The following is a 288,358-nucleotide window of genomic DNA, read 5'->3' as shown; positions in this document are numbered from 1 at the left end:
ATTGAAGGGGATATAAGCATCATACCACCATCTAGATATGTAATCAGAAGCAGTCTCCCTCAATTCTTTCTTCCAATAGTCATCTAAAGTGGGTTGCAAAGTTCTACTAGCTTCAGGCCCATGTGCATTTGATGGAGAGGAGGGTGTGACAGTGAAATAACTTTTGATATTCATATCACCCTTCTTTTTCATTTTACCCTTACCCTTTTCTTGAATAGACTCCAAAGAGGGAGGAACATAACAGAAGGGGTTGGACACATCAGTACAAGGGATAGAAGAAGAGCCCTCAAAATCAAAATGGGGGTTGTAGCCATCATTTTTTGTATACTCCTCTTCCTCCCAATTTCAGCCCCTTTCTTTTTGCTTAACTTTTTCTTACTGGAATTTCTCAAAGATATTTAACAACTCCTTCCTAATCTCCCCAATTTGTGGTGATTTACATGGAGTAATTTGGCCTCTAATCCCTGCCAAGTGTTGTTTCAACGTATGAATGCCCCCATGACCATCCTTAATTTTTCTATGGCAAAATTTGCAATGCATTTGATTATCAACCATTTCAGCATATGCCCAAGCAACATCCTTCACTCTAGGAGTCATTTTGTGACCTGGAAATGAAATGAAAAATTCTGAAAATGAAAACAAAAAAATTTGAATTGCTTCAATGTTCATTTCTTTTACAAAAAATAATCTTTTCAATTTCCATAGTCTCACAAAAAAATAAATAAGCAAAAACATATTTTAGTCGGTCAAAGCCACTGAGCCAGTCGAGTTAGCTCAGGCTTAGCTGAGTTGATCGGGTTGTTACCAAGCTAGCCGAACCAATTCGGCCACCAAGCCGACCCGACCAGGGTCTGGCTCAGTTTGGCTCGGTCGTTTCAGTATTGAGCCGACCGTTTTTTAAAACAGAGAATAAGAAAGAGTTTACAACCAAGAATAGTAGTTGATCTTGTAGAGATCTCCCCAAGTTGACTTGTCATTCCTTATCACAAAGCACACCTCAATATCACCCTAATGCATGAAGACGATGACTATCTTATATTTAAGGTAGCAACATGAGGGCATGATCAATCTCTAAAATCCAACCCTGATGTTATGGATGACAGGAAATTTATAGGAAAGGCGTGGTACTTTAGGATTTACCATAATGAGCTTGAGATTCACTTATGATGGGAGGATGAGCTCAATGGATAAGAGGTTCCAAGGTAGGATCAGATAGGACTTAAGCTTCTTATCCATAGCAAATCGTTAAAACAACCCCTGAAAGCTTTTGGAAGAGGAAGTTTCGGAAATATTTTTAATTTTTCCGAATTTCTAGAATCACTGCACCCCGAGTAAGGAGCGACTATTGCTGACCATCGTTGGTGCATAAAGGAGCAACCAGCACTGAACATAGATGGCTAAAGGGGTAGGGTGCACTTGGGCTAAAAACATTGATTTTGCGTTGTTAATCCCAGAAGCTCTCACCTTTTTGGAAAGGTCATGCTTAGGGCTTTGTGTAGGAATGATGACAACATATTCACAGATGTGGATTGATCCGGTTTGTAGGCCTATTGATGAAATGCGATAAAAATGGAATATAACAGCAACACTTCCCATCTTGTCTGGCATGTGTTTATGGCTACTTCTCATGGAAATATAAGCATGTACTCAAAATGGAGGATGGCTTCTTCCTATTTCTATCTCGAAATGGGTCTTGCCTGTTGATCCTTCATGAGGATGTTGTGTGCTACAATAATGGTTTGAGGACTAGGGTAGTTTTCCCTGATCCACATTGGGGAGGTCAACTCTTCTTCTAATGTTTTATTCACTCCATCATCCCTCATTTCTTGATGCCTTAGCCAAGAGGCCAAGGCTAGAAATTGCACATCCCTTACATGGTGTTTAGTTCTAAGATGGTGACTTTGATAATACAAGATTGTGTAAATAAAATTCACACAATCTAGCCTTCTCCTCTATATTGCAATCTTAACATATTTTAATGAAGTCTCCAAGAGTTTGAATGTGGAACGCCCCCCCCCCCCCCCCCTTTGTTGTGCTAGATAATAGATCTAAAACTTGTACCATTGTTCCTTTAAGAAGAGGTTGTATGTCCTTGCTAGCTTCCTACAATTGGCCATTCCCAAGAATAAGCGGGCCATGATCCCTAATGAATTCCCATTTTATAATTTGGTTATCACTAATTGTATTTAATGTCTAAGTCTTCCCCAACTATTGTCTGAGTGCTTGTTCTTTTTTTCCAAGTATTTCCTCTTATTAGCTTCTTTGATTTTTAAAATCATCATCTCTTCCCTAAGCTTATCAAGGTCATCTTCCAATTTGGTCACTTTTCCAACGCCTTTTTTCTATTGCAATACTCTTCCATCTGTGGTCTTCAATTTTGGCCTTTTCCATCCCTAGCATCATATGGGGTAGGAGATGGGTAGACAACAATCTCCCTCTATAAGAGGGTCTAACAATCTTTAGAGAAGGAGGTTGTAATTTTTGTTCTTCCACATGGAGTGTTTCCTTTTTTTCCTGCAGTTTTGTTGTTCCACGAGAATATTTATAGGTTATTTCTTTGGACTAGGAGTTTCCTCCACATGAATCACAATCCAAGAGAATTTATTTTGCTACAATGTTGTATTTGTTATGGACCTTTGTCTCCTCAAAGTGTGAATCTCCAATTTAACTAATGGTGTTTTCTATTTAGGTTTGGGTGGTGTCCCCATTTTTACTAGAGTGGCTGCAATTTATTTTTCTATGATTTTAAATTTGGCCTTTTTCTCCTTCTGTTTAGAAGGCCCAAGGCTAAGGGTTGCTTTCTCTTTCCCTTTTGTCACAATGGTAGGTCGTGGGTCTTTCAAGGATTCTTAAATTTCCAAGAAAGCTTGCTTGTCCATATCGATGAATTTTTCCATGGGACAAGATGCTCCAAACTATCTAATGAACCAAAACAATTAGCTTGATTAGCTCATTATGGGATAAGGATTCCTACTTACCTCCTTTTAATTTCCCATTCATTTCATTTAATGATTGCAATACAAAGGAGGGAATTCTTAGGGTCTGATATGGTCACAAATGGGTCTAGTGTCTAAGTTGGTATAATAATCTAAAATAATAGACCACACTAAGCCTTTCTTCACAAGGAATTTACTTTAATAGGTGGCATGCCACCTCATTTCAGTGGATGGCAAGCTCTCCCTCTTAACTCCATTTTTTCCTTCTACAAACTCTTTATTTTGTAGAAAAAAGTTGTTTTTGCAAAGTGTTACTCTTGCCTTTGTTCTTTACCCCAAGGGAGGCCTCAAGGTATAATGGTTGCTTTACTAATTATTGTGCCATTGATATGTATTTCTAGCCCCCTTGTTGTTGTGATGTACTCTTGCTCCCTGTAATTTTGAAGATTTGGAGCAAATTCAAGAGCCTCATCGTCATCACACCCCCTTAGTTTTTCAAAGATCCCTGATCATTGACTCCTCTGGAAAATATTTACTACTCTTGGGTTTTAATATACCGTAGTTGTATTAGTGGGTTCCCTCCAGTTGAAGCTTGCGCCCATTATAAAATTCTATAGGAGAGTTATAAAAACCCTTTAGGTAACTATGCTTTAAAATTTGCACCAAGGATAGTTTCAATTATTGACAAAATAGTTAATTAGTTCTCTACTTTGGCTAGGAGAGTATTTGCTTATGAGTGGGTCAATTCCCTTCTGTGTCTTATGCTTTAGAAGGGTTGTGTTTTGAACTTAAATCTAACCACACATTTCTTTGCAACTAATATGTAAAAGATATGCAATAATAGAACAATAATTTAGCCATAATGAAGAAATCGAGATTGCTAATGGAAGATGACCAACTTTTGCAACACCATACCTCACGTTTTAGATCGTAATGTTGAGTATGGTTGTGCTCTTGTAGCGTTTTGTTCTTGTATCATGCAAATCTTCCTAATGTCTCATTCTTGTAGTATGGAGACTCATATGGTATTAGACCCTATAGGGTGTGAACCCCATAGTATTGAGAGTGGGGCTGCAAGATGGACTAATATGTTTGCACGGAGGTTTTTCAAGTCAAATTTCCTTGCTTCAAAAGTGGTAGATTGGCAGTTGGTGCGCTATGCATGATAATTACAATGTCAAATAATAATTGCTTGTTGATGACTTGGAGTGACCCTTGTGTCCACGTTGATTAATTGTTGTGATCGTACATGAGAGTTGGAGATCCTATTGTTTATCATATGCTGATGGTTGTTTTCACCTCACTTGTAGCCAACACATGTGGTGACTTTGAAAATATCATACTAATTGATTGTGATTGCCACCTTTCTCATTTTTTTAAAGATTTATTTTTACCTTGCATTATATATAATGTAATTAATATTTAATCCTATGAAGAGTAAAATCTTGAGTTATCCATACCCATTCTTGGCCAGGATTTGTTAGAGCGGCTAGAGGAGTGAGGAAGCTTGAATTGGTGCAAGCCCAAATGTTGTTGCAGCCATTTCCTAGTTGCAGAGTATCCTATAGAAATACAATGGATTTTGTAGAAGTGTTGCTTTCAATTGTTCCTTTTTACTAAGTGTGGATAATACTCTTGTGAGGCTTTGCTTGAAGTTTTAGAGTTGGGTTGGGAGAATCTCGCGAGAATGTAGCTTTCTTGTGAGCTTGGAGGTTTCCTGTAGAAATACAAGATTGTTTTAATCTTCGTGTAGATGCTTATACGAGGGGAATAAATTATTGGATTAGGTGGGAAATTATGAAAAATGATCAAAGATGGATGAATATGAGTGTGGGAGGGAAATGGGATGTGAAGAGATTAAAAGGGGATTTATGAAAAAAAAAAGAAAAAAAAAAGAGAGTGACGATCATAGTACACAGTTTTCGTTGTAAGGCATCACATGTTGCATTTTGATGACCTTATATCTTTCTGTAATTACATTTGAAGCTTTGTGTCCTCAATTTTAATGTTATTGTTGTTGCGGGTTTGCTTTGGGCCTCCACACATGATAAACAAAACAAGAAGACAAGAAAACTAGAATATGCAAAATAGCCATAATGTGGTTTATTTATTTATATTTTGTTTTTTACAGGGAAATGGTAAATTTTCTAGTTTCCACCATTGCTTCACCCTACCATGCTTGTAAGGGTTTTCCTGGTAGTTTTTTTTGCAAGATCAAAGTTGCCTTGGAGAGGTTTTCAACTTGAGAGTTTGTCCCAGGTGCCTTAAAGGAGGTTTTCACTTGAGAATTTATTATTACTTTTCTTTGTATTATTAATCTTTTTATATTTTTAGGATCTGGATAGATTAAGAACTTTAATGCTCTCAATCACATTTAGATCATGTATTCTTACTATTTCTTTCAACTCATCCTTCAACGAAGGCTTCTTATAAATTTCGAGTCAAAAACAATTCACCAATAAGGGGATATATTCTTCATCAATGGTCTTGATTTTTATAGAACCATTATTATAGAATTTTTCCACTACATATATCCCTAACCGCCTAATCATAAAATTTCATTTAAATAATTTAACTTATAATCACAAAGCAAGGTTGAATCACCCTCCTTGAATTCTGTTGGGTCCCTATAATACTAGTGATTACCCCATTACTATTGTAATTGTACCCCTTATTAATATTATTGTGCCCCTATTATCCCCATATTGTTATTACTGTGCCCCATAGAATCCCTCTATTGTTATTTTTGTGGCTTTATATTATTATTGTTGGATCGGTTGGGTTATATTGTGACTCCTTAGACTCCTATATATAGAAAGGAGGTTTTGTCATATGTATCATCGAAGAATTGTTCATTTATGTAATGTAAAGGAGGTTGCCTCCTCGAATAGGTTAAATTCTAAGGCGTTGATCTATCTTTTCTATCTTTTCTTGAGCTGGTTTCATAACATTTGGTTTCAGAGCTTTGGATTCTAGGGTTTCACTGCTCCAAACAGGTTATCGTGGAATTTTCACTATAACTTTTTTTCTGCGATGTTTCAGAAGCTAAAAAAAACCCATTTGAGTAGACATCGCGCTGAAGCTCGGGTCCGAATTTCAGAGCTTGTCGCGCTATAATTGCGGAGATATGATCTAAGGAAGTTGGTCTTTTTGCAGACACCTGAATTACATTCCAAACAGGTGACCTGGGGAAAATCGTCATAACTTTCTCTCTGAGCATCAGATTGAAATTTCGTAAGAAGGTGTAGAAAGAGGACGGACTGTAGTTTCTTGTATATATTTTGCAGAGCCAAACGTTGAAACAGTGACTCGTGGCACGTCGTACAAGTTCGTTCTACTGAACTAGTCTATAATCAGGTCACTGTGGGAGATTTCACATAACTCTTCCTTTGAGAATCCAATTTGGATCAGACTAGTGGCATTGGAAAGAGGACAAAGAGGGCTACTGCAGGTCATAATTTCAGAACTGGATGATTTGAATGTACAGATATACATCAGAGGCAATATCGAGCTCCTACAAAGTGGAAAAATGTGTGTAGATTCTTTGAAATTTTTGCTTAAGATTGGTTTGAAATTTATTTTGAAGGAATTCAAAGGGCATAGTAGAGCATTATTATCGGTAGCTGATGCCCCGAGGAAAGGAAATGCAAACACCTAGTAAGGAACCTGAAAGCTCTAGCATGACTCATGAAGAAGAGGAGGAAATGCAACATGACATATCAAAATTACAAGACCAACTGCAACAACTGTCCCTTGCACAAAAAGGAACAGAATCTAAGATGGTTGGTTTAAAGAAAGATGTAAAAGCTAAGATGGATGGTTTAAAGAAAGGTGTAGAAGCTAAGATGGACTGTTTAAAGAAAGGCATAGAAGCTAAGATGATTGACGTGGAAGCTAAGATGGATGATTTGAAGATAGATTTGTAGACAAACATGGAAGATTTGAAGACAGACATGGAAGATTTGAAGACAGATTTAACAAAGTTTCTACAAGAAATGCTTACTAATGGTGAAAGGGTAGTAAAGGAAACTCATGATGAGAACAAAAGAAATGTTAATCGTGATTTCATAGACTCTAATGTTGGATCGAAGACCCACCATATTCCAAAAATCGATATGAGGAAGTTTGATGGCAAGGATCCCGCAACATGGATATTACAGATGGAGCAATTTTTCGATCTCAATAATGTGAAAAACACACAAAAGGTACGTATTGCAACTCTATATTTGGAACCAAATCAGTTTGTATGGTATCAATGGCTTTGCTTTCGTAAACAATTTATCACTTGGGCAATTTTTACGGAAGAATTGATAGCACATTATGAGGATACAAAAAGCAACACTTTCTTTAGCCAATTGATAAGTCTCAAACAAAAGGGTTCAATAATGGAGCACATTGAGGAGTTCCAGAAATTGAACATAAGGGTAAAAAATATTCCAGAGGAGCATAGGATTGATGTGTTCATAGGGTATTTAAAGGATAATATCCAACATGATGTTTGCCTTTGGGAACCTAATTCATTAGAGAAGGCATTCAGGTTAGCAAGAAAAATGGAAAGCAAAATTATGGCAACCAGGAAGCATACCACTCACAACTATAAAGACGGAAGTGTTGTTGCCCCTAGTCTTCCACAACCTATAAGGTTGACACCACAACAATTGGAAGAAAAAAGAGCAGAAGGGCTTTGTTACAGTTGTGATAGCAAATACACTAAGGGTCATAAGTGTGCTGAGAAGAAATTATTCTACATAGATAGTGAAGAGGAAGAAGAAAAGGAGCAAGAAGGGTCAAAAGAAGAGGATATACTCCAAGAACAAAGCCTAGATAAAGCAAAAATGAATCCGACCATATCTTGTAATGTATTGGCGGGAATTACCACTGCTCAAACCATCAAGATAGAAGGACAAATCAAGAAGAAAAAGGTAATAGTGTTGATTGATTCAGGAAGTACCCACAATTTTATTCATTGCAAGGTAGCAAAAGAATTGAATTGCTTCCTATATCCAGCACTAGAGTGTCAAGTGATGATTGCAAATGGAGGAACAATAAATTGCTCTGGAAAGTGCCATAATATCAAGCTATCCATGGGAGAATATGTATTGAATAGCCCAATGCTTTCCATTCCAATGGGAGGTGTTGATGTTGTACTAGGAGTCCAATGGCTACAATCCTTGGGTACAATAGCTTTTAATTTTCAAGAAATTTTCATCAAATTTTCTACGGAAGGAAAGGAAGTTGAATTAAGGGGTATTGCAGGGAAACCAGGAAAGATAATCAGCTCTAATGGTATGAAAAATCTTCTAAAAAAGGAACAAAGAAGTGTAATTGCACAATTATGTTCGCTAGATGTTTCCACATCCGAATCATCTATTTCTCTAGATCTCAAAAAAGTCCTGGACAATCATTCCAAGGTATTTGAGACTCCCAAAGGTCTCCCACCTATGCGCGATCATGATCATGCTATTCATCTGATTCCAGGAAGTGTTCCTCCAAACATCAGGCCGTACAGATATCCCTATGCCCAAAAGAGTGAAATTGAACGTATGGTTGCAGAAATGCTAGAGGCTAGTATAATTCAACCGAGTCAAAGTTCTTTCTCTTCTCCAGTAGTATTGGTGCACAAGAAGGATGGATCATGGTGCATATGTATGGATTATAGGGAGCTCAACAAGCTCACTATTAAAGATAAGTTTCCCATTCCTGTCATTGATGAATTACTGGATGAATTGCATGGATCAATTTACTTCACCAAGTTGGATCTTCATTCAGGATATCATCAAATCAGAATGAAGATTGAAGACATTCTGAAAACAACATTTAGAACTCATGAGGGTCATTATGAATTTTTGGTCATGCCTTTTGGCCTTACCAATGCACCTTCAACATTTCAAGGTTTGATGAATTCAATTTTCAAACAATTCCTTAGAAAATTTGTGTTAGTATTTTTTGATGATATACTAATCTACAGCAAGTCTTGGAAGGATCATGTTGAACAGGTTGACAGGGTGCTACAACTATTGGAGGAAAAACAATTATATGCAAAAAGATCCAAATGTTTCTTTCGAGTCCAAGAGGTGGAATATCTGGGTCATGTTGTATCTCATGAAGGGGTTAAGGTAGACCCTAGCAAAATTAAAGCCATTAAGGAATGGAAAATCCCCACATCCATAAAGCATCTGCGAGGATTTCGCGAGTTGACAGGGTATTATCGCAAGTTTGTTAAGAATTATGGGAGAATAGCAGCACCTCTAACAACATTATTGAAGAAAGATGCATTTTCATGGACTCCGGAAGCAACAAAGGCCTTCGAACATCTTAAAGAGGCAATGTGCCAAGCACCGGTCTTAGCTACACCGGACTTCACAAAAACCTTTATTGTGGAATGTGATGCTTCAAGAAATGGAATTGGTGCTGTTCTAATGCAAGATGAAAGACCCATTTCTTTTGAAAGTCGTGCAATCAAGGGAAAGTTTTTACACAAAGCTATTTATGAGAAGGAAATGTTGGCAATACTCCATGCACTTAAGAAATGGCGACCCTACCTAATGGGAAGACACTTCAAGGTAAAAATGGATCATGATAGCCTTAAATACTTTTTAGAACAAAGATTATCCTCTGAAGAGCAACAAAAGTGGGTCACAAAGATGTTGGGTTATGACTTTGAAATCATCTACAAAAAAGGGAAGCAAAATGTGGTGGCAGATGCACTCTCAAGAAAGGATGAGGATGTGGAAGCATTGTTGTGCGCCATTTCTATTATCCAACCAGATTGGATAAATGAAGCAAGGGAGGAATGGAAGAATGACGAAGAAGTGTGGGCACTTATTCGAAAGTTACAACAAGATTCCAGTACGTCGGATACATTTAGATGGCAAAATGATTCATTATGGTACAAAGATCGTTATACCTCTGTAAGAATTCCCAGCTAAAACAAAAGATTCTTATGGAATTGCACACTTCTCCCTTAGGAGGGCACTTAGGATTTTTAAAAACTTACCACAGGGTTAAGAAGGAATTTTTTTGGGATGGCCTTAAATCAGATATTCAAAAGTTTGTGGCAGAATGTTTGGTTTGCCAACAAAATAAAGTTGAAAGAATTAAGACACCAGGTCTATTACAACCTTTATCCATTCCAAGCCAACGTTGGGAGGAGGTTCCAATGGATTTTATCACAGGTTTACCCAAGTCTGAGGGAAAGAGTGTCATCATGGTGGTAGTTGACATACTTACTAAGTATGCACACTTTTGTGCATTATCACATCCATTTAAAGCCAGTACAGTTTCTACTGCATTTATGGAAACAATTCAAAAGCTACATGGAAACCCAAAGATTATTGTAAGTGACAGAGATCCCATTTTCACTGGAAATTTTTTGACATAATTATTTTCTTGTCTTGGTACTCAGTTAGCTCATAGCTCATCTTATCATCTTCAATCTGATGGGCAAACTGAGATAGTAAACAAATGTTTGGAAGGATATCTTCGTTGCTTTGTATCTGATAAACAGGCACAATGGGTCAAATGGTTGCCTCTGGCTGAATGGTGGTATAACACTTCCTTCCATACAACAACAAAAGTGACCCCATTTATGGCACTTTATGGGTATCAGCCACCATCCATCACATCATATTTAAGAGAAAATTCTAAGGTTTAGGCAGTAGAACATCACATCGAACATCAACAACAAGTCCTCCAACTCTGAAAGGATAACCTCGTGTTGGCACAGAATAGAATGAAACAACAGGCGGATCAACATTGCAGGGAAAGAAGTTTTGATGTAGGTGATTGGGTATTCCTACGGCTACAACCATATAAGCAAATGTCCCTCAAGCAAGCTAAGAAGGATAATAAATTATCACCAAAGTATTATGGTCCATACAAGGTGTTGCAAAAGATTGGTACTATGGCATACAAATTGGAGCTTCCTGCAGCTTCTCGATTGCACCCAGTTTTCCATGTTTCATGTTTAAAGAAGGTTATAGGCGACAAGCTCCCAGTTCAAACAATATTTCCAGAACTTGACGAGGAAGGAAAAATTATATTGGAACTGGAAGCAGTCACAGAAACAAGAACTCGACAGCTACGAAATCGATCAATTTCGAAGTATCTTATCAAGTGGAAGAACTTATCCTCTGAATATTCCACATGGGAGGATGTGAATTTTATACAGAAGTATCCAGAACTACTCAAGCGTTGAGGACAACACTTTTTTGAAGGAGAGGGGCATGTTGGGTCCCTATAATACTAGTAATTATCCCATTACTATTGTAATTGTACCCCTTATTAATATTGTTGTGCCCCTATTATCCCCATATTGTTATTACTGTGCCCCATAGAATCCCTCTATTGTTATTTTTGTGGCTTTATATTATTATTGTTAGGTTGGCTGGGTTATATTGTGACTCCTTAGACTCCTATATATAGAAAGGAGGTTTTGTCATTTGTATCATCGAAGAATTGTTCATTTATGTAATGTAAAGGAGGTTGCCTCCTCGAAGAGGCTGAATTCTAAGGCGTTGATCTATCTTTTCTATCTTTTCTTGAGCTGGTTTCATAACAAATTCCCTAGTCTTGATGAACTTATTATGCCAAATATTTCTTTGCATTTGGATCATTTTAGTACGAAAGAGAGCTTGCATTCTTTGTTCATTCAATGCACATAATTGCCATCTCCTTTCCTCTTGAGCATTAGTTAGATCCATCTACAATTGTGAGGATATCCTCAATGTGGCAAACTCAATCTCAATGGGGATCATGACCTTCTTACCATAAACTAGCTCATAAGGGTGAACCTTGTGGTTGTCTTCCATGTAATGTTGTGAGTCCATGCTCCCACAGTGATTCTGTCAACCCAATCTCTTTTGCTCATGTTGGCCACTTTAGCTAGAATGTTTTCTATCTCTCTATTTCTTATTTCAACTTGTCCATTGGCTTGGGGATGATAGGGAATGGACTTCCTGTGATGGATGTGATGCTGCTCCTTAACCCTTTCATTGAGGTTGGAAGTGAATTAGGTTCTTTGATCTGTAACCACCTTTTGGGAATCCAAACTTGTAGAAAATGTTTTCTATGAGGAACTTTGCTACCTTATGTTTTGTGGCCATCTTAACTGCATTCACTTCAACCCACTTGGTCAAATAGTTAGTACATAGAATGATGTACTTATTTTTCCTTAATGGAGGATAATTAGGTCCAATGAAGTCCATGCCCCATTTTTCAAAAGGATAAAATGAAATTGGTGGTTATAAAGGAATTTCATTTGTCTTGGCAGGCTTCCCCACTCTTTGGCATTCATCACACTGGAGTTGCATTGATGAGCATCGCCGTGAAAAATAAGCCAAAACTAATTATCTTGCAAGATCTTATAGGTTTTCCTCTTGAAAAATGCCTTCCACATGGCTCATCATGACAAGACTCTAGAATATCATATCCTCCCCCCCCCCTTTACACATATTCTTTATATATAATCAGGGCCCAACTTAAATAAGAAACCTACAGTCCATATTGTAGGAGGTGTTCTTCCTAATGATCTTGCATCTGTCCGTAGAACAAATGAGGAAACTTTTTAGTGGTGAGGAAGTTGGCTATATCAATAAACTAAGGAGTATATGTTGAGATGGAAAACATATGCTCATCTAGAAAGTGATCATCAGCCTTGTCTTCATATGCAAAAATAGTTAATCTCGACAAGAAATTTGTAGCAAATTTTTCTTTCCTAGGTTTGTCAATTATTGTCAAGTCAAATCGTTGCATTAATTATAATCAATTAATAATCCTAGCATTGACATTATGATTATTGATCAAATACTTGATAGTGGCATGATCAATGTGTAGAAAAAATCGACAGCGAATGATACAGTGCTTAAAGTTATTGAGAGAATGAATGACAATAATAAATTTAGTTTTAGTTACAATGTAATTTTATTCTGCATTCTAAAAAATCTTATGAATAAATAAATTGCATGAGGCATCTTATCTTGTTGTTGGCCAAGCATTGCTCCTATTTTCCTTTCTCAAGTATCAGTGTGAAAATGGAAAGGTAGGGTCAAATTAGGACCTTTTAGGATAGGCGCTTAAATGATTTTTTCCTAATCAAAGGCTTCTTAACACTTAGATGACCAACCAAAATTTGAAACCTTGACCAACGGGGTAAATAGAGAAAAAGAAATTTTGTTGAAATATTTAGCGAACATCCTATAGTGTCGTCCATGGCCAAGGAAACTTTCGACATCATTTTACTTTTGTGGAACATGAAGGTGTTTGATTAAGTTCACCTTTATTGGATCTACCTAGATTATTTTTTAGGATAGGTAACGCACTAAGACAACACCTTCACTCAAAAGAAAATGACACTACTCATGATTCAATGAGATATTCATTTCTCCACATCTTTAGAGAAACTTGTTAGGCTTGTTGAGAGCTTCCTGAAAAGTATCTCCATATGGTGTAAAGTCATCCATATAAATCTCTATGGTGTCATGGATAAGATTCAAAAATATGTGAAGCACAACTCTTTGAAACATGATAGGGGCATTGCATAAGCCAAAGGGAAGAACTTTATAAACAAATATCGCCTAGGGACAAGTAAAGGTGTTTTTATCTTGATCTTTTGAATTAATTTGGATTTGGCTACAACCACTAAACCCATCCAAGAATGAGAATAATTTTCTTGCTAAAACATCTAGGGCCCGGTCATTGAAAGGCGAGCGAAAGTGGTCCTTCCTAGTGCCTTTGTTTAGTTCCCGATAATCCACACATATTCTCCACTTACCATTCTTCTTAGGAACAATAATTAGAGATGATACCGACTCACTATCAAAAATAGGATACATAAACCCCCAACATATTTCTTCTTAATAATGTCTTTTAATCCGTGGTTCATTCTTCTTCGAGGTTACAAAATGGGTTTATGACCTTCTTTAATATAAATGTCATGAGTATAAAAAAAATGGATGGATTCCTTTCATCCCCTTATAATCGCATGCAAAAGCTTCAATGTGCTTTAGCAGAACAATAACCAACTCTTGTTCTCCATTCACAGTAAGAGAGGTATTGATTTTCAACAGTTTAGAGGACATTTTTCTACTATTTTGGTGGTATTCTTATCAGTTCCAAAAGTGAGTAAGTTTGTCCAAAAATTGTTCCTTGAGCTGCTAGGTTGTCATAAGGTTTAATCATTGTTTAGACCATCAATTCTCATAACAACAAAAAAACGATTTTGCATAAAATTGGAAATTAAATCATTTTCATCATCTTATTTGCTTCTAAGAGTTACTTCAATGGTACAAATAGGTTAGGATGATGTAAAGATGGTTCCTTTTTCTTCATCATCTTCTCCCCAAGTAGGGAAATCTGCTTCAACCAAAGGTTGAGTGGGAAGGTATAGTACAATTTTTTTTTTTGAGGACTAACCATAAGTGATAATCAAACTACTAGGCATACAACTAATATAACCATTTTCTAGCACACCAAGGTCTCTCTAAGATGAGTGGAAACCCATTAAAATTGGTATTTGGTTGTAAGGCTAGGAAATAAATAGGATGCTCTCAAGAATCAATTGAGACCATGACATCTTCTATCATTTCCTTTGGTTCCTTTGTTGATCCATTGGCAAATTGAAGCAGATTGGTGGTTTTTCTCAAGGAATCTTGAAGATAGAGTTTAACATAGCGTTCTTAGTCACGATGTTAATAACATCTCCTGTAAAAATTAAAGTGTTTTGATCTAAAATCTCAGTAATGTGGACACCTATAACCAATCTACCCAGATCCAAATACTTGGGAACAATTATCCTTCCCAACATTAGATCAACTAGTTTCCATATGAAATTTATTGTGGGGGAATCCATTTGTCTCCTTCAACGCCTTTTAAGATACTCCTTAGTAAATTTGATATGTATAGGAACATATTTATTGGCTTGTAAAAGAGGTACCTTAACACACAATTTTTCCAGTACCCTTAAAATTTTAGTTTTTTCACGTGTATTTGTGTTTTTGATGATCAACCTCTCATAGTAAGGTGGGAATTGAGATTTTTTTTTTAGGGATGGGTTCCTTCCTCTCTCTTTTGGATATTTAATCGAAGGATGAATAGGAGGGTATTGCAAGGCTTTCCTGATCCAAGGTTGATTTCTTAAACTTTTAGAGAATGTATGATAAGCAGTCTTATTATTGTAAACATGGATGGCTTGCTTATTATTGGGGTTTGGATTGGGTTGGGGAGGAAGTTTAGGTTGCTTTGTTGGAGCAATATTTTGAGGTATGTTAGGTTATTAAGGAGGAGGCATTAATGTTAGTCATTGAGCCATTAGAGGCCTCCACCTTAGTGAAGAATTACTCTATTGAGGATATTGGTTGGGAATTGTTGGTAAAGAGGGACATCAAATTGGTTGAGTACTGCCATGGGATAGGCATGGTTCATAGAGAAGGATTAGGTGGACACCAAGGCTAACTTTGAAAATTTTCTTGGTAATTATTGAAATATTATGAAGGGTTGTAGCCCACATTTTGCTGATAGGGTTTTGGTGTTATTGGTCTATTTTGGTTTATGAAGCATGTTGATTGCATACTTCCTTTGATTCTTGGTATACAACCCTTTTCCCCTTCTCGCTTCTTTTTTACTTGCAATTTGTCCAAATACAAGGCTAATGAGTGTAAGATCTTTGTCTTCATATCTTCTAACATTCCTCCTATTTCATTATTTGTAAGCACAAATGAGGAAGAAAAAATACTTACCATATTCCCACCAAATCTACCTTTCTTTGTGCTTGCTCCATAATGGTTCTTGGTAATTTCCTTGATGATTGCATAATCAAGTTGGTAGATGCCTCCATTAGCCAAGAGGTTAAATGTCTCCATCAAATATTCCCTTACTCCTCTGAAAAATGCATGTTTCAAAGAGTCTTCATCCATGATACAATTATATGCCCTCTTATAAGCCAATTGGAATCTCTCTTCAAAATCCTCCAAGGATTCATTGTCTCCTTGGGTCATCCTAAAGATTTCATCCCTTGTATCTCAAGCCTGACAATAGTATGTATAATTGTTGCTAAAAGTTTCTTTCATTTTCTCCCAATTAGTAATGTCATTCCCTTTGAGACTCGTGAATCATCTTAGGGATACATATTTCAAAGTGGAAGAGAAAATTTGATTTTATGATTATAAATGGTATAGTCACGAGTCTTGCATACTACAACAAACCCAGACATAAAATCTTCACGATCTTATGTAGTTAGTCACATAAAAGTGAGGGAGTATAGATGGATTTATGTTCTTCATCCTATCTTGTCCATTGATTTCCCAGATGGGAAATTCAAAGACCTCAGGTTGATCTTCATCTTCATCTACAGGGTCTTAAATGCTCTATCTTACTCTTCTAGATATTCCTAAAAAACTTTTGTTGTTAAATAAGATGTTTCACAATCAACTGGCTATTGTTGATTACTACTTGTAGGATCAAAATTGAGGGTTTTTGGTAGAAGTTTCCCTAACTTGATTTTTTTTAATAAATATGATTTATGATGAGAAATTAAAATTCTAGGATTTCAACACCTCCGTGGCAACAACTCCAACAAATGATGGTCTTTATATCCTTGAAGGTCTTAGCTTTAATATGTCAATCTAAGGTCTATAGAAACCTATGAGGTTAATTTCACTATATGTGCAAGCCACACTTTTTCTTACTCTTCAATGCATCTATTACCCTATATGATGAAAATAAATGTATCCTCGATAAGGTGAAAGGGGGAGTCATTTGGTCAATAAATCACTCACTTTAAACTAACTCGCAATAACAAAACTAATTGCAAAAAAATAATGCTATACTATATTGCAAAAAAAAAAAACACTAATTAGCTAACTTCTAATTGCAGAGGAAAAAAGATTATAGCAAGGGAAATCATATTCTACTCTTGTAAAAATTTGAACTTAATCCTACTTCTACAAAATAGGAATCAACAAAAGCAAAAAGAAATTAACAATAAAATAAACAAAAAGTGATCCTATAGGGATCGCTATTTTCTTCCTTCTTTCCCTTATTCACTAAATCGTGTCAACAAATGTTGTTTGATGCAATTTCAAATGAAATGTTTATTAGCCATGAAATAAAGTGTTAAATAGAAGCTCTCGTAACTAGCCTAAAGAAACAAAGTTTTATAGTCCTATAGGAACTTCTAGATTTTAGATTAATGCAACAAATTGATGGTGGAAACCCTAAAAATCATAAAGAAAATGACTTCTAGTATATATATTTCATGAAAGTGACTCAATAAACTAGAAAGACTAAGTTATTGAGATTCGACAAGAACATGCAAAATGCATCACTTTCTAAACTACTTGTAGCATAAAATGAAAGACTTAAACAACGTGGCAAATAAGCATGAGAATGGGAAATAGAAAGGTACATAAGGATCTCTAGAGTTCTTATGGTTGGGCCCTCCCCGAGGTACTCAGAGAGCTAAAAAAATTCCAACACTAGTTGCTTTGTAAGAAACATTGTCCCTCCATTAAATTAAATCAACAATATGTAAGTATGAATAAAATAAAGTTTTAGAGTTACAATGTAATTAAAAATAATGTTATTTTTGTCCTTCTCTTGAGGCATGGTCTCAATTCTCCTTCTTATACAAAAGTTTAGGGAACAACCTCCTCATAGGAGGGATGATTTCCCTCTAAAAAATCCCTAACCATAAGCAATTAGTTTCCTCTTGTTCATTGTGTAGCTACATCTATATTAAATTGTGGTTATGGCTTATACTCGAGTAGTTCCTGAGTTCCATATTCGCAACCGAGGGAACAAGGTTCCTATTTTTTATGTGGGGGGTTAGTCAACTGCTAAAAGAAGACTCTTTACTGTAAAACCATGTCAAATCAACGTGTTTATACTATCATAGGTCATGAAAACCACAAGCATGATAAAATTACCCAGACATTTACTCAACACAAGGTAGAACACATAAATCATCAAAATGTACAATTAACAAGGTCAAGGATGCATGTTTTCAAGGTGGTCAAAGGTTATAGATGGGCCCTTGAATATCCATTGTTGGGGCCCATCACTACTCCAAACATTATTCAATAATATAACCAACATATGTCAAGTTTTATTATTCATTTGATCATTATGGATACACTCTACTTTCCTTCAAGCATTTTATATTTAAATTCAACATTTTCAGCATGCATATAACATGGTTATCCAAAACTACAAATGCCATATCCTTTTTCATAGTTGCCATGGTTTTCAACTCTTACTACACATATCATGGGCATGGTATATAACATTTGATTCACCATCAAATGAAATTACTTTATTTGTTGAAAAAAAAAAATCTTCTCCATAGTTTTATATTAGACATTCAATTTTAATATTTTTTCTCAAATATTTAAATCTTTTTTTTTGTTATCTAATTGGTTAATAAAATTGGTCTCTTTGAAGAGTTGATTCCAACCTTCATGGGGTTGACTACATTAATCCAAAGGGGGCATTTATGATCATGAATCATTTACTAAAACAACCTTTATCTATTCATGGGTGAGTGGGTTGAAAATTAAACAAGTGCAAGAGCAAATGTGCAAATCCCATAATACGTTTCATGTAACTACATTAACAAATATAAACACGTGACTTTGAATTTGAGATCTCGTGGTGAACACTTTTTACTATTCTTAAAGGCTTAACATGTAATTCTTCCAAAAAAATTGTAAATGACCTATATACAATCTTTTACACCAAATTTATCTATTAAACTAGATCCATCTTAACCCCTAATCTATCAAGCGCTGAGAGGGACCAAATATCTCGAGGTGTAAACCTCTTTTTTGAGTGGAAAACTTGAGGAAAGCTTTGCATCTTGAGAGATTTGATCCTCTTGATGCTCGATAGATCAGGGTTAATATGGATCTAGGCCGGTTTCAAATGTATGAGGTCACACAAAAGTTGTTGAACATCTAAGTATTGTGATCATCTGAAATATGTTAAATATGCTAACTAAACGATTTGAAAGCAAAGTGAAAATGTAACAATGTTGATTGATAGAAATGTGAATAACAAAAATGTAATGAATTACAAGTAGTATTCATTATGATCAATCTCAAACTATTTTCTTCTACTATTCCTATTGTCACACTCGTTAGTTTTGCCATCTTTTCATGTCGATCAAATATTTAACTCGAGCTATTGTAGTAAATATAATGCCTTGTCTCTCTTGCTCTCCAATATTAATAATATCATTCTCCAAAGTAAATCATTGTGACTTGTGGAGTCTTAAACCCAAAGTAGGTTTCAATGTAGTTGTTTTCCATTACCTCGTTTGAATGCAAAGAGACTCACAAAGTTGAATGATTAAAAATGGGGAAAATAAGAATGTAGTCAATTACAAGTAGTTTATATTTTTAAGAAGCAAAAATTTCAGGTAAGTGAACATTTTATTTTAGATGAAAATTCAAGTATTTTATTTATGGTTGGATTACTGTAACATAGAAATCAATGCACACCATCAATAATTTTGTGGTTCTTACACTGTAACCGATGCATCTAATGCAAACAATCAAATAGGATTAGAAACCAACGTCTACACTAAAAACAATGCATATGATGCAAGCAATCAAACAAAAATAGAAATCAACAACTATAGTGAAATCAATGCATCCAATGAAATCAATCAAATGGGATTAAGAATCAACATCTACATTGAAATCAAAACCAAAATATTCATAACTTTATAAATCCAACTTCTTTTACCCTTTGTAAAAGCCTTACTTCATCTTCCTCTATGGTTAATAATGTTCAATATTATATAATACTATATAAGATATGTATTTGTCTTTGTGTGTCTCTTTTTTCTTCCCTCTCTCTCCCACTCTCTCTCTCTCTCTCTCTCTCTCTCTCTGTGTTTGTTTGTGTGTGTGTCTATCTCTCTCTCTCTCTTCTTCCCTCTCTCTCCTCCCTCCAACTCTCCTTTTTCTATCTATCTCACCCCCCAAACACACACACTCTCTCTGCATATCCATCTATCTATCCCTCCCTCCTCGTCTTTCTCTCCCTCCTCTTCACTCTCCCCCCCTCCATCTATATCTCTATCTCCATTCGTCTCTCCTTCTTTGTCTCTCTATCTCACCCCCCAGACATACACTCTCTCTCTCTCCATATCTATCTATTTGTCTCCCCCTCCCTCTTTTGATCCATCTTTCTCTCTCCCCCCCCAACTCTTCCACTTCTCTCCATATCTCTCCCTTTCTATCTCTCTTCCCTCCCACTCTCCTCTCTCCCTCACCCTCCTCCCATATCTCTCTCCACCTTTCTCTCTATATGTCTTTCCTTTCGACCCTCTCTCTCCCCTTCCAACTCCATCTCTTTCTCCTTATCTCTCTCAAGTCCTCTCCCTCTTCCTTCCTCTCCCCCCTTTTCTCTCCTGCTTACCTCTATCTCTCCCCCTCATCTCTCTCTCACTCTCCAACCTTTTCACTATCTCCCTCTCCCCCCCCACATCTCCTTATTTGTCTCTCTATCTCACCCCCCAGACATACATTGACTCTCTCCATCCCTCTTCCTATCCCTCTCTCGTCCGTTCTATCTCTCTTCCCTCCCGCTCACCTCTCTCCCTCACTAGATCTCCATCTCTCCCTTGTCACTATCTCTCTCTCTCCATCCAACTACATATCTCTCTCCCGCCCTCTCTCCTTATCTCTATCTCTTTTCCCTCCTCTCTCTCTCTCCCTCTCTCTCTCCCCCCCCCAACTCTATCAGTATCTCTCTCCCTCTCTCCTTCTCTCTCCATCCTCTCTTCATCTCTCCTTTTGCGTATCTCTATATCACCCCCCAAACATACACACACTCTCTTCATCTCTCCCTTGTCTCTCCCTCACTCTCTCTCCACCTTTATCTCTATATGTCTTTCTTCTTCCCTCGTCTCTCCCACTCAAACTTCTTGTCTGTCTCCCTTCCTCTCTCCTCCTCTTTCTCCATTCCTATCTCTCATTTTCTCTCCCACATACCTTTGTCTCTCCCCTCATCTCTCTCTCTCTCTCTCTCTTCCCTCCAATTCTATCACTATATTCCTCCCTTTCTCCCCCTTCATCTTTGTGTCTCCCTATCTCTCCCTTCCCCTTCTCTCCCTCTCCCTCTCTCATCTCCTTCTCTCTCTCCCTTCACACCTTTTCTCATCTCTCCCTCACTCTCTCTCCCTCTCTCTTGTCACTCCCTCTCTCCCTCCACCTCTATCTCTTTGTTCTTCCCTTCCATATATATCTCGAGTGAATATATATCCTAATATATTAATATATATTATAATATGGCAAATTTAATATTATATTAATCCAAAGTTATTAAATTTAATAGAATATTGAATTTAATAATATATATTTTTTAACTAGAATGACTACTTATAATATAAAAAATTGTGCAATCAAAAAAATACTTGGGGGTCACATCTTTCTTCACAAGGTTGGAATTTCTTATGATATCTATTTATTGCATCACATAATATTACAAAATTGGCTACATGTTGGAATGTGTACAACTAATAGAAGGTGTCTAAGATGCAACAAAATTTACTACATTTCATTTTATTAGTTGATGGTCTCCTCTAGCATTTCATTAAGATATAGTGGTAGCTTTACATCGCGATGCTCCCTGCAATGGGCTCAATTTCATTGGTTTGAATAGTTTGAATTTTATCTTGAAATGACACTATCTATTGCCATAATGCTTCCAGTTCATCCATTTGATGCACAACCATCCCTTGGAGTCAAGCAAGTTCCTCGAGCACTGTTGATTTTGTCTCTCCCTGACGCATAGTCATGGTTGCTATATCCTCTTGCATAGGACTCATTTGTGTTGTTAAGAGGTTGATTTTTCCTTGGACGAGCATTGAAGAAACCTTTCTCTACCACTAGAATTCCCCTCCAAATCCTTTATGCTGCTCAAATTACTTTGAATTGTCCTTGTTAGTGTCTTATGTTATAGTAATCAGAGTCAAGTTTTGTCTTTTTATTATTCTGGTCAATTTGTAAAGGGTCGTTATTATCTCATAGACATCAAATCTTGGTGTTAGTTTAGGATAGGATATATTAAAGTTAGAGTGGTGAAAGAAATCAAGTTATTAATTTCTTAAAGGTCTAGGTTTAGTAAGTCTAGGGTTAATGTGTCATCCAATCATGGATAAAGGTAAATAATGGGTTTGGTTTCTCAATCATTGGGACACTTGTTGGTGTCTTTTCAATCAGTCGAATGATCAAATCAATTAGTACATCATTTCTTTGTAATCATGAGTTGTTGTTGCGCTTCTCCTTTGCGATGCACTTGAGTATTTTGATTTGAAAAATCATCATTGAAGTTAAAGTGGATCCTGGACCATGTGGAGGAATACAAAGACATGTTATAGCTTCCAAAAATACATCAAGCACATTACTTATCCTCCTTAGTTCCCTTGGATATCAAATGAGAGTTGTTGCATTTTTGCTGCAGGGGATCCGTTGCGCTTCTACAAATTGAGGGTTTTCTCGCCACCACGACTGCATTCAGGTTTCAAATCTCTCTTTTCTAGAATAATTCATGTTGTATGTAGTCTATTTCATCTTTAGAAGTCGAGGAGAGCACCCAGATGGCCTTTCAACCCTCAGAATCTTCAACTTGTTGTGTTTTCCTTGCTATGCCTGTGTTTTTTTAATTTGTTGCACACAGAAACAAATTGTTGTTGCGTTTTTTCCTATGACTTAAATTCGTGCAGTTTGAGATTTTAAACACAAGAGTTTACCATTCAACAGCTTGCCAAAAACTATCACTGAACCCCTAATTCTTTTGTTGTTGCATTCTTGTTGCGCTAAGTTGTTGAGCACTATCATTGTATTGTAAAACCCTAGAAAGTTTTTCATTGTGAGCCATGACAACACTAGACAGGAAGAAAAGGTACAAAGGGGGTGACATAGTCAGATTTGATCCTCAAGCACTTACCTTAGTGAATTCAGATCTAAGCTATTAGGGTTGCATTTGCGTAGACCGGCTACATCAAGTTTTGTGAAAAGATACAAGGTTACAATGTTCAGGTTACCAAAGAATTTTTTTTAAACTTCACTGGTGTGGAAGCCAAGGTTGGAGAATTGGTAAGATGGTAGATAAAATTAAGGGTAAGAAGAACCAAGTGGAGCCCAGTCTCTTTCATTTCTCCTTTATCAAATTGTTAGTGGTGGAAGAGATGAGGAAGAAACAAGTCATGGCAAGCATTTTTGGATTCATCCAAGTTGACAGCTGAACTTTCAAATAGTCCATGGAGCAAAAAAGATACACCTTCATTAATGGAAAAGGATGTTCAACTAGCAGTAGAAAGCTCAGTCAAAAGGCCACAGACTTCAGTTAACTAGTCTGACAATAAAATAGGCAAAAAGCTTCATTTCTCCCATGAGGTGGTGGAGGTTTCCAAGAAACCACACACAAGAGTTGCTGAAAAAAGGTTATCCATGGAGAAAATACCTAAACAACCTACTAAAGTTCAAGGCACCATATCAAAAAACATTGATGACAGGGATAAAGAGATAATGGAACTGCAAGAATAGTTGAAAAGGGTTCATTTAGTCATTTCTCAACTTCAACATGACAATAGGGAGTTGAAGAAGAATATTTTGGAAAAGGCATCTAAAGTTGATGAAGAAGAACCAGTGACTAAAACCACTTCACTTGCCACCAGATCCAAAGGTAAAAGAAAAGCATAAACAAAGGACATCCAAGAGCTAGAGACCTCACAATCAAGAATCCCTATAACCAGATCTTTAGCTAGGAAATTGGAGCTACAAAAAGAAAGTCTGATGAAAGGAAAGTCAATGCAAGAGAAGAAGAAGATTGAGTTGGATGAAGGACAACACACTTTCCATGGGCTAGGGAATAAGATGAGGAAATCTCAAGATGAAAGGGATAAACAAAAGATACATGATCACCTAAATAGTTGTGATCCAACACCGTTTAAAGCTAAATGTATGTTAAGGAGAACTCTGCCCTTACATAGACAACTCAAGAACATGTATAGGCAACATCTCACCTTGAAAAAGGAGATGAAGGCTGAAAAACAAAAATTACAGGAGGAAAGAAGAGGAACATTAGATTTGTTAGTTTAGGCAGCTAAAGTTTGATTGTTGACAGGTAATTAAGATAATTTTTCCCTTTTTGTTCCAGTGCACCAGTTTATATTAGTCATATACACAGTAACACAACAAATTTGCTACGCTATTGTCAAAGGCATTGAGATTTGATAGAAGATCAGAGTTTTGGCACTATTTCCTATGTATGGAGGTCCAAGAAGATATTTGAGATTGTCAACATCATCCATCAACTATTTTTCTCGGTCAGAGACTTCAACATTCGATCAAACCCATGCAAGTGAAATTTGTTGTGCTTATTTGCTGCACTTTTGTTGTAGGTGATTATTTTCAAGAAGGGAGGTTTGCAATTTGGATAGATGTTTTCTAAAGGGTATTTGATGTTTTAGGGGTTTTCTTCCACCTATCTGGCACATTCATAAGTACAGGATATGATCAAAAGTATGCAATTGATGAATTCGTTGTGCTTAATCGTTGCACTTTTCTGACAAAGGAAGTGGCGCAACAAATTTGTTGCACTTCCACACAGTCAACAGTTGGACTAATAAATTTGACTCCAAACCTCCTGAAATTGATTCATATGGTTATGACAATTGTCCTGAAGTGTTTTGGAGATTTGAACCTCATCTTTATGTAGGCATTAAATGTATTTTGTTAAAGATTCCTTTAGTCAAACAATTTCCTAGTTTGTAGAAGGTGGTTCTATATTCGTTGCTACAAGCAGAAAACTAAATATTTTTGGGGAATTCGATTCCTAAAGGGAAGAACTAATATTTTTTTATGTATATATGATGTAATTTTGATTGAGAAAAGGGTTGGTCAGTGTGTGATAGAGAAGAGACATTGTGCATTGTACAGTTTTATTTGAAAATTTCAGTGAATGATGAAGGTCGAAGTCTACTTGTTCAAGGATTCTTGTGTCAATCATTTATGGTGATGTTTATCTCTTGTTTATGTTTCTTTATATTCTGTTATAACCATGCTTAAATTTTATATATTTGGTGTTTATTTAAAAGAAATTATTTCATAATTCACTTTCAGGTGCTTTATTATAGGTAACTAAACATTTCAATGATTTTTCCTCCATCATTATATCTAAAATTCATCCTCAGCTAGATGCTTTAGATATTATCAATTACATTATTCCTCTACCTGCCTCTCTACAACGAAATTTGACAAAGACACAATAAAGGATTTCCTACCTTTCCCCTATCTAAGGATTCTTCATTTTCCCATCATAGCACTGAAAATCCTTAAGATTCATTTAACTCCATGCCCAATGGATTTTCCCTCTCCCATGCCATCAAACTATTAAAATTATTCTACCTTGATCTATAGACCTAACCTAAGATCCATATGATTTCATAAGAGAGAGCCCTCTCTAGGTTTGGAAGGGTTAGCTTCCAGCCCTAAAGAATGGTTTGTGGTTACCTTTGGGTTCCTCTCCACAACCTGGAGGAATTACGAAGTGCTAACAGTCCTGAGAACTCGCCCTCTACCTTTGGCTTCAATTTTCCTCCATGTCTTTGTCAACCTGCTTCCACCTCAAACCCTGTTTTGTGAGTCTTTGTTGGTATTATTTTCCTCTAGAGCCATGGGAATTTGACCAACACCTCTAAACAAGAATGATCATTTAGGGAGACTCACTATAGGCACAAGTCACTTTCAAGCAATTCTAATAATTGGGAATTCACAATTTTACATAACAACATAGAAAATCCCCTTCCAAATTAGGTGTTGACTATTCCTACAGATTCATTATAGCGGGGGCATGCCTTGGCTAAATCCAAAATTGCCCCCTTAAGAAATGAGCATTCTAGTGGTGACACTTAGTGGAGCTTCAACTATGAGAACCAAATTCCCAAGAATCAACCACCAAAAAATACATTAGATAATTCATACTAACACAATCTTCCTTGCCAATGCTCCAGAAGAGGAAAAGATTAAACCCAGGAAGGGGAAATTACCTAATTCCCCGAGCAATTGCGATTTCAGTCGAGTCCTTAAGCCACCCCCCTTGCACTTACTACATCACTTGCTCCCACTTATGGTAACATGTTGGAGCTTTACATAACCAGAATTATAGATGTCCTCCACAAACTCCCACATGTGCGGGAAATAATGGAGGTATGTAGGTTCATAATGGTTGCCCTTGTGTGAGTGTTCACTAGAGTGAATGGATGTAACACTTTAGTGATATGAATCATGTCCCGAAGAGATGGAGTGTATTAGTAAATGCAAGAGTTATAAGAAAGTTGCATGTGAGGTACCACGAAGGTAGCATGCACATCATAATTTGGATCCCACTTGTCATTTGCATTCATTTATACCTCATAATGATTATAAGATTGATATGGACCAACATATTAAGGTAACGGCCAATGGTTTGAAGCCCCGTTTATTTCTATATACCCTGGTTCTAATTGACATGCCCATTTGGCAAGTTTGTCATCTTCAATATTCTAAGCACGAAGAATATGGAGGTAATCTATCTTTGGAATATTCGACATAAGTATTTTGATCCTATTCATCATGTTCACCAAGTGCTTGTCTTTAGGCAAAGAAGATTTGACTACGTGTTGTATGATGATGAGGGAAGTCACCAAGAATTTTGATGTTGGAGACTCAAAGAGATCGTACCGAATCCATGTAGCTCTACTTGGTTATTTGACATTACTGCTAGACCCCAGGCATATAATTTTTCCACTTTCCTCTAGGGCTTACAAGACCTTACCTGTTCCTATAACCCCTGGATTATTCTTGGAGGCTCCATTGAAGTGTAGGATCCAACTACTTTCTCATGCTTTCTATTCCTGCAAGTCCTAGTCAATCAATCTTAGCTTCCATCTTGCTTCAATAGAATGATCATTTGTTATGCTATTTATTGTTTGATCCTTGAATTTGGCAAGTCATTCTTGTTCCCTTGGGTCCAAATTTAGATCTGGTGAGCCTGGTTTTTGTTTATTAAATTTTTCACACATGGCCATAGCTTTCATGACCATTGTCTGAGGATTTTGTCTCTAAGTTTTAAATAATTCTGAGAGAGCTAAATATGCTAGCAAATGAATTTGGGAAGAGATTCCCAAAGCCATTTGAATATTGGTTTGGTTGAACTTCTCCCATTGTAGTGTTTGGACCATGAAAATAGAAGGCCAATGATATCATTGGGCCATTGAATTTATCTCCACCTTATATCAAGGGCATATACCCAGACCATCTTAGAGCAAGAGCAATGTAAGAATAAATGTGACATTGTTTCCTCCTATTATGTGTAGAGAGGGCATCTTGATGGTCCATGGATTCCATGTTTCCACAAATTCTCTACTATGAGGATATTTTTGTGGGCTAATAACCAAATGAATGAGTTGACGTTTGGATTTGCATTTTTTTTCCACATTTTTTTCCAAATCATAGATCTGGGGGTAAGGGAGTGGAGAGAAGGAGCTCTTCATAACCATATTTGACTGTGTATGTAGACTTCTCCCAACCGAGCTTGTATTATTCTTGCTAATGCTAAGGAGCACAACCTATTATTTTTCTTCTTATAAGCTTAGTCTGGGGGATTAACTATTGAGAGACGTTATAGAAGTTCCAACCCAACTAGTTACCTTTCAAGTCCTAAAGGGAAATGTCTACTAGAGAAGTTCTATTTTGATAAGCCAAGGATTCACGTAATAGCAAGAAATGTTGCACATTTCCTAGAGGGGGCTTGTCCATAATGATATTCATCCATAAATTATTTTTTTCATTATTCCCAGGTATCCAAAAGAGACATTTTTCTATTGATCAGAACTATTGTTGAGAGAAGCTTCCATAATGTTGATCCTTTTTGTTGGGGATAATTTGGTTTATGATTTTTCCTCTTTCCTGTAGGAGGTAGTTTACTATATGGACCTCTTTATACCATTTATCTTTTCTCATCGCAAATCTCCAAACCAGCTTTGGCCCAATGGCTTTGTTCATTAGAGTGAGATCTCTAATTCCTAGACCACCATGGGATTTGGGAGATAAGATTGTATTACATTTAGTTAAGTGAAAATTCTTGGTGTTATACTTACAACCTTCCTAGAGGAAATTCTGAACTTCCTTACCTATTTTTTCCAGAGTATTGAGGGGAGCAATCAGAGCCGAGAACTACAAAAAGAGGGAGAGTCGAAAGGACCACCTTGAGTAGGACCATGCGACCTACTAGGTTGAGCCATTTTGTGCCCCATGATTGAAATTTGTTCCTAAATTTTGAAAGAATACTAGTCTAGGCCCAAGGAGAATGGTTTTCAAGCAAAAGGGAATTCCTAAGTAAGTAAATTCCTTCCAGGATCCTCTAGTTTGGAAGCCAAAAAAATCATTGATTTGATTTTGCTTAGAGGCGGAAATATTTTGGGAATATATTTGAGATTTATCTAAGTTTGTTTGTCCTCTAGAATCCAAGAGGAACGAGTTGATCACCATCTTAAATATTCTAACAATTATATTTGAGGATCCTCATAAGAGGATCATGCCATCAATGAACCATGAATGATTAATATTGTAGGTGCCCTGAACATATCTTATTCCTGGTAGTCTTCCTATGTTTCTTTCAATTTCCAATTTTCGATAGAGAGTATTTGGCATTAATATGTATAGGAAATGGGAAAGAGAATAACCTTGCCACATGCCTCTGGATGCTTTGAAGAAACAAAAAACTCTTCTATTAACTAGTGGTGCAATCCATGGGGACTCTATACACAAGTCAACCCAATTTATAAATTTCTCATTGAATCCAAATTTGGTCATTACTTTTTGAAGAAAGTAGTGCTTGACTCGGTCAAAGGAATTCGCCATATTTAATTTTATTATCTTTCATTTGTCGCCATTGTTCTAGCTAGAATCCATTGCTTCTTGAACTAGAACTATATTGTATAAGATTTACATTTGAGGGACAAATCCCCCCTCATTTAAAAAAATGAGAGGAATTTAGAGAGTCTATTGGCCAAATTTTTAGAGATGATCTTATAGGAAACATTAAACAGAGAGAGAGAGAGAGCTTGAAAGTGCGCAAAGGATGATGGGTTAGTTTCCTTAGGGATCGGAGAAATAAAGGAAGTGTTTATCCCCCATTCCATGCAATTCCTTTTTAAAGAATACCCCACCATTCCGCAAAATCCAAATTTGATTAAATACCAAAAGACTTGATAAAAATGGGAAGAGAAGCCATTAGGGCTAGGAGCTTTGTCTGGGCTAAATGAAAATACAACCTGTTTGATCTCCTCTTCCTGGGGGGACGAGTCAACCACTAGTTGTCTTCAATAGCAATCAACTCCGAACTAGCATGCAATCCTTAACTTCATTCAAAGAGATTTTGGGCTGACTATACAAGTCTCGAAAGTGGTTGATAACCTCTTCCTTGATCTGAAGAAAATTTGTGATTTGAGTCGCTCCTAACATTATCTCTTAGATATTCTTTTTCCATTCTCGACTTTCTGCTCATTTGTGGAAAAATATTATATTTCAGCCTCCTGCCTGAACACAAATACTCTGAGATTTTAACCTCCAATTCTCTTCCTCCTCTTTAAGAAGAGTGTGATATTTGGTGAATGTTTTTGTTTCTTGTTGAAGGAGATCATTGTTTGTAGGACTGTCTTCTAGTTGAGGCTGAAACCTTTCCAACTATCTTTTAGATTCTTGGATTTTCCGCTCGTAGTCGGCTTTTGTATCTTTGACCCAAAGCTTGGTATTTTCCTTTAGACATTTTATTTTTTGTTCCTAGATTTAGATGGGGTTTATAATGACCCATTATGCCAGGACGAGATCACAAGGTCATAGAATCCCATATTTGAAAAGCCAGGTCGCATTGAATCATAAAGGGAGGGGTTCGCAATTAATTTTCTCAGTGAACTCTAGATCTATATGCCTATGGTCAACGATTTGAATTTATCCAAGAAGGAATCGAAATACATATTTAAACATAAACACAAAGCTACAACAAAAACAAAAATTTAATTCATTAATAACAAAGTACTGTAAATTGTTACATGCAGAATAGAAATAAACTAGTTCGAGCAATGGTAGCTTATCATTGAGAAGAGATGTGGTAGCTACATGCCTTCTGAACTGTGTTACAATGAGGCTCAGAGGTATTTTTTATGATTAAGAAATAATGGGAAACCCTAAACATACAAAAACCTAACGTTAGGAGATGAAGCACCAAAAGCTTGTGGGCCTCGTTGGGGTTAGTTGGAACATCAACTTCCCAGGGTCATAACTTTGGCATACGATTTCCGTTTGACTATCATAATACCTCATTCAGAATATATCCAAGAGGAAGTCGATAATGGATTAATAATCTAGATGTCCACTTTTTTGATCCATCTGTTTTCCCAAAAAATGTCTTTTAGGCACTCAAAACGGCTCCGAAGTTTAGGCCCTGAAAAACTACCAAAAATAGTAACTTGTGCTACAATTAAGGAAACTGAAAGAAACAACTATGGGGGTCCAAGTGGAATAGGCGGGTGGAAACCAATATCCACCAAGATTAGTCCTCCACCCTTATGAAGCAATGGTCTCCATTGCATTGGGTGCCTCTATGAGATGGGGAAACTTCTGCTAAACTTGGTCCTTGTTGAGCCACTTGCCTTGTTGCAGAAGTTGGCCAGCTTTGACAACCCGATACATTTGGATATTCTATTGGCAAGTGGTCTTGCTTTGTATGTCCATAATCCTATCAATAATGGCCTACTCCATACAGTTTGGGTTGAGATCTTTTGGTGTTAGTTGTTTTGTAATGTTTGATGTGTCCAATAATGGTGGAAAGTATGGCCAAAGGCAATCCACATTAAACAGTGTGTGCAAGCTAAGGAATTGGGGAATGTTGAGTTTCAAAGCATTGTTACCCACAACCCTGGTGATGGTGTAAGGCCTGTATCAGAGTGGTCAGATCTTCCGATGGGCTCCGGTAAGTCGTTCTTTCTACAAATGCAGCCAAACTTTGTCGCCCACTAGACACTTATGTGGCACCAGATGTTGAACATGCCACTGCTTATACTTGGCATTGGGCTTCTCTAGATGTCGTGAATCTGCTAGTGGATGTCTTGGATGTGTTCAATAAACTTGGTTGCTTTATCAGCCTCAGACTGTACATGTGTGTATTCTATTTGTGTAGTTGCATGAGGCATGGAAACATCAATCAGACACAATGGTTGAAATCATCAATCCAATTGAAAGGGACTATGACTAGTCGAGCTATGGAGAACTCTGTTATAGTTGTGCTACACATAGGGAAGGCTCTCATCCCAGGTTTTGGGATGCTTGCAGTTGTACATGCAGAGTATGTGCACTATAATCCTGTTGACGACCTTTGTATGGCCATTAGTCTGGGGATGGAATGTAGTCGACTTGGTGAGCTTGGTGTCCAATAGTGTGCAGAGGCTTGACCAAAATGTGCTTAGGAACCTGTTATCCCGATTTGATATAATGGTCTGCGGGATCCCAAAATGTACCCACACTCGTTCAAAGAAGAGTTTTCCAATGTTCTTTGTTGTGACACTCTTCTTGCAGGCTTCTAATATAGCCATCTTAGGAAAAAAATTCTACGACCACAAATACAGAGTCATTACCATGCTTGGTAGAAGGGAGGCTAAACAGATAGTCCATTGAGATGGATTCCCGGGGCTGGTTGGGAGTAGGCAAAGGAGTGTATAGGCCTTGCTTCTTTATGGTTAGGTCTGACGATTGCACAAGTAGTGCATGATCTAATATATTTTCCAACATCTTGTCAGAGTTTTGGCAAATAAAAATAATTTTGTAGTACAACCACCGTTTTCTCCACATTAAAGTGTCTTACGACCTGACTGTAGTGCGCCTCCCGAATCAACTTGGCACACTCACTTGAAGGAACACAAAGGTGGCCTAAGTAGCATAATAATGTGTTCTGGAGGTGGAAATCTTGAATTTGTTTGCTATCCACTAACATCTGATATGTGGTGGAAAACTCTGGATCATTTTTGTACAGTTGCGTCCATCCAAAGTTCTTATGGCCACAAGAGTTGAGAACATTAGTCAGTGTTGCAACTAGGGGCTGACTAAGACAATCTGAAACATGATTGGTGCTACCCATTATGTATTTAATGTTCAAGTGGAATTTTTGCAGATATGTAGACCACTTCTGATGGTGATTCTTCTGAAACTTCCCTTATGTATGTATAAACTGAAGTGGTTGGTGATCTCTGCAGATGATCATATCCTTTCCCATAATGTAATGTTTCCATTGTCGGCAAGCCTGCACAATAAAATACATCTCTTTATCATATGTGGGGTACTTCTGAATTGTATCAGGAAGTGTCTCACTATGATAGGCCACCATATGCATGTGCTGGGTGAGGAATGCACCAATAGCATAGTCAGAGGTCTCTGTCTCAATTTCAAATGGGTACCGCAGGTCTGGCAATTTGAGTACAGGTACAAAGAAGAGGCGGTGCTTCAGCTCAATGAACGCCTTCTATTGGGACTCAAACTAGGAAAACATTACTTTCGCTTTGCCCTTGTAAATTTGAATCAAAGGCCAAGTGATATGGGAGAATCCAAACACGAACCTCCCATAAAAATTGGCAAGGCCTAAAAATCTATGAAGCTTTGTCAGAGTGGTTAGGGATGGCCAATCCCTAATGAATTGGATCTTAGTCGAATCCACATGCACGCCTTTTTCATCTATGATGTAACCCAGATATTGGTCCTAGCTCATGCCAAAGGTGCATTTCGCCAAGTTGGAACACAGTTTGTGTTGCCACAAGGTTTGAAGGACCTACCAAATGTGTTGCAAGTGCTCTTCCCAACTCTTGTTGAATATTAGGATATCCTCCAAATAAACAAACATGAAGGAGTTGGTTAATGGTTGTAAGATGTCATCCATCAACCTCATAATAGTAGGGGCATTTGTCAACTCGGAAGGCATGACCAACCATTCAAAAAGGCCTTCCTTGGATTTGAAGGCGGTCTTCCATACATCTGTAGGCTCTATTAGAACCTAGTGATAGCCAATCTTCAAATCGATCTCTCTGAAATAATTGGCCCCCTTGAGCTAGTCCAGAAGGTCATTAATCCATGGGATTGGATACCTGTTCCTAACAATGATTCCTTTTAGTGCTCGATAATCAATGCAAAGCCTCTAGATCCCATCCTTCTTCTGTACAAGTATAATCGATCTCCCACAAGGTGAGGAAATTGGTCGGATGTGCACTTTTTGTAGCAACTCCCGGATTTGTCGCTTGATCTCTTCATTTTACAAAATGGAGTGACATTATATCAACCCATTTGGTAAAGGTGCTCTGGGAGTTAGATTGATTGAATGCTTGACCTGACAATGCAAAGGGTACCCCTGTGGGTGACAAGAAGATGTCCTTGTATTCTACCACGACCTTATCCACCTGCTTCGGCTGCATGGAGGAACCCTTTCTAGGGGCCATGGATGTGGTCACGATCTTCCCCTTACTTCGATAGAAATAATAAAGAAAACAAATTTCTCGGTTTGGGAGATGGTCTTACTACATTGCTTAGTATAGATCAAAGAGATGGACTTTTGTGGGGCTACCTTTATTATCTTATATAACTTATTTCCAAAAGTAATAATAATAGTGTGAGGCCTAGACTCATACACAACATGACGCCTCCACAAGTATGGTTGGCCTAATAATACATCACAAACTTTAGGAGGAACACTGCCACACAATACCTCATCTGTGAAGCGTTTGACATTGTAAGGAAGGTGGCACTACTGGCTTACACGGAGATATCATCCTTGGTGGAGACACCCGATCGTGTATGGCTGCAAGTGTGGTGTGGTTAGCAGACCCAACCACTTAATGAATTTTGCAAAGATGAGGTTCTTTTGGCTTTCTCTATTGACAGTAAACTGCAATGATGACCCCTTCACCCACATCTACGAGTGGAAGAGATACTCCCCTTCCTATGTGTCTTTGGGCCCAATATTTTAGACCTTGGTGATGGTAACGGTGGCGTTAGGATCTGCAACAATAATTTGCTTCGCTTTTTCATTCCCCTTGTCGAGGACTGACTCCGAGTCGAAACATGCATCTGACTCCAAAGCGTTCAGCTCAGCCGCTAGTGACTGATTGGCATGACACTCACTTAAGTTGTGAATGGGGCTCTTGTGGAACTCACACCACTTCCCTGTGTCCTTCTTCATCTTCGTGGTGTTGTTCTTTGCTTGCGGCTTCGATGGGTTGTCATGGGTTACCCCGCCTTGGACTTTGTCCTTTGTTCTATGGTTTATGCGCACCTTTTCCCTACTTTAGATTTGTAGATCCAAAGTCTCGCTTATTCTGTTTAAATTTTTGTTCAATTTAACATCATATCGGTATGCTACACCAGGCAATGAGATGTCTAAGAACTCCATTTCTTACTTAATGAATTTGTGCAGACAACCACAGTGCTTGAGAACCAGATGTTTCTCAAAGTCCTTGATACCCAACTTTGTGCATAGAGTATGAAAAATATTTGTGAAATCATGCACATCTTGGTCCTATTGTTATAGTAGTGTGGTCCATTGTATGTATTTGTCCTCATAACTCCCAACAGGGTAATATTGTCCCTTGACAACATCTTGGAAAGAGTTCCAAGTGGAAGCGGTTGTGAATAGAGCAGGTTCCTAGACCCTATTCTCACAATAATTTTCCCACCAGTACTTGACATAAGGAGCGACCTTAAGTAGTGCAAAAGTAATCTTCTCCCTATCGGAGAAACTATGGACTGAAAAATAAACCTCAAGAAGATTCAACCATTTATCTACAACATTTGCATCTATTTAACCTTCAAATATAGGGACATCAAATTTCACTTGTACGTTGAAGGGGGCGGTGCCTTCGAAGTGATTGTTGGATGAAGATGCATCGCCAATGGGAATCCGCGAAAGGATTTGGGCAAAGTTGTCCATCATATTGTTCCTTTGCCACTCGAGGGCTTCTTAGAGCAAAAATTTGATATGATTTCTTGCTCCCTCGTATTTTCTCAAGATAAGTGCAAGACTTGTTTTAGGCCCTGAAAATCATGTTGACAAGATCTCTTGCTCCCAAAAAATGTGTTTTACACCCTGAAAATGGCTCTGAAAGTTTAAGACCCAAAAAACTGCCAAAAATAGTAAGTTGTGCTACAATTAAGGAAACTGAAAGAAACAATGGTGGGGGTCCAAGTGGAATAGGCGGGTGGCCACCAATATCCACCTAGATTAGTCCTCCCCCCTTAGGAAGCAATGGTCCCCATTACATTGAGTGCCTTCATGAGATGGGGAAACTTTTGTTGAACTTGGTACCTAGTGAGCCACTTGCCTTGGTGCAGGAGTTGGCCAGGTTTGACAACTTGATATAGTTGGATCTTCTGTTAACAAGTGGTATTTATTTGTGTGTCCATGATTCGATTAGTTGTGGCCTATTCCATGTATTCTGGGTTGATCTCTATTGGGTTTTAGTTGTTCTACAATGTCTGATGTGTCCAGTAATGGTGGAAAGCATGGCCAAGGATGGGGGAATGTTGAGCTCGAAAGAATTGTCACCCATAAACTTAGTGATGGTGTAAGGCTCGTATCAGAGTGATTGGATCTTCTAATGGGCTTCGACAAAGCATTCTTTCTGGAAAAGCAACCAAACTTTGTCGCCCACCTGAAACTTATGTGGCACTTGATATGTGATGAACCTGCTTTCAGATGTGTTGGATGTGTTCAATAAACATGGTTGATTTATCAACCTCAAACTGTACATGTGTGTATTATGTATGTGTAGTGGCATGAGGCTTGGCAACATCATTCGAACACAATGGTTGAAATCTCATACCCACTTGAAAGGGACTACGACCAGTCAAGCTATGGAGACCTTTGTTATAGTTGTGTTGCACATATGGAAGGCTCTCATCCCAGGTCCATGGATGCTTGGAGTTGTACATGCGTAGTATGTGCACTGTCATCGTGTTGATGACATATGTTTGGCCATCATTTTGGGGATGGAATGCAGTCGACTTGGTGAACTCAGTGTCCAATAGTGTCTAGCGGCTCGACCAAAATGTGCTCAGGAACCTTCTATCCCTTTCTAATATAATGGTTTATGAGATCCCAAAATGTACCCACACTCATTCAGAAAAAAATTTGGCATTTTCATTTGTTGTGATACTCTCCTTACAGACCGCCAATATAGCCATCTTAAAAAATCTGTCCACGATCATAAATACACAATCATTACCATGCTTGGTAGAAGGGAGGCCAAACAGATATCCATGGAGATGGATTCCCAGAGCTGGTTGGGAATAGGCAAAGGAGTGTACATGCCTTTCTTCTTGACGGTTAGCTTGGCGATGGAACATGTAGTGTAAGATCTGATATATTTTCCAACATCCTGTCAGATTTTTGGCCAATAAAAATACTTTTGTAGTACGACCACAATTTTCTCCACACCAAATTGTCGTATGACTTGACTGTAGTGTACCTCCCAAATGAGCTTGGCATGTTCGCTTGAAGGAACTGAAATGTGGCCTAGGTTGCATAATAATTCATCCTGGAGGTGGAAATATAGAACTTTCTCGCCATCCACTAACATTTGGTATGTGCTGGTGAACTTTAGATCATTTTTGTATAGTTCCGTCCATGTAGAGGTCTCGTGGCAACAAGAGTTGAGAACAATAGACAATGCTACAACTGGGGGCCGACTATGGAAATCTGCAACATGAATGGTGTTTCTCTTTCTGTATTTAATGTCCAAGTCGAATTGTTGAAAATATGTAGACCACTTTTGATGGCAATTTGTAAGGTCCCACCTTACCAACCATCAGTATTATACTAAGTCTGACTCAAAATGCGATTTAAGTTTAAGTTTTTAAGACGTAAAAGTTAATGCAAGGTCATATATCTATATTTTTATTTTTTATTTTTATTGGTATTCTTTACACTACACACTAATTTCTACTAACTAACTAACCCATGGTAATATTAAACTTCTCATTAAAGCTATAGGGTCATGGTTCCTCAAGATCCAAAACTTACAACCATAAGTCTTAAAATCACATTTAAATGATAGAGTCTTTAGTGGGATAAATAATATCAGTCTTTACAAACCACAATTTCCAATAAGCTAATTGTTCATTCTATTGCAATTAAAAGTGTTTAAGAGTGAACAGGATGTGGGTGATTATCTGGTTAATTAAGTTGACAAGACGGTCGGGCGGCGGATGGGATGGCCACATGGCCGCCTGTGTCCTTCCCCACGCCCGCCTGAGGTACATTCAAGGCACCTTGCAGGAGCCATTAAATGTGTCCCAAGGCCGAGACTACTCCACATCCTTCATAGCAATGGAGTCTGCAGAGTATTATGATATCCCTCCCCCCTTACTCCATTGTGTCTGCCCCCCGCAAGCCTCTAAGCCATGCTCTCGCACTGTCATAGGCTGCCGATGTTGGTTGCTAAGTTGCATTGACCTAGGTAATGGATTTCATTTTTCACAAACCAGGCTCTGCAACCTAGCTCTGGCTCAGCCCTCCCCGGTCCATCCTCTGCACAATTACTCCACCACCTGCTCGACCGCTATCCGTGATTTCAATCCCACTATGGTTCTTCATAGAATGAGAAGCAGGAGGGGTGGCATGCATGACAGAAGCATCCACCCTCCTGCAACTCCCAACTCTGCCTTGGCTTCCCCTGCTTCTTCAACAGACAACCCTAATCCTTTTGGCTCTTTCCCTGGCCGATATCCAGACACCCGAAATGGAAGGGGAAGAACCCATTTTCAAGGATCTGAATAGCTGGACGTTGCAGTTCATATGGCAAATTTCCCCCTCCCCCCGCATCCAGCACCCCATACCACTCAATTTTGTTTTCGTAGCACTCTGAACCAGCTCGTCATCACCGCTACTATCACAATTACTTTTACTGAAGAACTGGACCAGCTGGCACCTCAGGGTGCTCACAATGAAGAGCTGAACAGGGCAGCTCCAAGAAACAGAGGAGTTTGCAGCCCAGGCGAAATGCAACCCAACGTTGATAGAGCCACCCTGCATGGCAAAGCACCGGCTGGCAATCAGCAAGCTGTGGGGAGCATGCTTGGCGACACTCAGGCTTCTGGCAACCGACAAGGCGACACGTCTGGCCTACATGCGGGCTCAGGAAACACTGAAACAGTCCATCCAACTCAGGGAGCGGACACGTCAGCTGAAGAGGATGACTGGTACAAATATGCATGCAGGATTGAAGAGGAACTGACCCCGGACAACCTCTAGCCCTGACACGTGGCTGTCAAGTGGCACTTTTTTTTCCAGGTCAATGATTCTCATGCTGACTGGGAGTTTTCGATTAAATTCATGTTTTATGCCTAGATCAATGCCATGTCTGAAATGTCATTTTGTTTCTTGGTCAAAACTGTCAACCCATATGTGGGTATTTTTCATTTCCTGGAATGGTTTCCCCTCTGTTGGGGCAGTCACAGCTAAACCGAATTATTTTGTGATGGTTGATGCTCAGTGCTTTGGAGGCCAGACCTCTCTGTAATTACCTCTTTTGTATTATATTAATAGATTAATCCTACTTAGAAAAAAAGTGTTTAAGAGTGACTAATTTGATTTTGTTCTAGATAATATGCCTATGAATTCTCTAGTAAAACAAAGGGGAGAAAAACAAGATAATTCAACTTCTAAAGGAGTGGGTTCCAATTATTATGAATTCATATGTGAGCTAACAATTACAACACTTCACCTACCCAATTTTCCTTCCAGGGATTTTTAATTCAATGGAATCATCGTGCTTATTCTTTGAGATATTTCCAGAAACACCTTGGTTGCAAAACCTAAATTCACTTAGTCATAATTATAGACAATTCATAGATGTAATTAGCTACAACCATTGAAGCATTATGTCAAACAGTTTGCAAGCATGAAATGTACAACCATTGAGGCATTTTGTCAAACACTTACAACCATAACGCTTAAGGCGATTCACCAAAATTAACTAACATGAATCTAAGATTACATAATTTCTTTTGCTTTGTCAGTAATGCCAATAAGTGAACCTAATACATAAGTAGAACTATCATCCATATTGATTGCTGCATATACAAAAATTTAGGCACATAATGACTATAAATATTTAAGAATTTTTACAAATATCTCGCAACAATGTAGCTACAGCTATTGGAGAATTTTGAACAACAGTTAACAGTCACAAAACAAGTTTCTAGCTATTAAACTATCAAACAAGCAGTCACAAGTTATTTAAACTATCAATGTATTAACCATTGAGACTTAAAAATAATAATTCCAAGTTTATATACTAGGCTGGTTTCATGAAAAGAGATTACCAGGTAAATCACAACTAAAAAAAAAGCAGCAAGACAAACCACCAGGCAGCTGCAAATCTATAAAATATAGCAAATTACAGAACCAGATTCTGAAACTCTGTTTTTTGAAATCAAAGTTGGTTCAACATGGCCATAAGGTACAGATACCCCCTCGCAGTGAATTTATACAACTCAAAAAATGGGAGTATGCTCCAGCTCCAATATCATTACCAACTCATTGTGAACCACCTGGTTTTCCACTCAACCATATCCAGGAAGAACTTCTCCCCCTGGAACCCCCGAGCCGCAAAAGCTCACAAGCAGTACCAAAAGACAACAGTAGAGAGATTTGCAAGGAAAATTAAGGAAACAAATTTTCACTTCCTCTCAATACCACTCATGTCCAACCTCAATAGCTAGAGATCTTAGGATTTTAATAAGAATTTCATATTTATTATGGAAGCAATTGGCTACTCTCCATATCTCTCCCTCTCACTATTTTCCTCAAGTCTCTTCCACTCTTGGCATCATAATCCCCCCAAGTGAGAATACATGAGACTCATATATAGGAGGAGCAACCAATTCTTGTCATAAACGAAGAGTAATGTGCATGCTTTGGATTTCATTTAGAGGAGTGTAACTTATGCCATTAAGGAGAGGTATGCATCCCTTAGTTAAGGAGAGTGTAACATATGCATTAAAGAGAGCGTAAGAGGAATATTTTATGAGATATTTTTAATGAGTGAAAAGGAATATGTCATTCTTTGATGAGTGCATAAAATAGAGTGTAACGAATTATTTAAAACAGAGAGAGAGAGAGTTACATAGAGCCATGAGAGTCATGAAGGAGATGTGTGAATTGATTGAGGAGATAAAATTGACTTGTAATTCCTTTTCAATAATAATATCATAGTCTCATAAAAGATAATAATAATATTAATAATATTGAGGATTCAATCAAGATTGAACTATTAGGATTGATTAATGATAATTTAAGTCGTTTTTCTTCAAGTCCACTTGATTACCAATTTATGCAAGGTGATTTATTATTTTTGGAAACTCGTGCTTGAGATGCTCGACATGACTTTCTATTTTTAGAAAGTCATTCCAGAATTGTGAGAATGAAATTTTATTTAAGGAAATTCATCCATGAGTGGTATTTTTCTTCTCGAGAATAGGGATTTTGCACCCCTATTTCATGCACCTCCGTGCCTTAGTAGATTGAGGACTTCGCGCCCTTATCTACTCCAAAGATCCAAGATTCCACAACTTGATCTTTTTAAATATTCAGGACTCCACGCCCTACATATACAAGACTCCACATCTTTATCTTTCTTGGATTTAGGACTCCACGCCCTAATCTCCATGCCCTCTCATCTACTGTGCTTTAAAACTTTGAATTTCTCCTTATGGTGTTGATTGTGAGCTTTTACCCATTTGATGTTTCGTTGGTAAGGCCTTGTTCAAAGACCTACACACAATACAATCTCATATATCAAAGGAATCAAATGAATTTCATGATGAAATTAACTTAATCACATTTTACCCAGAATGGTGCATAGCTTCCACTGCCATTCATAATTGAACATCCTTGTTGGAAAATGACCAGGTACCCTACCACATCATGCTTAGTACAATATTAGACATATATAATCACACAAATCATGTATCATCCATAAATCATAATTAACCATCTATTCCGCATAACCATGAGCATCCATGGGTTTATGTGTCTCAATCTTGGATCACCATCCATGTCATACACCTGCTTCATAAATCAGATACAAAAAGAAAAACATATGTATAACATTTACTTAACCAAAACCATCTAATACACATAATCAATGACACCACATATAAGAGAAAATATAGCTAATATAAAACATTGTTCCCCAATCCAGCGATCAATATGCCATACATAAACATAAAAGGAAATATAACTATGTATATAAAACATTATTCCTCAATCAAGTGATCAATATGTCATATATATAACTCGTCAAAAATCACCCTTGATAGGAGTGACAAAACTATACTAGGAAAAAAATAGGACACTACATACTCCCCCTCTTGGAGTAAACTTAGCCCAAAGTTTAACTAAACAAAAAAGGAAACTTAAGACGCATAGAAGATGCATCTTCCCAAGTGGCAGAACTAGGACTGTACGGGTCCCATTGGACCTTTACTTGGTCCACCATGCGACGTCTGAGCTGTCGAGTGTGATGGTCCAAAATGAAAACTGGCTCTGCCTTAAGAGTCCCTTCGTCTGTTACATGTAATTGATGCAAATCTAAAATATGAGAAGGATCATGAACATACTTACGTATTACCGAGATATGAAATACATCATGCATACGATGAAAAACTAGTGGTAAAGCAAGACGATATGCCACAAGTCCAACCCTTTCGATGATCTCAAAAGGCCCAACAAATCGAAGAGAGAGCTTAGATCCTTTCCCAAACCTAATAGAGCTTTTCTGAGGTTTTACTCGAAGAAAAACAAATTCCCCTTCTTTAAAACTATAATCCACACTATGCATATCAGCATAGCTCTTCTGTCTATCCTGTGTCTGCTTTAATCTTTGCCTTATATGACACACTTGTTCTTCCATTTCTTGAATCATTTCAGGACCTATTGAGATTCTGTCCTCTAATCTATCCCAACTTAAAGGTGTTCTGCATGGTCTTCCATACAATAACTCATAAGGTGCCATACCAAGGGAGCGGTGATAACTATCATTGTAAGCAAACTCCACTAGAGGAAGATAATCTTACCACTTAGATTGTTGATCCATTACATACATTCTAAGTATGCCCTCTAACACTTGATTTATTCTTTCAGTTTGGCCATCAATATCTGGATGATAAGCTATACTGAAATTTAATTGTGTCTGAAGAGGTCCCTGGAAACTAGTCCAAAATCTTCCTGCAAATATAGAGGCCCTATCTGATTTGATTTTCTTAGGAAAACCATGAAGTCTAACCACCTCCTTGATAAATACTCACGCTATTTCAGATGCTTTGTAAGTATCTCTAACATGTATAAAATGGCACTCTTAGTAAGTTTATCTACCACCACCAAAATGGAGTTATGCCTTTTGGTTGTTTCAGGTAATTCAACAATAAATTCCATAGATATTTCTTCCCATTTGGACTTAGGAATGTTATGCAGCTGCAACAATCCTGCTGGATGACCATGTTCTGCTTTAACTAGCTGACATTCCAAACATTTTGCCACAAAATTTGCTACATCCTTCTTCATGCCTGCCCAATTTTAATTTTTTTGATTTAAATTAGCGTACATCTTCTAGACTCCTGGGTGAGCCTTATGTGTTGCATGGTGAGCTTCTTTCAAAATGAACTCACGAATCCCATCTTGATCTAGAACTACAATCTTTTGCATGAATCTCACCATACCATCGTCATCACAAGAATACCCTTCTACCTTGTTTTCCTTAGCCCCCTCCCCAGAAAGAGAAACTTTAACTTCCTTGCACCATTCATCTACATCTTGTGCCCTCAAGATGCGTTCCCGTAAATCAATCTTCAATGGAATTACTGAAAAGATTCGTGGTCTTCGACTGAGTGCATCAGCTACTTTGTTTAATGTACCCTTGATGTAATTTATGTCAAAATCATATTCACTTAGGAGTTCGGACCACCTTCTTTGCCTAGCATTTAGATCACTTTGAGTAAATATATGTTGCAAACCTCTGTGATCTATGTTCAATTCAAATTTCTTTCCCACCAGATAATGTCACCAAAGTCGTAAGGCATGAACTATAGCTGCTAGTTCTAGATCATGGGTTGCATAGTTTTCCTCATGCGTCCTTAACTTCTTAGAGGCATATGTAATCACCCTACCATCTTGTGATAATACCGCACCCAATCCATCTTTTAACGCATCGGTACATACTATAAATGGTCTATCCATATCTAGAACCTTAAGTATCGGAGTTGTAGTCAAACATTGTTTGAGCATGGAAAATGCTTTCTCACACTCATTTATCCAATTAAATCATACTCCCTTCCTAAGAAATGAAGTGATAGGGTTGGCTATTTTTGAAAACCCCTCTACAAATCTCCGATAGTATCCTGCCATACCCATGAAGCTACGCACTTCATGCACATTAGAGGGTGTTTCCCATTCTGAAATTGCATCGATCTTTCTTGGGTAAACATCAATGCCTTCACTGGAGATAATGTGTCCAAGATAATGGATTTTTGAATGGAAAAAAAGAGCGTTTGGACATTTTTGCATAAAGTTTATTTTCTCTTAAGCATTGTAATGCCAATCTCAGGTGTTGCTCATGCTCTTCTGGGGACTTCGAATAGATTAGGATGTCATCGAGGAACACTTGTACAAATTTGTCCAAGTAATTTCGAAATACACCATTCGTCATACTCATAAACACTCCTCGGGCATTAGATAACCCAAAAGGAACAAACACGAACTCATAATGACCAAAACGAGTTCGAAAAGCAATTTTGGAAATATCCTCTTCTATAACTCTGAGCTGATGATATCTAGATCGAAGATTGATCTTGGAGAATACTGTGGATACCTTCATTTGATCAAATAGATCATCAATGTGAGGCAAAGGATATTGATTTCGAATAGTTACTTGATTCAATTGCCTGTAGTCAACACGGAGCTGAAGGGATCCATTCTTCTTCTTTACAAATATCAATGGAGCTCCCCAAGGTGAAACACTAGGTCTAATCATACCCATGTCCAATAACTCTTGAAGTTGCACTTGCAACTCACGAAGTTCAACAATAGACATTTAATATGGAGCTTTGGATATAGGTTCGGTACCAGGCTTTAGCTCTATGGAGAAGTCAATCTCTCGCTTTGGAGGTAAACCAGACAACTCCTCTGGAAAGACATCAGAGAATTCTGGAAGGAAAGGATATTGTTCAAAGGATGAAATCTCTCCCTCATTTAAAGTCATTACAACATACATTTGACATATTTTCCTAAGACTTCTCTTCATCTACAAGAATGAGATAAGTCTTAAAGAAACAGATCTCCTCTCCCCATGGATAACCATAGATTGAACCTCATCAAAAAATGAATGGCTTTGCTTCGACAACTAAGCACAACCCAGTGGGCTTCAAGCCAGTCCATCCCAATTATCACATCATAGTGACCAAGTGGCATCACATAAATATTCACATTTGTGACACACACTCCCAAGTCTAAAGGGCACTCTTGCACTAAGCATTCAACCTTTTGAGATCGCCCTGAGGCCATCTCAACCTGAACAAAATCATTTTGCTCTATTGCCACCAATTTACATTTCAATACAACATTAAGAGAAATAAAACTTTCAGTTGTGTCAGGATCAATCAAAATAGTAACAACCATATCAATTAGCTTACCTGATGCTTCAAGCACTGTAGACTGATGCTTGACCTGGCAATTTTGCATAACTGCATGAATCCTATGGGCTCTGCCCATATCTCTAACAGTGGCTTGTTCCTGCTTTGATTGTGCTTTAGTCTTCTTTTCAGGGAAATATCGCTCATAATGAGGTCCTCCATGAGTCCAACATCCATTAGTGGGAGCATTTTTCATAATTTTGACCCTTTTATTAGGTGATTCTTGAGTGCGAGCATTACTTTGTTGAAGATGTTGCCTTGGGTTATTTCTTTGGTTCTTAAAAGTACGATTCTTTTGAAATCACTGATAATGAGAACCACTTGACTTATGTCTTATATATTGGCCTCCACTTCAAGGAGGTTTCCCATGGAATGATAGATTTGGGGTTTTATCCCCACCTTTGTTCCTCAATAATTCTTCCTTGACTATAATTGCTTGTTGCACTACCTCATGCAACGTAGTAGGCCTCAAAATGTGCACCTTTTCCTTTATAATAGGATTCAATCCATACAAAAGCTTGTTTACCTTGAGGGCTTCAGTATCTAGATGGGTAGCATATCTAAGCAACTCCATGAATCGTGCTTCATATTCAAGGATTGTCTTAGTTCCTTGCTTAAGATCATGGAACTCATTCATTTTCCTCTTCAAATCATTCCTATGTCAAGGTAGACATGGAGTATCCCAATTGGGATTCTAAGTTCCTCCACCATAATAATGAACTCTCCTTAAGTTGGTATATAGCCAACTTTTCCTTTTGGTTGCTAGAATAGTTCCGCAACTCAAAACATAGGCGCATGTTTTCCAACCAAGCTTTTGCTACCTCCCCTTTTGTGGTACCCTTAAAGATAGGAAGCTTAACTTTTTCCAACTCTCTATCTACATCTCCATCAGATGGTATTTCTTGCCTCTCTGCTTGAGATGAAGAACCAGCCATTGAAGGATTTCCCCCAACCCTATTAATCAAGACTTCAATCATCTTTTGGAAATATAACATCATATCCCTTACTTCCCTGGTGGATATTTGCTTAGATTCTTTATCTTGGGGAGGTGGAGATGAGACTCTCCTCCTTGGTGTTCTCTCCATGATTACTTAACCTGACCAAGGAAAAATTTAGGTAAGTAAATAAATATTAGCAGGCAAGCCCTAGTTCCTAGAATTTTAACTTGGCCCTGATACCATATGTAAGGTCCCACCTTACCAACCATCAGTATTATACTAAGGCTGACTCAAAATGCGATTTAAGTTCTTCTTCTTATTATTAAGTTATTATTAAGTGATGATCTCGTTTCTCCGCCCTGACACATCTAGGAGAAGCATCGGGTATGTCAAAGAAGCATATAGGTATCAAATCACAGGCTACGGTTCGAACCCACAGTAGTCGGGGCCCCGCAAGTCAACTGATTGCTCCCGCTCATAAGTCGGTTAGTCGAGCGCAGCGATTCAAGGTTCTTAAGAAGTTCGAACCTGTGCTCCCCTATCCGAACCTAGGGCAGGGAGTCGAGGGATACTTTTTAGTGAATGGGAAAAAGGGGTCTTGAAGACTCTCTTTGTGCGTCATTTGTACGAGCTTGAGTTGTATAGGACCTTCGCGAGGAGTGTAGCTCTTCCTTCCATACCTGGCCCCGCCTGACTAATGAAATTCTATATCCACCGATATATCCCTGCCATAAGTGTTCGACCCCTTCTAGTCCAAACCCTACCTCTGAGGGAGCGGAATCTGCTGATGAGTTCGTCGAGGATGATAGGCTTATCGTGGATGATCTAGTATCTGAGTTCCCTTATTAGTGCAACCCACCCTTAGAGTATAAAGTGGTTACTATCGATGGGACCAGACCAGTAGCGAGCGAACCATCCAACATAGTCACCCGACATAGCCTTACCACGTAGCCTAGCATAGAAAGACAGAAAGAAGGTCATTGCTGATGGCTAATAGTAGATCCAGGTAGGTTTCAGGTGTTTATACAAGTGTAGATGCCGGTACCAAATATAGGTGTCCCTGCATTATCAGTACTCGCTGGTGATGATTCTTTTCCGGTACTCGCTGGAGGCCATCCCAGTATATGCCAGGTAACTTGATAAGTTTTTAAGATGTAAAAGTTAATGCAAGGTCATATATCTATATTTTTATTTTTTATTTTTATTGGTATTCTTTACACTACATATTAATTTCTACTAACTAACTAACCCATGGTAATATTAAACTTCTCATTAAAGCTACAGGGTCATGGTTCCTCAAGATCCAAAACTTACAACCATAAGTCTTAAAATCACATTTAAATGATAGAGTCTTTAGTGGGATAAATAATATCAATCTTTACAAACCACAATTTCCAATAAGCTAATTGTTCATTCTATTGCAATTAAAAGTGTTTAAGAGTGACTAATTTGATTTTGTTCTAGATAATATGCCTATGAATTCTTTGGTAAAACAAAGGGAAGAAAAACAAGATAATTCAACTTCTAAAGGAGTGGTTTCCAATTATTATGAATTCATATGTGAGCTAACAATTACAACAATTCACCTAGCCAATTTGCCTTCCATGGATTTTTAATTCAATGGAATCATCATGCTTATTCTTTGAGATATTTCCATAAACACCTTGGTTGCAAATCCTAAATTCACTTAGTCATATTTATAGACAATTCATAGATGTAATTAGCTACAACCATTGAAGCATTATGTCAAACAGTTTGCAAGCATGAAATGTACAACCATTGAGGCATTTTGTCAAACACTTACAACCATAACCCTTAAGGTAATTTCACCAAAATTAACTAACATGAATATAAGATTACATAATTTCTTTTGCTTTGTCACTAATGCCATTAAGTGAACCTAATACATAAGTAGAACTGTCATCCATCTTGATTGTTGCATATACAAAAATCTAGGCACATAATGACTATAAATATTTAAAAAAAAATACAAATAGTTCGCAACGATGTAGCTATAGCCATTGGAGAATTTTGAACAACAATTAGCAGTCACAAAAGATGTTGCTAGCTATTAAACTATCAAACAAGTAGTCACAAGTTATTTAAACTATCAATGTATTAACCATTGAGACTTTAAAATAATATTCCAAGTTTATATAACAAACTAGTTTCATGAAAAGAGATTACCAGGTAAATCACAGCTAAAAAAAAGCAACAAGACAAACCACCAGGCAGCAACAAACCTGTGAAATATAGCAGATTACAGAACCAGATTCCGAAACTCTATTTTTTGAAATTAAAGTTGGGGCGACATGGCCGTAAGGTACAGATACCCCCTGGTAGTGAATTTATACAACTCAAAAAATGGGAGTATGCTCTAGCTCCAATGAGAATATGATCCAGCTCCAATATCTGTACTAACTCATTGTGAACCACCCGATTTTCCACCCAACCATATCCAGGAAGAACTTCTCCCCCTGGAACCCCCGAGCTGCAAAAGCTCACAAGCAGTACGAAAAAACAACAGTAGAGAGATTTACAAGGCAAACTAAGGAAGAAAATTTTCACTTCCTCTCAATACCACTCATGGCCAACCTCAATAGCTAGAGATCTTAGGATTTTAATAAGAATTTCATATTTATTATGGAAGCAATTATCTACTCTCCATATCTCTCCCTCTCACTATTTTCCTCAAGTCTCTTCCACTCTTGGCATCATAATACCCCCAAGTGAGAATACATGAGACTCATATATAGGAGGAGCAACCAATTCTTGTCATAAACGAAGAGTAATGTGCATGCATTGGATTCCATTTAGAGGAGTGTAACTTATGCCATTAAGGAGAGGTATGCATGCCTTAGTTAAGGAGAGTGTAACATATGCATTAAAGAGAGCGTAAGAGGAATATTTTATGAGATATTTTAATGAGTGAAAAGTAATATGTCATTCTTTGATGAGTGCATAAAATAGAGTGTAATGAATTATTTAAAAGAGAGAGAGAGAGTTACATAGAGCCATGAGAGTCATGAAGGAGATAAAATTGACTTGTAATTCCTTTTTAATAATAATATCATAGTCTCATAAAAGATAATAATAATATTAATAATATTGAGGATTCAATCAAGATTGAACTATTAGGATTGATTAATGATAAGTTAAGTCGTTTTTCTTCAACCTGCTTGATTACCAATTTATGCAAGGTGATTTACTATTTTTGGAAAGTCGTGCTTGAGATGCTCGACATGAATTTCTATTTTTAGAAAGTCATTCCAGAATTGTGAGAATGAAATTTTATTTAAGGAAATTCATCCATGAGTGGTATTTTTCTTCTGGAGAATAGGGATTCCACACCCCTATTTCATGCATCTTCGTGCCTTAGTAGATTGAGGACTCTGCGCCCTGATCTACTCCAAAGATCCAAGATTCCACAACTTGATCTTTTTAAATATTTAGGACTCCACGCCCTAAATATACAAGACTCCACATTTTTATCTTTCTTGGATTTAGGACTCCACGCCCTAATTTCCATGCCCTCTCATCTACTGTGCTTTAAAACTTTGAGTTTCTCCTTATGGTATTGATTGTGAGCTTTTACCCATCTGATGGTTCGCTGGTAAGGCCTTGTTCAAAGACCTGCACACATTACAATCTTATAGATCAAAGGAATCAAATGAATTTCATAATGAAATTAACTTAATCACATTTTACCGAGAATGGTGCATGGCTTCCACAGTGATTTTGGTTTTGAAGAAATGACTTCCACAGTCATTCATAATTGAACATCCTTGTTGGAAAATGACCAGGTACCCTACCACATCCTGCTTAGTACAATATTAGACATATATATTCACAAAAATCATGTATCATCCATAAATCATAATTAACCATCTATTCTGCATAACCATGAGCATCCATGGGTCTATGTGTCTCAATCTTGGATCACCATCCATGTCATACACCTACTTCATAAATCAGATACGAAAAGAAAAACATATGTATAACATTTACTTAACCAAAACCATCTAATACAAATAATCAATGATACCACATATAAGAGGAAATATAACTATATAAAACATTGTTCCCCAATCCACTAATCAATATGCCATACATAAACATAAAAGGAAATATAACTATGTATATAAGATAGTATTCCTCAATCAAGTGATCAACCTTTCATATATATAACTCGTCAAAAATCACCCTTGATAAGAGTGACCAAACTATAGTAGGAAAAAATAGGACACTACATCGTTTTGCAGCTTCCTTTATGTCTGTATAAACTGAAGTGGTCAGTGATATATGTGGATGATCATCTTCTTCCCCAGAATGTAATGTTTCCATTGCCAGCAAGCCTGCGCGATAGAATACATCTCTTTATCACAGGTAGGGTACTTCTGAATTGTATCAAAAAGTATCTTGCTATGATAGGCCATCACATGCCCATGCTAGGTAAGGGTTGCACCAATAACATAGTCGAAGGCATCTATCTCAATTTCAAATGGTTGTTGTAGGTCTGGCAATGTGAGTACATGTACAAAGCAAAGGTGGTGCTTCAGCTCAACGAACACCTTTTGTTGGGACTCGAACCAGGAAAACTTTTCTTTCACTCCACCCTTGGTAATCTGACTCAAAGGCCAAGTGATATGGGAGAATCCCAACACGAACCTTTGATAAAAATTGGAAAGGCCCAAAAAAATACGAAGATCTATTAGAGTGGTCGGGGCTAGCCAATCCCAATTGACTTGGATCTTAGTTGGATCCACATGCACACCTTGCTCATCTATGATGTAATCTAAATATTGGACATGGCTCATGCCACAGGTTCATTTCTCTAAGTTGGCACCTCGTTTGTGTTGTTGCAAGGTTTGAAGGACCTATCAAATGTGTTGCAAGTGCTCTTCCCAACTCTTGTTGAAGATGAGGATGTCGTCCAAATAAAAAACCATGAACGAGTTGGTGAAGGGTTGCAAGATGTCATCCATCAATCTCATAAAAGTAGCAAGGGCATTTGTTAACCCAAAAGGCATGACCAACCATTCAAAAAGGCCTTCCTTGGATTTGAAGGTAGTCTTACATACATCTGTGGGCTCCATTGGAACCTGGTGATAACCAGACTTCAAATCGATCTTGTTGAAATACTTGGCCCCCTTGAGTTGGTCCAGGGGTCATCAATCAGTGATATTGGATACCTATTCTTGATAGTGATTTTGTTTAGTGCGTGATAATCAATACAAAGACCATAGGTCCCATCCTTCTTTTGTACAAGTATAATTGGGCTCCCACAAGGTGAGAAACTTGGTCGAATGTGCCCTTTTTTCAGGAACTCCTGGATCTATCACTTGATCTCTTCATTTTCTAGATTGGAGTGGTTGTATATCAAACCACTGGGTAGAGGTTATTTGGAGTCAGATTGATAGAATTCTTGACCTGAAAGTTCAAGGGTACCCCTGTGGGCGAGGAGAAGTTGTCCATGTATTCTTCCACAACCTTATCCATCTACTTCTATTGCGTGGAGGAACCCTTCCAAGGGTCCATGGATGTGGCCACGATCTTCCCCTTACTTTGATAGTGAATCAAAAAGAAAAAAAATTCCCCATATGGGAGATGATCTTACTACATTGCTTAGCAGGGATCAAAGAGGTTGCAGTAGGTGGGCTACCTCTGCTATCCTGCATAACTTATTTCCCAAAGTAATAATAACAATGTGAGGCCTAGAATCATACACAACATGATGCTTCCATAAGTATGGTTGGCCTAATAATACATCACAAACTTTAACATAGTACATTATCCGTGAAGGGTTTCATGCTGAAGGGAAGGTGGCATTGTTGGCTTACGCAGAGATTTTGTCCTTGGTGGAGCCATCTGATGGTGTATGGATGTAGGTGTGGTGTGATCGGCATGCCCAACCACTTAACGACTTATGCTGAGATGAGGTTCTTTCGGCTCTCGTATAACGACGACCCCTTCACCCACATCTGTGAGTGGAAGAGACACTCCCCTTCCTCTGGGTCTTCGGGCTCAATCTTCTGGACCTTGGTGGTGGCAAATGGCACTGGGATCCAAATTAATAATCTTCTTCCCTTTTTCATTCCCCTTATTGGGGTTTAACTCTGAGTCAGAACATGCATCTCATTCTGAAGCCTTCAACTTGGCCACTAGTGACTACTTGGCATGATGCCCACTTGTGTTGTGGGGCTCCTATGGAACTCACACCACTTCCCCATGTCCTTCTTTGTCTTTGTGGTGTTTTTCTTTACTTGCAGCTTTGATGGCTTGTCCTGGGTCACCCTTCCTTGACTTTGTCCTTTGTTCTGTGGTTTAGGTGCGCATTTTCCCTGCTTCGAATCCACAAATACAAAGTCTTGCTTCTTCTATTTAAATTTTTGTTCAATCTTAACAACATATCGGTATGTTGCACTAAATGAGGAGATGTCCAAGAACTCATTTTCTTCCTAAATGTATTTGTGTAGACAACCGTAGTACTAGAGAGCCATAGGTCACTCAGAGTCTTTGATACCTTGCTTTGTGCGTAGAGTATGAAAGATATTTGTGAAATCATGCACATTTTGGTCCCTTTGTTGTCGTAGTGTGGTCCATTTTATGTATTTGTCCTCATAGCTCTCCACGGGGTAATATTTTTCCTTGACAACATCTCAGAAAGAGTTCCAAGTGGGTGCGACTGTGAACAGTGAGGGTTCCTTATCCCTTTCTCACAGTAATTCCCCCAATCCTTTACATGGGGAGCGACCTTAAGCAATGCAAACATAATCTTCTCCCTATCGGAGAATTATGGACTTAAAAATAACCCTCCAACATATTCAACCCTTTATCTACAACATTTTCATATAATTGTCCTTCGAATATAGGTATATCAAAGATCACATGTACCTTGAAGGGGGCGGTGCCTCCGATGTGACTGTTGGATGAAAATGTGTAACCGGTGGACATCCACCAAAGGATCTGGGCAAAGTTGTCTATCATCTCGTTCCTTTGTTGTTCGAGGGCTTCTTCAAGCAGCAATTTGATAGGATCTATTGCTCCATTGTCTTTCTTTTCTTTCGCCATGGGAGGTTGTCGATGTTGATGGGGACAGTCTTGCAAGGGTTCAACCAATTCAAGTTCCAACTCATTATACCTCGACCTCTTTGGGGACATGTACAAAAAATTAGAGAAAGAGCAGACCACTATGATACTACTAATCCAAATTTATGCAGGAACGAAATGAAATGCATATATAAACAAAAACAAAGAGCTACAATGAAAAAAAACTTTAATTCATTAATAACAAAGTATTGAAAACTGTTAAATACATAATGGAAATGAACTAGTTAGAGCGAGAGTTACTTATCCCTAAGAAGAGATGTGGCAGCTACATGCCTTCTGAAATGTGTTACAATGAGGCTCAGAGGCCTTTTTTATCATTAAGAAATAATGGGAAACCCTAAACATCCAAAATCATAACTTATTTTCCAGTACCACCATTTTCCTAAAAAACTTCTTTTAGGCCCTCAAAACGACTCCAGAAGTTTAGGACTTGAAAAACTGCCAAAAATAATAAGTTGTGCTACAATTAAGGAAAATGAAAGAAACAATAGTGGGGGTCCATGTGGAGTAGGTGGGTGGCCACCAATATCCACCTCAATCAATCCTTCCCCTTCAGTAAGTAATGGTCCCTGTTGTGTTTAGTGCCTCCATGAGATGGGAAAACTTATTTTTAACTTCGTCCTTGGTGAGCCACTTGCAGTGACGCATCTTCACCCAACTGTCACATCAGAGGCATTGCCCCCTTCAAGGTGCAAGAGTTTGCTAGCTTTGACAGCCTGATATAGTTGTATCTTCTTTTGGCGAATGGTATTGATCTGTGTTTCCATAATCCAATCAGTTGTGACCTGTTCCATTCAGCCTGGGTTGAGCTCTGTTGGTGTTAGTTGTTCTATAATGTTCGATGTGTCCAACAATGGCAGAAAGTATGGACAAAGGTGGTCCACATTGAACATTGGGTGCAGGGAAAGGAATGGGGGAATGTTGAGCTTGAAAGCATTGTCACCCACAACCTTGGTAACAGTGTAAGGCTTGTATCAAAGTGGTTGGATCTTTCGATGGGCTTCGACAAGGCGTTCTTTTTGCAAATGAAACCAAACTTTCTCGCCCACCTGAAACTTATGTGGCACCCGATGTTGATCATGTAGTTGCTTAACGACTTTAGTTGAGATGAGGTTCTTTTTTCTCCTACTGTCAACAATGAACTGCAACGACACCCCCTTCACCCACATTTGTGAGTGGAAGATACACTCCCTTTCCTCTGGGTCTTCAAGCTCCATCTTCTGGACCTTAGTGGTGGCAACAATGGCATTGGGCTCTAGATCAATAATCTACCTCCCTTTGTCATTCCCCTTGTCAGGGTTTGACTCCGAGTTGGAACATGCACCTGAATTCAAAGCCTTTAACTTGGCCATTAGTGACTGCTTGGCACGACACTCACTTGTGTTGTGAGTGAGGCTCGTGTGGAACTCACTCCACTCCCTTGTGTCCTTCTTCGTCTTTGTGGTGTTGTTCTTCGTTTGCGGCTTCAATGGGTTGTCCTGGGTCACCCCACCTTGTCTTTGTACTTTGTTCTGTGGTTTTGGGGCACCTTTTCCCTACATCAGATTCACAGATCCAAAGTCTCACTCCTTCTGTTTAATTTTTTGTTCAATCTTAGCAACATATTCGTATGTTGCACGAAGCGAGGAGATGTTCAAGAACTCCATTTCTTCCTGAATTATTTGTGAAGATAGTCACGGTACTTGAGAACCAGATGTCACTCAACATCTTCAATACCCAATTTTGTGTGTAGAGTATGAGACATATTTGTGAACTCATGCACATCTTGGTCCCTTTGTTGTTGTAGTGTGGTCCATTGTACGTATTCGTCTTCATAACTCCCCATAGGGTAATATTGTTCCCTGACAGCGTATTAGAAAGAGTTCCAAGTGGGTGCGACTATGAATAGAGAGGATTCCTTGACCCTTTTCTTACTGTAAGTTTCCCACTAGTCCTTAACATGGGGAGTGGCCTTAGGCAGTGTAAAAGTAATCTTCTCCCTATCAGAGAAACTATGGACTGAAAAATAACCTTCCAGTAGATTCAACCATTTATCTGCAACATATGCATCTATTTGACCTTCGAATATAGGGATATCTAAGTTCACATGTATCTTGAAGGGGGCAATGCCTTCGAAGTGACTACTGGATGAAGATGCATCATTGGTGGGCATATGCCAAAGGATCTGGGCAAAGTTGTCCATCATCTTGTTCCTTTGACATGCGAGGTATTCTTCAAGCAACAATTTGATAGGATCTCATGCTCCCTCGTCTTTCTTTTCTTCCGCCATGGGAGGTTGTCGATGTCGAAGGGGACGGTCTTGCAAGGGTTCAACCAATTCAAGTCCCAACTCCTTATACCCTGATCTCGTTGGGGACATGTACAAAAAAATAGAGAAGAGCAAACCGCTCTAATACCACTGATCCAAATTTATGCAGGAACGAAATGAAATACAAATATAAACATAAACACAAAGCTACATTGAAAACAAAACTTTAATTCATTAATAATAAAGTACTGAAAACTGTTACATGCATAATGGAAATAAACTAGTTTGGATGATGGTAGCTTATCTCTGAGAAGAGATGTTGCAGCTACATGCCTTTTGAACTATGTTACAATGAGGCACAGAGGCCCTTTTTATCATTAAGAAACAATGGGAAACCATAAACATCCAAAAACCTAACCCTAGGAGATGAAGCGCCAAATTTTTTTGGGCCCAGTTAGAGTTAGTTGGAATGTCAACTTCCCGGGGTCGTAACTTTGGCATATGATCTTTGTTTGACTATCACAATAACTCATTTAGGCGCAAAAAATGACTTTGTAAGTTTAGGACCCCAAAAAATGCCAAAAATAGTAAGTTGTGTTACAATTAAGGAAACTCAAAGAAACAACGATGGTGGTCCAAGTAGAATAGGCAAGTGGCCACAAATATCCACCTTGATCAATCAATTCCACTCCAAGGGAAGATGCAAGATTACAAATTGTGAGGTTAAGAGAAAGGAAGGAGTCAAAGATTAGAAATATGTCTAAGTTAGTTGTTATATGCCCTAGACCAGAGCGACGGTTATACCAAGTGTATATGTTCTTTATGGGTTTAATGTCTAAGATCTTATGGATCTAGATAAAATATTCCATATTTTCCTGGAATTGGTCTCGAATTTGTGAGCCCCTTTTTGTTTCCCACTAGTGCATTGTGGTGTTGAAATCCCCACCTAAGATACAATTTGAGGAGTAGATGGAATCTTCCAGGGATGTCAAGGAAAACAAGCATTCTTGCTTTTATCTAAAATGAGCAGGGATATAAACATTTAAAGCAATCCATACTTGGGTTGAAGGGATGTGCCAGAAGTTGGTAGCCAACCAATGGAGGGTTGAGAAGTCGCTAATCAACTGTAGTTGTGTGTTGTTCCATGGAGTGCAAATTCCACTTGAGGCCCCACTTGAGCTTATTGCTAATATTTTGTTGGAGGAGATAATGTTCCTCTAGTTTTGTTTCCTAAAGCAGGGTGACTAAAAGCTTTTCGTGTTTTTATTAAAGGTTTTACTTTTACCATTTTTTCCTTCAATTCAAGGCCCCTACAATTTTAGGAAAGAATCTTCATTGTGTATTACGTTTATGAGTTTCCCCTTGATATGTGGCAGATTTGTTTCCTTTCCTGTTGGTTCTAATTGTTTGCAGTCAGGTGCTCAAAATTCCTTGCATGCCCATTTCATTTTCCTTCTCAGTTTTCTCTAGTCTTATCTCTCTATTAGTTTTCCTTCCCTTTTTATCTTGCCTCTCTAGCTCTGTCTCTCTTTTGGCTTTTGATTTTTCGTTCATTGAACTGACGGGGTTTAAATCAACCTTAGTTCCATGTGGGGAGGGGGGTCCTCCTCTTCTATTATTTGATTTTATTGGATCAACTCATTCTAGTCTTCTTCCAATGGTGGCATAAGCTCGTCTGTTTTATCCTGGCTTGATTCATTATGATTTATCAAATTTGAAATGGGGGGAATTTGAGTATGGAATTTCACCTTCTTCAAATTCTAAATTCAAGGCTTCAAAGTTGTTCCTCTCCCTCCAACAATTTTAGATTTGTTGGTTCCCTTACCAACACTTTGATGTTACACCCTTGGTGTATTGTGCCTTGATCCTTTGTTGCTTGCCTGATCATTTCTCTACCTCTGTGTTTGTTGTGACTATTGATGATGAGGGGAACCTCTCCTTCTCTTCATTTGACGCCACTACTCCCTCGCTTCTCCCTGGCTTTGTTGATGCTCTTATTTTTTCTTATAATGCTTGGTGAAATGGCCATATTCATGACATAACTTGCATTTGAAAGGGAGTTGATCATAGTCCGCTCCTTAAATGTGTGACCGATTATCCATATTAACATTGGTGGATACCGAGAGGCATTTGTCATGATCCACCTCTACATAGATGTGCGCACAAGAGATAGGCCTTCATGAGGCTAAAATTGGTCAATGTATTTGCTCAGGATGTTCCCTATACTTCCGAAAGTCGCATCATTTCGGTAATGGAGAGGGAGAAATGGAATTTTTACCCAGACGGGGACAACATAAGGTACATTACTATCAAGATTGAAATTAGGCCTCTAGCCCTCTAAATAAAGGCACTGAGCACCCATAAAATAGGGTCTGCTTATGAAAATCAAATCTCGATCTACCTTGTTTTCAAAGAAAAAAATGTAGTAACCCTCACCGCATAATGAGGAGGATATTTCCCTTTTGATGAGGGGCTTCCAGATTTTTTCCAGCCATTATTGAACCATGCATGGAGAGGGCCAAAGACCCATGAACTGACCAACTAACCCTTGTTCAAAAAATTGTAAGGCGCTTGATCTAGCTTAAGGAGCACTCACCTCAATTTTCGAGATCTCATCAAGCTTTTACATGAAACGAGAGGGATGGTTTTTTAGGAACTTTGGCCCATTGGTGATTAGAAGCTTACAATTTTTGGTCTCAGGAGAAGGGGGGGGGGGTGTGGGGGGCGATCCCCCTATATAGGAGGACATGTTTCCCTACTTGCGCCTAGGCAGGTCATAGAGGGACCCACACCAGCCAAACAAGAGGGATTTCCAGAAGCACCAGCTAATCAATATCTGATCCATCATAATTGTAGCATGTTGCAGAGGCAGGTAGTCGATTCAAATGTCGTAGAGCTCCTGCCCAGTCAATTATTGAATTCAATGATGTTAATATTATAATATATTAATATTATAAAATGTACAATAATTTAATAATATTCAATATTCTTCACATACATATATATATAAACAAAAAAATGTTTTTTTAATTGAATTTATGTGGAATATTCTAGATTCATAGAAATTCAATTATATTACATACATAAAGTACTAAAAATTCTTACATATATGAAAATATTCTATTAGGTCTCATTACCAAGGGTTTTTAACATTTATATACATGGTTACTCACTCTAAGGCATAAAGGATTGAAAATAAATATTGTGTAGATCCGACAAAATAGTTCACTTTTCATTTGTCTAAGGCTTTGAAGACTATCCTACAATGCAATTCCACATATGAATAATGCCTACAACATTAAGCTTTTAAAAGGACTCAAAATATAGAGAATACTTAAGGTACTTCGCTATGAATACATGATTACATGAAAGACTAACTAGTCATAGACCTTCGGGCTTTTGGGTTTTGCTCTCAGGGATTTTTTGGGTCTGTTCTTTGCAACAATAGGGACATTAATATACTTAATGTTTGGCCATGGATGCCAGAGTTTGAAATTAGATTGAAAGCGGAGTAAGGCTCCATGTATACTTACGAGATGATGGCAAGATTAGAAAGTTTGAGCCCAACGAGAAGACAAACTATTCATGGAGGGAAAATAAAGATGAGGAGGTTTAATAATGATGATACTCTATGTTACCTGTATGGACTCGTCATTTGATCGCTGAAATTCTACACTTGCTTTGCTTCCTTCAATGCTTTTAAAGCATCTTTACCCTTTGCGAATATTCCACCACAATATTAATTCACTTGTACTCCGATATGATTTGATGGGTATTAACAATTATAGATTTGATTTGTATCCATAATATTAATATACTTTAGTTTTATAAGTTCAACCTATTGAGTTGTCATTTAAAAATGTTCACATGCTATCTTTCTTACATTACGCATAACCCCTACACATTTTTCTTATACTAGGTTGTAAAGCATCTCTAGATGTTTTTAGTTTTTGTTTTTTGTAAGCAAGTATAATGTTTTAATTAACCAAAAAGATATAATTTCTTGTTTACTAACCTGCAATCGGGGAAACTAGACCAATAACACATGTACATAGCTTATGTCCATATTACCAAATTATTAAAAGTAACACAATAAATTAAGTTCACAAGTCTTACTATAAGAAGAGCTACTACATAATCTACATCTATATTAAGTTTTAGTAGCAAATTCATTGCTCAATGAAAGTAAAAGAAAAAACTTTAATCCAAACATGTTAACCCAAGGGAGAGTTCACTCAAATTATCTCTAGGTTTTCTGTTTCTTCCTCAAAGGTTGGGAAATCTAGGTTAATAATCCTTTTAGCCAACAAACACTTTGTTGTCCAATTTGTTGACTTGCAGTTGAAGGACATCAATACAAAGAAAAATCTTCCATTGAGTTTCACTTCTCTTCACAAGCACCTTTCCCATAATTGTCTTATTAGTAAATATCAACTATATCTATTACAATGACCTCAATTGGTGTGAATGTTAGGGATCCATTGTTTGACATTTTCTTCGATCTCCTCATTTTGGATGTATTGTTTCTTCGCCCTAGCTTTTGTTTTTGCAATATTGATTTCATTCTCGACTACTTGCGAAGTCTATTCCCAGTGGATAATTGTCGAATTATTTACATTTTATTGCGCTCGTGTGCGTGAATGAGCTCGATGCCTATGATGACTGCATCAACCATGACCTATTCCAAAGTGTGGCATGGTAGAAGCAAGACATGCAATGAGAGTGAAATAGCAATATGACCAGGGGGAAGGAGCCACCGAGGATTAAAAAAAATAGACTCCCACATATACAAATACATGGTAAGCAAGGGAGGTTGGCAAGGACAATCGACTTGTTGAAGGAAGGGGAGAGAAGAAACTAGGATGGTGGTCTAATGCTCCCAAACCAGAGACATAGAGACCAAAAATGAAGCCAAAAAAAGGAAATCAACCAAAGTAGGCTACACCTAAAACCATGAAGACAAGAGAAGGTGAGCCAGGGCATCATAATTCTTTATATAATCAAAATAAACAACTTATTTGAGTGTCATTGTGGACGACTGAGCTGGTGAGAGCGACATGTAATCATGAAATAATCCAAAAAGAAACAGAGCCACGTGGTGGCATGTCATTGTTTTTTTTGGTACAAATGAATTTTGTGCATGTCGTTTTATTTGCATTTTAAATACTTTGACATTGTGGGTTGATTATTCTTCTTCTATCCAAAAAATCAATATTGTTAAAATGAGAATAGTGCATTGAACAATTCCTTAAAATTGGAATGTCCAAATAATCTCATCTTTATGACGTTAAGAAGATTGAAGAGAAGGGCGGGCTCGGAATCAGAATCCCAAGATTAGCAAATATGGCGATGGGCTACAAACTAATTTGGAGAATCCTCAATGAGAGAGGAGCATGGTGGACAGAAGCAATCAAGAAGAAATATCTGAGCGGGGTTAATAGCAATATCCTCACAGAAACCATCATAGATAGGCAGTGTATGCCCATCTGGAAACTAATTAAAAAAACGCTCCCTCTATTCAAATCCTATATCTCCAGGGTACCGGGCAATGGCAGAGATATCAATATTTGGAAGGACAGAATAATGGGGACAAATGCAAGGGAAACGCTAACTAAATTCAGGCCCCTTCAGAGGTGGATGACAGAGGCAAACCTCAAAACTCTCTACGATATCTCTCTTTGGGATCAGAATTGTTGGGCAGGTTGGAGGTCTCCAAACCTCCCCACAGACCTCACAAATCTCTGGGCTGAGCTCAAAACCTCCCTCATAGGCTTAGCTCCCACTCATAAAAAGAAAGAGGACAAATTTGTATGGGATCCCAATGGAGGAAGGTATACGGTCAAAGAAGGATACAAAGCTCTTCAGAACGCTTCAGCAGTAAATAACTGGTCCCTACACAAAGTTGCATGGAAAATCGAATGTCTGCCAAAGGTTAAACTGTTCAACTGGACCCTTCTCCATGGAAAAATTCTCACTGCAGAGAATCTCAGAAAGAAAGGCATACAAGGACCCTCAATATGTTGCATGTGCAGGGCTGCGGAGGAAAGCAGCACCCACCTCTTTATCGAGTGCCCGTTCGCAAGAGCTTGTCGGAAACTCCTCACCAGTCCTATAACCACAGGTGACTTTCCCAAATAGATTTCTCTTCTTCAAAAAAATTGGGAAAAAAACCTTCCTCAAAACAAAAAAGGCAAGACCCTAGCTACAAGGCTCTGGAACAGTATACCCCCAAACCTATGCTGGAAGATATGGATTGCCCGAAATAAGTGCATATTCAACAATGAGAAACCAAGCATATCTGGCACCCTGGCAAAAGCAACTGCACTCATTTCCGAGACTATTGAAACTAATGGTATAACTCAGATGGACTTGGACGCGACAGATTCAAGAACAAAAGAATGGATGAGCAAATTTAAATTTGAAACAAAACCAAGAAAGTGTATAAGCACAGGGAATGGCAACTTGGATTGGAAGCTACGAGGAACAAAGGAAGAAGTCAGACAGTGGATCCAAAACCAAAGGAGACCCGTCCTTCATTTCGATGGGGCTTCAAAGAATAATCCGGGACAAGCAGGAGCGGGTGGGATCATCAAGGATTCCCAAGGGAAAATCATAGTAAATTATGAATGGGGTTTAGGCACAATGACAAACAATAAGGCAGAGGCTTACAACCTTCTTCTGGGGACCCTCATCTCTAGGAAACTTGGCCTCAAGAATCTTCTTATTATGGGAGACTCAGCAATCATTATTGCGGCCATGACTTCAGGAAAAGACTTCAAACAGATGGCCTTGAATAATATCAAAAGCAGGTTAATGGAAAATATCAGGGCTCTGGGCGGAGTTACTTTCAAGCATATACTAAGAGGCAACAATATGGAGGCAGATGAGCAAGCAAACCATGCCACAAGAAGACGGCCAGGACAGGTAAGAGAGAATGATGAAATCTATGAAAAGGATATTCCATAAAAAATCCCCTCCCATCGCCTCACCCCAGGGAAACAGTCACCTCAGGCACAATGTCCATCACTTCAGACCTCTCCCAAAATCTTCACTCCTCTCCCCAAATCTTCTCGACTGCATAATCTGGTACCAAGGAGATCATAATCACCCTCAAGATCTGGAGTACATCAATAATCTCCTCCCTATTATGAAACACCTTCTGAGCAGCGCCGCCACTCTCTGGAGGGGCGGCCGAGCCCATCCCTCTTGTACGCTTCTGGACAGCAGCGGAATCATGTCCAAGGACCGCTCTCTTCTCAAGATTGGATCCCACCAGCATCGGTTTAATCTCAAGAGGAGCCTACCTACATCTATATATTGCAGCTCAGATAACAGGAATTCCACAGCTAGTGGCCCAGCAAGGAATCTCATTTTCGTTCTCTCCAAGCTTTGGCATCGTTATGACTCTCTCAGTTCGCATCGAGATCCAGACTTCCGCCTTCTGCTCTCGGTAAACTCTGGTTTTCGTTTTGTGGTTTTGCATTTAACTGACAATTTGTTTCTTGATCTCTGCAGAGCTTCCAGAAATCCTCTGCCGATCTTTCTCCTTAATCCTCTGAGTCCTTCGATCCTCTATCTTCTGCGCCAGCAGCTCCGTGTCATCGCCTCCCCTCCCTCTATATTCCTTCTCCCAGCTCTTCACGAGTCTTCTCATCCCTCAGACCCTGGTATTCAGTTTGCTCGGATGGCAGAACAGCAGAACCAACCAGCCGATCAGGCTCAGCCCGGCAATCCTTTAGGAAATATTTTCAACAACAAGGATTGCACCATGTGCAAGGCCCACACGTTCATGATCAACCGCTTGACCAAGCAACTGAATGAACTGAAAGAAGATTATCAGGCAGACAGAAACTCAAAGCGCAAGAAATTGGAAAAAAGAAAGAATGAGATTGAATCGCTGAAGGAAAGATGCAGCCACTTGGAGGCGGCAATCGAGCACATCCGCTCCCTTACCCAGAGTTACCAGGCTGAAGCTTCAACCAAGGCTAGTGTCAGGAAAGACCCGCTTCCTGATGATTCAGTCACCCAACATTTTCCCTAAAGGATATGCATTGTAAATTTAGCTGGATAGGTGGTTCCTTCGTTAGGCAATATAGCCGTTTGTATTTTGCTCTATGTTTAACTAAGAGAAGCAACGAGGAATCTGGGTCTGCGAACCCGCTTTTGATCCTCAGCTCTCAGATCCATTTCCCTTTTGTACTAGAACTCTGTATTGCAGGCTTTTATAATACATAAGTACCCGACTTTGTTAAAAAAAAAAAGAAGATTGAAGATGAAAAACATTTTTATTAAAATGTATTTTATACACCTACATTATATATCAATTCTCAATATTTTGTCATAATATTGATTTTCTTAAGAACTAATTCTAAAAGTACAAAACCTAATTCCAATCTCAAATCTCTAAAGGGATAAGAATGTTGAATTTATGATCTCCTTAATTAAAAAAAGAAAGAAAAGATTTTGCTTAATTCTAGTCAAATAATAAATTATATTTTAAAATATTTCACATGTGGTTCAACCCTCAATTCAAATAAATAAACTGTATTTACTTAAAGCTACCAACTTAATCTCTATAAAATATATTTACTTAAAGCTACCAACTTAATCTCTAGTTGATTCATATCTCTCGAGGAAGTTGGTTGCTAAAACTAAGTGAACCAAGAATGACAACAAAACTTAGCACAACAGGCCTAGATCAACACATCTCTCACATCTTCTCAACTCTAAACTTACTAATTATCATAAACAAGTCTCACAAAATTACCTTAAGTGATGTCACAATTTGTTCCATTTTTTAAATTATTCTTTAAACTTCAAAATTTAAGAATATGTTCAAAATAAATATAATTTTTTAATATTGCTAATGTTTAAATTAAAAATAAAATAAAATAAATATCTTATAAAAATTATCAATTCTAGAAAATATATAAATATATTTTATTTAAAATTTACTAAATATATTTAAAACAAGTCCTACATAGTAGCTAGTACCTACAACTTAGTTTAAATATAGCTAAATTAAAGTAAAAATAGTGAATTCAAGTTAGTTTTAAGATTTAGAATCCATCAATTTAGGTTTTACAAATTGGTAAGTTGAGGTATTTGTTATTTATAATTTTGCATTGTAGCGTTGGAGAACCAATTTATGGTTTGAATCATTTTTTATTAATTATTAATCAGTTTATCCCATTGTATTTGTTTATGAATAATTTTATTTATTTCGACTAGTAAAATTTTAAATCTATTAACAAGCAATATTTATTTGAATTTGTTAACTAACAATATTTATCATAAAAACAATTTAAATATTATAAAATAATCAAATTACAATTTAATTAATTAATGGTTAATAAGAGTTCATTTTGTTATTATTAGTAGTTGGCAAGGCATAACTCTAATAATCAGTTTGCTTGTTGACGGAATAAGACATGAACTAATCATATTGCACATAAATAATTTTAAGTATTAATATAAAATAATAAAATTCAATCTATAACGTTAAATCATAGAGAAACTACAATTATTTTTAGTCAAAAACAAAGTAATACCCATTAAAAGAAGAAATTGAATCTGTAATATCATGTTTGGTGTAGCAGATATAAAAATATTAATTTAGATCTAACTCAACGATTCATTAGTATTTAAATAAGAACTTATTTAAAAAAGATAATTGATGAATTTACTTGTATACAATATTAGTATGAATTTGAGGAATCAATTGGGAAGAATAGTCACGACAAATATACGAGGTCAGTATCATGTGGATATGATTTGATATTGTATACTTGTATTATGCCCATGTCTATGTTATAACATGTAATGTTGAAGACCTTCTGTAGAAATGCAATGAAGGTTAACTTTTGAGATGGCTACGATGGAGAGCTCCCGCTCCCTATCGCATCCCTGACTCTCTCTGAGCGTGCCCGAGCCTGGCAGCTCTGCTGCTGGGCTGCAGCATTCTGCTGCTGAACCCCTTCGCCCAGGGCCTCCTGCCCTGACCCTTCCCGATCGCGCCCGAGCTAGGCAGCTCTGCCGCTGGCTGCAGCCTCCCGCTGCTTCCCCCCTTTTGTTTAGGGCCTCCTGCCCTCTCCTCTTTCGGGTCCCCTGGCCTTCTCGTAAGTTGTCTGAGAGCCCCTGCGTGGCCCAATGGATCCACCATCTCAAGAGCAGGCAGAACTGGAGAAAGCCTTTGCATCTCTTGTTCCAGAGAACATCACGGAAAGGATTCACCCTTCAGCCTCAAAGTTTGTCAAAAAGCTGGATGAAATCCCGGAAGTCTCTCTTCCCCCAGCACTTCCAAGGAGAGCTGTTGTGGCCCTTGCTGAACGTGGCCTGGTTGGTCAGTTCACGGGGTTATGGCCTTCCCCTCGCACGGTCCAACGCTGGGTGGAAAGAAACTGGAATGCGATGGTCCAAGGAAAAATCGCAATAAGGTTTTGCGGAAGGGGGTTCTTTACCTTCCTATTTGAAACAGTGGAGGACCGTCACCTCATTTTCAGAAACGGACCCTATTTCATGGACACCAGAGGCCTTTATCTCAATCGCTGGACTCCTGACTTCGATCCAGAAATGGACGTCCCCAATGCGGTCCCTGTCTGGGTACGCCTGCCACACCTACCGCTCCACTGTTGGGGAGATGAATCTGTACGTGCCATTGGGAACGCAGTAGGGAAATACGTTGACAGATCAGAGCCAAAGGAGAATATGCATGCATGCGCAAGGATATGTGTAGAAGTGGATTTGGGCAAAGGTTTACCAGAGGCAATCAAACTCAAAGTAGATCAGTGGACGCACATTCAGCACGTGGACTACGAGCAGCTCCCTTTCAAGTGTAAGGTATGTCATGAATACGGTCATTTTGCTAATAGGTGCAGTAAATCTAGATCAGAAGATAATAGCAATAATGAAGCCCCTGAGGAAGCATGGGAAATAGTCAGGAAAAAAAAAAGACAAACCCTCCCCCTGAATCAACAGAGCCCTCCTCTGAAACCCCAATCCTCTCCACTCACCCATCTAGTTCTGGCCCTCCCATCCCCTCCTCCTCCAATCCCTTTGAATCCCTGGCTCCAGAGGAGCCTTCATCCCCCCCTCCGTCCCCCAAGGGCCCCAGAACCTCCCCCTCTTCTCCCCTCCAGGCCTCCCCCCCTCCAACAGTGGAACGAATTCTAACTAGAAATAAAACAAAGGAAAACAACTCAGCCACGGATCCCCCAAGAAAAGTTGGAAGGAAATCAAACAAAGAAATAAGAGATGAGAATGCGGCTAAAGAAATGGCCATAAGGACCCAGCAACCAATGGACACCTATCTTGACAGGAACAAAGGAAGCGGGGAGAAGATGAAGGAGAAAAGTGGGATCCACAACAAATCAGGTAAATGATGATTTTGGTCTCTTGGAACTGTAGGGGGATGGGCTCCTCCCTAAAAGCAAATGCAGTCCGAGACCTTATTAAAGCAGAACATCCAGACTTCCTCCTACTCCAGGAGACCAAAATCAGTGAACAAGAATTCCAAAACAGCCTGATAAGAAATAGAAAGTATGAAGGAATAGCCATGAGTGCAATAGGAGCCTCAGGAGGTATAGGGGCAATATGGAACAAAAATAATTGGAAACTCATTGATAACAGGCAAAACAGATGGTGGATCAGAATAGATATGCAAAGCACAGACAAGAAGGAGGAATACACAATTTATAACGTATATGCTCCCCCACACTTCAGGGACAAAGCTTCTTGTTGGGATTCTCTAATTGCAGATCTTGAGACTGCCCAAGGGAGGAATATTTTCCTAGGAGGAGATCTTAACCTAATAAGGAATGCAGAGGAGAAACTAGGAGGGAAATTTTTTATTGATCCCTCTAGAGAAAAACTGGAAGATATTATTCAAACACACAATCTCATAGACATCCCTCCCCAAAATGGCCGCTACACTTGGTCAAATAAAAGAACAGGCAGGAACAATATCAAAGAGAGACTTGACAGAATTTTAGTACAGGAGAGAACAGTTGCCAACTTTCCGAGGATTCGCAGCACAATTATACAGGGCTTCACTTCTGACCACAAACCAGTGGCGCTGTATTTAGACAGAGGGGAAGACATGGGTCCGCTGCCATTCAAATACAACAGAGCATGGGATTCCAGTGAGGACTTCAAAATCATGATAAAAGAAGCCTGGACAACGGAGATAACAGGTTCCCCACACTTCGTTTGGGAAACAAAGATCAAATTGCTGCGGATTGCCATAAAGAAGTGGGCGAGGAATCACGTGATCGAGGAAAGGAAGGAAAAAAATGATCTGCAAATGAAATTAGAGCAGTGGAACCAGGAAAAGGAAGCCGTCCAAGAAACGGAAGAAGACCAAAGGAAAGAAAGTGAGCTGTATAAAGCGCTTTACAATCAGCACCGTAAAGAAGAGGAAGAGCTTAAACAGAAGTCAAGATGTCTCTGGCTCAATTCTGGGGATAAAAACACCTCGTTTTTTCATAACAGTCTTAAAGTAAGGAGAGCTGGAAATAACATTGAAAGGATAACGTTTGAAGGCAAAGAGCTTACGGACCAAGAGGAAATCAAGGAGGCTGCTTCTAAACACTTCCAATCTCTTCTCACAGTTGATCCTCACTATCAAGAAAATCCAGAATTCGCCAACATCATTGAGAGAAAGGTCTCAGAAGCACAAAATCGTGAGCTGGACAAAGAAATCTCAATAGAGGAGATTGAATGGTCAATCAATAGTATGCCTCTAGACAAAGCCCCCGGGCCTGATGGCTTCACGGTGAGCTTCTACAAAACCCACTGGGATATCATCAAGAAAGATTACATAAGAATGGTGAAAAATTTCCACTCAAAATGTAAAATGGGCAGCAGTATCAAATCTTCGCATTTAGCGCTAATCCCAAAAGAGCCCAATCCCCAATCCTTTGACAGGTTCAGACCTATTTCATTATGCAATGTCTCATACAAAATTATCACTAAGATACTGGCAAATAGGCTTAAAAAAATCCTTCCCTCACTTATCTCGGATAACCAAGGAGGATTTCTCCCCAAGAGACACATAACAGATAATGTTATTCTGGTCCAGGAGGCGATACACAGTAGCGTAGCTAGAAATGAGAAGGGTATGATAATCAAGCTGGACATGGCGAACGCCTTTGACAGGGTAAACCACACATTTCTGCGGACTGTACTAGAGAAGTTCGGTGTCTCAGAGCTCTTCATCAGCAGGATTATGGAAAGCGTATCCCATAATTGGACAGCCCCTTTAATCAATGGTAGGCCCTGCAGCGCCTTCAAGAGCACAAGAGGCTTGAGGCAAGGATGCCCTCTTTCTCCTTTCCTCTATATCATCATGGCAGAAACTTTAAGTTTGCACCTGGAAAACAAGCGAAAGTTAAAGGAAATAACAGGAGTGGACATCATTCGAGGAGCCAAGGGGATCAATCACTCCTTATTTGCTGACGATACTCTTTTAATTGGTGGTGCTTCAAGCCTCATGGCCAGGAGATTCAAGATCATCCTGGATCTCTTCCTACAAGCCTCGGGGGGGCAAATTAAACAACAATAAGTGCATGATTTACACCTGGAATGTACCAAGATACATAACTCAAAGAATCTCTATAATCATGGAAATCCCAGCTCAATCTAACTGGTCTCATTTCATGTACTTAGGGCTGCCTCTGGCCAAAGAGACAATCAAAAACGAAGTTTGGGTCAAGCTAATTGAGAAGCTGAGAGGGAAACTGCAGAGCTGGGGGATGTATTGGCTTAACTTGGCGGGCAGAACAATTCTCATCAAAGCCATTCTATCAGCCCTCCCTATCTACCAATTTGCCATTACCCTCGCCCCTTCAAGCATTCATAAACATATGGAACTGATTCTTAGAAGCTTCCTATGGAAGGGGGGAAAGCAAAACACCAAAAAATTCAGCTTGGTGAAATGGGAAAAGGTCATCCTACCTATAGAAAATGGAGGACTAGGAATTAGAATTCCTAGGCTGGCAAATATGGCAATGGGCTTCAAGTTAACATGGAGAATCTTAAAAGAGAAAGGGACCTGGTGGGCAGAGGTCATCAAAAGGAAATATCTGAATGGGATCAATAGCAACATCCTCTCTGAAGCAATCACTGACAGACAATGTACCCCTGTTTGGAAATTAATCAAAAAAACTCTACCCCTCCTCAAGTCTCACATCTCTAAAGTCCCAGGTAATGGTAAGCATATCAGCATATGGAAGGATAGAATTATGGGCACGGAAGCCAGGGAAAAGTCCATCAATTTCAGACCCCTGCAGCAGTGGATGTCAGAAGCCAATCTTAAAACCCTTTTCGACATCTCACTCTGAGATCAAAACAGCTGGAAAGGATGGAAAACACTGCACCTACCTAAAGAATTAGAGAATCTCTGGAACGACCTCAAGCTCTCTCTCACAGGGTCAGCCCCTACAAGCAGAATGAAAGATGATAATTACGTTTGGGATCCAACCGGAGGCAATTACACAGTGAAAGAAGGTTACAAGGCACTCCAAAATTTAACAGCAATCAACAATTGGCAACTCCACAAAGCAGCATGGAGAATTGAAAGCCTGCCGAAGATAAAATTATTCAATTGGACCTTGCTTCATGGCAAAATCTTAACAGCAGAAAATCTTAGGAAAAAGGGAATTCAGGGTCCCTCACTTTGTTTCATGTGCAGGGAGGCGGAGGAAAACATCAATCACCTATTCATTGACTGCCCAGTAGCAAGGTCCTGTTGGAAACTTATAACTAGTCCCCTAAATATTGGAGACCTTCCCAATCAGACTTCCCTCCTTCAGAAAGGTTGGGGGAAAACCTTCCCTTACGCCACCAAGAACATGAATCTAGCTAAGAGGATATGGACCAGCATCCCTTCAAACCTCTGCTGGCAGTTATGGTTAGCCAGGAACGAAAGTATATTCAAAAACAAGAAACCTAGTATATCTAGCATTCTGGCTAAAACAATTGCTCTCATCGCTGAAACAATAGAAGCTAACGGGATCTCCCATGCTGACCCGGAATACACAGATGATAGGGTGAAGGAATGGGTCCGGAGATTCAATTACAAGCCAAGAACAAAAAACATATCAAGAACAGGAACAGGGCAGAAGGATTGGAAACTCAGAGGGACAAAGGAGGAAATCAACAGTTGGATCCAAAATCAAAAGCGGTTCACGCTTCACTTTGACGGGGCTTCAAAAAATAACCCAGGCAGAGCTGGAGCCGGGGGAATAATTAGAGATCCTCAAGGGAAAACAATTGTCACTTATGAGTGGGGTTTGGGTACCATGACGAACAATAAGGCTGAAGCTTATAGCCTTCTATTGGTGACCTCCATCGCCCTGAAGCTAGGCATTCAAAATCTCTTAGTTTTGGGAGACTCAGTAATCATTATTGCAGCAATGAACTCCGGAAAAGATTTCAACCAAATCGCCTTAAACAGAATCAAAGGCAGAATTGTGGATCAGATCAAGGGCATCAGCAAAGTGACTTTCAAGCACGTTTTAAGAAGCAACAATGTGGAAGCGGACGAGCAGGCAAACAAAGCCACGGGAAGACTCACGGGCCAGGTAAAGGAAAACAATGATTCTTATGACAGGGATATTCCATAGACAGGACGCTCTCCCTTCGCATCGGATAATAGGTCACCTCAGGCATCCGTTCCAAAGCTGTTGGCCCGCGTTTATCTTATCCTCATCATACCATATCCTTCTCGACTGTCAAAACAGGTGTTATGGGACAGCGTATCGCCCTCTGGAATCGAGGAATGCAGGCACGGCTTGGATTCTCTCAATGAACAACACAAACAATATCAGAGGGTGTGATCACGCCCATGCTGGAGACAGGCTACAAGGACAGGTAAAAAACAACTCCAAAGATCTCACGGACACCAAGAACAGATACACCACTGCTCGAAACAAGCGCGACCAAGCCCTCTTCGTTCTTATAAATTTCAACGAGTATCTCAGGACTATCACAACTCAAGGTAATCTGAGACAGAGGCGAAGGGCTCTCTACAGGCGGGGGCTTCAGTCAGAAGGCTCCTCTCAGGATCATAAGAGCAGTATCTTGCTCAAAGAAAATACCGAGCTCCGCTCGGTTTGCAGCCAAGACTATCAGATTCTCAGAGCCCACATTGCCCTCCTAAATCTCAGGCATCGTCTGAAGGCGCCCCGCTCGATCCGGGATCCAGTCGTTCTTCCTCTATCCTGGGTAAACGATTTTCTTCATTACTGTGCTTTTATCATTGCTAACAGTTTGGTTTATGTCCTTAGCTGCGCCCTTACTCATCATCTGAGGCCCTCGTCACCTAATCCAACGAGCAAGCAGCTCTGTGGCATCGTTCTCACGCCCTCTGCCACTTCAGAAATTCCTCGGGGCACTGCTGATCCTGATTCCCAAGCCAGGATGGCGGAGCAGCAAAATCAGCCTGCCAATCAGGCTCAGCCCAGAAATTCTATGGGAAACATTTTCAACAACAAGGAGTGTAACATGTGTAAAGCCCATGTAATCATGATCAATGCCCTGAACAAACAAATGAAGGAGCTGACAAAGGACTATCACTCTGATAGAAATTCCAAGCGCAAAAAACTGGAGAAAAGGAAGAAAGAGATCGAAGATTTAAAGGACCGTTGCATACATATGGAAGCTGCCATAGACCACCTTCGCTCCCTCACTGAAAGCCAGCAGGTCGAAGCCTCAACCAGAGCAAGCAGGAGGGAACCTCTCCCGGATGACTCTGTCACCCAGCACTCCCCTTGATATTTATGCATTGTAAATTCAGTTGGCTAGGAGGCTCTTTTGTCAGGCAATATAGCCGTTTATTTCTAGTTTTGTGTTTAATCAAGAGAAGCTACGAGGATTATGGGTCTGCGAACCCACTTTTGAACCTCAGCTCTCAGAACTTTCCCCTTCTGTACTAGAATACTGGATTGTTGGTTTTATAATATACGAGTAAACGACTTTGTTAAAAAAAAATATTAGTATGAATTTGTTATTAACAATCTAGATTTCTTGTATTTATAATTTTTAGTTATTTAAAGCAAAATTGTTAACATTATCCAATTTCAATTATTTAATGATTCTTTAATAGTTAGTATATTATTATTGTTGTGCTTTATTTTAATAGGTTAAAATTATTTATGTCAATCAAAACTTTTCCTTAATAATAATGGTGAAAGTTGAAAAAAAAACTATCTCTAAAATTTGAATATTAATTATAATAAAAATATATTATTCAAAATATTGCTATGTTTTATAACTCTGGGATATTAAAAGAGTTAAAACAAAAAAACTAATTGTTTTCATTGAAAAAAAAAACTACAAAATATTCGAGAAAAAAAATATACTAGCAAACTATATTATAAACAATTTAAGATAGATATGATTCTTCTATGTATTGTTATGCAATAGCAATAGATATGATTCTTCTATGTATTGTTATGCAGTAGCAATATAGAATTTTTATTAATAGACGGTTAACAATACAATCGAGAAAGAAGAAAAAGGTAGTGAAAATAAATTCACACATGTAAATACAATAGTGAAAGAAAGAATTGAGGGTGCTCAATGATAATGGAAATTTATTATAATTTAAATAGTAATAGGTGGAAAATACAAATGGCAATTATTTTTTTGATCAATAAAAGTTTATTATAGATTTTTCGGTCTAAATCACATGGTATTTTATTTGTCGATGCATTTCCAACCAACCAGTGTTCATCGTTAGGACAAGTTGAATGAACAGATATCGCTTTGCATATTAAACAGACAGAGCAGAACATCCAACATCTATATTTCATGACCAGGTAACGGCTAAATTGACAATGGCTAGATTTGACCGATAAACGATTAGTTTAGACAGGATTAGGGGCAAAAACCTTTATTCAATTAAATAAGTTAAGTTAATTCTGTTAGTTATATTCTTATTAAAATCAAAGTGAATGGACCAATTTTATAAACTTATAATTATAAATATATATTAAAATAAATAAATTATAAAATAAATTAATTTAAATTAATAATTAGTTAGGAAAGTTATTATATATAAATATTAGAGTAATATATAAATAGTTAGTTATATTTTTATTAATATATAGGTTAAGGGGATTGTTTCATACACTTTATATTTATAAATTAAAAAAATTAATTCTAAAATAAACTAATTTTAAATTAATAGTTATTTATAAAAGTTATCAAATATATAAATATTAGAGTATTGAATCATGAATAAAGAGCCGGTCGAAAGCAGAGTCTCCCTCAACTCGCTGCGCAGCTGGATGGACAGAGAGTGTCTGCGCACATTGTGGGACATCTCACAGTGGAATAACGATTCTTGGGCAGGTTGGAAACAGTTCGATGTGCCGGAGCATCTGGTAAAAGACTGGGCCACGCTTATGGACTGTCTGCATGGTTTGGCGCCCATTCATAGGAGAATAAGGGACCAGAAAGGATGGGGCACGAGCGTCAAAGGCTACACTGTGTCCCTGGGGTATAACAAACTGAACGAGCGTCCATATGTTCCTCCCAATCCAGCTCCATGGCGAGGCGTATGGCGCATTCCCTCACCGCCTAAGATTGATTTCTTTGCCTGGCAGCTCTGTCACACCAATATTCTCACCTACGACATTCTTCAGAAGAAAGGCTTTTATGGTCCCTCCATCTGCCCATTGTGCAGAGAAAACACAGAGTTAGCTGTCCATTTGTTTCTTGAGTGTAACTTCTCCAAGCAGGTATGGTCCTCTCTCATTCCAAATCCAAATTTCAAGCTCCCTGGCACCATGGCGGGTCTCTTTTCAACCTGGCATCCATTTACCCCGGCCCAGCCCCTAAAAATCAGGTCATCAGAACAGCGTGGGCAATTCTTCCTAAGATCATAAGTTGGCAGATATGGCTTGAACGCAACAGAAGAATCTTCAGGAATACAAAGCATAGCCACAGGATTTTAGAAAATAGAATCAAATGTCAAATTAAGGAGTGCTTGGCGGATACTAAAGATGACTCTAATCTGAGTCAACAGGACATCGCTTGGGGATCGACTCTAGGCCTTCAATTCCAACCAGCAGTCAAAAACACCCCAAATATTAAAGACTGGCAAATAAGGAAGTCTGAAAATGATATGCAAGGTTGGATCAAAATGCAAGCAAGACACTCCCTCTTTTTCGACGGGGCAGCAAAGGGTAATCCGGGCAAAGCTGGAGCAGGAGGAATCGTTCTTAATCCAATAGGAGAAAAAGTCCAATCCTATGCCTGGGGTCTCGGATATGCTTCCAGCATTCAAGCGGAGGCCTTAGCCCTCCTTCAAGGTCTCCAGAGCCTCAAAGAATTAAACATAAAAGAAGCCAACGTTATAGGAGATTCCCAGATCATCATCAACGCAATGGCTACCAATTCCCCAGCTTTGGATCTTAATCTAGCAAGAATGATAACCAGAATCAAAGGCTTGGAAAGTTATTTTCAGAATTTGAGATATTATCATGTGTTGAGAAACCATAATAAAGAGGCGGACAGAGAAGCCAACAAAGTTGTCCTCCTCCCTGCCGGAACCAAGATGAAAGACGGAAAAGAAACATGGGAACCCATCCCATAACCTGATCGCTGCCATGTTTTATTGCTGGTTATTAAATAAATTTGTCTGCATCTTCAAGTGGGGGAAAATCACTGAAATGGATTTCATGGACTCTTTAGCAATTAGGAATTCTGCAAGCTCCAGCTGCATTCTTAGTCACTGCAGAGAGCGGCAACAGGGCAATGAGATTCCCAATGTAATAATTTTTTCGGCATTCAGGCCAAGATGAATACAAACAACCCATAACCGTTATTGTTATATATATATATATATATATATAAGAGTAATTTAAGGGTTAGAAAGAATATTTTAATATTTAAAATTAATTAATAGTTTATTGAAGGGTTAAAATTAGTATGTTATCATAGATTAATTTCAAGATTATTTTATTTTTGTTATTGGAATAAAACAAATAGCATAGATTAAGTGCTATTACAATACCTCCAACTATATCAACCACACCTTAAAGAATAAGGTCACAAGAAACGGGAAACCAGGGGAAATTACTTAAAAGACAACAAGAAAAAGCTATACCTAGGGAGGGGAATAAAGGAAGAAAACGACTAGGAGGAGAGGACTGGGACCCAACAACTACTGATTTTCCAGCCATCCTCTCTATTGAGATTGTTCGACCTTTTTTCAAGCTCAAGGGCTTCCCTAAATTTCCAGTGATGGAATTGTGACACTCTAGCAATAACACCAGCCTCCTCGATACAGACATGATGATTGGTTTTTTCCACATGTTTTGCCAAAGCAGAAGACTTGGTTCTTCTATGCTTAAGGTCAGCTGCGTGCTCACTAATCCTTTGATTAATGGAGCGACCAGTTTCACCAATATAGGGGGTCCCACATGAACAAGGAATAATGTATACCCCTTTCATGTCCTTAGGTTGATAGGATCCTTCACTGATCCAAGGGACCTACGAATGGTGTTAAGAGGTCTGAAGGTCGAGGGGACATTATGCTTCTTAAGGATCCTCGCAATCCTATCCGTGGTCCCCTGAACAAATGGAAGATGGACACCAGGAATCCGTTACTCTTTTAGTTAACGAATTCCTAGCTGCTTTGAGGAAAGCCTTCTGTCCCATGTTTCTACTATAACTGTTCTCAACAAAGATATTAAGCAGATGGGATTTCTCCTCCTCAAAGCTCTTTTCATCATAGATCCTTAAGGCACGAGTAGCAAGGGTGTTGAGAACCCCCAACTTCCGAGCCGGGAAGGGGTGGGAACTAGCATGAAGATACTGTTCCGTCGACAAATGAAATACCATGTGATTTACGCCGAAAAATCTATCGTAAACTTGATATAGATCACATAAACCTCAATTCAACAATAAAAACATTTTAAATAATAAAAAATGATAAAAATATATTGAATAAATAGTGATGTACTGAAAATACAAATCTTTGAATATTAATTGATGATGTGACACACCATCTCTGAGAGACGCATTGAATCAGTTAGTAACAACAAAAACACTGAAATGTATTAATGAAAGTTGATACACGCTGAGTAAATATGTGAAAACACTGGAACTTGTTAACTTAGGTTACAAATCTAGGACTTAAATGTTTAATACGAGAGTCAGACATTACCAGCGGGTTTCACGGGCCATCAAAGCTATTGAATTGAACACTTTACCAGCTGTTATAGTAGTATAAGTACGAACTATGATTAAGAAAAAGAGGTTAACAATGTTAACCAATAACATTTGAGAAAAATATATTTAAATAGTATTAAATAATAATAAAAAATAATAATTTTTTCAGAAAAAAACTGCCTCTAAGAAAAGAAAATTTACTATATAAAGTTAAATTACTGTATAGTTAGATTTTTTAATCAAAAGCAAATTTATATAGAGTCTACTAAAACCTAATGCGTTAAATTTGCATGGCAGGTATAATAAATAAAAACATAAGATTACTTGTAAATTTTAATATCAATAATAATTAAATTAAAAAGTTAATATTAATATTTAACATTAATTTATATATATTTAAAAAAACAAAAAAATTTGAATTTCCAGTTTTGACTTAAATTTTATTAACTTCAAATAAATATAAATTTTAATATTTATAATAATTAAATTAGCAAGTTAATATTAATATTTTAACATTAATTTATTTGAAGATTTTGTTTTTTATTTAAATTTTATTACTTTTCACTAAATATTTTTAAAATATTATCGTTATTAAATAATTTAAAATATAAGTATTTTTATTTTATTATTAAAATTTAATTTTAATTTTAACCTAATTTAATATTTACAATTTTAATTATTTCATTTAAAATTATATATTATTATTATTATTATTATTTACTAAAGAAAAATCATAATTTTCATTATATATTTGAAAATTACACGCTGTAGATATTTCCATGAAGCATATATCAAAAAACTAGTGGCCAAGCTACATATTGTGAAGTGTCTATGTTGTAAATAAATATACAATAATAACATGTCTGTGAAGTTATACAAAAAACTGATATATGCAAAAAAGTCGTATCAAAATAGTTCATCCCCAAAATCTGGGCTGAGTTGCCCCCTGTGAATGCTGATCATAAACACCTCTCTTCGTACAAATCATTATAAGTTTTGAGTGGGACTACATCATCATCATGTGTGATATAGCACTTTACCAATTCCACATTAGGGAGTACCTTAACAGAGCACCACATCACCATTTATCCAAATACTTTGCAAAAATAAAATACATGCCCAAGCATCCCACTACAAAATATTAAATAATCTACATGTTGTCTATATATCACTTGCTTTGAACAAATTTGAAGGTCAAACTAAAGAATATTAAATTGGTTGCAACAACATACTTCATGCTTAATGCAGAGACAGAGATATGAAAAATGAAAGCATTCATTGTAGATACGTGTGCCATACTGCATTAATACTCTTGTCTATGTAGGGGTGCCAAGGCTACATAGAAGTGGCGAATAAGTGTTTCACTGGACAGAGAACTGTTGAGATCCGGAAAGGAACTTGCTTGCAAACAGTGAACATACAATGTTGTTCAAAAATGGAAAGATAAAATTGAAGTGAGGAAGCAAGGTGGTAGGGAGTTAGGCTTAAATCTGGAGAAGTTGTGCACATCAAAGCAAAAGAAAAATTGTTGAAGTATAGTTTTAATCACTTGGACTAATGTTAAATATTTTAAAATAGAGTTTTTAAACCAGAATCGCACCAGCTGTAATAGAATAGATTCAAGCCGGGCACCCTCCAAATATGATGTCGTCATGTAATAACCCCAACAATCCATACCCCCGCTTTATCGCCTCAACGTACAAAGATGATCATTCCCCGTTGAAATTTCAACGTCGCTGGTATTCACAGACGCCATCGTGAGCAACACACCCATCTGCACATAGATATTGTATTTTTTTTTCAAATCAAATATTATATTTGCAGAACAATCAATCTTGAAACAATTTTAAAAAGTGTTACATTAAAAGGCATCCCCTATTCTCACAGAAAAGGAACAAAAGAGGAGTGTTACATTGCCTATTTGTTTTGATTTGGAAGAATATCCAAAACTAGACTATTGCAACATGAATAATCTTAAGACCAAAAAACAATACACAGTCTTCCTTAACATTGTACACAGGCGGTTTCATCAAAACTTCTATACACATATATTACATTTCCATGCTTTGCACAAGTTCAAAACCCTATCAATATTCCTAGCTCCCCTGTTGAATTTTATTGATGTCTATCAACTGCCAGATATCATCTTCCCATAAGACCCATGGAAGACCTTTGCAACAACCTCATTATATGCGGTATTCTTAGAAAGACCCTGAGAAGAAATGGCGGCCATTACAACACCATCATAATATGGAAACTGGTTCAACCCCATGGTCAGAAAGACATTGAAATCGAACTCCCCAAGAACATTTCCATTGCCATAAGCCTGCAAGTCCCCAACATTTGAACCATCCCCAATGGAAGAAGTTGAGTCTGCATGCTACGATATTGAGCCCATTTTGGCTTCTTCTGACAATTTCGCAATGCCAAAATCTCTGTAGTGCTCATTCTCGTGCTCGGTTGGGCCTCGCAAGAAAATCCATCCTCGTCTGTGTAGCTATCAATCTTGTCGATTCTGCCCAGAAGCATTAGCTCTATCCTAGGATGCCCAACGAACACTAGTTCGTGTCCATGAATCATGGTACTCTAAGTTTATCACACTATCACATGGAATCTCATTAAAGAATTGTAACTGACTACAAGTTTTTAATATGATGACAGAGACTATTTCTATTGTCTAACACCTAAATCAAAGGCACACACAAAAAACAAGTGACATGGGAGGGGAGGTTTTCTCAGAAGAAAACGCCTTACGGGGTAATTATAATTATAATTATAATTTAATCTAATCTAATATTATTAAATGTTTCTGTATTCAAGCTTCTGTGATCCATAATGAATTAAACAGAGTCTTTTGGTAGGAATCACATGAGAGAATTTTTTGGCCGACGCGTTTCAATTAGATGTATTATTTTAATTAAATAAATATAAAAGTATTAAGTGTGAAATAAAAAGCATCTAAACAACTTTTTATTAAGTAATTTTTTTAAGAATCTCATTTTAATTTAGGCATAGATAATAAAAAATCATAATTTCATTTCTAAAGTATATAGAATAAAATAAATTTAGAAAATTATTTTTCTTATATATATTTCTTATAATTTATAATCATTAATAGATAATCAATTAAATTTAACTAAAATGTAATTTGAGTCATAAATATATAAAACTAACTAAAATGTAATTTGAATCTTAAATATATAAAATTAACTTAAATGTAATTTGAATCATAAATATATGGTTTTTTTAAGAGTTATAATTATAATTTTTTGAAATTTAATTGTTTGTTATAAAATTTAAATTTTTTTGTTACATTCAATTTATTAAATGAAAATTTAATGATTATTTTTTTCATGTGAATTATTTTATATTTTATGCATTTTCATTATTGGAAAAAATAATAATATAAAATATAAAATATATATTATTTAAAATTATTTTTTAATTTTGGTAACTAAAATTATTTTTTAGTTTTGACCAATGCTAAAAATAAAATGAGTATTGCAAAGATGAGAGCTAATTTTCATGAGCTCTAGAATGAAACTTGGCATTGGTCTATTTCTAAAACACCTTAGGATGAAAGAAATACTAAAAGGGTTGAAGATGAAAAGCACTTTCTCTTGGATAATGGACACTTACACATATACGTTCTCATTTCCAAAACATTTGCCACGATGCCAACCTTATTAACTTGCTAAGTTGGCAAAACTATAATGAAATGGGTCCACCAGACTAAAAATAGTCTATGAGACCATTAGTTCCCTGTTTTTCGCTCTTTGCAATTCAATCCTTTTCTGATTCAAATTGATGATGAGCTAACCCAACATTCCAACAATCTCTTCGTTAAAAAGATAATGGCAAGAAACCGATGCCAACATGTTCTCATAACTTTCTCTGATGTCTTTGAATGCATTACATTCCAAAATGAAATGTTTTTCCAATGCCACAGCCCCGAGACGTGCAAAATGTGCACACCCTTTTTTTCCAAGCTTCTTTAGGCCTTGTCCACCGTCCTGCTTCATATCGAAGTTGATGTGAGTTGGTCCTTCATTAAGCAATAAGAACCTTTGCCCTCCACCAAATGCTAGCTCCAATGAACTCTTTTTGTTGTAAATAACAAATAAGGTTGAATTCCTCAATGTAATATTTCTTCTTTCTACCCAACTCTTTTCCCCACACCTTTTTATGAAACTTCTCCATAACAAAATCCTTTAGCTCCTTGCTATTTGTGGGATAGACATTGAGGTAGATATCCCATTTTTCCATCCATGTGTAGTTTTGTTTCATCCATGATTTCTTTCTTTCACCGATGCCTTCATTGAAGATAACATTAGGCCATCTACCTACTCTCATTTGTTCAATTCTTTTTAGGTATCTTATGAGTCGTGCCATAGTAATTGCTTCAATTAAAGTTACTTCTGTTTCACTCAACATTCTCTCATAAGGTACCGAACTTTTTATTTTGAACTTGCTCATGATCAAGCGTTTTTGGATTTTCTCAATTTGTTTCAATTTTGAGATGAGAGTGTTGTTAGCCCACAATTCACACCCATATAGCATCATTGGACAAACTAGTAGTCCAAAAAGCACTTTAATCATTTTCCAATCCCATAACTCTGCCTCTCTACATCTGTTTTGAAGAGCATATAATGCTTTCCACCCTCCTAAAATTCTCTTCTTTCTATAGTCCTCCCAATTGAGTTTGTTGTTGAAATTAATCCCAAGGTACTTGTACTCCTTTACTTCTTCAAGAATGTTGTCGTCAAAGAAGAAAGTATGCTAGCTCTACTTCCTTTTATTAGAAAAAATAATTATTTTGGTCTTGCTAGTATTGACTTGCATCCCCACTGCTCTACAAAAATGCTCAAGGGCATATAAGTGCATTTGCAATCCATGGGCCGATTTAGAAATCAATACAATATCATCAGCATATAAAAGAAGCTTTATCACAAACTCCCCCAATCAAACACCATCTCCACCTTGCAAATTTATCCACTCTTCCAATTTATCAATACATAGACCAAAAAGAGTGGGGGATAGAGGGCAACCTTGCTTGACTCCAATGTCAATTCTAAAGCTTTCTGAAATACCCACTGAGGTTCTAATTTTGACTTTCACTTCTTCATAAAGTCTATGGACAACAGCTCTATAATGCACAGGAATTTCAAGTTCTTCCATTCTACGCCACAACTTATCCCTAGGGACTGTGTCAAATGCTTTTTTGAAGTCAACAAAGCAGCAAAATACTTCTTCTTTGTCCTCCCAAACCTTTTCAACAATGTGTCTCAACGTGATGCCATGATCCACTGTAGAATGTTTCGGCCTAAAACCCGCTTGTCCTCTTGCTCTCTTTTCTTTTACTTCTGCCCACTTGTTAATTCTGTCTTCTACCATGCTGCCGAAAAGCTTTGCGAACAAAAGATTGATCATAATTGTTCTATAGTTGGATGGATTATTAATGTCTCCACTTTTAAAAAGGGGTATTGCTAGGCTAGTTGTCCAGTCTCTTGGGAATCCTTGCTGAATGATGTTGTTGAATATTTTAATGATGTGCGGTGCAAGAGTGCTCATTCCTCGTTTTAGGTACTCTGCTTGAAGTTCAACCAAGTCCTTTGCCTTTCCTGTTTTCAGCTTCTTAATTCCATTCTCCACCTCTTGTAATGTGAACAGCTTTGAATTTGTGTTGATCCTAGGGGAGGACTCCGCCTCATATTCTTTCTCATAAAGTTGCCTTGCATAATCAAACCATTGATTGGCTGTAATATTATTTTCAATTTTCTTCTTCCTTGGTTGCAGTTCCTGCCAGAAAAGCTTTGGATTATTCTTGCTTAAATATATTAACTCTTCTCTCCTTGTTTGCATGAACTCATCTTTTTTCCTTTTTAGTATCTGCTTATATAACTTTACACTCATCTTCTCTTTTCCTACATTTTTCAAGGTTCTCCTTGCCATTTTGCATTCCTCATCAAACCAAGCATTTACATTAAAGCAATTTGATTCTGATTTCCTATTTTTTGCTCTTTTGCACTTCTCAAGTGCACTTTGGATTATATTTGTTAACTCATGGCTGCTGAAGCGTTTGAAACCAGTTTTCTCTTTCTGAATTAATCTCTTTAACATTGTCTTGAAGATAGTACCATTTTCATGTGTTAGAAGAGTTTTTCCCCTTGATAGTATTGTCGAGAGCATTGAGTTTTCCTCTTATGCTACCTTTCTTCTAACCATGATAACCTTATAAAAATTGGGTTATGGTCTGATTTTAAGTCCCAAATATGCTCTCCAATACTAACTTCATCTATCTTTTCTATTAAGCTTTGTGAACACATCACATATAGTCAATGACACTTACCCCATTGTATGTGTTGCAAGTGAAGTTCCAAGATCTTTTCTATCTATCTAGACCATTGCAAATAATTAGGTTGAAAGCCTCACACAGTGTAAGCAACTTATCTCCAAAATGATTGCTAACTTTGTCATCTTTTGAACACCTCACCCATTGGAGATTCTCGTCTTCAGTGAGCCAAATAGGATTGTTACCCTCTTTGCAACAAAGGATGCTAGCTTGATTATTTGTTGTTCTAGCATTGAAATCTCCCACTAAAAGAACTTCTCTTTGCTGAGAGTACACGACAATATCTTGTTTTAAAGCTGCATATGGATTCTTGCTGTTAAGCCCCTTATTTTTGTAAGTTTTTGAGACTTGAGGGGCAAAATAACATGCCGCAATTCTTATGTGATTCTCATTCTCTGATATTTTCAACCATAAATATTGTTTATTTGCATCTTCTTGAATTAAATGAATGTGACGACCTTCTTTTTCTTTCACTAAAGCTAGTATTCCCCCATACCCTTTACCATTTTCTGCTACCTTGTTCCAAACTGCCAACTTCAAATAACCGTCAAACACAGGAGTTTTGCAACCATCATGTTCATGAGTTTCCGTGAGACAAATTATGTCTCTACCTTCCGCAATAGGTCCTAACCCAGGTCCCCTCCTCCAAGGGTAACCTCTACAATTCCAACAAACTAAACTTAGGTAGACCTAGGTAGGATTTGACTGCTACACAGTTTGGCACATAAGACTCAAATTTGAGTCTTCACCCCTTTATGACCTATGAAAACTTCCTTCCATTCTTTTTGATCATAGAAATAAAATAAAAAATCTCAATTAATCTTTTTCTAAAGATCTCATAGACCACATTTGTCTTAATAAACTTTCACCACCAACACCAACACAATTTTTTTAGTTAAAATAATAACATTTACTTATAAATCAAAATATAAAATTAAAAAAATAAATCAATTTTATTTAAATTAAAAAATTAAATCTTTAACTTAATTTAATTAAAAGTATATAATTTAAATAAAATGATTAAAATTTGTAAATATTAAATTAGGTTAAAATTAAAAATAAATTTTAATGCCTATAAATTTTGGATAGACCCAAGACCCAAGTACTCTTTAAGACACTTCTTGATTTAAAATCACTAGTTCAATTTCCCCTATTATATAAAGTGATATATTGAAGATAATAAAAATATAATGCTGCAAAACTTAAAAAAATTAATAATAACATTAAAATATTTAATAATACATAATCCATCCAAAAGTTTTGCTAAATTCAATATATTAACCAAAATATATTAGATTAATCATATTATTATATAAAGACAAACGTTATATATCTAATGTATTACTAAATATTGAATCTAATATATTGTATTTACGTTAATATACAAACCACAATGGGTGTCTCAGGTTCAATCTCATTGCGAGAAACGAGACAGCAGAATAGACGAACCGGGTAACGTTAAAATCCGATTTGGAGGCAATTGAGGGCGCGATATTCTCAGGCGTAACAGTTAGGACGACCAGGGTTGGAATTTGGATTTCTCTTTACCCATCATACACTTTTTTTTTGACGTTTTGGGTTCTTATGCTCCACGTCATGAAACGTTATGTTTAAAATTTTGCCCTTCAACAGTAATGTTCTTACAATAAATTAACTCTTTACCAATAAATACTTGATTATCAAATTACCCTTCAATAACATAATTATGTTAAATTTTCACATATTTATCATAAGAAAAAAAAAACAAAATGACCATAACACACAAATGACTTATTAATTCTCGAATCTTGGTTTGAAATTGCATGGAACACTCACAATAAAGTCTTTGGAACTTGAAATCAAATGTCCTTGCCCCAGACATGCCATAGCATTTGTATATATGAGATAGGACTAAGGATATCTTATGGGACATATAAGATGACCAACATAGTAAAACTATTGAATGTTATCAATAAAAACTCAAAAGTAGATTAATTAATATGGTTTATGTTATTATTTACTTAATCTAATATATACTAGTGGATCTAAAGATAAAGTACATTTTACCATATATATTTTAGCATTTCTTTGGATAATGAAATATACACTAATGTTAACAAGAATGAATAATTAATATTTGAACCTTTTAAAAATTAAAAGACTAAAATTATAATAAATGGACATTGTAGATCTCCTAACATCATGTTATAGGATTATGTTATGATTTCCTCCACTATTACATTCTTAGAGAGAAAATACTTATAAGTATTAAATGTGGTAAAAGCATGCTCCGATCAAATATTTCCTTGTATTTATCACCAAAATTGTAGTAAAATCAATATATATAAACAAAAAAACCATTGTGTATTGAAGTAACATTGAATAAAACCATAAGAAACTCACTCTAAAAGGGCTCCATATAGTATCTAACTAGTTTATTTTTTAGACAAAACAATTTCATTGAAAAATCAAAATAATTTTCACCTTGGTGTATTATTTAGAGACTATACCCTTTAATCTAACTTGTAGACATGTGAATTAAAAATTAAATATATTTAAATTATAATAGTTTGACAACTACAATTGTGGACATTTCAACAAAAAAATGTTGAATATTTGAAACATGTTTATTTTTCTTATTGAAAGTATATAATCAATCCTAGGTAGATTACTTGATGGTAGATTATCTAATATAAGGTTTGATATAAAAAATAAATATATGACAACCTAAAAGGAACAAGAACATACCACCAACATACAGTTTTCAAATCCATCTAATAAGAGAAACTCATTTTACAACAAATTATTAGTTGTTTCAAGCTCATGTCACAACTTACAAGTATCTAAATTCTATTGCTCCAATAATAATGTAAGCAAAGAAATACCTCATGTTGCATGGAAGCTATGCATTAAATCCAAATAAAAATGGATATTGGATATATGTGCAAAAGAATCTCCTCATATTTAAATGCATCTTGAGAAACATAAAGGGAAAGATGTTATGCCATAGTAGCAAAATGCTCCAATCTAAATGTGTCACTTCTTTTACTACAGTTTATAAAGGTTGGTAAGATGTAGGCCACCTACTTATATGAAATGTAAATGGAGGAAAAATATAATCAACATCTCATTCTCAAATATGTAGTGTAGTGGGGACTTCAATATTATAGAACTTTATTCTTTTAAGATTAATTTGACATAAAAATGCAATACTTTAACTTTAATTATACTGGATAAAAATATATCATGTTGGACTTCAAATTTGTTTTGTCATAAACATGTTTATGCTTTCGATTCTTTATATTTTTAATCTTTATCTATGTTTAATAAGTTTGGGATTAAAATAAATATATACTTTTTAAAATGATGGGGAGATCAGATTTGAAAAGATTTGTCTACTCTTGTTTGCACCTAAACAAAGCAAGGTGCACTCTACAATATACTCAAATTTGGATTAAGCATAATGTGACTAAGTTAAATTAAGTAACATTATTAAATTTAAAAAATTATAAATTAAGTTTACATTAAAACAAATATATTAAAATAATAGATAATTATTGTTTTTTAATTGAAATATTTTCCTATAAAATATTTTAATAAAAAGTTTTTTCGGATTTGGTATTTAGCTACTTTGTAGATTGCAAGATGGATGTAAGTTGCTTTAATTATTAATTATAACTATTAACTTTATTTATTTTCCTAATTTTGCCCACAAATATTTTAGAAAAGAAGGAAATCCTCATCGTCTTAAAATATACATTGTAACAAAAAAAATTGAATTTACATCAAAACAAATTTATTAAATGAAAAATGTATTGCTGAAATACAATATTAAAAAGATATCCCATTTAATTGAGGTATGTTTTTGATATTGATTATTTTATTTAGGGAAGTCTATCTAAATATGTTATGATGATTATTATTATTATTAATTAAATTATTTCTTATCCATTAAATGACTTTTTATATGGTTAATTTTAATCAAAATCTAGGAGGGATTTTTAATTTTTAGAGTGCTAAATCCATTTATGCATTCAAAATTTATTTTAAATAATAAAAAATCACAAACTTGCTTGAAATTGTAATGAAAAGACATTAATTCTCATCATTATTCATATAAATATTTTAATTCAAATATAGTCAAAATTAACTTTATTCTCCAAATCTTACTTAACAACACAAAAATGAAAATCTTGCTTCAATACAGCACCACACAATCAATTATTTTTTACTACTGGAAAATATCAATGTTCAAATAAATCACATTAATTTTAAACCCAACATCCACTCAAAGCCCAAAAACAATGCTCCTCCCGCTAATTTCCATGACATCCCACGAAAGTAAAAACAAAAATAAAAGAAAGACAGATTTACTTTAGGTTTTCCTGGATGCCTTTCCCATGGGTTTCCCAAGATTTCAAAATTTCATTGAAGCGAGCTTAATTTGAAGCATGGTGTGGATGTAAAATTATTCACAAACAAGAACTATCATTTACAAGAGGAGGAGGAAGCGAAATCTAGTGATATGTGGGTTCTTTAATTTGATTTATTTTGCTGTGAAATACTATCCATTGCTCATGAGATTTTGAGATTCCTGTTTTAATTTTTCAGGTCTCGAATTTGCGTGAAGAACTTACCCCGCTATCTCGAGGAGGATCGATTGAGAGAGTATTTCTCTCAGGCGGGAGAAGTAACAGATGCAAAAATAATAAGAACCAAGTAATTAACTTAATCTTTCCAACTCTCGATTTCTGATGCAAAAATCACAAGAACCAAGTAATTAACTTAAATCTTTCCAACTCTCGATTTCTATTATTTTAGGTTAACTGATTTAAGGACAATTATTTTCGTTTATGTGCACAGGGAGGGAAAGAGCCGTCAGTTTGGATTTGTCGGTTACAGGACGGAGGAAGAAGCCCAGGTTGCTGTCAAATACTTCCGGAATGCATTTTTGGACACCTGTAAATTGTCGTGCGAGGTTTTGCACTGATTTCCTTCGTTTAATTTATTCCAATTTTTGTTTTTTGATTGAACTTCGGAACTGTTTATGGTGGTCTAAATCTCAGCACCATGTTCCACCAGGAGAATTATCATCATTTATTTTATTTTTAATTTTTTATAGTGCTTTCTTCAACTCCAGAGCTCAAACACTTCAGGCACCATAAGCTACCATTTTCAATAGGAGTTAAACACTAGTCACAAGCAGTTTCGTTCGGCTAAGCTGCAGCGACAGTTGAATAGATTAAGTTATACAACTGAATAGTTGAATAGCTAAGTTGTGCAACTGTAAAATGCACTATGGTTAATTAATTTCTTATAGTTGATGCTGAAAATGGATGAACATTGTAAACAGGTTGCTTTTAAAATCGGAGATTCAAACATTCCACGTCCTTGGAGCCGTCATTCTCAGAAAAAGGAAGAAGACACTAAGAAAAGTATTAATGATAGGGATTCTGCCTTTCCAAAATAAAACAAAAATGAAGACCCTAAAGAGAACCCTAAATCGTCAATTATTGATAAGGATGATCCTCTATTTCAAGAGTTTCTTCAAGTTATGCAACCCAGAAGCAAGACAAAATTGTGGGCCAACGATACTGTTTTGGGTCCTAGTAATGATAACAGTTCTAAACTCAAACGGGTTGATAGTCAGACAGGAAAAGGGAACAAAAAGGTAGATGTTGAGATAGTTGATGGAGTCCTAAGAAAGCTACCAGTCGGAAAGGGTAAAAGTTCAGAGAAGTTAACACGTGTACATGTGAGGTTTGAAGATGAAAGTGACAGCGATTTTGAAGGAGAGGATTCAATGGAAAATGAAAATATTTTGATTGAACCACTTGATGGAGCTATTAGAACTCCAGAAGTAGATGAGTCCAATAATCTAGCTAAAGACGAGACAGTATAAGATATGGACTACTTTAAAAGCAGAATTAAGCAGTGTTGGGATGATAAGGCCGAGAGTGAGGAAGAGGAATCTGCAGATGAAATTGAAGATCAGAGTGGTCAAGATAAGTCTGCAGATGAAACTGAGGAAGATAACAAATTTAACGAGCAAGAGTTTCCCGATTTTACTGAATGTATGCATCAGCATCATGAGGTTGTGCCTGCTGTTGAACTCAAAGACTCTAACATGGATGATGGTAGCAATGCCTATGGATCTGAAGCTACCAATATAAATGAAATATTTGGAGCTACAAAAGATCAAATGCTTGATCATGGTGGGGCATCTACCATAGAAAACCCTGATGAAGAAAGTGCCTTTGAAACAGGACGCCTCTTTGTTAGAAACTTACCTTTTACTACAAGGTATATCCTACTAACGAGTACAAACGATTTATGATAAATATGTTGATCTGTTCTTTATCGTTTTACCTTGTAGCGTTCTACTTTTACTAAGTTCTTTGCGGAACATTTTACCCTTGTCAAAATGTGCAGTGAAGAAGACTTGGTTGAATTATTCAGCCAATATGGTGAGATTTCGGAAGTACATCTTGTTCTTGATAGGTTGACAAAGAGCTCAAAAGGCTATGCTTATGTGCTTTACATGCTTCCAGAATCTGCTGCAAGGTAACCTCACTGCATAGTCAAACTTTGTGAAAGTTGATTTTTTTGTCATTTTATTATGTTAATCTAAGCCACACGAGCAAGCTGTTTATTTTCCCTGCAAAATGTTTGATGCAATGCACATGACTGCATGCCATATGGTTAATCCCTGCTTACCGAGGAGCTCCATGGAGGGGGCCTCTATTTTTTTTTAAATTATCAATTTCAGCTGAGTAAAAGAAATAGTGTTTGGCTGGGGGAAAAGGTAATAATGGTTCTGTTGTTTCCTGTTTTCCCGGAAATGAAAATGGAAACTGTTCAACGTGAATAAGAGAGAGCTAATTGAGGAACAGTAATGACATAGATGAAGCCTGTGCATCTCAAAGATCTCCTAAGCTATAGGAGCTGAAACAGGGCCTTTTCTCTTATGATGGCTGAGAAAAGCACACCTAAATAGTAGTTGTTCAACTAGAGAATTTTTTTATTTTTAGCCTTACTCCCCTTGCTTTTTTTTTCTTCGTGTAATGCATTTCCCGGAGAAACCCACCGGGCACTTCCCCTCATTCCAAGGATGGTACCTATGGCAAACCAGATTCTTCAGGGTTCAAGGCCAAGTCAATATTTGAACAACAATTGGCTGGCAAAGAACAATCATGCCACAAATTGGGATTTGAACCCGGGCATTAGAGGAAACAACAATTACCTTCACAGGTCCATTTTCTCAGTGTGTAAATTCTCCCAAGTGGATTAGCTATTAATAAGTTCTCACTTTGCTTTCTCACTTCAGTGGTTTTAAAATTGAACATGGTAATTTTGTTTTTAAGAGTGGGCTTTCTAGCTATATTTCAAGTTCAGTTTCTGTCCTGTTTGTTGTGATGATTTTATTGTCTAGAATGATCATATTCGTCGTGGCTACATCTCATGTTAAATGTTGTTCTATTAATGAGCTACACACATATTATTATAGAACTCTGGCAAATTATGTTATTCTTGAATTCTTTCATATTATAGAGTAAGCTTTTAATGCAACGTGGCCATTTATTTTTCCAAAATCTGTATTTCATGTAGGGTTTGTTGAGCGGATGTTTACATAGGGGGTTCCTTTTTTGGGGATAAATATGAAGCGACATATGACATTTTAAAAACCGTCTCCCGAAATAGGGTTTAGAAAGTGCATGCATGTATGTGCAACCTGTGAAACTCACATGGGATGTGAACAATCATGTAAATGATAGAATAGTGAATTGCATATATTATTGACATGATATGCATTTATAGTACATTTATGTGACCCTTGGATTCATATTTCAAGTGGTTTCTTGGACTCCGGTTGCTGTTCACATCCACACCAACCCATAGAGGATTAGGTATCCAACATTCCCCCCTTAATCTGAAGGGTTATGTATGAGTCCAAGAAGAGAGCTATAATACAAAATGTGCAAAAACATGCATGGCAGCACTAGGCTGAATGTGCTCTTTGAAATGTTGGTATAAGGGGGTGGTTTAAGGATGACCACCAACACTGGAACCCTTAGTGCAGTTTCCGGAACTCTTCCAAAGCTGGCAAGAAGGTGAAGTCTTCTGCTAGAGGAAGTGTCCCTAATGATTTGGAGAGGGAGACCTTCAACCTGAAACAGGGAGGTGTTCAACTTACGATGGTTTAAGGATGACCACCAACTCTGGAATGCTTAATGCAATTCATGGAACTCTTCTAAAACTGGCAAGAAGCTGAAGTCTTATGCTAGAGGAAGTGTCCCCAATTCTTTGAAGAGATGTCTCAACCCCACATAGATGGTTTAAGGTTGATCACCAATCGATGGCATGCTCAGGGGCATCTTTGTCTCTGGCTACAACTCTGAATCTGGCATGGCAGGTTGTGGTCAGGCTCGCTTGATGTGGCTTTGAAGCTTGTAGATGAACATCACTTCCCCCGTGTTAGATACAAGGTGAGATGATGGAGAAAACTCAACTGCAAGACTGTTCAATACTCTAGAACAAGTTTTGACATAGGACTAAAATATATTCTTGACTGTTGATGCCCATTGCCAAGAAGCGATCCATCCATGACGAATCTTTGTTCTTGCCGGAAGCTTGTTTTTGAATCATCTGTGCGAAGAATGAGTATGCTGACCACAATGCTTGCATGGATGAAGATCAAAACAATGATCTTTCACATGGCCAACTCTTTCACAATGTTGGCATTTCACAATCTGTTGTTGTTGTTGTGGAAGAGGAGCAGAATCTGGAACAGCTGAAGGTGAACTGTCACGAAGAATTCCAACACTCTGAAATTGGATGGGCTTTGAGTAATCTGGAATGTGAAAGAAAACCTCCTTATCATATCCAAGACATGTTCTATGCTTGTTATGGACAAGCTCTTCCCAAGGTCTGATGACCGACTTGGGAAGTGCAGGCTGAATTTCTGCATCTGCATGTACAACAACTCCTTTATTGGGTACTAGATTGATTTGCTGCTTATGGGAGTCTTTCTCAATGTTCTGAACAGAAACAGGTTTAGAATGATGACTCCCTTGCTGTAATTCTTCTTATTGAAGCTGAGATTCAAGTTGCAAAAACTCGATCTTTTCTTGTGCATTTTGCAGATAGGTTTTAATATCGGAAGTAATGTCCTTGCTGATTTCTACAGTATCATGAACAATAGAGTGTATTAGAATTTTCAAGAACTCTAATACTTCACCAAGTTTGGCCATTTTATTTTTTTAAAATAAAGACTCAATAAATGATGAGGGAAAATACCCACTTGTACACTCAGCACATCAAAAAGAAGAGAAATTGATATTAAAAATGCTATTCGTTTTGTTGAGAATAAATAATCTTTCAGATACTGTGAATGTGATTGAAAGACCAAAATCTATAGAGGATTCAATGTGCATGAATGGTATAAAGGGATCAACACACCATATGAACCCACATTATAAAACCCACAAGATTATATTGGGAAAAGACTGATATAGTAGGGAAATAAAATCTTCCATAATATCTCAGTTGTGAATATCATTCCAAGGGTAGCTTTAGTAAGGCTCCACCTAAGTCTGTAATAAATGAGCCAATTCAGCAAATAGAATTTTGCATATAAATTTTGATGAATGAGCAACGATGATAACTAGAGAATAATCGCTGCAAGTGCTCTTTCAACAATTATAGGCTACTCTTTTATCCAAGATAACATGTCGATCAAAGCTCACTTTGCCCAATACCTCTTGATCAAAGCTCACTTCTCCCAATACCTCTCGTTGCTGGGCCTACGGTGCCTCGCTTCGGATATTTTACCAAGGATGACAAAGTTGGCTGGATTATTTTCATTAATGACTCTCCTTGATGACTGTGCAGAATTACTCACACTAAAGTTTCACAGAAATGCATTTGGACATCATTGCCACACGCTTCACATCTCCAACTTTACCTGATTACCTTTTTCTTGTCAATGGTGGCGTGACACCTCATCATCCCTCCAGGAGAAGGCCAAGTCAGGATTCCAATCTTCAACTGCCACAACCGGTTCAACTCAATCTTTTGACCACTGTACACATAAGCAACATTCAATGCACAAATGCTTCATTCACAGTTTCAGTGTCAACTCAATACAACGTCAATTATTGAACACAAATATAATTCATCAGATAGAGCGATCTTCAACAATACCACCTGCAATCTTCAATGCAAATACCTTTATATCTATATCCTTTCTAAACACTGTTAGAAAGACATGACCATTTGAACACCTATGACTTACCAACCTTGGAGTGATTGCCACACTTGTGAAGGTGGATGATACGAATGCTATCAATTTTCTACTTTCTATGGAAATAATTCCACTTTGGTCTATCTCTTCAAAGAATGTTGCATGTTCACGTCGAGTTCGTGTCTCACTAGGTGTGCCAGCAATGGGGGAGGAGTGACACACTGAGACGTATCTCCAGCGCTGGTGTTTGCGGAATATCCTCATAATGACTTGATTGTAGCTCCAGTTATTTGAAAGTGAGACCTCATACTATAGTCGCTCCAATCTCTCGTAATCCAAGGGCAACCAAATCCTCATGTGCCTCACCCTTAGCAATAGAAGTGTGCATGGGTTTAGACACCAAAGGCAACCCCATTCTTCGTCAAAAGGAATACTGAGAGCAACATTTTATTGAATAAAATTTTACGAGTTGTCCGAGTGGGCACACACAGGAGAAACACAAGTGCAATGGAAGAGGCAACGTTGAGCTAGGGTAGAAAAATGGAAGGGCATTTGAGAGTTTGTGGAGCTAGGGTAGCGCAAACAAAGGTGGACAAGGTAGTCGTACTGTGGACTATTAATACTGAACGATACAACGATGTTATCGTGGGTTTAAATGACACAAAGGAAATCCTGCTTGCTTCTCTGGAAAGAAATGAGTCCGAAATCTCGTCATTGACTCTGTACGGCTTGGCTTATGTTTAGGAGAACGTTCCCTTCATAAACAACAGTCCTCAAAACGCCTTCGTTCCAAGATTGATCGATTTAGCAATTACAAAGAACAGTATCATCGTAGGAGACGACTTCAAGAGCGAACAAAGGACATTTTTTTTAATGACAAGACAACCTAAAATAGGTTTCAAAGTCTTTGAGAGGAAAAATTGACGAGTTGCACAATAAATGAATGCAGAGGACTGGAGTACTGAATCGGGTTGGCGTTACATATGGGAGGCGTTACTATGCTCAACAGAATGGCAAAGTGGATGGCAACGAGAATGGCGTTGATATTCCCGAGGGAAGGAGCGTTTCTGTGTAAGAGGCGCATAGTAATGAAAGGGGTAGAGTGGTAAGACAAGCATAAATGCAGCGGGACTGACAAAGGTTGTAGGCTCACTAGAAAGGTATTAGTCCAGGGAGGCATGACTGACGGTGGAGTTGGCCACAAAAATAGTGGTTCAGATATGAGTAGGGTAGGAGATCGCCTGCTCTGATACCATGTCAAACTCACATGGGATGTGAAAAGTCATGTAAATGATAGAACAATGAATTGCATATATTATTGACATGATATACATTTATAGTACATTGATGTGACCCTTGGATTCATATTCCAAGTGGTCTCTTGGACTCCGGTGGTTGTTCACATTCCACGCCAACCCATAGAGGATTAGGTGTCCAACATTCCTAGCAAGCAAGTTGACAGGTGTATCCTCACAAATATATGTATTGAGCATGCTGTAGTCTAACTCTTCTACATTTTATCTTTTTTCCTGGGCATATTTTCCTGTCAATGCTTGAAATCCGGCTGGGATTTGTTAGGATCTCAAGTTTGAGCTATGTAGTTTGCACAATTAAAGTGCCCTAGGGTTTTGAAGGTTGCTGAATCCATTTATGCATTCAAATTGTGCCCTAGGGTTTTGAAGGCTGCTGAATCCATTTATGCATTCAAAAACACATTTTATACAACGAAAGATCACAATCTTGCCCAAAATTGTATCCCTCGATTCGGCCCAAAAGGCCAAAACGCAAAAGGGTTAGACAATGCCTATTATGCAGAATGGGTTGATATTTTTTTATTTTTATTTTCTACGTATGCCATTGTGTAGATTATAAATGAATCATTTACTTTAGTATTCTTAATTCACTAGCATATGGTGAAACGATTGCCTCCCTCCAGTATAATTGGCAACACAATTTTTTTTATGACATGCACACTAATTTTACAACTACATTGGGGTTTTTTAGCAATGCACACAAGAACGTTTTAAGAAGATAAACAAGATATTAAAAGCTTAAAATAAATTACACAAGAAAGATTGCAATTTAATGTATAAACGAGAAGCACTTTAAATCTAGTTGCATGATAATATTTGATCAATGATACATCAATAATTTATAATAAGTTGGTATGGGGTTAAACTTTAAAGGCATGCCAACTGGTTTAAGAGGAGCAGGGATAATATAAATATACTGCTATAATAACACGACTCAACACGTAAGGATAAGTTACAAAACACAGTGGCAATTAACATTTAATAATTTTTGTTGTAGACAAGTGTCCATTGTTGCAACCTATTGATTATAGGTCACATTCAATGTTGTAGGCATTGTAACTTAATTTTTTGCACTTTAATCCCAACTACTTTGATTGGAATGCCTTGTCATACATCCATTGTATACATCTATCTTAGGGATATTCACTGTTCAGTGAATCTCATTCCTTAGTAACATCTTCTTAAAACTTTGGCGAAAGGGAGGGAAAGGTCCAAAAAGAAACCTCGATTAACCATCTAGTTAATCATAATAACCTCGGTATGTGTAGCCCTTGTGTTGGCTACAATAATTTCACTAACTGATCATTAGGACAATTAGACGGTAGGAATTGGGGTCCTTGGAGGCATGGTAAGTGAGAAAAAGAGGTCATTAAGGGAGCCAATTGCCTTACCAGGGCATTGCAACATCTCTATGTATATAAATAACCAAAGAAGAGCACTTATTTGGTTGTAATAACCAAAGGGTACTTTCTTTATACTCATGCTATTTTCACTCAAAAAGTGAGTGCTATATTTGGAGATTACTATTTTTAATTCCCTCAAGTGTTCTATCTTAACCTTTCTCATCTTCGTACTTTTGTCATGCTAGTTCTATATATTGTAACGAGCAAAGAGAAGGTTTTGATTTTCTTGTGTAAGATCTTCGTGCTTTCTTCTATCCCTTCTTTTGTGCTTATTCCTCTTAGAGAGATTGAGATCAACTACTAGCATGGACTACCTGTGATGGTGGATTGGTTGTGCTGTATTATGACTAGTACTGTCCCATTCAGCAGAGTTGATTTGTACCATGACATGTGTTGTCCAAATTTGTTAGAACTTTGTTCTACCAACTACTTTTGATAATAAAGACAGATTTTCAATTGCGACCAATATTTTCTTAGGCTTTCATCGGTGCTTAATCTTTGATCTTACTAAGGTTTTAGTGATATGCTTCTGATTGTCTTCCACCCTATTCACTTGTAATCTTTTCATTTTCTTTTGACTCCATAAAAGGTACCGGTTTACTGAATATTATGTTCTTGATCTCTCATTTAAAATGAATTTTTGCATCAAACATTGAACACTATGCATCTTCGGCATATCTAAGTAGGCATCTAGGTTATTTTAATACTGTTTTCGATAAAATTCAGCAAGATTAGCTTGCTGTAACTTCACCTTTATTACGCTTTTTCTCTGTTTCTGTGCATTTAAACATAAAAAACATTCAAAAATACCAAAAACAGCAGCATTATATTTATTAGGACATCCGTAAATTATCACCGTAATTTTTGTTTTTGCATTTAAATCAGTAGGCTTGCGGTCATATAGTTGCATTGGGTTATGTGCGTGGCCTTAAATTAATTTTTAGCCTATGTTTTGTTAGAAAATCAGAAAGACAGAAATTTTTTCTTAACTAGATAATTACTTGTGATTCTTTTATCTTCATGTTCTTTTTTTATCTTTTAGTTCATCAAGCAATTACCAAAACAATAGCACAAAGACACCAGATATAGGCAGACAGTCAGGGCAAAAGGTAAAACCCCTATCTAGGGGAAACCCCAATGAACAACTCTTCCTTAAATAACTTCTTTGAGATAATCCAAGACTCTTGACCTAGACCCAAACTTCCTCCACACCAAGTCAGCCCTTTCTTCCTTCTTGTAGATGATAACCCTTCAATAGCATCTTCGACCTAGTAGCAACAACTTGCAGTAGCAGCTTCGACCCAGCAAATGGCAGCAGCAGCAACTTCAACCTGACAAGAGAGACTTCGATCTCCTAGAGAAATCCACCTGAGAGAGAGATAGATAGCCCAAAATTTTGATTTTCTCCTTTTCTTCCTCTTTCTCCAACTTCGGACTCCTTTTGCCTTCCTTTCTTACTTCGCACTTTTCTAGCTCTTTCTTTTGGATATCGAACTTGTGAGAGATAGAGTAAATGCTACAAATGAATTCAAACTGCTCCAATATATAGGCTTTTGGTGAGGTCAAATTACCCAGTTTGAGGCCGACTTGGTGTGGAGGGGACAAATAGCCTATTTGACTCAATATTAATTCTTTTTACATGATTCAAAAGCCCAAGAAGGGTTTCTTTAAATGGACAATGACTCTAATGACTCAGAATACTTCCTAGAAGTCCTCAATGGGGGACTTTGACCTAAAACATGATGACCCAAGCATGAAACCCATGTTTTAATAAGTGATAATAATAATAATAAATTTTTTTCTTCATTCTTTTTGATAAATACATTTCATTGCGACTCAAATACATTTATGAAGACTGAACCTAGTTACATTTTCCAACATGTTTCCATTCCATTTCGGCCTCAAGGGAAATTACTGCTTGCTGTAAATTCTGTTTTGCTGCTTTATTGGTGCATTTTTCATAATCGTAATTGCATTTGGTTTTGTCACTTCAGTCAGAAACAAATATTGCATCATTTTTTGTGCATTCTTCTGATTCTCATATCATTTATCAATTGCTGTTTTTAAAAATTTGTGCACAGATTTGTTAGGGCAGCGGGCTACAATTTTGATTTGTGTACTAATCATTTCTTGCATCATAGTTTGACTCCTAAGGTCATCGAGGGATTACCCGTTGTGGTTAGCAAGCACAAACCTAAGTGCAGGGAAATATTATCTGGTGACAATGTACTATTTCTAGTTACCTTGGAACTGTACAGTTTCAAGTGATAACACATTGTGCAATGTGCATTCATCTTTTACTGTCTTGTTTGCCTTCATTTTTCTGTTACAATCTTCTTGCCAACAGGTCCACTGGATTTTGAATTCATCTTGTTGCACTGGCCCTTGATGACCTGATGCTTACTCTTCTTGAGATCTTGTTGAATCTCCCATAGTTCACACAAAAAATGAACATTTGTGTCTATAGTGACAGTGGCTCATGTCCATTGGAGGTCGCTGAGTTCTAGACCAAGATACCCAAAATAACCCAACAAATTCTTCTCTAACCAGAGCACTTTGGTTCACTGCCGTTTCCATGGTGGCCACGAAGAGGGGCATAATCAATGGCTTGAAGCCATTCCAGAACCAATAGAACTATAAACCCACACACAAGGTTCTAATTAGTAAATTACCCATCGTACTACTCATAAGCTCGCATGGCCATGGCAGAATGGAATGGATTAATGAGCATTGTGGGTGCCTGAACTCTCCATATTTTCAATCTTGCTTTATGAAAGGCTTGTTATTATGCGACTTTTTTTTGGTAATAAAGAAATCAGTATGATTTGCATTAAAAATTGGCTGTGGCTGAACCAACTTCCAAGATAACACAAAATATATAGATGAGGTCTATCATAAGTTCTTCAAACATTCACAGAAATTCAAAATCACTTCCTATAGGATGTGCTAGCCTTACTAACCTATGCATATCACTATCTATTTGACTGGTATGTTGTCAAATGAATTCCATAGATCTCTGTCACCCAACCTTAGAATGCCCCTATTTTTCTGGCTTGACAACCTTCCCTTGGACCATGTCCACCGTCTCTGCCAACTCTTCATAACGCTGGTTATTGTTCTCCATAAATATTTCAAATTGTCTTTCCTTTCTCCCGAGAGATTCCACTCGTAAATTTGTGCCTACAATCTGCCTGTGCATGAGATGGGTTTCTAATGAGTGCATGTTTTCCTAGTTCTTTCTTCACCCTTCTCATTTATGAACATATAGGGAGAGAGAGTCATGAATTGCACCGACATTTCAATTACACCTCCTTATTCCTCTTCGTAGGTTTGTATTCTCGCACAGGTATTGTTTGTTGGGTCGAGTTTTTCAATCCGCCTTCCAACTGTTGCCCACTAGCTGAGGTCCAATCAAAAGCCAAATACTAGACACTTGGGCTATTCCTTCCAGGACTTGTCTGCCCTCTCTCAACAAGAAGCAACAGATTGGTGATAAGAAGGAATGTCCGTGAATTCGAGGACTTTAACCCACATGCAGGAAGCCATCCCATCCTTATTGTATTGATAAATGCTACCTCAGGTGTGAAGATAAGAGTGAGACCAAAGTAATGAGGGGGCTTTAATGGCCATCTTTTCACCACTTTCACCCCTCACCACTTGTCTGTAATGCTTAGGTCCATCAAACAGTGAACTAAGGATAGATTGATAATTATGATGGGAAGTAGATGAGTATAAGCCCATCCTATTTATGCTTACCTTTTCAACAACTATGTGAACTGCTTCATTTACTTTTCTATTGACTGAGGCATTGGGTGATCTCAGATTATGGAAGAACTCTTCCCTAGGCCTCAAATCCTTTTGACTAGAAATCCCAATTGGATATCTTGTGGAGTCGATTGGTTGTATATATGTCTAATTAGTTATTACTAAAGAATCCCTTGCCACAATTAATTGCTTTATCCTTCTGTTCTTGAGAATTGATAGTCCTTGGAACAATACCAATGCCTTGGCTTGGTTATTCTTGGCCTTGCCTATTCTCCATGCATAACTTATTTCTTGTTTTCCTTTGGGATTGAGAGTGATCCCCTCTGTGCCTGCCACCCCTTGTTGTTGTGTGATCTTACTTCCATACTTGATGACCATTTTAAAGGAGGGTATTAAGGATGATTCCTCCCCATTTATTTTAATTTAACCTCTGCTCAAACTCATTCCTAGATTGGCTGAGGCATCATTCTTTCTAGTTAGAGATCTCAGAACTTAAAATAAGTAATTTTTTGCGACATAATCTGACGTTTCTAAGAGGGTTTTGTTGAAACATTGATTGAATGACAGTCAAAGAATCCCCTATTAGTGTCATTGGTTCAGGCTTTTCTCATTTGACATGACTAGGACCTGGAAAACTGCTAGTGCCTCTGGCTCATTTTTTGTTGCATTCCCTAGAACCCATGCATACTCTATTTCTGTTTGTCCATTGGGGTCATAGATGACCCACCACTTGCAAGTTCTCTATGTTATGATAACTTTTTCATTCTGTTAAATTTTTACAAACCGTAGAGTAGGTGGCAAGAAATTATTTTCTTGGGTGCTTGTTTGCTATTCTTCTCAATGGGTCTATGTGCGTTCTCGTACATTTATTCTGCTTGCTTTTCTTTTGGTCTGAGCATGGTTTATTTTATTTCATTTTTGAATTCTGCTGATACTATAATTTAATTACAGTAAATGATTCATATTGCTTCCTGTTTTCATCATTACTCTTTTAGTGTATCGTTCTCATTTCAACTGCTTAGATATTGATTTTTTTTCACCTTGGTCCTTAACTATTAGAAATTCCAGATTTAAGGCCTTGGCAGCGTTTTATCCAATATCTGGATGATGCTAGTTCCTTATGCTACTATCCATTTTTCATTCTGCTTTATGTTTTTCTGCAGGGCACTTGAGGAGCTAGACAAGTCAATATTTCAAGGGAGATTGCTCCATGTTATGCCTTCCAAACAACCACCTCCTGCTCCTGAAAAACTACTGTAAGCTCTTTCCCGCATGATCTGTTTTTTTCTACATACAATTTGCAACTAAATTTTGAAGTGTGCAAGAATTATTTATTTGACCTTAAACTTGAAGAGAAGGATTGAGAGGTTCAACCACTTGCCATATTTAAGATGTTACTCGCTAAATATTTTCAGGATCAGACATTGTGCAACTTATACATATGTAAAATTGATATAAGAAACCATAGAGTTCAATCTTTTGTTTATCGTTGGATTTGAAACAAAGGCTGGAATGACTGCATGGTTGGGATTACTTATGTTGGTTAGTTTACCAGAACTAAAGGCACTGCAGCAGCAGGAATGAACACATTTAAACAAAAAAGGGAAGATCAGAAGAAGGTTTCGGAAGCCAGTGGTGATACAAGAGCATGGAATTCTCTATTCATGCATCCTGACACGGTATGTGTTTAGACTTATTGCTTTCAAACATCGGGCTAGTCATGTCTATATATTTTTTAGAAGCTGCTTGTTTGCAGAATCATATTTTATGAGTTCATGTTCCATTCAGTAACCTAAAGTTTCTTTATATGGCTGGCATATATTCACCTTCATATCTTAATCCTTGGTTATAAACTTATAACATATACAAAATTCAGAGAAAATGAAAGGATTAAGTAGTTTAGAAACAACACTTAGACACCAAACAAAGTTTTTTGATTTATATTGCAAGTAAGGGTGCAAATAGGGAATATTACACCGGACACCAAATAAAGTTTTTTGATTTATATTGCATATAAGGGTGCAAATAGAGTTTTACATCGAGATAGTTAAGAGATTAGTTCTAAGATACAGAAAATTATGGTACTGATATGGAATATGTAAACATTGAGGCTCTCAGTGGCCCCCAAAGTACAAAACTCATCAAACCATAATTTAATGAGTACATACTACATGCCATGTCATGAGTCATGACTCATAATTCATCAAGATTAGGCTGAATTCTCAAAAATATCCTCTGCAAATGGGTAGACAGCAAACATGGAGTGTATCCCCTCCAAAGTCAGCTCCAAGTTAGCTTCTTATCAACTCGAGCAACAAACTGCAAGGTGCCGATCTCTTCAGTCCAAATTTTCCAAACAGTGGCATTGAGAAGTGGTTGAGCATGGAGTGATTGAGGAAACTATTCGTTTGGATTGGTTTTGGTCCAAAACTGGCTAGACATGGCCAAGTTGAGTTGACCCAGCTGTTTCTGATAACACTGGTCACTGTCTGCTTTTGTGCAGACTTTGCCTCACCTAGCAGAAATTCGGGACAGTTTTCTCTATGAAGGGAGGATATGGTGAGATATAGTAGGTGAAAATGGCATTGCATTAATTGTTTATTACAATATGCAACTTCTGACTTGGGGAGATATATTGTATACATAATCCTGCTAATTACTTAAACCACTCCAACACTGACATCCCATTGATGACGCCATTGACTAATTACAATCCATTTTTGGACTCTGTGCTTTATGAATATAATGACATATACAGTGTACAAAATGTGTGTACAGTTCATTTTCCTCTTTTATTCTGTATTATTTGTGCATGTATTCCCTTTTCTGTTTGTGTTCTCATATCAAAGTAAGCAATGCATGTAGCTTTTTGATTGTTTTTTCTATCTTGTAATTTTTGCTCAACTGCCTTTACACACAAAAATATATCACTGCAGTAGCTCGATTATGGCTAATAAGGGATACATTAACCATGATGCTTTGGTTAACGTTTCTTGTCAATATGCAACAATTCTCTGCTCTTTTGGACAGGTTTAACTACTTTGTTCTTCTTCTTGTTTTGCAGATAGCAGAGAATGTTGCAAGGAAGTATGGGGTTAGCAAAAGTGATCTATTAAATCCAGAAGCTGATGATCTTGCTGTCCGCATGGCCTTGGGGGAAACACATATCATTGCTGAAACCAAAAAAGCTTTAAGTAGTGAAGGAGTGAACATAGAAATTCTGGAAGACCTTGCTTCTGGAAAATTAGAAAAAACAAAGAGAAGCAATCATGTATTACTTATAAAGAACTTGCCTTTCAGTACATCAGAAGCAGACCTGGTGCAGATGTTTGGGAGGTTTGGCAGTTTGGAAAGAGTCATCCTTCCTCCAACAAAAACAATGGCATTGGTAAGTCTGTTCTTTTCCTTCACGATGCCTTGCCTGAGTAGGTAAAGAAGTTGGATTTTCATCTTTTTGCTTATTTATTGATTTCACCAGATGCTTGTTCAGTTTGTGCATGGGCAATGTTCTATTTGTGGTACTTTGCTTTCTCAGATAATGATGTTACCTTTCATTTTATTATATGTTCCGATATATAACTAGTAGACACCTAAAATGTGAAAATTTTAAATTCTGTTGCAATTACTGGTTAGTATTCGCCTATCTGTTTAGATTATTTGTCTTTTGCAATTAACTTGCGGCAAATACTGAATAAAACACAACTGTAACTTCACAAAAAAATAAATGGCCCCAGGAACTGAGAAAATTATGCACACACACAACATAGATGACACCAATATTTTTGGACAATAGTCCATGGAAAAACCCCAATGTGGGGAAAACTAGTCTGCAGATGAGGGTTTATATTAATTCTTCAAATTAAAGAGTACATCAACTGCTTGCCTCTCTCATTGGCAAAGCTCAGGAAATTATCTTCACTGACAAAATTGATCTAGAAACACAAAGTTTCCTTCTGTAAATCAAATCGGCCTCCTACTTGCAACTTGCACTGGCAAAATATGGAAATGTATATGGCCTTCTTGGAATTCACACTGCCTCAGGAGAATCGTTCCTGCACCTTCTTATTCTGCCTGCAACCCGACTGAGCTATTCGCACCTCCTCCAGAAAATGTCTCCGACAACTGGAAATCGAATTACTGCCCAGTAATGAGCACTGACAAACTCACACTAGCTAGTGCGGTCTCTCTGTAGAATAATTTGGCCTCTATTCCCTTCTCTCGGAATGCTGAAATCACGTGAAGAATTCCTCCAACAATCACTCCTCAGTTCTTCCTACTGAAACCCTTATTGCTGGTGTCCCTGCACTTCCTCTGCGCCCTTATTCTCACTGCAACTCTGTGTCTCGATGTCTTACTGATCTACTCTTCAAATGCCCATCAATTTCCTCTTGTAATTTCTCGTTGACAAATCAACAACCATGATCTAATCTCAATTGGTGTCTAAGATCATCTTGACCCCATCAAGTGACTTTTCCGAAAGTCTCTAGAGGAAAATTGATTTACCCCAATCAATATTGATTAATTAAGCTTATTTCCCTAAGTTAGACTTAGAAAAATTAACTAATTGGCTAATTAATTCTAATCAAGGCCTTTTCTTGCGAAGCCTTTTCGGGGTATTGGAGAAAATGTGTTCCCTGGCCTCATGGGCACAATGTGAGACTAGAACACCTGCTTGAGCTACACAAACTAACATAAAAAACCACAGGGTGAATGAAAATCAGTTATCTTTTGGTTCTAGAATGGGTTCAGGTTTAGATATTGAGTGGGGTTGTTATTAACCGAGTTTATAAAGAGTCACATACATAGAGGCTTATGGGTATTACAAGTAGATAGTTGTATATGTACATGCACAAACATGTGTTATGAACTTATAAATATCCATTCACTATTGTCTTTTGTGTGTATCCATGCAAGCCTACAACGTATGGTTTCTCTAAGTCCTCTTGAATTTGATGCTTGTTCTAGTTTACATCAATGGAACATTTCTGGATCAGTTTCATTGAGATACTGTTGGTGTCCTTACATTATAACTTGTGTATGAACTTTGTAACCCCAACAACTTGTTTAATTACTTCCTAAGGGATCAGATCTACTGAAGAAAAAACGCTGCTGAGATTTAACACTTAAATAAAGTGTAACAGATTCTTACTCTTGGCTTGGCTTTCCTGTGGCTTCTTTGTGATTTCCGATGGCTACTCTTTGATGGCTCTTGTCCTTGTCTTCCAATGGCTTTCCTCCTTGGCTTCTTGCTCTTGTTACTTCACGGATCTGCTTCTCCTTGGGTTTCCTCCTTGGGTCTATTGCTTCTATTATGTCTGTATATCCATATGTTGTATCCAGTCCTTGGGTCCTTCATGGGAAACATTATGATCACAAGAATTTGCCATCACAAACACTGCCATATTGACATCAATGACAACCTTGATTAACACAAAGGACATGTTTAATCAACATAGGGCCGACTTGAAGAAGGGCAACTTGGGGCCGACTTGATTTTGAGGCATTTGTAGGTGTGCAAAAATTCTAATTTTCCAAGTGAGGGGAGATGCCATCAAGGGGAATCCAAATGTGAAAAGAGCCATCAAAGGAGGGGCTTCTAGGATGGGGAATTAACCCTAGTTGCACTCTTTAACACTCCCTCTCAACTAGGGATTAATTCTAATTGACCATGTCCATCCACGACTATGCCATCATGTTCATCATGTACCATCTTTGCAACTTGTCTCGTCTCTATTGAAGATTGATATTATATATTAATAAGAAAGGATTGAAAGAGGGTGTGTCACAAGACCCTACCACACTCACCAAAATGACAGAGGCAAGTCCTCATGTCTAAGGGACAAGAACCCCTACCAGGCTTGATCCTTAAAGATCAAGTTGTTGAACATCATGCATACTAGTCATAGGGAATACAGTAGTACCTGATGCATCCATCGGTAGTACTAATTAACCCCAACCTCTTTTCCTAACTCTTTGGCCAGATGAGAGGTACTTCCCAAGAGTCCCAAACTTCAAGGGTATGATGTATGCTTGGGCATCCACAGGGGAAGGTGAACCACTCAACCCGTGCTTAATCATGCTTGGGTATATACTTCACAGGGGAAGACTCGCCATATGCTCATATAACTCCAAGAAGTACCCTAGGTCCTGCAGGAGCTCCCAAAGCTCAATGTGCAACTCAAGTGGGACCTTGATGAGAGGGTCTTTCCAGGACTCCAAGTCTCTCTCTGAAGATTAAGAACTTGGCCTTTCCCAAAAGCTTTGTGAGGATGTGAGTAACCTGTTCATCCATCTTGATGTGATGGATCCTTATTGCTCCCCGCTATACCATATCCTAGATAAAGTGGTACTTGATATCAATATGTTTGGATTGGTCGTGGAACACGAGATTCTTTGAGAGACGAATCCCACTTTGATTATCGCAATAAATGATGGTGGTATCCAACACATGCTCAAATAGCTCATTGAAGAGCTTCTTCAACGAAATAGCTTCACAACAGGCCATACTAGTTGCAATATATTCAGCCTCCGCGGGGCTTAGTGTAACTGATTTTTGTTTTGTTTGTAGCAGATCCCAAAGAAAAACAACATCCATATGTGCTTTTTCTATCCACCACACTGCTAGCCTAGTCAACTACAAAATATCCATGTAGCCTCAAATTCTTGGTAGTATATCTCAGTCCAAAGTTGATAATGCCATGAAGATATCTTACGATGCTTTGCAGCAACCCAATGTACATGATGAGGCCCAACCATAAATTGACTCAAAGTATTTATAGCAAAGCATATGTCCGGTTCGGTGTTCACCGAGAACATTAGGGCCCCCACAAGTTGTCTATATTAAGAAGGATTTGCCAGTTTTGGACCAGCAACACTTCCACATGGCTTCTTGAAGTTTAGTTCCATTGGAGTAGACACAAACTTGCATTCCACCATACCACATCTTTCTAACAACTTCACAATGTATTTCCCTTGAGAAAGGAAAATCTCACCTGACTTTTACCAGACCTCGTAGCCTAGGAAGTAATGCATCAGTCCTAGGTCCTTCATCTCAAATTTGAGAGTCAACTCTCTCTTGCATTGATAAATGACAGGGTCTGCACTAGTCAAAAATAGATCATCGACATGCAAGACCAAAATAAGTGGCATGTCCTTTTCATCCTTGAAGTATAAGTTTGGATCAACATAGAGCTCCTTGTAAATTCCAACTTCATAAGATAGCTATCAATCCTATCATACCAAGCCCTAGCGGCGTGCATTAACCCATATAGGGCTTTTTTCAATCTGCATACATGTGTCCTTCTATCTTGTACTTCAAACCCTTGAGGTTGTTCCAAGTAGACTTTCCCCCTTAAGTGAGCCATGCAAAAATGTAGTCTTGATGTCCATTTGATGTAGGCTCCATCCTTGATTGGCAACAAGAGCAGTTATGGATTGAATAATGGTGTAGCGAGCAACTGGTGTAAATATTTCATCATAGTCCACTCCTTCCTTTTGAGAGAAACCACGAGCCACAAATCTTGCCTTATATTTTTCAGCACTTCCATAAGCTTCATGTTTAATTTTGTAGATCCATTTGAAGTGACCATAGACTTGTCCTTGGGTCTAGGCACCACTTCCCAGACATCATTCTTCATGATTGACTCATATTCCTCAGCCATCATATCTTTCTAGACTTGGTGCTTTATAACTTCTTCGAAAGTGCAAGGTTCAATTTGAATGATAGTACTCATGGCAGGCAAGTATCCTTGATATTTGTTAGGTTTCTTTCTTTCTTGAAATGTTCCTCTAGGGGCAAAACAGTGTTGCGAACATCACGATGTTTTCAAAAAATCTCGCTTTTTTCGGCTTGCCGATTAAATCGGGCGATTTTTTAGGCTTTTTTGTTTGTTTGAAAAAATTGTGATTTTTTCCAAAACATCGCGATTCGACGGGAAAACATTGCGTGGGTCCTGGACATCACGTTTTAAAAGCGATTTCTAGGTTTTTATTTGTCATTTTTTGCAGACATCAGGCTTGTTTGAGAGTTGAGGAGGAGAAGAAGGCGACTACTAGGGCAGAGGAGGAGAAAAATGAAAGATTTTAGCATCCCAAGCAAGACAAATTTGTGTTTGGACCAAATTTCTTCGGCAAACCGTGGTTTCCAGGTATGGGCACCAAATTTGGCCTTTTTTTTGGTTTTTTTTTGTTTTTGCTTGGGTTTCTATAACCCATTGACTATCAACGATTTTTGAGTGGATTTGATTGTGTTTTTTTTTTCAATTTTGTTGCATAAAGTGGATAGGGTTCATTTTGGTCAAAAATGCAAAAGCTTGATTGTTAAATTTATTAGTTTAATTTCTTCTTGTGCTCTATTTTTTGCATCATTTTTCTTTGGGTTTGAATGTGCATTTTTTCTATTATTGTTGCATTGAGTTGAAATTTTTTTGTTGTTGTTGTCAAAAATTCAATGTGTTGTGTTATTTATGTAATTTTTTTTTTTTTTTTTAACTTGCAATTCTTCTTGTGCCATAGGTTCAACTTCAAACTTCATCTTACATTAAAACTCAAGAGTTCAAGTTATAAACATGCCAAGGAAATTGGACCCTCTGTGGGAATTTGGTGAACCTGATGGAGGGTTTGATAGATCAAACTTGTCTTGCAAGTTGTGTGGGCATCATATGACAGGGGGGTTTTATAGATTGAAGTATCACCTGGCAAAAATCCCTGGACATGAGGTAGGGCTTTGCAAAAATACAAATCCGGAAATCATCCGAAGAGCCCTCAGATCATTGGAAGAATTAGAGCAAGCCAAACTGTCCAAGTCAGATCTAAGGAATCAACTAGCAGAGAATATAATGTTAGGAGGTGCATATGAAAGTGGCACTGGTTCTACTTCAGCATCAATATCTACAACCACAACCATCTATCTCTTCAATTCTTAAAATAAGGGAGAAAGAAGAAGCTGACTAGTTGTTGGGCAAGTTTCTTCTTTGGAGTGATATTCCTTTCAACGTTACAAGGAATAATCGATTTTTCCAGCTTGCTATTGATGCTATTGCAAGTGTTGGCCTAGGGTACAAAGTCCCTTCTTATGATGACTTTAGAGGCCGCATTCTTCAAGATGAAAAGGTTGACTGCACTAAAAGATTGGAGGAGTTTAGGGCATCATGGGCACACACATGATGCATTATGATGTCAGATGGTTGGACTGATCAAAAGGGGAGAAGCCTTTTAAACTTCTTGGTTAATTGTCCCAAGGGGACAATGTTTATGAAATCTGTTGATGCATCTGCATGTATCAAAGATGCAAAATTATTATGTGATTTGCTGGATGTGTTTATTTTGGAGGTGGGTGTAGAACATGTTGTCCAAGTCATAACGGACAATGCTGCAAATTATGTTGCTATTGGCAAGATGCTTATGGAGAGGCATCCTACTTTATTTTGGACACTTTGTGTTGCACATTGCATTGATTTGATGTTGGAGGACATAGGAAAAATTCCTTTTTTCAAAGATATTGTTGAATCATCAAAAATCATTACAAAATTTATATATAATCATGCATTTGTGCTTTATTTGATGAGAATATTCACCAACAACAAGGAGTTGGTGCGCCCCGCCATTACACGGTTTGCCACTAGTTTCATTTCTCTTTAATCCCTCTTGAATTCTATGTGGGAAGTGAAGATAATGTTTCTTTCAGATGAGTGGCGTGCTTTGACAATTAGCCGCAAACCAGAGGGAGATGCCATATGCAGATTAGTTTCATATTAGGAAAACTTCTGGGCGGAAGTGCAGGAGGTGTGCAACATCACTAAACCTTTGGTAAAGGTTTTTCGATTAGTTGATAATGACAAGCCCGCAATGGGCTATTTGTATGAGGCCATGGACAAGGCCAAAGAATCCATTCGGGCCTACTATGATGATAAGGGAGATGAGGGGTTTCAAAAACAACCCTTCCTATGGGAATTGATTGATGAATGATGGAACGACACACTCCATCATCCTACTTATGCTGCAGGGATCTACCTAAACCCCACATTTTCTTATTTGACGCTGAGATCATGGATGGATTCTTCACCTGTGTTTAGAGGATGGTGCGATCTCCAGCAAAACGTGCGAAAATCTCCAAAGAAATGGAGATATACAGGATGGCAGGTGGCACATTTAACTTTGATATGGCTATGGTTGATAGGAAGACTAAAATGCTAGGTTTTTTTTAGCTTGTTTCAAATTTCACTGTCTCTTCAAGTTCATAACTTCATACTTTGCTTCAACTTTCAAATTTCATTTTTTTTCTTATGTTTATCTTATTTGTAATTTTGTTGTGGATGCATGGTGGAGAAGCTATGGTGCCAGAGTACCCCATCTGCAAAAGCTTGCCATTCGAATTCTCAACCAAACGTGTAGCTCCTCAGGATGCGAGCGCAACTTGAATGTATTTGAAAAAATATGCACCAAGAAGCGCAACGGGTTAAACTTAAAACTTAAAATTATTCCAAATCTCCAATTAGTTTTTTGAATTCATTAAATAATATTTTTTTATAATTATTATTTTATGATCTTTGTACAGGTTGGAGTCCCAACGACTTAATGACATGGTCTACGTCTATTACAATCTTTGATTATGGGTGAGGCAACTTGAGAGGACACCTGATATGGAAGCCATCTCATTGGATGGGATTGACACCACTGCTGCCTCTCATGGAGTCTGCCGATGATTGATTAGAGCAGGAGGTAGTGGAAGGCGTAGAGGGGGCGGAGCAACATGAGGAGGAGGTGACACCGCCTACCCAAGCTACCCCTGCCACCAGTAGAGGACGTGGTCTACCTCCTGTAGCTCCTAGTTCTTCAGCGTCTAGAGCACAATAGAGTCCACTGATAACTCCATCGGCATCTACATCTAGAGGGAAAGGGAAAGCTATTGCATTTTCTCGCAAGAGGGGCAAAGGATATCAATAGTATTAGTTATTTGGTTCATTTCATTGTATATGACATTATGACTCATGATATGAGATACATTACTATATTTTTTGTTGATATTTTGAGGCTGAGTTGGGACTTAGGAGTTAGGACTTACTATTCAGGACATGATTCACTGTTATGTGTGATGTAGCACTAGAAATGATATTACACATCTTATATATTAGTTCTTTTATCATATTTATGTGTCAATGTATTTATTTTATGTTGTAGATGCTTTAGATATTTAAAAAATTGAATATTTTTGTATTTGCCAATTTTTCCTAGATTTTTTTTTTTGTTCCCCGATTTTTTCTCCTCGCCGATTTAATCTCGATCACGATGTTCGCAACATTACGGCAAAATGTTTTTCTGCATCTTGAAGAGTATCCCAGAGCCATACTATTCTTTTTCTTTGAGGTAGAGGGATCACAAGGAGGTGGATCAAGAGGATCCATCGGGCCATCAACATTGGGCATAGGCTCATCCATCAAAGGTTCTTCTTGTTTTCCAGCAACATCATTATCCTTCTTGATGGGGAGATCTGTGGCTTTCCCAAGGGCAGTGTCTTCATCAAAAGTAACATCTCTAGTTACTTCTACTTCTCTTTGATCATGTACATAAATTCTATATGCCTTTGAATTTTCACTGTATCCAATGAATACACCTTTCTTCGTAGAAGCTTCCAACTTGTTCCTTTTCTCATTAGGCACATCAAAATATACAAGACAACCAAAGATTCTAAAATGAGAAACATTAGGCTTCTTACCAGTGAAGACTTTTTCGGGTGTCTTGAAATCCAAGGCTTGATGAAGGTTCCTATTTTGAACATATACAACAATGTTAGCAACTTCTCCTCACAAAAACTTCGGTAGACCTTGATCACAGATCATGGCATGGGTGGCTTCCATAATAGTTCGATTATTTCTTTTAGCAACTCCATTTTGCTCTGGAGTATACATAACAATTGTCTCCCTCTTAATGCCTACCTCTGTGCAAAATTCATTGAATTCATTAGATTCATATTCGGTTCCATTATCAGTGCTGAATGTCTTGATCTTCTTTCTTGCTTAATTCTCCACCACCACTTTGAAAGAACGAAACCATTTGAATACTTCACCTTCCTGTTCAAGAAATAAATCCATGTTTTGTGGGAGAAGTCATCCACAAATATTGCATAGTATGAGTATCCTCCTAATGAAGTTACGTGAAAGGCACTAGGCAAGTCAGAATGGATCAATTGAAGAATATCAGTTGTCTTGTTCTCACTAGAAGGGAATGTCCCTTTTTATGTTTTCCAGTTGCACAACCTTGACAGACTCCTTCATGGTTCATATGAAACTCGGGCATTTCTGTGACCATCTTCCTTACTATAGGTAAGGCTTGTAAGTGGGCAAATCTTTGGTGCCATAGCTCACATTGAATAGAGGTATCACTTGCCAATGCTCCTAAAGGACTTCCACCAACTTGATAACAACCATCAACCATAAACCCAAGAGTAAAAGCATTTTTAAAGTTCTTATGCCATGCACGTACCATCACATCAACGAAAGCTACTTTGAAACTTTGTCTTGCATCACAAAGTTTTTCTTCAAATCAGGCACATACAAGACTTCTTGTAGATGTATGGATTGAGCATCGTTCAAGTGAAGACTAATAGTTCAGAGTTCCTATTCCTTTCATGGGATATGTGGCATTATCTCCAAGACTAATATTTAGATTAGTCTTCCTCTCAACTAAATTTGAGAGAACCTCTTTATACCCAGTGAAATGCCTTGAGGCTCCACCATCAATTAACCAATGATCCAAGGTGTCCGGAGGAGAGGCAGTAGATAAAGCAGAAATAAGATATAACTCATTTTGTTTTTCTACAACATTATTTGCATCATACCTGACATTTCTTGTTCTCTTGGGGGTTGATTATTTCATTCTCGAGCAGTAGGGGCATTCTTTTTTACTTTGTTATTAGACCTGTTGTTTCTTTGATTGTTATTATTATCTCAGAGGATTCTTCTTGTTAGGATACTCTCTAGCATAGTGGCCGAACTTGTTGCAATTGTAGCATCTTCCTTTGCCTTTTCCTTTGAATCCCTTCTTAGATCCTGCCCCTGTCTCCTTGAATTAGATGGACCAACATCATTCCTCCTTTTAGCATGTGTAGAGAAAGCAATAGGTTCATTTCCATTGTAGGACTTGTCTCTCTTCATCCTTATTTCCTCTTGAGCGCATCTAGCCAAAAGCTCATCAAAATTAGGTATCCTGTCATTATTGAGAATGGTGGTGGAAAATGTTTCCCATGGCCTTGAAAGATCTCCGAGAGCAATGAGGGTGAGTTCCCTGTCAGGAATAACTTCTCTAATAGATAGCTGATCATTCTTCACTTGAGTGATTCTTATGAAGTAAGATGGATAGACTCCCCTTTATCCATCTCGATATCCTTTAACTTGTTTTTGAGAAAGAGGATTTGATTTGCATTTTTGACTTTGACTTCATTAACTTGTTTTTTATTTATTTCTTTTCAGTTCCCAAATCATAAATATAGGCAAATTAAATGCTTTTGAATGGAGTCAATTAGGATTTTCTTAGCTTTGACCTCACCTTTTCTATACTTCATTCTAACAGCAACAGGTGCATTTGAAGGAGGCTCCATCGCTTTCCCTTGCACATAGTCCAATACTTCATGTTCCTCCAAGGTCAGATCAAGTGTCATCTTCCAAGCATGATAGTCTGATTTGTCATTGAGCTTATCCTCTGTGTTGAAGTAAGAGGTAGAAGCCATAGAAACTTGTTCCCAATAGACCTTGTCCAATAGTAGCAAGAGTTCCAAAAGTGATTACTTACTTCTTCCTTGGGCTTGCATTCACCTTAATTCTGATACTATGTTAAGTTTTATGGTATGTTCTATGCTTGCGATAATTACTTCAATATATTATTAGCCCAGTAACAATTTCACTTTTTTTTTTACTAAATATGACTAAATCTATTATTGAAACAAAAAATAGTACATGGAGGCACCGGCCTTTGCAGATCTTGTCTCAGATTTTACCATGCTTTAACAAACAGTAACTGAAAAATGACTGCCCTCAAAGGGGAAACTAGTCCAAGATTCAAGGAGTATGCTGCCCGCGCGGGGAACCAGCCTGTAATAACATTGTGGTATAGTTTTTTGAAAAAACATCAAAATTGACATCAATTGCAACAAAAAACATTAAAAATACCCCTAAGTTGGTGACCGGGTGCTTAAAGAACCTGAAATTAACCTTGGCCTGCTAGGTGTCATTAGGTGGCAGAGGTTCCTCCACAATTAGACACCTGTAGGCCTCCATATCATCTTCTTCGTGTTGTTGCCCGCTTGTTGTGGCTTCCATATTCGTATTTCCGCCTGGAGTGTTGTGAACCTGAGCTACGTCCATCCGGTTCAAAGCTTCACCATGAGTTCTACGAGTTCCTGAGTTGCTACCAGGAGTTTTCCTTCTGCTGTTGTCAGTCCTTTCTTGAATGATGCGAGCCGGAATGACAGAGCTCTGTGGCTCCTCTCTAAAGGCAACAGAAATGGTAGCAATAATGCACGGGCGCTCCAGTGCGAAACTGGAACTGGGTAGAATGGCAGGAATGCATCGTCGGAACAGAGGCATCAGGAGGTTGATGGGTGTCTGCAGCACGCCTAGAGCTGGCCGTCTGAGCACGCCCGCTACCATTGCGGGTGGCGGGATATTGACCCGTGAAGTGAGCATCTGTCGACGGGGAGGAGGAATCTGAAGGAGAAGAGGCAGAGAGGGGCAGCGAGGGAGGGCGAGTTGCTCTGCCTCTGTCGCTGCCTTGTCTACAATGCATCCTGTGCCGCAAACGAGGCATACTTGCTTGGTTGGAATTGGTTCGGCGGGTGCTAGGAGGAGCAGGATGAGGGATAGAATGGCCAGTGGAAGTAGGAGAATGGGGAATTTGTTGATTAGAAGCAGAATTCAGGGCCGAAGCAGCAGTTCTGAAGCAGCGAAACAGATTATGCGAGAAGTGGGCACCTTCAACCATTTCAATACAACAGAGGATCTGGCACCTTCTCCCCGTAGTCGTGCGCGAGCTTGGCTTTGCAGCAGCGGGGAGGCAGTTACAGTCCAAAGGACGCAGAACAGGGGGATGGCGTTCCGATGGATCAGAGTGAGATTTCCTCGGCTTTCACACAACATTAAATTTTTTCGGCCTTCACACAACATTAAGTTTTTTCAGCCTTCACACAACATTAACACATCATTAAGTATGACAGTGGGCTTCTGGGTGGAAGCATGGGTGGCCATGTGGCCGTGCCACTTGCTAGCCCAAATATGATGCGCTGTACCAACGCGGTTAATCACCCGCATCCGGGGGAGTAACAATTTCACTTTAGATTCCAATAGCAATCACATTAAAATTCAACAATAGCTCATTATTGACAGTAACTGTAGATAGAACATCATCAACAATTTGCACAAAAAGACAAGCCAAGACAATGAACACACATATTTAGGATAATGCCAGGGCAAAACCCCACAAGAGGGAAAACCCAACCAATCCTTCTTAATAATCAATATCAAATGTTCAACAGAGAGAGAAAATCCAATTTAGTACAATAGTCAAAGTGAAAATGTTGACTTGCTAATGAAGTAGACCAACCAATGAGATGAGGCCCAATCTGATTAAAGTGATTTGGTCAACAGTTCTGCAATAGTCAACAACAGTCAACGTGCCCTAGCCAGCACAATCAACAGTGGTCAAACAATAGTTAAATGGCCTCCAATCAGCTTGGTCAAACCAACAAGGAACTCAGCCTCTTCAGCAGGGTCAAAGTTAGCCCAAAACAATGATCAAAACTCGGTCAACCAAAGTCAACACATTGTGGTCTGCTTGCGGTCAACATTGGTCAATCTACCCATAAATCCTCGGAATTTGTGCCAAAAGATGCGGCCTGTCCAAACAGAGTATCTCCAAGTCAAAATGTAGTCAAACGGTCTCCCTAAGTCCTCGGTCAACATAAGCCAAAGATGCCCAAGAAGGTCCTCGCACGTGTGGAAAATGAGCTGCTTCAGATGATGTATGAACTAATCAAGAGAGGAGAGATGTTGTGATGAGATGAGGTGAAATTAGTGTTTTAAAAACCCACTGGTTAGCAAGCCTTAAAAACCCGGTTTACCTCCTCATTTCGCCTTTTTTTTGCCCTAACCGGCTGGTTTGTGGTCAAACCGGTCGGTTTTGTCCTAAATCGGCCAGTTTATTTCCAGGGCAACTATAACCCCCACAGAATGCATTTTTGTGAGTTTTTAAGCTGGTTTGAGGGAAATTTGGGGTTGTTTTCCTCAAAAAATAGTCCTTCCAAGAAAAACATGCCTACCCTCTCAGTTTCCTGACACATCTCAACCCTAACAATATTGGCAATTAATGGTAATGTTAAATTCTTAAAGTATTTCATTTTCATCCTTTTACTTAAATTTTAACATTACCATGAAATGACTCAGGATGTTTGAGAGTGGTTTCGACTTCATTGGATTTCATATGGAGAAACTAGAATTTTAGATTTCACTCAAAATTCAGCAGACTTAATGGTTTTCAGGATTTCATGGTTTGGGGGTTTGCAATGTTTCCATTTGATTCTATCATGCGTGAGGGTATGAGATTGGCATTTGATCAAGAGCATGAAGCCCTTTAAGAACCTTGATTGTGGTGCCATTGATTGTTGAACTTTGTTGATGTTGGCGGTACTGATTGTTGAACTCCTCTACCATGGCCTTAACAAGAATGCGCCCTTCACTCAAAGGAAAACAACTGGTTAGGCATGCTTATCTTTTTCTACCACATTATAAGGTTGAGGAGATGAACCCTTCACTCAAACCAAAATCATTGGTTAAGCATGTTAAACCTTTTCAATTTCTATCATTTTATAAGGTTGAGCAATCCAAGTCTGAAGGCTTTGAGCTAGATGATGTTTATGTATCTCTTGTTGATGATCCCATTTCTAGTAGCATTGAATAATGATGAGTTTCATGAGTGACCATGTTGATCAGTGATTTGCAGTTTTGATGTCTATTTTTGCTACTACTACTAAAGTTGTAGAGGAGTTTTAGGAGTCTTCAAACTCGGAGGCATATTATTTATGTAGCTCATGTTGATGATTGCTTGTCTAGTAGTGGTGACGAGTTTGATCATGATGAGGAGTGATCATGTTGTTGATCACTGATATGTAGACTTGTAGTAGTTCAGTGACCCCATAGCTTAGAGCATTGTTTTCGGACTCTAGAGGCCATTTAGAGCCTCATTGATTATGTATTTTGTTGTGGATATGTATTGTACTCGATGCCATTTTGATATATTCACCCAGTGTTACTTGGGAGCGGGAGCGAAAACGGGAGTGGGAACGACATTTTCAGAAGCTCCGGGTTTGGGAGCGAATCCCAGAGCGTTTTTTATATAATATATATATTTTTTATATTTTTTTAATTTTGATACATATATGTCAACAAAAACATGTAGAATAATGAATTAGATATAAAAAACATAAAAAAACATAGATTGAACCATATAACAACAATCATCTAGAAGTTATAATCTTCATCAACCACATCCACAAGTTAGTAACATAGTAACATACAACATATTGAGTCTCATGATTCATCAATCTTAAAGTTTCAAGCTTTCAAAATTCAATATATAACATTTATCATCATTGATAACCAAAGTTGTACTTGTAAGCTAAGTGTAACCATTACAACAAATACTATCTAACATGAAATGAAATGAAACAACTTTCAACTTTCATGAAGCATCATATTCATAAATCATTACTAATGAGTTATAATTGCCAACTTCAAACTTAAATTGTCATATATTGTTTAAAAAAATATCATAATAAATATGAAGGAGTCAATAGTTATAAAAACTAATAGAAACTAGAAAACATAAGTAAATCTATTATCTATTTCTTATGTTTGGGCCTCTTGCCACCACGAGAAATGTCTAATTTTTTAGTCTTGTTGGAAAATTAGGATTTTTGTCATTAATATCACCCTCTAAGCATTAATATCTAGAGGTATCTTTGTCATTACCTCTGTATCGGTATAGGGATCTTTGTCATTAATATCACCCTCTAAGCATTAACATAAGATAGAAAAGGCATAGCATATCAAGTCAAGATTTTGTTTGAGTGATGCGTACATTTTTAGGAGGGTCATGATAGAGGAGTTCGACAACCAATGTCACTAACATCAAGGTACATAGAGGGATTGGTGCTCTTGATTAAATACGAGTTCCATACCCTAATACATGACAAAATTCAATGGAAACATTGCAATCCCCCAATCCTGAAAGCCTGAAAAACTGATAAGTTTGTTGGATTTTGAATGAAATCTAAAATTCTACTTTCTGCATATGAAATCCAATGAGGCCAGAACCACTCTCAAGCATCCTGAGTCATTTCATGGTAATGTTAAAAATTTAAGTAAAAGGATTAAAATGAAGATTACATTCTCCTTAATCTTCATTTTCATCTCCATAATTTTCATTTTCATCCTTTTACTTTAAGAATTTAACATTACTATGAATAGCATATCAATACTAGGGACATAGACTTGATGATTAAGCTGCCCCACTCAAAAATGATTTGTTTCTTTCAAAAGAAATTGCATTTTGAACATTACTACAAAAACAAATTGCAAAAAAGAAAAAACGCTCCCGAAAAGGCAGGGAGCGAAATTTTTTTTAGGGAGCGCGCTCCCAAAATCGTTCCCTTTTCAGGAGCGATTTCGGGAGCGCGCTCCCGAGTCGCTCCCACCCAAAGCGCGGATTGGGCACGGAATCGAGGGGGTGGGGGGTGCTCCCCTGCAACATTGTATTCACCTTTACATGGTATATAGATGAGCAAACCTTGCATATTTTGTTTTTATTGGATTGGAATCATGGTTTTAAATCTTAAAAATAGTTTTTTTCATTAAAAAATAATTATTTAATGTATTTTTTAAGACCGGTTTGTTTAGACCTAACCAATCCCGGTTCGACTGGTTCCGGTTTGAAACCCGGTTCATTAGGTGGACCGGTCCGGTCACCGTTTCCGGTTTTTAAAACATTGGGTGAAATGAAGTCATATTTATATGGGTCAACGTGGGGTCAAAGGACATGTCTAATCAACATAGGGCCGACTTGAAGAGGGGCAGCTTGGGGCTGACTTGATTTTGAGGCATTTGTAGGTGTGCAAAAATTCTAATTTTCCAGGTGAGGGGAGATGCCATCAAGGGGAATCCAAATGTGAAAAGAGCCATCAAAGGAGGGGCTACTAGGATGGGGAATTAGCCCTAGTTGCACTCTTTAACGCCCTTGCACTCTTTCTCAAACCTTGCACACTTGGATGAAAGTCCTCCTTCACCCAATCACTGAGATCTCACTTTCACCGATTGTGCTCAACATGCGTCTTTTCCCCCAATCACTGAGATCTCACCTTCACTGATTGTGCTCAATATGTGTCTTTTCACTTATCCAATCCTTTCTTTTATAGTTTGAGTTATTAACCGAACCTACAACCCTAATCTTCAAAGTGATTGACTGTTGAGATTAGATCTTAACATCACTTGAGATCAGTGGTTGAGATTCGTCTAATTCACTAGTGCAAATAACCTTAGCATTTCTTTAGATTAACTCACTTTATCTTATAAAAGTCAGTTACTTAATAGTTAAAGTAATTGCTGACGTTAAGGGTCAATTAGTCGACTTCCACATGCCTAGACACTTGGGTTTGTGTGGAAGACATATTAGGTAGAGTTTTAGCTCTAAAACGGCTTATTATTTTGATGCCCTGGATTGGAATTGAAATATGCTCTCCGTACTTGTCTGGTATAATTTTTAAGGAACTGTATATTGAATTCTGTTTAAATTTCTAATGTAGTAATAATACTTAAAAGTTAAGATAGCTTGTGTGCATTATATTATCAGCCTTGCTGCAGCTTTTATTTATCTCTTCTATCCTTTTGAATGTTTTCTCTTCACACCACTAGCATTTTCTCTATAATTATGCATTTCTTTCTTTCTTTAAGGGTGTTGACTCTCTTATATTCTTGAGCATCGTCTTTCCATTATAAAGAAAGGGAGATATTATCTATAACACTTTCTCGGTGTTAGCTCAGCTCATCAGTGGAAAGGAAAGGAGTGGTCTCTTCCCCCTAAGGAAGGCCAAGACCAAGAAGAGAGATCCTGCATTAGATATTTGACAATGCAGAGTTGGGGACCAACTTGTCGTTAATAATAGTGGGGGGAGCAAAACAAAGTGCAAGAATAGGGGAATTCAGGATATTCTGTCTTTCTTTTGGGAAGGAATAGAAGAGAAAGACTAGCCTGCTGCTCTTTGATAGCTTTAGTTTTTTGCCTCCTGCAGTAATCCTTCCCTTTTGTTAAAGACTCAAGTATATGATACACATGTCAAACTTTTGTACCATGAGTTCAGGAGTCTGCATTTGATTTGTCAGCTACCTTGATGTGCTTTCCCATGGGCTGTCATGATGAATTTTATGTCGCACTAGACAGATCTTGAAAGAAAGTTTTGGTGCTATTTGGGTAGAGAATGGACATCCCGGCAGAAATTTTGACTTTCCATTTTGTTCATTTCTTGATGCCAATTAATGTATCCTACTGTGCTTTCTACAGGCTGTTTATCTTGAAGCAGCTGAAGCCCGGGTAGCATTCAAAGGCTTGGCATACAAACGTTACAAGTAAATTTTCTTCCTCTACTGGAACTTTTCCATCCCTGTTCTCTATATAATTTTTGAATATTGGTGTAGTCTCCAGCCAACTATGCAGCTTCTAAACTATTACATTTCATACAAACATGGTAGGTAGAATAGTTTATATTGCATCCCTTTAAATATAATTTGACCAATAGATAAATCAGTACTCTGTATAGATATCATCAATATTACATGGTTAGGGACCAGGGTGCATTTCAATATATCGAAGATCTGGTTCCTGTATAGTGATATCATTTATATTGCATAGTTGAAAATTCAAAGTGCTGATTCCATCTTATTCCAATTTCAGAGTTTAGATGTGGGGAATATTTTTTTCAAAGTGACTGTGAATGGTTTGTGTTGTGTCTTTATTCAGTCTCTTATATGCATATTTGTAATATTATGATTTTCTTCCCTGTGTCAGAAAGAACTATGTAAGGAACATTCCCTGGCAATGTCTTCTATCATCCTTGCAAACTACCCCATATTTGCTCCTTCTCCAATCCTGTCGAGCAATTTTTTGGTTGAGGAAAGAAATGTAGGCCTTAAGCGTTCAGTGAGCAGTGGTTTTTGTTACAGATCCGTCTCCCAACACTATCAACCTAACTTCACCCATATATCTGTGTGTAGAGTCTTAGTGGTAAATGTAGCCTTCCTAGACCTGCGTAATTGGTAATTCTCCCTTCATACTGGGTACTATGTGTGAGGGGATAGAATATGTCCAACAACAAAACTTCCACTTGGTAAAAGTCAACCTTGGTTCTGGCTCAAAAAACTTTGGTTCCACCAACTTGGCGTATCTATTAGCTATTATTACTTGCACTTATAATAAAGAAAAGTGATAATAACTGTATCCTTGGCTGTTAAAGATATTCAAACACACACATGAGCCAAGGGATATGGATAGATTTGATAATATACATCATGCAATTTAAGGACACGTGGTAAATATATATCCATATAGAAGGTAAAATGGAATGATAATATACTTCATTTAATTAAAGGACATGTGGTAAATATATGCATATAAAAGAAAAACTTCGTTCCATTTTTTCCATTAGCAATGTGTCATGTCTTTGTCAGTTCATACTAACTTTATTACATCTTTTTCCTAACACATCACTAACTTTGTCATTATGCTAACATTACACTTTATTACGTTAACACCTTTATAACTTAACACTAATAACCTCCTAGGACCCAAGTCTTTTAAAATAAACCTCGCATCAGTTTGTTTAACACCCCCCTTAATGTTTATTTTGTTTTCAGTGATTCTCAACAAGTTTCTAAATTTCTGAAACTTTTCTTTTCCGAGTACCTTAAGTAAACATGTCTACTATTTGATTTCATGATTTGCAAAAATATTGGGTCCATTTATCTATTTGGTACTTGGTCCTTGATGTAGTGATGATGCTCTGCTGTGTTTTTGGTTTTTGAGTGAAGCACTTGATTCCTCGTCATTTTTATAGCACTTTGATTGTCACATGACAAGAGAGCTGCACCTGCTGTAACTTTAAACACTGGGTATGTTAGAGAGCCAAACTGTTTCACAAGTTGCTCGAACCATTGCTCTATGTTTTGCTTATGCTGATGAATATGCAACAGAGGTTTCTGTTTTACTTACCTATGAATTTACACCACTTCCAAGGTTAAAACTTGAAAGCATAACACGATGCTGATATTTGGCCACAAATTTATCCTGCCCAATTTACATCCAAAAATTTGCTCAACCTGAAATATATATATATTTTTAGTGCAACTCCAAAATACAAAGTACCTATGCTACATCTGAACACTCTTTTTGCCGCATTCCAATGCACCATCCTTGGACAAGTAAAAAATGTTGAGAACATACCAACTTCTGAATTTATATCTGGTATAGTTATTTTAAGATAAATAAAACTTCCTACAAGTTGGCAATGTGTGATTCCGTTTACAGCTTCCAACTTACATGTTGAAATTTTTAATCCAACCTCAGTGTCCAATTGGGATTGCAAGTTTCAACCTTGAACATTTTAATCAACTCTGATTCTTATTTTATCCCTATCTTTCTTCTACCAAATTTCAATGCCTAACCAATACTATAATAAGCCCAATTTGAAAATTTCAAGCTCTAAGCGACTAATATCCTTATGATATCAATCAAACAAGTAGATTGCTGAATTTAAATAATGCCAAAATTAAATTTCAGACCATAGCATCAATCGCACAATAACTAGAATTTAAATAGTGGAAGCATAAAAATTCATTTCTCACACATAGGTAATTACTCTTTCAAATCAGCGTTTAATTCCTTTGAAAAACTTACATGAAAATTTCTCCACACTGCTGAAAAAACAGTACCGCATAGTCAACAAAATCACCTTGAACTTGAGCTTCTACAGGCTGCTTGAGAGGTACAACTACGAAAAAAAACAGAAACAATAATTCTCTGCTTTACAGCCATATGGCTGCATGGATCTGTATAGTATTGTCCATAGCACTATACAGAACTGTGCACTGCATGGAAGTGCCTCTTTGCTGGTTGTTTGCACTCTCTTCCATTCTCAGTCGCTCAACCTGCTTAACTGCTTATGTGTTTTCAAAGCCTCTACCTTGCCCTGTCTTTATACTTTTAGTGGAGAATCTATTTTCGAGATTACTCTAGTCTAAGTCATGCGTGAGATACAATTATAGATTCAAATGCTAGATATAATACTTTCACCTTTTTACTAAATTGAATTACAAAATAGAATTACTTTTCAAAAATATTTATTGAAAATATCTCAAACTATTTCTTGCATATTCACACTGAACATGTGCAGAAGTTCCTGTTCGAACTATAATTCTCAACAGTCCCTATTGATGAGGAAGGAATTCTGCACCAATCCAAGTTTATCGCTGAATGCCTCATACTTCACTTTTGCCAAGGGCTTGGTCAAAATATCAACTACTTGCTATTTTGTGGGAATATGCTGGAGCTTCACTGCTACTTTCTGAGCCTTGCCTTGAATGAAGTGATATCTAATCTCTATATGCTTGAGCCTTGGACCTGTCTTGGGACAATGGATTCTCAAAAAGTCTGATACTATGATTATCACAGAAAATGATTGTATGCTTCAACTCCTAATCAAACAATCTTGCAAGTAACTTGTGAAGCCAAATGGATGTTCATTTGGGGCTATGTTGACGGAAACACTGGTTTTGAAGGTGTTTCTGGGTAGAAAAGAAATGGAAACGCGTTTGGTACGGCCTGGAAATGTGTTTCAGGTCGTACTGGCACGTTTCACGTGGGGGAAATGTGGCCCAGTACGACCTGAAACGTGTTTCCAGGTCGTACAACCACATTTCAGTGATAAAGTGACTTTTTCAGTTTTTTATTTTTATTTTTATTTTTTTATTTTCGCTCCCTACCAATTCAGGAGTGATAGAGGGAGCTATTGAATATTGGAAACAATTTGTTTTGAGTGGGGCATCTTAATGTTCAAGCCGATGGCCCTAGTGTTGATATGTAGTTCATGGTAATGTTAAATTCTTAAAGTAAAAGGATGAAAATGAAAGATAAAGAAGAATGTCACTTTTACTTAAATGTGACATTCTCCTTTATCTTTCATTTTCATCCTTTTATTTAAATTTTTAACATTACCATGAAATGACTCAGGATGTTTGAGAGTGGTTTCTCCTCATTGGATTTCATATGGAGAAAGTAGAATTTTAGATCTCACTCAAAATCCAACGGACTTATCTGTTTTTCAGGATTTCAGGATTTGGGGGATTGCGATGTTTCTATTGGATTTTGTCATGTACTAGGGTATGGAATTTGTATTTAATCAAGAGAACCAAGCCCCCTATGCAGGGGAGACTCCCAATAATCAAGACCACCTAGGCTACTAGGGTATGGAACTTGTATTTAATCAAGAGCACTAAGGTCGTTTGACTATGCAGGAGGAGACTCCCAATCAAGCACAAGACAAGGAATTAGAAATTTCTCGTTGCTGATTTTAGATATTGCTATTTTCATTATGTGATCATTCATGAGAGGATGTGATCTAAATTTAGAGGCTTATAGTTTATGCATTAACATTGGACAATTTAATCATAATGTAATAAATTATAATGTATCATGTATGCTTTATGATTGTACATATTTCTTGAATGTCCTTATATATATATATATATCGTGTTTTCTCCGTTTCCAAAATTTGAGGGGGGGTCACGTTTCGTACCCATATCCATTTCGGAAACTCATACTTGTTTCCCCGTATCGTGCAACTTAGATTTGGGGTAGTATCGGATGTGCTATAGGCCTCAAATTTTGCAGGGAGGTTTGGACACATGTATTCCAAAGAACCCAAAAAGCGTTTTGGGAAATTCCACCCAAAAACAATTTTATTAAAATAATTAATATTTTTTAATGGGCCACTAAGTGTAAACTTAGGAAATAAAAAATATTAATGGGTATTAATCTAATTGTGGGTGTAACTTCTAGAAGAAGATGAGGATCAAGCTAAAATGATCTTAGCCATTGATTAGCTTTTAAATTGGGCCGTTGAATGTCAACAAGAAGATTTTTTAAGGAAGCTTGAGGGTCATTTGGAAAACACAATGAGAGATCAAGAGATCGAATTTCTGAAGTGAGAAGTTCTCAGGAGGAAATTCTGATTGAGTAGATTTCTTGCAGTTGAGGGGCAAGATAGATTCTAGAGAGAGAGAGAGATTTTCTCAGCCGGAGAATCATCAACAGAGAGAGGCAGAGAGTGATCCAACAACTCTCACGTAGAGGCTGACGCAAGGCCACAGAGAAGCAGCGTAGAGGGTGAGAGAAAGTCTGAAATTTTGCAGCAGAGTCAGTTTTGGGTTGTGAGACTGGGAGGCTGAGAGGAGTGACTCCGGGCAACAAATCGATCAGCTGGCTGGGTGATGCAGTGCCTAGAGGGGTTGACGCAGGGACTACGTGAGGACTGCGCAGGTCCTACCAGAGGCACCTCATCCAACATCCAGATCAGCAAAGATTTTTCTCAGTGATTGTGTGAGGTAATCTCACAATTCTTTCTGCCAGTGTTTCTCTTTGTGTAACTGAATAACCCTTGAGGTATTCAGAGATGCATTCAGAATTTTCTGTTGCATAATAATAAAACCCTTAGATCTGTTGCACTGATTTTACCGTATTGGGTTTTTTCCGTGGACATTTATCCAAAAATACCGGTGTTATTGTGTTGTATTTTCTTTCTTGCTCAGTCTCTTGTTTCTGTATAATATTTAATTAAGTGAAGGTTGCAGTGTATGTATTTCGATATTTGCCATAGGAAACTACAAGTAATTTGTTTGAAGGAATTTAAGAAATAGGAGAAATATCATCAGTTGCTGCAGTAGGAATTCCGGTTTAGGAATTTTCGCATGGTATCAGAGCTGCAGGTGGAACAAGAAGAGCAGTACCAGAGAACCCAACGCTGAACCGAAGAGGGAGATCGAAAAGCTACAGGAGGCAGCAGTTCGAATCCCCAAAGGGGTTTGCCCAGTCCAAGCTAGGAGGGCTAAATTTTCGAGGCAGTCTCTCTTTGAGTGAGTCGACAGAGAGGAAGGGCTTCTAGATCGAAAATTTGCCGTGGCAGAGGGAGCAACGTTGAGCCTTAGCGTGAGGAAGAGCTGGTGAGACACAATTTTTCTGCAGGTCGTTTTGCTGAGCAGAAAGACGTCAGAAGAAAAAGAGAAGCATAGTGAGTGAATTCTTCCTTAGAGGACTTCTAGCCAAGGAGTCTGAATTCTCACTAGCTGAGCAACAGTGGAGAGGTGTAGATTTACAAGTTCCAGAAGGGAGTGCATAGGCTAGTCCAGTGCTATGCAAAGGAGAGAGGGAGCAATTCGACATTTTTTTTGGTAGAGATGGCAGCCACATCTCTAGGAGGGAGGCTGGGTGATCTAGAGATGTAGTTCGAAAGGACTGCAGATGGGCAGGATACTTGAGGAACCCACTTCTCAGATCAATTCCTTGCTATGGGAGCCCAAATCAGAAGTAGTAGGATGTACTAGTGTCAGATGGTGCTGAGGAGTGTCGAAGAGTGAATTGCAGTGGCTAGGTGGGCCAGAGACTGAACAATGTAGAGCAGAGTTGGCAGCAGTGCAGATGGCACAGAGCAGAGGTTAGCAGCAACGCAATAGATTTAGAGGGTCAGCGCAGAGACTAGCAACACTCAGGGTCCAACATTCACATGGTATCATGCTGAGCACAGTTAGTTCAGTAATTTTGGATGTTTTTCCATCGCTGATGGAGTAGTAGCAACAACTTGCTATGCAGTGGCAGTGCTAGCAACAACATAGATGCAACACTTGAGAGGGAGCTGTAGTACGAATGTTGTGTTGACAGTGGCAATGTTAGTAGTAGTTCAGTTGCAGCAGCAACGCAATAGTTGGTGGACATCATGTTAGACATGAGCAACACAGAGGACGATGCTTCAGAGTCAGAGCAGTATGCAACAACGTATTTAAGAGCACATTCCTTGCTAAGAGGGAGTGTTGATTTGGGGTAGCATCGGATGTGTTCTAAGCCTCAAATTTTGCAGGGAGGTTTGGACACGTGTATTCCAAAGAACCCAGAAAGCGTTTTGGGAAATTCCACCCAAAAACAATTTTATTAAAATAATTAATATTTTTTAATGGGCCCCTAAGTGTAAACTTAGGAAATTAAAAATATTAATGGGTATTAATCTAATTGTGGGTGTAACTTCTAGAAGAAGACGAGGATCAAGCTAAAATGATCTTAGCCATTGATTAGCTTTTAATCTGGACCGTTGAATGTCAACGGGAAGATTTTTTAAGGAAGCTTGAGGGTCATTTGGAAAACACAACGAGAGATCAAGAGATCAAATTTCTGAAGTGAGAAGTTCTCAGGAGGAAATTCTGATTGAGTAGATTTCTTGCAGTTGAGGGGCAAAGATAACTTCTAGAGAGACAGAGATTTTCTCAGCTGGAGAATCATCAACAGAGAGAGGCAGAGAGTGATCCAACAACTCTCACGTAGAGGCTGACGCAAGGCCGCGGAGAGGCAACGCAAAGGGTGAGAGAAAGTCTGAAATTTTGTAGCAGAGTCGGTTCTGGGTTGTGAGACCGGGACGCTGAGAGGAGTGACTCCGTGCAACAAATCGATTAGCTGGCTGGGTGACGCAGTGCCTAGAGGTGTTGACGCAGGGGCTGCATGAGGACTGCGCAGGTCCTACCAGAGGCACCTCATCCAGCGTCCGGATTAGCCGAGATTTTTCTCAGTGATTGTGTGAGGTAATCTCACAAATCTTTCTGCTAGTATTTCTCTTTGTGTAACTGAATAACCCTTGAGATATTCAGAGATGTATTCAGAATTTTCTACTGCATAATAATAAAACCCTCAGATTTGCTGCATTGATTTTCTCGTATTGGGTTTTTTCGGGGACATTTATCCAAAAATAACGGTGTTATTGTGTTGTATTTTCTTTCTTGCTCAGTCTCTTGTTTCTGCATAATATTTAATTAAGTGAAGGTTGCAGTGTATGTATTTCGATATTTTCCATAGGAAACTGCAAGTAATTTTTTTGAAGGAATTTAACAAATAGTAGAAATATCATCAATTGTTGCAGTAGGAGTTCCGGCTTAGGAATTTTCGCATGGTATCAGAGCTTCAGGTGGAACAAGAAGAGCAGTACGAGAGAACCCAACGCTGAGCAGAAGAGGGAGATTGAAAAGCTGCAGGAGGCAGTAGTTCGAATCCCCAGAGGGGTTTGCCTAGTCCAAGCTAGGAGGGCTGAATTTTCGACGCAGTCTCTCTTTGAGTGTGTCGACAAAGAGGAAGGGCTTCTAGATTGAAAATTTGCCGTGGTAGAGGAAGAGCTGGTGGGACGCAATTTTTCTACAGGTCATTTTGTGGGTAGAAAGACGTCAGAAGAAAAAGAGAAGTACAGTGAGGGAATTCTTCCTTAGAGGACTTCCAACCAAGGAGTTTGAATTCTCACTAGCTGAGCAACAGTGGAGAGGGGCAGATCTACAAGTTCCAGAAGGGAGTGCGTAGGCCAGTCCAGTGCTACGCAAAGGAGAGAGGGAGCAATTCGACATTTTTTTGGTAGAGATGGCAGCCACATCTCTAGGAGGGAGGCGGGGTGATCTAGAGATGTAGTTCGAAAGGACTGCAGATGGGCAGGATACTTGAGGAACCCACTTCTCAGATCAATTCCTTGCTATGGGAGCCCAGATCAGAAGTAGCAAGATGGGCTAGTGTCAGATGGTGCTGAGGAGTGTCGGAGAGACAATTGCAGTGGCTAGGTGGGCCAGAGACTGAACAACGTAGAGCAAAGTTGGCAGCAGTGCAGATGGCATACAACAGAGGTCAGCAACAACGTAGTAGATTGAGAGGGTTAGCGCAAAGATTAGCAACACTCAGGCTCCAACATTCACATGGTATCATACTGAGCACAGTTAGTTCAATAATTTTGGATGTTTTTCCGTCGCTGATGGAGTAGCAGCAACAACTTTCCGTGCAATGGCAGTGCTAGCAACAACATAGATGCAACACTTGAGAGGGAGCTATAGTATGAATGCTGTGTTGACAGTGGCAGTGTTAATAGTAGTACAGTTGCAGCAGCAACGCAATAGTTGGTGGTCATCATGTCAGACATGAGCAACGCAGAGGACGATGCTTCAACGTCAGAGCAGTATGCAACAACGTATTTAAGAGCACATTCCTTGCTAAGAGGGAGTGTTGATTTGGGGTAGCATCGGATGTGCTCTAGGCCTCAAATTTTGCAGGGAGGTTTGGACACACGTATTCCAAAGAACCCAGAAAGCGTTTTGGGAAATTCCACCCAAAAACAATTTTATTAAAATAATTAATATTTTTTAATGGGCCCCTAAGTGTATACTTAGGAAATTAAAAATATTAATGGGTATTAATCTAATTGTGGGTGTAACTTCTAGAAGAAGACGAGGATCAAGTTAAAATGATTTTAGCCATTGATTAGCTTTTAATGTGGGCCGTTGAATATTTAAGCAAGCTTGAGGGTCATTTGGAAAACACATCGAGAGATCAGAGATCGAATTTTTGAAGTGAGAAGTTTTTAGGAGGAAATTCTGATCGAGTAGATTGAGGGGCAAAGATAGCATCCAGAGAGAGAGAGATTTTCTCAGCTGGAGAATCATCAGCAGAGAGAGGCAGGGAGTGATCCAGCGACTCTCATGTAGAGGTTGACGCTGATGCTGCCCAATGCTCTTGCCTTGGCTCCACCATGAATTGTCTCAAGGTGTTCATTGCAAAACATACATCTAGCTTCTCTTGGTGCTTGATTGAGTACAGAGAAGGCTTTCTTAACTTCACACACATGTGACTGCTTTCCATTTACCTCAAAGTCTCAACGCTGCTCTATGTACATTTCTTCCTCTATGATGCCATTAAGGAAAGTTGTCTTCACATCCATCTAATATATCATGCATCCCATAAATGAAACTAAGGATAGGACAATTTTAATAGAAGTGTACCTTGTGGCTAGAGCAAATGTCTCGTCATAATCCACTCCCTCTCTCTAGAAGTTAGAACCCTCTCACCACAAACCTCAGTTTGAACTTCTCAATGCTACCATCTACAACATGCTTGATCTTGTAGCACCTCCTAGAATTTACAGTTGACTTCCCCTCCAATATTAGCATTATTTCCCAAACATCAATCGAAATTCTTCATGTTGGAGGTGTACTTCTCCACCATGGCATCCCACCATACCAACTGGTTTGGTGCCTCTTGAAAATTGGAATGCTCATAATATAGAATGCTGCTCATCAATGCCATAAAGTTTGGAAACTTCTTTGTAGCTTTGCTTTGTTTGAAAGTGCTCCTAGGAGTCTCAATATGCGCCTGAGCATCCCTCAATGTTTTAATGAATCATCGTGGCCTATTGATAGAAGTAGAAGGGGCTCTCCTTTATCCCTCTCTTTACTTGAAGGCTACTATACTACCTTGAAAATCAATGATAACCTAGGCTCTACCTTTAGAGCTTCCTACTCGTCATCCTCTATCATTGGAATAGACTCATGGAACTTCTTGGTTGCAAAGTCTTCCTCAAACTTTACATCCCAATTTACCACTATCTTCCCTTGCTTTGGAATATAGAACTTGTAAGCCTTCGAAGTCTCACGGTAACCCACAAATAAACCCCAACTTGGTCCTCATCTCTATTGTTACATGGATATAAACTGGACAAACAAATACACATAAATGACTCACCTCTGGTTTCACACGAGTGAATGCCTCCTTTGGTGGTTTGTACTCCAAGATCTCGTGAGGACCCTGGTTCTAGATGTAGATTGTTGTGTTGCATACCTTTGCCTAAAGAAGCTTTGGCAATTCTTAGTCATGTATCATGGCCTTAGTAACCCATATGATGGATTGATTCTTTTTCTCTGTAACCCCATTCTGCGATGGGTTGTATGGAACTATCATCTCCCTCTTGGTTCTTCCCTCCTTGCCAAATCCCTTGAAATCCTTAGTGGTATACTCTCTCCCATTGTTTAGTCTCAAGAGTTTGATCTTCTTTCTTGTCTTGTTTTCAATTAAAACTTTAAACTCTTGAAACTTGATATAGACCTCATCATTAGTCTTTAAGTAGATCCAAGTCTTGTGAGAGAAATCATTAATAAAGGAAACATAATACACACTTCTTGTTATTGACACTACTGACATTGGTCCACAAACATTTGAATGTACTAGGTCTAGAATCTCCTTAAACCTATGCTTGCTACTTAGGAAATCAACCTTAGCATGCTTGATAAGCATGCACCTTCCACACACACCATGTTGCTCAATACTGAATTCTAGAAGACCTGTGACTAGCTTTTTTGGAATAAGCAACTCCTTGTGGGGTAGGTGTTGGAAATTAGGGGGTTTTTCAATATTAACGTAGATTTCCATTACATGATAATTACTTGTGACTCTGTCATCATTATTGTTATTATGTTTTCTTTTTTCATCAAGCAATTACCATAAAACATGAAGATCACATGAAGACAATAGAACACAAGATATAGGCTCCAAGCCAGGGCAAAACCCCTCAAGGAGAAAACCCAAAAAATATCTTCTTATAGAATCAAATCAAATGAGAAATCCAAGGCCCATAACCACAAAAATTTCTGCCTCTAGATGCCAAGCCAAACCTTCCTTTCTTCCAGCAGATTCATCAACAAGAGATCAACAACAAGAGGCAAACCAAGGCAGATTTTCCTCAAACCCTAGCTTCAAGAAGAAATCCTTTCTTCCAGACTTCATCCTCCACTTCTTCTTTTCCCTTTTCTGCGATATTTATGATCAAACCCATTCAAGTGTGTGTGTTCAAATGAGCTCCATCTACCCTCTATTTATATAAATTAGAGGGGTGTGAATAGACATGTCCATTGGGGCAAGGCTGAGTTGGCATCTAGAGGGGTTTTTGTCCCAAAATTTACATTTAAAATTTCTTTTTCTTTTTCTTTTGCAATATGTCCAAAATAGGACTTTGACTAAAAACCTAGAAGTACGAAGAACATGCTTATCTAGAAAGAAATACTAATAATTTTTCTTTTTCTTTTCTTTTGCTTTTTACATAAAATACATAATGGTACAAATTATGAAGACCGAAACTAGTTACATTCTCCAACAGTAGGTGTCCCATCCTCTTCTGCCACAACTCTTACAAGTTGTCATTGTTATGAACCAAAGCTCGAACAAGTTCATCTTGCAACCTATACATATTACCTTGTCTAGAACTCAATTGCAAAGCCCTTATCCGCCATGACTGAAACTGAAAGTAAATTCTTCATGAGACATGGAACAAACAAGACATTTTGAAAATCTAAATAATTTCTTGAGTCATACTGGAAGGGAATAGTACCAACTCTTGCTACTGGACACTTGGCGTCATCACCAAGCTCAACCCATACTCTTGATTCCTGTTTCTTCATCTTAGAAAACAACTACCGAGCTGATGTCATATGTTGAGATGTTCCACTATTCACATGCCACTCATCTCTTTGAATTGCACTAGTAGAAAGGCAAGATATCATCGAGAAATCCTTGTTGAACTTGGCAGCAAACTCATTCATTTGAGTTTCTGTAAGGAACGATATCTACTTCTGCTATTGCTTCTCTTTAACCTTCTTCTTTGGACACTATGATGCATAATGACTGTGTCTATGACAATGAAAACATTTGATTTTAGTCAAGTCCTTCCTCGATTGTGAGGTTGACTCCTCACACTTTTCTCACACCTGTTGGGTCCTTTACCTCTACTCTTATTTGAATGACTAAATAGAGATAGGTTTTCATCACCACCCTTCCTGCTTGCCTTTGACTTCTAAGTTTGGCATTAGGTTTGTCTATATCTATATATATATATTAATGTTAAAATGAAATATAACATAAAATATTAGGAAATCAACATTAATATACATAAAAAATGTTATTATGGAATTGGAAACTATAAGGATAATTACGAACTTAAGTTGTGGACTTGATCAATGACCATGAAGTTCGAGGAGGTTTAGTGAACCTCTATTTTTTTAGATTTGCCAAATTTCGAAATTCAAGGTTGAAGTTTGTCAAACCTTGTGACATAGGAAAAGACTAATTGGGTTATCGAACATCTACTTCACCATCTTTTTCTCAGATACATGAGGGATCATATGGTCCTTTATGACATCTAAGATCATGCAGCTGACCATCACATCCTTTTTGTTGTGAGCTACGAAGTCTTGCATATTTATAGGTGGAGTAAAAACATCTTTGAAAGATCATTCACTTTTAGTAAGAGTGTTACCCTCATCTTGCATGCTAAGAAATTCAGGGCACCATCTAATATGTCTTAGGCTCGTTGCTGCCATCTTACAAACTCCCAAGGTAGAGGCACCATCCAATCTGTCTTCAAACCAAAGGTTCATGTTGAATTTCCTTGAAAATTCCGCAACTGCTATGACGAACAATTTGAAACTAATTTTTTTTCACCAAGACACAAAATTTCTCAACAATAGATAAGCAACATAATAAAATACAGAGATAAAGAACACAATCACACAAAAGACAAAATTTTCTTGGGAAACCCAACTAGGAAAACCCTCTCGTTGATGTGGTATTTATTCACTGAGCAAATAGATCAAATACAAAGCAATCTGTCTCTTGAGAACAAAGATATTTTCATGGTGATCTATCTTAGACTTGTCCTGCTAACCCTTGATCCTAGCTCCTAAATCACAGTGCACTTGTGATCTCCTATTACGTAGGACATAAGCTCTCTGTTCTCTCCACGAACAAGGCTCTCTCACAACCTGTGAGCTCTATCTTGTCACAAACCTTTGTGCACAAAACATTGTTAATTCCGTGCCTTTGTCCTCCTTATAAGCAATTCGACTTATTACCACACAATCTAGCAGGGCCATAGGAGTGGAAACCTAAGGGACAACTACTAGACTAAGTGACAACAATGGGACAATGATCCACTGTCACCTCAGTCAATGTCCCTTACTCTTTACAGACTTTCACCGATGGGAGGAGTCCCAGTAGGTAGGAAGTCACTTGGAATTGATATGTCAATAACTAGTGACTTAGTGATTTCGCAAAGCCCATTCAAGGAGAGACACAATAAAGGCTTAATGCTTCAAAGATGCTAACACGCTTTCCAAGAAAGACCTGGGGGAAAGAAGATCAAGACCTAGGGTTTGAGATATGCAGTGGTAATATATATTCCTAAGGTCGAAACTATAGGGGATGAATTAGGACCTCTCAAAGGAGCTCTATGTGATGACTTAACACTTTTAAAAGGTTCTTCACTCTCTTTGAAAGACCTAAGGAAGGCTTGCACTAGACCTAGGGTTTATGAATAAGCGTGGGAAAAAATATTTCCAAGGTACTTGCTAGGTCAAGGCAAGGGAGGAGAAAGGGCTTCTTATGATTTATTCCAATGAATACTAAGCTCATACAACCCTCAAAGAAGTCCCCAAGGTGAGATAGAAAGACCTAGGTTTTCTCTCTTGGAGTGGCACCTAGGGAAAGAGATTTTATGGATGAACCCAAATTTGGAGCATAGGTAGCCTAGAACCTAAGCTTGATGTGTGGACCCTTGGATTCCCGAAAAATCACCTCCCAAATTTCGCTGCAAGCCCTAGATTTACGCCGTACTTTTAGGGGACTGAATTTTAGGAGGAGAAAATATGGAGAAGAGAAGAGTTGATCACCAAACTTCTTGGACTAGTGCCTAGTCCTTTGGGCTATGGAGTCTTAGATGATTTAAAATTGGCCAAAATTGTCTTTAAGGAGGCTAAAGATTGATGCCCTAGTAACCAACCTTGAACATTTACCCACTCAAAATTTATGGAGTTTTATGGAAGAAAAACAAAATTTCATCCACTAGGAACATTTGTCATTTGCCATACAATGAGTAACATATGCAATTGCCAACAAAGAAGCTTTCCAAAAATGATTTTCAACAATTAGGGCATAATATCATTAACCCATTTGCAACAATTCCATACATTAGACATAATTCGAAGAAAATATTCGACAACAAACACTTACAAGATGACAACATGATATATATCCATCCACAAATCATGAGGTAGCTCCATAGAAGATCGAAAATTTCAGCTTCAAATGTCAAAATGCATCTCAGAATCTCAAATAGTCTCTAAAGAAAAAATGCGATTTCTTTTACAATGGAAGAATCCAAATGATGATGATGAGTTCTCACAAATGAGACTCATCTTTATTTATATGAGTCTCTCCTAATTCAATTTAGCCTAATGAGCTCCTAGCAATTATAAAATAATGTACCAAAAATAAATCATTGTGACCAGCCCACTAAGTAGCAATAAAGTGATGAATAAGCCATCCAAAGTGAGCTGAAATGATGAAATCATGGTGTAGAAGGGCCATTGGAGGGCTTCATTGAGTCCTCAAGGTGCCATGATGTGACAGGGGGCTCCATGAATGGTAGACAAGGGGTTGGGCCCTTAATCTCTATGAAAATCATCATGTGGTGCTCCAAATTGGCTATAGGGCACAAGTATTAGTCTCATGGGTCTCCCAATGAAGAATAAGCCAGTAGATTGCTCCAAATGAGGGCACGGAAGATGGTGCTTGCCCTCTCATGTCTCAAGGATGAGACAAACCTCCTCCGGGCCTCAGATCAACTACCAAACCCTGTATATACTGCCAAGCTGGCTGGGGGCACTGCTAGTCCAAGTGCATCATCTCGCATATAATATGGGGCAATGAACAAGCTGTTGAAGGTGCTGAGGGTGCCCATGGCACGAGATAATGCTATGTCACATGATGGAAACCCATGGCTCTCAACACATCCCCTACAAGTGTCAATATGATCCTCTTGTGGGTTTGGGCCTCAGTTATGTTGCCCAACCCATGATGAAACCACCTGCCAATTACGCATAAGATCCAATGCGTCTCCTCACCATCAGGTACAATAATTCATTAGTGCATTTAAGTGAACCAAATTTGTTAATCAAGGGCACAATTGGGACTTTATAATGGGCTTCCCTTCCAAATTTGGGGCTTTGAGCATGTAATGGTGTACCTCCCTAGGTAGGTGTGGTTAATAAATAACCCTATTAGGTGTTCCCAGTCCCTAAAGGGAAGGACATGTCCAAGGTACATCCTTCAAGTGGTAGGTGTCATGTGGATAATGATGAGATGGATTGGGACACAAGGGTTTCAAGGTCAAATGCTATTGGCTCAAGGGTGGTGATGAGGAGGGATGGCCACATATTTGAGTGTATAGATGTAGGAGGGAGCAATTGTGGTACATGAGTTACCTCGACCTTTGTTTTTCCACCCTTCTTCATTTGTGTTTTTCCCTTTTTGTTTTTTCTTTTATTATATTGCTTGGGGCTCCAGGGGATGAGAGCATGTTGTGTATGATATAAGCACTGAATACCCTGATAAGGTGGGGCAGTTCATCGCCCACCAGGGGTTGGGACATGCATGGGTTCCTTAATGATGTTGGGGGCGCTCATTGGGTCCCTAAGAACCAGGGTGATGGCCATAATGACAAAGTGGTAGAGCTCATGTTTGGCTTTTGCCCACATGCTAATATATTGCCTTGACCATCTTTTGCATTTTGTGGTATTATTTTCTTTTGTATGTGGCCATGATATGATTTTATTCCTTTTTTTTGACTGCATCAACCTCCGGGGCAACGTTCCAAGCCTGACCCAGACATGTGGACAAGGGGAGGGGGTGTACCAAAGCCTTGTGGACCTAGTGGTAATGTGGACTCGTAGGGGGAAGATGATGGAATAGGGCATGTAATGTGAGAGGGGAGTGAAAAATATGAAACAGGAAAACGAGACCGCGCTACCAAAATTGGGGTTTCCCAAGTAGTGCCCATCCTGAAGCTATAAGCCAATAGGAGAGATCCATTGGGAATAGGGTTGAGGATTAACCCCCCATTTAAGGTGAGGGAACAAAACTACAGTCAAAATCCTTCCTCCTTCCAAGTCACCCAATAATCCATACGCAAGCGTGCCTAAGGAAAAATAAGCATAACCACTCGATTGCACAATGAAAGACACACCTTTATGATTGGATGGCCCACCTTCAAACATATGGTCTCAATAGATGGCCGAGGGGACATATGACTGGCTCAAGGAGCGGAGATCGACCGACACAATATCGACTACACTGATGGCTGTCAGGGGCTGCTGGTTGCCAGTTGAAGATAAATCTAGGAGAAAAATTCTCCTATTGGGTCACCCACTGGTGGTGGGTAACACGACCCATCTAAATTTGGCAAGTTTATTTTTGGAACTCGGTCTTGTGATTGACTAGTTAGCTAAGTCTAACTAACTCATGTAACTTATCCTAGTCACAAACAACCATTGAGACTTCTAGCTCGCACTAGTAGACAAACAATTGAGCCTCCAACTATTTGCATGACTTAAAGTGCTTCATGAACTAGTCCTAACTTTTAGGAGTTTGTGCATGCTAAGAAACACTGCTGGTGATCTCTTTGACTAAGGCACAAGTCAAAAAAGACGTTACTCGCTACTATTTTTCAACACTCTATCTTAGCGAGGAAGGTGCTTTTGGAAGAACCTTGTCCACCTGGATCTGTCTCCAACACTACCATGTTCTTCGCTACTGCAGCTGCTCCCTCTGAACTAGAAGACTTCCTTGCTTTCTTTTGCGGAACCTTATCTGAACCTGTTCTTTTCCGCCATGCTTGGGGAGTCTATCACTTTAGTCATAAGTGCAATGTACTTTGTGTACCCCTATGGCTACTTCCTCTGGCTGAAGGTGATACTGAAAGATCCAACTCTATCCTGATCTCCCTTAAACAAATCCTTTGCCCACTTGGCTCAATCTCTCCCTATACATGGAGTCACTGACTAAGTGGCTACCTCCACTTGCCCTGGGCTATGCTCCTCATCATTTTGCTGGTCGGCCTTGACCCTGTTGCGTGGTAGGTCAAATTGCTCCCTCACGCCTGGTCTGCGCACCCTAGATATGCAACACTCGCCTGACAACTCTTGCGACAATGTTGTGGCCGACTTTGATCCTATTGTGCCCATGAGGTGCCACCTTTGCCTCCGCTGACCTGTCATAACTTTGTTGACCCTGGCAGTTGGGCTAATCTGTGATTTCGCCCAACAACATTACAGCTTGTCACTCAACACATTGTTGTCGATCTTGCATATGTCCACCATTCACTCTTGGCCTCGTCATTCGACTTGGACTTCTAAACATGACAACATAACCTACTTGACTTGTTCGACCCCCTGAGCCTGCAACTATGTCACGACAACTACCATGTCTTCTTGTGCTAAGTGGACGAACTCTTATGTAGTTGGGGCCTTGTTCACTGTGTCGTTGACTATGTTTGTGTGTTTTTTTTGTCTGGTATGATGGCCCTCCTGTGATGCCCTGTCTCGCCGCCCCTATGCCCGACAGCTGTCGGCGGCTTCAGTGCTGGTGGCTCAGCCTTTATCGGCTGGGTCAACTTGTCGGCCACCCAGTTGGCCTCTATGTTCGGTTCGTTCGCTGTCTTGTGCTCGTGATTGGTTGTGACCGATTGCTGTGCGTTCCAATATCTGCTGCCTTTGCATCTCCTAGCTTGGCTTGTCTGTGTGTTGTGTCATCCGCTGGTCTTGTGGTTGTCGGCTACCTGTGGACGACTGCTGGCTTGGTCGGTGACTGGGATGTCGGCCAACACAGCCCAACCTCCCTTCCTTTTTATTTTTATTTATTTTCTTTTAAAAAAATGACCCTTTTTGTGGTTTTTTTCCTGTTTTTTTCATAGAAAAAATTGTTTGTAAATTTTCTTCTCGGCGCAATTTTTTTCCCTTAAAAACTCTAGCGCCAGTCTTATTGATTGCTTTGTGCTCTTATACCACTGATCAATTTGGTGATGGTTTTTATGCTGATCGCCTCTGATACCATGCTGAATTTCCTTGAAACTTCTGTAACTGCTATGATGAACAATGTGAAACTAATTTCTTTTCACCAAGACCCAAAATTTCTCAACAATAGATAAGCATGTTGAGAATTCAATAGGGCAATGAATATGTTAATTCTCTTAACTTGATAACTATTTGTGTTATCTTTTACTTATTAGCTTTGTTCGTTATTATTCCAATGTGCAATACATCAAACAACTACCAAAACAATGACAAACTTTACGTTTGCAATTTTATCAGCAGAAAGAAAGTTTTCCTTTAGATCAAGCACATAAAGAACAAGCCAGATACTTAAAAACTGCAATTGCTTCAAACCCTCATTTTTACTTCTTTACCCTGTGATCAATGTATTTTGAATTTCTGTTATCTCCTAATATGATTATTATTATATTTTTAAAGAAAAATGGAAATTATTCTTATGATATAATGATTCATAAACCACTGTGGATATTTCACTGGACAGTTCGCCACAAGAGATCTGATAAATTATACTTAAAAAATGTGAAATATACACTATGAGGGTTTATTTCTCTTTAGATTTCTAGATTTGTATATTATTATTTATTGCATATGCATGTAAATTTTATTTATTCAGAAAATAGAGAACAATGGAATAAAAACTCACAAACCACGATGGATAGAAGATATATCCTGGGAAACCCTTTCGAGAGAAAACCCAGTTGGAAGGTGAGGCGCTTTGCTCTCTTTCTTTGAATATAAAATGGTTGCGAGTACAAATAAGTACGACCTATGTCTCGTGGGCTACTACATTGCACAAATCCTCTTTGTATGCTCTTTCCCTATCCCTCTCAGCTACTCTGCTCATATATGGAACAAATCTACTCGAAAGAACTGGGACCTCTTTTCCTCTTAGTGGCCTAGTTATAAGATAGCCTGATAGCCTACTAGTGGTTTGACTACAACTCTTATCGAGAGTTATAGTATGGACTCTTCTAGAGTCTTCTTTTGTTGAAATTTGGTAGCCCAGGGAGAAATTCCCTCCATTAGGAAGCCTTCCTCATTTGGAGGAAACCTTACTAGCCCTTGGGAAAATTTAATTTGTTCAAAGAAAAATATTATTTTTAATGTGAAACCCACAATTACACAAAAATTCAAGTGGGCCTGGGCAAGGAAATTCGACCCCCTTAGCCACATATAAATAGACCTCATGTCACATCACTTGGAGGCATCATTCACACATTGCATCTTCTCTTGATTAGTTCGTGCAACTTTGAAATTGTAGGTCCAAGTTCACACGTGCGAAGGGAAGGATGACATTTTTGTTTACTGCGTTGACTTTTAGTTTTGGGCCTTTGACTAGCATTGAATGTTGGGAGTTTTGGCATAGTTTGACTTGGGATTTTGGATCTGTCTTGGAGGCCGAATTCAGGAGCAAGGAGATCGAACTTTTCTGGGCACTTTTGTTATTTTTTCATCAAGTTGTTCTAACTTCTATGCAACAGTTATTACTTCAACAATATCCAATAGCATCCAATTCAACGATGTCACTTCTTTAATTATCCAATGTCAGTAGACTCGTAGAGCAATAGTAGATAGAACAATTAGACAAATGCATAATAAAAGACAACCAAGAGACAAGAGACACAATATTTGGTCAATGACCAAGGAAAAACACCACTAGGGGAAAACCCTTGCAAATCTTCTTCTATTAGATTGTTTTCAAATGTTCAGCAGAGAGAGTACATCATCCAATATCAATTTCAATATCCAATATCCAATCAACTATCCAAAAACAAAGATGAAAGAGAGAGCTAACAAAAGTCAACTCAAGTGCAGATCTGTCCTAATTAACAACAGTGAATGCCCTAACCAGTGAACAGTTCATGGTCAAATCAACCCTTCATCAGCTCGGTCTAGGACAGTGAAATTGGATCTTTAATGCTGGTCAAAGATTAGTCAAAACAGTCCCAAAATAGATGGTCAAACTTGGTCAAAGTCTGCTGTTTTGCTTGCAGTCAAATCTGCGGTCAGCCCTGCAGTCAGCCTTGGTCAAAGTGCCCAGAACTTCTTGGTTTTGGTGCCAAAAGATGTATCCTGCAAAAATCAAAATTTTGGTGGAAAAATCACAGTCAAATGATAGGTCAAAGTGCTTGGTCAACGCCCTGCAACTGCTTTGCAATTCGACTTGCATCAACTCTGTAATTGGGCCTAGAAAAACAATCCCTTGTCCTTCACATGTGTGAGAAAATCCTTTCTTCTTTGAGTTGTACGAACCAATAGGAAGAGGAGAGATAAGATATGTGTGTGATGAAGTGCCAAATGAGGATGAAGGTCACTTGTATTCATATGAATCGATGTGGGTGAAAAGACAAGTCGTTTGGGCTTCATGAACCTACTTGAAGTTGAAGTCGACCTTGACAATTTCACATGTGAGGGCTTTTAATTCAAAAATACACTTCTCCTTGTCCGATTTGAGTGATATTTAGGCTGATTTTGGTCCTCTCAGAAAGAGGAATTTAATGCAATAATTATCTCCATCAAATGAGCTGCCCAAAGTGGAATTTGCCCCTAGTTACATAATTTAACACTCCCTCTCAACTAGGGAGAATTTCACCTGTCAATATATGTCCATTGATAATCATGTCATCCTGTCATCATGTACCATTTATGCTTGTCTCGCTCATCTCATACTGAACATTCTCGAGTCTAAAGAAGAAGAAATGGTGCAAGGGATCTCCAACTACCACCCTACCTCTATCACCATCGGGGAGACTCTGCTACCACTTGCTACCACCCGGAATCATCATCGTCGTCATCATCATCATCATCATTATCATCATCGGGGAGCCATAGCTACCACCTGGATCCAAAGACAATGGGCCTGACGAACCTACCCCAAGCGTAGGGATCACACTCTATTCCAAAGTCCCTGACAATAGGTGAGATAAACTTATTGGAGGTAAGGATCACACTCTACCCTATTGTCCTTGATCATCCATCTTAACCTTAAAGAGTCAAATGGTAGAACACATGCATCCACCAACTTGGGCGAGATCCACCTACTGCAAGGGGTAGAGATCACACTCTATCCCAAGTCCCTCAACCCATTGGCCAGATGGGAGAGGTTATCCCACAAAGTGGGCATGACACTAATTGAGGCATACTCTAACTAGGGGAGATCAACATCCTATCGGTCAGAGGTCTCTTATCCCCAAGAGCCCTATAGCTCCATTCCACACCCTGGGAGCTCAACTAGGGGGGAAGAGCACTGCTCAGTGTTCTTAATCAGCTCGGACCCTTATTCGAAAGGGTCATCTCAATCAGTCCAAGTTGCTCTCTAAAGACCAAGAACTTCCCTTTCGGAAAAGCCTTGGTAAGGATGTTGGCTATCTGTTCATCTGTTGAAATGTGGAGGAGTCTCACGGCTCCTCTTTGCACCATATCTCAGATATAATGATACCTGATCTCAATATGCTTGGACTTGTCGTGAAACACAGGATTCTCTAACAAACGAATCCCACTTTTGTGGTCTCAATAGATGACTATCGTGTCCAGAACCTGCTCAAATAGCTCTCCAAAGAGCTTCCTCAACCAAACTGCTTCACAACTCGCAAGGCTAGCTGCAATATACTCGACCTCAACAATGCTGAGGGCTATGGATTTCTGCGTCCTACTTATCCTCGATATCATCGCAGATCCCAGACTAAAACAACATCTGAAAGTCCTCTTCTTGTTGACAACATTGCCAACCCAATCTGCATCTGTATATCTATGTAGTCTAATGTCTCTAGTGGCATATCTCAGTCCAATGTTAATAGTCCCATGCAAATATCTTAATACGTGCTTGGCAGTGACCCAATGTACATGGTGAGGCTAGGTCATAAACTGGCTCAAGGTGTTAACTGCAAAACATATGTTGGGGCAAGTGTTCACGATAAACATCAAAGCACCAACCAATTGTCTATACTCAGAAGGGTTTGCTAGGTTCGGTCCCGCGGCTTCTCCATACAACTTCTTAAAATTCATTTCCATAGGTGTAGGCAAAGACTTGCACTCAACCATGCCAAATTTCTCTGGAAGTTTCACAACATATTTTCCATGTGAAAGGAAAATCTCGCCCGACTTTTGCCATACTTCTAATCCCAGGAAATAGTGAATCAAACCAAGGTCTTTCATCTCGAATTTGAAAGCCAAGTTCCTCTTAGATTCTAGAATGAGAGGGTTTGCACCTGTCATGAATAAGTCATCAACATATAATACCAAAATGAGAGGCACACCTTGGACCATTTTGAAGTACAAGTTTGGATCAGCATTGCTCCTTGTGAATCCCAACTTTATCAAGTAACTATTGATATGAGCATACCAAGTGTTGAGAAATATAGGGCATGAATAGTTAAAATATTTCTCTGCTTGATAATTGCTTGTGATATACTTTTACTTCTTAGCTTATAGTCTTTTCTTCGTTATGTTATTATTGTGTTCTTTTCATCAAGACAATTACCAATATGTACAATAAAAGAAAAGTGACACAGTATGTAGGCTTGTCAGTTAAGGGCAAAACCTCTCACCTCTTGAGAGGGAAACCCGATGAAAATTCTTCTAGATCTTCAATTGACGAGTACCAAGACCATGACAAAGACCCTTGACTCTAGTATCCTCCCAAGAACCCTGTCACTAACCTTGATGCTCTGCCTCTTCCCTTCCTCGATTTTCTTGTTCTCGAACTTCTTTCCTTGGCTCCGTCTAGAGAAACTCGATCTCTATCTTTCACACTGGTTCTTCTCGACTTCCTTTAGGGAAACTCGGTCTCTATGATCTCACTGGCTTCCTCTAGAGAATCTCTGTCTCTAGATCTGTACCTCTGTCACCCAGAACAAGTACCCCAGAAGAAACTCTTCCTTCACTTGCCCCAGAAGGAACCTCATTCGCTGCCCCAAAAGAAACCTCTTCTTCACTGCCCCAGAAGAATGTCATCTTCGCTGCCCCAGAAGAAACTTCCTTCGCTGCCCCAGAAGAAACTTCCTTCTTCGCTTGCCCAGAAGAAACTCTTTTGCTATGCCTAGAAGAATCTCTATCGTTGCCTCAGAAGAAACTCTTTTGCTCACTTCTTCGCACTTCTCTTTGTAGCCTTCTTCTTCACACTTATTCACTTCTTCTTTGTACTTCTGCTTGATCGAATGCAAGTCGAGTTGTTTGCTCTAAGTGAGGCCGAGTGTCACTTATATATACACCTTTTCTCATGTCCTTTAGGCCGACATGATTACTTGTAGTTAGGCCGACTTCTTCTCGCAATTTCTTCCATCATTGTAGGCCGACTTGAAAAGGATAAGTGACAAGGTCTTGGAGGATACTTTACATAGACAAATTTGACCTTCATACAAAGTGTAACAAGATTTCATTACATGACAATGACACTATCATTTTATGACTAGATGAAAAATAATTCCTAAAGACTCTCAGTGGGAGTCTTGACTCGAAAAATGAAATCTCTTACTCATGAAACCCATGAAGCAAGTTAATACAATAATTTTATTTTTCTTCTTTACATCTCATTAAATAAAATCATAATTACATGTCATTATGAAGACCGAACCTAGTTACACTTTTCAACACCAAGCACGGGGGGCTTGCTTCAATCCATAGAAATCGACATACATGGGTCTTCCTGTCATGAAACTTCAAATCATGGAGGTTGTTCAACGTACACTTCTTCTTGAAACAAAACATGTAAGAAGGCGGTCTTCACATCCTTTTGATGGAGTGTCCATCCTTGACTTGCAACAAGGGCTACTATCAAACGAATGGTTGTGAATCGGGCCACATGAGGAAACATATCATCGTAATCTTCTCCCTCTTTTTGAGTGAATCCAAGGGCTACAAACCTTGCCTTGTATTTTTCGATGCTTCCATCAGCCTCATGCTTGATCTTATAGACAATATCCCATATATCATTTTTCATTATAGACTCATATTGTTCGACCATTGCATCCTTCTAGGCTTGTTCCTTCACAACTTTTTCAAAGCTACTAGGTTAATCTTGAATCATCTTGCTCATAACTACAACATAGGCTTGGTACCTGCATGGCTTCTTGCTTTCCTTGAAATTTCCACGTGCAATGCCATGTTTCTTGGCATCTTATAGTGTGTCCTTAAGCCAAAGTGGTCTTTTCCTGGAAGGAGGATCACTTGGAGGAGGAACCAAGGGGTCCATAGGCTCCATGGGATCATCAACAATGTCCTTCTTAGATTCAGGCACAAAAGGACCTTCTAGAATATCCATCTCATCAACATTGTCTTCAGGAGGAGGAGGCGGACGAAGGTGCCTTGCTTTTCTAAGGGAAGCATCTTCATCGAATTTTACATCCCTGCTAACTTCAATCTTCCTTTGACCATAAATATATATTCTAAATGCTTTAGAATCTTCACTATATCCAACAATGTACCTTTCCATCCTGTAGCTTCTAGCTTGTTTCTTTTGTCCTTCGGTACATGGAAGTATACGGGGCAACCAAAATTTCGGAGATGACCAATATCGGGCTTGACACCTGTAAATACTTCCTCGGGAGTCTTGTTGTCCAAAGCTTGGTGAGGAAACCTATTTTGAACATATACCGTTGTGTTTGTTGCTTCAACCCAAAGGAACTTTGGCAACTTTTGATCATGGAGCATGGCTCAGGCAACTTCCACATTCGACCTGTTCATTCTCTCAGCCAGTCCATTTTGCTCGAGAGTGTAGGGCACAATGGTCTCCTTGATTCCTTCCTTCTTGCAAAAGTCTATAAATTCATTTGAGATGTATTCCTCGTCGTTGTCAAACCTGAAGATTTTTATTTTCTTCCCTGTATGATTTTCAACCAAAGCCTTGAATTCTTTAAACATTTTGAATGCCTCGTCCTTGTGTTTCAAGTAATATATCAATGCCTTCCTTGAGAAATCGTCGATGAAGGTGATTTAATAAAGATGACCCCAAGTGAATGCATGAGCGTTGGACCACATATATCAGAATGAATGAGATGAAGAATTTCTTCCGTCTTGTTTTTGCTAGAGGGGTATGGTCCCCTTGTCTTCTTTCCACTGGCACACCCAAGGCATACTCCATCATGGTGAGCTTGAACATAGGGGATCCCAAAAGCCAACTTCTTCAATTTTGGAAGTGCATCATAGTGAAGATGGGCAAGCCCTCGGTGCCATAGCTCACTTTGATGATTTGTATTATGGACCATAGCTAGAAGGGGTCTTCTAGTGACTCTATAGAGTCCTTCAAACCTAGATCCTAATGTGAAGGCATTTCTCATATAGGAATCAACAAGCCAAGTAAGTACTTTTCCTTTAATGAATGCAACCCTCATTCCTTTATCCTCCAGAGCAGATATTGAAGCCAAATTCTTCTTCAATCTCGGCACATACATCACGTCATGAAGTAAGACAGATTCCTCAGAGTTCAAATGAAATTTGACAGAACCAAAACCCTTTACGGGATGAGTGGTATTGTCACAAAGAATAATGTTCAAATTTGTCTCCCTGTCTACCAAATTAGAGAGAACCTCCTTATATCAAAAAAATAATGAGAAGCCCCACTATTAACCAACCATCCCAAGAGTTTGGAGGAGATGAACTGGCTAATACAAAAATAATAATATATTCAAATTGATTAGTAACATTGCTTTCATACCTGGAGTTCCTTGGTCTTTTTGGAGGACAATAACTGTCATCACGATCATCGGGTGAGTTTCTTCTTCTTTTATTCCTTCTTCCATTTCTTCTATCATCTCTTCCTTCATATGACATGTTGTTGTTGAAGCCATGGTTATTGTTGTAGGACCTTAAAGAGTTTCTTCTTGGAGCATCTCCCTTTTCGAGACAATCTCGAGCATAGTGACCCTTTCAATGACAATTGAAGCACTCAACATCTCTATCTCGCCTTCTTGAATCCTTGGAATCTTGATTAGATTGAGGAGGTCTTCTAGATTTAGATGGCTTTCCCTTTCCGTTCTTCGCATTCTTTTTCTTTCCTTGAGCAACGTAGGAAGAGGGCTCTCCTTTATTTGATCCTTGAATTCTTCCTCTAAATATCATCCTTATGTTGGGTGTGTTATATTCTTTCCACGATTAGGGGGTGAAAGCGCCTCTTGTTCGTTGCGCCAAGCACAATGCCCGGGAAATTTTTTTGGACCCTATATTAGGTGGGCAGACCTATCTATGGTTTTGTGCATGGGTTTTGCACATGGTTTTGGGCATGATGGTTTTCTATCCATGGTATTTTATAGATCCGGTCAAAGGAACTACGGTTATGTTCTAATCCAGGGTTAATGGATTGGGGTTTATGAATGCTTCAACATGTATATATATGTATTGTAACATTGAAATGAACATAATGAAAAATAAAATTGGTAGTCTCGGTTTTGGGATCTAGGGGAAAATCTCTTTGTATTTGTTTTATATTCTCAACATTGTTTATTTTCTATTTTTAGAATTCGTCTGCTGGTAATTCTTGTACAGGGTTAAAACCTACACCTTAATTCTTCTTGAGTGAGCTTTCCAACAAGTTCATCAAATGACGGGAAACTATTGTTGTTACTTATAATAGTAATGGAGGTTTCCCAAATGGAAGGGAGACCCCTAAGAGTTACAATCACCAATGCCCTGTCAGGTGTGGTTTCCCCAATTATCTGCAATTGATCTCTAAGACAAGATATCCTCATAATATATGATTGCACAAATTCTCCTTTGTTCATTTTCATGTCTTTGAGTTGATCTTTCAGAGATATGATTTCATTCAAATTGTTGACTTCATACATGCCAACTATCTTATCACTGTTGATTTCTGGTAGCATCGGATGTGCTCTAGGTCTCAAAATTTGTAGGGAGGCTTAGACACATGCATTCCACAATACCCAGAAATCGTTTTGGGAAATTGCACCCGAAGACAGTGTTATTAAAATAATTAATTATTTTTTATGGGTCCCTATGTATAAACTTAGGAAATTAAAATAATTAAAGGGTATTAATCTAACTGTGGATGAAACTTCTAGAAGAAGACGAAGATCGAGTCCAAATGATCTGAGCCATTGATTAGAATCTAATTTGGACCGTTGGTTCTCAACTAGAGGATTATAAGGACTTCGATGGGCGTTTGGAAGGCACACCAGGCACATACTCAGTTACCTGAGTAAGATCGATTTTCTCATTGGTGGAAGTTCGGCAAAAGGAAATTGATTTACAGGGAGAGTTGTAAGTGAGGAGGAGAGAGAGGGTAGCAACATCAGTTGGGAGTGCAGGAGTAGAAGATGCAAAGGAGAGAAATGACAACGCAAAAGCTGTGACGCAGAGGGACAACGAAGAGGCTGACACTGGGACTGTGCAGTCCCCACGCAGAAGCTTACACAATGAGACGTAAAGGAGGCAACATGTCCTCTCCTGGATCAGAATCTCACTGAGAAGTGTGAGAGAATTGTCAGTAAATTTTTCACAGAGATTTCTCTTCTATTCTGCTGGTTGTATCTTGTACATGAGATTTTTGCTGAAGATTAATAAAGAAATCCTCATTTGCTGCACTAGTTTTCCCGCATAGGGTTTTTCTGGGGACAATTGTCCAAAAATAACTGTGTCATTGTGATTATACTTGTGCTAGTATTTTTCCTTCCATTTACTTTTCACAGTATTTTAAATGTGAAGGTTGCGGTACAATTTATTTCGACATTTGTCGTAGAAACACTGTGAATAACTTATTTCTGAATTAATAAGTAGAAGAAATAATATCAGTTACTGCAGTTGGATTTCTATTTAGAAATTTCCACATGGTATCATAGTTGAGTTAAGCAAAAAGTGTAGACCGAAAGAGCCAGTGTTGAAGAGGAGGAGGGAGTTCGAAATTACTACATAGGCAGAAAGTCGAATCCCTAGAGGAATTGCGCAGTCCAGTCTAGAAGGGGCAAATTTTTCATAAGAAAATCTCTTTGAGTGAGTCGACAGAGAGGAATATTTCCAAGTTGAAATTGCCAGTGACAGAGGGAGCAACGCAGAGCAGTCTTTAGGTGGAGACACAGTCTTTTCGGCAGTAGTCGCTGGGACAGAGGTTGATACGAAAATAGCACAAAGAAGGATGGAAAATTGTCTTTGGATTATCTTCTAGATTAGAAGAAGAATTCACATGTTTGTCAAATTTAGCATCGACAGATGTTTGGTACATTGATAGTGGGGCTTCAACCCATATGACTGGAGTACGAGAATATTTCTCTAGCTATCAAGAAGAGCAAATGGACTTCCAAATTACTATGGGAAACAGAACAGAGTGTACTCTAGTAAGGAGAGGCACCATAACATTTCAGACAGAAGCAGAAACCAACATCTGAGCCTCTAATGTTCTGCATGTGCCTTGGTTAGGAATGAATTTGATTTCAGTGTTCGAGTTATAGGACAAGGGATATGAGGTATACTTCATTGGAAAGAAAGTATATGTCAAACATCCAAGCTGAAAGAAAAAGAGACAAAATGGAGCTCGAAGCAACAGACTGCATAGGTTGCAGCTCGAGTCTCCAATGGCACTAAAAGGAAACATTCTTAATGGTGAAAAGGAACTGAATGAGTTATGGCATAGGCGAATGGGATACTTACACCATGGAGCACTGAGGATTCTCAGAGAGACTGTTACAGGAGTTCTAGTCCTTAGCACTCAGCATGATGATATATGTAGAGGATGTGTACTAGGGAAGTATGCTAAAGAAACTTATTTTAGAAGTAAAAACATAGCGGAGAGTGTATTGGTATTGATACACTCAGATATCTGTGGTCCAATGTACACAAGAGCTCTTAGTGGTGGCAAATGCTTCGTCACCTATATTGATGATCACTCCAGAAAAAACTTGGATTTATTTCTTAAAGACCAAGGATGAGGTCTTTGATCGGTTCAAAGAGTTTAAGGCTCTCGTTGAGAAAATGACAGGGAAAAAGATAAAGGTATTGTGTTTAGATAATGGTGGAGAATATACTGACAAAGACTTCACAGATTTTTGCGCAAAGGAGAGCATCAAAAGGGAATGGACAACTCTATATAATTCGTAGTAGAATGGAGTAGCAAAGCGTAAGAATATAACTATTGTTGGGGCGGCAAAGGCTATATTGTATGATCAAGATTTGCCTAGATTCTTATGAGCATAAGATTGCAACACAATGGTGTATATCCATAATAGAACTCCTCTCAGAGCTTTGGGGAAGAAAACGCCGGAAGGTGTCTTCATAGGAAAGAAACTGGAAGTCAATCATCTCAGAATATTCGGAAGTGTGGCATATTTTCACATTCCAGATGAGAAGCGTAGTAAACCGGATTAGACTGCAGAAAAGGGGTACCTCATAGGATATAGCGAGACCTCAAAGGCATACACAATCTACATTCATAGTAGCGGTAATTTTGTAGTAAGATGGGATGCGAAGTTCATGGAGGATAGAGATTTCAGGATGTCCCGAGAGATGCCAATAGAAGATTAGTTAGTAGATGTTCCTTTAGTCAAGCAGCAGCAGGGGCGGCAAGGAGGACAAACACCTAGAACGAGCATAGTAACCAACACCAATATTTGCTCGGAAGAAGGAAATCCAAGTAGTTCTCAGTAGGTGGAACGACAGGAATAGGAGGGAGATTTTATCGAGCCTCCCACCACCAGTGGTAGAACCAGTAGAGAAGTACGACAGACGTTGAGGGATGCAAAGGAGTTTGTCGAAGCTCCTAGAATCGAGAAGAGGCAGTGTAGACAACTTGACATGTACCAAGCCTTGGTAGCACAAGTTGAAGAACCCTCTAGCTTTCAAGAAGCCATACAACACCAAGTATGGGTGGATGCCATGGTAGAAGATTATAGTTCTATCACGATGAATGATGTTTGGGAAGTGGTACCTAGGCCAGAGGATACATCAGTTGTAGGATCAAGATGGATCTACAAGATCAAGTATGCTGCAGATGGCAGTATAAACAAGTACAAGGCTAGGTTCGTAGCAAAGGGGTACGCACAAAAAGAAGGAATAGACTATGAGGAGACCTTCGCCCCAATAGCCAGATATACCTCTATTAGATCTGTTATATCCCTGACAGCTCAAATGGGATGGGAGATTCACCAGATGGATGTCAAGACAACATTCTTGAACAGAGTGATAGAAGAAGAGGTGTATATAGAACAACCCGAAGGCTTCGTAACTCATGAAAAGAGAACTCATGTATGTATGTTAAAGAAAGCCCTGTATGGGCTCAAGTAGGCACCCAGAGCATGGTATGGCCGATTGATAGTTACTTGCAACAGTTGGGATTCGTCAAGAGTGGTGCTGATCCCAATCTTTACTATCTAATGGTGGAGAATGGGCCATTTATTCTGGTATTATATTTGGATGACTTGTTTCTAACAAGGTCATCTAGACTCAAAGGATTGTAAGAAGAATCTTGAAGCAGAATTCGACATGAAGGATATGGGGTTGATGCATTATTTTCTAGGGTTGGAAGTTTGGAAGAAGAATGGGGAGATCTTACTTGGGCAAGGAAGATATGCTACAAATTTTTTGAAGAGATTTAGAATGCACAATTGTCGGTCAATGGACACACCCATGATCACCAACTGGAAGAAAATAAATGCACCAGGAGACAAAGAGGTGGACCCCACCTTGTACAGACAACTCATTGGGTCGCTCATGTGTCTGGTCAACACTAGGCTAGACATTTGCTTTGCTGTCAACACCCTTAGTCAGTTCATGGTGGAACTGAAAAGGGTGCATTGGGTAGCTGCTAGGCACATTCTTAGACATGTGCATGGAACAATTGGATATGGGTTGAAATACACTCGAGAAGATGACGTCAGATTGAATGGATTCACAGATGTAGATTGGGTAGGTAGTTCAGTAGACTGAAAAAGTACCTTCGGGTATTGCTTCAGTGTTGGATCAGAATGATCTCTTGGTGCAGCAGGAAGCAAAAGTCGGTAGCTCTAAGCTCAACAAAAGCAGAATATATGGCAGCCACCACAACTACGTGCAAAGCTATATGGCTTAGAAAACTGCTTGTGAGTTTGTTTAGGAAAAGGATGGAGGCGACCAATATTTTATGCGATAATCAGAATTGTATTAAACTCTCTGAGAATCCAGTATTTCATGATTGGTCAAAACACATTGATATCAGATGTCACTTTATCAGAGACTGTGTTCAACGTGGGGCATTACAGTTGCAGTATGTCTCCACAGGAAATCAGGTAGCAAACGTACTCACAAAAGCTCTAGGAAGAGCTAAGTTCATCCAATTCAGGGAGCAGATGGGTATGGTAGAAAATCCGTTTCAGTAGTAGAAACAGGTGGGTTCTCAGTTGCAATGGCAAGAAGTTGCAGTACAGATGCAGTGTTGGCAGTGGCAAGGTCAGCAGCAATACGAATGCAACATTTGCACAATAGTTGGTGGGTATTGATGTTAGATATCAACAACGCAAAAGGAGATGTTACAAGAACAATGTGATGCTTCAGCGGGGTGCATTGCTAGAGCACATTCCTCGCTAAAAGGGAGTGTTGATTGCTGGTAGCATCGAATGTGCTCTAACTCTCAAAATTTGCAAGGAGGCTTAGACACATGCATTCCACAATACCCAGAAATCGTTTTGGGAAATTCCACCCAGAGACAATTTTATTAAAATAATTAATTATTTTTAATGGGTCTCTACGTCTAAACTTAAGAAATTAAAATAATTAAAGGCTATTAATCTAATTGTGTGTGAAACTTCTAGAAGAAGACGAAGATCAAGTCCAAATGATTTGAGCCATTGATTAGAATCTAATCTGGGCCTTTGGTTCTCAACTGGAGGATTATAAGGACTTCGATGGGCCTTTGGAAGGCACACCAGGCAGATACTCAGTTACCGAGTAAGATTGATTTTCTCACTAGTCGAAGTTCGGCAAGAGGAAATCGTTTCAGAGGGAGAGTTGTAGGTGAGGAGGAGAGAGAGGGTAGCAACATCAGTCGGGAGCGCGGGAGTAGAAGACGTAGAGCAAAGAAGGGACAACGCAGAAGCTGTGATGCAGAGGGACATCGTAGAAGTTGTGACGCAGAGGGACAATGAAGAGGCTGACGCTGGGACTGCGCAGTCCCCACGTAGAGGCTGACACAGTGAGATGTAGAGGGGGCAACATGTATTCTCTTGGATCAGAGACAATTTTATTAAAATAATTAATTATTTTTAATGGGTCTCTATGTCTAAACTTAAGAAATTAAAATAATGAAAGGGTATTGATCTAACTGTGGGTGAAACTTCTAGAATAAAATGAAGATTGAGTCGAAATGGTCTGAGCAATAGATTAGAATCGAATATGGGCCGTTGGTTCTCAACTAGAGGATTATAAGGACTTCGATGGGCATTTGGAAGGCACACCAGGTAGATACTCAGTTACCCGAGTAAGAGAAAGTTGTCTGTAAATTTCTCACAGAGGTTCCTCTTCTATTCTGTTGTTTGTATCTTGTACATGAGATTTTTGTTGAAGATTAATAAAGAAACCCTCATTTGCTGCACCGGTTTTCCTGCATTGGGTTTTCAGGGTACAATTGTCCAAAAATAACTGTCATTGTGATTATACTTGTGCTAGTATTTTTCCTTGCATTTACTTTCCGCAGTATTTTAATTGTGAAGGCTGCAGTAGAATTTATTTCGATATTTGTCGTAGAAACACTATGAATAACTTATTTCTGAATTAATAAGTAGAAAAAATAATATCAGTCACTGCAGTTGGATTTTTATTTAGAAATTTTCACACATACATGTTCGGAGACCTTCTCAAATTTACAACATACGCAAGTAGATTAGCTTGTAAACCATGAACTATAATTTGCTTTACTTTTAGCTCACCTTTTTTTATGCTTTTTTTTGATAGCAGCGAAACCATTTTCTGGAGGCTCAAGTACTCTTCCTTGATTGAAGTCCAAAACATAATTGTTGTAAGCTATGATCTCCAACCTGACTTTTCATGCAACAAAGTTAGATGAGTCACCCAACTTCTCATGTTCCTTGAAGAAAGAGGAAGACATTTTTACCAAAAGATTATTCCCTTTTTCGATCAACTGCTAGAAAATGGATGCTATTGCTCTATATCTCTTGGGCTTGTCTTCATCTCTGCTCTGATTCCATGTTAATTTTTCATCAAGTTGTTCTATGCAACAACTATTACTTCAACAATATCCAATAGCATCCAATTTAACAATGTCACTTCTTCAATTATCCAATGACAATACAAGAAAATGCTTCTGTTGCTATCAAGGCCAAGTACAAGAAAGGGAGATAAAAGCAAAGAAAATTATCATTGATTCTTTGAAAGATCATTTGCTTATATTTCAAAGATGAAGAAGTCTAAGGAAGTATATGATAAGTTGGTTGAGATGTATGAGGTCAACAATTTGAACCATATACTTTCCTTGAAGAATCAACTCAAGGACATCAAGATGAACAAGGGGGAAATTGTGCAATCATACCTCATGAGAATATCTCAACACAAGGATCAATTATTGACTGCTGGAGAATCTATATTTGATAGGGAGATGGTACTCGTTGCTCTTGGAGGCCTTCCTCCAATTTGGGAAACATTTATTACAACTATTAGCAACTATGACAAGTTCTCAACATTTAATGAACTAGTGGGTAAGTGTACTCAAGAAGAGACTAGGATGATTTCTAGAGGAAGAATTCAAAAGCATGAAGAAGGAGAACCCTTTGCATTTGTTGCTCAAGACAAGTAGAAGAAAGGAAGAGGAATTCAAGAAATCCTGCTCCAACATCCAGGGACTCTAATAGAAGAATGACAAGGGACACGTAATTGTTACATAGTTAATGCTTCAATTATCATAAGCGAGGCCACTATGCCTGGGATTTCCCTATGAAGAATGATGCTCCTAGATCCTACAACAATAATTGTGGCTACAACAACAAGGCTAACTATAGAAGAAGAAGAGATGCTCCTGATGAAGGTGACCGTCCTCAAAAGAGATCAAGGAATTCAATTTATCGAAGTAATGCATTTGCTACTCAATCTGCATATTATCTTATTTCTATTCTTTCTAGTTCCTCTCCACTGGATTCGTTTGATATTTGATTGGTAGATAGTGGGGCTTCTAGACACTCCACTAGTTATCGTAGAGACCCCTCAAACTTGGTTGAGAGGGAGACAAATTTGAAAATCATTCTTGGGGACTATTCTAGTTATCTTGTGAAGGGTTTTGGTTTTGTTCATTTCATTTGGATTATGGTGAAATTGTACATCTACATGATTTTATGTATGTACGAGAATTAAAGAAAAATCTTGTATTTATATCTGCCTTGGAAGACAAAGGGATGTGAGTTGCTTTCATGAGGAAAGGTCCTCACTTGGTCTATGGAATCTCGCATGAGGGATGTATTCACTTTGGGATAAAGAATTGAAGGACTCAATAGAGTAAATGGAAGACCATTTCAAGCATTGGTATATCATAGCAATCATCAAAGTGAGCTATGGCACCGAAGGTTTGCTCATCTTCACTATGAAGCCTTGCCTAAAGTAAGGAGGATGGTTTTTGGATTGCCTGAGGTTCAAGTTAATCATGGAGTATGTCGAGGATATGCAAGTGGAAAAAAATCAAAGGGTCCATTCCTTTCTAGCAAGAGCGGGATCAGTGATATTTAACAACTCATACATTCTGATCTATGTGGACCATGCTGGTGAAATATCTTGGTGGCTACCTATACTATATAATCTTTGTGCATGACTTCTCACAAAAGTCATGGATATTCTTCTTGAAACATAAGGACGAGGCGTTTGATATGTTCAAGGACTTCAAGGCACTAAAAGAAAATCAAATAGGCAAGAGAATCAAAGTCTTTAGGTCTGATAATGGTGGAGAATTCACTTCAAACAAGTTCATTGATAAGAGAGCTGAGATCAAAGAGGAGACTATTGTACCTTACAACCTTCAACAAAATGGAGTGGTTGAAAGAAAGAACAAGACCATCATGGAAGCTGCCCGAGCCATGTTGCATGATCAAAAGTTGCCAAAGCTTCTATGGGGAGAAGCTACTAATACTGTGGTTTGTGTTCAAATCAGAACACCTCATAAACCTTGGGTGACAAGACCCCCAAAGTGTTGACTTCTAGTAGCATCGGATGTGTTCTAAGCCTCAAAATTTGCAGGGAGGCTAGGACACATGTATTCCAGAATACCCATAAATCGTTTTGGGAAATTCCACCTGGAGAAAGTTTTATTTCTTTGTTTATCCATCCTTCAATATCAAAATTTAGCCCATCCTTGATATAGAAATGCCCTAGAACATTATCCATTACAAGTATGTTATACATAAGGCAGAGTAGGAAAAAAGCAAAATTAACAAGAAGCACATGCAATCCTTGCCTTACTGTCATCCTTATCAGAATCTAGAACTAATTTTTCATGTGCAGGGTTGACAATATTGATAGATATTGATGGAGCTACCAACTGCGTGGGTAATGGTTGTTGAAATGTTGATGTAGCTAGCGTGTGATTCACCATGACTCGTCCTTGAAACTCCATAATCATTGATTCTAGTGTTGTAATTTATCAGGATTGCTGCAAGAGAGTTGTCATCGCCACATCCATATGTTGCTTCCATCTTTGCACCAACTCCACCATGTATAGTTGATTGGAAGAAGGATCCATGTGGAGAGCTCCTATGTCCTTCCCATACTCTTTTAACGGGGAACGAGTGCTCCTGAAATCAACATAATCCATATTTCTCTTGAAGCAACAAAGCAAAATTACCTCCTTCCAAGAAGCCTTTAATCTGTGTGCTCAAAACATACCAACAATCTGCAAAACCCAAGAGAAGTTCACAATTGGAAATTTGTGTCCACAAAGCTGAGAAATTAACTTTTATAAAGTTGGTTTCAGAGAAAGCCCCGGTGATCTAGAGCTCCATAAATGGGAAATGTACATCCAAAATTCCCTCCCAATCCAAGAGCAAATGTTGATCGTTGTAGCTCAGATAGGTGCTTTGCATAGGTTCAAGAGTCAAGATGTGTGGAAGTCATTCAAAGTCTTTACCTTAGTAATTCACAATTAAATGGATTGTTAAACTGAAGTGCCTTTTATTAAAGTTAGTTTAATATTCAATGTAGTGTAAAGTTTTTACATTAGTGAAGTAGTTGAATCTAGACCGTTGATTGTGACGTTATCTCAACCGTCAATCTAATTGAGAGATTAGGGCCATGGAGGCTTAGCCATCAATGGTTATTTGATTTGGTCAATAACTCAAGACAAATCAGAAGTGATCTACAACAGAATTTATCAACACCCGCAAGCAGGTCATACACATGCTGTATCGGGCAACACTACAACAAGTCATGCATGAGCCGTACAACAACTACAACCAGGCCGTACAATAGCTAGCATGTCCAGGGGCGATTTAGGAAGTTGTGGAGGGTTGTACAGGCCGTATAGGTGCCCAAGTAAATTTCTGAAACTTGATGTAGCTTGTGTTGTTTTTTGAGAGGGCCATTTTCACAGTACGAGAGCCCTTGTAAGCTTTGAAGTTATTTTAATGAGAAGCTGATTTAAAGGACAAAAATATTTCTGTATGCATGTATGAAATTTGATTTCATTTGCTTTTGTTGGATTTTGCTAGTTAGAATTCTAGTCAGTGCATTTTATTTATTGAACTAAGTTTAATATTTAGTTTTAGCAAGGAAATCACTAGGAAGTAATTTGCATAAGTACTGTGGTTAGAAAATTAACATAGCATGAAAGCAAACACTCTGAAGGGGAAGCCAAATTTCAAATTTGTACTACAGATTACAACAAATCTATAAATCAACAGTAAATCTTGTGGGTGCTTGAAGGACCAAGCACAAATTCCACGACAATTTGTTAAAATATGAAAAATGGCAATAGCAAGTCTCAGGTTTGAAAACAGATTGGATCGAGCATCCAAATTTCTGTCCTAGAGAGCAAGGGTTACTTTGCTTTTAAAGGAAAATGACCTTGGGAAATTGTCAACCAATTAGTTCCTTCATTAATAGATCTGCAACAATTACTTGCCCATGAGGAGGAGGAGATCATAGCCCAACAGGTGATCTTGGATATAGTGAATGATCATCTAAATCCTCACTTGTTTGAGAAACAATTGGCCAGAGAAATGTTCAATGCCCTAGCGGGTCTTTTTTGAAGTGACAACATGAACAGGAAGATGTAGATTCATGCAGATGTCTAGATCTGACAATGTTACTAACTACATCATGAGGATCACACAATAATATGATCACCTTGTAGCAGTAGGGGGGAAGTGATTGATGCAGAGCTAGTTAATACGACATTGAATGGTTTCTCAAAGCCTTGGAAACCATTTGTCAAGGGTATCTGTGCTCGAGATAAACTTCTCAATTTTGAGAGGCTTTGTGATGACTGCATTTGGGAAGAGACTAGGGAGGAGTCCAAAGGAAACATGGAGGAGAAGAGAACCTGGCCTTTGTTGATGAGGTGAAGAAGGGAAAAGGAAATGGTTCTAGCATGAAGGGTAAGTAAGTGGTCAATCTCAATAGTGAAGGAAGAAGATGGAATTGAGCAAGATCAAGTGCTTCATATGCCATAAGAATGGACATTACGCATTTTAGTATCTAGAGAAGAAGGGTAGTGAGGGAAACTCATAAAATGTAGCAACATCAATAGAAACTTAGTTGGATGAGTTTGCTACAAAATTTGAAAAGGACTTCTCACTAATCTCTTGCTCTTCTACCAACACAGTCACTAGGAGTTCATGATACTTGGATAATGGTTCATGTCGTCACATGATAGTTGCATGGGAGCTATTTAGCAGTATGATGGAGGACTCAAATTTTCATGTGGAGCTTCAAAATGACGTTAAGTATGTAATGAGGCAGGTGGGAACGATTATGTTCCAACTCTAGTCGTTTGATGCTATATGTACCAAGACACAGGTAGAATCTGCTCTCAGTCTTAGTTATGGAGGACAATGGTTTTGTCGTTATGTTTTAGAAAGGGCAAGTTCTTATTTGTTCGGAAGGATCTATACCTAACAAAACATAGGTCATTGGGGTTAGGGGTGGAAATCTATATGGCTTATAGGGTAAGCTAGGTCAAGCCTTGGTGCATAGTAGTGACAACTTGTATGAGTTCTGGCATAGGAGGATAAGACACTTGAACTACAAGGTATTGCTGATTTTGAGGGAGTTTGTCGACGGTCTTCCAGATTTCAGCATCGAGTAGCAGGGTGTGTGTAGAGGGTGTGCACTTGACAAGAATGCCAATGTTGCTTTTCCAAGCAACATGCATAGATCCAATGTGATCTTGGATCTAATTCTTTAGATGTGTGTGGAATGACATAAGTGACATCAAGACAAGGAGCTTTGTATTATGTGACATTCGTCAATGACTACTATAGGAAAAACTATATCTACTTTATCAAGACCAAGTATGAGGCCTTCAGTCGGTTTCAAGTGTTTAAGGCTCTTGTGGAAAACTAAACAAAAAGCAATATCAAGGAATTGAGGTTTGACAATGTGGGTTAGTACACTTCAAATGACTTCAAGGATTTTTGCAAGGAAGCAAGGATAAAGGAGGAGTTGACAATCTAATACAAGCCACAACAAAATTGGGTTGGGGTTGCAAAGACTCGAGAGAAAGAACTAGTCCATCATTGAAGTTTCCAAGGCTATGATTCATGGTCAGGATCTGCTTATGTTTCTTTGGGGAGAGTCATGTAGTGTAACAATGTATTTTTAGAGTAGGAGTCCTCACAGAATCTTGTGGTACAAGACTTTAGAAAAATTATTCATTGGGGTGAAGCTAGAGATGGGGCACTTCCACATCGTTGGTTGTCGAATATACATCAATGTGCCTGTAGAGAAAAGGATAAAGTTGGAACTCTTAGGTGAGAAGGCATATTTGTGGGATACAATGAACTTCACAAGCATACAAGATCTTCATTCAAGCGTCGAGGAATGCAATTGTGAGTTGAAATGTAAAAGTTAAGGAAAACTTGGCATGTAAGAAGTCGCATGAACCCTTACTCATGACAAAGACCGAGGAGCAAGAGGCTTCAAAGGTTGAACAATGTCCAAAGGCTTTTAGTTCAAGCAGTCAACCTTCAGTGGGGGGAGGGAGCTAGTATATTTTTCTAGTTTTGTTAGGAGACCTTGATGGTTTTTCCAGACATTGAGGGATTCTTAGGAGCATGTTGAGGTTCTTGGGAGTGCATTTAGGGAGAGTAGGTCTTCGAGGAAGTATCCTAACTATATGGCACGAGTAGCATCATGATTTAGAGCCTTCTAGTTTTGAGGAAGTAGCAAATTAGTAGATTTGGAGGTATGCATGGTAGAGGAATTAACTCCATCATGAAAAATGATGGGTGGGACATAGTGTCGAGATTGGAGAAGTCAATGGTGAGTCACAGAGTGGCTCTTGAAAATCAAGCATGTTGCAAATGGTAGCATCGAGAAGCTCAAGGCGAGGTTTGTGGTGAGAGGGTTCTCCTAGAAAGAGGGTGTGGATTATGAGGAAGCATTTGCTCTAGTTGCTAGATATACTTCCGTTCGAGTTGTCATATCCATTATCTTAGTCATGGGGTGGGGGATACATTAGATGGATGTGAAGACAACATTCCTCAATTGGGCCATTGAGGAGGTGTACATAGAACAACCTCAGGGCTTTAAGGTACATGGGAGCGAGTCTCATGTGTGTAGGCTTAAGAAGGCCTTCTACGAACTCAGGCAGGGTTGAGGAATACTTGCGGAGCTTGGGCTTCACCAAGAGTGAAGCGTATCCTAGGTTGTGCTTCATTCTTATTGGGAATGATTGGCTTATCTTGGTGTTATACGTGGATGACTTGTTTCTCATGGGTGCAGAGACACTCATAATAGGGTGCAAAGCACATTTAACTACCAAGTTCGAGATGGACATTGGCTTGATGCATTACTTCTTGGGGTTAGGGTGTGGTAGAGGTTGTGAGAAATCTTCCTTGGTGGAGGAAAGTATTCAATGGAGTTGTTGAGGAGATTCAAGATGGAGGAATGTAGGCCTATGGATATGCTTATGATCACCAATCTAAATTGGATTTCAAATTCAGAGTTGGTGAATCCCACGTTATATAGACAATTAATAGGGTCCTTGATGTATTTGGTTAAGATCAGGTTAGATATATGTTTTGTTGTGAACACCTTGAACCATTTTTTGGTAGAACCAAGGAAGGTGCATGGGATATCAGTGAAGCATGTGCTCAGGTACTTGAGAGGTACATTGGAGTATGGTTCGAGGTATCTTGGAGATGATTAAGTGAGGCTGTAGGGATATATAGACTGAGATTGGCGAAGGAGTGCAACAAATAGGAAGAGCATCTCAAATTGTTGCTTAAGCTTGGGATCAACGATGATATCTTGGTTTAACTGGAAGCAGACTTTCATAGCACTCAATTTAGGCAAGGCAAAGTATATGGCAATGAGTATGGCGAGTTGTGAAGTCATTTGGCTTAAAAAATTGTTTACAGGGTTATTTGATCAAGAGTTGGATCTAATGATGATCTATTGTGATAATTATAGTTGTATCAAACTCTTTTAGAATTTAGTGTTCCACGATAGGTCCAAGCATATTGAAATCATATATCACTTCATCAGAGATAGAAACCATAAGGGACTAGTCAGGCTTCAATCTATCTTCACAGATGAGCAAGTTGCAGACATTCTGACCAAAGCCTTGGTTAAAGGGAAGCTTGGATATTACAGAGGCAAGCTTGGAGTCTTGTATAATACCTTCTTCACTAGGAGGGAGTGTTGATGGTTGTAGCTTCGACATGTACTTTCACACAAGTTTATGTGTCAAGATATGTGGAAGTCGTCCAAAGTCTTTAGCTTTGTAATTCAATTTAACTAAAGGAATGATCAAAAGTGAGTTTAATATTCAATGAAATGTAAAGACTTTAAATTAATGAATTAGATGAATCTAGACCATTGATTGATACTTAATCTTAACTGTTAATCTCATTGAGAGATTAGGGTTATGGGGACTTAGTCATCAATGGTTATTTAATTTGGTCAGTAACTCAAAAGTATAAAGGCAAGACTAGGTGAAGAAGAAGACACATTTGAGTAATTGAAACATAAAGGACAATGACTTAAGGAGATGTTAGCAAGGGTGATAAACAAATTCATCCTTGGAGGTGGTCAGCTTGGAAATATAGGCCACCAAGCGCTTGTCGATAGAGTCCTGGATGATTTTCCTTGCTTTGACTTCTCCCTTGGTCCATTTGTTCCTAGCAGCAGCGGATGCATTTGATGGAGGCTCAACAATTCTGCCTCTCACATGGTCCAACACTTCTTGTTCTTCTAATGTTAGATCGAGAGACATCTTCCATCTGTGATAGTCAGATTTCTCACGGAGTTTGTCTTTAGCAGGGAAATGTGTTGAGGACCCCATGATTTCTTTAAGATAGCCTTGCCAACCTTCTCTTCGGTGATTACTCTTACTCTGGCTTGGGCTTTGTCTTCACCTCAGCTCTGATACCATGTTAAATTATGGTATGTTCTATGCTTAGAGCAGTTATTTTTTTTCTTATTACCCACAGATTAGCAATCACATATACATAAAGTAAAGTGCAGATAGAACATTAAATGATTGACAGAAAAAACTAGCTAAGACAAGAGACACAAGATGTGGCGGCTAGCCACGAACAAACCCCAATGCGGGGAAACCCTTTGATCAAATCTTCTTTTATCTTCAACAGTTCAACAGAGAGAAATAGTACAAAATCAGAATTCTGTAATTTTATATCAGTAGCAGCAAACCCTAGATCAGAAAAGTCAAACTTGGTCAAACGAGTGGAAATTGACCTCCAATATTTTTGGTCAATTTCTGGTCAGCTAACCTTTGAACAACTTGAAGAAACAACCCTTGAACAACCCTCAAAATGTAGTCAAACTGTAGTTGACTGAAGTCAACTTGCTGCCCCAAACTAGGGCAGTCAACACCGGTCAAACTAGAGGTCAGATCACCTAGGTTTTCATGCCAAAATCTGCAGCCTGCCTAGGAGAGGCAACGACACCAAATCCGCACTTTTAGATGGTCAACGCTTGGTCAATGCTGGTCCAAGAGATGACCTGTAGCCCCTGCGTCCTTCTTTCTGCGTCTGCCTTGCCCTACTGCGTTTTCTTTTTCTAGCCACACGTGTGAGAGAGAGAGAGGCTCCTTTGATGCGTAGGAGAGAGAGAGAAGATGAGTGAATGAATGAGTTCCAAATGACTCAACCTCTCTTCTATTTATATGAAAAGCTGGGCATGTGTGCCACACACTTAGCTGCTGGCCGACCTTGACAATTTGTTAAGTAATTATAGATAAATTCATATCTCCATAAATACTTGTCGGAATCGGATGATCTCTAGATCAATCCTACACCTCTTGATGAGAGGAATCTAGGAAAAATATCAGCAGCCATAAATAAGGTGACCCACATGGAGTTTGGTCCTAGTTGCCAATTTTAACAATCCCTCTCAACTAGGGAGAACTCCATCTACAATCCGTCTGACCGTCGCTACTATCCATCCATCAAATGCACTGCCCTGCACAACTTGACCCCTGCTCTGCTTGAACTATGAAGAAGAATAAATGATCGAGGATGTATCATACCATCCTCCACTGACCCTAAGTCAGTCTCAGAGTGTGTACCACTCTCACCGATCCCAGATCAGTATCATTGATCCCAGATCAAAGGAGGTCATCCTAGCATAGGGAGTACGGTAGATACAACGATGCATCCATCGATAGTACTACAATGGTCCCTAACCTCATTTCCCTGCTCATTGATAAGATGAGAGGTACTTCCCATGAGTCACAAACTGCATGGGTAGGATGCCTCGACAGGAGAACTAATCATCTTGTCCACAGGAGAACGAATCATGTTGTCTAGTGGATGCCATGGAGAACTAATCATCCTGGCCCACAGGAGAACTAATCATCCCGTTCCACAGTCGCCACAAAGAACGAATCATCTTGGCCCACATGAGAACTAATCATCCTATTCCACAGTCGCGACGGTGTGTCACAAGGAAAGGTTGAACCTTTTACCCTGTACATAGTGCACTACCAGGGGATGGTGAGTCGCCCTGTGGTCACATGTCGTTCCAAGAAGTACCCTGCGCCCCCTGGAGCTCCCAGAGCTCAATACATCATACTCCACCCTCATAAGAGGGTCTTTGAACGACACCAAGTCGTTCTCGGAAAGTCAAGAATTTGACCTTTCCCAGGGGCTTTGTCAAAATGTCAGTGACCTGTTCATCTGTACCAATATGTTGGAGCCTTATTGCTCCTTGCTACACCATATCTCGAATATAGTGGTACCTGATATCGATATGTTTGGAGCGATCATGAAATACGAGATTCTCCGATAAACGAATCCCGCTCTGGTTGTCACACAGGATCACGGTGGTATCCAATGTAAATCCAAACAACTCACTAAAGAGCTTTCGCAACCAGACTGCCTCACAAGAGGCCATACTAGCAGCAATGTACTCTGCCTCGGCGGTGCTCAAAGCCACCGACCTCTGTGTCTTGCTCATCCAGGATATCGAGCCAGATCTCAAAGAGAAACAACACCTTGAAGTGCTCTTTCGATCCACCACACTGCTTGCCCAGTTAGCATCGGTATATCCAAGTAGTCTTGCATCTCCGGCAGTGCATCTCAACCCGTGAGTGATCGTGCCACAAAGATATCTCAACAGATTCTTGGCACCATTCCAATGTGAGTGGTGAGGCTCAACCATATGTTGACTCAATGTGTTGACTGCAAAGCATATATCCGGACGGGAGTTCACCAAGAACATCAATGCTCCGACGAGTTGACGATACTCGGTAGCATTTCGTAAAACAAGTCCGGCAGCACTATCGCTTAACTTCTTGAAGTCAAGCTCCATCGGGGTAGTTACGGGCTTGCAGTCCACCATGCCGAATCTCTCCAATATTTTCACCACGTATTTTCCTTGAGATAGCAAAATCTCCCCTGGTTTTTGCCAGACTTCCAGTCCTAGGAAGTAGTGCATAAGTCCTAGGTCATTCATCTCGAACTCAGAAGCCAGCTCCCTCTTACATTTGTGAATGAGAGGGTCTGCACCTATTAGAAAGAGGTCGTCAACATATAGCACCAGTATGAGAGGCTTGTCATCTATAACCTTAAAGTAAAGGTTAGGGTCGGCTTCACTCCTAGTGAATCCCAGCTTCATCAAGTAGCTATCGATCCTCTCATACCATGCTCGAGGTGCTTGATTTAGCCCATAGAGGGCCTTCTTCAACCTGCACACATGAGATTCTCGATCATAAATCTCAAATCCTTCGGGTTTCTCCACATAGACCTCCTCCTTGATCGAACCATGTAAGAACACAGTCTTGACATCCATCTGATGTAGGTTCCATCCTTGCGAAGCAGCAAGGGCTATGATCGAGCGGATGATGGTATATCGGGCAACAGGTGCAAATATCTCGTCATAGTCTATACCTTCCTTCTGGGAGAAGCCACGAGCGAGAAAACAAGCCTTATATTTTTTCGCACTTCCATCAACTGCATGCTTTATCTTGTAAAGCCATTTTGAAGTGACAACTGCTTTGTCCTGGGGTCTGGGGACCACATCCCAAACATTGTTTTTCATGATGGACTCATATTCCTCGGTCATAGCATCCTTCCATACTTGATGCTTGACAACATTTGTGAATGACAAAGGCTCATTTTGGATGATCGTGCTCATGATGGTCGGGTATCACTGATACCTGTTCGGCTTCTTACTTTCACGGAAGGTTCTTCTGGGTGCAATGTGTCCTTCAACATCATCAAGTGTCCCCCTAAGCCATGAAGGTCTCTTCCTAGAAGAGGAAGGCTCTTGCGGAGGAGGATCAATAGGATCCATAGGTTCTTCCACATCGGGCATTGTCTCATCTTCCTTTTCCTTCGGTTCCCCGGTGTCAGCTTCTTTAGATCCCCTAAAAGTAGGAAGATTGTCTACTTTGCTAAGAGCCATATCTTCGTCAAAGGTGACATTATGACTATTCTCAACTTCCCTTTGACCAGCCACATAGATTCTATAGCCCTTAGTATTTTCGCTATAGCCCACGAAGATTCCTTTCTTTCCAGATGCACCAAATTTATTCCTTTTCTCCTTCGACACATGAAAATATACAGGGCTTCCAAAAATTATAAAATGAGATATGTTAGGTTTCTTACCGGTGAACATCTCTTCGGGAGTCTTGGAACCCAATGCTTGATGAGGGCATCGGTTTTGTACATATACAATGGTATTTGCAGCTTCGGCCCATAGAAACTTTGGAAGTCTTTGATCATGGAGCATAGCACAGACAACTTCCACAATTGTACGATTCTTCCTTTCCGCCACACCATTCTGCTTAGGAGTATATGGTGTAGTAGTCTCCCTCTTAATGCCAGCCTCTTTACAAAAGTCATGAAACTCATTGGATTCATATTCAGTCCTATTATCAGTCCTTAAGGTCTTGATCTTCTTTTCGGTTTGATTCTCGATCAAGGCTTTGAAGTGTCGAAACCAGGAGAACACTTCAGCCTTCTTTTTCAAGAAGTATATCCAAGTCTTGCGAGAATAATCATCTATAAAGGTGAGGTAATATAAATATCCTCCCAAGGAGTTCACAGGCATCATACCAGATATGTCTGAGTGAACCAACTGCAATATATCGGAGGTCTTGCTTTGGCTTGAGGGGAATGGTCCCCTTTTGAGCTTTCCTTCGGCACATCCTGGACATACACCTTCTTGCTCTAATTTGAACTCGGGCATCCCGGTCACCATTTTTCTCACATCGGGTAGAGCTTTAAAATGAAGGTGAGCAAACCTCCGATGCCATAGTTCGGACTGAAGAGATGTGTCACAAGACATGACACCCAGCGGACTTCCTTTGACCTGATATAATGAATCAACTCGAAACCCAAGAGTGAAAGCATCTTTAAAGTTCTTTTTCCATACACGTACCTTGCCATTGCTGAAGGCCACCTTGTAGCCTTTGTCTTCCATTGCCGAGATGGACACCAATTTCTTTTTGAGATCAGGTACATATAATACATGTTGTAAATGGATTGCATTTCCCTGATTCAATTGAAGAGTGACATTTCCTACGCCTTTCACGGGATATTTTGAATTGTCTCCAAGAACAATTTCCAGGTTGGTTTCCTTTTCTACCAGATTAGAGAGAGCTTCTTTGTAACCAGTGAAGTCCCTTGAGGCACCACTATCAATAAGCCAATTTCCCAGTGAGTCCGGGGGATCAGTAGTAGAGAGAGAGCTACTGGTAGATAATATTCATCTTGCTTATTGTTAACAGTGTTAGATTCATACCTGGAGTTTCTTGCCTTCTTGAAGGGTTGTCCTCTTCCCTGATTTCCGACATTTCTTTTGCCTCTGCCATTTGCCCTGCCATTCCTTTGGTTGCCTTGAGAGTAATTTTGATCATCGTCCTGGTGTGAGTCCCTTTTATCAGGGCACTTTCTCGCATAGTGGCCTGTTTTATTGCAATTGTAACATCGTCCTTTTCTTCCACCCTTCGGTCCAACCTTTCCTTTGAATTTAGCCCCGGATTTGTTTCTTCTTTTAGTATGAGAAGAAAAAGCAGAGGGATGGCCTTTAAGTGCGGGAATTTCTTGTTCTTCCATCCTTGTTTCTTTTTGAATGCATCTAGCCATCAATTCCTCAAATCCAGGAATTACATTATTGTTGAGAAGAGTAGTCTTGAATATATACCATTCAGATGGCAGTCCTCCAAGAGTTGTGACTGTCATTTCCTTGTCAGGAATTACTTCCCCAATAGATAGGAGATCGTTCTTGATCTCGGTGATCCTTAAGAAATATGCTTGCATACTTTCATCTTTGCCCTTTTTAATTTCCTTCAACTTATTTCTAAGGAACAAAACTTGATTTGCATCATTAACTTTAAATAAACTCACTAGTCTATCGTAGATTTCCTTGGAGGTGGTCAGCTCGGAAACATAGGCCACCAAGTGCTTGTCGATAGAGTCTCGGATGATCTTCCTTGCTTTGACTTCTCCCTTGGTCCGTTTGTTCCTAGCAGTAGCGGATGCATTTGATGGAGGCTCAACAATTCCGCCTCTCACATGGTCCAACACTTCTTGTTCTTCTAATGTTAGATCGAGAGACATCTTCCATCTGTGATAGTCAGACTTCTCACGGAGTTTGTCTTTAGCAGGGAAGTGTGTTGAGGACCCCATGATTTCTTTAAGATAGCCTTGCCAACTTTCTCTTCGGTGATTACTCTTGCTCTGGCTTGGGCTTTGTCTTCACCTCAGCTCTGATACCATGTTAAATTATGGTATGTTCTATGCTTAGAGCAGTTTACTTATTTTTCTTCTTATTACCCACAGATTAGCAATCACATATACATAAAGTAAAGTGCAGATAGGACATTAATGATTGACAGAAAAAACTAGCCAAGACAAGAGACACAAGATGTGGCGGCTAGCTAGGGACAAACCCTAATGCGGGGAAACCCTTTGTTCAAATCTTCTTTTATCTTCAATAGTTCAACAAAGAGAAATAGTACAAAATCAGAATTCTGTAATTTTATATCAGTAGCAGCAAACCTAGATCAGCAAAGTCAAACTTGGTCAAACGAGTGGAAATTGACCTCCAATATTTTTGGTCAATTTCTGGTCAGCCAACCTTTGAAGAGCCTGAAGAAACAACCCTTGAACAACCCTGAAAATGTAGTCAAACTGTAGTTGACTGAAGTCAACTTGCTGCCCCAAACTAGGGCAGTCAACACCGGTCAAACCAGAGGTCAGATCACCTCGGTTTTCATGCCAAAATATGCGGCCTGCCTAGGAGAGGCAACCACACCAAATCCGCACTCCTAGATGGTCAATGCTGGTCCAAGAGATGGCCTGCAGCCCCCGCGTCCTTCTTTCTGCGTCTGCGTTGCCCTACTACGTCTTCTTTTTCCAGCCACACGTGTGAGAGAGAGAGAGGCTCCCTTTATGCGTAGGAGAGAGAGAGAAGATGAGTGAATGAATGAGTTCCAAATGACTCAACCTCTCTTCTATTTATATGAAACGCTGGGCATGTGTGCCACACACTTAGCTACTGGCCGTCCTTGACAATTTGTTAAGTAATTATAAATAAGTTCATATCTCCATAAATACTTGTCGGAATTGGATGATCTTTAGATCAATCCTACACCTCTCGATGAGAGGAATCTAGGAAAAATATCAGCAGCCATAAATAAGGTGACCCACATGGAGTTTGGCCCTAGTTGCCAATTTTAACACTTTAACATCCTGTCCTTGACCATATTAATCCCACCATCGCAATGTGAGAGTAATCCTTCGAACATATTTGAAAATCATAGCACTTGGTGGGGTGAGAGGGAAAGCTTCTATGAAATACAATTCTTATCGATAGACTCCGCATAATATGGAGTATCTGTTGCATGCAACACTTCATCCATTGCATTAATACTTCACGATCCTCCCCATCATGGATTGGAGTGGTATAATTTTCACATCCACATTTAATAATCCCAAGCTTTTAGTGGTGCCTTTTGGGGCATGAAAATGAACATTTTTATTTTTTATTCTTAACACTTGATATCATTGCAAGCTTTCAAATTTTATTCGGAGTCTTTTGACTCATTTTAGGATGTTATTCAATCGATTGTCCTTTGGAGACTTTCTTGTTACCATATGTCTAATTCTAATGGTGAAGTTATCGAAAACATGACACTGCCAAATACCAATCTGGCTTGCTAAATTGAGCCCTAGATACAAAGCATAAGCCTTTGATTGGTTGTTAGACATATGACATAGACCCCATGGATAACTATGTTCCAAATTTGCTCTAGGGTTAAGAAGAACCTCTCCGACACCTATCACCCCTCTCCCATTGTGATTGTTTCATTTTCACTTTTGTCAAGGTTTTAAAAAGATCTTTTCTCCTAGTCATATATTTATTAGCTCTAGAATATTGCCTCTGTCTACGTCTTCTTCTACCTTTGGTTCTATTTCTTTCCGCTTCATGCATTTTACTTCAAAAAAAATCTCCCTTTGTGTTATTATTGTTTCCATAATGACTGCAATATGTGGGCTTGTTGGTATTAGAATCACCTTTGAAATTTTGGGAATTACTTGTGAAATTTTATTGCACCCACCTTTGGTTAGGCTTTGACGACAACCTCATGTTTGCTTTAAAATATTGTATTTAGTTCATCTTCCTTCTTCTTTAGTCTTTGTTCCTGTTATTAGAATAATCCTACAACTTCAAATGATGGTATTTCAATTATGGATGTTGTTGGACACCTAATCCAATAGGATTGGTGTGGAGGAATCCCAATAGTCATAAAAGTCCAAGAGACCTCTTACAAGATCAAAACCAAGGGTCGCACATGTATTAATGTGTACTTAATTTAAGTAATTACACTACAGTACAAATAATTGGATTAGCTATACTTGTCCAAGCCCATTATTAGTTAGGTTCTTCATGCAAAAATCCTACATTAGTAGACTAATGGGTTAGCTCAAGTAGTTGAGTGCCTTGGGCTTCATGTAAGAGGACTTGGGGTCAATTCTCCAAGTCAATTTCCCCTGTTGCATGCCTCACTTGATGTCCCTATTGGATGAGGCACCAAAATAAGCATTGACAAGTTTTTACTAAGTATCATTTGTGAATGTGGGTAAGTGCCCGAAGTTTCCTTAAGCTATTAGAGAACTCTAGTGGCTTTCTATCTTTTGCATCCATTTTAAACTCATGATTACTCTGCATTCTGGTCCATCATTTGTGATACAACTTGAGTGGGTGTATTGGTTAAGAACATGTATTTTCTCCTAAGAAGTCATAGGTTCAAATCCAGATGGGGTTAGATTATGTACAATCTGTAGACTTGCATAGTCAAATCCCTGTGTAAGGGGGTCCTTTCTCCCGCAAACATGGGGGTCTAATAGACTAATTTGGTATCTGGCTTGGGTGTGACCTTAAAATTAGATTATTATTATTATTATAATAACGAGGTCATGAACTTTCGATAGTATTTGGAAGTTTATTCAACAAAATTATTATCGATTATCTTCTTGAATAGTTGTTTCAATTGCTAGCAATTCATTTGAACATTATTTATTTTTAAGTTTCATTGCTTATTTCTTAACAACAAAAACCTAATTTCATAAAAGTTTCATCTAAACTTTTTAATTCACACCAAAGCTTCAACAACAAATTTAATACATTGAATATGTAGTGAAATTTTGTTCTTCAATTGTAAATGTTTCTTTTTTGTTGTATATTTTAAATTTTTTAATAAAAAAGGGTGAGATCATATTAACATTGGTATGAAGTTACATGTGATACTGCTAATTTTAGGTATGTTCTATGCTTAGAGCAATTTATTTCAATTTTCACAGTTAGCTCAATATCTTTTTTAGATTAGCAATCACATCAAAATTAAAGTAAACTGCAGATAGAACATAAACATAAATCGCAGAATCTAAGCCAAGACAAGAGGACGCAAGATGTGGCGCTAGCCAGGGACAAACCCCAATGTAGGGAAACCCTTGATCAATTCTTCTTATATGTTCTTCAATAGTTCAACAGAGAGAGAGAGAGAGAGAGAGAGAGAGTACATTTACAACAAAAGTCAACACTTTGACTTATCTAGATAAGAGCATAGATCATCTCTTAAGAAGATGATACATGAGATCAGTTGAAGACATGTTGCTTCAATTGATTCTCCAAGGTAACTCCTTCACCTATCATTGCATTGCATCTCGTCATCATGTTGCATGTCACCGTGCTGCACCATGCTGCACCCATCATCACAATGCTGGACCTGATGACCATGCTGTACACTTCATACTGTTGCACCTGATGCTGCACTGCTGTCCATTGCTGTACCATGCTAGTCACTGCTGTCCTATGAGGCATACAACTGTCCCACTGTTCATTCCAAGTTTGCTTGCTGTCCCATGCATTTTTGCAGCGCTATGTAGCCTGCTGTCCCATGCATCTTTGCAGCGCTATGTAGCCTGCTGCCCCATTTAATTTGCTGCACTAGTCACCTTGCTGTCCCATTTACTTTGCTGCACTAGTTAGCAGCACCATGTAGCCAACTGTCCTATTTAGCATAATGCTGTCCCACTGTTAGTGACATGGCCATTCCATGTTTGCTTGCTTGCCATGCTGCTCATGCTCTTTGCCTTAGCATACCTTTGCTGCTGTCTAATAGCCCTGTTATATTGCTGTACATGACGCTGCACTACTGCACTGCACACTGGTTAGGGCATCACCCTACAACCCTTTATCTAGTTGTTGGCTACAGTCTCACACAACAGTTGCTGTAGCTTTCAACCTCCCTCCAAGCCTTCACCACACTGCCCTAAAACAATGTCAATCTGTCCTTAGGATTTGCGGCCTTACAACCCTTCAATCCCGCCCTTAAACAATACTTGTGAAGCCCTAAAACATCGTCAATTTGAAGAGGGATGAGGAATCCACTGATCCTTTTGTCCTTTCCCAATTGTCTTCGGTGATTGCTCTTTCACTCTTGCTTGGGCTTTGTCTTCACCTCACCTCTGATACCATGTAAATTTTAGATATGTACTATGCTTAGAGCAATTTATTTCAATTTTCACAATTAGCTCAATATTTTTTCCAGATTACAATCACATCAGCATTAAAGTAAACTGCAGATAGAACATAAACATAAATCGCAGAAGACGAGCCAAGACAAGAGGACACAAGATGTGGCACTAGCCAGGGACAAACCCCAATGTGGGGAAACCCTTGATCAATTCTTCTTATATGTGCTTCAATAGTTCAGTAGAGAGAGAGAGATAGTACATTTACAACAAAAGTCAACACTTTGACTTACCTAGATAAGAGCATAGATCATCTCTTAAGAAGATGATACATGAGATTAGTTGAAGACATGCTGCTTCAACTGATTCTCCAAGGTGACTCCTTCACCTATCATTGTGCTGCGTCTCATCATGCTGATCCATGCTGCACCCATCATCACAATGCTGGACCTCATGACCATGCTGTACACTTCATACTGCTGCACCTGATGCTGCACTGCTGTCCATTGCTGTACCATGTTAGTCACTGCTGTCCTATGAGGCATACAACTGTCCCACTGTTCATTCCAAGTTTGCTTGCTGTCCCATGCATTTTTGCAGCACTATGTAGCCTGCTGTCCCATGGATCTTTGCAGCGCTATGTAGCCTGCTTTCCCATGCATCTTTGCTACACTAGTCACCTTGCTGCCCCATTTACTTTGCTGCACTAGTTAGCAACACCATTTAGCCAGCTGTCCTATTTAGCATAATGCTGTCCCATTGTTAGTGAAATGGCCATTCCATGTTTTCTTTGCTTGCCATGTTGTTCATGCTCTTTGCCTTAGCATACCTTTGTTGCTGTCTAATAGCCTTGCCATACGGCTGTCCATGATGCCGCACTACTGCACTGCATCACTGGTTAGGGCATCACCCTACAACCCTTTATCTAGTTGTTGGCTATGGCCTCACACAACGGTTGTTGTAGCTTTCAACCTCCCTCCAAACCTTCACCACACTGCCCTAAAACATCGTTAATCTGTCCTTAGGATTTGCGGCCTAACAACCCTTCAATCCAGCGCTTAAACAATACTTGTGAAGCCCTAAAACAGATTCGTTGCACCTATAGCAACTCGGCTTCTCTTCTAGAACTGCCACACTGCTCCTCGACCTCCACACTTGCTGTTCCTCGGCCTAGTCTGCCCTATTGTTCCTCGACCTAATCTGCCCAGCAATACACACTAGGAGCAACCTTTAACTTACCCTCAAAACTCTCTTTCTCACCACGTTGTCACCACAGCCCTTCACGCTGTCTAGGGTAGCCTCCACGCTGTCCCTTTGACCCTTCATGCTGCGGCTAAGGCTTCGTTGTCCACATAGCGCTTCACATTGTCTAGGGCAGCCTCTTTCTTGGCTGTGTAGAGGCTAGCGTATAGGCTAGGGCTCTTCTTGATAGCGTTAGTGCTTAGGCAACATATTTCTTCTTCTAGACTGCGTAGATACTAGGGCTGTCCTCCTTGTAGCGTTAGGGTTTCTCACTTGACAACGTCCTCTAGATTAGGGCAATGTTCTTCTTCTTGACTGTGGCTAGGGCAGCCTCAATCCTTCAACGTCTAGGTCTTCCACTCCTAGTTTTCTCTTCCACCAAAAACCCAAGACAAGTGGAGAGAAATCAAGATAGAAGTGTGTATGAGAAATGTCTCTCAAGTCATCTCCTTTTATACTAAAACGTTGAGCGCATGTGGGGTTTATTTGGTTGCTGGCCGGCCTTGTCGAATTGTCTTATAACAAAAATAAATTCATAACTCCATGAATACTGATCGAAATTGGATGATCTTTAGATCAATCCTACACCTCTCGATGAGAGGGATCCAAGAAAAATATCAGTTGCCATAAATAAGATGACCCACATGGAGTTTGGCCCTAGTTGCCAATTTTAAGAGATATATTCTTGGCCCAAGAGAATATGGCCAAATGCCCTTTGTGTATCGCTTAAAGTAGAATGTTAAGGTATGAACCAAATGAGGGAAGGGTAAATACCTAAGGACCTATCATCATCTCTATCGATTGTTTCAAGAGATTTACAAGTGGAAGGGGCCAAGTGATACAAGCCTTAGCATTTGGCTTTGCATTGGGCTAGCTGATGAGGGTGTTTCTTGTTGAGTTTCTAAGTGCAATAGAGACTAGCACAATATTTCTGAAAACTAGACTAGCACAATACATACCTCTTTTCTCCTTTTTGGTCATCTAGACTTCCTTTGACAACTTCATTTCCTTGATTGAAAGTACTTCAATCATCGTGACACTAGAAGTGGCAGCACTAGCAGGCTGTGCAGCAACTGTAAACTGAGATAGACGAGATATGCGCTTTTGTCGTGGCTGAGCAGAGGAAGCGCTTGCAATTGGAGGACTTGCTGGCTTTGAGGTTGAGGTTGGTACAAGTGGATCAGGATCTGCATTCAACTGAACATGTTGTTCGAGTGATGCTATCATCTGTAATTCATAATCAATATCCTCATCAGAAGCAAACTCTGCTGGATGACTCTCCACTACCCAATCTGATGTTGGCTCAATGTCTTCCAACACAACGGGATTTGAATCAAGTCTTTTGTTTAGCGATTGGTTGCGTCTGAGCCGGAGGTTGTATTGGACATAGACTAGATCATTTAACCGTTTTTGATCCAAACGGTTTCTCTTCTTTGTGTGAATCCTCTCAAAGACAGACCAATTGTGCTCACACCCAGTAACACTGCAAGTTTGACTCAAAATACGAATTGCAAACTTTTGCAATTCAGGACAATGGCTACCAAAAGCCTCCCACCATTGTGCTGCAAAAAACATAGGAGTGTAATGAGTTAGCTCAACAAAATTACAAATTATATCCAACTTTCAAATTATAAATGATTTAACAAAATACGTATTAAGAATTTGAAAATTGAAATTTCTGTTTACCTGGCTCATTTGCTTCCCTTGCAATCTTTGCTAGGTTCTTCCCAAAGGTACTTGAGGCATTGATGAAGGTTGTGACCTGTCGGTGTATCTCCAACTGATCACACTCCAATGGCATCATGCGATCAATGCAGTCAATCAATCCATCTCTAACCTCCCCCCTCAAAGCTCCTGTCGCCTTAGCTTTATACTGATACCGTGGGTTCAAAAAATACCTAGCTACATGTATAGGGCGATGGAGTTGATTGTTCCATACTTCATCAATGATTGCCCAAATGGGCCCATAGTTAGCCACTTTATCCTTGTATGCCCTCTTTATTTGCTCCTTTTCTTGATCCATGGCCTCATAAATGAAGCCCATAGCCAATCTTTCCCCATCCACCAACCGCAACACCTTAACTAGTGGCTCAACAAGCTTCACAACCTCTGCTGCCTTTCTCCAAAATATTTCTTCATTAACTTTCATTTTCAATTCTTTGCCTTCCAATTTGTGAGACCACTGGCTTTGGTTCCATTCTTCACTGGAAAAAATCTTTTGCAAGTTTCTATGTTGTGAAAGCATAGGTTGCAATGTCAGAAAATGAGTAGCAAATCTAGTGATGGCAGGCTTAATAATATCCCTGCCCCCTGTGTGTTTCCCCATCAGGCTCAAAATCCATGAATGATTGTAGATAAATTTTGTTATGCTTTTGGCATGATCTACAATGTTTTTGACCCAATCTAATTTGCCAATATCCTCAAGCATGAGGTCTATGCAATGTGTAGCACATGGGGTCCAAAAGATGTTTCTGTGTTTTTCCTCTAACAGTTTACCAGCAAGAACATAGTTAGAGGCATTACCTGTGATGACTTGAACAACATTAGCTACCCCCATCTCCTCAACAACCTCATCCAATAGCTGAAACAACAATTGTCCATCTTTTACCTTATCAGCTACATCAACTGATTTTAGAAGCATGGTTCCCTATGGGCAAAAGATAAGAAAGTTTATGATGGTACGGTTTCTTTGATCAGTCCATCCATTTGACATGATGGTACATCTTGTTCTTGCCCATGAGTCCTTCAAATCTTTCAAATACTTATTAATGGAGGCAATTTCTTTCTGCAAACGATACCCCCTTAGCTTATGGCGTAGTAGGGCCTTTGAAGCCTTTTCTAGCAGCATGTATGGCATCAAACATAAGCTCATAATATGGTGAACGGGAAGCATTGAAGGGGATATCAACATCATACCACCATCTACATATGTAATCACAAGTAGTCTCCCTCAATTCTTTCTTCCAATGGTCATCTAAAGTAGGTTGCATATGACTTTAACTAGCTTGAGGACCATGTGCATCTGATGGAGAGGAGGGAGTGAAATAACTTTTGATATTCATATCACCCTTTTTCATTTTACCCTTTCCCTTTTCTTGAATAGACTCAAAAGAGGGAGGAACATATTGGAAGGGGTTGTATGCATCAGTACAAGGGATAGAGGAAGAACCCTCAAAATCAAAATGGGGGTTGGTAGCGAGCACATGAAATTTAATAAGCAAAAACATATTTTTACAAGTGAAAAAAAACCTCTAGGCACAAACTGCCTCCTCAAGGTTGCTCCAAGAAACCAACTCCTTAATGGAAAATGCTGCTCCAAATGGCTGCCTTGCTCCAGCTACAATGCTTGCCTAAGAGTCCTCACTGCTGCTCCATAAACAAACTCAGTAACTCCTCACAAACTATCATTGAAATTCTCACTCAAATGCATGAGATGGTTGTGAGGAAATGAGAGGGGAATGGACCCCAAAGAAAAAATAAACGAAAAAAACCGGTTTGGAGTCCCCCAAAAGAATCATTTAAAAAAAAATCATTGTTTTTACTGGTTATTAGGCCGCTGTTTCCAACCCGGACAAGTTAATATGGACTCGGCCGAGCCGGCTGGGTTAATACCGAGCTGGCCGAGTTGTTAGAGAACCCGGCCAGCTCGGTATTAACCCGGCCGGCCGAACCGTTTCCTAGGACGAGTCATAGGTGGAGGGTCTGGCTCGGACCAACTCGGCCGAGTCGGTTTCGAGCCGGCCGTTTCTGAAAACACTACTCTAAAGTACATGAAATCCTCTCTTAGCAATGACTTCGTTAAAATATTAGTTGTCTGCTCATCGGTGGAGATGTACTCGAGCCTTTATTGCTCTCCTCTGTACCATATCATGAATGTAGTGGTACTTGATCTCAATGTGCTTCGACCTGTCATGGAACACGAGATTCTTTGAAAGCTTCACACAACTTTGATTATCACAGCGTATCACAGTCGGTTCCAACTCTTGATTGAACAATCCTGCAAACAACTTTTGAACCCACACTCCTTCTGTACATGCTTCATTGACCACAATATATTCTTCTTCTGCAGTGCTGAGTGTGACAAATCTTTGCTCCCTGCTCATCCAAGATATCACATCGGAGCCGACATTGAAGCATACCTCGAAAGTACTCTTCCTATCATCAATACTTTTTGCCTAGTCAACATTTGTACATGCTTGAAGCTGTACATCCTTGTTTGCAACATATCACAAGCCATAGTTCACAATGCCATGTAAATATCTCAAATGCGCTTTGTTGCAATCCAATGCTTATGCCTTGGTTCAACCTGGAACTGGCTCGGTGTGTTTACAACAAAGCAAATGTCTGGCCTGGTGTTAACCAAATACACCAACGAGCCAATCAATCGCCATTACATAGATGGATCTACCAATTTGGATTCAAAGCCTCTTAACTTCATCAAGTTAGTCACCATGGGAGTAGCCATGGATTTACAGTCCATCATGCCAAATCTCTGAAGGATCTCAATTATATATTTTCCTTGACCAAGGAAGACTTTGCCAGTTCTTTGCCATACTTCCAATCCCAAGTAATAATGCATCAAACCAAGATCCTTCATATCAAACTCAGAGGCCAATTGCTTCTTACACTGAATGATGAGAGGCTCAACACCTGTTACAAACAAATCATCAACATATAGCTATAGGATCACGGGTGCATTCTTCACAGCCTTAAAATAGAGGTTTGGATCGACATTGCTCTTGGTAAATCCTAGTCTCGTCAGATAGCTATAAATTCGAGCATACCAAGCTCTTGGAGCTTGCTTGAGTCCATACAAGGCTTTCTTTAACCCGCAACTGTGAGATTCCTTTCCATGCACCTCAAAACCTTGAGGCTGATTTATGTATAGTTCCTCCTTAATCACACCATTGAGGAAAGCATTCCTCACATCCATCTGATGTACGTTCCATCCCAATGAAGCAAAAAGAGAAATAATGGATCTAATGGAGTTGTACTTGGCAACTGGAGCAAAAGTCTCATCATAATCTTCTCCCTCTTTCTCGGAGAAACCTTTAGCCACAAATTGTGCCTTGTATTTGTCGATACTTCCTTCTGCAGCATGCTTGATCTTGTATATCAACTTAGAAGTCAGTATTGACTTCCCTTCCGGCCTTGGCACAATATCCCATACATCATTCTTCATAATTGATTGGTATTCTTCATTCATGGCCTCCTTCCATACTTGTTGGCTAGTTGCGTCTTCATAAGTGGAAGAATCTGCATCAATAAGATTATTCAAAAGAGTTGCATAACTAGAAAACCTTTTAGGTTTCTTATTTTCCCTGAATGTGCCATCTAGAGCTGCATGCCCTTTTGCTTCTTCCAATGTAGAGAAAACCATTGGTTCTTTTGGTTCTAAAGGCCTTTTTGGCTCTTTAGGATATTGTATAGAACTCAAACATTATTCCTTCCAATATGCAACCTTCTCATTAAAAGGGACATCTTGACTGACCTCAATCTGTCGCTGCTCTGGAATGTAGATTCTGTAGGCTTTTGATGATTCACTATAACCAACGAATATGCCTTTCTTTCCTGAAGGTTCTAGCTTGTTCCTTTTATCCTTAGGAACATGGATGTAAATAGGGAAACCAAAGATTCTCATATATCCAACATTTGGCTTTTGTCTAGCGAACGCTTTTTCAAGAGTCATATCTTCCAGGATTCGATGAGGACTTCTATTTTGGATGTATACAAATGTCAATGTTGCTTCTCCCCATAAGAACATTGACAAATCATGATCATGCATCATAACCTTGACAGATTCTTCAATGGACTTGTTCTTTCGTTCCGCTACACCATTTTGTTAAGGATTATAGGGAACAATCACCTCCCTCTTAAGCCCAACTTTCTTACAAAAATCAACAAATTCTTTCGAGGTGTATACTCCTCCATTGTCAGATCTCAAAATCTTGATCTTCTTACTCAGCAAGTCTTCCACTTCAGCTTTGAGTTCTTGAAACTTAGTGAAGATTTCATCCCTGGTATTTATGAGATAGATCCATGTCTTACGAGAGAAGTCATAAGTAAATGTTACATAGTATAACAAACCTCCAAGTGATCTCACAAGCATAAGACCACATACATTAGAGTGAATCAAATCTAAAACTTCTTTAGATCTATTGTCACTACTAGGAAATGGTTTCTTGATATTCTCTCCAAGTGCACAACCTTTACAAACACCATTATGATCTATCTGCAATTTAGGAACACCTGAAACTATTTGATTCAATTTCAGGTAATGCTCTATAATGTAGGTGACCATCTCTCCCATGCCATAGGCTCTAGTGCCTCCTTCCTTCTCCTATTGTGTCATATTTGTAAATCCTTCAATCCTATCCCAAGTTGTTCTTAAGGGGGGATGTTAGGATATTCCGACACATAGGAAATAGTTAAGTACAACTTGGTCTAGTATAGAGTTCTGTATAGAGTTAGGTAAAGTGTGTTTCTTTACTATGTACATTTTGTAACTTACAATCCGACGGTCACGATATGTAGTGATCCGACGGTTCATTTTCTCCTCGGTATTATCGACACTTGATCCGTGGCTTAACACCCTATTGGTCCATAATTTCTATTTAAAGCGCATGGAGGGTCATTTGTAGGGTAATCCGTCTATGAGAGAAGCATATGTAAATTTTCATTCTTTTATTAATAAATTGCCTGAAGTGGCCACGTTGGCTCAGGCCGTGGACTATTTCCCTCTTTGAGGGTTTTAACCACGTCAAAATACTGGTGTATTGATCTGTGATTTGTTTGTGAGCAGTGTCCTTTGGTGTTCTGTCTGAGGAACTTACCCTGTAAATTCCTACATGGTATCAGAGCTATTTGAGGGCCGCGTCCATTGGTGATCCAAATCTGAAGCCGGTAGAACTGCATCCGACTGTCGTTTCCTAGATTTACTTTTTCTGACTGCTTTCGGGCCGAGAGGACTGCTCTGTTGTGTTGGGAGCATCTGTTCCAATGAGGAACCCCTTTCGTTTCACGCGAAAAGGTTTCCGGTAGCCCTAGCTGCGTCATTTTTAAGATATGGAGGTATACAATGTTTATTTGCAGTTTACAGTTATTTTCTCTCTGTTTATTTCGGTTTCGGTTTATTTAGCCTTTTTTATTACCGGATCTATACCTTTCATTTCTGCGTATGCTCTTTGCCCTGCAACTCTACGCGATCTGGGCAAATCAGAAACAGAAAGGAAGGATTTTTCTCATGCGTATGCTCTTTTCCGCTGCGCCTTAGTGTGATCTCGGAAAATCAGAAACATTGAGGAAAATATTTAGTTTCCGGCTAAAGCTAACTTCGAGCTCAAGGTTCGTTTTTAAAAATATTTAGTTTCCGGTTAAAGCTAACTTCGAGCCGCAAGGTTCGTTTTTTTGTATGTCCATGTTGGGTTTTGTGTTTTTTGTTTTGTAGGGAGAAAGAGCCTTCTCAAAGCAAGCACGCAACCCAAAGCATCAACCCCCCCCTCTCTCTCTCTCAAACTTTTTGTATAACTCATTTGGTGCAAAGCTAATTTATGAGAGTAGAGGTTTTGGGTTCAAGTCTCCATTTTTTGGGGGCGGATTTTTTCATTTCCGCACATTCCCGCACTTCGTCGGTGACTTCGTCAATCTTTTTTCAAAAAGCCATAACTCCTTCATCCGGAAGCCGTTTTCAGAACCGTTTTTTTGAAACGGCCTAATTTTTCGAGATCTTTCCATTGGTACACTTAGTTTCAACATCTACAGCTTCAGTTTCTGTTAAAAATGGAAAGTCCATGCCAAGTCATTCTTGATAGCACTAACTACTTCCAATGGTGGTCCTACATTGTAGATTTACTTAGAAGTAAAGGTCTTTACAGAATAGCCACGGGCCAAGAGACCAAACTGAAAGATGAAGATAAGGCAGCGAAATGGGAAAATAGGCAAGACCAAGCACGTGGGTTGATAAGAATGTCTATTTCTCCAGATCTTAGATTCCATATTGCAGAACTTGATACTCCTGATGAAGCACTGCAACAAATTACTAAAGTCTTTGGAATTAAAAATGAACTTAAAGCCCATCAACTTGAAAATGAATTGCTTACATTGGACCCCAATAATTTTTCTTGCATTGAAGATTTTTTGTCCAAGTTCAAGACCCTTAGACTTCTCTTGGAAGGTGATAAGGTCAAGAAAGAAGATAGTAGCCTTATCTACTCCATTCTTACTAAGTTGGGACCAACCTATTCTGTGTTTGTTTCAACCTTTCATTCTACAAGAGAAGCCTTCATTTCTCAAGGACAAACCTACAAGTCCCCTTCCTTTGATTCCTTTTGTGATTCTTTAATAAGAGAACAAGAAAAAATCTTACACCTTGGTCTTCTTCATCTTGGAAACTCTTCTAAGAAAGCGTTAGCCGCCCACCAGCAACCAAATCCAAAGAATCCTAAGAAGTTGTATCCTAAAAAGAATGGTCCTAAACCAAACAAGGGTCCTAAGCAATTTCAGCCTCAAAATGAAAAATCATTTCAACAAAATGATAAGACAAATAAAAACAAAGGGAAGAAGACTGATAGACATTGCAACTTTTGTAATCGAGATGGCCACTTAGAATCCAAATGCTTTAAAAAGATGGAAACCTTGGAAGCAGCAATGAAGAAGCATAACATCCATTTGGAGCAATATTCAACTTGAACTTCATCTTCAGGAATGGCACTTTCTGCATGTGGTTGTCAAGCATCTCGGTCTGGCTATGCACTAAATGTATCTTCTTCTTCTCATTCTCATGAGTGGCTCATTGATTCTGGAGCTTCTTATCACATGGCCAAAAACAAAGCCATGTTTTCTTCTTTAAATGATTGTAACACCAAAAATATATATGTTGGTGATGATAGATCTCTTAGTGTTGTAGGGACTGGAACTGTTCATCTAGACAATGGTCAGTTTAATGATGTATTATGTGTTCCAACCTTATCCTGCAACCTTCTATCTGTATATCAGAGAACCCATTCAGGTGAAGGTAAAATCGTTGAATTTTCACCTCACGATGTTGTAATTAAGGACCTAAGAGATCCTAGACAGATTTTAGCTACTGGCATTGCTGATGATTCTACAAGGTTGTATAAGTTTCACAACTTTGGGTCATCAAATCTTCCCTCAGTATTTGTTGCTCATAATGATGAAGTGAGCAAACTTTGGCATGAGCGATTTGGTCACTTAAACTATCGCTCTCTTCAGAATCTATGTAAAGAAAATATGGTGACAGGTCTTCCAATGGTATCTTGCAGAGATGGTGTTTGTTCCGGATGTGTACTCGGAAAACATCATCGGGACAGTTTTGAAAAACGTGCCTCTTGGCACGCCTCAACCCCTTTATAGCTCGTGCACAGTGATTTATGTGGTCCACTTCCAGTTGCTTCATTCTCTGGCTACAAGTATTTCTTAACTTTCATTGATGATTTCTCCAGACGCACTTGGGTATACTTCTTAAAACTCAAGAGTGAAGTATTTAACATGTTCTTGGCCTTTAAGGCCTTTGTTGAAAAACAATCTGGACATCAAATTCTTAAGCTAAGATCTGATAATGGCGGAGAATATGTTAAAGACACATTCATCAACTTTTGCACTGAGAATGGAATTCAAATGCAACATACTGTTCCATATACTCCACAACAAAATGGTGTAGCTGAAAGGAAGAATCGCACCTTAAAGGAAATGGCTAATTGTATGCTTCAATCTAAAGGACTTAGTCTTAATTATTGGGCAGAAGCAATTAACTGTGCAAATTACATAATAAACCGCACTCCTACTAAGGTTTTAAAGAATATCACTCCAGAAGAAGCATGGAGCTCAATCAAACCAGATGTAAGTCACTTTCGTGTTTTTGGAAGTGAAGCATGGGCCCATATTCCAGATGAGAAACATAAAGCTTAGAACCAAAGAGTGAAAAATGTATTTTTGTTGGATATTCTGAAGATGTCAAAGGATATAGCCTTATTCCACTTAAGTCCAAAAATGTTATCATTAGAAGAGATGTAAAGTTTGATGAAAATATATCGGCCTGCGAGCCTAGTTCGGCGGATGTGCCACCTCTCCCTATCTCTTCTACTTTTGAAAATATTTCTTCTTCAGATGATGAAAGCGAGGATGAAAATCCTCCCCCACCTTCTCAGGATCCTCCTTCAGCTCCTCAGCTTCCAAAATGGGTCCGTGCTACTCGGGATGCAGCAGGTGATCTTGCTGGTGATCCTACAGATCAGCGACATACACGTTCTCAGTTCGAGAGAGCCTCTTCTTTACTGGCTCAAGCTTCAATGAATTATGATCCTGATACCTTTGCAGAAGCTTCAGGCCATCCAGATTGGGAAGCAACTATGAATAAAGAATATCATTCATTACTGGCAAATGATACATGGGATCTTGTTCCTCTACCAAAGGGACGAAAACTTGTTAGATGCAAATGGGTTTACAGAACCAAGTATGGACCAGATGGGAAAGTTGATAAACATAAAGCTCGTCTTGTTGCTAAGGGTTTTTCACAAGTTGAAGGCATTGACTACACTGAAACCTTCTCACCTGTTGCCAAAATGAACTCTATCCGCCTTGTTCTTTCCCTTGCTGCTTCTTTCAAATGGGAAGTCCATCAGATGGATGTTAAATCCGCCTTCTTGCATGGGGACTTCCATGAAGAAATCTATATGGAACAACCTATTGGCTTTATACAAACAGACTCCAGCCTTGTATGTCGGCTTAAGAAATCCCTTTATGGTCTCAAGCAAGCTCCTCGAGCTTGGTATGCCAAAATGGATAACTTTCTTTTAGAATCTGGCTTCTCTAGGTGTCATTTTGACAATACTGTCTACACCAAGAAAGTGGGTAAGTCTCTTATCATTCTTGTTCTTTATGTTGATGATCTTATCCTGACTGGTAGTGATCCCAACCTTATAAACCATGTGAAGTCTAGCCTTAAAAGGAAGTTTGAAATGACAGACTTAGGAGACTTACATTATTTTCTCGGTCTTCAAGTCTTGCAATCCAAGGAAGGTATTTCCCTTTCTCAGTCCAAGTATGCCTGTGATATTCTACGCCATTTTCACATGGAAGACTGTAAGCCAGCCCCTTATCCCTTTCAGTCTGGAGTCAAACTTTCAGTCACTTGTACTTCTGCTGAAGTTGATGCTACCTTATACCGTCAACTTGTAGGAATACTTTTGTATTTAACCCATACTCGTCCTGACCTTTCCTTTGTTGTTGGCCTTGTTGCTCGGTTTATGCAAAACCCACGTGAAAGTCATTGGAAAGCAGCTAAAAGAATGCTTCGTTATATTCGAGGTACAATTCAGTTTGGGATTCATTACAGTGCCGAAGCATCTCCTCTATTGGTTGGTTTCACTGATTCCGATTGGGCTGGTGACCCTGATGATCGGAAGTCTACTGCAGGTTATGTGTTCACTCTTGGTTCACGACCTATTACATGGGCTTGCAAGAAACAAGGTGCCATTTCTCTTTCTTCAGTAGAAGCAGAATATTGTGGTGCCGTAGAAGCTAGTAAGGAAGCCTTGTGGCTTCGTTAGATCCTGTCAGAATTTGGCTTTCAGCAGCAGCATCCGACTACACTTTGGTGTGATAATCAAAGTGCCATTCAGCTATGCAAAGATCCAGTGCAACATCAGCGTAGCAAACACATTGAACTGCACATGCACTTCATCAGAAAGCTCATTCACGACCATGTTCTTGAAGTGCAATATTGTTCAACAGATGATCAAGTTGCAGACATCTTTGCAAAGGCTCTCATAGAGGCGAAGTTCACTAAACTTCGATTTATGGTTGGAGTTCAGGAAGTTGTCACTAAGGGGGGATAGGCTCTAGTGCCTCCTTCCTTCTCCTATTGTGTCATATTAGTAAATCCTTCAATCCTATCCCAAGTTGTTCTTAAGGGGGGATGTTAGGATATTCCGACACATAGGAAATAGTTAAGTATAACTTGGTCTAGTATAGAGTTAGGTATAGAGTTAGGTAAAGTGTGTTTCTTTACTATGTACATTTTGTAACTTACAATCCGACGGTCATGATATGTAGTGATCGATGGTTCATTCTCTCCTCGGTATTACCGACACTTGATCCGTGGCTTAACACCCGATTGGTCCATAATTTCTATTTAAAGCGCATGGAGGGTCATTTGTAGGGTAATCCGTCTATGAGAGAAGCATATGTAAATTTTCATTCTTTTATTAATGAATTGCCTGAAGTGGCTGCGATGGCTCAGGCCGTGGACTGTTTCCCTCTTTGAGGGTTTTAATCACGTCAAAATATTGGTGTATTGATCTGTGATCTGTTTGTGAGCGGTGTCCTTTGGTGTTCTGTCTGAGGAACTTACCCTGTAAATTCCTACACACTTTGCTCGATTTCATTAAGTACTAGTGCTTGAGCTAGTTGCCTCACGAGCCTATATAGTCTTCATTCACGAATTCCAATGACTCTAGCATCATCTATACTAGAGTCTAGAACCCTTGGGCCATAATATTGAGAAATCTAGGGGCAACAATATAGGTGATTTCTCTTCGTTTTGATAATTGCTTGTGATGTATTTTACTTAATTTAATTAGCTTCTTCTTTTACTTGATTATATTTAGTGTTCTTTTCATCAAAAAACTATCAAACCATAAAGAACAATAAGACAAGAGGACACAAGATATAAGCTATCAGCCAAGGCCAAAACCTCTCCACTTGAGAGGAAAACCCACAAGAATTCTTATCTTCTTATAGAACTTCAATTGACGAATTCCAAGACCTATGGCCCTTGACCAAGACCCTCCAAGACCAAGTCAAACCTTTCCTCTTTGATGAGATTTCTTTCAACCTCAACAACTTCTGCAATTTCGACCTCCCAACAGATTCTTTTGCAACTTCGACCTCCCAACAGATTCTTCTGCAACTTCGAGCTCCAACAGTTTCTTTTGCAGAAACCCTAAATGACACGTATGAGAGAATGATGGAGATTTTGTCCTTCTATTATCCTTCGCTTGAGATGAGACTTTCTCCTTATCAACTCGGCTTCTAATAGAGACTTCCTTTGACCCAAAACTTCGACTCTCTTGGAGTGGTTGCAATTCGCTGTTTGCTGCTGCAAGATGATGCCCTATCCTTCGCACATGTGGAGGAATATAACCCAAAAACAATCTCTAAATTGCTTCACTATTCCTTCTTTTGTCTCTCCTTATCTTACTTGGTATTAGGCTTCTTATTTTGGCTTGATCGAACTTCTTGATGCTTGAGTGAGTGCTCCTTGAATGAGGCCAAATACTCCTTTATATAGGCTTCCTTAATAGGCTAACATGTCCTTTTAGATAGGCTGACTTGTCCCCTTCTAAGTCCGACTTGTTGCTTGCATCATGACAAGGTCTTAGAGGGTCTTTGACTCTAGATTGACTCAAATAAAATTTTCCTTTACAATATGTAACATGACCAAATTGGTCTTCCATACATGACAGTGACTCAATTGACTTGTAGACTCAATGACAAGCCCTAGAAGCACTCAATGGGTGCTTGACCTATTTTTTTTTTCTCTTGAGCATGAAACCCATGCCTCAAGAATAACAATAATAAATTTATTTTTCTCATTACATCAAATACATAAAATCATGATTACGTATGTCATTATGAAGGCCGAACCTAGTTACATATTTCAACACTCCCTCTCAACTAGGGAGGCATTCATAATCTATACAAGGTACTTGGAAATTCTCAATTTGAAGAATTTTCATAAGAAGAGTTGGGTTGGTAAGCCATCTCTTTGCATCATACCAACCAACATTGTCACATAGCAAGGCCTTGAATAACAACTCTATTTCTCCACACGATTAGAGCACAATGCTGGCGAGACCAATGACTGACAAGCACCATCATCATTGTCTCTCAAGGCACATACCCCACTCAGGTGTTCACAGGGTATGTCCTTCTAGGACAATTCCTATCTTGGAATGACACATCTTTAAGGAATTTTCTCTTCGACTACTCTTGTCTTGGATGCGCCCTACCTCATCCTCAAAGAATATCAGATGCCAGATGCTTACCCAATCCTCCATTCTTTCTTCACGAAGTGAAGACAAGAATGACGTGTCTATCTCTCCCTCTTAACTAGGGAAGATATACCCATTCCTATTAAAGGAATGTACCCAAGCTCCCTCTTAATTGGGGACTTGTTACTAGCAACAACTCTCAGCTCTTTGGTGGAGATCATGTAACTATCAGCTACTTGTAGGGCTCCTCCTTTTGATGTCATGAACTCCATCTTCTTTGTTATGGAGCCTTCATCTTTCGTAGGACATTGACCATCAATCATTTTCCTTCACGAATCACATTGGTCATGTCATCCTTCTCTTTATCGGAAAGTGATTCTCTAGTCCACATTTGGCTTTTCTTCATACAACTACCTCTTCCAAGTCATGTTTTCTTTCAGGATCTTCCATCCAACCACATGAGTGCTAGTTGTAGGTGACATCTACAACTCCCTTTCTGTAGCGCTGTATCTACTATCAACCCAACCAGATGTTGTTCAAAAATAAAAAATGAACATCAAATCAAAGTTACCTTTTGTGATGGCCTTTCATCATTAATGTTAAGGGTCTCTTTCTTTTACAGGCCTTTCTTTATGGAGATGTCACAGTCAATTCTTCTAGTCATCAGATGTTGATTTCTTTTCTTTTCTTACATGACCATAGTTGCATCCTTCCCCATCCCAGGAACTTCTATTCATAGTTCCTTCATCTTTGTCAATCACCTCATATTCCATATGAGGACATATTATGTTGATTTCATCTTGTCAATATGTAAACCATGCCTTCACGCATTTTTCAAGGGAAGAGATCCCTTTTCATTGATTATGCTTATGAGGTAGAGCATTTATCCATGCTATCTGCAACTATATTATGACATGACTTAATCTATCAAATTTATACATACCTCTTTTCTCCTTTTTGGTCATCTAGACTTCCTTTGACAACTTCATTTCCTTGATTGAAAGTACTTCAATCATCTTGACACTAGAAGTGGTAGCACTAGCAGGCTGTGCAGCAGCTGTAAACTGAGATAGACGAGATATGCGCTTTTGTCGTGGTTGAGCAGAGGAAGCGCCTGCAACTGGAGGACTTGCTGGCTTTGAGGTTGAGGCTGGCACAAGTGGATCAGGATCTGCATTCAACTGAACATGTTGTTCGAGTGATGATATCATCTGTAATTCATAATCAATATCCTCATCAGAAGCAAACTCTGCTGGATGACTCTCCACTACCCAATCTGATGTTGGATCAATGTCTTCCAACACAACGAGATTTGAATCAGGTCTTTTGTTTAGCAATTGGTTGCGTCTGAGCCGGAGGTTGTATTGGACATAGACTAGATCATTTAACCGTTTTTGATCCAAATGGTTTCTCTTCTTTGTGTGAATCCTCTCAAAGACAGACCAATTGCGCTACAAGTTTGACTCAAAATACGAATTGCAAACTTCTACAATTCAAGACAATGGCTACCAAAAGCCTCCCACCATTGTGCTGCAAAAAACATAGGAGTGTAATGAGTTAGCTCAACAAAATTACAAATTATATCCAACTTTCAAATTATAAATGATTTAACAAAATAAGTATTAAGAATTTGAAAATTGAAATTTTTGTTTACCTGGCTCATCTGCTTCCCTTGCAATCTTTGCTAGGTTCTTCCCAAAGGTACCTAAGGCATTGATGAAGGTTGTGACCTGTCGGTGTATCTCCAGCTGATCACACTCCAATGGCATCATGCGATCAATGCAGTCAATCAATCCATCTCTAACCTCCCCCCTGAAAGCTCCTGTCGCCTTAGCTTTATAATGATACCGTAGGTTCTTCCCAAAGGTACCCGAGGCATTGATGAAGGTTGTGACCTGTCGGTGTATCTCCAGCTGATCACACTCCAATGGCATCATGCGATCAATGCAGTCAATCAATCCATATCTAACCTCCCCCCTCAAAGCTCCTGTCGCCTTAGCTTTATAATGATAGCTTGAACTTGCTCGTTTGATCCTACATTGCTTTTTGCCTTCAACCTGGTTTCTTCAATCTTACACAATGACCAAAACTCACTGAATGGGGTAGCTTCCTTCTTTCCATAGATGCTTGAAACAAATTTGCCCCATTCCTCTGCTAGTGCATTGAGCACAACTGTGATCATCTCTTTATTGGACATTATTTCCCCCAACTCTTGTAGTTGATCCCGTATTTCCGACACCCTCATGAGATATGTGGCTATTCCTTCTTCTTTTGATACCTTCATCTTATATAGCTTGGTTCTTAGAGATATGACTTCTCCAATAGTGCTTACGGAGAAAAATTCTACTAACTTCTCTTAGATTTCTTTTGATGTTTCCAATTTTGCAACATAAGGTATGAGGGGTTCTTTGATTGATTCTATAAGAATCCTTTGAGCCCTTACTTCCCCTTTCATATACCTCGCTAGAGCTTGAGCTTCTTCTTTTGGAGGTTTAGTGATTGAACCCTTAACATGTTCAATGATTTCATTTTCTATGAGGATCAAGTCTGTACTCTTCTTCTATGCAAGGACATTTGATGACCCAACCAACTTGTTGCTCTCCTTGCAAAATGAAGTCATTTTGATAGCAGATTCAGACATAAATATAGAGATACTTGTCAAGTGAAGATGCTTCCTAATGGTGATATCTTCAACTTGATGCTTTCTTGATTTTGATGATAGAAGATGTCTTCTTGATGAAGATGCCTTCCTTCGAAATTGATTCTTGACTCAAGGAGAGGGAGATCACATTGATTCCTTGATGATGATGACAATGCCTCTTCTTGCTTCCTTAGATGATAGTGTAGAATGTGGTGGCTTTCCCAAGGTGCTTCAAATGTAGGGTCTTTCTTTGAATGAGTGGATGTCGGGTCCTTGAGGTCTTCTTTTTGTTGTGATGAAGATTGGTCAATGTGCAAGCTTCCCAAGAATGCTTTATTTGAAGAGTCCTTTCTTTAAATGAGCTAGGGCTTTGAGGTCTTCTTTGATGCTCCTTAATTACTTTCTTCAAGATGATGAGAGGGTTAGTCCTTCTTAATGATTGATGCTCTTTTGTTCCCCAAATGATCTTCTTATGTTTCGACCTTTGAGTATCCATTTGTAAGCTGCCTTTCTTTGATGTAGTCACCTTAGCTCTGATACCATGTTGAGAAATCTAGGGGCAACAAGATAGGTGATTTCTCTTCACTTGATAACTGCTTGTGATGTATTTTACTAAATTTAATTAGCTTATTTTTTTAATTGATTATATTTAGTGTTCTTTTCATCAAACAACTATCAAACCATAAAGAACAATAAGACAAGATGACACAATATATAGGCTATGAGCCAGGGCCAAAACCTCTCCACTTGAGAGGAAAACCCACAAGAATTCTTATCTTCTTATATAAATTCAATTGGCGAATTTCAAGACCTATGACCCTTGACCAAGACCCTCCAAGACCAAGTCAAACCTTTCCTCTCTGATGAGATTTCCTTCAACTTCAACAACTTTTGCAATTTCGACCTCCTAGTAGATTCATCTGCAACTTCGACCTCCTAGCAAATTCTTCTGCAACTTCGACCTCCAACAATTGCTTCTGCAAAAACCCTAGATGACACATGTGAGAGAATGATGGAGATTTTGTCCTTATTTTCTCCTTCAATTGAGATGAGACCTTCTCCTTATCAACTCGGCTTGCAATAGAGACTTCCTTTGACCCAAAACTTCTGCTCTCTTGGAGTGACTGCAATTTGTGTCTATTGCTGCAAGATGATTCCCTATCCTTCACACATGTGGAGGAATATAACCCAAAACAGTCCCTAAATTGCTTTGCTCTTCCTTCTTTTGTCTCTCCCTATCTTTGCTAGGTATTAGGCTTCTTATTTTGGTTTGATCGAACTTCTTGATGCTTGAGCGAGTGATCCTTGAATGAGGTTGAATACTCCTTTATATAGGCTTCCTTGACTCCTTAATAGGTCGACATGTCCTTCTAGATAGGCCAACTTGTCCCCTTATAAGACCGACTTGTTGCTTGCATCATGACAGGTTCTTAGAGGGTCTTTGACTCTAGATTGACTCAAATAAATTTTTCCTTTACAACATGTAACATGCCTAAATGGGTCTTCCATACATGACAATGACTCAATTGACTTGTAGACTCAATGACAAGCCGTAGAAGCACTCAATGGGTGCTTGACCTAAAAATAAATTTCTCTTGAGAATGAAACCCATGCCTCAAGAATAACAATAATAAATTTATTTTTCTCATTACATCAAATACATAAAATCATGATTACATATGTCATTATGAAGATCGAACCTAGTTACATATTTCAACACATACAAGTACTTTTCCATCTATAAAAGCTACTCTATATCCTTTATCTTCTAAACATGAAATAGAGACTAAATTCTTTTTCAAACTTGGTACATATAGGACATTACTGAGATGAGCATTGTTACCAGATTCCAGCTCGATGGATGCCTTTCCAACTCCTTTGACTGCATAACTGTGGTTATCACCAAGCTGCACCCTTTGAGATAGTCTTCTTTTCATTATGTTAGTGAGATTGCTATGATCTCCTGCCATATGTCTTGAAGCACCACTATCTACAAGCCACATATCATCATTGTTTGCAATAGAACTCGTTAGAGCGGAAAAGTAAAACAAATCTTTGTCACCTTTAGGCTTCTTTGGATGTTCATCTTCAATGTCAGCTGCAAAAGTATGTTGTTTTTCCTTTGTCTTTTTGTTATTAGCCATCTCAGGACAATCCCTTTTATAATGTCCAAATTTCTGACAATCATAACATTGAATTTTTGACATTTCCTTCTTCCTTTGGGGAGGAGGTGATCATCTTCCTGACTCTTGTTTTGAAAGCCAAACTTCTTTCCTTTATTCTTGAAGCAAGCTGCAAATGCTTGAGAAGCTTCTTCTTTTCTATCTCTTGATATAAGCCTTGATTCTTCTTGAGCACAAGAGGCCCACAATTCTTCAAATGAAGGAGTTTCCTTCCTGCTACTTATACCTGCTGTAAATGCATCCCATGATCTAGGTAGACCATTGAATGTTGTAGTCACAAGTTCCTCTTCAGAAACAGTTTCTTCAATTGCTTGAATTTGGTCTGTTATTTGTGAAATCCTTATGAAATATGAAGCCACGGTGTCATCATTTGTCATCCTTACATCATGAAGCTCATTCTTCAAGCTCATGGCCCGACCAACGTTCTTGATAGTAAATAGATTAGTTAGGGCATCATACATCCTCTTGGAAGTATCAAGCTTTGTAATATAGGGAATTAGATGATCTCTAATGGAGTCCACAATAAGACTCATGGCATTGATGTGACTCATGTAACCAACCACCGTCATCACATCAACACAACATGCAAAGATCACTAGGAAACACCAACAATGCCATGAAATATCTACCTTGTAACACCATCATCTAACCCCTGGGGTAGCTAGAGCCATCATCCATATCCAAGATAAGCATATTGATATCAACAACATCAAAATGAGAAAGCATGCTCTACAACCATTGAATGTGTAACGAAGGGGTAATTAATAAGTCAAGAACATAGGGGAAGACAACCAAATCAGCAAGCACACACATCCAACCAAGGAGAAGGGAGAGTCCCACAACCTAATACCTCCATCAAATGATCCAATGCCATTAAGAGAAGGGGCTCCATGAAGATGAATCACCCCAAGTTGTTCCAATGTTCCAAGATACCAGCTGCAAATTTCCATAAATGTGATGAAAATCATGGTGTGGAACCTCATACAGTATGATTGTAACACTCCATTTTCCGAAAAGGACAAGTGCCAGATCTTTTGTGTCTACTCACCCTATTGCCTCCTTAATCCACACCTTGGATTATCATGGAGAAAGTCCTTAACTCCACTTGGTGTGGCTTTGGGGGCAAGTTTCGAATTGAGGCTGTCACTCAATTCTCAACTCCTCTGTCAAGGCTTATTCCTAGCGAAACGAAGGGGGGTGGACCTTAAAGTTGTCTCAGGTTTAGCTAGCTTCAAGCTAGCAAGTTAGTTTTCATAGGAATTATCCAAGTAAATGTACAAGTTCAATGAACACACAATACATATAGATTCACCAGTATTGAGATGAGACTAGTGCCAAGGAATAGATGCTTGCTAAAGATTCCAAGTACAGATACAACTTTGCAAGACACTTGGAAGGTAAACCAAAAGCCACAAGATAGATGCTTTCAACAATGATGCTGACAAATAACAATTTTAGCAAATCCAAAAAAGGAAACAAGTGCTTATCAAGTTATTAGAAATATTTGAATGATAAATAGGATGCTCGCGAATCAATAAGATTTACCTAACTTAAAAGCCCAATTCCAAATAGGAAACCAAACTTAGATGATGCTCATGTACCTACTTTGTGATGAGTGATGAGATGATCTTGGTTAATTCTAGTTTGAGTTAGGTCACTTGGAATTAGATTGATTCCAGGTTACAATATGCAAATTTAATAAGTCTCAATTCAGCTTTCCCTTCTCTCCTTATCCTCGCTGCATTAAGGAAAGATGCAAGGAGGTCCAAAGGAGGAAGCTAAAGCTCCGTGTGCTCCCCGGATTCTCACATGCAACCCACTTGCAAGTAGATCCAATGTTGGGTGATCCAACCTGATTTAGCAAGTAAAATGTTTACCGTTCCCCCAATCCCAGAATAATAAGACATAAGAGGGAGAGGATCCCTAACTTAAACTACTTCAACCAACTTATGTTGGAGATAATTTTTAATTAGTGCAATTATGGACTAGCTATGAAAAGAAATGCTTTGCAATGACAATTAAAAGCAAAACTAACTAATGATGTTACAAGAGCAATGTAAAAGTCAAGTTAAAGTATAATATGCAAAAAAGGAGAGACAATTGCAATGAAGGAGAGACAATTGCAGTAAGACAATTAGCTCATAAAATATATCAAGATCAACTAGAGATTAGGTTGCATGTCACGTGAAATGAGACGAGAATTAGCAAGAGTAAATTTGCATGTTAAGTAAAGAACATGAAAATAAAACCATGAAAGGGAACTTATTTATAATCTAAGTCACTTAAGCAAATTAAAGCAGCCAAACAATGAACCACTCAATCAATCATGCAAAAGACACCTTCCCCAATTGGGGAAAATGGATGCCAAGGGGAAAATACCCCAAGGTCCCAAAAAAAAGATTAATTTTTTATTTTATTTTATTAAGGTTAGGCCCCTCTTGATGAATGAGGGATGTAGGAGTTTACAAGCACTTCCCTTGAAGGGAACAAGAGACCTCTTCCAAATCTTGTTACAATAATGGGTACAAACTCTCACACCCAAAACTACAATGAGCTGAGCGAAATTACAAAAATTTACTAGGCTAAAACCTTCCTTGAAGAAACCCATTAACAAAGCAAATTTCGATGATATGTGATTTACAATGAGGAGAGGTGAAAATCCTTTAAAGCTGCTGGTTGAAGGTGTATGCGATCAGGTTGACAAGATGCCCCCTTTTTCTTTGTAAGCAAGCCAAAACAACTCTGCCTCAAGAAGCAATGAGAGTCCAACAGGGTTCGAATCTCTGCTCCAAGAGGGAGTTGGAGTCTGCTAAAAATCAACTCCAAAAACTCTGTTTAATGGGACTGAAGTCTGATCAAAGAGACTAAAAAAAATCAGTCCTATGGACTGTCAAGAATACCCCTTTGCTGCCCAAGCTCTCTGCAAAAATCAGTCCTGAATTAGTACATCAGTTGATCAAAAGGAAATGCAAATTGGAGCACCAAACTCTAGCTTGGATTTAGGGGCAGCTGATTGCAAAACTTGCAGACTTAAGCAAACTGAAATTAATTTACAAATTTTCCCAAAGCGAACATTCAAACTTGTTCTCTTTGAGCAAAGAAAGTCAATGTTGGAACAATTAATTATGCTTGAGCCCAATACTCTAATGTTCAATAACAAGCCCAAAACAAGTAACCAAAATTGACTTAGAATTTTTTTGATTGGTAAAAGTCATGGAAGTATTGAGGATCCTTTTTGATCTGTCTCTTGAACAACTTAGAGAGTCTTTGTCCACTTTGGGTTGGGAGTGCTCAACCTCCTTGGAGATGGTTGGTCTAACCGAAGACTTCACCACCTTTGAGTATGTGGGATAACCTGCAACTAACACCATACACTTGCAAACAAAGATCAGTACACCTTGAGACCTCACTCATATGATGGCAAGAGTTGGATTATTGTTCAATCAAGAATAAATAAGCCTAAATGAAGCCTAGGATATGATTGAATGCCAAAGAGGAGATCCAAATAGTTGGATCCCTCTCCCCTAGGCAACAATGCCCCTATGGGCTAGGCTACTAAAGCAAATAGATTGCAAATAAAAACCATAAATCATTAACACAAGTGCATATTAAACATTGAAATCAATACCAAAGTTACCTCACAAAAGTCAAGCCAAAAGCCCACAACCCCAAAGACTAGACCTCCAAAGCCTTTTTATTGATCGAAGTATGAGAATTATACAAGTAGCGTTTCCACAAGCTTTGAGCTTCAAACCATGAAATGAGAGAGGTCCAATGGGTCTCTTTATACAAAATTGGGAAAAACCATGCAACAAGTGGAAGAGGGTGAAGATCTCTATGAATTTTTCCAAGTGTGAGGACTGCTGTAGATGACTGTCCACGTGTCCCTTGACTGCTGCGTTTTCCCTCTGCCTGGCTGTGCGCAAATCCTGACTGCTGGTGCGTATCTTACTAATGGCTGATGTGTGAGGGAGGACTGCTGCCATGTGGGAAAAAGGCTGAAGTTTAAACTCCAGCATCTGCCACCAAACTGAGATCCTAACTGTTGTATGATTCCTTGATTCTGTGATGATCTCCTAGATGATTGCCAGCGCTGGAGCATAACTGATGTGTTATCTATTTGTTGCTACATGGAATTTAGAGTGAAGTTGAGAGTGTAGAAAAACTCCACTAATCACTGAAGTGTTTAACCTTAACTCAACCTTCCAAATCTGCATGGATTTCAGGAGCTTTTGGCTAGTTGACAAGGAAATTCCAGTCTCTCAATGATCCGAATTGGATCCTTAAATGTTTTCATGACTGTTTCAAATTATGATAGATCAAATCTTATGAATAACAAAGCTTATCAGAAATGACTTCTGGACAATGGCAATTGTGGCCAGCACGGAACAACGAGGACCCTCGGTCAAAGTGCGCTGACCGTTGGCCCATGGAGACCGTGCATGGACGCAAATTGGCAAATGGGAAGCCCGGATCCAGAAACAGAGGCAGTTTCTGATACGCGATTAGCGCAAAGCGCTAATCGCGTATCGCAGTACAAAACCCTCAGAGAAGGAAAGCCCCGAGCGTTCGGTCACAGGGAAAACAGGAAAACCGTACGGAAACTGTCAGAAGGCGGGTCCCGGGCCCAAAACCGCCAGGATATCGCGTGCACTTCGAGCGGTAAGTGGGTTTGGCCGAGTTCAGCGCGATGCCATACATTGGGCGACGCGTGTCCAACGGATGAGAGAGAAAACCGCTTACATCGCGTGAGTAACGGTCGAGCAACCTACCCGCGCAATATAGACGGAGACCGTAGGATCTGGAGGCTCCAGATCAATGGCGGAGAATCAACCCGATGGATGACCGGATTCAACAGGGAAATAGACTGAGGCAAATAAAGATTTGAGGTCCAGCATGACCGATGAGCTTGTAGAAGAATCAATTTTGCGGGCAAATCCTGGAGTAATGGAAATAATGCCCGTTCAAAGAAAACTGACACTCAGTTCGTAAGGTGACAAGTAGCCACCTCTCTGTGCAGTGTTATACAGTGATGATGATGCAGAGCAGGGGAATTCCAACAGATAGAGGCAGGCGATCCAGAGAGCCGGGAAGAGGAAACAAACAATCAGGTAGCAGATTGGCTTTAAGCCACAACAGACACAGAGACAGAAAACATAACAAAAGAGAAGGGAACAGAAGTAGAGAAGGAAGCGAATTGCAAAGAATAGAGAAGCCGAGCTGACCTGCAGAGCAAAGGCAGTGTCGAGTAGACAAAACAGAGAGAGTCTGAGAGTCTGTGAACTCCAGAGAAGGCTTGAGAGGTTCAAGCAACTCCTCTGTGTATACTTATCTAGTATTGAGTACCAAATTCGGCTCATACCATTGAGACTGGTTGAGGTCGAGATTCAGTAAGGGGGAGTCTGTGCACTTTAGAGGCTTGGGGGATCCAAGTACCACTCTACTGATCATCATCTGTTAAGTGAGACTCAAATTGAGCTCCTTGTTGTAAAATCTCTGCTTTAAGACACAATAGAAAAGGCCACCACTGAAGCTGGACCAGGAGACATAGCCCAGGAGGATTGGGTGAACTCCTTATTAAATTTGTTGTGTTCTGTATTTGCTTACTGTGTTTCTCTTACTGTTTCAAGTGTCTGTGTATTTCGCAATCTTATCAATCCGTTACCTAAAATAACATAGACACACCCCAACACATGAGTCTGTAATACCTTCATTAATTAACTGAGATCATTCACGAGTGATTTTCAGATCAAGTGGTATCAGAGCTCCTAGGTTGTTTAAGGTTAGACAAGCTTGTGCTGGATTTCGCTGTTGAATGCTAACTAGATCAAAGCTTAAATTAGGAGGAGAGTTGGTTGAGACTAACCCGGAAATTGCAAGAGTCTATCCTCAAAAGAAAATGTCAGAGGAAAGTCCTTTGGGACCAGATCCTCAATTTATAGATAGTTTCTTGGCCATGAGGTCCATGGTAGAGGAAATGTATAAGGACTTTAGGAAACATAAAAAAGAGGATTCATCAGGCTCCAAACAAGATAAAGGAGAAGAAGAGTCTCTCCTCCATGACCACTCAAAAGGAAAAGGGAAAGAAGAAAGCTTTCTCACACCTCCTAATAGCCCTGAACATAAAAAGAAGACATCTTTGATTAAATTAGATGTTAAATTTGATTTACCCATATATGATGGAGAGTTGAATGCAGAGAAGCTGGAAAATTGGATCAGACAAATTGATGTGTATTGCAGAGTGCAGAGTATCGACTCAAACAAGAGTAAGATTCAGCTGGCCAGCCTACGCCTCGGAGGCATCGCCTTGGTATGGTGGGAAGGCAGGACACAAGCTGACATGAAGAAACATGGTTAGATTCTTTTTGTTTGGAGTGAATTTGTTTCTGCAATCAAAAAACAGTTCTATCCAGTAACTTACATGCAGCAAGCCATGATGAGTTGACAAACTCTTCGCCAATTGAAAGGGCAAAGTGTACAGGGTTACACCCAACAATTTAGGAAGAGAGCTTTGATTCTAGGAATTTCATTAGACACACCTGAGACTCTGTTGAAGTACATAGGGGTCTACACAGCTACATGAGGCACATTATCCTCATGTTTAATCCCACTAGTATAGATGAGGTATCTGTTCAAGCTACACATTTAGAAGCTAGAGGAAAGAATGGGAAACCAAAAGTTGGGGGATCATCCAAACCCACTGCAAGCAAGAATAAGGAGAAAAGAAAACAGAAATGGAAAGAAAGATGGCTCGTGGAGAATGTGCATTGATTACCAGGCATTGAATAAGATAACAATAAAAAATCGTTATCCCCTTCCTCGCCTAGATGATCTATTAGATCAGTTAAAGGAAGCTGTTTATTTTTCGAAGTTAGACTTGCATAGTGGATATCATCAGGTCAGAGTTGTAGAACAAGATGCATGGAAGACTGCTTTCAAAACAAAGCAGGGATTGTATGAGTGGCTGGTTATACCTTTTGACTTAACTAATGCTCCTGCTACTTTCATGAGAATAATGAATGATGTGCTCAGACCTTTTCTTGATGATTTTGTTATTGTATATTTGGATGACATTCTTATATTTAGCAAAACGTGGGAAGAACATTTAAAGCATGTTAAACAGACACTAGATGTTTTGAAAAGAGAAAAACTTTATGTTAAACTCTCAAAATGTGAATTTGGCAAAACATCTTTGAATTATTTGGGACATATAGTAGGGGGTGGTGAATTGAAGATAGATCCCTCTAAAGTTGCATTCATTGTAAACTAGCCTAAACCCAAATCTGGAGAAAGTTCATTTCTAACTTTTCCTCAATTGTAGCTCCCTTACATGCTTTGACAGGATTGAACAAGGTGTTTTCAGTGGGGAGGCAAATAGCAGAAATCTTTCGACACGTTGAAAGAAAAGATTAGTACCGCACCAGTACTAGCACTGCTAGATCTTCAAAGATTGTTTGAGATCCAAATAGATGCCAGTGACTATGCCATGGGAGCAGTATTGATACAACACGGTAAATCCATATGTTATCATTAGGAGACATTTAATCCTGTAGTAGTTAACTATCCTACATATGATAAAGAATTGTATGCATTAGTACAGAGTGTGAAAAAGTGGAAACATTACTTAATGGGCAAAGAGACAGTTATCCATACTGATCATCAACCACTTCGATATCTACACTCCCAAACTAAATTGCAGCAATCAAGACACTATAAGTGGATGGGTTTTCTACAACAATTTCATTTAGTCATCAGATATAAAAAGGGCATACACAATAAAGTTGCAGATATGTTATCTAGACCTATTATAAATGCATCCACTATACTTAAGCATAATTCAATATTGCATGAGAGCTACATTGAACAATATGCTCAAGATATAGTTTCTGAAGATGTATATGCAACTTTAAGTCAAGGCAAACGAGTAGAGGAATTGGATTATCATGTTAAGGACCGACTCTTGTATCATTGTGGGAAGCTATGCATTCCACAAACTAAAAGAGTAAAGATAATTCGGGAAGCAAACACTTCTCTAATATCAGGTCACTTTGGGGTAAGTAAAATAGTTGCACAGCTGCAAAGATTTTGTTATTGGCCAAAAATGAATGAGACAATTTCTAGATATGTAAGAGGGTGTACCATGTGTGCTAAAAGTAAGCCCAGCAATAGAAAACTAGGTTTGTACACTCCACTACCAGTTCCTTCTCATCCTTGAGAAGGTATTTCCATGGACTTTGTTGGAGGACTGCCTAAATCTAGGAAAGACCATGGCTATTTATATGTTGTTGTGGATAGGTTCAACAAAATGTGTATTTTGATACCTTGTAATAAACAGGTTATAGCTGAACAGACTACAAAGTTCTTTCAGCATGTATGGGTTCATTTTGGATTACTCACTTCCATTGTATCTGATCGAGACACCCAATTTGTTGGGAAGTTTTGGTCGAGTCTGTGGGAACTAATGGACACCAAACTGAAGAAAAGCACAACTTTTCGTCCACAAACCGATGGCCAGACATAAGTAGTCAACAGGACAGTGATCCAGTTGCTCAGAGGCTATTGCAGCAAGCATCCCAAACTTTGGGATGAACATTTGTGTTATGTGCAGCATGCTTACAACCGAGCAAAACATTCTTCTACACAAAGATCTCCTTTTGAGACCTGTTTTGGTTTCACACCAAGGTCTCCCTTGGATTTTGTCTTTGGCAAAGACATAGCAGTTGATGGACACAGTGATGTGGACAAGGCAACCGGGTTCATTGAACAAATCCAAGAGATTCACCAGGCAGTATAGAAACAGCTGGAAAAGAGCCAAGCCAAATACAAGGCAAGGCATGACAAGCATCGGATGGAGCATAGTTTCCAAGTTGGTGATCAAGTTTGGCTGTATATCAACAAGGACAAAATGCAAGGTGAAGGTAAAAAGCTAAAGCCAATAAGGTATGGACCTTTCAAGATACTTTAGAAAATTGGTGAGAATGCTTTTCGCCTTGATTTACTAGCTTACATGCACATCTACTCAGTTGTTAATGCAGACAACTTGAGACTATTTGAACCTTCATTAATTGAAGACCTCGAAGAGCAAAGTCAATTGCCTTCTATTGATGATTTGTTACCTGAATATCTCAACGAATTGCAGGAAGACACAGTTCTAGACAGAAAGGTGAGGACGACATGCAAGGGAGATGTTGAGTACCTCAGGATTGGACTCAAGGGTTCAAAGCCAAGCAATGCAAAATGGATATAGATTGGACAAGTGAGACAGTTATTCCCTCACTTAGTCGATGCTTGAAATCCAACTTTTGGTGGTCCAAAAGCCTTTTCAGTGGGAAGGCCGTGATCCGAATTGGATCCTTAAACGTTTTCATGAATGTTTCAAATTATGACAGATCAAATCTTATGAATAACAAAGCTTATCAGAAATGTCCTTTGGACAATGGCAATTGTGGCCAGCACGGAACAACGAGGACCCTCGGTCAAAGCGTGCTGACCGTTGGCCCATGGAGACCGCGCATGGATGCAAATTGGCAAATGGGAAGCCCGGATCCAGAAACAGAGGTAGTTTCTGATACGCGAGCAGGACAAAACCCTCAGAGAAGGAAAGCCCCGAGTGCTCGGTCACGGGAAAAATAGGAAAACCGTGCGGAAACTGTCAGAAGGCAGGTCTCGCGCCCAAAACCGCCAGGATATCGCGTGCACTTCGAGCGGTAAGCAGGTTTGGCTGAGTTCAGCGTGATGCCATACACTGGGCGATGCGTGTCCAGTGGATGAGAGAGAAAACCGCTTACATTGCGTGAGTAACGGTCGAGCAACTTACCCGCGCGATATAGACGGAGACCGTAGGATCTAGAGGCTCCAGATCAACAGTGGAGAATCAACCCGATGGATGACCGGATTCGATGGGGAAATAAACTGAGGCACATAAAGATTTGAGGTCCGGCATGACCGATGAGCTGGCAGAAGAATTAGTTCCGTGGGCAAATCCTGGAGTAATGGAAATAACGTCCGTTTAAAGAAAACTAACACTCAGTTCGTAAGGCGTCAAGTGGCCACTTCTCTGTGCAGCATTATACAGTGATGATGACGCAGAGCAGGGGAATTCCAGCGGACAGAGGCAGGCGATCGAGAGAGCCGGGAAGAGGAAACAAACAGTCAGGGAGCAGATTGGCTTTAAGCCACAACAAACATAGAGACAGAAAACATAACAGAAGAGAAGGGAATAGAAGTAGAGAAGGAAGCGAATTACAGAGAACAGAAAAGCCAAGCTGACCTGCAGAGGAAAGGCAACGTCGAGCAGACAGAACAGAGAGAGTCTGAGAGTCTGTGAACTCAAGAGAAGGCTTGAGAGGTTCAAGCAACTCATGTGTATACCTGTATGGTATTGAGTACCAAATTGGGCTCATACCATTGAGACCGGTTGAGGTCGAGATTCAATAAGGGGGACTCTGTGCACTCTAGAGGCGTGGGGGATCCAAGTACCACCCTACTGATCATCATTTGTTAAGTGAGACTCAAATTGAGCTCCTTGTTGTAAAATCTCTGCTTTAAGACACAATAGAAAAGGCCACCACTGAAGCTGGACCAGGAGACATAGCTCAAGATGATTGGGTGAACTCCTTATTAAATTTGTTGTGTTCTGTATTTGCTTACTGTATTTCTCTTACTGTTTAAAGTGTCTGTGTATTTCGCAATCTTATCAATCTATTGCCTAAAATAACATAGACACACCCCAGCATGAGTCTGTAATACCTTCATTAATTAATTGAGATCATTCACGAGTGATTTTCAGATCACTCAACTACTAGTGAACTTGACCCTTTTGAGGTCCCACCTTAATGTGGTGATTTCGCTGCCTAGTCAGTCTTCCATTTGACTTTTGACTTGTTTAAATTCCACATCATTTCACTTGATTTTTGAGAGCATTTTTAATATGCCTCAATATTCATATTTTCAATTTTTTGACACTTAATGCCACTAAACTTGGGAAAAATGGATTTTGAGGGGGGATTATTGAACTTTTTATCCCTTGAAGTGGACCTTAGAAGAATTTCGGGATGGTGAGTATGATTTTCAAGTATTATACGCCCCCAATATCTTCGAGGTTCACTTATTTACCATTTTACATGGAAATTAATTAAAAATCCCGTATTGTGATAATTTTAATAATTTAAAAAATCCTATAAAAACCTAATCAAATTTCGCGATGCTTTAGATATGTCCTAGTATGGTAATATACATCGATTCTAGGCATTAGCAAAGACCCAAGGCCCAATCATCAAGCCACACATCAGCTTTGGAGGTGTGTGAGTGGAAAAACTCAGCTAGTTATTCATTGCTGAAAAGTGAGAATAATTAGCTAAGTGAAAAAAACACTCTAGAGTGTACTCACTTGATGATCGAGTTCTAAGTCGCCTAAACCTGTTACAACAGTTCATCATACTAGCGACATAAAATACAATTCCCCATAGTGTTGCGAAATTTGAGAGAAAAATATAGAGATAGGAGAGAAGGGTCAATAGGTGTCTGTTGACTTCTGAAAATTTTGATGAGTGCCTTGTACATTGGGCCATGGGGTCTTTAGGTTCTGCTCGATATAACCTAGTAGATAACACACCATATTAAGCACACAAATCTCTAATCTGATTTCAGTTCTGTGCTAATAGATAGATTAGTGATTTGATCTTAGGGAAATCCCTCTTGACTAAAGGAGAGCTGGCCTAAAGTGAAGGATGGTTATATTGAGGTGATAGCGGGTAAAACTTCCAAGAGTTGTGCTAGGGTTTGTACCTGGAAGATTGGACTTATCTTGTGTGCAGATCTAGGAAGTAACAGCACTGAACACCTGTTCCTATGTTCTACAAACTTGTATAACATAGATGTTGAGTTATTTATGCATAAGATTTTTATGGCTTACATTTTGGAGTCATTTCTAGCTATACATGTGCAAACATTTTTGGTGAACACTGGTGATTTATTCATGCAGTTTGGATATGGCTAGTGATTAGTTCAAACCTTAAATTTTTGATATGATATGTGGCTCTAGGTAATTATTTTCAAAGCAATCAATGAAATTCACTCAATGCTTTGCATATTCATGCTAATGTATTCAACAAAATTCAACATGATACTAGCACGTGATTGTCGGGACAAATGTTACCCTCATTTCGTGTCTGTCAATCAAATGATATTCTTTTGTTATATTATAATTTATTAGAACAAAATGAAGACCATCTGTGCCTTGTATATCGTTTTCTATTTTTCATGGGGATACTGCATTCTATTTGAGAAAAGGAAATTCCATCTTTTGAAAGAAAAATAGAGTGCATTGCTTAATTGTATTCGACTGCGATTATAGAACAAACTGCAAGGAATAAAGAGAGGAGAATATTATGAACTGGAGCATAGGCTAAGTCATCTGTACTAAAATTCTTCTTATGTGAATGAATGGGTTTTTTCTATTGTACATTCTAATATTTAAGTCTTTTATTGTTTGAATTTTGGTCTTGTTTCTTTTTAATTATAATGATAATTGAGAATTACGGTGGCATTTAGATTGTTCTAGTAAGAAAACTATATATTATTTGAGTGCAGACACGTGCCTTTATATTTAGAATGGGCTCCAGAGAATATTCTTGCCCCAAAACCAAAGGCACCAAGTGGACCGATTGAAAGTCAGTCTACTGGTGCTTCTGAAATCAAGAGAATCGTAGTGGAACAACATGCGGGTATTTCTGAGGATGTGGAGTCTGATAGTGGAGAGGTCTGCTCTTTTACACCGTTCACTTCATTCTTATTTTAAATTTTAAGCCTTAGTAGTTGTAATGTTTATTTATGGGCCACTCTCAAAGAGATTTGTTATTGTTTTTTCTTGTTTTCATATTCATCTTATTTTTATTGGTTCTATCTGAATATTGTCAATTATTGATTTCTTATTTATTTTGAAATCGCTTGCTTTATTTTCTTGTTTACATATAGTGATATATTTAAAGTATTATTTCCATAAATGAATTGCTGGCATTCACATTTTTGCAGATTTTAAAGATTGTAGATTTCATTAATCTAGATTTTCAGTTTTTTTTGTTCCCATTCGATTGGGACTACTGATGTATTGTTTACCATGGATTTTCATTTATTTACAAGGTTGGTTATGTTCCTATCCTCTTTTTATAAATAAAACTTTCAATATATTTCCAGGAAAAAATTATAACAAAACAAAAGCAGGGTTTGGTGAGCAGATAAAAAGGAAAAATGGCACAGAGATCCTAGAAAAACCCCGAAGGGAAAACCAGTGAGGAGAGAGAGATTTTTATTACTTTCAAAGAAATTATTACAACATTTATTACAATAGTTAAATCAACTTATCTCATAGGAAATCATGCCTGGATTTCCTAGAATTTCACGCTGTAGCTGCTCCTTAAACACTGTGTCAGACAACTCTTTGGTTTTTGTGCCAATCACACCCAAAAATTCATGCTTGACAATCGCTTAGAAATCCGTGCTAGCTATACAAATTTCCCAACAATTCTTCTCTCGAAAATTGTGTTGCTTTCTGACTGACGAGCTGTAATTAAGCTATAAGAATACCCTGATTTTCATGCCCAAGCTTTCTGAGAATTCATTCTACTCTTTACACTCTGATAGCCTCAATTTTTGCGCTGTCAGATCCCTAGAAATCTGCCCAGACTGCCTTGAAAATCGAGTTGAAGTAGTAGCAATAAATGCAACCTAGATTGCCTCAATTTTAGTGCTCTCTTCAACAGTAAATGTGTCGATCCTCTCCTTGAATTCCATTCCAGTACTCAGCCTTGGAATCTGTACCAAATTTGTTGTACCTGCTATACTCTCCTACTATACTTAGCCCCTCTCATGCTGTTAATGACTCTCTCTACCTTCTTTACTTCTCTTCTCCAACTCTGATGAACAAATGTGCAAAATGGTGCCTTCTCCTCTTTCCTTTTTCCCTGTTGCTATGTCATTAAGAAGAAAGACCTAAACCTAAGATCTAATGGTTGAGATTAAATCTTAACCAATTAAATCAAGAGTGGAGATCTAATCTCTCATTAACCCATGAGACACTTTCCCCTTTAGTCCCCTTTTCATTAATTACTCAAAAGGTACTTTATGACTTTAAGTTCATAAAATCAAGTGACTTTATACTTTATAAACTCACTTTAACTTTATTTCGCATAAAGTTAAGTAAAAGGGGTCACGTTAGGACACTTTCCTAGGCTAGACACCAATTCTTAGGAACACTTGCCCTTGGTACTCCTTTTATACCACTCCCACTTACAATGGAAAGTGTTTCTCACCACTTCCATCATGTCTCTAAAATAAACATGCTTGCCCCTTGGTAAGGGCTTGGTGAGAATGTTGGCCACCCGCTCATTGGTAGATATATACTGTAGCTTCACTGTTCCTCTCTAAATATAATCCTAGATAAAGTGGTATTTGATCTCGATATGCTTTGACTTGTCATGAAATACTAAATTCTCCGTGAGTTTGATACAATTTTTCCTATCGTAGTAGATCACTTTTGGTCTCAGTCGTTGACCATATAAGCCATACAACATCTTGCAAAGCCAAAGGGCCTCACAACTGGCACAACTAGTTGCCATATACTCTGCTTCTACATAACTCAGTGCCACTGAGCTCTGTTTCCTGCTGAACCATGACACTACAGCGGAACCCAACATGAAACAACATCCTGAAGTGCTCTCTTTGTCACTAGAACTGCGTGCCCAATGTGAGTCTATGTAGCTAATCAACCTGACTCCACCCCCTAGATATAGTCCAGTTCATAATCCATTATACATTGCGGGTGCCTCAACACATGTTTCATAGCCACCCAATGCACTCTCCTGGCTCCACCATGAATTGATTCAATGTATTGACTTCGTAACAAATATCTAGTCTGGTATTGACCGAATACATCAATGAATCGATCAATTGGCGATATAAAGTGTGATTTACCAACTCAGAGTTAGAAGCATACAACTTCTTCCAGTTGGTAATCATAGGCATGGCCATGGGCTTGTAGTCCTCCATATGAAATCTCCTCTATATGTTCCCTGCGTACTTACCGTATCCCAAGAAGATATGCCCATCCTCCTGTGAAACCTCCAACTTAAGGCTATGGGGGAGCCCCCCCCTCACACCTGCTCCAAAAGCGCTCAATGAGCGACGCAGGGATCATGCTCCTAAATCACTCTCGTTTGGGAGTGCACCCCCCTTAAATTTTTTTCCCTTCCCTAGTTGCTCTAGGAGCTATCGAGGAGCGACGCTCTCGGATCACTCCCCAATCACTCACGGAGTGATTTTAATGCTCGGGGAGTGATTCAGGAGCGACCGCTTGCCGCTAAAAGAATCCGCTCTTGCTTTTTTTCGCCCGCACATGGCCAAGTAGGGCAATGTTTTTTTGGAGGGAAATTGGAGGGGCCAAGGGGAATAAAAGGCCTTCTCCCCTCTGAGTTAACATCATTTTATGAGTTTATGAGAGAGATTGAGAGGGTTTGAGCCTTGAGGAGAAGCTTTGAGAGGATTGAGAAGATAACATCTTGGGAGCTTCCAAGGGAGATTGAACGCTGCCACCATTGTTGGAGTGCCAAAGAGGTAGGGTCTAATCCCATTCTTGTATTTTTTTCCATGTAACATTTGTGCTTTTTATATGTTGAATGAATCTAGAATCTAGATGTTCTCTTCTCCTACTCTTTCCCATTCCTCCATCATTTTATTGCATTGAAGAATCTCAAGATTTGACAAACATGACGGGTATATGGCTTAGCCTTATCTTGTTGATTCCATTTTGGGCTATGATGATGGTGTTGGGAAATAGAAGAAGAAGTGATGAAGATGATGAAGAAGTGGGTAGTTGTGGATTAGGATACCTTGGAGAAGAGGAGTACCAAGAGAAAGAGGAGGAAGAGGATAATGGGAGTGGAGATGATGATGGAAAGAAAACTAAGATAGACTAAACACCCTTCTGGAAATATGTTACAAGGCTTGGAGGAGGGAAAGGGTGTGGAACCACTAAATTTATATGCCCCTTTTGCAACTCTACTTACGTAGGTTCATATACCTGTGCCATAAAGCATCTATGTGGGAAAGGGCCATGGAATGGAAATAAGCAAACATGAATCAAAGCTTGTGCAAATGTGCCAACACAACATAGAACCAAATATACAAGGCAAGAGGAGGAAGCACAATACAAATAAAAAAGTTCAAAGGGTGAACATGACACCACTAACACACATGGAGCATTTAGTGGTCGAACAAGAATTCCATCGGCATCCCACCCATGGTAGTGGATTCACAACCACAGGCATAAACATCCCTTTAAGGCATAAACAATATCAAAACTCCTTGTTCAAGATTGTAGGGATGATGTGGATGCAAAAGTTTTTTGATTTGTCTTTGCATGTGGCACACCATTCAATGTTCTTCGCTCACCTTATTGGCATCAAATGGTTGACACCACTAATGATGCCCCTAAAAGATACAAGAGCCCTGGGTATGACAAAGCTAGAACCATGGGACTTGATTGGGAAGAAGCCAAAATAAAAACTGCTTTGGGTAAATTCACAAATGCATGGAATGAATATATGGGTATCCATTGTACTGATCGTTGGACAAATGTAAAATGCAAGCCATTGATACGTGTTCTTGGTGTGTTTTCTACTGGTGCAATCTTCCTTTCATCTCCTGACTAAGATAAGTTCAAGACTGATGTCAACATTGCAGAACCATTAATTCAAACAATTGAAAGTATCGGGCAATACAATGTCATCCAAGTCAACACTAATAATGCTTCTAATTGTAAGATAGCGAGAGCTCATTAAGGATAGATACCCAAACATATTTTGGTCTGGGTTTTTGGTTCACACATTGAACCTTTTGATGCATGAAATTATTAAGATAAAGGAACCTGAATACAAATGGATTGGTTGATTGTGCAAGAAAGCTAAGTACATGGTAAGATTTATTACCAATCATAGCAATGCCCATGGCCTTTTCCACAGTCACTCAAGGTTGGAGGTATTGAAGATTGCAAAGACTAGATTTACTAGTTATTACCTTACCTTAATGGTCAGTTTTGGGCAAGTGTGAGGAATGTTTTGTAGTTCACCAAGCCCATTTATAACATGATTCGTTTTGCAGATACAGAGACACCAGTGATTGGGGAGGTGTATGAGCAGATGGATAACATGCTAGGGCAAACGAAAGATATTGTTTAGCCGAAAGATCCCATCCTGTATGATCATATTCACAAACATGTGGTCAAAAGGTGGGGTAATCTTAAGGTTTCACTCCATGCTGTGGCATATGTCCTTACGCCAAAATACTAATCTGCAAGGGCACCCCATTCCACTAATAGGGCTCAAGTTGCACTAGCTTTACCACCACCTCCATCTGCAACATTGCATGGAGGTCATGTGCTTTCTGGTTCTAGACGTGGTTCACGACCATTGCAGAGTCAGACTATGCGGGAGGAGACTCCCATTGTTCATAGATTACGAGAAAAGAATTTAGAAGTTTCTCGTGGCAAGAAGAAATTTTAGTAGATAGTAGATTACTTATCTTTTCTATTTTCTACCTTCTAGTAGTTTTTACAACTATTTGACTCTTTGATATTTATTATGGTATTTTTTGTAAGCAATATATGACAATTTAAGTTTGAAGTTTGAAGTTGGCAATTATAACTCATTGGTAATGAATTATGAATATGATGCTTCGCAAACTGTTTCATTTCGTGTTTGATATTGTTTGTTATAGTTTGGTAATGGTTACAAGTACAATTTGAGTAATGTCAAATGTTATATATGGAATTTTAAAACTTTGAAACATTATGTTGATGAGAATCAAGATGTTGTAACTTATGGACCTTTGGTTGATGAAGATTATAATTGCCAGAGGATTGATGTTATATGTTTTAATCCATGTGTTTATGCTTTTTATGATGATTTTGGGTAGCATCGGATGTGCTCTAGCTCCAAAATTTTGTGGAGGGGCTAGAACACATGATATCTCCAAGACCCAGAAATTGTTTGGAGAAATTCCACTCGGATGGGTTCCTAAGTCTAAACTTAGGAAAATAAAAATATTAATGGGTATTAATAAAGATATGGGTGAGAAGCTTCTAAGAGACGAGTATCAAGTATGTTTTAATCTTAGCCATTGATTAGAGACTTAATCTCGGCCGTTGATTCATCAACAGGAAAAGTATAAGAGAAGACTTGAGAGTCATTTGGAGACACACCGGGCAAATACTCAGTACCCCGAGGGAAATCGATCCTCAAGGAGAAGGAGTTCGATTTTAGAGGGAGAGTTGCAGGGTGAAGGAAGAGGAGGAGAAACAATCAGTGACTGAGGAGGAGGTAACGCAGGGCATTTGAGAGACAACGCTAGAGGGAAGAGTAGGTAAACTGCACCATTGGAGACACAGTCCACACACAGGTTGACGTAGACTGATGCGAGAGACGAAGAAGTGACGCAGAGGTGGGTGAAGGGTCTCCAGGGTGTTAGAACTTCTCCAGGAGGAGGAGAAACTTTGTCTCAGGTGTTTTCTCTCAAAAGTGTCTTAGTTTCTCTGTGAAATCATTCCTTGTAAAGCGATTGTTGTTGAAGATTAATAAAACCCTCATTTGCTGCACCAGTTTTCCCACATTGGGTTTTTCCGAGGACAATTGTCCAAAAACAACTGTGTTGATGTGATTAATTCTTGTGCTTGTATATTGCTGTTATTTTCTCTATGTAATTATGTGATAACTGCAGTAGAATTTATTTTAATGTTTACTGAAGGGTTTTCGTAAATAACTTATTGTGAGAGATAAGTTGGTGAAACAAATTAGTTACTGTAGTAGAATTTCGTATTAGAAATTTTCACATTTTATAACTAATTCATCATTCTACTTGCTTTTGTTGACACATATGCATCAAAATATATGTTATATAAAAAATGCTTCGGACTTGGAAGCTTTTGAAGATTGTCTCTCCCGCTCCCACTTCCACTCCCACTTCCCACTTTCTCTCCCACTTCCAAGCAGCCTTGCTCCAACCCCAGGAAATAGTGCATCAACCCTTTATCAATCATCTTGAACTCTAAAGCAAGGTCTCTCTTGCAGTGCTCAATGAGTTTCTCCTCTCCTGAAATAAACAAATCATCTACATACAATATAAGAATGAGTGCATCCTCGCCAACCATAGTGTAATATAGGTTCGTATCCGCATCACTATTCTCAAAAGCCATCTTGCTGCAAGTAGGAATTAATCCATGAATACCACACTCTTGATGGTTGCTTTAGCCCATACAAGGCCTTATTCAACCTACATACGTGGGATGCCCTCCCATGCCCCTCAAAGCCTTGTGGCTGCTCGATATATACCTCATCCTGTATGATCCCATTGAGAAAACTGATCTTCACATTCATTTGGTGGATCTTCCAACCCTTCTTTGCTCCAAGGGAGATAATTGCTCTAATCGAAGTGTATTTAGCCACTAGTGCAAAGGTCTCGTCATAGTCAACTCCCTTTACTTGTGAGAACCCCCATGCCACAAGTCGAGCTTTGAACTTCTCAATGCTGCCATCCACAACATGTATGATCTTGTAGAGCCACCTGGAAGTCTCCATTGTCTTCCCCTTAGGTCTCGACATATTCTCGCGCACATCATTCTTCATGTTGGAAGCATACTCTTCCACCATGACATCCCTCCAAACCCGTTGGGCTACAACCTCTTCATGCCTAGATGATTTGGTCTCCATAATGCTACTCACTATAGCCAATTAGCTATCAAATCGCTCTGGTGGACTGCTCTCCTTAACTGACCACTTAGGCTTTCCCACTGTCCCCTGGGTTTCTTGCAAGGTATTGCGAAGCCATTTAGGATTCTTCTTCCCTGAAGTAGCCTCTTATATTGGGATGGGTATATCATCCTTTATAATTGGTATCAACGAAGATGATGCCCTTGTGGTTTACATTGAACCTGTACTTGGGGATCCTGTGTCCTTGTAACTTGTGGACCTGTCATCCTAGAAGCCTGCGGAATGAAGCTTGCAATCATCCAGACCCCTGTGAACCTGTACTTGATGGTTCCATACCCTGTGGTGGACTTCCTTGTTTAGGAGCCCGCTGCTCTACCTGATCCATATCTTGTGACCTCCTCAAGGCTCTCTCTCAAATCTCACATCTCGCCTCACAACAACCTTCCTCTACACAATGATATATATGCGATAAGCCTTCGAGGTCTCACTATGCCCCACAAAAATGCCCTTCTCGGTTGTGGGTCCTAACCTTGTCCTTTGCTCCTCAGTGCCATGTGAATATGTTAGGCAACCAAAAATCTTGAAGTGTCCAATATTAGGCTTCTTCCTAGAAAAAGCCTCCTTTAGAGTTTTGTTCCCCAACACCCTATGTGGGTTCATATTCTGCAGATGCATTGTAGTGTTGCATACCTCAACCCATAGAAAGAATGGTAGCCCCTGATCATGGAGCATGTCTCTTGTTGCCTCAACTATTGCCCCGTTCTTCCTCTCTCCAACCCTATTTTGTTTAGGGGTGTAAGGAACTGTCCACTCCTTCTTGATGCCCACTCTAGCACAAAAATTCCTCTTCTCATTGGAGGTATATTGTTAAAATTGGCAACCAAGGCGAAATTTCACCTTGAGACAACTCATATGATGGAGATGATTATTGCATTGGATTCCTTTTTTCGAGAGGTCCAAGATTGATATAAGGATCATCTCATTCGGACAAGCAAAAGTGTGATTTTGAATTTATTCTCTCTCGTGTGCAAATTGTTAAGGTCGGCCTCAACTTAATGTAGGCTCAAGAAGCCCAAAATATGTGTCTCTTCACCCACAACAAAGTGTATAAATAGAAGAGACCTCACACCTGATTTGGACATCATTCACTCACACATTCTTCTCTCTCTTCATCAGATTGGTTTGTACAACTTGGGCATCTTCTCTCTCTCTCTCCCCCACACGTGTGGCTAGGAGGATTGTTTTTCTAGGCTAAAACAAAACCAAAAATTTCAGACTATTGACCAGCATTGACCACTGTTGATTTGACTGGGTTTTTGGAGGCAATATTTTGCTCTCTTGAGGCCTCATTGATTGGCACAAAAATCAAGGTGTTTGGGGCAATTTGACATGCATTGACTGCAAGGCTATTTGACCACATGGCTAATTTCTATTTGAATAGAATTGTTGGACTGTTTTGGGTTGACTTTGACCTTTGCTAGAGGTCAAATTGGACTGCCTTTGACTAAGCTTCAAAGGAGGTGTTTTGCTGCTGATTTGACAAACATTGAATTTCTGGTTAGGGTTGAAGTTTGACTGTAGAATTTTACAGGGTTGATTTGACTTTGTATTGGGCTAGTCTATTTGAATTTTGTACTCTCTTTGCTGAACTATTGAATAATAATAAGGAGATTTGATCAAAGGGTTTTCCCCACATTGTGGTTTTTACTTGGCATCTGCCACATCTAGTGTCCTCTTGTCTTGGCTTGTCTTCTGCATTTACTGTCAATGTGATTAATGGTTGATGTGATTGCTACTGGAAATAATTGCAAATTGTTATTGGGTTGCTAAGGAACATTGAAGTAAATTGTGCTAAGCATAGAACATACCATTGTTATTTAAAATTAACATATACTCGCCTCCATTGTTGGACCTCAAGACCTTGAACTTCTCCCCTATTTGCTTCTCCACAAGCTTTACACCCTTGGAACCTCTTGAAGACCTCATCCCTAGTTTTCATGCAGTAGATCCACGTCTTCTTAGAGTAGTCATCAATAAAAGTGACATACTATTCACATATGTTAGTTTTTGTAGCATTAGATTGGCGGTTGTTTCAGGTAGTGCGTATGGTAGACAGTGCTAGGGTGACGCAGAGCCTGGGCATACCACTTGGACGACTAACTTTTCAAAAGGTCAGATAGTGTTGGGATTATCGAAGTGAGGGTAAAATCTCTGAGTAAATTTTTGCTAATATTTCTCTTGGATAGATTTTCTAGTTTGGCGACATTTATTGTACTCAGAATTTTTTCAACGCTGCTTAATAATAAAAGCCCTCAAGTGCGGCACCGGTTTTCCCACATTGGGTTTTTTCGGGGCTTTTTTCCAAAAATAACAATTTTATATTTTTATGTGTGTGTGCTAGTGTTTTCTCAGTTTCAAGTTTATCTTCCGCAATATTTTTATTTGTGAACATTGCAATGTGATTAATTCGTTGTTGCCATAACAATAAATTGCTAAATTAATTTACAGTTAGAAGAATTAATTCCTGTTGCTGCAATAGACTTTTAGTAGTGAATTTTTCACATGGTATCAGAGCATTTTTGATCAGATGAGGAAGGTCAGAAATAGAAGAAGAAAATTTGCTGTTAAGAGGGAGCAGCGGGACAAATTTTCTAAGGGTTGCACAATGCCTAGCCAGGGAAGGCGAATTGTTGGGCAGTTCGATTTTTTAGTGCAGGGTTGCAGAAAATTTGTCTTGCCAGATTGAGTGATTCCAACAGGGAAAGGAAGCAACAATAGCTCAGATTTTTACTAAGCAAATTCCATGTTTGGGCGCAGGAGGGTTCTGTAGCAGTAGTAGAATTAGTGCTGGGTGGAAGATGAAGCGCACACATAGAGGGAATTTTTCTCAGAGGGTTTTTAGTTCAGAAACCATATTTCAAGTTGCAGTCGGCAGTAGTTACAAGTAGACTTTCCCACTAAAAAAAGGGAGTGCGAATAGCAGATTCACCAACCGAGCAGGTGAAAGAGGGAGATTTCCATTCTAGTTTTAGAGATGGCCACAACTGGGCTTAGACATCAGGATAGGTTGGAGGGAGCCTCCAACTATGTCATCTGGAAGGCTAGGATGTCCTTCCTGTTAGATGAACATGGCCTGAAGACGTTTGTAGAGAGTGTGGTGGTAGTACCGACTAATGCAGATCAGTGGAAAGAGTACAGACAAGAGATGGCCAAGGGCGAAGCAGATGATCTTAGATGGAGTTCGGGACCATACAGTTTCACATATATATGGAAAGAACATTGCCAAGGAGATGTGGGATGCTCTCACTTAGCAGAATTCTTCCGAGCAGTGGAAGATGCCCCTGAAAGAGAAGCTGAGAAACCTTAGGATGCATAAGGGTGAAGGCATTGATCCCTTTCTCACTAGAATTCAGGAAATCTAGGATCAACTTGCAGCCGTGGTAGCGGCACCTCAAATTATAGAGCTTGTGTGTTTGGCTCTAAACACTATCTCTGAGGAATGAGAAATCTTCATCTAAGGCATTTTGGGACGAGATACATTACTAGGGTGGGACCGGATGTGGTCAAACCTACAGTAGGAGGAGATGAGGTGAGCACTTGTGAAGACCTCCATTACCAGAAGCAGTAGTAAGGGTTCGAAAGGTGAGAAGGAGGAAGAGAATGTGGCTCTTGCATCAAAGGGTCCTAGATTGGCAGTTGTTTCCGGCAGTGCATGTGGCAGGCAGCGTTAGGGTGACGCAGAGCCTGTGTAGACCACTTGGACGACTAGCTTTTCGAAGGCCAGACAGTGCTGGGATTGCTTGGAATGAGGGTAAAATCCCTTAGTAAATTTTTGGTAGTATTTCTCTTGGATAGATTCACCATTTTGGCAACCTTTATTGTACTCAAAATTTTCTCACTGTTGCTTAATAATAAAAGCCCTCAACTGTTGCATGGTTTTTCCACATTGGGTTTTTCCGGGGACTTTTGTCCAAAAATAACAGTGTTATATTTTTATGTGTGTGTGCCAATATTTTCTCAGTTTCCAATTTATCTTCCATAATATTTTTATTTGCGAAGATTGCAGTGTGGTTAATTTGTTGTTGCCATATCAATAAACTGCTAAATTAATTTACTGTTAGAAGAATTAATTCCAATTGTTGCAATAGAATTTTAGTAGTGAAGTTTTCACATGGTATCATAGCATTTTTTATCAGACGAGGAAGGTTAGAAGCGGAAGAAGAAAATTCGTTGTTTAGAGGAAGAAGTGAGACAAATTTTCTTAAGGTTGTGCAGTGCCTAGCCAGGCAGTGCGAATTGCTGGGTAGTTCGATTTTTTAGCGCAGGGTTGCAGAAAATTTTGGCTTGCCAGATTGAGTGATTCCAACAGGCAAAGGGAGTAACTGTAGCTCAGATTTTCACTAAGTAGATTCTTTGTTTGGGCGCAGGAGGGTTTTGTAGCAGTAGCAGAATCAGTGCCGGGTGGAAGACGAAGCGCACATAGAGGGAATTTCTCTCAGAGGGTTTCTAGTTCAAAAATCCATATTTCCAGTTGTAGCCGAGAGTGGTTGCAAGCATATTTTCCCACTCCAGAAGGGAGTGTGAATAGCAGATTCAACAATCGAGCAGGTGAAAGTGGGAGATTTCCATTCCAGTTTTAGAGATGGCCACAACTGGGCTTAGAGATCAAGATAGGTGGGAGGGAGCTTCCAATTACGTCATCTGGAGGGTTAGGACGTCCTTCTTGTTAGATGAACATGGCCTGAATACCTTTGCAGAGAGCGTGGTGGCAGTATCGAGTCTCGACTAATGCAGAACAATCGAAAGAGTACATGAAAGAGATGGCCAAGGCGAAGTGGATGATCTTGGATGGAGTCTGGGACCATACAGTTTCACATATATCTGGCAAGAACACTACCAAGGAGATGTGGGATACTCTCACTCAGCGATATCAAAATCCTTCCACAACTGGTTTTAGAGATGGCCACAACTGGGCTTAGAGATCAAGATAGGTGGGCGGGAGCTTCCAATTACGTCATCTGGAGGGTTAGGACGTCCTTCTTGTTAGATGAACATGGCCTGAAGACCTTTGCAGAGAGCGTGGTGGCAGTATCGACTAATGCAGAACAATTGAAAGAGTACATGAAAGAGATGGCCAAGGCGAAGTGGATGATCTTGGATGGAGTCTGGGACCATACAGTTTCACATATATTTGGCAAGAACACTACCAAGGAGATGTGGGATACTCTCATTGAGCGATATCAAAATCCTTCTGAGCAACGAAAGATGTTCCTGAAAGAGAAGATGAGAAACCAGAATTTAGGAAATCTGGGATCAACTTGCAGCTGTGGGAGAGGCACCTCAAACTACAGAGCTTGTGCGTTTGGCTCTGAACAGTGTCTCCGAGGAATGAGAAATCTTCGTCCAAGGCATCTTGGGACGAGATACGTTACCAGGGTGGGACCGGATGTGGTCAAACCTAGAGCAGGAGGAGATGAGGTGAGCACTTGTGAAGACCTCCATTAGCGAAAGCAGCAGTAAGGGTTCGAAAGGTGAGGAGGAAGAGAATGTGGCTCTTGCATCAAAGGGTCATAGTAAGGCACAAGGTGAGAAGAAGAAAAAGAAGGACCTATCTAAGGTCAAGTGCTTCAGGTGTGGCAAGTTTGACCACTATAGTACTTAGTGTCCTTAAAGGAAGAAGGACAAGCAGGAGAAGCAAGACCAGGCAACAACATCCGCAGAGATAGACAATTTGTCCTCTAGGTTGGAGGAGGAATTTGCCATGTTTGCAACTATACCTCTAGGAGTGAGGTGAGGTGATATGGAGCTATAGTCCTAGAGTTGTGTAGAAGGTTGGGCAGGGTCCTTTGGGGTGTCTTCCTCATTGATCATTACCTTACTACAGGGGCCTATAGTGTTCAATATCAAGATGGATTGATGTCAGTTGATGCAGTCAGATTCCAGAGTGACAGTTGCATACTAGTTATAGTCAGGTGCTGAGGAGCACAAAGTAGTGTTGACAGTAGAGTAGGAGGCTCAGTAGCAGACTCAACAATAGTGTAGATTCTTCAGTTGGCAATGCAAAGGCTAGTAGCAGTGAGATGCTCAGGAGACAAATGCAGCACAGAGACATAGTTGATTCAATATTTCAAATGCTTCTCAGTTGCAGTAGCAACAACAATAGTTGAGAGGGAGTTGTAGGGCAGATGCAGAGTTGGCAGCAATATAGCAGTGTCAGCAGCAGCACAGATGCAACATCAGAGTTGCGTAGTGGTTGGTGGGAAGTGGCAGATAATCACAGTGGCCAGGTGTCAGTAGCATGAATGGAGGATGATGCAAAGACAAGGTGTTGGAGCAATTCAACACTTGAACACATTCCTCGCTAAGAGGGAGTGTTAGTTTTTGTAGCATCAGATGGTGTATAGTCTCGACAATTGTAAGAGAGGCTAAGAAACACTAGGACTCCATAACCTAGAAAAGATTTCAGGAAAATCCACCTAGAGATGCCTTAATTAAGTTAATTAATCAGTAATTAATTTTTTCCTAAGTCTAACTTAGGGAAAATGGTTAATTAACAGTAATTAATTGAGGAAGGTGAGATTTCTCTAGAAACTCACACGGATCAACTAGGAAATAATCTCAGCCATTGTTTAAGTTTTAATCTTCGCCGTTGGAGTCCCACACTGAGATTATAAAAAGTAGATGGGTGGATGGAGAAACACACTCGAGATTGATTTCCTTGGGCAGTTTGATTTTCCAGAGAACAACAACATTCTGTCGGAAGAGTTCGAGCCCGAGAGGGGACGCAAAGACAAAGGGGCAGAAGCGATGAGTCCGAAGGAAGTTTTCCAGTTCTGGATAGTCAGAAAGAGGAGATCGAGATTGTTTGTAGGAAGTAGCGAAGGGATTGCGCAAATGCTTCAGAGGAGTAGTTCGATTCAGCTGAAGAGGAAGACACTTTCTATTCCAGAGGTTGGGAATATTTTCTGGAGTGTTGGAGAAGCATTTTCCCAGTCAACAACAGGCAGAATGACTAGATTGGCAGTTGTTTCAGGCAGTGCGTGTGGCCGGCAGTGCTAGGGTGACATAGAGCCTAAGCAGACCACTTGGACAACTAGCTTTTTAGAGGTTAGACAATGCTGAGATTGCTCGGAGTGAGGGTAAAATCTCTCAGTAAATTTTTGCTAATATTTCTCTTGGATAGATTCATTAGTAAATCAGTGGTGGTGGTGGTTGATACCAATGCTCTAGTAGGTTGAAACATGAACCTATAGAGTTTCCCATGGCATACTCCAATCACTTTGGTAGAAGTGATACAGGATCCCTTGGGATTCATAAAAACTTGTCCATCTCGAAACTCCACATCATATCCCTTGTCCTCAATAGTGGACACTGATATCCTCTTGATCTCCTTTTGAATGCAATCATCCCACATCCTCCCCCAACCTGGAAGATGCTCTCTATCCATAATACCATCCATGAATCCATCCCACTTCTTGGGGAATCCACTTAATACCATCTTGACCAACTAGTCATCTGGAATAATCTGTCCCACTCAACCAACTTATTTCTCACCTGTGTGATCTTGGTAAGGTATGAGGTCATCATGTCAGTTTTGGTCATCTTGGTGTTTCTTAGTTTTTCATGTAACACCATCTTTTTGTCTTCATTGTTCTTTGGTGAAGTTTTTGTTAAAATTTGATAGCTTAGGGATGAATTTCTCCTAGAAGAATCATATCTTTCAGTTTCGTTTGAACCACCTATAATAAAATTTCATTTCTAAAAATTCTAATATGACTTTACAAAAATAGTAAGTCACATCTCAATTTGGAAGTGACTTTCCAAAAATAAAAAGTCATGTCTAAATGATCAAGGATGATCTCGACATATGGAATCCACTTTAAAATCAAATCAATCATGATTATACAAGTCAAGAATTAATATTTTTATCCTTACTAGTATTATTATTATTATTATAATACTATTATTTATAAAATAGTCTAAAGTCATTCACCTTTAATGGATTAATAAAAACGAATTCTCTCATGAAATAAGTAAATTAAATTGAGAATCTCTTACTTGGCAAATTGAACCTCTCTCTTGGAATAAAACAGTAACTTCGCACTTTAGAGAATGTAACTCTCCGTCACTAATTCAATGTATGACAAAAGTGTAACTCCTCATTAAATGCACTTGTAACTCCCTCATTCAATTCGATTTATAACTCTTACCAAATACTCTCTCTCGCCTTAATTCAAATTGTAACTGCTCAAGACAAGTGTATCTCTCTCTCTATTCTTGGGATGAGTTACACTTCTCCTCAAGTAACTCCTCCCTCATGGAATTCAATTCTTCTATTATTGGCTCAAGGAATGAATTCATTTTGTAACTCTCTTTTCTCATCTATTTAAGCAAGAGCAAGTGAGAGTTGAGTGTAACATGTTCATTGTGAATGAGGAGAGCTAGAGTTGAGTGTGTGCAAGAGAAGTGTGAGAGCAAGTCAAGAGTAAGAGAAAGGGAAGACCTGAAGCAAGTGTGTAAGACAAGATCTAATCAAGAGAGGGAGGATATTTTCTAGCAAAGAGCAAGAGCACTTCAGCTGCAAGTTGATTAAATGTTGGTTACTTTATTCATTCTCATTCTCTCTCTCTTTGTACTCTGCTGAACAATTGACGAAATCTAATAGAAGAAGAATCATTTGGGTTTTCCTCTTGTGGGTTTTTCCTTGGTCATTGGACCTAACTCTCAGTGTCTCATATTTGTGCTTGGCTATCTTCATATAATCCTTAAGTTTATGTTCTATCTACAATTTTTGTTTTGAAAAGTTGCGAAGAAAAAATCTGCATTCTAAGTAATTGTAACAGCATAGTACATTCAATTTTATGCAAAGTACATTCAGTTTTCTGCAAAGTACATTCAACTTTCTGCAAAGTACATTCAATTCCATTCAGTTTTCTGCAAAGTACATTCAATTTTCTACAAGTACATTCAATTTTCTGCATAGAACTTTCAAGTTTCTGCAAAGAATTTTTAAATTTCTGCATAGAACTTTCAGATTTTAACATGGTATTAGAGCCTTGGTGAAGACAAGTCCAAGGAGATCAGAGATCACCTGAGGAGACCCCACTTGTTGCCAAAGTTTTCTAATTGAGATGGCTTTGTCCTACTTCAAGATAGAGGAGAAGTTGAATGATGCTTCAAACTTTGGTCCATGGAAAGCAAGGGTAGATATCACTCTTGAAGAACACGAAGTTCTGGAGTATGTTGAAGACACAATAGCTAATCCACCAGAGAATGCAAGTGCTGTTGTCAAATCCAAATATAAAAAGGGTGAAATCAAAGCTAGAAAAATTATCCTTGATTCTCTTAGTGATCATCTCATTACTTATGTTTCTAGTTTGAAGAAAGCTAAAGAAATGTATGACAAATTAATTGGCATGTTTGCAATTAGTAACTTGAACCAAATTATTGCCTTGAAGAATCAATTGAAGGACATCAAGATGAATAAATGAGAGATGGTTCAGGCATACTTCCTGTGAATGACTAGAATCAGGAATCAACTTTCAATAGTTGGTGAAGTTGTACCCAACAAAGAAATGGTGTTGATTGTGCCTGGAGGCCTTTCTCCTGTTTGGGAGACTTTTATCACCACCATCAACAACATCAACACTATTCCCACATTTGATGAGCTCTTGGGAAAGTGTATCCAAGAGGAGTCTGTTGAAGAGTGTAACTAGGTTCGGTCTTCATAATGACATGTAACTGTGACTTTTGTAAATGATGTAAAGAAGGAAAATAATATTATTATTGTAAGACTTGCTTCATGGGTTTCATGAGCAAGGGATTTTATTTTTAGATGGCTCCCATTGTGAGCCTTTAGGAATTGTCATAGAGTTAATGTCATGTATGGAATGTATATAAGTCTATAAAGGTGTCTAGAAGCCCTCCAACGACAAGCACTAGTCCTTCTCTTCCTATGTTGGCCTCAAGATGAAGACACAATTATGGAGACACAACCCTTCAAATACACATGTCAACTTATTTGTGGAGGACCAACCACTATAAATAGGCGTGAAGACACTTCACATTTCCACAGTCAGAAATTCACATATACCTCTGAGATTTTCGGATGGACAGAACAGTGACAAGTTTGGATTTCTAGTACAATCAACAAATGGTTCAGATCTCTGAATTTGGGTGGATAGCTACAGTTAGGAAATTCGGATGTCTCTATAATTTCGGATGGACAAATGCAGAATACATCTCTATGATTTCGGATGGGCAGTAACAAGATATCTCTGTGGAAACTATAGTGACACAATTCAGAAAAGAAGTGAGACTACAATTCGGTGCTATCTCATAGTCAAGGGAATTCAGATCCCTCTGAGACTTGGATCATAGAAAAGGGAGAATAGTTCAGATGGGTCAAGGGACAACAAGGAGTGATGAAGGGACAACGAAGCTTTGTCTAGTTAAGGAGCTATTATTCAGTGATGTATCATTGTGTTTTGGTGCTGCTGCAGAGGTCACATTTTGGTGACATTACATTGACATGTTTTGGTGCCATGACTAGTATATCTACAGTTCGTTGAAGAGATGATCTCAGTGCGAAGAGGGTCGAATAAGAAGAGGAGTCAAGAAGAAGAACAAAGAACTAGTGTCTTGGTCTTGGAGTGGCTAATAGGTCAAGGGTCTTGGTCTTGGTATTCGTCAATTGGAATATCTATAAGAATTTGTGCGGGTTTTCCTCTCAAAGAGTGAGAGGCTTTTTCCCTGGCTGATAGCCTACATTTTGTGTCTATTGCCTATTTATGTTTATGCATCGGTAGTTGTTTGATGAAGAAGAGCACTAATAACTTAAGCAAAGAGATGATACTAATCTAATAAAGTAAAAATACTCACAAGCAGTTACTAACGAAGAGAAATCACCTAATTCATGATGCCCTAGATTTCTCAACAGAGGCCAGAATGATCTCTAGAGGGAGAATTGCACATGATGAAGAAGGAGAACCTACTGCATTTTCAGCCTATGGCAAAAGAAAGAAAGGTAATAAAAAACAATCTTCTTTGAAATCAAGTAAAGGAATCTAGACATGTCAAAAGTTAGATGCTTTAACTGTCAAAAACATGGTCATTTTGCTCGTGACTGTAAAGAAAGAAGAAGAGCTCCTAGATTCAAAAGCAAACATGATTATAGAAAAGACTCTACTGAAGATCAAAGAAAAGGGTGTTATGAATATAATTCATAACAAATAATTAAATAAAATAAATATAAATATTAAATAATTAAATATTAATTAGGTTAAATAGTCATTAAGTTAAGTGAAAAGGCATGTCTAAAAGACATGCCCATTCACGAAAGGACACCTGCTTAGGTATATAAATGCGGGTCCTCAATGTAAATAATCATGACTTATACATTTTTTATATATATAATAAATTATTATTTCAAATACCTCTTGTGTATTTTTACATTCAAGCCTACAAGCTATTAGTTTTCTTGCTTCAACCATAGTTTTTATGATTCAGTGGTATCAGAGTCATGGCACACAATATAATCATGCAGGTCTTTGAACGTTGTTCACCGCACAATGTGTAATTACGTTCACATCCTGAATATGTTGAGAAATTTAGTAAAATTCAAGAAGCATTTTAGTGTTTAGAGAACACGTGCAGAAGTTAAAGCATGTCGAAAGGAAATCGATAGTAAGGGAGATGATAGCGACAGTGAAGAGACAAAACAAGTTGAAGTAGGAAAAGAAGATGAAGCATTAGATTATTATAACGTTGAAGATGAAGATGTTGCAGAAAATGATCAAAATGATGATTCTGATGAAGCTAATAGAAATCAAGATGAGGATTATCTTGAGAAACAAGGGGAGGTACAATATCATAACAATGAAGAAGATGTTGTCAGTGAGAAACTATCATCCATGACCCCAGAACAAGAGCAGGTTGTTGTAGATATTGGCAATGAAAGGATATTAGATTTATCCTGGTTGAAAGAAGATGTCAATGAAAATCTTCCATCTGTGGCTCTTGAGAAAAAACAAGTTTCTGAAGATGAGAGGATTACTACTTCTGATTCTGATGATAAAAGTGAAGTGAAAATGGCTAATTTTGATAATGAAGTGAAACAACGACTCTGGTTGCTGCCACATGGTGGAACGAATTGTCTCTGGATATTCAAACGAAGATATTCTCTTCCTTGCCAGTTGAATTTGTGTATAGGTATCAAACCGTGTGCAAGCAATGGAACGATTTGATTTCTTCAAACTATTTCATAACTCGGTATTGTGAGGCGCATATCAGGCAGCAGCCACCATTGGATGTGTTTGATTTAAATCCAGAAAAATCCTGCATGTCTTTTTGCTTTGACACACAGACTTGGGTGGAGTCCTCTGTCACCCTTTCTTTCCTACACAATTGGCTACGTGGCCAAGTTCAAAGACGTACATCAGAATCAGTACCGCACAGTCGGTGGCAGGACTCATGTTGGTATGCCCCTTATTTAGTCAGTCCCATGTGTTTGGCAAGGTCTGTAATCCTTACACACGAACGTTGGTCGTCGATGAGAGCAAGAATTAGCGATCAGAGAGTGCATACAAAGTGGTGGCTCTTATCAATATAACAACGGGAAGATGTACAGTGAGGATTTACGAGCCTTCCCAAAAACAATGGATTATCACAGGATACTTTCTTGATTATTTAATACAACGATGTTACAATGATTTTATTTTTTGCAACGGATCATTCTACTGTTTTGGGAAATCTGGCATTGTGCGTTTCAACATACCATTGGAGGGAAATGGTTCAGATGTAGCACACATGCCCATGCCCATGCCCATGCCCATTCCCGTGCTTCTTGTACGATTCCCTGAAATAGTTCGTAACTAGGAGGGCTACAATGCCTTGTGTTTCCCACGGAACATCAACTGCGGGTCACGTCTATTCTTAGTGTGAGGCAAAAAGACAGGACGAGGTGGAGATAGGGTGGTGATTATGGTTTGGGAGTTAAAAATTAAGGACGACTTCCTTATTCGTCCCTCGTGGGAATGGGTGAAGATTGCGCGGATGCCACAGGTACCTTGCAAGGAATGGATGGATAAGCATTCAAAAGATCGTAACTCTCGTTGCTTACCATCTCGTCGCTGCGTAGGCATTGGAGATCACGTGTGCTTCATAGCTGCAACCACCACCTCTCGGGTCTGCTTCGCGGCATGGGAAACCAAGCCACTGTGCGTCCGCAGATCCTGTCGACATCCGTGGACAACACGCCATCGTGACCACCGTGGACAACACATCGTCAACCATCTAGGAGAACAATGCTCCACAAAGTTGTCGTGGTGCCGTGGGGTAATTGATCGCTGATCTGGGGTGCCTTCCATGGATCCGTAAAATGGTCAAACGAGGCAGTGTGACTATTGAACGCGTCGATTTGGTGAGTACAATAGGTTATAATAAAATGGTGGGTTATTATATAATTACATACTATATATATGAATATATATATATATATATATATATATATATATAGTTCATATTAAAAAAATAAAAATAAAAATAAAATATGGAGTTATAAAAAATAGAGTTATTAAAAGATAAAAAAATAAAAAATATTAGAGTAAAAAAAAATTATTGTTAAAAAAGAAAATAGAGTTTCAAAAATAAAATAAAATTAGAGTTATTAAAAATAAAAAATAAAAATCCAAGGGAATATTACTGATGGGGTACATGACGAGAGGATGGCCAGATTATCCAGATTATATACATCGAGGCGACAGACACTAAGTGAAGAAAATCCACAACGATAAAGCTTTGAGGACAAAGCTTCCGAAGGGAAGGGCTATGTTATGAATATAATTCATAACAAGTAATTAAATAAAATAAATATAAATATTAAATAATTAAATATTAATTAGGTTAAATAGTCATTAAGTTAAGTGAAAAGGCATGTCTAAAAGACATGCCCATTCATGAAAGGACACCTGCGCAGGTATATAAATGCAGGTCCTCATTGTAAACAATCATCACTTATACATTTTATATATATATAATAAATTATTATTTCAAATACCTCTTGTGTATTTTTACATTCAAGCCTACAAGCTATCAGTTTTCTTGCTTGAGCCATAGTTTTTATGCTTCAAAGGGCGTCCTAAGAAAACAAGAAATCCAAGATATAGAAATAATGCAACAGAAACTCAATCAAAATATTTTCTTGTTTTTGCTCTTTCAAGTTCTTCTTCTGCAGATTCATTTGATAGCTGGTTAGTTGATAGTGGTGGTTCCAAATATTTTACTAGTTACAAAGAGGCACTTTCTAATCTAGTTGAGAGGGAAATTAATTTAAATGTTATCCTTGGAGATAATTCTACTCACCAAGTTAAAGGTTATCGTTCAGTTTCATTTCAATTAGATGATGACAGATTTATTTTTCTGCAAGAAGTTTTTTATGTACATGGTTTGAAAAAGAATCTTGTGTCCATATCTGCTCTAGAAGATAAAGGAATGAAAGTTGCTTTTATTAATGGAAAATTTCTAACTTGGTCTTTGAACTCAAGTATGAGAGAAGCCTTCACTCTTGGATCAAGATGTGAAGGGCTACAAAGTCAATGGTAAATCCATTCATGCATTATTCCATGATATCGTTCTTCAATGTGAGCTTTGCCACAAAACATTTGCTCACGTACACTACAAAGCCTTACCTCATGTAATGAAGATGGTTTTTGGAATGCCTGAGATCATAATGGATCATGAAGGAGTTTGCCTAGGATGTGCAAGTGGAAAGCATACAAAGGGACCATTCCCTTCAATTAGAACAAAAACTAGTCAGGGACCTTAGCTCATACATTCTGATTTATGTGGACCTATGCCTGTTACTTCTCTTGGTGGCTACTTGTATTTCATGATTTTTGTTGATGATTTTTTCTCGCAAGACATGGATATTATTTTTGAAAAAGAAAGGGGAACCATTTGACATGGGTGAGAGTTCACCATGAAAAAGAAAGCTGATCAAACCTTTCCGATTTGATAATGGGGGAGAGTTCACCTCCAATGAGTTTAATGATCTTTGTAGAGACGCTGGAATAAATAAAGAAACCACTGTGTCGTATAATCCACAACAAAATGGTGTGGTTGAGAGGAAAAATAGAACCATTATGGAAGCAGTTAGAGCTATGTTGCATGATCAAAATGTACCAAAGTTTATGTGGGGAGAAGCTGCAAATATTGTTGTTTATGTGCAAAACAAAACTTCTCATCAGGCCTTAGAAAATAAGACTCTTGAAGAAGTCTTCATTGGTAAAGGCTGGAGGTGAGTCACTTGAGAATCTTTGGTTGTCCTCTGTACTTTCATGTGCCGAAAGAGAAAAGGAACAAATTGGAAGCTTCAGGTAAGAAATGTATGTTTGTTGGTTATTGTGATAATTCAAAAGCTTATAGAATTTATGTACCTGGTCAAAGAACTATTGGGTTTAGTAGAGACATAACATTTGATGAAGACGCAACTCTCAGAAAAGCAAGGGACTCTCTTCTTCCTGCCATTGCTAAAAGACAAGTTGTTAATGAAAAAAGCTTGCATCTGAGTTTGGATCGGAACCTCAGAATGAGCTTGCTGATGATCCAATGGGTTCCATTGATCCTCTAGATCCTCCACCACATGATCCTCGTACCAGAAAGAGACCACTATGGCTGCGAGATCCCTTGCAAGATGCTGCCCCAAGAGGAACGTTCAGAGAAAGTAAGAAGCCAAGTTGGTTTCAAGGGTACGTTACTGCCATGAGCAACATCATTCAGGCAGAACCATGCACCTTTGAAAAAGTTGCAAAAAAACGAGTCTGGAAAGATGCCATGTCTGAAGAATACGAGTTCATCATCGAATATGATATTTGGGAAGTGGTTCCTAGACCTCAAGGTAAATATGTTGTCACTTCCAAATGGTTGTTTAAGATTAAACATGGTGCAGATGGTAGTATTGAAAAATATAAGGTGAGATTTGTAGCTAGGGGATTCTCTTAGAAAGAGGGAATAGATTATGATGAGATTTTTGCACCTATAGCTCGATATACTACTATTCGATTTGTTGTTTCCTTAGCTGCTAGCCAGGGATGGACTCTTCACCAAATGGACGTGAAAACTGCTTTCTTGCATGGCTTCCTCAAGGAAGAGGTATTTGTGGAACAACGACAACGCTTTGAAGAGTATGACAGGGAAGTCATGTATGTAGACCGAAGAAAGCCTTATATGTGTTGAAGCAAGCTCCAAGAGCTTGGTATGCTCGCATTGATAGCTACCTGATAAAATTTGGTTTCACAAGAAGAAGTGCAGACCCAAACCTCTACTTTAAGACAATCCAAGGTATACCTTTGATTTTGGTATTGTATGTTGATGATTTATTCTTGACAGGAGGAGATCCTTTTATCCTCCAGTGTAAGAGGGAGTTAGCTTCTAAATTTGAAATGAAAGACCTTGGTTTGATGCGTTACTTTCTAGGATTAGAGGTATGGCAAAGCCCTGGTGAAATTTATCTTTCTCAAGGAACTTATGTTGTTAAGCTTCTTGAAAGATTTGCTATGGTAGAATGTAAGGACATGCATACTCCTATGGAAATGAACTTTAAAAAATTATGTGGCAAAGCTGCAAGACCCTGTCTAGCAAATCCCACAGAGTATAAACAACTCATTGGTGCTTTGATGTTTTTGGTAGACACTAGGCTTGATATATGCTTTGCTGTAAACACTTTAAATCAACATGTGATTGATCCTTTTCACGCCCATTTGATTGTTGCAAAACATGTACTCAGATATTTGTATGGAACTATAAATCTAGGATTGAAATATATTGCTAAAAATGTAAGACTTCATGGATATATTGATGCTAATTGGGCAGGTAACTCTGTTGATATAAATAGCACTTCTGGGCGCTGCTTTATCTTGGGATCTGCCATGATCTCTTGGATGAGTAGAAAGTAGAATTCTATTGCACTAAGTACAGTTGAAGCTGAGTACATTGCTGCTAGCATGGCTAGTTGTGAGGTAGTTTGGCTGAGAAAGATTTTTGGGGAACTATTTGATCAAGTTCCAGACACAACAGTTATATATTTTGACAATAGGAGCGGGATTCATCTCGCAGAAAATCTTGTGCTTCATGACAAGTCCATGCATATTAAGATCAAGTATCACTATATTTGAGATATGGTGCAGAAAGGGCAGTGAGGCTCCATCACATCTTGATTGATGATTAGATAACTGACATTCTTACCAAGCCTTTACCGAAAGGGAAGTTCTTGGTTTTTAGATAGCATCTTGGACTTATGGATGTGACCCTTTTGGGAGGTGGTCACAGCTGATCGAGAACACTGAGTTGCCTTTCTCCCCTGTCAGAGCTCACAAGATTAGGGAATGATGCCAGAAAGCTCCTGAGGAGTAGGCTTCATTATGCATTTGAACCACAGTTTGGTATGTGGGAAGAGCCACCTATCTGGCGAATAGGTGTAGTGAGACTTGTCTGGGATGCAGGTGTTCCACCACTTGACACTTGGTTGTGTTTGGTTCTTGTCTATGTGACTTGTTTGAGTTTTGTCTATGTGATGTCTGTGTTTTATCACCTATTTTTTTGAGATGAAAATTGGTTGAGTATGGTGCTTGTTTATGTGACATGTGAAGGTTCTTTCCTTTACAAATTTGTGTCAAGTGGCTGATTCTTCTTTAAATTGCGACTTTATTGTTACAGATGTTATTTAGTGGAGTTGAACTGAGATGAATGAAAGAGATCAGAGGAAGTAGAGATCTTTGATGCAGAAAGAAATTTCTCGCTAGCTGAGAGGGAGTGTTTAAATTTGACAGCTCAGGGATGAGTTTCTCCTAGTAGAAACCATATCTTTCAGTTCCGTTTGAACTACCTATAATAAAATTTCATTTCTAACAATTCTAATATGACTTCCAAAAAATAGTAAGTCACATCTCAATTTGGAAGTGACTTTCCAAAAACAGAAAGTCATGTTTAAATGATCAAGGATTATCTCGACATAGGGAATCCATTTTAAAATAAAATCAATCATTATTATACAAGTCAATAATTAATATTTTTATCCTTACTAGTATTATTATTATGATAATATTATTTATAAAATAGTCTAAAGTCATTCACCTTGATGGATTAATACAAACGAATTCTCTCATGTAATAAGAGAATTAAATTGAGAATTTCTTACTGGGCAAATTGAACTTCTCTGTTGTAATAAAATAGTAACTCCACACTTAAGAGAATGTAACTCTCCCTCACTAATTCAATGTATGACAAAAGCGTAACTCCTCCTCATTAAATTCACTTGTAACTCTTTCATTCAATTCGATTTGTAACTCACACCAAATACTCTCTCTCTCTCCCTAATTCGAATTGTAACTCCTCAAGACAAGTGTACCTCTTTCTTTATTCTTGGGATGAGTTGCACTTCTCCTCAAGTAACTCCTCTCTCATGGAATTCAATTCTCCTATTATTGGCTTAAGGAATGAATTCATTTTGTAACTCTCATTTTTCATCTATTTAGGCAATAGCAAGTGAGAGTTGAGCATAACATGTTCATTGTGAAGAAGGAGAGCTAGAGTTGTGTGTGCGCAAGAGAAGTGTGAGAGCAAGGGAAGCGCTGGAGCAAATGTGTAGGACAAGATCTAATCAAGAGAAGGAGGACATTTTCTAGCAAAGAGAATGAGCACTTTAGTTGCAAGTTGATCAAACATTGGTGACTTTATTCATTCTCATTCTTTCTCTTTGTACTCTGCTGAACAATTGAAGAAATCTAATATAAGAAGAATCATTTGGGTTTTCCCCTTGTGGGTTTTTCCCTAGTCATTGGACCTAACTCTAAGTGTCTCATATTTGTGCTTGGCTGTCTTCATATAATCCTTAAGTTTATGCTCTATCTACAATTGATGTTCTAAAAAGTTATGAAGAAGAAATCTGCATTCTAAGTAATTGTAGTAGCATAGTACATTCAATTTTCTGCTAAGTACATTCAACTTTCTGCAAAGTACATTTAGTTCCATTCAATTTTCTGCAAAGTACATTCAATTTTCTGCAATTACCTTCAGTTTTCTGCATAGAACTTTCAATTTTTGCAAAGAATTTTTAAATTTTTGCATAGGACTTTCAGATTTTAACATTTTTACCAAGGGATCCCACATCTTGCTAGCAAATTTCTTCCCTGACACATGAGGTATAAGGTGGTTTTTAACCGCATCAAGAAGGATTCTCTTAGCCTTCACATTATGCTTGTTGAAGTCTGACAATTGAATAGGATCAGAAGGTGGTTATACTGCCTTCTCAGCGATATCCCACAACTCAAACTCCTCAAGCAACAAAACTATCCTCTCCTTCCATGGGCCAAAGTTTTCAACTCCCCTCAACTTATATTCCACCCTCAAACCAAAAGCCATTTGAGCCTCTCAACCAATGTAACTATCCAACACTGAAAATGGGTAAACAATCTTCCTCTCAGTGTCCATATCTTTGGTTATGTGGAATGATTATGCTTGCTGTTCAATAGTTCTCAGCTGATAGGTTCACTGTTGCTCTGATACCATGTAGAAAATTGTAGGTGCTTTTGACCATTGAAGTGTACCCAAACTTTTTTTGAAGACTCCATGCCCAAGAATGTATCGAAGGCTTTGTGTACCATCAGAGTTCACTATATCATCAAAGTTTTTCAACTCTATTTCTTCTTCTCATCTTCTTCTATTGTACTCAAATTCCACAGGCCTTACAAGGATGATGTCAAGTGATGCTAGTATGAGGAGTTGAGTCATGTAACAGACCTAGGTAACTTGGGACCTTGTCATCAAGAGTTTTTACTCAGGGAGGTTTTCTTTTACTTAGTTAGTTATTAGGTGCTTACAGGGACTTAATAATTAATTGAGTTTTTTTCTCCAAGAATAACCCCAAAGTCGGAGTGTTGCTTGATGGTGAGGCCCTAGGTGATTCCTAGTGTCTAGAGTCATTGTATATTACCATACTAGATCACTCGTAAAATTTCGTGTAATTTGACTAGCTCTAGGGCCCAATTTTTAAATTTTTTAAATTTCCCGCAAGGCAAAAATTTGAATAAAATTTGAATGTAAAATGTAATAAGTGGTTTCTAAAGAAGTTGTTGTTGAGAAATGCAAAGAGGTGGCAGTTAAACAGTTTCTCTTATTATGACATTAGCTTGTGATGTTTTCATTATTAATATTAGATCTTTTAATTATCTTTTCTTATCATCAAGATTAATGCCAAGCAACAAATAGAAGAGAACACAAGATGTAGGCACGTTGCAAGTGAAAAACCCCTTTCTAGGGGAAAACCAAGTCGAAATTCTTCCTTCAGTAGATTCCAGATGAGACGACCAAGACCCTTACAACTAAGACTTGAGACTCCTCCATTAAGTCATCCTCCTTTTATTTTGTTTGCATACCATGATCCGTGTCACTGTGTTAGCTTCAAACTGTGTATGCACCGAGACATTAATATGATACCATCGAGACCTTCTTACTGTAAGATCACTGAACCGACATCGCTGTGATACTGAAGTCATCGTGATAGCTTTCTAACTGAGGTCGCTGTAGTGGCACCAAGTCATGTGTCATATCACCTAAATTGTGGAAGCATCAAACTGTAATAACACCGAACCTGTAACAACACTAACCTGTGGGAGGCATAGTACCGAACTATGAAAGCATAGATATCCTATCCAAGTTCCTTGTAATGACACCGAACCATCTGCCTTATCCGAACTTCTTATCTCTTGTTATAGCACCGAAAACTTGTCCTCCGAAATCCGAACTACTTCTGTAATAGCACTGAAAAACATCTCTCTGAAATCCGCAATTGTCTGTGAGATCCACGAATTAATTTTTGTATTTTTAGTTGAAGGTTGCACTCCTATTTATAGTAGTTTCCCTCTTGTAATGAGCCGACATGAAACCTTGAAGAGATGTGTCTTGTAGGTCGACTTGAAGAGAATTCTTTCAACAACAAGGAGACTTTGACTTGATGGAGGACTCTTCACAAGTTGAAATCGATGATTTAATAAGTCAATTCAAAAACAATAAAAATTATTTTCGCTTTTATTTTGACAAATATATTACATTTTGACTTCAAGTACAATTATGAAGACCAAACCTAGTTACATTCTTCAACACTCCCTCTTAACTAGGGAGATACTCATATTTACATATAATCAAAGAGGTACATGGAAGTTCTCAAAACACATCATCTATGAAAAAGTTTAGGCACCACAATGCCATGGACTAGATTCCTGACTAGGGAAATCTATCCATTGGTCTCTCAACAATTTAGGCACCGCAATGCCATGGACTAAATTCCTGACCAAAGAAATCTATCTAGGTGGGACTAAGATGGACTCAAGCTTTCAGCCTCTCTAAGTACCAACACCACCCTTCCAACTTTGGTAGCTAGACATCAACACAAAGTGCCGCCCAGATGTCCTCCTAGGCAATGCTTCACTCACAAAGCCTCAACACTCCTTGATGCAACAGATCAAGGATGACAAATCTCTCCTGATCAAACTGATCGGTAACCAACATGCTATCAAAAACCTTCAAGAGATTTACTTGTACAAACACAACCCCAATAAATAATATACCCTCACATGTACATAATCAAATACAAACCTTCGGGGTCTTCTAGACTACAGATGTTGCTTCTCAACACAATAGGACTATCAACCGAATCTTTGACATAATATTCCTAAATCATATACTTTCCATTCCTACTTCACATGCAACAACATATCCTTCAAAATTCCTTCTCCAATCATAATTATGCTCTCCCTCTCAACCAAGGAGATTAACTCTATCCAGGATCCCTCTTAACTTCATGGAGATTTCTTCTATTCAGGCTCCTTCTTAACCCAGGGAGATCAACTTTTTCTTTTCATCATTGGAGAATCTTTCGTGGCTTCCAACCATCTCATCAGAGTTATTACCATGACTATTCACGTAATGTTTATCACTTCAACTTTGTTTTACAAACATCTTCACCATCTTGAAGATTGTGTACTTGACAACTTAGATAGCAAGTACAACCAAATCTATAGAAGCATGAAGTTAGTCATATCAAAATCATGGAAGCATTAGACTTTACAAACATAATCAGAAAGGGACTATTCTTTAATACTTCAACTTCTTTCCTAGGTTTTTGTTACAAACCCTAAATCACGTCCACAACTCATCAAGATATCAAGCTCATTATATCTAAGGTTTCAATATTCTTTCAATGACATGACAAGGTCTTTCATTTAGCAAACCCTGGAAACAAATCAGATCAATGAATCTAACACCTTTCAAAATTCATAGATTAGACTACTCACTAGGATTTCAAACATATCCTAGATTTCATACATGAGCTTTAACAATCAAAACCGATCACAACTTAATCAACATCATGACTAGAATATACTAGGGTTTGATGTAAACCCTAGATTTCCATCTACAAATTCTCAACAATAACTATATAGATTCATAAATTCCAGACGGTTAAACATACTAGAGAATTTAACTACTACTAGGGTTTAGCTATTAAACCCTAGATTTTCAAACAACATCATCCTAGAACATCAAACTTTGACTAGGGCTTGTTTCCAAACCCTAGGACTCATGACCATTAACACTTAGGTCAACACATATATCTAGGAATTCATCAACATATCATAAGCACATCATATGTCAGGTAATATTAATGTTAGACATATACCAACCTAGAACAAGCTAGGGTTTCAACGAAATGAACACATACCTAGGGTTTCATTCCTAGGACTCTAAATACATAATAAGGGTTTTGCTTATAGAACCAACCAAACCCTAAAGATCTAGGGTTTCATAACATAGCAAAGGAAACCCTACTGTTCTAAAAATTTCAAAGGTTCGAGATCTCAGACAAACATCATTCAACCCTAACAAGTTAGGTTTTTATGATCATACTGAAATCCCAAACATGACATCATCAACAAAAACTTCAAATAACATTTCCCAATAACCCTAAGCAGTTTTAGGGTTTCAAACATTGACATTATCATACTCTTAGGTTAGGGTTTTCCAGAGAACCTATCTAGCATTCTATAAGAACAATTAAGTATGTAAGGAGGGTAGATTTATCAAATGATGAATCCCCCGAACAAGAATCTTCATGGTTGAAGAGAGCTAGATATAACAATGTTAGTAACACAAATTTCAAAATAATATGAAGAGAATTTTACAAGATGTATGGTCTAAGACATACTTGGAGATGAACCTTGTAGGAATTCCTTGAAGTGTAAGCCATGGTCTTCTCTACCTGTAATACATACTTTCAAGTAAAACACGTGATACCATGAACATGATTTAATTTCTTAAGTTAGATCTCCTACATAACCATGGAGGATGGTATCCTATAAAAGTTATTCCTTCTTGTCATCCTAGATTACTTGTAATCCCTAGAGGATAAGAATGCATGTTGCAATCTTTATCCTAGACTAGCCATAAACAAGGATCATCGAAAAGTTAAAAGATTATGTTATATGTACCTTGTGATTACATACCTCTGATAACTTATTAGACTTGCATGTGCATTTTGATAATACTTACTTGAACTTCCTTAAGGCTTGAATTAGAACAAACTTTGAATTCTTCAGTTATGTGGAGATGGCCTTGTCCTTGGTCTTGTAGTAGCCCTTATCATATTTCTTGTAGACATAGATCATGGCTTACAGAATCAAGTTCCTTTCCCTTGACAAGATGTGGATCAAATGTACTTCTTTATTGAACTCATAGACATGTCTTGACCTTATCTTCAACACTTAGTGCTTCAACATATTCTTGAGCCCGAATTCTGAAATCTATATGACTAAGACTGTGATAGGTACCATTGTAGTGATACTTATTCACTGTGATGGGCACCGAAACTATGATATGCATCATTGTAACAACATTGAACTTGTAGTACTGAAGTTAGTTTACTGATGATAGCACCGAAGTTATCTCTGTGATTTTTCTTCACGAGATCATATCACTTCAATGGCACCAAGTTCGAGTTCTTTGTCACTATGGAGGCATCAAAAACTTTTCTTTCTGTGGTTGTACCGATTGAAGAGATCATCAACCAATCAGAACTCCTCCACTGTAACAATATAACACCGAGACTTTATCCACTTTTGTTATCACCATTGTGATAGAACCGAGTCTCATACACTGTATTATCATTACTGAAATAGAACCGAGTTAAGGTCATGAGATCATAATATTGTGGAAGCACAGAGACTGTGTTGACATGGTGACTGAGATAGCACCGAGATCAAGGGTGACCTTTTCTTTGAAAATGTTATCCGAACATTACACTGAATCTTGTATTACTGAAATTGTTCTGAACATGGTTACTCATTTTCTGAAGTGACTGAACTGTCTCACTATGCCTTTAAGGATGCTTTTGAATTCCTTCTGACTTGATCTTTAATACAAATGCACCCAAGTGATTCTTAAACTGCCTTTTGACCATAGATTTGATACCATGTTGAGAAATCCAAAGAGGTGGTAGTTAAACGATTTCTCTTATTATGACATTAACTTGTGATGTTTTCATTATTAGCATTAGATCTTTTAATTATCTTTTCTTATCATCAAGATTAATGCCAAGCAACAAATAGAAGAGAACACAAGATGTAGGCACACTGCTAGGGCAAAACCCCTCTCTAGGGGAAAGCCCTGTGAAAATTCTTCCTTCAGTAGATTCCAGATGAGATGACCAAGACCCTTACAACTTAGACTCGAGAATCCTCCATTAAGTCATCCTCCTTTCACTGTTTAATGCCAAGCAACAAATAGAAGAGAACACAAGATGTAGGCACATTGCTAGGGCAAAACCCCTCTCTAGGGGAAAGCCCAGTGAAAATTCTTCCTTCAATAGATTCCAGATGAGACGACTAAGACCCTTACAACTTAGACTCGAGAATCCTCCATTAAGTCATCCTCCTTTCACTGTGTTTGCATACCATGATCCATGTCATTGTGTTAGCTTTAAACTGGTAGCACCGACACATCATTATGATACCACTGAGACCTTCTTACTGTAAGATCACCGAACTGATATCACTGTGATACTGAAGTCATCGTGATAGCTTCCAAACTGAGGTCACTGTAGTGGCACCAAACTGAAATGGCACCTAAACTATGAGATTATAGTAGCATCTAGTCATGTGCCATATCACCGAAATTGTGTTATAACACCGAATTGTGAAAGCATATATATCCTATCCGAGTTCCCTGTAATGACACCGAACCATCTGCCTTATTCGAACTTCTTATCTCTTGTTATAGCACTAAAAACTTGTTCTCTGAAATCCGAACTTCTTCTCTAATAGCAGCGAAAAACATCTCTCTGAAATCCGCACTTGTCTCTGAGACCCACGAATTGATTTCTGTGTTTTTGGTTGAAGGTTGCACTCCTATGTATAGTAGTTTCCCTCTTGTAGTGAGCCGACATGAAACCTTGAAGAGACGTGTCTTGTAGGCCGACCTGCTGATGTATTATTTTGAGGCCGACTTGAAGAGAATTCTTTCAACAACAAGGAGACTTTGACTTGATCGAGGACTCTTCACAAATTGACTTTGACAATAAACTAAAGCCTACAATGCAGACTTGACCTATACATTTGATCCAAGCATGAAACCCATGCTTTAATAAGTCAATTAAAAAATAATAAAAATTCTTTGTGCTTTTCTTTTGACAAATATATTACATTTTGACTTCAAGTACAATTATGAAGACCGAACCTAGTTACATTCTTCAACAATTGTATGGGGTATGTGTGCTCAAAATTACACCTCTCACCCTCAACTTTTTATTACGACACACTTTGAGGGGTAAAAAATAAGTTCTACACTCTCAAAACCTACTTTTCCTAAGTTTTGCTGAAAATGTGGCAATAAATTAGCCCAAAAATTAAATAAATGGAGAAAAATAAATATCCACACATGCTCAAATGATGTGGAAATGAGGTGGTATTTCATTTAAAGGTCAAAGTTGAGTTACCAAGTGATGTGGACTCCACATAAGCCACAAATCAAGCAAATCATATTTTTTGTGGAGAAGACAGTGAGTTCCAGTGACGAGAATGTGTTTTGTAGCCACCCCATATCTGGTTCAGGCTCCGACCTGGTTTCTTGAGGACTCCAATCCTCTAGGGCTCCAACCCTATCTTCCAAGGCACCAACCTTGTCTTTTCGAGGCTCCAACCTCCTGGGCTCCAACCCTCACTTTACTTCGTCAAGATGTATTTGGTTATATTTCATGGTTCCCAATGTCTTCTTCAACAAGCCCTGTCAATCTTCGCTTAGTCTTCACTTTGGTCTCCACATTACATCATCAATGACAGCCTTGATCTCTTCACATGAAGGTGCCTCCGCTATCCTTCGTGGTACCCTTTCAAATTCTCTAAGTCACCTCAGGATGACATCAACATTGCATCATGGTCTTTAATAGTCTTTGAAGAAATTTCAACCCCCACTCCGGTTATCAGTTTACCTTATCACTCCATGCATTTAGTTTTAAACCCAAGCATGATAAAAATTCTAAAATCTAGAAATGAAAATATTTTTCTGAAAACACAAATTTAGAGATTTCACAACTGCTGAAATTGTAGAAATAAAACACAGTAAAATTATGACAGCCACACACAGAAAATAACACAGTGATTTTTGGTCAATGTGACCTTGGAAAAACCCCCTACAACTCTTGGGGAAAACGAGTTTGAGAGCTCTTCTTTATTTCTGAAAATGATTTTATAGGAAACTGAAATACACAATAAAAATTCAAGCAACCACAAATTACAACTTATCTCGATTTTCGTGCTTGAACTCCACCTCGAAAATCGTGCCAATCAGCAAACAACCAAAACATAATTTTTTACAGCAATAAAACAACATTAAATGCTGTACGACCTGCCTCAAAAAACAGGCCCAAAACTTGTACTGACTGTAGGGACCATATAGATTTCAATTGTACAACTGCCTCGAATTTCGTGCCCAAATATGCATTGAAACTCATGCCCTTTTTGCTGTACCTCTTCCTCAATTTCTGTGTTGTCCCTCTTCCTCAATTCTTGTGCCTTTCCTTGCTGTACGGTTTTGCCTTGGGATGCGTGCCAATAAATGCTGCTGCTCAAATTTGCTGAAATGTCTTCTCGTTGCTCTCCTTCACTTCCTCACTGCTCAGAGATTATCTCTTTGCTCTCTCTTCTCTTTCTCTCAAATGCTCATGAAAGAATGGATTGATCTCTTCCTCCTCTTCTCCTTTTATTCTCTAAATGACCTTTTGGGTTACCCTAAGATCTAATGGTTGAGTTTCATTTAGATCTAGGGATGAGAATAAATGTGCATTTATTTTCACTTTCTATTTTTTAACTCACCCACTTAAATAAAAACCCACTTAGCTTTTTATTTCCATACTCACTTTTTCACTTTCTAATTCTTCATTGACTTTAATAAAGTCACCTTTAAATTAGAATGTAACTTTACCATTTATAAAGTCACTTTTAAATTAGAATGTAACTTTACCACTTATAAAGTCACTTTTAAATTAGAATGTAACTTTACCACTTATAAAGTCACTTTTAAATTAAATTGACTTTACCACTTATAAAGTCACTTTAGGAGAAAAGTAAAAAATAAATTTGGACACTTTTCTCGAGGCCAAAGATCAAAGCCTTAGGGGAACCACTTGTTCTCTGGCACTCAAATTTTAACATTCCCTCTTACTGAGGAAAGTGTTCCTCACCACTCCCATCTTGTCTTTGAAGTAGACATGCTTGCCCCGTGGTAAGGCTTTGGTCAAAATATCTGCTACTTGCTCATTTGTGGAAATGTACTCAAGCTTGATAGCGCCCTTTTGGACATAGTCTCTAATGAAGTGATACTTGATTTCAATATGCTTTGGCTTGTCATGAAAAACTAGATTTTCCACGAGTTTTATGCAACTTTGATTATCATAGTACATTACTGAAGGTCTCAATGGCTGACCAAATAGACCAAACATCTTGCAAAGCCATATGGCCTCACAACTAACCAAACTAGCAGCCATATACTCTGCGTCAGCTAAGCTCAATGCAACTGACTGTTGTTTCTGGCTAATCCACGACACAACTACTAAACCCAATCCAAAACAACACCCAGAAGTACTCTTCCTATCTGAAGCACAACCTGCCCAATCTGAATCCGTGTACCTTGCTAGTCCCACTCCATCACCCTGTCCATAATCTAGACCAAAATCCATAGTCCCCTGCAAGTAACGAAGAATGTGTTTTGTAGCCACCCAATGCACTCTCTTGGGCTCACACATGAATTGACTCATAGTGTTAACTGCAAAACATATATCTAGTCGAATTTTGACCAAATACATCAAACAACCAATCAATTGTCTGTATAGAGTAGGGTCCACCAACTCGGAATTAGAAGCATGAAGCTTCTTCCAGTTAATGATCATGGGTGTAGACATGGGTTTGCAGTCCTCCATGTGAAATCTTCTAAGAATATCCACAATGTACTAACTTTGTCCCAGTAAGAAATGCCCCTCCTCTTGCCACACCTCCAATCCCAAAAAATAATGCATCAAGCCGACATCCTTCATCTCAAACTCTGAAGCAAGATATCTCTTGTAGCCCTCAATGAGTTTCTCTGCACCAATGATGATCAAGTCATCAACATACAACACCAGAATGAGAGGCTCCTCACCCACCACAATGAAGTATAGGTTCGGATCAACCTCACTCTTTGTGAAGCCCAATTGCTGCAAGTATGTATCAATCCTCGAGTACCAAGTTCTAAGAGCTTGCTTCAGGCCATAGAGTGCCTTTTTCAATCTGCATACATGGGACTCCTTCCCATGCACCTCAAAGCCCTGCGACTGCTCAATATAAACCTCCTCCTGAATGAAGCCATTGAGAAATGCAATCTTCACATCCATATGGTGGATCTTCCAACCCATCTCTGCTGCAATCGATATAATGGAGCGATTAGATGTATACCGAGCTACAGGAGTGAAGGTCTCCACATAGTCAACTCCCTCTACCTGTGAGAACCCTCTCGCCACAAATCGAGCCTTGAACTTGTCGATGTTGCCATCTGCAACATGATTTATCTTGTAGAGCCATCTGGAAGTAACAACTGATTTACCTTCAGGCCTTAGCACTACCTCCCAAACATCATTCTTAATAATAGAAGAATACTTCTCCATCATGGCCTCTCTCCAGACCTGCTGGCTGGCTGCCTCCTCATAACTAGAAGGCTCGGAGTCAACAATGCTTGTTACCAATGTCATGTAACTACAGAACCGCTCAGGTGGTTTACTGTCTGTAACCTGTCTTTTTGGCCCAACAACTGATGTGGCCTTGCGCAAGGTATCTTGAAGCCACTTGGGCTTCCTCTTCCCTGAGCATACTTCTCCCACCGGAGTGAAAGAATCCTCATCATCATCAGAAGCCTAAACTCCTGAAGGCCTGCCAATTGACCTCATGCCTGAATCTATGCCTGTAGATGTTGAAGTACCATGTGAACTGTCCATTAGTGGGCTACCCTGTGAACTGCTCTGTGGATTGCCCTGCATGATGCCCGAAGAACCACCCATCTGACTCTGAGAGCCACTGCTCACTAATGGACCTGACACTGTAATCGATGCAACTCTTGATCCTTGACCACTGGATCCCTGTGACTGACTCAGCTGCTCCTGAGGGTTTGGTGACTCTGGATACTCTAACTCCCGTGACCTCCTGAAAGCTCTCTCCTCCTCGAACTTCACATCCCATCTAACAACCACTTTCTTCTGCGCATAAATATAAATCCGATAAGCTTTCGAGGTCTCGCTATAACCCACAAAGATGCCCTTGTTTGCAGTGGGCTCTAGCTTGGTCCTGTTCTCCTTAGGGACATAGGAATATGTAAGGCACCCAAAGATATGAAAGTGCCCAACATCAGGGTTCTTCCCAGAAAACGCCTCCTCCGGAGTCACATTCCCCAAGGCACGATGTGGACTCCTGTTCTGCAAGTACACAACAGTGTTGCAGGCCTCTGCCCACAAAAATAAAGGTAACCCCTGATCATGAAGCATGGCTTTGGCAGCCCCTGCAATGGATCTGTTCTTCCTCTTTGCAACCCCATTCTGTTGGGGTTAGTAAGGAATTGTGAACTCCCTTCTAATGCCTGCCTCAACACAAAAATCAACAAACTCACTAAGGGTATACTCCCCTCCATTGTCTGACCTGAGGACTTTGATCTTCCTACCTGTCTGGGTCTCCACAAGAGCTTTGAACTCTTGAAACCGCTTGAAGATGTCCCTCTTGGTCTTCAAGAAATAAATCCAGGTCTTCTTGGAGTGGTCATTAATGAATAAAACATAGATGTCATAGCCACTCAAGGATACATGAGACATCCGACCACTTACATTGGTATGAATCAAGTGAAGGATCCTGGTCGCTCTGCAGTCACTGCTGGGAAAAGGAGATCTGGCAAACTTCCCCATAGCACATCCTCTGCATACATCAAGGTGATCAGAACTGAAATCTGGCACACCAGTGGTGATCTCTCGCAATGTACTCAAGGACATGTGCCCCATTTTGCGGTGCCAAATCTCACACAACTCTGAACTGCTAGATCTGCTGTCGGTCCTATCTCGGGTATTGCTACTCAATGCCATCAGGGGCTAGAATGAGAACTTGTATACCTTGGCATGGCACACACCATTCTCTCTAGTTGAAGAAGTTGGAGTTCCCCTAGGATATATAAGCACATGCCTTCTCCTGAACAACACCTCATACCCTCTGTTCTCAAGTGCTGAGACGGATATCAGGTTCTTCTTCATTCCAGGCACATATAGAACATCTGACACTTTCAAGGGAGGTTTGGGTCCCCTATCAAATGTCAATGTCCCCACACCGACTGCTCTAACAATGCTGTCATCACCAAGTACTACCTCCATATCAATATCACCCTCTGAAAGCTCTGAGAAGTACTCTCTGACTCCTGTCATGTGGCGGGAAGCGCCACTGTCAACATACCAAATGCTAGAAGATGCTCTGCTAGTAGCAGGGAATGCACACTCCCTCTGAACCTGTATGGCAGGTGATCCTGAATTAGTGGCCTCACAAGCTATGAACCCAAACTCTCGATCAAAGCTTTCTGAGAAGCTCTCTATCTCTGCAAAAGCTGCCATGGGTTTGTCTTTCCCTTTCTTGTTCTTCTTCTCCGGACACACAACAACATAGTGTCCCAACTTTTGACAATTCCAATATTTGACTTTGGAATAGTCCTTCTCCTTGTTCTGCTGCTTTCCTTTACCTTTGCCTTTGCCTCCACTGTTGGAAGTTTGCTTCTTTTCTCTGCCCCTTCTTGGCTCTTGCTAACAATGCCACATTGTCATCCTCCTCCACCTGTTTGGCTGCCCCAAGATGGTTCTTTCTGATCTCATTTTGAATGCAATCATCCCATAACCTCTCCCAATTGGGAAGGTTTTCCCGTGCAACAATGCCATCCACAAAATTCTCTCAAGTCTTGGGAAGAACATTCAAAGCAATCCTCACCAATTCAGTGCGTACAATGATCTCACCTATGGCTGCCAATTCATCTTTCACTGAAGTGATCTTTGTGAGGTATGTTTTAGCACTATCTGTCTTAGCCATTTTAATGGCCTTTCGTTTCTCCTTTAGGACCTTTTTTCTGTTTTCATTTGAGCTCTGGTAAAGACTGGTCAAGGCTGTCCATATCTCATGTGCATAAGTCTTTCCTCTCACATGAGGAATGACATGATTTTTGATTCCTTCCAGAATCAATCTTTTTGCCTTAGCATTCTTTTTGTTAAACTTTGCCAACTGTACAGGGTCAGCAGGTACGACCACTGGGTTCTGTGTGGTATTTACTATAATTCCCCAAACTTCTGCTTCCTCAAAGATGCTCTGGATTCTCTCCTTCCATGCACTGTAGTTGTACTGCCCATCCAACTTGTCTTCAACTCCCAAACCCAAAGACATGTTTCACTATCCTACCAAACTGAAATTTTTAAATTTGTGGTAAATGTTTCTGTTTTCTGTGTAAAACCAGTTTGCTGTAATTTTCACTTGCTGTCTCAAATTTCACTTTTCAACCAACCAAGCTCTGATACCATGAAGAAATTTCAACCCCCACTCCGGCTATTAGTTTTCCTTACCACTTCATGCATTTAGTTTTAAATCCAAACATGATAAAAATTCTAAAATCTAGAAATGGCAATATGTTTCTGAAAGCACAAATTTAGAGAATTCACAACTGCTGAAATTGCAGAAATAAAACACAGTAAAATTATGATAGCTACACACAAAAAATAACATAGTGATTTTTGGTCAATGTGACCCTGGAAAAACCCCCTACAACTCTTGGGGAAAACCAGTTTGAGAGCTCTTCTCTATTTCTGAAAATGTTTTTACAGAGAAATTGAAATACATAGTAAAAATTCCAGAAACCACAAATTACAACTTATCTCAATTTTTCGTGCTTGAACTCCACCTCGAAAATCATGCCAATCAGAAAACAACCAAAACAGAATTTTTTACAGCAATAAAACAACATTAAATGCTGTACGACCTGCCTCGAAAAACGGGCCCAAAACTTGTACAGACTGTAGGGACCATATAGATTTCAATTGTACGACTGCCTCGAATTTCGTGCCCAAATCTGCTTCGAAACTTGTGTCCTTTCTGCTGCCCCTATTACTCGATTTCTGTGTTGTCCCTCTTCCTCGATTTTTGTGCCTTTCTCCTGTTGTACGGTTTTGCCTTGGGATGCATGCCAATAAAAGCTGCTGCCCAGATTCGCTGAAATGTCTTCTTGCTGCTCGCCTTCACTTCCTCACTGTTCAGAAATTTTCTCCTTGCTCTCTCTTCTCTTTCTTTCAAATGCTCATGAAAGAATGAATTGATCTTTTCCTCTTCTCTTTTCTTTTTATTCTCTAAATGACCTTTTGGGTTACCCTAAAATCTAATCGCTGAGATTCATTTAGATTTAGGGATGAGAATAAATGTGCATTTAATTCTCACTTTATATTTTTGAACTCACCCACTTAAATAAAAACCCAATTAGCCTTTTATTTCCATACTCACTTTTTCACTTTCTAATTCTTGATTGACTTTAATAAAGTCACCTTTAAATTAGAATGTAACTTTACCACTTATAAAGTCACATTTCAATTAGAATGTAACTTTACCACTTATAAAGTCATTTTTAAATTAAATTGACTTTACCACTTATAAAGTCACTTTAGGAGAAAAGTAAAAATAAATTTGGACACTTTTCCCGAGGCCAAAGATCAAAAAGCCTTAGGGAACCACTTATTCTCTGGTACCCAAATTTTAACAGTCTTCACAAAACTTCAATGTGTCTACAATGAACTGTACCAAGCCTCAAAGTTTGCACCAAATAATTCTTCTAAGAATTCTTTAATATACCTCAACACTGCTGCTTCAAGGATGCTTCAATACGTCTCCAAAAATTGCTTCAATACTTCAACCAAGCTTGTTGCAACAATTCCTCTTCAATTTGTCCTCAACAAGCTTTTCAATTAGTCAACGAAGGTGATAATGAACTGTATGTCTGAATTCTTACTCGACAGGGTCGAGGTACAGGACAATGCCACTTCTTTTTACAAATCTGTACTTACAAACTTTTGTTTATATGTAAAGAAGATGTTCTATACGGGTCGAGGTTAGTTTCCACAGATCTATGTGATTCATCTCCACAGGACTTTAGGTATCTTCTGCCCAAAACAAAGGTCTGTCCACAGATCTGCAAAAAGTGCTACAACATGTTAAATATTTTTGCACATAATCAAGAGTTGAACAGATGATAAGGATCGAAATCACTGAGGTCTGTTACAGACCTTCCACAGGGTCAGAAAAATAGACATGAGCATCCTTTACACAAGGCCAAAATCACAGATCTGAACTTGCTCCAAATGAACTCTCATATCTGAATTCTGCTATCACTGTCTTGGGATGCTACAGGTGGCTTCGATCTTCAGATTCTTTGCAAAACAATGATGTAGTCTGCACTTAAAATATTAACCTTAGTATTCCTGTTTTCAGATCCAAATTATGTCACTGTTTCACTGAGATTACAGTGCCCACAGATCTGGGCTCCATCGAGACTGTAATGCCCACAGGTCTGGGTTCCACTGAGATTACAGTACCCACAATTGTTTAACAGGGTCTCCTCAAATCCACTAGAGGAAGAAATTCAGGTTTGTAATGAAGTGTCACATGTCTGAGAGTTTTAATGAACAGGTCTACAATTCATTCAAAAACATCCACCACAGAATTATAGGCTCGACTCACTCCATAGATTATTTATTGCAGAGAATATTATTGTCCAAAAGATACAGCTTTGCTTGTTAAAAAAAACACTTTCCCTGGTCCTGAAATTGCAGGTCTGCTGGTTTCGTTTTTAACCCACGAGTTGTATGATAAACTCAAGATCTTCTCGCTTGAGTGTGCTTTGCAATCCAGCTTTATGATTATGCTTATGTGTTTTCTTTGTCTCGTGTTTCAACTTCACGGTAATCCCCAAACGAATCAAAATACATATATCTATATATGTGTTTTCTTTACATAACTGAGCCGACAAGATCAACGTTTGGAGAGCCGACATGTGTTTTGGTGAAGTCGATACATAAACGTTCAACGTAATGCAACGGTGGATATGAAACCTGTAATTTGTTCTGTGACTTTGTTTGACCAAAACACTTTATCATCAAATGTTATGAAGTAAATACAATGCCTTTATTGAATTCCCTCAAGTTAATTTATATACGTATTTGTCTGGTTGTGGATAGTCGAGATATGAGTGGAAAGGCCAACATAATGAGTGTAATTTTTAAGGAATATAATAGTATATGTTGGAAGGTATTACATGACTTTATAAAAAAACTTCCTTTTTTTTAATAATGTATGGTAGTGTATCTTAGCATAAAGTAAGGTGATGTAGGGTAGCATAAGATAATGTAATGTATGCTAGTGTAAATGTATGGTTAGGGTTTCATTATTATAGGAATAAAGGATATAATAATTTAGGACATTAAGGTTTAGGAATTAGGATTAAGGGTAAAGGTTAGGGTTTGTAGGTATGAACTTAGGGTTAGGGTTTCATGAATATATTTAGATTATCAAGTGTAGGGCTAGAAAATAATTATCACTTTATAGGGCATATCATGTAGCTAGGGCATATGCATCATTAGGGTTTTATCGTAAGGTTTGCATGAGGTTAGGGCAACATCACGAATGGTTTATTCATGCATGACAAGAATATTTGCTATCTTCAATAGTGCCATATTGACATCAATGACAACCTTGACCAATAGTCTCCCCCTTTGTCATTGATGGCAATATTTTTGCCCTCTCAACATTTTCTCCGCCTTTGACATCAATGGCAAATGGGGTGCCCAAGTACTCCCCCTATCAAGCTGCTTTTCTTCATCATATTTTTTTCATCAATGATAGTTCTTCATAGATATGTTGCTCCCCCTGTTATGGTGCTCTTCATCAATAAATAGTTCTTGATATGTATGTTGCTCCTCCTGTTATAATGTTCTTCCTTTTGGCAACGTGGTCCATGATAGATGTGTTTACATTTCTTCATGTAATGAACCAACTCCCCCTCCCTTTATAAACTCCTTTAGCTCGAGAAATATTGCTTGCTTTGTGATCAAATGGAAGAAATCTTCAACAATAGTCCATCGGATGAGTAAGGGATCATGTTCTTTAATGGAGTTGCTCCTGAGAGAATATTTATCAAGGGATGATTGTCCATGAGTGACTCATCAAGGATTTCATAAGGCCCTTTCATGGATAGCTTCTGCAAGAATGATCACAAGCTCCCCCTAACTGTATGCATGGTCTTCTTTTTGGTAGAGTCTCATCATCAAACACTTGGAATATCACATCTGTGAAGGATGTCTTCATCAAATCAACAACATGTGTTGTTGGCTAGAGTGTCCAAGAGACTTTTAGATCCAATTTGCTTCTTTCTCCATATTTTTGTAACTTTCTATTCTGGTTTGGTTATCATGGTTCCAGCTTGTGTAGGGGCCCAAGTCAAGTTACAATCACATGCCATATGTCCAATGTTATGGCAATTGAAGCACTCCATCTTGTTTATGAATGAGTAATCATGACTTCTTGCAAAATTGCTTCTAAGAGATTGACGGGGACCATTGTATGTGTCTTTGTGATATGCCCTACAATCCTTTGCCATGTGCCCAAAGGTTGTAGAAGAATAGCAATAACTAAGAAATATACTTTGGTTCCTGGGAGATGAAGATTTCCTTCATGTACTTCTGAAGTCTTTTTGTCTTGGGATTCTTTGATGATATTCATTACCTTTCATATTTTTGACACCATCTGCAAGTCTCCTTGGAGTAGGATTTCTTTCATAGTTGTCTTGACTCTTCTCCTTGCCTTTGTTAGAACTGGGAACATCAACATTTCTTTCTGGCTTCCTCACATTCTTGTTGTTTGAAGAATTATCATTCTTGTTTGAGGATTCACTTGCATAGCCAAGACCTGATTTATCAAGGGTAGACGTTTGATGACTTAGGATGTCATCTAGGGTTTGAGAGCTTTTCAAGTTCTTGTTCAACAAGTCAACTTCCTTTTTAAGAAAGACAATTTCTCCTTTCAACTTTTCACAATCTTCATCTTTCATAACTAGTTGCTTCTTTATTTCTTCCATCGTCTTTGTTGCTTCACGTGTTTCGATTTTTTGAGAGATGACATTTGATTTTAGTAGGAAAATCTCTTCATCCTTTTCTTTTAGTTGACATGTCATAAGATAAAATAAGATAAGATAATTTTATTAATGTCCAACAAATGACCATAATAGATCAACGGGACTGTCGGTTACAATGATTACATCATGCCAAGCCAGTGGACCAAACGGTCCCCTTTAACATTTCTTTTGAAATGCAGAAAATACATCTATAATCTAAGTAAATGTAAATGTAGAAGCTAGAAGCTCTCGGCTTCGAAACAAAGCCCTGCGATGAAGCAGAGAAGGAGAAGAAGAAGAAAAGGGGGGAAGGAGACTCCTGCCCAGTTCCTACTCCTAACATCTGAGGTCGAGAGAAGAAAACTGAGAGAAGCTTGTCAAAGTCTGTTGTCCTGTGGGCATATTGGGCTGTCGCCTGGAGGTTATAGGGTGCCTCCCAGGGGTGCATCCAATCCTGGAGCGCTGGTGTAGTCTGGTGGGTCGGTCCCCCCGGGACCGCACTGATCTGGTCTCAGTGTCTGTGGGTCGGTCAATGGTTCTTTTGGTGCCCCGCGCTGATGGTAGCACCCTAAAGAAGTCCGTGATCTTCTGCGTGGTGTTCGATCTGGTGGGGAGCTGAAGAAAGTGGGCCCGAAATCTGAAGGCCTCCTGGAGATAAAGTGCAAGGCATCTCTGATTAACATATCTGAGGAAGCTGGTCAAAGTCTGAGAAGACCTAAAGAGACAATGGAAACGACCTTGAATCTCGTAGTCAGAAGGGCATCCGAAGATGAAGTGTGTCTCTGTCTCTATCCCCTGTAAGTGACAGAGCTGGCAAATCCTATTGGCCTTATCGATGTGGTGATCTGTCTCCATCTGGAGTCTGTGAGATCCAACTCTGAGCTGCCCGAGGGGGATTCTAAGGGCATGCATCCAATGCTGGAACGTGTACTGGGGTCTGATGATGAGCCCATCCCTGATCTCCAGGCAATGCTCTGCGAAGGCGGCCATTTTTGGACGCAACCCATTGGGAGGATTGGTCATGTAGTCTGAATGTATCGTCTGTAAATATCCTCCTTAATGATTTTATTCAGCTCTTGCTGATTGGGAAGCAGTGTTCCACGGGGACTCGCCTCTCCCCCCTAAGGGTCTAGTTTCCTCACTCCCCTGCGCTCCGGGGACTTGGGGACGAGTAGGGGACGTTTCCCCACACTCCCAAAATGGAGGAAACTCAGGGGGACGTGCCAGGGAAACGTTTCCCTTCCCTGAGGGGGTGTTTCCGAAAGGGGGACGTGGGGGGGGGTGTGGGGAGACGAGAGGGGATGAGGGGGGGCGAGAGGGGACGTGGGGGGACGAGGGGGGACGTGGCACACCTTTAATGCATTAAAAACCATTTTAATTAACTAAACGCTGAACTTAATCTTTAATTAAGAGTTAATTAACATTTAGGGTTTTGGAAAATCATTGTTTCATGTTATAAAAACGACACCCTGAACCATGAACAACACTCTCACAGCCTTTGCAAATTCGCTGAGCGCTCCACTCACAGCGTTGGATTTCACTGTTCGAATTTTAATAAACAATGCCTATATCATTATTGATTGTATTAGGAATTGTATACAAAAGGTAAATTACCTAAAAAAAGTCAGTGAATTAATACAATTTGTTGAAAGTGCAAGCTAGGAAAACCAAGACCTTGAATCGGTTCAATATGGGCTCTCCCTGTTCATGGTGATAGTAGGTTTAGGAAAAGAGCCTACTGTCACATGTTCTGAAAAGTGGATCTGACTATTTTGTTTCCAGGAACCAATTAACCACAAGTATGGGTGAAAAATTTGCCTCCTTGACTACCATGCGTTGTGTTGATGAGACCTGACTGAAATATAATATTGTTGATATAATAAGACGTGATTAAAATACAGAATGTTAATATTCCACCAGCCACCCAACTACTTTCCTATATGATTTCTCAAAATTCTGCCCTGACATCTAATTTTGATCCCATGAGAACTTAAAGGGTTCAAAATATACATTCGCTCAAAGAAAGAAACCAGCAGGATCTGCAAAATGGAAACTAACTAAGCAATCTAACAAAATGAAAAGAAGAAAGTAACTTTCATTTACGTGTCTATCATTTTTTGCATGAGATTGCCGATGGAAAAATCTATGGCACAAGGTTATGGCTGTCGCAATGGTTACCTGGGAACTAAATAAACAATAGACAATCAACCTATTACTATATTAGGCCTATGGTCTTTACCTGTGGAAAAAGCATCCAGGTTCCGTTTAGTCTAAGTTCCAAAAATGATTTCTTTTAGACTTTTTCTCTAGGTTAGCAGTATCTAAAACAGAATTGTGAAGGTATACCAGACCTATGGGCTAGTCCTATGGAAGCATTGCCAAATAGGCTATTCATATATTAATATTATCAGTTGAAAATCTACGACCTGCCTAACTAATATGTCAAGAACTTAGAAGTCCAGTTTCTCAAAATCATTATACATAATCCACTATAGTTTTGAGTTCTCTCTATGTTTAAGTTTTCTTCTAAGAAGGATAGTTCTCTCTTTGTTTAAGTTTTCTTCTAAGAACGATTGTGTAAATTTTCAAATTCATTGCTTTCTTGCTCCAGGAATTCATATCAATGATCATGCTTTGCAGCTTTTCAATTGAAACCAAATTGTCATAGTGGACTCAATTAATAAATTATATTTTATATTCATAAATTTCTAAGACCCTGACGCTCCCTCACGTTTCCTAAAAAATGGTAGGGAGCTTTTGTATAGGCAGCTCCCGTGCCCCCTCGCTCCCTCGCCCCCTCTAGGCGGAAAGGTTGAGCCCCGAACTCTGATAGAATGATGTGCTAAGGAACTGTCTTCTTGCACCTAATGAAACGACACAAAAGGAGGGTCTGGACCCGCTCCGCTGGAGCCCAATCTGACTCTAGGAGAGAGGGACCCCAAATCTTTGAGCCATAAAGCACTTTGGGGCAAATCAAAGTATCCATGATGCTCATTTTGGACGAGATGTCCTGGAAATAGTGCTGGAAACACTGCCTCTCCAGAAGGGTTGGCCGCAGGCTGAAGTGAGGCCTTGAAAACTGAACTCCCAAATATTTATAGGTGCTGACAATCTCGATCTCTTCTCCTTTAAATAGGAAGTGGAAGTTCGAGGTTTTCTTGACTCCATTGAAGATAATCACTTTGGTTTTACCGAAGTTCACAATTAGATGCCTCCAGTCACAAAAAGCTGCGAGAACATCCAGCTGTCTCTGTAGGCCTTCTTGGGAGGAGGCAATAAGGACAATATCGTTTGCAAAGAGGAGGATGGAAATCAGGACCTAGTGAAGAAGACACCCAATTGTATCCTGGATATGCTCTCGGAGGAAGGACTCAAGCTCATCGATATAGATCTCAAATAAAGTAGGAGAAAGGGGGCATCCTTGCTCGACTCCAATTGTGCTTCGAATGAAATCTGACATTCCTCCGACTGTGCGGAGACGACCAAGGATGGCCTCATAGAGGCGCATGATTGCTGTTAAGAGAGTCGAGGAAAAGCCAATCTCTCTTAGCCTCTGGAAAAGATCTTCCCTCGGGACTGAGTCAAAGGCCTTCCGGAAGTCTACAAAGCAACAATACACTTTAGAGGATCAATGCCTAGCCTCCTCGATCATCGCACGAAGAGTAAGGATGTGGTTGATCGTTTGGTGGTCTGGGCGGAATCCTGCTTGGCCCTTGGCCCTGAGTTGTCTCTGCTCAAGGAAATGGGAGAGTGTCCTGTGGAGTGCTGTAGCATATAGCTTGGAGAATGTGTGCCCAACCATGATTGTCGTGTAGTTGTTGGGGTCGGAAGTACGCCTTGACTTGTGGATCGGGTAGATAATGTGGTGTGACCAACCATCCGGAAATCCATCCAGAACCACCTGGTTGAAAAGGTCCACCAGATATCCTACTAGGGGGCGAAGTCCATGCTTGAAGAATTCTGCCTGGAAGCCTTCTTCATCAACTGCCTTGCTGCTATTCATTGTTCATATTGCCTCTCTGATATCTTTGTCAGAGAAAAGGTGGCAGGATGGGGGGGGGGGGAAGTAACTTAAATCAGAGGCTGCCCAGGAATGTCATACAACTGAGAGGTGTGAGAGAACATTGAGGCAGGATCAAGGTCGACTGGGGTAGGTGAGCGTCGGGAAAGGATGGTCCCCCAGAAATCTTTTGGGAAGTGAAGGAGGAGAGTAGAAAGAACCTGTCTCCTATGGGCAATGAAAAGGCGCTTCTTGCGGCGAAGGTAGGCTGAACAGAGGTTTGGGTATGTTGGTAAGGAGTTCCGGAATGCGTGTTGGAGGTCCTGATACATAGACTTGCATTCCTGGTCATACCATTTATTCATAGGGCAATTTCCTGGTTTGCGGGAGGTGGTGGCAGTATGAGTAGAATGGGGGAAGGATTGGAGCGCAGCTTCCCAGATTGCATATGAGAGGCACTGGTATTTGTCCTTGGCGGAGCTGAGAGAGGCGAACTGGGACTCCGATGGGAGTGTCTGTCTGAGGATAGAGGAGAAGAGATCAGGGTCAACCTCCTCAAATTGGAAGGTGGTCCTGGGAGGGCTGCGGGGAAGAGTAGGAGATGGATTCGGGAGGTCAAATTGCAGAGAGAGTGAGAGAAGTGCATGATATGCGAGAGGGATGGGGGTGATCGAGAATCTTTTGATGTAAGGGAGGAGATCTGGGTTTGCAATAGCGTAGTCAACCACAATTGGCCCGCCTCCAAACAGTCTGCAGGTAAAGAAGTGCGAGGATGGGAAACATGGTAGGGCATTCAAAACTACCAGCTCATGAGATTCTCCCAACTGTAGCGGATATCTCCCATAGGCTGTGGTGGGTCCCAAGTGATCCTTAGAGGTCCGATGCATGCCGATCGTGGTCAATCCCCCGAGTGCAAAATATATCCTCTGTTCGGTCATGCATAGGAATCTGGAGGTCTTTGGTCCGGGCATTGAAGTCCCCCGTGAGAATGACGTCCCCTGCTGCCGAAAACCTGGTGATGTCAGAGTACAGGTCTGTAAAAGGGTCTCCGTCTGAGCTATTGTGAGTAGCACAGGAAGACAAGATAGGTGGGAAGTAACAGACTGTGACATAAATGTCTCTCGGAGGTGATGTTCTGGCTTTGATTTGAATCCACATGAATCTGGCATACTCATCGGTCGTGACCACTGATACTCTGCCCCTGAGGCTATCACGGACGAGCCAAGCAACCCCTGATCCCCTGACACCTCCTGAACTCTGTGTCTCCTGTCTGCAAACTGCAGTCCACTGGTATCCTGTAATGTCGGGGAGAGGTCGGACTGGGCTCGCATGAGTCTCGGTAACCAGGAGGATGTCTGCTGAGCTAAGGGCTTCATAAAGTAGGCCTGGTGAAGACCAGAAGGAGCCATTGCCATTCCAGCAGTGAACCGAGAGTTTCGTGCCCCGCTTCCTCGCTGCTCGAGCTCGTCATTTGGAGCTACCTGAATGGGATGCCCATCCTGGGGGGAAGGTGTCCTGAATAACTGCCCGAAGGTTTCTAATCACTGCCCATTTCCCTGCCTGTCTTGCTGCTGCAACTTGTTCCCTGGCCTATTTTAATTCAGCTACTTGAGCTCTTGTGAGGTCTTCATCCAGAAACACTTTATTTGGAAGAGAGAATAGCTTCCGCTTGGCTCGGAGTACCCGAAGTCTATCCGAGGAGTCATGGAACCTGAGGAAGAGGGTAGAGTCCTGCCCCATCCAAGCTTTGTTTATGTCTAGTATGTCGAGAGTGTCACATAGAACCCTGTTCCCCAATTCCATTGGGTCTGCTGAGGGGGGAGGTGTAGGGAGTCCTCTTACCTTAAGATTTAATTCTCTTGCTTGTTGGGTTCTTTCCTCCACGAGCTTTGCCTACACTACTTCCTCCACCGCTACAAGCGGAGGGGCCTTGTCCTTTCCTTTGACCACTTGTGCCCATGTGCTGATATGCGACTCCGTTTCCTGTTTAAAGGACATTTGTTTGGATCTAATTTCCTCCTGTTTGCTTTTAAAATCTCTGATGTCCGCCTATAAAATCTCGTTGGAATTTTGCCCCACACTTTGTTCTCGGTATTCCTGCAGTGTTTTTCTGATAGATGCGTTGTCTCCCTCTACTGATAGAACTCTGTTTGACAAAGTGCCGATGTCGGCTCGTAGCCTGCGATTTTCCGCCTCTAGGTGTTCCATTTTCCTCATAATTTGTCTAATTTGGGATGTCCAGAAAGCAAAACCTGTTTCTAATGCAATATCGGTGGGGTTGTATACATTCTCACCTATATTGTGGCACTGCTATAAGTACTTCAATGGACCTATTTTGTTGAAATCTTTGGACAGTGGCGTTTCGGCTTGCTCGGGGTCCTTGTTGTGTTGTTGCTCTGCTACTGTGTTTGTTGAAGTCGGTAGGAATTTGTAGTGGATGTTCGAGACCTTGTCCACCGTTGCCATGTAAGTCGATTTCGGGGCACTGTGGGGTTCGTCTCCAATTGCTTTCAAAGTAATTCCAGCATTCCTACTGGAGGACGGTGGTCCAGTAGCCACAAAATTGCCCTCCAGAGCAGTGGCACCTTCGAACAAAATCAAACGAGGACCAATATATCCACGACTGCCCTCATCCCCAACATCTGCCACAGCGGTTAGCATATTCCCGCATCTCGACGCCTGCCCATCCTCCTTTTTATCTATTATGGCGTTGACTACTCTGTAAGTCGGCGCAGGCCTTGGCGCCACTGCCATCGATCCCTGGTGCTGCTGAGGCTATGGGGGCATGGCCATGCCTTGTGCTTCGACATATTGATGTTGCTTCATGTAAATATAACTATAGCAGACAGGACGGAGAGAAGACGGGACGAGAGGAGAGCAGACAGGACGGAGAGCAGACGAGAGGAGAGCAGACGGGACGGGAGGAGAGCCGACGGGATGGGAGAGTAGACGGGACGGGAGGAGAGCCGACGGGACGGGAGAGTAGACGGGACGGGAGGAGAGCTGACGGGACGGGAGGAGAGCAAATGGGACGGGGGGAGAGTAGACGGGACGGAGAGCAAATGGGAGGAGAGCAGACGGGATGGGAGGAGAGCCGACGGGACAGAGAGCAAATGGGAGGAGAGCAGACGGGATGGGAGGAGAGCCGACGGGACGGGAGGAGAGCAGACGGGACGGAGAGCAGATGGGATGAGAGCAAACGGGACGGGAGGAGCGCCGACGGGACATGGGTTTCATGCTTGGGTCATCTTGTTTTAGGTCAAAGTACCCATTTAGGAATTCTAGGATATATTTTTTTGCTTCATCAACTCGTCCTTCTATGAATGCCAAAGCTTCCATCACCTTCTCAGCTTCTTGTGATTGTTTCCTTGCTTCTTCTAGTTGAGATCTAAGGGAGGAGACCTCTTCCTTATATCGACCAATCTCTGCTTCAAGTTTGTTTAAACTCTTGAGTCTTTGTTCAAGGTGGATTGACAAAGTTTCTTCCCTTTTCTTTGCCTTATCCAATTGATTTGTCATGGATATGACTTCTTCATGATGCTTTCTTTTGTAAGCTTGGTGAGCTCCTCATCTCTTTCTTGAAGCTTGAAAAGGTCAACTTACTTCCTTGTCTTGTCCTGGTCACCATCTTGCGCTTTCTTCTTGAGTTTCTCATTTTCCTTTTTCAAACGGTTAATCTCTTCCATGGCAGCTATAAGTTTAGTCAGGAGACCTTCTTCAAAGTCTTCTTTGCTTTCTTCTTCTTCTAGGTCTTCTTTGGCCTTGATGTCATCATTCTTATTTTTAGCTTCCTTGATGGGTTTTGTATTTCCTTCTTGCTTTCCATCATCTTCTTGACTAGTGGTCATGGTGAATGCTCCTTTTGAGTGAAGGTCATGAAGTTTGTCCCATATACCCTTTGTTGACGAACATTTTTCCAATTTGGCCTTTATAGAATTTGGCAGCTCATTCAAGATTGCCTTCATCGCTTTTGCATTGTACTCCTTGGATTCTTCGTTCATCATGTTATCAGTAATCACTGATTCCCATACTCCAATGCCTTGAGCCATTAAGAAATTCCCCATTCTTACCTTCCATGCATCAAAGTTTCCATTGAACACTGGAACTTTCTCAGCTTGATTGGCTTCAGTTTTCATGGTTGAGGAAGAGACATCTTTAGGAGGATTGGAGGCTTTCTTCCTTGGCTTTGCCATTTGTATAATAAGGATCAACCTTCAAGCTGTTAGGCTTTGAGTGAAGGTACTGGCTCTGATACCAATTGTTGGAAATACTGAGAGGGGGGGGAATCAATATTTCTTTTCAATTGTTACTTTTACCAGTTAGATCACTTATATTTAGAACACAAAATGAACAATAAGAATAAATGCATTTTATTAATTTCTTCAATAAATCAAGTACTATATATGTAGGGATTCAACCCTAGGTGAAGACACTGATCTTCAATCTCCCAGGCTCCAACTTGTATTTGCCAAGCACCGACTTGGATTTCCAAGGCTCCAACCTTGTCAATTTTGAGGCACCAACCTCAAGGGCTCCAACCCTATATCTAGTTCAGGCTTCGACTTGGTTTCTTGAGGACTCCGATCCTCTAGGGCTCCAACCCTATTTTCCATGGCACCAACCTTGTTTTTTCGAGGCTCCAACCCTCATTTTACTTCGTCAAGATGTATTTTGTTATACTTCATGACTCCCACTGTCTTCTTCAACAAGCCCTGTCAATCTTCGCTTAGTCTTCACTTTGGTCTCCACGTTACATCATCAATGACAACCTTGATCTCTTCACATGAAGGTGCCTCCGCTATCCTTCATGGTACCCAATCAATTTCTCTAAGTCACCTCATGATGACATCAACATATCATGGTCTTTAATAGCCTTCACAAAACTTCAATGTGTCTACAATGAACTGTACTAAGCCTCAAAGCCTACACCAAAAACTTCTTCTAAGAATTCTTTAATATACCTCAACATTGCTGCTTCAAGGATGCTTCAATACGCCTCCAAAAAATTGCTTCAATACTTCAACCAAACTTGCTGCAACAATTCCTCTTCAGTATGTCCTGAACAAGCTTTTCAATCAGTCAACCAAGGTGATAATGAACTATAGGTCTGAATTCTTACTCGACAGGGTCGAGGTATAGGACAATGCCGCTTCTTTTTACAAATCTGAACTTACAAACTTTTGTTTATATGTAAAGAAGATGTTCTATACAGGTCGAGGTTAGTTTCCACATATGTGAGTGATTAATCTCCACAGGACTGTGGTATCCTCTACCCAAAAGTGCTACAACACGTCGAAGATTTTTGCACATAATCAAGAGTTGAACAGGTGATAAGGATCGAGATAACTGAGGTCTGTTACAAACCTTCCACAGGGTCAAAAAACAGACCTGAACCTCCTTTCGCACGGCCAAAATCACAGATCCGAACTTGTTCCAAATGAACCCTCATATCTGAATTCTGCTATCACTGTCTTGGGCTGCTACAGGTGGCTTCGAGCTTCAGATTCTTTGCAAAACAATGATGTAGTCTGCAGTTAAAATATTAACCTTCGTATTCCTGTTTTCAGATCCAAATTATGTCACTTTTTCACCGAGATTACAACATCCACAATTCTGGGCTCCACCGAGATTGTAATGCCCATAGATCTGGGCTCCACCGAGATTACAATACCCACAGTTCTTTAAGAGAGTCTCCTCAGATCCGCTAGAGGAAGAAATTCAGGTTTGTAATGAAGTATCACAAGTCTGAGAGTTTTAATGAACAGGTCTGCAATTTGTTCAAAAACATCCACCATAGAACTATAGGCTCGACTCACTCCATAGATTATTTATTGCAGAGAATATTACTGTCCAAATCATACAGGTTTGCTTGCTAAAAAAACACTTTCGCTGGTCCTGAAATTTCAGGTCTGCTGGTTTCATTTTTAACCCATGAGTTGTATGATAAACTCAAGGTCTTCTCGCTTGACCTTGCTTTGCAATCCAACTCTGCGATTGTGCTTATGTGTTCTCCTTGTCTCGTGTTTCAACTTCACGGTAATCCCCAAACGAATCAAAAATAAATATATCTATATATGTGTTTGCTTTACATAACTGAGCCGACAAGATCAGCGTTTGGAGAGCAGACATGTGTTTTGGTGAAGTCGATACATAAATGTTCAACATAATGCAATGGTGGATATGAAACCCGTAATTTGTTCTGTGACTCTGTTTGACCAAAACACTTTATCATCAAACGTTATGAAGTATATTCAATGCCTTTATTGAATTCCCTTGAAGTTAATTTATATACGTATTTGTGTGTGAGTGGATAGTCGAGATATGAATGGAAAGGCCAACATAATGAGTGTAATTTTTAAGGAATATAATAGTATATGTTGGAAGGTATTACGTGACTTTATTAAAAAACTTCCTTTTTTTAATAATGTATGGTAGTGTATCTTAGCATAAAGTAAGGTGATGTATGGTAGCATAAGATAATGTAATGTATGCTTGTGTAAATGCATGGTTAGAGTTTCATTATTATAGGAATAAAGGATATAATAATTTAGGACATTAAGGTTTAGGAATTAGGATTAAGGGTAAAGGTTAGGGTTTGTAGGTATGAACTTAGGGTTAGGGTTTCATGAATATATTTAGATCATCAATTGTAGGGCTAAAAAATAATTATCACTTTATAGGGCATATCATGTAGCTAGGGCATATGCATCATTAGGGTTTTATCGTAAGGTTTGCATGAGGTTAGGGCAACATGACGAAAGGGTTATTCATGCATGACAAGAATATTTGCTATCTTGAATAGTGCCATATTAACATCAATGACAACCTTGACCAACATTTATGTACTTCTTCCTTTTTGTATTTGATTTTATATGATTATATTTTTAACGGACGCTATTGATATAAGTCTTTTGTTTGTAGATGCAGATTCCAAGTTCTTGCATACTATCACTTCCTATTAGCATGCATCCCCATGTGGAGCCGAATGTTGACCACTGAGGTGTACCCAATTTTTTTTTTGAAGACTCCTCCATGCCCAAGGATATATAAGAGGCCTCATGTACCATCCCAGTTCACTATATCATCAGAGATTTTCAACTCTATTTCTTCTTCTCATCTTCTTCTATTGTACTAAGATTCCACAAGCCCTATAGGGATGATGCAAAGTGATGCTAGTATGATGAGTTGAGTCATGTAACAGGCCTAGATAACTTGGGACCTTGTCATAAAGTGAGTTTACTATGGGAGGTTTTTTTATTACTTGGTTAATTATTAGGTGCTTTCAGGGACTTAATAATTAATTGAGTTTTTTCCTCTAAGCATAACGCCAAAGCCAGAGTGCTGCTTGATGGTGAGGCCTTAGGTGAGTCCTAGTGTCTAGGGTCATTGTATATTACTATACTAGATCACTTGTAAAATTTAGTGGAATTTGATTAGGTCTAGGGGTCAATTTTTTAATTTTTTAAATTTCCCGCAGGGCGAAAATTTGAATGTAAAATGTAATAAGTGGTGTTTAGAGAAGTTGGATGGGGTATGTGTGCTCAAAACTAAGTTGCACGAAACGGGGAAACGGAAACGAGTTTACGAAACGGGAAGCGAAACGAAACGCGACCTCCCCAAATTTTGGAAACGGGGAAACGCGAATATATATATATATATATATATATAAAAATATTTAAAAATTATTAATATATATATGTGCAATCATAAAGCATTAATGATACATTTACTTAAACATTTAAACATTAAGATTAAATTTACATCACATTTACTCATGAGTCATGAATAATCACATAATGAAAATAAAAATATAGGAACTGGAAAATCCAAAATCATCCTTTATTTATATTAGTATATGAGGCTGCAAGTACAATAAAGACTATAAGGCTCCAAGAACTATAGAGACAAGTCACAAAAGACTAATCCTCATCATAACAATCCTCATCAAAAATAGAAGCAGCAGAATGCTCAACAGTGGATGGTGGTGCTGAAGAAGATGATGCACCAATTCCACTTCCAGAATCGTCCTCAATATTCAGGGCAGCAAAAAAGATATCCAAATCAGGATTTTCTGCATCCACATCCCATTCTTTAGAAGGACCACTGTTGTATTCTGGACCCCTACGAGATGCAAGGCGAAGGTTGGAGTGCACATAAACAAGATCCTCTGCTTTCTGTGAGCCCAACCTATTGCGCTTCACAGAATGAATAAAACCACAAGTGCTCCAATTCCTTTCTGCTGATGAAGAGCTTGCCACTTGTGAAAGAATACGAATGGCAAGGCTTTGCAAATGTACACCATTTGCTCCATGACAAATCCACCACCTAACTGGATTCATGGTGCTTCTCTCCTCCAAAGCTGATATATCTGCATAATCATCTATTCCTGCAGCAAAACTGGCAAATTCCTCCTTTACCTCCCTATGTAGATGAGAAGGAAACATTCTCATAAGTGCTTTTTTCACCCCAGTAGCCACCTCTCTATCCTTATGGGGTGCCTTCCTCTTCCCATTGCTTTTAGCAATAAGCTCCTCATCATAAAATTTGGGGTTCAAAGCATGTGCTAAAGTGTGCAATGGTGTATTGAAATTGTTCCACCTGTCAACAATGATTTTCTTGATCAAACCAGCAAAATGATCATCAACAAACAGAAGTTGTGGAGACTCCTGCGAAATGATTTCCATAGTTTTCTCAACCATGGAATCCATGCCATCATATACCTCTCCCAAGAAAGGTTGGTCAGTGTCAGCACTCCGGAGAAGCTCAAATGCAGGGGTTGTGAACTTTAGCAAGAAATCTACCTTGCTCCACCAATCCTCATCAAGGCACAATCTACGCACCATAGATCCCCGCTCTGAATCTGCTTGTCTCCACTCAATCCAAAGTTGACTCACCACCATAGAAACTAATGCGTGCTTAACCTCAACAAGGCGACGCAACATCACGAAGTTTGAGGCATATCTTGTCTCAACAACTTTTAACAACTCCAATTTGGAGTACTCTCGAAATATGGCCTGAGACTGGTGGTGGTTGGTGATGAATTTGATAATCTCCCTTGCTTCCCCTGTGAGTTCCTTTATCCAGGAAACTTTGTTGTCGATCTCCTCTAAGATCAGATTCAGATTATGGACAATGCATGGTGTCCAAAAGATGTGGTCATACCTCCCCTCAATAATTAAACCTGCAGCTTTGCAAACTGGTGCATTATCCATGATAACTTGCACCACCCTGTTAGGCCCTATTTGTTCAATAGCTTTTATAATAACATCAGCAATGAACTGTGCATCTTTCACCTCTCCTGAGCAGTCTTCTGCCTTGATAAACATTGCTCCTTTGGGGGAAGTGGCAATGATATTTATCAATGGTCTGCGCCTCATATCTGTCCAACCATCTGAGACTATGCTAACCCCAGAGCTACTCCAGGAAGAACGAATTGGAGCTAAAATGTCCTCCACAAGTTCCTTCTCATTTTTGAGAAGCTGGGTTCTGACTTTCTCATAGTTGGGCCCCTTGTACCCTTGAGGAGCTTTGTTAACTGCCCTTATCATATCTTGCCAGTAAGGAGAGCGAACAACATTGAATGGGATAAAACATGCATAAATGCACCTAGCCACTCTGGAATCAGCTTCTTCTCTTGCTTGCACATTCACCAATCTAGCAATTCTGCTATCCTGAACTGAATGGGATGCCCCTGAGCCTTTGGTATTTTTGGGTGCTGGTTGTTCATGTTCTTGAGTGTGACCAGCTCTCCTCTTTCTTGCTTCAGCTACAATCCTTGGCTCAATGTTAGATGGAGCTTGAGTAAGGTCATCATGCCTTCTCTTAGTACCATCCGCCTCATCTTGCTCTCTTTGATATGCCCTCCTTACCAACGGATCTGATGTTTTTGTGCAACCTGAAATCCCCTGTCCTCCTCCATGCAATAGATGCGCCTTCACTCTTAGGTAGGAGCCCTTGTACGTATTATTGCAAAGATTGCATCGCCATTCCCATGAGCCACCACCTCCACATCTTTGAAGCTTCGTCACATGCCTCCAAAGAGGATAATATTCAGCCCTTGGGTTGGCCCTAGGGTTTGAAGTTGCAGCTGCCCTTTGGCTGGAAGCCATTGCTGCAAAAATAAATTAAAAAAACAAATCTGTAAATAATAAAAACGTTTTTCATATTTTTGGCTGTATAAACCCTAGAAAAATTAAAGAAATAGTAAGAAAAAAACTAAGAAATGAATGTGGCTTACCCAAATTAATTTTCTGTGGCTGAATCTACCGTAAAATGCCAGAAAAGAGGAGAAATATGGCTGTAGCTGAGCCAAATCTACTGCAAAAATAAATTTAAAAAACAAATCTATAAATAAAAAACGTTTTTCATATTTTTGGCTGCATAAACCCTAGAAAAATTGAAGAAATAGTAAGAAAAAACTAACAAAATGAATGTGGCTTACCCAAATTAATTTTCTGTGGTTGAAACTACCCCGAAATGCCAGAAAAGAGAAGAGAAATATGGCTGTAGCTGAGCCAAATCTGCTGCTACAGAAATCTCCTGCTGAAATCTCCTTCTCTTGCTGCTGAAATCTCTTTCTCCCGCTGCTGAAATCTACTTTGCTCACTGCTCAAAACACCCTAGCTGAAACAACTGCCAATCTCCAAGAGAAACGACTTGCTGAATAGTGTGATGAGAGAATGAGAGAAACTGCTCTTTTATAACTTTAGAAATGGTTTCTAGAACATCCTGGAAACCCTAAAAAAATTAAAAAACAAATTAGAAAAAAATAAAATAAAAAACAAATGTTTTTTTGGGAAAACGGGGCCCGGCCACATTTCCGTTTCGGGAAACGTGGCCGTACGGCCGGAAACGCGTTTCCAGGTCGTACGGTACGGGGAAACGCGTTTCGTTTCGCTTCCCTTGGCGAAACGCCCCCTAGGGCCACGTTTCCTGCAACTTAGGCTCAAAATTACACCTCACCCTCAACTTACAATTATGACACATTTTGAGGGGTAAAAAATAAGTTCTAGATCTTCAAAATCTACTTTTCTTAAGTTTTGTGGAAAATGTGGCAATAAATTAGCCCAACAATTAAATAAATGAAAAAAAAAATATCCACACATGCTCAAATGATGTGGAAATGAGGTGGAAATTCATTTAAAGGTCAAAGTTGAGTTACCAAGTGATGTGGACTCCACATACGTCACAAATCAAGAAAATCAAATTTTTGTGGAGAAGACAACGAGTTCTAGTGACAATATCCACGAATTGAGGAAGTTAACTCAAGCTTCAAGGAGATATCATGTGTTGACTTGAGATTGGATTAGAGTTTACTTGAGTGAGGTGGAGAGTGGTCTCCTACCAATCCACTTCACTCTCCCACATGTTCTCTCATCTAATTCGAGCTACTTCATCAAGGATTGTGTGGGCCTATAAGGAAGAAATCAAGTTGCCACTTTGGAAATTCGAATTTGCATGAAGGAGCATTGGGATTGTCACCATTTTCCTTGGGATTGACTCCCAAGCTTTTATAAAATAGAGCTATGGGCTCTCACTATGTAATAATTGATATGAGTTGTTGGGCTAAAGGAAACTCCATTGGATTGTACACCCTTTTGCAAATTAATACAAAAGACCTTGGGGTTACATTTGAGGTGTTCTTCTCCTTGTGTATGGTAATATGTTGATATTCTTGTCCTTTTCTTTCTACTTATTTCATTATGCTATTATTTCCATTATGCTTTTCAAGTTGTGTTGATGTATAACTATCTTACATTAGCATAAAGATTATTTACTTGCTTTAGATAGAGAATGCTTTAGTGGATGTCCAATATATCTTTAAAATTTTCTCATCATTGCATGTGATTAAGCTCATGTGGATCTAAGTCTATGTGAAGTTGTGTAGAAAATCTTTCTTTGGGTCAAGCTTCAAGCGTGGGGGGAAGTTCTCAGAAGAACCAATCCACTCTTGAAATACTCAAGGAGAACCCACATTTGTCAATTTCCGAAGCCTCATCTTTCGAATTTGTCTTGTAGGGACTTCTTTTGGGCTTTGGGCTCATATCTCAAGCATAATACATTTAATATTTATTTCTCAAACTGTAATATTGCTATTTTAGAGCCGAGTAATAGCTAAGAAAAGATGAGATTTTACTAATACTCTTTAGCTTAGCCTTTGTAGACTATTGTACATATATATTTGCAATTTTCTTGATTAATTTCATAGCTAACACTTGGTTTGTTTTGCATCCCTCTCTAACTTGTAATTGTGGCAGCTTGCAGAATTCATTGTTTGAAACTTTTAACAAGTTGTGTGTAGGATCTTGGGCTCTCACTTCAAGACTAGTTTTCAAGGGAGGTCGTGGGCTGTTGTGAGCGCTGCTAATTTTTTTTCTCTAGTGCCGAGAGCTAGAGGGGGCTTAGCCTCTCTCCTCTTGCATGCATTGTGATTGTAAAGTGACCGATTTGTGAATACCAAAATAATCCACATATTGGGCAGATTTGGGCAGAGGCCTTTTCTCTATGCCATTCATTTGCTAATTACTTTGGGCATCTAAGGAGGAAGTCTAGTGCATCACAAGCACAAATTTTGTAAAGATTTTTTTTCTTTTCGAAGTCTCTTGAGAGGTCTCTTTTCATTGTAACTATTCACTAATAAAAGCGTTAAATTTTCTTGTGAGGGAGTCTGTGATTTTTTCCATAGTATCCCTTCTCCCCATTTAGAGGGAGGATCTTTGCTTGTGTGTGAACTAATCATATTAGTCTAGTTAGTCTAGTTCTCATTCGCTAATTTCATTTCACTCCTGCATGATTAGTTACTGACATAGTTCTCACATCCATTTTAATATTAACACAAGTTTGACATTTGTTTATTTCAATGTCTTGAGTAATTGCATTGAGCTTCTATTACAACACATGCAATATTCTTTTCTTTCAAAAGCAAGCAAATATTTTACACAATCGGCAAACTTAAATTGGTTTAGTTTAACCGTCTTGGTTTCACAAGTCTCTTGAGCACTTTGCTTTATCATTGTCAACTTAATTTATGTGGCATTTTGGTTATTATTGAACATTCTTTGTTTTGAAGCAATTTGGCATTGACTCTATTTCTTGCAAAACAATTGTGGACTTGTGAAGTTTCATTTTCATTTCCATTTGAAGATATTGGTATTTTTACCTAAGCATTGTCCATTATACTCAAGCGCCAATGCTTTATTTTGGAGGCAACAACATTTACCCAAGCATCCCACGTAGGTACATTTTATTACTAATTCGCATTTTTAAAAATCAACTTCCAACTTAAGTTGGTTGTATAGACTTTAGGGACCCTCCACCCCTATTGACGACTCATTGTGAGATCCGGATCTCCGGGCAAGGATGAGGTCTGGGGACCAGAGTTCAATTGAAACTTTGTTCTAGAATACAACTAATAAAATAAACCAAGAGCATCTCTACCTCACAATTTCACTTTACTTGCAATACAACTCTCCTATATATGCTATCTTGAATTTTTTGAGTCATATCTGCAAATATCATCATTTTCTCAAGAAGCATTTGCTTTATAGTGCAATCATTTGGATCGTTTACTTTTGCAACAATTAGCTTTTTTTTACTTGGAATATCCTTCATTGGTGCAACTCAATTTCATGTTATTACATGTATCTGTTGCTTTGATGATGATTTTGCTTATGATTAATTGATGTCATTATCTTTTCATTTGAGCATTTACTTTTAAGTACTATCTCCTTTATAGTTGCAATTGATGTTTATATATGCTCATCTTGGTCCAACATTTGATTTTGCAGGATTGTCTATCATTGTATCTTGATTTCATTTTTTGGGCAAGCTATTGTTATTTATTTGAAGGCATTGGTCTATACTTTGAATATATCATTGAAATTTGCTCATTTATTCATATGCTTGCTTAATTCTTGAAAACAAGTTATTTTTGACAAACACTCCACTTAACTTAATCTCCTAAAAACTCATATCTTATAACTTTTCATTAGGGACCACCCCCCCCCTTAGCTCACCTAGGAGAGAGCTTTATACTTTGAATATATCATTGAAATTTGCTCATTTATTCATATGCTTGCTTAATTTTTGAAAACAAGTTATTTTTGACAACACACTTAACCCCCTCATATCTTATAACCATTAGGGACCCCCCCCCCCCTTAGCTCACCTAGGAGAGAGCTTTAACGGAGAGCGTTGAGAATAGGTGACAACCCCATCTCTTAGTTTTGCCACCAAACCACACCTTGTGGGGTTCAGGGCTTTTTCTCACTAACTTAGGTGTGTGTGCTAGGCAACAACAACAAGCCCAACTTGGTTAATCTCATCAGTTTAATGCGCAACCCAACTGAGATTTTTTGCTGCTGTTTTTAAACATGAAACAAATAGGCCTACTATACTCTTTCACTTTCACTTAGAATAATTGTAGCTGTCACACAAATTTAACACAATGATTTTTGGTCCAAAGAGCCTGGAAAAACCTTGTAGGGAAAACTAGTAAGGAGAGAGAGAGATTTTTATTACATATAGGGAACGTACTACAACATTTATAAAAATAGTTAAATCAACTTATCTCATAGGAAATCATGCCCAAATTTCCTAGAATTTCATGTTGTAGTTGCTCCTTAAATACTGTTAGACAACTCGTTTTTTGTGCCAATCACACCCAAAAATTTGTGCTTGATAGTCCCTTAGAAATTCGTGCCAACTGCACAAATTTCTCAGCAATTCCTCCCTCAAAAATTGTGCTCTTTGCTGGTTGACAAGCTGTGATTAACATTGTTAGAATACCTTGATTTTCACGTGTAGGTTTTTTGAGAATTCATGTTACTTCTTACAACCCTAGTAGCTTCAATTATGTGTTGTCATACACCTATAAATCTGCCTAGACTACCTGTTGTAGCGGCTACAACCACCCTCCAAAATGTTTCCTATAGCCTGTTTTGGAACCTCCCTACCAACCTTACACAACACTTTGTCTTGCTTCATCAAGTACTCAAGCTTTAGTGTTTTCCTCGGACAAAAGCCGCATGTCGATCACAGTTGATCCATTACCCTCATACGCTGCTTACCCGGACTTGGTCCAGCTGCAGGCTGAGCAACTTCCCCTTGAAAATTGTGCATTTTTGGAGGGCAACTAGCCTTCTCTCTAGGAATTGCGCAATCCTGCCAGCCAACCCTTCTAGCAAGATTTGCGCAAATTTTCCCAGCAGCAGGCTGTTCAACCCAAGATTTGCGCAAATTTGGGCATTAGTCTACTGCTCTGCCCAGAAATTGCACAAACCTCTTGGGCAGTCAGCCCAGCTCCTAGCCAGGAATGCACATTTTTCCCAAGTAGTTGAGCACTTGCATGCATGGACAGTCCGGTTGACCAGTTCCACCCAGGACCGAGGAAACTTGACTTGCATGCATGCATGACTTGATCTTCCCAGAATAGCAAGAGACAACATGCAAAAGGCATCCCATGATTCAGGGAGCTATTTTTAGCAGCCGAGGGTTACATGCAAAGTTGTTTTAGAAGTTTCCCTCCAAGTGTCACTTTTTCCTAGATTTGTGGCATGCGCGTCATGAGACCAAACTTATTTATTCGATGCATCAAAGCTCATTCATTCACATCGATCTTGGAGCTCTGACATCCCACAGCACATCCAGGACTCTTCGACACATCCGACTCAGCTATTCACGGGTAAGTGGCCTCAACTTGTCTTTTTTCAGCATTTCTGTCGCTTTTTGTGTATTCACTTGTGTGAGTGCTATTTGCTTGATTTCTTTGAACACTTGCTGTCATTTACATGTATTTTAGCTTGTCCTAGATTTGTTTCAGTTTTCGTTGATATCTCACTGCTATCACATGCATGAAACTGTTTTGCACAAAAGTTCGCCTAACTGGCGAACTGCCTCACCCACATGCATGTTGATCTGTCTGTTGAATCTTTCATTCATGTTTTGCATGCACTGTCAATCACTTATGCTATCACTTAGTGTCACCATTCATTTTACTGTCTTAGTTGCTTTCAGTTGCCCGTCGGCGAGTCGCGCCGACCTTGGCTCGGACTCTGCCTTCACCGAGGCTGCATTGCGCAATTTGGGGAGGGAAGGCTCACCTTCCTTTCTAGAAATGCGCATTCTTGACCAGCATTGGCCTCCAGCACTGTTTTGCGCATTTCTGGAGGATAGTGGCTGCTTGGCCTAAGAAATTGCGCAAATCTGTCCCTGGGCCAACGGTTCTTCCCAGCTGCCAACTGCCTGACTGGATTGCGCATTTCGGAGATCCAGCAGCCCGTCCAGCCTCACAGACAGCCCAAACTGCCTTTTGCGCAATTCTGGCAGCTAGTCACTCAGCCTCCTAGTAAAATTTGTGTAATCTTGCTCATTAGTTCTCTAGGTATGTGCTGTGTCCTTCCCCGGATTTGCTTTGTTTTCACTGACATATTTGTTGCCATGCATGCTGCTTGTTTCCAGACCTTTCAGGTGTTCATTTGTCTCAATAGCTTCCAAGAGAATAGGATCACAGGACACTGATGGTTTTGCAGCTGGAGCAGCAGTTGGGCAGGTGTCCTCTAGTCTGCCGATCTACGAAGATACGACGCTGTATCTAGACAAGGAGATCAAACTGAAGTGCCAAGAGGTGAATGAAACATTCATAGGTACTTTTGGGGAAGACCTTGAAGACTTTCAGGTGTACGTGAACATTCATAAGTCCAGCTTGTATTGGATTACATGCAGATACCCCGCGTTCCCATGCGTAGACATGATTCACTGGATCGTTTCTCACACTGACCCTGAGACGATGACCTTGAGTAGTGTCAGTCGTACGAAGCTTGCAACCTTTTGGGCACGAGATTGCGATGAGATGTATCAGATGACCGAGCCCATGACTCTCATGAATCCTCCATTCAGCTTGCCCAACAACAGAGCTCACTCCAGAGACATTTTGAAGGATTAGGTAAAGGAGCCAGCTCGCTTCAGGATGACACCCAACCAAATCTATAAGACAAAGATATTGAGGAAGGAATACCAATACTTGGTCATATTCGCATGCCGACTGAGTGGCCAAGAAAGCATTGAGACCTTCCCTCAAAGTTGGGTGATCGCGCTGGACCAACTGGCTAGAGAAGGAAGACCATGCAACTGGTCCGACATACTGGCTCATCAGCTGAAGGAACAAGTCACGAAGGCTCGATAGTCACCCGAAGGCATGCATGCAAAGATTTACATGTCCGCCTACATTCTAGATGTAGTCTGTGCCCGACATGAGTTCCTGGGCTTAGAGTGGGCATGGTCACTGGCGGAGACTGTTGTGAACACATATTTCAAGTTATTGTCCGAATGCAACTTCAGAGGAGTGATCATATGGTTGTCCGACCATTTTGTCACCCCAGTGTACAGGTTGATATTCGAATAGGATCCACCCTGCATGTTAGAGGAAGCGATGAAGGCATTGTTAGGCATTGCAGATTGGTATGCCTCACTGTCTGACACATTCATCCAAGTGTTCAGTGCGGAGAAGCCTCCTCATGTTCTGCCAAAGTTCGCCTTGGACGTACTTGTCATGCAGGAAGTAGCATATCATATCTCAGCAAGATTGACAACTAGATTGCAGTGGAAGAAGAAGGCACCTTGGCCCGCTCTTCCGTTGCGGATTGGGTTATATGAGATCTGGAGCATCAAGCAAGCGGATGTCGAAGCATAACAAATGAAGAAGTACCTGTTCGACCTTCGAAGCTTCAATCCATATGACCCACATTGCATTGTGAAGGATCACTATGCGAGAGTTCAGTTCAACTGGATCCATGGGGCATGTCATTGGGTCAAGGAAGAATCGTGGAGGTATTGCTACAATTCCTCTAGACCCAATGAACAGGTCAGCTTTGTCGTAGAGTGGTTAGCACAACAGCATGAAGCGACATCACGGAGAGCACCAACAGTAGCAACAGTAGTAGCAACAATAGAGGCAACAAAGCCAAGCATACCTGTGCGCGACCAAAGGAGGAGGAAGATTGTTGACCACATGGAGGAGGAGCAAAGCTGCAAGTTTTGAGTAGATCCACTTGTAGAACAAGCAAGTAAGGCTATTCAGGGAAAGAGGCAGCAATGCGAAAAGCGCATCAGGCAAAGGCAGAGGGATAAGAAGAGAATGGAAGACGCAGAGAAGGAGTTGCATGAGCTGAGGGAGAAACTTTGGAGAGAACAAGAGCTGCGCCAACAGAAGGAAGTGCAACAACAGCGGACACAGCAGGGGGCGCATCATGTGTAGACAGACGAAGCAGCGCCTGTACAGGTAGTTGATTCATCTGAATAGCTGGCATCAGACGAACAGGGTGAACCATCGCAAGGGGAAGACTTTACTCATGAGATAGAACAGGCGCTTGAACAATTGGATGCAGACATGGAGCAGTGGGAGTTGGAACAGGATACCGATCTCATGCCTCATCACAAAGAGGTTGACTCACCCGCTTCATTGCATCCTGATGATGAGCAAGTCTCAAATGACCAAGGGGGCACTGAGATCCTTGGTGGTCAGCCGGAAGCAGAGATGCACAACATCTCCTTTGACGAATCTCATCACAGAGTTGTGCAGTCTCAAAGAGTATTGACTTCGGAGGACCAAACATCCCCTGTACAATTTGAAGAGCAAGTGATCGTGACTGATGTGCACAAGCATCCAACTGCTTTGGCCAATGCAACTAGAGTGTATGCCGAAGCCACTAGCTCAAGTGTTCGTTTTCTCATAGCTGAGAATGAGTGAATGGCGAAGGAACTACAGGTGGCCAAGCAGGGAGGAGACTTGGTGACAATGTCCGCCCGAGCTGAACTAAAGAAGGCAATACTAGATGAAGTATTGTCCTTGGACACAGTTATGCGAGCATTGTACTCCAAGTTTGGTACCATGCATCAAGCAGTCGTTCATCTCCACGGATGGTAGCAACGATGTGTGAGAAGAGCATGCATCTTGAAGAACATACATGCTGCTGTTGATAACATGCAAGCATGGACGATGAAGTACAAGGGATCCCCGCTTCACTTGCCAAAGATGATGAAGGCCAATGCAGTCGAGCTGCAAGCATGTATCCGGAGTCAGATCCGGAACTACGAAGACCTACTGCAACTCATCACTAGCATACAGGCTTCCCATGCACGAGTATTCAAGAGCATGGATGTTATAGTGCACACTCATGCGATCCCATCACTTGGGACTCTCACCCAGGCGAAGACAAAGAAGCAGGTCCGACAAGAGCTTGACTCGTACTTCGACGAGTTGATGCGCACCGCCACCAGCCTAGACTTGCCTATTAGTGTAGACATCATGTGCAAGTACGTTGCTGGTCCGGCCACACTGAAGACAATGATGCGCATGCTTACAGACGAGTTGGACAGAGGAGCCCAAGCAGTGTCCCTAGATGCTATGGAGGTAAGGTTCAGGTTTCAAACGGATGTCACAATAGAACACACAGACACTATCAAGGACTACCAATCTTGGCATCAATATGTCACTATCGATCAACATGAGGATGTTGAGCAGTTGGACTTCTATCGTTGTCTAAGTCCGAATGATGTCTAGTTTGGCTTGTTCAAGCCATTGTTCACATGGGTACATGTGCATTGTAATGTTGAGTCATGTCAAGTGTAAGTCGAGTCTCAATAGTGGATGTAACAATGATAGAGTAGGTGAAGAGTCATGAGGGTAGTTGAATGGTCACAAAGGGGAATGTCAAGGGTCACCCCACCCTTTGCTATATATAGTCCCTCATAACTCATTGTATAGGCTTTTGGTCAGCCAAGCTTCTACTAAGACTATCTTGAAGAAGGCTTGGACAATATTGTAACGCGCCTTGGCTTCTCCACTGCATGTAGCTAGTACAACTCTTTGGAGGAGCAGACGGATGTGGATGTAACATTCCACTGTTGGGGCTAGTAGGTTTACATGGATGTATTGTATGATTGAGACTTACACTTCTTTATATAATAAGAGCCAACACATTTTCATGCATATGTTGTTATTGTAGTTGGATTGCTCCGGTTGCCTTAATGATATATGTTGTTTAACTTACGTACTTGTGTATGAACTGATTTGTATGCAATTATATGAATCTTGTTGTTAATGTGTTGCATATGTTGTTAATGCTGTCATCGTCTGTGTCGACTGCTCTGCCGGACATCAGACAGACCTTTCACTTGAACCTTGCTATAACAACCGTCGCACTCGTCTCGGATTGATTCGTGAGTGCTGTACGTGTTATCTTACCTTGTATGATGTGATTGCCGCATCTGAGTGGACTGCTCTGCCGGAAGCTGTGCATGTCCTTTTGTGTTGTGTGTTCCTAGCCGAGTTGGGACTAATCCCTTTCAACCTGGAACTCACCTTCACCTCCTTCTCCCTTCGAAGTGTTGGAACCTCTCATACACCTTCCTTGACTCACTACATCAGTCACACCCTTGCTGCTGATAGAGTTATCCTACTTGCCTCTGTGCGACATCGCGGTCAAGGCATTACCTTATGACCCACTGCTGGGACTCCTACACCAAACGATTTGAGGTCTAATTGGGACTTCTTATCGGGGAGATCCCCTTGACATGTTGGCGGGTCTAGCACCGTCAACACTACCTTGAAAATCGAGCTCAGACGGCAACAATAAATGCAACCTACACTGCCTCAATTTTAATGCTCTGTTCAACAATAAATGCGTTGATCCTCTCCTTGAGTTCTGAGCCAGTACTCAACCTTGGACTTTGTACCAGATTTGCTGTACCTACTCTACTCTCCTACTATTCTTAGCCCTTCTCAAGCTGTGAATGACTTTCTCAACCTTCTTTGCTTCTTTTCTCCAACTCTCATGAAGAAATGTACAAAACTGTTCCTTCTCTTTCCTTTTTCCCTTTTGTTCTTTCATTAAAAAGAGAGGCCTAACCCTTATCTAACGATTGAGATTAAATCATAGCTAATTAGATCAAGGGTGGAGATCTAATCTCTCATTGACCCATTAGACACTTTTTCCATTTAGTGCCCTTTTCATTAGTTACTCAAAAGGTACTTTATGACTTTATGTTTATAAAGTCACTTGTGACAATTTCTTTTAAAGCTATTTTATGACTTTATTTCTCTTAAAGTCACTTTATGACTTTATACTTTATAAGCTCGTTTCAACTTTAATTCCCATAAAGTTAAGTAAAGGGGGTCGCATTAGGACACTCTTTCCTAGGCTATACACCAAGCGATAGGAATGCTTGTCCTTGGTACCCCTTTTCTAATACCTTTTTCTTACATCACCTCAGATCACAAATTTGAGATGCGATCGTCTTTTGTTCATTGCGAGCTTTCCAATGATATAAATTTCATCGCGTTTTGAGCTTCAGACATGAGGTTGTGCCCACTTGAAAATATTACCCTTTTAAGGTCACATTAGCGTCCAATATAGGCCATGTAGTTGACATGGCGGCCTCTGGCCACTTGTCTTAGCTGCATTGGTCCACTATTGCTACTTGTCTATCATGTCGAAGTCCCCCCATATTGGCATTTTCTATAAAATGTGCCTTGTCCAAATCCCCGAGGGTTCAATATCCTAGTATATTGGTATCTCGAAATGCTGATATGCTAATATAGTGATATCCTTCGATTTGCCATTACGCTGATATAGTCATATCCTCCAATGTGTTGATACGTTGATATAGCAATGTCCTGTGATGTGCGATATGGCAATGTCCCACTATGCTGGTATCATGATACATGAATACCTGGATATTGGGGATTTTGTTATAACCACAATTCCTTGCAAATAGCTGAGATGCCGATAGGTGGGTAGACAACTCATCATGCCACCTCATTCGTTGTCATCCAATCACCACTTGAAATGTGGTAGATCTTGATGTGTCCCTTGCCACGTGGCACTGCTGATGTGTGCCATGTGTCACTCATATTTTCGTACCTAGCAGGGCAAAAATGCGAAATTTTGCTGGCATGTGCTTCACCGACACTACCATGTCACCATTTATGACGTCATTCTTTAGGATTTCTCGATGCTCCGATACTTTGGTGTTGTTCGTTGACTTGCCCAATCAATAGAGATTTTGTCGTCAAGTGGCAGTTCATTGAGAAAAGCTGCGCCATATTGGATAACTTCCAAAGGGCATCTCTTTTATTCTCCTAAGGCTTGGTGTTCTTGTAGGGCCCCCACTTCATGGCTCCTATTGTCCTATGTGGGCAGGGGCTAACACTGAGAGTTCAAACTCCAATTTTTAGGTAAAATCTAGGATTGCTTACACAAATCTCTCTTGATATTTAGGACTCTAACACTGCTTCCAAGGGAAATCAACACGCTGTGTTTAACTAGGCTTCTCACTCCACCACCATTGTCTACATAGTGACTCAACTTGATTTCCTTCATAAAATTGGAAATATATGTATTTATATACAACGATTATATCCAAAGCTAACTTTTCCATTTATGAACATAAAATACACAAAGGTCATGATTTATTTTATTTTTTGAGAAAAGAAATTAGCCTCGTTCTCAACCCAAGGGCTAGAGTGAGCCTAACATTGTTGGTACTAGGCCAACCCATAGGTATACTCACTTAAGAGTTCACAAGGATTGAAGCCAATACAACAATATTCATAGGCATGAAGCCATTACAACAATATTTATCAAGGCATTATAACTCATCATATCACTAGTGGGGATTTGAACCTAGGAGGGGAAGATAACAACCATTTTTCCCAACCACCCAAGATAACCCATTTGACAGAAAGGCTTCCATTGTATATAAAAAATCATATTCATAAAAGGAAAGGATATCAACCTACAAGCAGATTGAATGTTGCACTCAAGTCACTTGTCATACATATTCAATAAGTCAATACAACAATATTCATAGGCACGAAGTCATTACGACAATATTTATCAAGGCATTATAGCTCATCATGTAACTAGTAGGGATTTGAACCTGAGAGGGGAAGATAATGACCATACTTCCCAACCACCCAAGATAACCCCAATTGACAGAAAGACTTCCATTGTATATAACAGTTCATATTCATAAAAGGAAAGCATATCGACCTACAAGCAGTTTGAATGTTTACACTCAAGTCACTTGTCATACATATTCGATAAGACATTACTATAGCTTTCAACGTCTCATTGCATGCATACACAGCGAATCCAGCACAACATTTAAACATGAAGCAAGGAAAGTAATACACTTATCCGTTTGACTTGAGCTTGCTGGAAATGAAGAAGGGGTAGCCACTCTCCACCTAACTGTAGGCACAACTGCATTGCAAGTTTCTTGTAGTTGGCCACCCTCGAGCTAGCTCCAATGTTTGGAGAATACTTCTCTCAGGGAGTTTTAATGAAGGTTCAATTCAAGTTATAGAGTTTGAAGGCCAATCTCCTTCACTTGTAGGAAACAAGAGTATTGCCTCTCAAGCATTGAGTTTTGGTTGTTCACATAGTTAAATATGGCCACTGGGACCTACACAACACAAAAATATATCCCTTCACCGCTCCCTATGGTCCCCTGGCAATTCTCCTTCTCTTTAGTGCTTATCATGCACAATACATCCAAATAGTTGAGTTCTTCTCAGGCTAATCAACTCAGCTTGAGGCTTCTTCACTCGTTTCCAATCACAATCCAAAGATGGTCTCTCTCGCAGGTTTGCCGTGACTCAAGCGATTGTTCTCTCTCCTTCTATTTGAGTCACTCTCACACAACCCTTGCAGTCCCAAATCCACACAAGTTTTATAGATCGCTGTTTCACAATGGGTTTTGGGTTCCTTTCCACATAGTCTCTCTCTCTTTAGTCGCTCTAGTGGCTAGACTCCCTTCCTTTTCTCAGACGCACTACCTTTTGCATGAGAGATTCAGCGTAGACAAACCAAATGGCGAACGTCATCTGAACCTCATCAAAAGATTCGAATTCAAACCGAACCTAATCATTGCTGAAATTGAACTTGAACCTAGACCATGTGACTTACGCTAAGGGTGAGCAATTTCGTAAAGCACATAATAGTGGTGTTGATGATGTTGACAAGGATGTCACATGATACATGGCTTTCAAGTTTGTTTATTATCATGTATCATGAGTTGCAACATATTCATATTATGATTGTAATTATTTGTGGTTTAACTTTTGGCTCATGAATTAATAGAATATGTGTGCGCGTGTGTGTATGGAATCAACTATACTTTTCAAGTGGGTCTAGCACAAGTGGTTGTGAGGAAAATTGTTATCCTCTCCTCCCGCGATCAAATCCCATGTTGTGACATGATGCTCTTTATGAGCCATTTGTTGAGTGTCATGATCATCATGAGGTTGTTAACAATGCCTTGAGCTTTTGTAGAATCCATTTTATCTTGGGGAAAGTTACCCACCAAAATGGGTAACCCCTAGGAGAAAACTTTTCTTCTATTCTTGACAGTCAACTGGCTAGCCAAGCAAACCTTGACAACGACTACTAGCTGATGACTTGCCATTATATCTGTGCCACTTGCATGAGCCCTATGTTTCTCATCTAGCTGGCAAGAGCACATGGAATGATGGATGAAGGTGGGCTTTCTCTCAAAAGGTACTTTAATCATTTTGCAATCTGGTGCTTGTGCTTGTTTGTTTTAGGACATATGATATGGATTATGGATGGCAATTGATCCAGGGCTTAGATGGGGATGGTAGCTAATCTAGGGTCTAAATGGGGATGGTCTCACCTTTTGAGACTTAGGATGGCTAGTAGCACCTAGAAAGCCCTCAACACTGGTGCAAAGATGGATACTTTTCACAATTAGAGACCCATGGAGACCACTTTGTGGTATTGCAACTGGATTTTGGGACCACAATGAGCCATTTAGTAGGATTTGAGAGCCAACCCTCAAATCATGATTTTTAGATGCTTCTACATCACACTTGGCACGTAATGGCACCAACACATGGCATTTGGAGCTCACTTTATGGACGACGTAAGCCCTAGAGGCCTCATGACTCACACTTGTGAGCTTTTGTTAGCATTTATGTTAAAAGCTTGTGGTTTGGCTTGTAACCCAAGGGATTATTATGATTTAACATGTCATTAGGGGGCTTTCAGGCTAAAATTTAACTCATCCTCCTTATATAAACAGAGGAGAGGATCATTATAGCAAATCATCATCTCTTGGACTATTTCGTCCCTCCTTAGAGATATTTTGTTCTTCTTTTTTCTTGGTGAAGATGTGATCTATGGAGTATTCTTGTTCATTGTAGCTACTTTCTTGACCTTGGAGAAGTTGTCTTGGATCAATAAAGAATTGTTCATGCATATTTTCTTGTAAGTGAGCTTTATTATTGAAAATTTCTGATTTTATGTCTAATGTATGGAATAAATTGATGATGTAGGGTTTTCCTATTGTGCCCTAATTTGTTGAAAATCAATTGCATAGAATCTAGGTCTCATTATTGTATGCATTACTCATGTATGATATGTAAATGGCAGTCCCCTTGGTGAATCTTGATTATAGCTCTCCCAAGTGATCTTGATCCCTCACAAAGGCAATATTTAGGGTTTATGCTAGGGCATCTAACATCCTTACTCCTTTGCAAGTTATAACTTATCTTAAGAATCCATAGACCCCATCCCCTAAGGACTAGGCACTGGCCTTGTTTAGTTGGTGATCAAGTCAAACTTTATCCATAAATTCAACTTCACTCCTCTTGTCTTGTTTTCAGTGCTCTTAAGGGCAAGCGATCCAATTAGGGCTTAGTGCAAATTGTCTTGGAAGAGGAATTTTGGGCTTTGGAAGGATTCGACATGAAGCGTTGTAGTGGTTGCCTGAAAATCATTCCCCTTGGTGGCTATTTTTTCCATTTTTCTCCATAATTTCTCTTGCCCTAGGAGAAACCCTAGTTTGGTTAATCTTCAACTTGAGGGCTTGTTGAAGGTTTCATGAGCCATTGCCTTGCTATAATACATTGTTGGAAACCTTTTTTGGGTACCTGGATCTAGGTCATTCCATTTTCCATGCTATTCACCAAAACCTAGGTCTAGCATGCCCTAGTTTGGCCTCTCCAAGGGATGTAAATTACCTCTCCTCATTGATTGAGCCTTGTTCCTAAGTTGTGCCATCCCTTAGAAGCCTATTGTGTCACCTTATACCTATAAACTTAGAATATCTCTTGGGTGATCTATATATCAAGATTCCTACCAATGGTGAAAATCTATAAAGAGCAAGGGGCAATGGCTGTGGTGATAGTGGGCCACACCTCATTGTTGTCACTTAGTCTAGTTTTGCCATGTAGGGTTACCCCTCTACAAGGCCTTCTAGCTTTTGTAGCAACAAGTCCTATTGACAAGGTTACTTTAAGTGTTCCGCATGAAAGAGGTTACAAGCCAACCTCATAGCTCAATAACATAACAAAAGTGCCTTAAAATCCCACACGTGGGACAAAATGCTCCTAAAACATGGCATCATCCTCCAAATGAGCTCTTTAATCTACTGAAAGGTAAAATAAGGGCTAATGGGTGCCTTATACTCCAAGATGCATCTCTAAGAATCATGTGCAAGCTGCCTCCAAAGTCACTCCATGCCAACATGCCATGTCCATGGTGCCCTACATCACCCTCAAAAGAGCAAAAGGGGTGACGTGGCACTCTATAACTCAAGCATTGGGGCTCCAAGGTGATGTACAAGCCCTCCCTTGTCATCTCAAGGATGACCATCATTATCTAGGCTCTAGAACAAGTGATTTCCATCAAATAGTGTCAAGGCCAACTTGGGGGCATCCTTTGTCGGTTGAGCATATCGTCAATATCTCCAATGCCTTGCTTCATGAGCTTAGCGTTTTAGCATGTATCAAGCATCATATGGGGTCATTAATAGCTCAATGCTTTTCTTTGGATAGGAAATATTGCATCATCAAGGTCAATTTTTCTCTTTGCTATGGTATGAGCTCTATTGCTCTATTGAGAAGGTGTGGCAATCACCTCAAGTAGCCATTTGTTGATGTGATGAGAACCACCTGACAAAACTATCTCAAGATAAGTGCAAATTAACAATAATTAGGTAACAAAACCCATGGATACATCATAGCTTACCATACTTAATGTTATGGGCATAATAACACTTCACACAAAGATCACCTTCAAATATCAAACTAAACCAAGTCTTGTATAAACGTTCCTTCATTATGTTAGGGATGGCTAGATGGATGACCATATTAGGTGTTCCTAGCCAAGTGGCTAGCTAATGGTGGTCTAACATCTTGAGTGTATAGATGTAAGGAGGGAGCAATCGTGGAGGCATGAGTTACCCCTTTCCTCGGGCATCTTGAGTGTATAGATGTAAGGAGGGAGCAATCGTGGAGGCATGAGTTACCCCTTTCCTCGGCTTGCTTTTTCCACCCCTTTGGTGTGCCTTTTACTTTTTTATGATAATGCTTTGATTTGGATGCATAACTCAGGATCCTAAGCTTGCTTTTAGAGATTTAGTATTTATTACCCCTTGATGATGAGGCAATTTATCGCACATCAGGGTTGGGACTGTTACACACCTGTTGACCACTCTTTGTCAACTGCCCTATATCAATACACATTTTTGCAATGGAATTCCATCATATGCAAGCATTCAGATATCGAGGATTCATCATCATCATCATTCGTCAGTTTATCAGAGTTGTAAACCCATTCTGTAAAATTTTAATGTAAATGATGCTAGTAAGACGATATATGTATGTAACAACCTAGGTAAGTCTATTATTTTGACGACGAATTTCATCCTAGGAGGTTTTTCATCTCACTGATTCATTTGTGTTTCTAAACACAGATGATCGGCATAATTTTTCCCTCCAGCCTCACCCCAAAGCTAAGGTGGAATTTATTATCAAGGTCTTAGGTGAGTCCTAGTGTTTTAGTCAAGTCTTTTGTAAAAGTGATTTGGGAATAATTTAAGCTAATTGGCTAAATTATTTTATTACAAATCACTTGGTCTACTAGATCATATTGAGTCGTAAAATTGGGTGGTAAATTGAGGGTCTATAATGAACGGGTGTTCTCCTTTTGAGGGTTGAAATGTAATTATCTTATGTAAAAAATATTTTAGTTCATGGTCCCTCATATTTAGACACCATGGCTAAAATATTAGAGGGTGGAAAAAATATTAGTGTCAATTAATTAATTTTTTTGGTAAAAATAAATTAAAATCCTAAGTCATAAATTTAATTAATTAGAGTCAAACTTAAAGTCTTAGAGAAATTAAATTCTTCAAGTGGAAAATTCGCGGGTCTTAAAGAAATTAATTTTTGGAGGTCCCCCACCATGGGAATATTGGATATTTTAAGAAAAATTGGACCCTTGGGCCTTGGTGGTTAAATCAAAGTCAATTTTTTTGAAGAAATTAGCTCAAAATAATTATTTTAGTTTGAGCTAATAAAAAATGGGTTAAATAAGAAATTCGAAAATTCCTAAAAAATGAATATTTTCGACTATGGAGCTTAAAAAATGATCAAACATTTATTAAAGGTCGTGATTATTTTGACGAGTATCATGCCAACTAGTCGTTATTTTCCACTTGGAGGATTTTTCTATAAATTAGAACCCATTTGTTTCTCAAGATAAAGAAAATTTTGTTAAAAAGCTCTAAGTCAAGCTATACTGGTTGTAATACTTTTTTTTGATCAACAAAGCAAAAGACTTTGGGGTTTATTCAAGGTGGTGTTCCTCTTCTGCTTCTTGTCGTTATTTTTTGGATCATGTTCTTAATGCTTTATTGAATAATATTTTACAAGTTATTATTTCATTAGCCAATGATGGGAGTAATTATTTGCACATGTATCTTGCTTTAGTTACTGGGTTTAGAGATGCGTTTTAACTTGATTGATCTAGCAAGTATCTATAGATCTTGAGAGTTATGGTGTCTATCTAGCCCCTATTGATCTAATAACTTGATCTTAAGTGTGTAGAGACTTCAGGGATTCAGATCTTGGGTGTGAGGGGAAGTCTTCGGTTGGACCAACCAACTCCCAAGACAAGAAAACTTAAGAGCCCAGATTGTTAAATTTCAAGGCTCACCTAACGATTGGTTTTGGAAAGATCTTGGCCATTGCTCACCCCTTTAAATTATTTTGCTGATCTGTATTTTTTATTGTGCATTAAATGAATAGATCTGCTTATAACTTATAAGAGCCATAAATCATTGTGAATATTGTAAAATAAGATTGTTTAAATTATTTTATTCACTATGTTTGCAGTTGGGGTTTTGGGATTTATTTTAATTTTTTGTATATATTGGGGATTTGGGCTCTTGTACTTTTATTTGTGCAGGTGAACCTCAACCTATATCTGAATATTTTTCGAGGGTTTCAGGTCTTGGAAATTTTTTAGAGGGTTTCTAGAGGTGGATCTAGGCCTAGGAAGGCAAGATCCACCATCTATTGCTCCTCCAAGCTCAACGCTCAAGCCCAAGGAGAATCCGTCAGCCTTCAAGAGGATTTCTAGTGGTATTTTTTGGGCAAATTGTGGAAATCCGAGGCAAATTTGATTTTTTTTGCGGACGTCTAAATCTTTTGGCCTTCTTTGGCCCTCCAAACCCTGCTGTCAGCCCAAGGAGGCTCCTCCAAGCCTGCTGCTGGCCCTTTTCTTCCCTGCAGCAGCCTTTTCCATCTCTGCCATGAGCTTTCTTCTCTCTGACCATCCACTTCTTTCCTCGGCTCCCCTCCTTCCTCCACACTGCCCTTCCTTCTTGCCTGTTGTGGCCTCCTCTGCCCTCATTCTCCCTCCCGCAGCAGCCTTTTCCATCTCTGCCATGAGATTTATTCTCTATGTCCAGCCACTTCTTTCCTCGGCTCCCCTCCTTCCTCCACGCTGCCCTTCCTTCTTGCCTGTCGTGGCCTCCTCTGCCCTCATTTTCTCTCCTCCAAGCCTGCCACTGTCTCCAAACCCCTCCTTCTCTGTCCCTGCCTTCCGCTGCCCTATTTACTCCTGCCGCAAGCCCTACTGCCTATTTTTTCAGGGCCGCAGGCCTCCACTGCCCTAGACAGCAGGCCTTAAGGCCTGTACAACCTAGCCGTGGGCCTAAATTGGCCTTGTTGTCCTCTTTTCCTCACGGTTTGGTTAAAATTAATTTCTGGGTAAAATTTGTTGGATTTTGCAGAGATATTAGGACTATTCTCGTGTTTACAGGTGCTCTAGCTATTGGAGAAGTTCTGGGCATTCTCACTAAGCATCTACAAGCCCAAAGGGCTCATTGGTTTGCGTCTTCAAGCCCTCTATTCATCTCTGTTCTATTAGCAGCCAAAATATTTTATTAATGGTAGGATTTTTACAAAATCAACACGAAGTCACTGATAACAAACTCAACGTATTTGTTGTGGTCACTCATAAAAATATGAGCATTTTCTGATTGGTATAATTTGCAATTTTAGGTGACTGTCTTATTGTTTGGAAAGGCATCATAAGGTCTGATCTTAGCATAGGAATGCCATCATACAAATTTCTGAGCTCATTTAACATTTATCTCTTGCTCCCTCACTGATTTAATTTGCAGCATCTAATTGTTGTGATAACAGTGGTAAAACAATCATAAAAGTGGCCTAAAATCATTTAAGCATATCAACATTTCATTGCATCAATTGGCTTGTCATTTTTTGGCTCACTACATGGCTTATTGTTGACTGTCATAAGCATTATAAAGGTCTGAAATTACATCAAGTGCATATGCACCTTTTCACTGTTTGTTCTCTATCGTAAGTATTCTAATTTGACTGAAAAGGAAGTAAGGATTTTAGGACTGTTTGGCATCTTTAGCCTTGAAATATCTCACTGCTGTCCTAATTATCATAAGAGATTCACTGTTGTAATAAGTTAGCTTACTGCTGTCATTAACATAAAACACTTTCACTTGTTCATGTTCTTTGATGATGATTGATTGTAATTGAAGACGTTGTTTACATTAGGTTGCTAAAGGATTTGACAATTGATGAAGTATCTTGCTGCTAAGAACACACTAAAACTTTGATTGTTCGTTTTAAGTTTGCACTTATAAGCTCTCTCTATAAAAAAATCTAAATCTCTTTAAATGGTTTGCTAGTAAGTGAATCTAAGAGTCTATTGGATATTGGTGTCTCTTACATATTGATCTAAGCCTAATTGTCATTGACATCTCTTGTTGGCAATAAGGAATCTAATCGCAATATTGGCATCAGTTTTTAAAAAGGCATTGTCTCTTTATTGAAGTAATCCTCGTTCTAAATAACATAAGTGCTCTATCTCTCGTTTACTTGTCGTCATTGTTTCATGATTAATATCTTCTTGTGGATGATAATTTTATCTTGAGCATATTGGTGATTTATATTGTATCATGGATACCCATTGTATTTTAGTGGCATTTGTTAAATTGGCACATTCTCCTTATGGTTAAGATTGTCTTTTGAATATCATTGTCAAGTACTTGTTTTCTTAACTCAAGATTTGATTATAACTTAAGTACTTAATCATTAAGCAAATCTTAACCTAAGATTCACTCAACATCTTTGCATTGCATCCTTAGTTTAGTTGCATTGATAAATTACCTCCAAGCATAAGCTTGGTTGATAGACTTCTAGGGCCACCCTTCTCATCTAGCTTGAGGGGCTTAGCAACTCTTTGGTGGTTAACACGATGACCTTGCAGTTGTCAGAGCCAAAGTCTCTGCAGCGCCGAAGACATTGGGTGATAGGAGCCTAACATAAGGTATCGTTAATCAAGCCCTTGCTTGCTTCTTGTCAGCTTCCTTCCCACGACCTACCTTGGAGCCTAGCTTCAAAATAGTTAATGGAAGGTCACATTTAGATTAGGCATTTAATTAAAACTAACCAAGGTCTTTGCATCACACCTAGCTCTTAGGATTTGCATAACATATAGGTTAGCGAGGCATCTAAGCAGTAGTTGTCTATTCGATTACTCCATAAGGCACTAGTCTCAAATATAAATTTAATCTAATCCTTAAAATCTTGCTAAATTTAATCAGGTAGCTAGGCCACTCACTGTGTCTCCTAGACTCCTTGGTTCCCAACTTGTCCTTCATCATCTCATTTTCATAGTGTCTACCCCCCATAGCCTGCTATTGGGTGACAGCTAGAACGAAGAAGTTGGGGATTAGGGTGACAACCCCTGACCCGAGTCGTTGTCGCGGTGCCTGTATAATCTGAGCGACAACATTTTTTGGCGCTGTTGCTGGGGACAATTTATTGGACCTTGGCTTTGCGACATTCGTCTTAATCATTTTCATCTTTTCACCTGTCATATTTTCATTTATCTTGGCCACGCCACATTTTTTGGTGCCTGGTTTCTAACATCTTTCACCAGGATAAGTTTCTTGTCCTTGGTTCCCTTTACTACCTTCTTAACATCTTGGGTTTTTCAAAGTTAGATTTCTGTTCGAGTGGCGACTCCACTTCTTTCATCTTCTACAAGAGCGTGTACTAGGAGGCATCCAAGTTGCTTGGTTAATCCTACTCCGGATCTTGAAAAGGTTCTCAGAGTTAATTACACAAGCTCTCTTCCCGTACACTTACTTTTAATCTTGGACGAGAAGCTCTCTCTGATATCCATTTGCTTTTCCCTGACCCGGCTGAGCAAGACATCATGGACTTGTTCGCCCCTTGTAACTTTGCTAACATTCAAGGTTATCCCCATGATCTCCCGGAGAATGGTCTTGATAAGTTGCCCTCTTTCCAAGGCAATAATGCGGTTAGTGTTAATGCTCATCTAAAAACTTTAGATCTTGGTTGGGTAAATATGCTAGAGGTGCTGACTATAATCATGAAGATGTGAAGATGAGCCTCTTTGTTCTTTCCTTGGAGGAAGATGCTTTGGATTGGTTTACAAAAAAGCCTGATAATTCGTTTAATTCATTGCAATCGATTATTAATGCCTTTAAGGACAAGTATGGAGATAAGAGAGAAGAAAGACATCTAGTTAAAGCTATTAACGTCATAAAGAAGAAAGAAAATGAAACAATAGAGGAATTTAATAAGAGGTTTAATGGTATTATTAAAGAATTACCTCAAGATTATAAACCTCTTGACAAGTCTCTTTTGGATTTCTATATTGATGCCTTTAATGCTGATACTTCTTATGAGTTGAGACGTGCTAAAACTAATGATTATAAGGCTGCCCAGGTTTTAGTTGAGGAAATTGAAAAGGATAAGAAAGCATCTGGAAAGTCTGAAATTCTAGGTTTTGATAGGGGTCCAAGTAAATTGAAAGAATCTAAGGAAAAGAAATTAAAGGATCTGATGATGACCCTATGCAGAAATTAATGCAGCTGAACTTCAAGCTAGATATGAAGATTTTTCGAGGGAGACATCGGGGTCCGTAGCATAGGGATCCTGTCTCTAAATTATAAAATATAAAAATAATAACGATAAAATCTGAACAATGGCAATTCATCCCGTGCTATAATCTTGCCAATCCTGAAATCCTGAACGCTGTTAAAGTCTTCTGAATTCTGAATGGTATATGGAATTATTCTTTCTCCATATGAAGTCTGATGAAGGGGAAACATGGGGGGCGTGTTCTAACCCTAATGGGTGCATCCCCATGGAACACCCCTTAATCTATTTCATGAGCTATGTGGAATACAGGGCGATTTATGTCTTAATGCTGATTCTGGCTAACTCATCCCTTGTGGACTTTGCTTGCTCTGTTAGCTCATGATGGGAGGTAAGGTCATTAGTGGTTGAACAATTGAACCTGTGCAACACCCCTTTTCATGTTGTTTATTATCTTTTCTGCATATTCTTTTTTCTGATGATTCACTTATTAGTATCTTACAATTAAATAGCCTGTGTAAATCTTGAGATTCAGTGAGAAAAGGCACTGGTAGTAATGTTGCAAACTGCAAAGCTGAATTGATTTTGAAACAGTTTTAATTTTCATTTTATTTTAAATAATTTGAAATATAAAATACAAAATTTTGGCAGAAGATGTGGATGGTTCAATGTTAATATCAGTGACTTTAGGTATTTACTAAGTTGATGAATTTAACAAATACATTTTGGTTAGGGCCATGGGTATATAAATTTATATAACATGGTTTTAACCATCAAGAAATTTGTTTTCCTGGTATGCTAAGATTCATGATGTAACTTAAGTTGTAAATGTATCCAAAAAATCAGATTCACTTATCTGAAATTCTGTATGTTGCAGTTGTCTGGATCCATTTTTGTTAAAAACTTGAACTTCAAAACCACAGCAGCAGCATTGAAAAAACATTTCAACCAGCATGTGAAGGGAGGAGCAATTCGAAGTATAACGGTACTGTTTCCTTTTTGCTTCGAGTAGAGAGAATTAGAATGATTGTAGTTTTTTATGACGAGATTCTAATGTGGCTACCATTAGCATGCAGATGAAGGGGGATGCTCCTGGGAGAGAAAACAAGGGCTTTTGTTTTGTAGAATTTGACAGTAATGAAACAGCAAGGGATATTTGCAAGAAATTGCAGGTAGCCCACTCTCTCTTTTCATCTAATACAGAGGCTAATTTATGTGTTGATGTTGGTTTGATGTAATCTCATAAAAGGCTTTATATTGATCTGATTGAACTTGAAGTTAAAGATGAGTCTTACGCTACATGATTTGATTAATTTGCTGCAGGGAGGTGTTCTTGATGGGCATGCCCTTTCTCTACAGTTGAGCCATAGTAGAAAAGAAGCAAAATCAACTCATGAAAAGAAACATGACAAGAGCAAGAGTTCAACAAAAATTATTGTCAGAAATGTCGCTTTTGAGGCCACAAAGAAAGATTTGCAACAACTTTTCAGTCCCTTTGGTCAGGTATTGTATTCTTACTTTGTCCTCTTGAAGAAAGTGCAAACAAAATATTCTGTGGAAATGATCAGAAAATAATAAAATTAAGATGGTTGTAACATTAAAGGGAGTGATGCTAATGTTTTATTTAAAATAATTAGAAAACTAAATAATTGTATTTATAAAAACATGTTTTTTCCTTCTCTGAGAACAAATCCTTGGGCAACTCCCAGTCGTTCCCCCCATTTCAAAGATGGTAGATGGCGTAAAGCAGGTGGCGGAGGCTTAGTGCAGCTAACCCCTGTGGGAATTGTATTGGGGACCTGCACAGCGTGCTGGATTACTGGTGTTGAGAAATCCATATAGTGGCAGTTAAAACGATTTCTCTTATTATGACATTATCTTGTGATGTTTTTCATTATTATTATTTGTTCTTTCTAATTATATTTTCTTATCATCAAGACTAATGCCAAGCAACAAATAGAAGAGTACACAAGATGTAGGCATGCTGCCAGGGCAAAACCCCACTCTAGGGGAAAACCCAGTCAAAATTCTTCCTTCAGTAGATTCAAAATGAGACGACCACGACCCTTACAACTTAGACTCAAGACCACCTCCATCCATCAAGTCAACCTCATCACTGTGCTTGCACCGAATCCTTATCACTGTGTTTGCACCGAGACTACATCACTGTGTTTGCACTAGCACTGAAATCATTCACTGAGATTTCACCAACACTGTGGCACTATGGTGAGACTTCATCACTGTGTTTTCACTGAAATATGATAGCACTAAAACATTTGTCATTGCACTGAGATCTAGTCAATGTGTTGAGACCCTGTCATTGTGGTAGCATCTAAACCATCTCTACAATATATAGCGAAGTGGTAACTTCATTATGTTGATTTATGGTAGCATCGGATGTGCTCTAAGCCTCAAAATTTGTAGGGAGGCTTGGACACATGTATTCCACAATACCCAGAAGTCATTTTGGGAAATTCCATCCGGAGACAGTTTAATGGGTCCCTAAGTCTAAACTTAGGAAATTAAAATAATCTAGGGTATTAATCTAACTGTAGGAGAAACTTGTAGAAGAAGACGGAGATCAA

The 288,358-nt window shown here is 39.0% G+C and overlaps 1 protein-coding gene across 1 annotated transcript; it reads left to right on the top strand.

Annotated features, from left to right (window-relative positions):
• Positions 1–87,935: 87,935 nt before the first annotated feature.
• On the top strand, positions 87,936–287,348 carry LOC149226995 (uncharacterized). The gene is made up of 10 exons (XM_089380374.1): positions 87,936–88,814; positions 88,944–89,075; positions 100,399–100,491; positions 100,791–100,914; positions 102,300–102,623; positions 119,834–119,898; positions 204,560–204,728; positions 286,651–286,758; positions 286,850–286,945; positions 287,097–287,348. The coding sequence occupies exons 1-10, from the start codon at positions 88,417–88,419 to the stop codon at positions 287,346–287,348; spliced, it is 1,761 nt and encodes a 586-aa protein (XP_089236500.1). The 5' UTR covers positions 87,936–88,416.
• The last annotated feature ends 1,010 nt before the right edge of the window (positions 287,349–288,358 follow it).

Source organism: Pinus tabuliformis, chromosome J (genome assembly GCF_031772625.1).
Source record: "Pinus tabuliformis cultivar Carrire ecotype Pingquan chromosome J, CPIR1, whole genome shotgun sequence".
Classification (NCBI taxonomy): domain Eukaryota; kingdom Viridiplantae; phylum Streptophyta; class Pinopsida; order Pinales; family Pinaceae; genus Pinus; species Pinus tabuliformis.
This window is presented reverse-complemented; position numbering and strand designations above follow the sequence as displayed.

Excerpts from the sequence above, each read along its gene's own strand:
- LOC149226995 (XM_089380374.1), top strand. The coding sequence starts at position 88,417 with ATGGACTACTTTAAAAGCAGAATTAAGCAGTGTTGGGATGATAAGGCC. Across the intron at positions 100,492-100,790 it reads CCTGCTCCTGAAAAACTACT|AACTAAAGGCACTGCAGCAG; the intron begins GTAAGCTCTTTC and ends TTAGTTTACCAG. Across the intron at positions 119,899-204,559 it reads TTGGCATACAAACGTTACAA|ACACGTGCCTTTATATTTAG; the intron begins GTAAATTTTCTT and ends ATTTGAGTGCAG.